This window comes from Scyliorhinus torazame, chromosome 14 (assembly GCF_047496885.1).
Source record: "Scyliorhinus torazame isolate Kashiwa2021f chromosome 14, sScyTor2.1, whole genome shotgun sequence".
Lineage (NCBI taxonomy): Eukaryota > Metazoa > Chordata > Chondrichthyes > Carcharhiniformes > Scyliorhinidae > Scyliorhinus > Scyliorhinus torazame.
In genome coordinates this window covers 105424370-105676526 of record NC_092720.1, presented here as the reverse complement: position 1 = coordinate 105676526, position 252157 = coordinate 105424370, and the positions used below count along the sequence as shown (strand labels likewise).

Below are 252157 nucleotides of genomic sequence, written 5' to 3'. Positions count from 1 at the left end.
GCCATCTATGCTGTTCAATGGCTGTATGCATCAAGGATCTGATATGGCAAATGACTGGCATGACTTAAATCCAGCTTTTACCGTTTAAAGGAGAGATTCATGTTGCTGTATGAAGTGGTGGGAGGATTTTCAAAATTCAATCTAGTCGATAATTCCTTGAACAATGGCTGAACATGTGAGAGAGAGTGCACCAAGGTCAAACAACATACTGCATCCTTAATGGAAGAGATGGAATGGAGAGATATCCTGGGCTGGATTCTCTGATCCCTGATGGCAAAATTGCGTTCGTCGACAGGGCGGAGAATCCCAGATGATGGCGAAATCGGGGGGCGGTGTCGTATGCGGTATCCACGGCCTCTGTATGTTGGCTGAGGCCGTCCCGCGATGCTCCGCCCCGACTGGCCGAGTTCCCGATGGCGTGGGGCACGTGTGCTATTTTGGGTCGGGAACTCGGCATGGTGGCTGCGGACCCAGTCCAGCATTGCCACAGTCGGGGAAAGGTTGGTCCGCGGGCAGGGGGGGACATGGGCACGGACTGGGGACATTAATGGGTCGTCCGGGGGCAGGCCGGGTCCGTGAGTGGCTGACGCCATGCTGCACGGCCACGGACCCAGCAATTCTTCAGCCACATCGGTAGCTAGAGCTGGGAGCTCTACGCTGCCTGGCTACTAGCCCCCTTCGGAACGGAGAATCGGCAGCTGTTTCACGACGATTATTCCGTCGTGAAACTACACCGTTTTCATGCCGGCATGGGGACGTAGTCTCCAGAACAGAGGTTCCAGCCCAGGCTGTGTCTGCAACTGGGCAGAAGGTCCTCCTCCATCCAATTGCTCAGGAGGCAGTGGGAACAAGTAGCGGTGGAGGTCCCTGCCAGGAGTGTTGCTCCAATAAAATCAAGATAGAGCAGGAAAGAGTTGTAACCATACGACATGTGCTGCCAAGATCAATTAATTCATGTTCAAATAATTTCTCCGAGGCTGAGAATTACATGGATAGCACATTTTTAAATGTGGTCACCCTGCAGCTTAAGGAAGTAGTCAGAGAGGGAATGGGTAACCAACAGTCAGAAAAGGGGGCAGGCAGGTAGGAAAGCCCTAGAGTGCATCTCGTTCAAGGACCACTTTTCTGTGTTGGAAAACGGTGAGAGCGGCCGTTCCTGGGTGGGGGGGGGGGGTTTGTGCAAAAGGCGAGGTGGAAGTTCAATATTAATCAAGCAAGTTACTGCAGTGAGGAGGAATGATATCTTAGAAGGCTCCTCAATTGAGGCTATATGGGTGGAACTTAAAACCAAAAAGGTGGCAATCACATTGTTGGGAGTGTACTATAGGCCCCCAAACAGGGAGAGATATGGAGGCAAGTTTCTGAAGTGTTGAAACAAAGTTTTGAAACAATAGGGTAAATAAGTCGGGGATTTCAATTTCCGCAATATTAATTGGGATAGGCAAAGTGTGAAAGGTTTAGAGGGGACAGAATTCTTCAAGTGCATCCAGGAGAGATTTTTGAGTCAGCCAGTCGAAAGTCATACAAGAGAGGGGGCAGTACCTGACCTAATTCTTAGAAATGAAGCCGAGTAGGCGGTAGAAATGTCGGTGGGGAGCTTTTTGGTGATAGCGACCATAACTTGGTAAGTTTTAAGGTAGTTATGGAAAAGGACAAAGCTTGACCAGAAATAAAGGTTCTGAATTGGGGAAGACCAATTAATGGGAAAAGAATCTGGCCAAAGTGGACAGGGAGCAGCTATTGCAGAAATATCCACAGAGCAGTGGAGTCATTCAAAAAGGAAAGCCAAGATGCTCCCATAAAGCTAAAAGGTGAGAACAAAAAGTCTAGAGAACCCTGGATGTCAAAGGAAATGCAAGATTGGATATGGAAAAAGAGAAGGCTTATGGCAGATACAGGGAGATGAAAACAGTGGATGCCCTTGAGGAGTATAGAAAGTGCGGGGGAGGGGGGGGTACTTAAAAAATAAATTAGAAGAGGGAGGGGGCATGGAAAAACCCTAGGGGATCAAAAGTGGCAGTCAGTGTGTGGAGTTGAAAGATGTAGGTGAGGTACTAAAAGAGTATTTTGTATCTGTGTTCATCATGGAGAAGGATGATGTAGATATAGAAAGCAGAGAGGGGGAACTATGATATAACTGAACAGTTTAGCATTGAGAGAGGTGTTCGTGGGTTTAAGAATGGATAGATCCACAGGAGCAGATGAGATGTATCCTAGGCTACTTTGTGAGGCAAGAAAGGGGATTGCAAGTGCTCTGGCAATAATTTTCAGATCCTCTCTGGCCACAGGAGAGGTGTCAGAAGCCTGGAGGATGGCTAATGTGGTACCATTATTCAAGAAGAGAAAAATCAAATAGTTACAGGCCAGTGAATCTAACGTCAATGGTAGGGAAATTATTGGAAAACATTCTGAGGGACAGAATTATTCTGGTGGGGAGAACCAGCTTCCCCAACCGACCGGAGATGGAGAAGTCCCACAGGTCGCTCCGGCGAAAACTCAAGGCGGGGGAACAGCCGAGAGTGATCATTGCCAAACTACACTGGTACCAGGTACGGGAAAAAATGCCACGCTGAGCCCGACAAACGAAGGCCTACAGCTGGGATCAGGGTATACTCGGACATTGGGGCAGACCTGGCAAAGCACCAGGCAGAATTTAAGAGGGCAAGGTTAGCCCTGTACAAGAACAGCAAGTTTGGGATGCTGTACCCAGCCAGACTCTGGGTAACATAGCAGAACAGGGAACATTATTTTGCTGCTCCTGCAGATATGAACGTGTTCATCCAAAAAATAGACTAGACAAGCAATAAAGGAGGCAGCGATGAGGCGGACACACAGGAGACAGAGAGAATTAAAGGACAATTTGCGTGGAACTGTACTGCATCGTTCTGAACCGGGGAACTAGTTTGCAGAAAGGAGGGGGCAGCAGAGCGCAGGAGAGGGTGAAGAGGAGACGGTAAAACGACATAGCAGGCATAGGAGGGGATCAGGCAAACCCCAGGTGGCGGGCCACTACACTAATGGGAAAACTAGCACCAGGAGGTATGAGTGAGGAGGGGGCGGGGGGGGGGGGGGGGGGGTTGGTTGCAGTGTCGCATTGCATCTCCCGCCGGGGAAAGAGCACCTGGCAAGGGGGTGGTACACCACGAAGGGTGGAAAACTAGGGGGCGAATGGGGGGGAAATAGAAGGCGGGGCAACAGTAGGGTAGGGGATAGCAGGAGGGGGCAGGAGCAAAACCACAGGGGGGGTGGGCTGACTTCAACAGGCAACAAGGAACAAGATGGCATCGCAAGCAGACACTTTGGAGGGTTCCTGAAACAAGGGAACCCGGGATGCAGGGGCTCACCCACATGGCGTACATACAATTGGTGGCCATATTGGGTGACCCCTGGACAAAGGGAGACCCCGGAGTGCAGGGGCGCATCCACAAGTTAAGAATGGTTGATCCTGCAAAGGCGGTGGAATAAAAAACCCCGATCAATTTAGTCACCTGGAACATCAGGCGACTTAATGGCCCAGTGAAAAGATACAGTCTTTGTCCACCTGAAAAGTAGTCTTCTTCCAAGAGACGCACCTGAGGGAGAAGGACCAACTGCAGGTAAGAAAGGGATGGATGGGACAGACAGGTTCGATTCCGGCTTGGTTCACTGTGCGGAGTCTGCACACCCTCCCCGTGTGTGCGTGGGTTTCCTCCGGGTGCTCCGGTTTCCTGCCACAGTCCAAACATGTGCAGGTTAGGTGGATTGGCCATGATAAATTGCCCTTAGTGTTGGGTTGGGTTACTGGGTTATGGGGATAGGGTGGAGGTGTGGACCTTGGGTAGGGTGCTCTTTCCAAGAGCCGGTGCAGACTCGATGGGCCGAATGGCCTCCTTCTGCACTGTAAATTCTATGAAATGTTACTGAACGAGAGCTAGGGGGAGTAGCCATACTGCTTTGCAAGATGATGACATTTACCACAACGAAGATGGTTACAGACCGACGGTCATGAGTCAGTGGTGTCCTAGACAGGGCACCATTGTAGTGGCCTCGCCAACACTAAGGGCATTCAACTGGTCATTGGATAGACATATGGACGATAAGGGAATAGTGTAGATGGGCTTTAGAGTGGTTTCACAGGTCGGCGCAACATCGAGGGCCGAAGGGCCTGTACTGCGCTGTAATGTTCTATGTTCTATTGGTCCTGGTGAACATGTATGCTTCCAACTGGGACGGCACGGAATTTGTAAAGAAGACCATGGCAGAAATCCCTGACATAGACAGCCACAGACTAATTAGGGGGGGGGCTGTAACTGTGTACAGGACCCGCTGATGGACAGGTCAAAACCCCAAATGGGAAAAAGACAAACATGGCTAGGGACATCTATGAAGCAGATGGGCTGGTGGACCATGGAGATTCATGCACCCGGATGAGAAGGAGTTTTCATTTTTTTCACATGTACACGGGGTCTATACTAATATCGACTTCTTTATAGTGGGGAAAATTGGTGCTTCCAGGCATAGTAAGAGTGGAACACTCCTTGATCGTCATCTCCGACCACGCTCCATACTACATGGATGTGAGAGTGGAGTTGGGCTGTGCCCAATGCCCCTCATGGAAGTTGGACACGGCCCTCCTTGTTGACAAAGCCTTCTGACAGAAAATATCACAGGCCTTAGATGAGTACATTTCTTTTTTTTCATATAAATTTAGAGTACGCAATTCATTTTTTCCAATTAAGGGGCAATTTAGCGTGGCCAATCCACCTAATCGGCATATCTTTGGTTGTGGGGGCGAGACCCACGCAAACACAGGGAGAATGTGCAAAGTCCACACGGACAGTGCCCCAGAGCTGGGATTGAACCTGGGACCGCGGCGCCGTGAGGCAGCAGGGCTAACCCACTGCGCCACCGTGCTGCCCTGACGGGTACATTTCCAACAAGCGGAATGGGGAGGTCTCGCCCTCCACATTCTGGGAGGCACTGAAGGCGTCAGAGGAGAAATTATCGTCTCGAAGGTATGTAAGGACAGCACGGTAGAGTAGTGGTTAGCACAATTGCTTCACAGCTCCAGGTTCGATTCCTGGCTTGGGTCACTGTCTGTGCGGAGTCTGCATGTTCTCCCCGTGTGTGCGTGGGTTTCCTCCGGGTGCTCCTGTTTCCTCCCACAGACCAAAGATGTGCAGGTTTTGGATTGGCCATGCTAAATTGCCCTTAATGTCCAAAATTGCCCTTAGTGTTGGGTAGGGTTACTGGGTTATGGGGATAGGGTGGAGGTGTGGGCTTGGGTTGGGAGCTCTTTCCAAGAGCTGGTGCAGACTCGATGGGCTGAATGGCCTCCTTCTGCACTGTAAATTCCAAGAAACAACTGATCGACCTCCATTCTGGAGGTAGACAGACGATACTCTGAGGCCCGAACCATAGAGCTTCTGGTGGAAAGGAAAAAGCTACAAATGGACTTTAACCTGCTATCCACCAGGAAAGCAGTGCACCAACTCCGCCAGAAATGGGGGACCTTCTACGAACACGGAGAAAAAACTAGCTGAGAAAGCAGGCAGCCACAAGGGAGATAGCACAGGTGAAGGAAAGCAAGGGCGAACTGGTAGCCGAACCAAAAAATGTCAATGAAGCATTTGAGGCCTTCTACCGAGGGCTGTACACCTCTGAACCACCCCGATGGAGACTCGGAGATTAAACGGTTCCTCGATGGACTGGACATGCCAGTCGTGGGGAGTGATGGGAGGAGTGGGCTGGAAGCACCACTAGAATTGGAAGAAGTCATTGAGAGCATTAACTCCATGGAGGCAGGGAAGGCGCTGGGACCAGATGGGTTCCCAGCGAGCTTCTATAAAAAATTCATGGCAGCAATTGCATTTTCATATAAACAAAAACAGAAGAACAATCAAACAACATTATAAAGGGGAAATAGAGAACCAAAATAAGAGAACATCATCAACCTCAGGCAGAGCAAAAAAGGTGTGATATTGAAAATATGGAAAGTTGTGTCATTAGAAACATGGAAGTCTGGCAATATCTGGTCTGAGAGAAACATGAGAGGATACAGGGAAAGATCCTACAAAGGGTTAACAGCAGCTGCCAGGGAAGGATTGTAAAATGCAGGTAGCCTTGGTCAAGCAGGCTTAGCAAACAAGACAAGCAGGATTTTGAATGAAGCCAAAAACAATGGCTCACACCTTCATTGAAAATAACTATCTTAGTAAGCATCTGGAAAAGAATGGATGAGGTTCAGTTGAATTTGGTGATAATTATAAGTGTGAAAATTTGCTAATACCAGGTAAATTAAAGAAAACTGGAGACTATCAGTCTACGAGAAACATAATTCAAAGCCAAAATCAAAGTCAAAATTGAGCTGAGGACATAATTGGAAAATAAAACTATAGAAATGACAGGAATTGAAAGTAACACTTCTTGAAGTCAAAGCATTTTGAATGTCACAAAGGAAACAATGTAATCAGATCTGAGATGAGGTCATGTCAAAATGAATACTTAGTTGGATTAGAAGGTTTAGATCAAAGATACTTTTTACAATCAAAGTGAAAAAAATGTTACTTTACAATAACGTCATAAAAACTTAACTGTTAGAAAGCGAATATAAACCTCGAGACCAGGGCAACGAGAACCAGAACTCAGAGAGAGAGAGAGAGAGAGAGGGGAGAAGCAGAGACGGATTACAGTCAGCTCGGTCATGGGAAAGAGACAAGGCAAAGCAGCCGAGCTAAAATAGCTAAGTACATCTAAGGAAGACAAGAATTTAAAAAGTAGGCAGAGTCAGCTCAGAGATAGCTCTCACAGCTCTGTACATGGGAAAGATAGGACACAGCAACTGAGCTAACCAGCGAATACATCTAAAGACCAGACTTTAAAGAAGGTTGATTGTCAAGTTGGGCCTGAAGGTCCCTTCAACCAACCAGAAGGATCCAGAAGAAAGATCTTTTTACTTTTCTGTAAAGACAGTGATTGCATCTTTTAAAAAGAGAAAAAATATACAATAATAAAATAACTTAAAAGTTTTAACCTGAAACAGTGGTTATTAGTCTACTTTACTTACTTAGCAATGCGGGACCCAGGATCGATGCTACTAAGTGGTAAGTAGATGAAATCTTCGGTGAAGGTATGGGTTATACCGGGGGATAACTTGAAAATATAGTTTGACCTGAATAGCACCCACTGAAGCTTGCATCGGAGTCGGGGAGTGAGAATCCCTGATCACCATTTAGAAAGTCGGCCCTTTTTGGTATGGGGGACTTCTAAGAATAGTGGTGAGTTTTCAAAAACAGGTGACAAGTGTGAGAAAGGAGGTGGTCAATGCAGGATTTAGGGTGTTGTACCTAAATGTGCGCAGTATACGGAACAAGGTAACTGAGCTTGTTGCGCACATTGAAATTGGCCGGTCTGATGAAAAAGAGATAGTTGAGGAGATTGTGGAGGCATTGGTGGTGATCTTTCAGGAATCACTGGATGCAGGAAGGGTCTCAGAGGACTGGAAAGTGGCTAATCTAACACCGCTGTTCAAGAAGGGAAGGAGGCAGAAGACGAGAAATTATAGGCCGGTTAGCCTGACTTCGGTCATTGGTAAGATTTTAGAGTCCATTATTAAAGGTGAAATCGTGGAGTACTTGGAAGTGCATGATAAAATAGGACTGAGTCATCCAGCTTCGTCAAGAGGAAGTCATGTCTGACAAATCTGTTAAGAGTTCTTTTGAGGAAGTAACAAGGAGGTTAGACAAAGGCGAATCAGTGGACGTGATTTATTTAGATTTCCAGAAGGCGTTTGACAAGGTGCCGCATAGGAGACTGTTAAATAAGTTAAGAACCCATGGTGTTAAGGGTAAGATCCTGACATGGATAGAGGTTTGGCTGACTGGCAGAAGGCAGATAAAGGGATCTTTTTCAGGATGGCAGCCGGTGACTAGTGGTGTGCCTCAGTGGTCGGTGCTGGGACCACAACTTTTCACAATATACATTAATGATCTGGAAGAAGGAACTGAAGACACTGTTGCTAGGTTTGCAGATGCTACAAAGATCTGTACAGGGACAGATAGTATTGAGGAAGCAGGGGGATGCAGAAGGACTTGGACAGGCAAGGAGAATGGGCAAAGAAGTGGCAGATGGAATACAATATGGAAAAGAATGAGGTTATGCACTTTGGAAGGAGAAATGGAGACATTTCTCCAGCCAGAGGGTGGTGAATCTGTGGAATGCTTTGCTGCAGAAGGCTGTGGAGGCCGAATCACTGAGTGACTTTAAGACAGAGATAGATAGGTTCTTGATTAATAAGGGGATCAGGGTTATGGGGAGAAAGCAGAAGAATGGAGATGAGAAAAATATCAGCCATGATTGAATGGCGGAGCAGACTTGATGGGCCGAGTGGCCTAATTGTGCTCCTATGTCTTATGGTCTTATGGACCTCTCAAATCTCCTTAAAGAAATCAATATATGGCTTCCACCTCCGCGTGAACCCATCCACTGACTCCCTCATGACGAACTTGACCTTCTCCAGCATCAGGAAATACGCCAGGAGGCTCACCTACAGCCCCGCATTCGGCGGCTCTGAGTCCCTCCACCCGAGCAAGATCCATCTCCGGGCTATCAGGCAGGCAAAGGCCAAAACATTGGTCTCTCTCACCCCCTGGACTCCCAGGTCTTCCGACATCCCGAATATCACCACCGCTAGACTCGGGGCCACCTAAATCCCCAGAACTTCGGACATCACCTCCAAGAACCACCGCCAGACCCCTTCGGCTTCGGACATGCCCACCACATGGGGACGTATTTCGTGGGCCGCCCTACGCACCGCCCACACCTGTTCTCTACCCCCTCAAAGAATCTACTCATCCTTTTTACCGTCAGATGCACCCTATGAACTACCTTAAACTGAATGAGGCCTAACTTCACATAAAATGAGGACACATTGACCCTCCGCAGAGCCTCTACCCACGTCTGGCCTCCACCTCCCCTCCCAGCTACTCCTCCACTTACGCTTCATGTCCCCCACCAGGGTCCCCTCCCAATCCATCAACTCCTTGTAGACCACGGACACCTTCCCCTCCCCTATCTGATCCCTCGACAGTACCTTATTCTGCAACCTCAGGGGCGGCAGCCCAGGGGAGGACGGCACCTCTCTTGCTACAAAATCCCGGACCTGCAGGTACCTAAAACCATTTCCCCTGGGCAACTCGTATTTTTCCTCCAGGTCCTCCAACCTCGCAAATTTGCCCCCCATAAACAGATAGGTAAATTGCTTGATCCCTGCTCGCCGCCATCCCCGAAACCTCACGTTCAACCTCACTGGCACAAACCTACATTGTCGCAGATCAGCTGGTTTAGCACAGTGGGCTAAACAGCTGGCTAGTAATGCAGAGCAAGGCCAGCAGCGCGGGTTCAATTCCTGTATCGGCCGCCCCGAACAGGTGCCGGAATATGGCGAATAGGGGCTTTTCACAGTAACTTTATTGAAGCCTGCTTGTGACAATAAGCGATTATTATTATTATTATTATTAGATCGGTGCCCACACCAAGGCACCCTCCAGACCCAAATGCTGCATCCACTGCCCCACGCCCTTCGGGCCGACACCACCACTGGGTTCACGGAGTATCTGACTAATGAGAACGGCAGAGGTGCTGTCAGCAAAGCCCTGAAACCCATTCCCCTACATGATGCCGTCTCCATCCGACCCCACGCCGACCTTCGCTCACAACCCATTTCCTAACCATGGCGTTGTTCACTGCCCAGCAGTAGGTCATCATGTTCGGCAGCGACAGCCCCCCTCCCCCTCCCCAGGAAAATCCTCCTAACCCGCGGGGTCTTCCCCGCTCACACAAATCCAGCGATCAGCACATTAACCTTCTTAAAAAACAACTTTGGGCGAAGATTAGGACGATCTGAAACCTTGGCAGCACCGTTGTTTTAACTGTCTGCACCCTCCCTGCCAGCGACAGCGACAGCACATCCCACCTCTGTCATGATATGCAGACATGCAGATAATGATATACAGACAGGCAGCTAATGAACACAGAGAACAGGACATGACTAATGAGCAGGCAGGACACTCAGGGGTGGTATCTCACTATAAAAGGCATGAGGTGCTCACACTCCGCCTCTTTCCACTGATGAACATCTACAGAGTGAGTCAGGGTGTATGTATAATATCACACCTCCAACACGTAGCTAAGAGCTAGTCTGATTCAGTCAGACAGAGTAACCACACTTAGGTTAGCAGAGAGTCAAACTCATAGAGAACTGTGCTAACTGTGCTACTGGTTCAATAAATCAGATTGAACTAACTTCAAGGTCTAGAGTATCTTTTGGTTAAAGCTGCATCCAGTTGCAGCCTGTGTTATCCCAGAGTACATAACACAACATGCCACCAGGAGACTGCTTAATCTAGGTGGTTTACCTCAGTCCATTCCGTGACGACCAGTGAATGTATCCCGGCACCATGGAGAAGATTCGGGCTCCTCACCAGCTCAGGACCTCTGGCAATCTCAGTGCCAACTGGCGGACATTCAAGTCAAAGTTTCTGTTGTACATTGAAGCTTCAGACCTCGTGGGTGTGTCTGATGCAAGGAAGATCGCACTTCTCCTCTCAACAGCGGGTGATCAAGCCATCGAACTCTCCAACTCTTTTCACTTCACCGAAGGCCAGGACAAGACAAAGTTTCAGACCATCCTGGACAAGTTTGACAGTCACTGTGAAGTGGACACCAATGAAATCTTCGAGCGCTACATATTCAAACAGCGTCTACAAGGTAAAGATGAATCTTTCAACTCCTTATTAACTAACCTCCGCCTGTCAGCGCTGTCCTGCAACTTTGGTGATATTGCTGACTCCATGATCAGAGACCAAATAGTTTTTGGAGTTCACTCTGATCTTCTGAGAGAGCAGCTACTGAAAATCAAGCATATGACCCTGCCAGTCACGATTGAAACATGCACAGTGCATGAGCACGGCAAAAATCGCTATGCCCAGTACAAATCGGCTGAAAATGAGAAACTTGCCTCCCACGAGCCACAGAGTGTGCAGGCCACCTCCCGGATGCAGCGCCTCAGCACTGAAAAAAGCGCCCACTTTGCACGCTTTTCCCGGGGCCCCTTGCATGCGCGATGTGAACGGGATAACGAAGCGGCCGACACCCACGCTGCGCAGGTGCAGACGTCTGCCGACCGCACTGCGCATGTGCGACGGCGCGCGGAGCGTCAGGACGCCGACGTCATGACATGCTCGAACTGCGGCAACGACCACTTAAAGAAATGCTGCCCTGCAAGAGGCAGGCGATGTTTAAACTGCGGGAAGCCTGGACACAATGCAGCCATGTGCAGGTCTGCACCACCAGTCAGACTTCCATCCCACCTGTCAAGGCGCCGTCGTCCCCGCCACCCCCTCTCCAGCTGTCGACAAGGATCAGGCGCAAGCCCCAGAGACTGGATTTATGAACATTTGTTTTGTTTGCTATGTTCTGTTTTCTCACATTAGACAACTGTCTTCACATGTAAATACGTTCACATATGCCACCACTTGTAAATATGTTAATACATGCCACCACATGCAAGTACATTCCCATACGCCAACAAAACATTTTTTAAAAAGGGGAGATGTCATGATATGCAGACACGCAGATAATGATATACAGACAGGCACAGACAGGCAGCTAATGAACACAGAGAACAGGACATGACCAATGAGCAGGCAGGACACTCAGGGGTGGTATCTCACTATAAAAGGCACGAGGTACTCACACTCCGCCTCTTTCCACTGATGAACATCTACAGAGTGAGTCAGGGTGTATTTACAGTATCACCAGCACGTGGCTAAGAGCTAGTCTGGTTCAGTCAGAGTAACGACACTTAGGTTAGCAGAGAGTCGAACTCATTGAGAACTGTGCTGTGCTACTGGTTCAATAAATCAGATTGAACTAACTTCAAGGTCTGGAGTATCGTTTGGTTAAAGCTGCATCCAGTTGCAGCCCATGTTATCCCAGAGTACATAACACAACAACCTCTTCAAATCCCCTTTCATCTGCTCCACCAGCCGAACCAGGTTCAGCTGTGCCCAATTCCGAGATCACCTGGATGCCCAACTACCTAAAACTCGCCCCCACTGCTTGAATGGCAGTTCCGCTAACCACCTCTCCTGCCCTCGAGTCTCAATCGAGAACACTCGCTCTTTCCCATGTTCAACTTGTACCCGGAGAACCGGCCAAATTCCTCCAAAGTCCCCATAATGTCCCCTCAACTGTCCAATGGGTCTGAGATATATAACAACAGGCCGTCCGCATACAGCGAGGCCCTGTGTTTAGCGGTCGTCTGCTCAATCCCTTTCCACTTCCTTGACTCTCTAAGCACCATTGCCAGTAGCTCTGTCGTCAAAGCAAAGAGCAACGGGGAGAGCAGAAACCCTTGCCGCATCTTGCAACCACCGCTTTGTACAGTAACTGGACCCAGTCCACAAACCCCTGCCCAAACCCGAACCGCCCCAACACCTCCCACAAATACTCCCACTCTGTCCGCTCAAACTCCTTCTCCGCATCCATCGCCACCACTACCTCCAACTCCTGCCCCTCCGAAGGCACCATGATTACATTCAGCAGCGTCCTCACATTCGCCGTCAACTGCCTCCCCTTCACAGAACCTCGCCTATCACTTCCGGAACGCAGTCCTCGATTCGCAAAGTCAACACCTTCGCCAACAGCTTGGCGTTTACATTCAGTAGTGATATCGGTACAGCCTGCACTGCTCCGGATCCCTGTCCTTTTTTAATATCAGGGAGATGGAAGCCTGCGACAGTGTAGGGGGGAGTTCCCCCCTCACCCGCGCTTCATTATCCACCATCTCCAGCAGTGCCCTCAAAGTTTTATAAAACTCCACTGGGAACCTGTCCGACCCAGGGCCTTCCCTACCTGCATCGCCCCCATACTGTCCATCGCCCCCCTCAACACAATTGGGGCCCCCAGTCCCTGAACCAGCTCCTCCTCTACCTTGGGAAACTCTAGCACGTACAAACACCGCCACATCCCCTCCCCCCGGCTGGGGCTACGACTCGTATTGCCTTCTATAAAACGCCTCAAACACGCCATTCACCCTCCTCCAGGTCCATCACCACCTTGCCCTTATCATCCTTTACTCTGCCAATCTCCCTCACCGCCTCCTGCTTCCTCAACTGGTGGGCCAGCTTCCTACTCGCCTCCTCCCCGTACTCGTACACTGCCCCTCTGGCCTTCCATTGCTGCCGCACCGCGTTCCCGTGGACACCAGCCCAAACTCCATTTGGAGCCTCTGCCTCGCCACACTATCAGAAGGATGTGGAGGTTTTAGTGAGGGTGCGGAAGAGATTTACCAGGATGTTGCCTGGTATGGAGGGCATTAGCTATGAGGAGAGGTTGAATAAACTCGGTTTGTTCTCACTGGAACGACGGAGGTTGAGGGGCGACCTGATAGAGGTCTACAAAATTATGAGGGGCATAGACAGAGTGGATAGTCAGAGGCTTTTCTCCAGGGTAGAGGGGTCAATTACTAGGCGGCATAGGTTTAAGGTGCGAGGGGCAAAGGTTAAAGCAGATGTACGAGGCAAGATTTTTACACAGAGGGTAGTGGGTGCCTGGAACTCGCTGCTGGAGGAGGTGGTGGAAGCAGGGACGATAGTGACATTTAAGGGGCATCTTGACAAATACATGAATAGGATGGGAATAGAGGGATACGGACCCAGGAAGTGTAGAAGATTGTAGTTTAGTCGGGCAGCATGGTCGGCACAGGCTTGGAGGGGCGAAGGGCCTGTTCCTGTGCTGTACATTTCTTTGTTCTTTGTTCAAAAGCCCTGTCTCCGGGGCCTCCGAATACCTCCTATTCCGCCTCACTATCTCATCTACCAGCCTTGTCATCTCCGCCCATTCCGCTTTCTCCCTATGCGTCCAAATTCAAATAAACTCCCCCCCGACCACCGCCTTGAGCGCCTCCCACAACGTGGTGACCGTGACCACCCCCTGTCGTTTAACTCCATGTAGCCCCGAATGGCAGCCTTCACCCGCTCACACATCTCTTCATCCGCCACCAACTGCACATCCAGCCTCCACTGCGGGCGCTGGACCCCCCCAGGTCCACTCGCAAATCTACCCAATGCGGCGCCTGTTCAGAGACCATGATCGCCAAATACTCCAAGTCAACCATGCCCGCCAACAACATCTTGCCTAACACGAACAAGTCAATCCGGGAGTACACCCGGTGCATGTGGGAGAAGTAGAAAATTCCTTCGCCCTCGGTCTCCTAAATCTCCACGGGTTCACCCCTCCCATGTACTCCATAAACCCCTTCAGCTCCTTCGCCACTGCCCACACCATCCCCGACCTCAGGCTCGACTGGTCCAAGCTCGGTTCTATAACCGTATTAAAATCCCCCCCCTCATAATCAACCGGTGCGAGTCCGAGTCTGGAATCTTCCCTAACACCCGCTTCATGAAATCTACATCATCCCAATTTGGCGCATAAATGTTCCAGAACCACTGGCAACCTCTCCAGCTTCCCACTTACCATCACGAACACCCCCACGAATCTGCTGCAATGCTCCCCATCTCGAACGCCACACGGTTATTCACCAACACCGCCATCCCCTTGTCTTCATGTCCAGTCCCGAATGGAACATCTGCCCCACCGTCCTTTCCTCAATCATGTCTGGTCCCCTATATAAGTGTGTCTCCTGCAAAGAGCCACGTCCACCTTCAGGCTCCTCAGGTGCACAAACACACGTAACCGTTTGACCGGCCCAATCAGCTCCCTCATGTTCCAAGTGACCAGCCTGGTCGAGGGGGCTCCCCAACCCCCTCCCCTGCCGATCACCCATACCCCTTTTTGGGCCAGCCCCCGGACCGTGTCGCACGACCCTCCTGGCCCACCCTTGGATTTCCAGCGACAGCAATCCTTTTCCAACTGTGTCACATCAACCACACCCTTGTTTCCCCCCCCACCCTTAAACAAAACATCAGCCCCAATCCCCCTTGTACCTACCTCCTGATCACCCCCACTTCACCCCTGTTAACTAGCCCATCCAGCTAGCATGGTGGCCCCACCCAAGGCCTTCAACTTCCCTGCCACCCCCAGCTCCCCTCCCTCCTCAAACCATACCCCCGAAAGAGTAACAAAAGGTGCACTCACCCTCGATGCTCCCCCAAGAAATGCCTCCCCTCCAGAAAATCTGCCATCAAAGACTTTTAAAAGAAAAAACTTTTTAAAAACAAACACATGCACAATCTCCTCCAAAGTTCAATGTCTTCACTCTCCTCCCAGTCCATTCTCCCTCATAAACTTCATTGCTTCATCTAGCATGCCAAAATAATACTCCCGCTTCTGGAAAGTCACCCAGAGCCGTTCGGGTGCAGTACTGTAGCCACGTAAAATGGCTGCGTTCCGATTAATCTGGCCAAAACCCAGTTTGAAATGGCTAACCCGAAAGACTGCTGGGAAAAGCAGCTAACAAGACACAAGCAGGCAGCTGCAGACAGTATTGCATATTCGGCTCTGGGGAAGTTAGCCCAGATCGATACTCAGGGCTATCAACAGCCCATCAACCCAGGTATCCGCAGTTTCATTCAGGACTGTTTACACCTAATCTACTCAGACATCCACAGTTAAATCGGCAATCCCCGGGAACAATTGCAACATATTAGCAATTGAATACCGGGCCAGACCTGTCGGCGCCTGCAGTGGCCGAAACAAAGACAGGTGAACGACCACCCCGCAAACGAGGAATCGCCTGACCATTGGACACATCGACCCCAGGGATTGGGGACAAATCCAATCACTTGGGACTCAGGGTCAAGGGCCGCCCCGGGAGGCGGGAAGCCCCTGGGCCCTATAAAAGTGAGGGGCCAAGTTCAGATCTCTCTCCCTCTCCTCTTCGCCTGCTCGAGACCTTTGCAAGAACAGCAACTGGCAACAGTAAGTTTGAATCCAGCGATCGCTATCCGGTAGAGACACCTAGCCACCGACCTGTAGCAGCCTTTTGAATCCCGCGGGCCAGATCTGATTGGACAAGCCATTCGTTTCCCTGACCTGGTGGGCTCTTCCTAAGTTAAGTATTGGCCAGTAGTGATAGGTTTATTATATAGATAGTAGTATTAGTGTATTAATATTGCTTGTTGTATATAATAAATGACCGTTGTTTTAATCCTTACTAAGCGGTGTGCTGTATTATTAATCATAACCTGAACTTGAACCACGTGGCGGTATCAGAAAGATACCTGGCGACTCGTGAGCAAAGGTGACGTAATCAGAGCCAATAGACTAAGGCTAAAAAGAGCAACATAATTGGCAACATCCTGACGGGACCCGACTTAGAAGTGGAAAACCACTCCGGGAGAACCCCAACATTTTGAATTAGAATCCAATCGGAAACAAATCAAAAAAAAAAAACCACAAGTGTTCAAGCTTTTCTGGTTAATAATTCACAATCCGGAAGTGTGTGTATGCATGCGTAACTAACAGGGTTATAAGGCAAAACTGATAGATTTTTTGTTGCGTCAAAACTATCGGCAGTTGGTATTTCGGAAATTAGCGCAAGCCGTACCCGCATCTACCACACCACCTTAGCCCTCTGTTCCAAATTCGAACGTAACGAGCAGATAAGAGAGAGCCATGCAGGCAATGCAAGCGATGCAGCACCTCATGAACCCCGAAGATTTTGCTGTTGCACCAGTCAGCAGCGTAGGAGCGGGACAGTGTCCCGTTTGGGAAGTGGAAATGCGCAAAATTCTGCAGGGCAAAGGATGGCCCATGTGGAAGGATTTCTGCAATAACGACGACTCAGGTCCTGGAAGTATAGGGCATACTTGGTGGGAGAACCTGAGTGAGATCCACAGAAAGAGTTTAGCAAAAGCGCGCAAGCCGATGGCAATTGTGTCCTGTCTGGCACAATTGCGAGGCACAGAGGAGGTAGTCAGGACGCTCCGCAAGGAAATAGAAGGCATACATCGGATGAGTAAAATCGATGTATGCAACATTGAGAAAGAGAACCTGGAGTTAAAAGGGAAATTAGCAGCAAAGGACAAAGAGGTGGCTGACGCCAAACGGGGTCACCAATCTTGTCTGGCGCACTTGAGTAGTTTCCAGTCACAATATGAAAAGGCTTATCAGGACCTGCAGCGTGCAGTCCTGGTAAAGGAAGAAACAGAAAACCAGTTAGAGACGCTCCAGAAACAACGCAGTGATGTCAAGGCAGCCTTGAGAGCGCTGCACGCCACAACCACGGAACAAAGGCAGAGTACTTTGGACCATGCAAAGTGCCGAAAGCAGATTACAGACTTGAAAGCACTGCTTTCTGTCCAAAAGGGATTTCAAGAAACCTTTGGGGAAAGTTTATACCAGGAAGACGGCCCTGGTTGGAAAGAATTGCAAGAGACAGCGCAGAGATATGTTCAGGGAGCATGTGCGCAGGGAAAACCCCAAAGGAGGAAAGCACCCCCACCCCCCACACAACAGATAATACAGGCTCCCATGAACCCTGTAACAACCCACCGCACCGCCACAGCAGACGAGGCCGAGGTCTTATATTCCACCCCCCTCACAGTGACCCAATTACGGGACGCGTGTGCCAAAATCACACCGTTCCTCCCCGCTTCAGACCCACACCATTTCTTTGCCACCGTCAAACACCAGGCGACCATGTACGGCCTGGATGGGAAAGAGCAGGTAAAGCTCACGGTTATCAGCTTAGACCTATCAGTCGCAGCAGCCCTTCCCGACCCACAGAATGTAGGAGGAGGCACCCTTGCAGAAATGCAGGCCGCCATCCTGGATGCGATCGGGTACAACCGGGGCGACCCCGTAGATGGTCTGAATAAATGCAGACAGAAAAAGTCTGAACACCCCACAGCGTTCGCAGGACGCTTGTGGATTCATTTTTAAGCCGTTTTCGGAAACGTAGATCGTGCCCATTTGTCCCCAGACAATATGGCCAAGTGGACCCGCACCCTTATCTCCCATGCCACGGAAGCAGGACAGAATGCCTGTAGCAATTATGACCCCTCGGAGGAGGCTCATAATGAGAAGTGGGTGGTCAAGAGATTGTCCCGCGTTTGGGAACAAGCGGCTCACGGTAAATCAGCAACTAGAACCCCCGAGGAAAACCAAGCCGCCGCAGACGTGCAGGCAGTAAGAACCACTCTCCACAACCCCGCCTGGGTAAACGAGGGAAAGAACAGCCCCCCAGCCAAACCGCAAGAGTGCTACAATTGCGGACAGTTGGGACATTTTCCTAAAGAATGCAATGGCCCTAAAAAACCACAGAGTGCCCAACCGACAGGCACTCTCAATAAGAAAAAGGCAGAGCCCATAGCGACCGAGAACTGAAGTGTCCACATGATCATTTAAAGGAGACACTTGGTGAAAAGTGTTGTCCTTTCTGATGGAACCTGCAGAATGTTTTATGTTGTCTGTCTGTTTGTTAAATGTTGTTCGTTCTACAGGAGAATGTTCTCACCGCCCCACACCCATTCACCTGAACTTTTTAGCTTTTTCCAATTGGACAAGCTAGACGCTTGTTCAGCGGTACAAACTTGTCCACAGATACCTGGTCACCAGACCAGACGCCCATTCAGAGGAACTAGCTTTTCAGCTGATACGTGGTCACCAGACCAGACGCCCGATCGTAGCTACTCTTCCGATTTGATGGTAGAATCAGAACAAGTAACCCCACCATGATAACTACATTTTTGTCCGTTCTTTGGTCGCTCAGGCAGTGGAGAAACGGCGTGAGACCCGCCCTGCCTGGGGACCCCCCCCCGTTGGTCAAAAACGCTCGGGTAGGGAAGATACGGTATTGGTAGCCGTCCTACCCGGGGAATCCACCCAAGTCTTACCCGTCGCGGCCCACAGGCACCTCATTCGAACTTTTCTTTCAAAAACAGTTTATTTTATCTAGGGAACCTTTGGGTTGCTGCCTCATGCTATTTACATCCTAGAACATTTGGATGATAAACCTAGCACTGGTCCACCATTGGGAAGTGTGCCGTGTCCAAACATTTGTTTTGAAAAAAATATGGGGGGAGAGTCACATATTGTGACCAATTATAAGGGTTTAATTGGCCCCCAAGAAGGACAGACACACTAACATACCAGATATTAAACCGAAGTATTTACACACACTACGCTTGTCTTACAGAATTCCAGAAGCCCCAAGTCTGGAGAAAACCAGCGAACACAGGAAAAGGAAAGAAAGAAGACAGCCATGAGGACTCCTTTCTTCGTGCTCAACATGTGTGTGCTGGACTTTTGGTTGCGCGGGAACGCGGACCCCATCACACCAAACCCCTTTACTGTTAACAATTCACGGCCCAATAGTACCGAGAGCCCAGTCACCAACCACGCTGCATTATCCTGGTGTGCCAAGTTCATAACTTGGTACTCCTTATCGTACATCATTGAGGCACTGTTGGCATTGGCTATACTCAGTTGTGCAGTACAGACCATGCGCCTCCGCAAGTGGAAAAGGAGAGCGTACCGCGCTCGAACCCCGGTCTATCGGATCTGATCCCCGATATTCGGCTATGACCAGACCCCAGACCCCCGCAACATATGAATAATAAAACATGCACTGGCGGTTTTTCCTGTAAGTAAAAAGAAAATGTATGGAAATGTAGGATCCTGAGCTTGACTGCCAAGCCAGGAAAGAGTATATTAAATGTTGTGATTGTTATTGTATGTTTAGAGAGATAAGATTGTATAATGCTTGAAGAATTGTTTAGGTAAAATTAGAGGTTCCCATTTATTTTTTTATAGATACATGCCCCTGCCTGACATAGCGCCCTCAAGAATTGTTTAGGTAAATTTTTGTGCATAGCTAGGGTCAGAGTAGTGGCCATGTAGGAGGTGCCCCCCCCCCCCCCCCCAGGTCAGGAAACGAAGAGGACAAAATTTATGCGATCCTTCACGCTTCGCGTTAGGATCACAAGGCGGGTATGTAACCACGTAAAATGGCTGCGTTCCGATTAATCTGGCCAAAACCCAGTTTGAAATGGCTAACCCGAAAGACTGCTGGGAAAAGCAGCTAACAAGACACAAGCAGGCAGCTGCAGACAGTATTGCATATTCGGCTCTGGGAAGTTAGCCCAGATCGATCCTCAGGGCTATCAACAGCCCATCAACCCAGGTATTTGCAGTTGCATTCAGGACTGTTTGCAGCCCATCTATTCAGACATCTGCAGTTAAATCGGCTATCCCCGGGAACAATTGCAACACATTAGCAATTGAATTCCGGGCCAGACCTGTTGGCGCCTGTAGTGGCCGAAACAAAGACAGGTGAACGACCACCCCCCGAACGAGGAATCGCCTGACCATTGGACACATCGACCCTAGGGATTGGGGACAAATCCAATCACTTGGGACTCAGGGACAAGGGCCGCCCTGGGAGGCAGGAAGCCCCTGGGCCCTATAAAAGTGAGGGGCCAAGTTCAGTTCTCTCTCTCTCTCCTCTTTGCCTGCTCGAGACCTTCGCAAGAACAGCAACCGGCAACAGTAAGTTTGAATCCAGCGATCGCTATCCGGTAGAGACACCTAGCCACCGACCTGTAGCAGCCTTTTGAATCCCGCGGGCTAGATCTGATTGGACAAGCCATTTGTTTCCCTGACCTGGTGGGCTCTTCCTAAGTTAAGTATTGGCCAGTAGTGATAGGTTTATTATATAGATAGTAGTATTTGTGTATTAATATTGCTTGTTGTATATAATAAATGACCGTTGTTTTAATCCTTACTAAGCGGTGTGCTGTATTATTAATCATAACCTGAACTTGAACCACGTGGCGGAATCATAAAGATACCTGGCTCTGCTCCCAGGTCCTGGTACACCCGCAGCTCGTTCCCTTCCCAGGTGCACTTTCTAGTCTGCTTCGCCCATCGGAGAATCTTCTCCTTGTCCAGCAAGCGGCGCAACTGCACCGCTATCGCCCTTGGCGGCTCTCCCACTTGCAGTCTCCTCAACAGCGCCCTGTGTCCTCGGTCAACCTCCAGTGGCCGGTCAAAGGCCAAATCCCTCATCAATTTTTTCAGCATCTTGGCCACGTACGTGCCGACCTCCGCACCTTCGATGCCTTTGGGTATGCCCACGATCTTCAGATTCTGTCTTCTGGAGCAATTCTCCAGATCCTCCACTTTCTCCTGCTTCTTTTGGGTCTCCCGCATCACCCCCACCTCAGCCATCAACGTAGCCAACTGCTCCTTGTGCTCCCCCACTGCCTCCTCCACCTTCTGGATCACCAGGCCCTGGAACTCCAGCTTCTGCTCCACTCTCTCGATCCCTCCACTCTCTCAATCCCTGACTTAATTGGCTCTACCACCTTGGCGAGGTCCTCCAGGGCCTCTTTCCTCTGCTGACAGAATGTTCCATTAAGGAACTCTATTAAATGCTCTGTTGTCCACTGGACAGGCAGAGCAGCTCTCTTGCCCTCCGCCATCCTATCCTTTGGCATATCATGAAGACTCTCCTACTCCAACAGCCCTTTTCTTCTTGCCCTATGCCTAGTCCGTGGATCCATCCACCAGCCACGCCAGAGGAGTAAAACCGAGGAGACCCTGGGGTCTTGAGCCTATCTGACACCCCCCCCCTTCTCCCTTTAAGTGACACACCTCCAGCCCCGTGCACAGAGGAGGGCAGCGCAGCAACAACCATGCAGCCCAAAAGTAGGCCCGAACGCTCAAGGTCCAGGCACCCTAGGATGCCAAGGTTATCTCGGGCAACAAGGTGTGAAGGACAATGGGCTGCCTCAACCTCACTTGTGGACCCTGGGGAAACACATAGACATTGTGGGAGGATAAGGAAGAGTAAGGAGATGTTGGCACGGGTGACAGTCGGCAGTAGTAGAGATGACTCACCATTGTAATATAGCACTTCAATTATACGTCACTTTGTTCACCCATACAGATCCTCCATGCTGTCATTTCATGGTGCCGCATTCTGTGAACCCCCATGCATCCTCGGCACTTCATCTCTGTGGAGTGAGGATGGCAGTGCTATATCTGCTCCCACTTCCCACACTGATGTCACAGTAAAGAAACACTGCTGCTGGCACGAACTCCCCCAGCCTGCGTCCCCACCCACAATCACGCCCCCCCCATCCGTGGACGATGACACCATCCAACCAATAATATCAAAGCTCCTGCCTCTCATGTCTGCCACTCAACTCTAGTGATGAGGATGCCAAGGGCTGACAAAGTGTTGAGAGCCTGCACACCTTGGACGTAAGGTGGAGAAAAACACCAGGACCTCTGACCTTGAAGGGGACAGTAGTAGCTGGAATGTTGTCATCCGTCTCTCAACCCGATGATAAGCCTGTTCATTGGTAGTTCGCCTTCAGCTCTCTGTCTTGCTGAGGATGAGAGGAGCTAGACTCTGTTCTCAATGCATCATCATCATTCTCCTGCAGCCTGCGGCCAATGACTTTAGCGCCCTGCCCATGAATGTAGGAACCATCACGATGATCTCCCCCAGGCACCGCTTTAGTGAGTTGATGTCAGACCCCATGATGGGGGAGCTCTTCACTCCCTAGTCTTAGCTGCCCCCAAACCGAGATGCTATGAGGATGTCCCTCGCCCTTCGCCCCATGTGGGCCCTGGCCATTGCCTGAGGTTTTTCTTGCCCCTCTTCCTCCATGTGTTGACCCTCATCGCCCTTCTCGAAATCCTCCTCACCTGAGATGTAGCAGTCCTCCATATCCTGCTGGTCCAGCTGCTCGCCCTGCTGCAGTGCCAGGTTGTGCAGAGCACAGTAGACCACTACGATGTGGGATACTGTCTGGGGGCTGTACTGGAGGGTTCTCCTGACCGTTCCAAGCACCGGAAACACATTGTGAGCAGTTCAATCACCTGCTTGACCAGCGTGCACATTGACACATGAGCCTCAGTGTAGCCAGTCTCAGCAGGTGCTTGTGGCCTCTGCACTGGTGTCATCTGCCACCTCCTGAGTGGGTACCCTTTGTCCCTGAGGAGCCATCCCTCCAGCCCTGCTTTCCCTCAAAAATGTCAGAGATCTGCGAGCTCCCCAAGATGTAACTATCACGGATGTTCCCTGGGAAACGGACTCACACCTGCATGATGCACATCCGTGGTCACATACGATCTGGACATTGAGGGAATGGTATCCCTTGCAGTTCATGAATGGTGCCCCTGCCACCATGAGACCTCAGAGCCATGTGGGTGCCGTCGATGCCACCCTGCTGCTGGGCATGCATGCTAAGCAGGTGAACCCCATGGTCTTGGCGTCCTTGCTTGCTAGGTCCCAGTCCAAGTTGATGTACATGTGGGCCCTCACAAATAGCGCATCTGTGACTGCCCTTATGTACTTGTGCGTGGCTGACTGGGAGATGCTGCACAGGTCACTTGTGCTGCACTGATCAAGCTACTGGCACAGAAGGTGAGAGCGGAAGTTACTTTAAAGGCCACAAACAATGGATGACCTCCCATTCCATGTGGCTCCAATACTTGCATAACCTCGCAAAGGTGGTCCACTGCCCCCCGGGAGAGGATGGTTGATGTTGGCTTTGCCGGTAGTGTCTCCTCAGAGGCTCCGCCATCTGACTTTCTGCTCCCAGGAGATCTATAGGCCCTGCCTCCCCCTCATCTGCAGAGCACTGACTGCATGCAGTGGCACATCGATGTTGGACTGCTGGGCAACCACAATCAATAGAATAGCAAACCTGACTGGCTCTATGTTTCTCCCAAATCATAAACTGGAAGGAAGAGAACATCAAAGTGAGCAATGAGGATGTCTTTTAAAAAAAAATGTTTTAATTGAAGTTTTTACGTTTTGTGCACTTTACATTTGGTAAGGATAAAAGCGTTGGTTACAATGTACACGTCAATTTCATCTGTGCCAATCCCCCCTCTCCTCCCCCACCTTTGTATCTCCCCACCCGCTTAATTCGCTGTGTCAGGGTCCTTACCTGGGTCCCTCACTGTACAATGGGCAGTTATTTGCTATTTACACGTGGGCGGTGCCCCCCTGTCCCTCCACCCACCCGTTGTCATTTGGCCTCCCCCTTTTTTCCTCCCCTCTCTCTATCCTGTTCTTGGCTTTCCTTGGGGGTTATTTTTCTGGTGGCCTTGTTTTAGGCTCCGTGGCCTCTGTATTGGCCATTTTTGGCTTCTCTCTCCTGTTTCCTCAGCCCCCCCTTTCCTTTCCTGTATTCTTGTTAGCTCCCGCGCATTGACCCCCACCCCCCATCCGCCACCCCCTCACTATATTGGTTGTTGGCTTTGAACAGGTTATGGAACAAGTTGGTGAATTGCCTCTACACTTTGTGGAAGTCATCCTCTGACCCTCTGATGGTGAACTTGATCTTCTCTAGATGGCGAAATTCCGATAGTCTGCCAGCCAGTCTGCAAGCTGTGGATGGTGCTGCTGATCGCCAACTGAGCAGGATTCTCCGGCGGGCGATTAGAGAAGCAAAGACAAGGGCGTTGCCCCATTTTCCCATGAATAGTTCCGGCTGGTCCAATACCCCGAAGACCGCCACTCTTGGGCACGGCTCCACCCTCACCCCCACAACATTGGACATTGCCTCTGTCCAGAACCGACAAGTCTGGGGCATGCCCAAAACATTTGGGCATGGTTGGCCGGGCCTCCCTCATACTGTTCACATTTGTCTTCCACCTCTAGGAAGAACCTGCTCTTTCAGGGCCTTGTCAGGTGCTCTGTTGTTATGGACCAGGGTTTAGAGAACTCCAAAGTGTATCATGGAGTTCACCTGACCCACAACTTTTAATAGATTGTGGCTATGAAAAGGAGGCGGATCAGGAGGTGCTGGAGGACGAGCCCGGGGAGGAGCCACAGGAGGAGCCAAAAGTGGAAGACAGGTGCCAGCAATGGTCTGACACGCCCGGAGAACCAGGGAGGCTCTCAGCCTCACCAGATTATCATAGGGCGAGGCTTTGTCCGTTAGTTCATCTCCCCCCCCCCCCAAATTCCCCCCATCCCTCCTTCCCCCTCCAAACCCCCCTCCTGCATTTCCTTCCTTTTCCCTTCTCACCACCTCCCCCATTTCCCTCATTCCCCCCCTCCCATAACACTGCCCCCTCCCCAACCACCCTGCTTTATGCTCCAAGGGTCTGTGTAGCATCACTCCAGAGTGATGGACCTGTGTTGGCATTGTCAGTGGGTCACCATACAAGGCAGGAGAGTGATGATAACTCACTGTGAGGAAAGTTCTTGTGCTCCTCAATTTCTGCAAGTCTGACTCCTATCTTTCTGTAGACAGCGCACTCACACCCATTCTCTGAACGGAGTCTGCATCGGGGGTTGGGGGAGGGGAGGGCAACGGGTGGAGGTGCACGCAGGTCTGTTGTGAAGGTTTACATGACACAGGCTGTATCATATGTAACATGCTTTAAGAGTGAACATTTGACATTTCCATTCCCCCTTGCTACAGATAGCACCTCCCCTACTCCAGCCCAGTGACCACTCAGTACTCCTCACTATTCTTCATCTTTCATGGTCCAGTGCTACGTCCATGTGTGTTACCAGGATGCACATCAGAGGTGGAGGCAGCACGCTGTTTTCCGCACCCTATGGCCTTTGATGCCTTTGGCGGCCGTCCTCTGGAGGGCCTGGAGCTGGAGGGCTCCGGCCAATTTACCGGTTCTCCAGGCATCGTCATGCCACCCTGTTCTACCCGCTGCTCTTGAGAAGTGTTGGTGTCAGGGAGGGGAGCGGGATTTGGATGTTTGTTAACTTAGACTTATTCATCCACAAAGAAGATGAATGGAGCAAGGCTCACTGCTGCTTTGTGGACGCTGTCAATCACAGCCCACTACCAGAAACAAATGAAGGACTTGCAGCTGATAGATCTGAGGGGTTTAAACACAGGTCACAGTTGTTCCCTTTCCAGGAATGGACACGTGGAGCTTCCAGGTGAGTGTTACAAGTGTAATTCTTTCCACTGCTTCTGCCTGGACTGCTCTTTAGCTTCCAGACAGGAGTTTTTTTCTGCAAGGGTCGGGGGAGGGTCCCTCTTTTTAGGTGGCCTTTGCTGGGCAGGATCCTTCAGTTAGGTGGTCTCTGGGGCGGGTTCCCTAATAAGGGAGTCTTTGGGTGGGTCTCCCTATTTAGGGCTTCCTAGGGAGGGGGTCTCCCTATTTATGTGGCCCCTGGTGGTTTCCCGATTTAGGGGGTCTCCCTATTTATGGGGTCCCTGGAAGGCTTTCCTGAATTTAGGGGGTCCCTGGAGGGCTTTTCATTTCAAGAGTGTCCCTGGAGGGTGTCTCCCTATTTGGGATACCCTGGGTGTTCTCCCTATTTCGGGGGTCCTTTGGGGTTTTCTCTATTAAGGGGGTCCCTGGGGGTCTCCCTATTTAGGGATACTCCCTATTTTGGGGATCCCCAGAGGTCTCGCTATTAAGGGGGTCCCAGGGGGCAGGGGGCTCCCTATTTAGGAGATCCCTGGGGGTGTTCCTATTTACATGGTCCCCAGAAGGGTCTCCTTATTTAGCGAGTAGAGGGTCCCTTGGCGTCTCCCTTTTTAGCGAGTCCCTGGGGACCGGTTCCTCTAATTAGGGGTCTCTGGGGGTTTTCCATATTAAGGGGGTCCTCCCTATTTAGAGAGTCCCTGGGGGGTTTCTCTATTAAGGGGATCTCTGGGGGTCTCCCTATTTAGTGGGTCGCTGGGGGGTTCTTCCTATTAAGGGGATCCTGGGGGAGTGTGTTGAGTTAAGGGGGTATCTGGGTGTTCTTCTAGTTAGGGGTTTCTGTGGGGAGGATCTCCCAATTTAGGGAGTTCTGGGGGTGGGGGGGGGGGTTTGGTCGGGTCACCTGTGCTTGGGGAAAGGCGGGATGCCCAGAAAATCCAGGGGTAGGGGCCTGTTTTGCGATTGAGGGGGGGCTGATTTGTGGTGTGGGGTAGGCCATGGGACTTCGCTATTGGGCCATCTGCTCAAAATGGCAGCCCGATAGTGGGATTCCCTGGAGAATCCCTCGTATTCCTCGCTTTTGAAAACTCTAGCATTGCAGCTTCATTGCGGTCCAACCAGAACACCTCATGCCAGGTAGCATGATCTAAGGCAAGTGCTGGCTGCTGACCCATGAGCTACAGGCGCTATACAACTTAGATATGGCTCCAGTATCTTGATCATTCAGGTACACCCTCCAGTACGTCTCTTTCAGTGTTTCCCACATTGTTGTGGCTTGCTATGCAGTATGCAACAACGTCATTCAGGAAGGAGGACCTTGAGATGGCCTATGGAGATTAGCATACCTCCTCACCAGAGAATCAGGAATTTCATGAGGACCAGTGCACATTGTGGCAAGATAACCCAGAGATCAGATTTATGCAGGACATACAAATCAGGATGCTGAAGGTTAGCACTGGATACATATATCTTCAGTGTTCGTGTACAATGGTTGTCGTGAAGTACTCCTGCTCAGAGGTGTCCCGTTCCTTTAGATCTTCGTGGCTGACAGCTTGGCTTTGTATCTTATTCAGCTTGCCAGACTGCAGAGGGTCATTGAAGTGCTTTCCGGACAGGGTCCACATCCTGCTTACTACGCTGAGGCATCTGACCTCTCTGGTGACCTCCAGTCGTACCTCCCCACACCCCAGTGCCCCCTCGACCACCACCACCCCCACCCCCACCACCCCAAACCACGGTCCAATCATGAGTCCCATCTTGCAGGATCAACTGGCGATGAGGCAGGCCCTTGTGGTGCCCCTGCCCCCACCCCAACAACAGCCACAGGAAGGGAGCAGAGAGGAGGAGGAGGAGGAAACAGACACCAATAGGAGCCCCCGACCTGCAGCCCAAGACACCCCAGAGCACCAGTCTCAGGACGACATTGACTTTCCGTCACAGCTGTCTCCAACACCCTCCACAATCTCAGAGATACACTCCTCATTTGGGCACTTTAGTGAAGAGGCTCCTGGAGCACAAACTGGTGCGCACCACATATGTGCAGCGATACATCAGGTGGAGATAGGAACCTCTGAGGGGGTGGACGGTTGGAGGGCCGTTCGACCCCAGGGACTAGCTGGAGTCCGGATGGGGTTCAGGCTTCTGAAAAGGGTGGTCGCATCTATAGTGGAGATGCAGTTGCAGAGTCAGGGACTGTATGAGGTGATGTCAGCAAACATCCAGCTCCTACAAGTGCAGTTGGAGGAGTGGAATTACCTGCAGGAGGTGGTGCCACCCAGGCCAGCATTGCATGGGTGGCGTCCGTGGTGGACACCTTGGGGCGAAGCTTTCGGCCATGGGTCAGGATGTCCACGGCCTGGGGCACTCTGAGTGGGTGCTGACCACCTGGACATTGCAGCAGCAATCCTGAGAATGGCCCGGTCACAGTAGGCCATGGCTGAGGGTGTCAGTGGCATTGCCTGGGCATTGATTGATGTGACACAGACCCAGAGGGAGGTGGTGCAGTCACTGGCTAATGTGGTATCGGCCCTGAATGTGGTGGCACAGTCACAGCGTAATGTGACGCAGTGCCAGGTGGCGATAGTCCATTCCATATGCTGCATGAGCATCCAGACCCTGGTCGGGGTGGGCGTGGGCCTCCAGGACTGGCAGCGCCTGGTGGCGAGGGAGCCTTAGTGGATAGCTCTGCTTGCACACCGTCCCATGGAGTAACCCGGGGGCCATCAGGCACCCTGAGTGAGAAGGCGATGGGACCCATGCCGGTGACTCTTGCAGGGGCGGTGCTGGAACACCTCAGCACCTCGGACTCTGCCCACCCCTCGCCCCATTCCTGTCTCTGGCGCATCAAATATGCAGCAGATAGAGCAGGGCGGCACAATGCCACCTGGGACACCCAAGCCGGGCCCATTCAGGCCCAGTTGCCCCAGAAGATGGCCACCAAAGGGGACCCAGTTCGTAGGGTGGGAATCACAGCAGGCCACTTCCACTCCTGATGTACTGTCTGGGGATCCGCCTCGGTGTAGTATTATGGCCCGTAAGGCCAGAAAGTGGGCACCAGTTAAGTTGGCACGGGTGCAGCACATAGGATAGCGATAGGGGCTAGGGCACAAAGCTGTATATATATGTTCACAATAAACACTTGTTCACAACGTTACAACCTGCCTCGATGCCCTTCTAGAAGGGTGTGAGGGGTGGGCTGGTCTGGGCTGGCGGCACTGAGGGCGGGAATGGGCAGACATTGGGGGGTCGGTGTTGCACCAGGGTCCCCAGTTCAGCAAGCACTCACGGCTCCAATGTCCCCCCCACATCCCCCCCCCCCCCAAACACCATTCCCACCTCAGCCACTCCAAGGGTTCGGAATGACCCAGTGATGGAATGGGCAGTTTGCATACAGGGATCGCCCAGTTAGATGGTGGAAAGTGCTACTGTGGACAGGAGTCAGACATTGTCGAATGGTGTGGTGCACCAGAACTCATCCCAGAGTGGGTTGTCATCATCCTCCATCCCATGGACCCAACCCACTGTTACTGCCAACACAGGGTCTGCACCCCATAGTGAGTGAGGTAGCATTCATAGAGTGGGTTGCAAGGTGGGGGGGGGGGGGGCAAGAAGGGTGTCCATGGGAGGAGGTGGCCTGTGGGGGGGAGAGGGGATTGGATGGGTGTGGCATGGGATGTCCATGCCAATGACCAGGCCCCCTAGTCGGTGAACCTGGAGGCGACTAGAGCGTCCGTGTGCTTCGGTCCTGGCACACAGGTTGTGCAGCCTCCCATGCCTGCCTGGGCCCAATGCCCTGCCATGCTCCCCTCCCCATATCCTCATCAGACGAGGTCTGGCTACACCCCCGCTCCCTCCCCACCCTCCCTTTTCGTGTGACACTCTGCACTTCGCACACCTGGCCCCGTCATTGCCCGGCATTGTGGGGGCCTTGGGCCCAGGCACCCATCCCTGCAGCCAGGGATACCGTGGCCATACCTATGCCAGCGGTACGCCCTGCCGGCGGGTAGCAGCCAGTTGGAGGGTGGGAGAATTTGTGGGGGGAGGGTGGGGAATGGGAGTGGGGGCACGCTGACGGCCAGTGCCACTCTGCACAATCACGGGCCACGGTGGGTGATCAGTGGGGTGAGCAAGATGGCCACGGCAATGGCGGTCCGTGCCTGGACGCTATGGTCCCGGGGGAGGGTGGGGGATCACCCCCATGGCCCATCCCCAGCTCTCCCCTCATTACCCTTCCCCAGGCCTGGTGGAGTCCCCCCCTCCCTCGCGCCCATTGCTACCCCCCCCCCCTCCGTGGCAGCCCTCAGTCTTGCCTCTCCATGTCCTACCTCCTCATTCCCTCATCAGCCATCAGCCACGATGGCTGTATCCCGATTTTTAAAACCATGGGCGAGATTCTCCGACCCCCCGCCTGGTCGGAGAATCGCCGGGGGCTGGCGTGAATCCCGCCCCCGCTGGTTGCCGAAGTCTCCGGCACCGGATATTCGGCGGGGGTGGGAATCGCGCCGCGCCGGTTGGCAGGCCCCCCCGCTCGATTCTCCGGCCCGGATGGGCCGAAGTCCCGCCGATAAATTGCCTGTCCCGCCGGCGTAAATTAAATCACCTACCTTACCGGTGGGACAAGGCGGCGTGGGCGGGCTCCGGGGTCGTGGGGGGGGGGGGGGCGCGGGGCGATCTGACCCCGGGGGTTGCCCCCACGGTGGCCTGGCCCGCGATCGGGGCCCACCGATCCGCGGGTGGGCCTGCGCCGTGGGGGCACTCTTTCCCTTCCGCCTCCGCCACGGTCTCCACCATGACGGAGGCGGAAGAGACTCCCTCCACTGTGCATGCGTGGGAAACTGTCAGCGGCCGCTGACGCTCCTGCACATGCGCCGCCCGGAGATGTCATTTCCGCACCAGCTGGCGGGGCAACAAACGCCATTTCCGCCAGCTGGCGGGGCGGAAATCCCTCCGGTGCCGGCCTAGCCCCTCAATGTTGGGGCTCGGCCCCCAAACATGCGGAGCATTCCGCACCTTTGGGGCGGCGCGATGCCCGTCTGATTGGCGCCGTTTTGGGCGCCAGTCGGCGGACATCGCGCCGTTTCCGGAGAATTCCGCCCCATAAGTGAACCTCTCTGCCGGTAATTCCCCCCGGTGGAGACAGGGCATCGCAGAGACCCCGGAGAATACCGGGTCTGGCCCACTAATGAAATCCAACCGGGTTTACTGTATGTCTGTCGTAGAACGTGTTGATGCTGCTGTCGAGCCACCACCTGGCATTCTGGCGTGTGCCTGTCGCCCACCACGATTTTGGTGTCACGACTGATTCTCTGCCCAATTGCGTTTCGCGATTGCGGCATCGACAGACGGTAGAATTCTGCCCATTGACACTATTCTCAACGTGGTTGTTAAAGTTGATTTAATGCTACTGGTTTCACGATAAATGGGAAAAGAGCACTTTGGCATTTGATGTCCTTCAAAGAAAATGATGTTCCCTCCCAATATAATCAAACCATGTATCCAGGCAGTTGCCTTCAAATGTTCACTTCCCTGCTTACATGCCAGGTTCTGCGTATGGTGATAAAGGTGTTGTTTAAATGCAAGTTGTCACTGGATTCTCCCCTTCGCGATGCCAGAAACGAGAATCGCGATCGGGTGGAGAACTGCGCAAAATTGAGGTTTACGCCTGCCGTCGATTCTGACCACATGGTCCCTCGCTGGCGGAGAAGTTGAAGTTCTTCCTGGCACCAAGCCACGAGGATGCACGGGCAGCTGGATTTGCCACCATCGCTGCCATACCCCAGGTCCAGGGGGTGAGAGAAGGGACACGTTCCCAATGAGCACTGGCTCATCAGGGGGTGCCCGTCATTAATAGGAAGAGCTTCCACTCCCTCACTGTGCAGTTGGTGCGTGACCACCAGCTGCACAACATGCATGGTCTGTGCCCAATATCGGATAGTGCTCACAACACACACATCGGATTAACTCATCAGTTCCCAGCACCTTCGAGGTGCTCCCTTGGGTGAGGAGTTGGCTCTTGCATGACAAGGGTTATCCGCTGAGGTCTTGCCTAATGACACCTGTCCGCAGGACCCAGACTGAGGCGGGGAGCCGCTAGAATGACACACAGCAACCGGGAGCATCATTGAGCAGTGCATCGGTGTCCTTAAATATACGCTTCCGATGCCTGGACCACTCTGATAGGGCTCTCCAATATATCCCCAGGAGGGTCTTGCACATCGTACTGGCTTGCTGCGTCCTGCACAACGTCACACAGCAGAAGGGGGACGTGCTGGAGGAGGAGGAAGAATGGCAGGTCTCATCTGACAAGGAGGATGGCCAGGAAGAACAGAGCATGGAGCCGATGCTGGCACAGCAGGCCGCACAACGTGTGCTCCAGGGCTGCCGCACACATGACAACCTCATCACCTTCAGATTTGTAAACTAAGAGGCCTGACCACCGGCACTTCCATCCCACCTCTCCATACTCTTCCCCACCCCACCCCCTTTCAACTGGTGCCCCTTTCCCCATAGCTGCTCATATCGTCCCCTGTCCCACCTCTCTTCACTCCATTCCACCCCCTCCCCCCTCCGACTATCCGACCAGTATCACCACAGGGTGTTGGCCCTGGTGTAGCAGTATCAGTTGGTCTTGTTCATGGGACGGAGGATGATGGTGACTCGCTGTGAGGTGAGCTCTGGTGCTCCTCATTGTTTGACAAAGTCTGATCCTGCCTTCAGTAGCACATTCCACTGTCTGCCCGGGTGATCCCTGCATGTCTGCCGGCCAATCCATCTCACGGCTCCATGTATTCTTTGGGGGGATGGGGGCAGTTATGGAGATGGTGAGTGGTGGTGCGTCACTCACTGGATAAGATTTCCTACAAGGCGGCCTCGCACTTCGAGTCCCGTTCCCTGCTGCCTCTGAGGGTGACACCAGGTGGAACTTCCAATTTAGGTTGCTATTTTGGTGTAAAGGTGTTTAATCGTAACTATTTACATTATTGTACCCTGACCCCTACCTCGAAACTATGTGCTTCACCCATGCCAACTTAACTGGTGTCTAACTTCCTTAGCTTACATGGCCTACTGCTCCTTCTAGGTGTGACTCCAGACAGCACATCAGACGTGGAGATGACCTGCTGCATTTCTCGCCCTCTGATCTGAGGTGTCTTTGTTGGGCATCTCTGGAGGGCCTGGACTTGGTGCCTAACCGATGTCAGGTGTCACAGATTATGAGGTGCTGTCCTGTTCTGCTCGTTGCCCATCAAGTGAGATAGTGTCAGGTGGGGGGAATTCAGAAGTGCTGAGGTGTTCCAGCACCTCCCCTGTGGGAGGTCCCGGCATGGGCCCCATCACTTCCTCCTCCCTCAGGGTGTTCAATAGTCCCCGGACTATAGGCTGGAGGTGAGGCCGGAGTGAGCTCCGGAGGCTTCACCATCACCTGGTTCTGCTAGTCCTGGAGGCCCGTTCTCCTCTCAGCCAGCGTCTCCATGCGCTGAACCATGGAGCACAAAGACAAAGGCCATGTCCCTCAATGAGTGAGATATGTCCCTTTGCACCTTTATCATGCCCCTCTGCACCGCGGGCGTGCCCCTCTATGATTGGGTCATGTCGCACTGTGCCTGGTGCAGGTCAGCCAGCACTCGTCCAATGCTCTCTACGTCCTCAGCCATAACCTTTTGTGACTGAGTCAAGTTCTGGAGCGCCGCACCAATGTCCATGGGTCTGGTACAGAGCTGCCTGTGACTGGGATCCCTTGTCCTGAGCCTCAGCCACCGATCGCACAATGTGCCCCAAACATTGGATGTTTTGACCCATGGCTGTGACTTTTTAACCCAGGGTTTCCACCGCCACGCATTCAGTGTTGACCCATGTACCATACATTGTCGACACTGTGTCCTGCGCCTGATGGCTTTGGGACTCTTCGAACTGCATCTGCAGATGCCAGAACGTTACTGACACCCCCTCCTGGCTCTGCGTCTACATTTCCACCAGTGGTGGGATTGTTCTTTCCAGAAGCATGATATCTATCTGGACTGCAGCTGATGGTGACCCAGGGGCCTCTTCATTAAAATGTCCCACCATGGTGATAGTCTCTGGGATGATGGAGGGTGCAGGTGCTTGCAGTGCCGAAAAGTCGGTGTCATCCCCGGACTGGTCCTCCGGGGTTGTGGCTGGGGGTAGGTACCCCAGATCAGCCGGCTTTGCCTGATGGTGATCCTGCAAGACAAAAGACACATGGTGAGATCTTGGGAAAGAGTGGTGTAGGGGAGAGGGGTGGCTGACTTGCTATAGGGGCATCATTTTGAATTAGGTGCTCACTTAGTTGTCCCAATTCACCTTCCACCTGGGAGATAGCCCTCTCTTCCACCTTCCCGGCTAGTTCCACCATCCTCTGAAAATGAAAATTGCTTATTGTCACAAGTAGGCTTCAAATGAAGATACCGTGAAAAACCCCGAGTCGCCACATTCCGGCGCCTGTTCGGGGAGGCTGCTCGATGGCAATGAGAAAAAATTAGGTCCGACAGTCCCGCTCCTGGCAATTATGGGCCTTCTTTTCCTAGTGGACAGATAAAGGACATGGTGAGACAGTTAGGTACGCGTTACAGGGAGGGTCTGTAGCTGGTGGCCTGTGTGTGCAAGGTACCTGGCCAAAGAGACAATACAGGTGTTGGGGATTGGTGCAGTGTTGGATGTAAGGGGAATGCTGGCAGATGGGTTTTGCTTGGCCTCTAGGGAAGTAGGGTGGGAGGAGGGGGTGTGAGGAGTGAGGGACAGGAGTGATGCCAGGGGATGAGTGGCCTTCTTAGGTCAGTTTCGGTGACTCACCGAAACTGACCTAAGAAGGCCACTCATCCTTTTTTGGAACCGTGTGCCAATCTGCCTGGTGAGACCCACGGCACTCTGCCTCTACTACCATGTGCACAGGTCCAGTTCACATCAACAGGCGGTAGCCTCCTGCCCACCCTGAGGAAGAGGGTGTCCTGTCTCTCCTCCACTGGATCTTGCATTCAACCGAGCATGGCATCCATGAACCGCGGGCCGCACGTCATGGGACTATTTTCTTGGTTGGGGTGAGAGTGTGTGGGGTGTGGAGTGCTTATCAGCAGCTTCAGCTTGTCAAGCTCTCCAGTGCCAACTCTGGCCCCAGTGAATCCACGTCGGCAGGAATTAGAATTGCTCTAGTTTTACATAGGTAGAGTGCTGTCCTATTAGCATGTCCATAGTTGCTCCAGAACTAGCAATTGGAACTCCAGTCCCACGTAAATTCAGTCCCAGCGTCCACACTTAATCTCTCAGACAGAGAATCTTGCCCATGATTTCCACTCCCTTTCAAAGTTGACAGTACTATTTGCTATTTAATTTGCACTCTCTTATGTAAAGATAGCTTGAATAAAAAGGTAATCATTACTCCTGAGACCATCTCATCTTGCCATGCATAAAAATTATAAGTTTCAGTTCAGCCAACTTCAGGCTGCTTAAAGAAGCTCTTCCAACTGCAAATACTAATAGTCTGGTCGTGCCAAGCTCCAAAGCTTTACAGATTTCTGGTCTACCATCGATCAGGAAAATAGTAAGAAAATAATAGCGACATGCAAATATCAGGGTAATCTAAGAAATTGGAATATTTTCTGTTGGTTATATATTTTAAAACTGTGGGGAAATGTAAGTTAATTAAGGCAGGGATGACGTGGCTATTTTAATAGAACTAGTGCCCTTGGGATGTTGATGAGTTTAACAACATTGCAACAGCTGCTAAAGCAGTTAACAACAATGGGAAAACAGAACATGAATGGATTTGAATATATTGTTAAAGGTTCAGTGTGACAGAGAGGTGCGAATAAAAGATCATAAAGTGAGTGTAATTTATACTCTAAAAGCTAAAATCAATAAATGAAGGTAATTAAACCTGACTTTTAAAGAAGTTAGGTCATATAGGGCAGATCAAAGGGGAAAACTGTATTTAAGGAGATGATTACAGCTAGGCAGGGAAGCTGTTTTAGACCTCAGCCAATAGCATGAATAGCTGTTTAACTCCCAGCAAGAAGTGTCTGTGAAGAAAGCCTATCTTGAAAAGCAAGCTGGTGATTTTACATCGGAATTCCTCTTAACAAAGAGAAATTACTCCTTGTGTGGTAATAGTTACTGGATGTGAAAATTTGAGGAAAGTTAGCTTGAAAGCTAGTTGAGTGAAGAGTGTTTGGAACGGTTTAAATGAGTGAAACTGTGTACAGCCATTGTCTGTGCACTTCTAATTTACTTTACAATTGTTTATTTTATTTTTTAATAAACATTTTTTAAAATTCAAAATCATCACAAAATATTTGGGAAATCATCCTCTAGTTTCAAACTTTTCCTCACATTATACAAACAGTTGATTTAAATTACACTTCTGGATTACGAATAGCTCGGTGTTCACAGTCAGTCATGTCCTTACCACACCCATGGCAAACAAATACAGAATAAAAACAAATGGGTACTAAAGAGATTTTAAAAATCACCGTGGCAATTCTCTGAGCAAATAATATATCCTGCCAAATGAACCGGAATTACTCAAGAGAATTATTGGTGCTGCCTCGTATGACTTAAACATGTAAAATAAAATCAATTAATTCAGATCAGTTGCAAATAATGTATTTCTGAATTCTTGTGTAAATCCAGATCAAATGCAGTTAACAGTGATTAAACAAATTCATTTTAAGTAGACCGAAAATACGGCTTTTGTACTTTAAAAACATTTTTTTCAGTCTGCATCTCCCTTTAATTTTAATCTTGCCCTTTTAAACAGGAACAGTGTAGTTGATTTGACTTTTTTTTCCAATCCTTGCTTTGTTTTAGACCCTCTTTTTTGGGTCCTGTCTTATTTCTTCTGAAAGCATTAAATAATCTAAAATTGCTTCTCTTCTTTCTCTTTTCTGGCTTTCTATTTGCTGACTCTGTTAGCTCTGATTCAACTTGCCTCTCTGATATACATTTCCCAGATGTTTGATCTTGACTTCCTTCTTCTTTATTTATCCCCTTTACCAAAGGTTGTACCTCTTCCTCTTGTCTTCCTCTATCACCTCTAATCTTTTCACCTTCATTGCTTTCTATAAACTCTTCATTTAATTGTTCATCCCCATTTTCCTTTTTCATATCTAATACTTTTTCGATAGTTTTCCTCTCACTGTCCTTTTGCTGTCCCACACGGTCCTCTCCCATAATATTTTCTTTCCTGTCTATCTGACTCTGCTCTCCTTGTGTTTTCGCAGCTGTAGCTATTTCAGTGCTATTTTCTGTTATAACCTGCCCATCTTCTTTCACATCAGTTTCTTCTGACTGAATTCCCTTTACCTCGGTTTCACACTTTCCTTTTTCTATGGTCCCTTTTATCTGTTTTGTTACTGTTGCATTCTTTTCTGGAAGATCTTTTATAATCGGAATGGGAGGCTGGTTGCTTTGTTCAAGATTGTGATTGCCCGCTCCATCTTCATCTGTATTCTCTTCACTTGCTGAAGGATATTTATTTTGTTCCATACCAACAGGCCCCTGATGTTTGATTTCTTCCACCATATTGGCACATTGCGATCCCGCATGTTGGTTGGATGGTACGATGGATTTCTGTTCCTTATGATATACTTCAGTTTTATTTTGACCTATTGTATCATTTCCTTCCTGTACAGTCCTGTCATCTTCCATTCTTTCAATGCATGGGTTTGTATTCTTGTCTGGAAGATCATTTATTGGAATGGGAGGTTGATTGTTTTGTTCAAGATTGTGATTGCCTGCTCCATCTTCATCTGTACTCTCTCCTTTGGAACATTTTGGAAAAATGATAAACAATATCAATAATCTACTCATAGCAGCTACAATTAGATTCAAAACCTCGTGTTATTTTATGGTGGTCATCAGATTAGAAAACATAGGGATGGATTCTCCAATTCTGAGACCAAATACCGACACCAGCATGGAAACAGTGGCATTTTACGACAGGAAAATGGCGCAATAGCTGCACCGATTCAGCTACTTTAAATGGGTTAGCACCATCGCCACGTGGAACACAATCAATTCCATGCAAAACGGCGGCGGATTCGTCGGGTCCGTGATTGGCGCACATGAAGCTCACACGCCGCAGCTGGACTTAAACGGTTCTTCTCCCCACACACACCGTCCCAGCCAACAAGATGGCTGGAAGGGGAGCAGCGCCTTGGTTCAGGGACACTGAGCTGGAGACGCTCATCCACGCCGTGGAGGAGAGGCGGATGACCCTGGATCCCGGCCTGGGAGGAAGGACGCCAGGTGGCGCTGTTTGTCGTACCTGGGCGCAGGTGGCAGAGGCGCTCAGCGCCATGGGCAACGTCGCCCAGACTGGCATGTAGTGCAGGAAGAAACTGCACGACCTCCGCAGGGTGGCCAGGGTTAGTTGGCTGCTCCGTGTCCCTGGCACTAACCCCGCTGCCCCACACGCACCCGCTGCATGGCCCCTGTCCCACAGGGACGTCCGAACCCCACCCTGCCGCACGTGCCAGCACCCATGACTGGGTGCCCTGGCCATTGAGGCCACCATCCACCCAATCCCTGGCTGCATGCGTTGGACTGTCTAATGGTTTTGCTGTCTGTGTTCCCCCCGCCCCCCCCAGAGAAGACACATGTGTGGACACCCCCCAACAACCTCACTCCACACCCCCCTCACTCCACACCCCCCTCACTCCACACTCCCCTCACTCCACCAACCCACCAAACCCCGCCGGCCCGCTGTCTAATCGTACATGTTGTCTTGTGTCTTACAGGACCAGCCAGAGATGGGGCCAGTCCATCCAGAGTCTCCCTCCCCCAGCCAGTGCCAGAGCCAGTGTCCCCCAGACAGCCGAGCACTGACGGCTGAGAGCAGCCCGAATACCAGCCCCGTGCCCGAGACTCAGGACACCCCAGAGCTCGGATCGGAGGAGGACACGGACTTTCCATCACAGCTGTCTCCTACACCGTCCACCATCCCAGAGACCATCACCTCGGTTGGGCACTTTAGTGAGGCTCATGAGAGACTATCTGGTGCACACCACACATCGCATCTGGTATAGCAGATGGAGGTAAGAGCAACCGTGGGGCCGGCCGGTCAGAGGGCAGGCCGGCCCCAGGAACCAGCTGCCATCCAGATGGGTCTCGGGCTTCTGGAACATCCAGTCCCAGCACAATGCAGATGCAGTCAGAGACCCAGGGACTACAAGAGGGAATGATGGCGATCATCCAGCACCTGCAGGCGCAGGTGGAGGAATCCATCCGCGTGCAGGAGCAAGGGGTGGTGCCGGGCATGCATGCCACCGAGGCCGACACCATATGCGTGGCGTCCACGGTGGAGGCATTGGAGGTAATGGTTCCAGCTGTGGATCAGCATGTCCAAGGCCTGGGGCATTCTGTGCAGGCGGTGGCCGCGGCCCAGTCACAGCAGGCCATGGCTGGGAACATCGGCGGCCTTGCCCAGGCGCTGGCCATCATTGCGCAGACACAGAGGGAGGTGGCCCAGTCCAAAAGGGAGGTGGCCCAGTCCCAGGAGGTGGCCCAGACCAGAGGGAGGTGGCCCAGTCACTGGCTGAAGTGGCACAGACCCACAGGGTGGTGGCACAGTCACAGCGTGATGTAGTGCAGACGGAGATGATCCACTCCCTGTGCTCCATGGCCGCAAATGTGTAGACTCTGGTCAAGACCAGAGCGGGTGTCCAGGACTGGCAGCGCCAGAAAGTGGGGGGGCCTCAGGGGATGGCTCCGCTCGCACCCCCACCTAATGGAGTGGCCCAGGGGCATCGGGCACCCCTAGGGAGGCGGAGGAGGTGATGGTGTCAGTGACCCCCACAGGGGAGGTGCCGGAACACCACAGCACTTCGGACTCCCTCCCTCCTGTCCCAAGTCCATCTGGTGTGCAGCAGGAAGAACAGGGTGGCACCACGCTGCCCGGGACCCCTGAGCAGCGGCCGGGCCCATCCAGGCCGGGACACCCCAGGTGACGAGCGCCAACGGGGACCCTTGTCTTAGGGCAAGAGTCACAGCAGGCTGCCTCCACTCCTGCTGTACCATCTGGGGAACCACCTAGGTGTAGTGTTCGGGCCCGTAAGGCCAGAAAGTTAGACACCACTTAGATTGGTACAGGTGCAGGGCACAGTTGAGTTATAGGGGCTAGGGCACTGACTGTATATATGTCCGCACAATAAACACCTGTTAACGTTGTTAAAACCTGCCTTGGTGCTCTGTCCGATGGGTGTGGGGGTGGGCTGGTCCGGGCTGGCTGGGGGAGGGGACCAGTGCAGACCCTGTGGGAGGACTGTGTCCCATCACCCCTGGTGCCCCGACCGTCCCCAACCACTCCACCCCAGGGATTCGAGAGGACCGTGTGATGGACCGGCCAGGGATCACCCAGGTGGGAGCTGCTACTATGGGCATGAGTCAGACGTTGTCATACGATGTGGAGCACCAGAGCTCATCGCACAGTGGGTTGTCATCATCCTTCAACCCATGGGCCAGACCTCACAGCATCATATCGGAGGACCCCTCCAGAGCGGTCCACGCACACCGTTGGGAAATCGGCCCATCAGAGGTGGTGAATCTCGGAGGCCACGGGGAATAGGGCGTCAGGCCCGCTAATGATATTCCTACTGTACTTTAGCCCTGCGTGGCGAGCGATGCATTTACGCCGTTTTCGGGGTGCTGGAGCATCACGATTTGGTGTCAAACTGGCGCCTACCGCAATTTTGGGGTCGGAAGTTATCCTCCTCCAATTGCGTTTCGCGATTCTGCCGTCGGCAAATGGAGAGTCCAGCCCATAGTTCATAATAAAACAATTTTAGCGAGCAAAATAAAGAACACCAATTTTGATACTTGGCAGAAACTGGGCAGGTGGGTAATTAAAACTGATCAGGTTAGTTACCCACTCAGAATTCGCTGCTTTCCCTCTGTAACCTTAACATAAAACATTCTGCAGCTCGGATGTGCCTGTGTAATTGGGCTCTCAAGGACGTCTGTTGATAGGGGTACCTTAATGGAATAACAATTGCATTTAATTCAACCAGGGAGCATTCTCCCATCAGATAGTTTGGTCGTTTTGGAAGGGTGAAGAGATCGTCCAAGATAATAAAATTACTCACTCTGTGGTGCTAAGAGGAGCAGCAAATTCTCCTCTGAGACCCCCTTAAATTCCCCTCCGTGTGATAGCTGCTTGCTAAAAGAAGGGTCCAGCCCAGAGGCCGGTTTGGAGGTTAGGTGTGGGTTTGCTGGCAGATTCAAATTGTTGCTTTAACATGGGGAAGGTGATTAAGGAGAATGTGGAGTTTAATAAAATGGTGGGGTGTCATTGTCGGTCATTTGGGAGGAGTTGAAGGTCTAGTGAGAGGTGAGGCCATTTCATTCAAGGCAAAGGTGGATAGGGAGGAGCAGGAGGAACTGCAGTGGTTGATAGAAGAGATTTTGGAAGTAGATGGAAGATATGCGGAGGACCCGGTGCCGGGACTGTTTGTGAGGAGGAAGAGGTTGCAGACCTAGTTTGATCTTCTATCCACGGGTTCGGCGATTTGTCAGTTGAGGTGGGTCATTTAGGAGTACGGTGAGGGATGTCCGCCGGCGGCGTGTTTGGTGGAAGTAGTACGTTGAGTAACTCCTGCTTGAGGCCCTGTTTTTTGGAGTTCAATGCCAAGTTTCAGGGGCAGTATTTGAATAAGCTGGTCCGGGAAAGCATAAGGAAGGTGGGCCCAATTCCAACGAAGGTGCAAAAAAAAGCCGCTGGGAAGAAGGGGGCGAGTGAAAGTTCGCCTTGAGTGAACAGGTCAATCTGGCAGCAGGAAAGATGGCGGAGGCTCCTGGGTGGGGCTGCTCCCCTCACAGTGGAGACTCTGACCGAGGTGATGGCCGGAGAATTCGAGAGGCAGTTTGCTAAACACATGGAGGTGCTGTGAAAGGAGATGATGGCTGCAATGAAGGAGTGGGTGGAGGAGGCGATTGCCCCATGAAGGCAGTAGTGATGAAGGTATTGGCCAAGGTACGTGAGCAAGGAGAGAATCTGAAGGAGGTGGAGGAAGCTCTGCCGCAGCACAGTGACAAGTTCACCTCGATGTATGAGGAGTTGCGGAGGGTGGTGAAGGCCAACAAAGGACTCAAAGCCAAGGTGGAGTACCTGGAAAACACGTCGAGGCGGCAGAATGTGCAAATTGCGGGCCTGCCTGAGCGGGTGGAGACCTGAGGCCAACTCAGTACTTCGGGAAGGTGCTGACAAGAGTTGCTGGGGGAGGGGGAAGAACCCTCCCGATATGATCTGGACAGGGCACATCAGTCGCTCGGGCCCCAGCCGAAAGCAATCAAGCCACCAAGGGCAGTGATAATTTGCCTTCATAAGTTTTCTGTCAAGGAGGATCTCCTGAGTTAGGCGAAGCAAAGACATGAGGTGAAGTGGAAAGGAGTTGGTATTCGAATATACCAGGACTTGACGGTGGAGCTGGCGAGGAGGAAGGCAGCCTTTGGAGGGGTGAAGGCGGCACTGTACAGTAATGGTGTGAGATTTGGCGTTGTCTACCCAGCAAAGCTGAGGGTGACCTAAAACTGGAGAGACTTTTACTTTGAGGCGGGGGAGGCGTCCGTGAAGGCCATAGGACTGGGGTTGAAATGGGGGATGGAATTGTGATTGGGACTTGAACTGAAGGGATGGGGGCTGTGCTTAGTCTTTATTTCTCGTTTTGGATTGTTGTTTGTTTTGTATTTGTGGGGGGGAACAGCTGTGTTTTTGGGTTGGCTGAATGGGAAACGATAGTTTATCTTTATTATAGCGACCAATTGGTTATAATTATATATTGGGCTTTGGAATAATGGCAGTTTTCTGGAGCACGGTTTTTGCACTGGCTTTGTTTGTTTGTCTTTATTCGTGGGGATTGGGTCATGGGAGAGGGGATTGGGAGGAGGGGGACCTGGGCAGTGGCCTCCACACTAGCCAGCAAAGGTTGGCTAGTGAATGGGAGTGTGGTGGGGCAGGGCCACAGTCGTTGGAACCTGGTCAAACAGATTTTGATGGGCCTGGGAAGTGTGAAAGGTGCGGGAATGGGTTCGATACTGGGAGAGCTGTTTTCAAGAGGAAATGGATGGGGGGATTCTGGGGAGGGGGGCTCGACGGTAACAAAGGGGCGGGGCGGGTCAGACCCGAAGGGCAAGGTCCGGGGCGATGATGATGGTGGATAGCAAGGGCCGGGTGTGGGGGATTGGGGGGTGGGGGAGTTGGTGGTGAGAGACCCCCCGGTCAGAATAGTGATGTGAACGTGAGGGGGTTAGGTGGGGCTGGTGAAGAGATTGAGGGTTTTTATGCATTTAAAGAGCTTGAAGGCTGAAGTGGTGATGGTTATGGTCGAGGGCCAGCTGGATAGTTGGGGGGAGGTTGGAATATGAGCTGATAGTCGGGCAGGAGGGGAGTGGAATATGGTGCAGGAAACGAGGGTGGACAGGTCTCAACCGCGCTCGCTGGCCCTGTCGGGGGTAGGCATAGGCGCTGGCTGGGCTCATGAGAGAGATGGGAGGGGTGGACCCAGGGAGGTTCTTGCACCCAAGAGAATGGGAGTATTCTTTTTTTCCCCGGTACACAAAGTGTACTCGAGGATAGATATTTTTATGGTGGAGAAGGCGCTATTGGCTGGGTATAGGAAGTCGGAGTATTCAGCAATAGTGATTTCGGACCATGCTCCGCATTGATTGGATGTGGTTTTGATGCGGTTGGATTTTGATTGATAAGGGGATCAGGAGTTATGGGGAGAAGGCAGGAGAATGGGGATGAGAAAAATATCAGCCATGATTGAATGGCGGAGCAGACTCGATGGGCCAAGTGGCGTAATTTTGCTCCTATGTCTTATGGTCTTATAGTTTTGGAGAAGGCAATGGCTCAGAGGCCGGGCTGGAAAATGGACATGGGGTTGCTAGCAGACCAGAGTTTTTGTCATGAGTAGAACGGTGATTGAGGAATATGTGGGGTTTCATTACACGGGGGACGTTTCACAATCGGTGGTTTGGGAGGTTCTGAAGGCAGTAATGAGGGGGGAGGTGGCCAAGGAGGACTTCCAGTGATGGCCATGGTGTGAGTGGTTACACACAGGGTAGCTCCTGCTTGAAGGCTCTTTTTACCCGATACTTGGTGGAGTTTTGATGAAAAGGCGGAGGTGATTGTTGGAGGAGTAGTTTCCCCTGGGAGTGGTATGTCAAGGGTGGATAGGTCGACCCCCAGGTCGATGGGTAGGGTATGAATGGCAAGGGAGCTAGGGGGGTGTTTATGGAGAGGATGGGTATGGTGGATCCATGGCGCTTTCAGAACCCAGGGGGCAGGAAGTATTTCTTCTTTTCACACGTCTATAAGGTGTATTCGAGGATTGATTACTTTGGGGTGAGTCGGGAGATTTTGGTTGGGGTGGAGGGGGCAGAGTATGTGGGGATAGTTATATCGGATCATGCACCCCACTGGCTGGAGATTTGGTTTAGATTGGGACAAAAGCAGAGGCAGGGGTGGAGGGTTGACTCGGGGTTGCTGGCGGATGGAGGTTTTGTGATAAGGTGCGGGTGGCGATTAAGGAGTATGCACAGTCGAATCAGAATGGGGAGGTGTCGTCTGTCATTTTCTGGGAAGTACTGAAGACAGGGGGTAGCAGATGAGTGTGAGAGATGTGGATGGGGCCAGCGAATTACGCACATGTTTTGGGGGTTGCGAAAAATTGGGAAGATTCTGGGCAGGAGTGTTCGCGGTCTTAACCAGGATAGTGGAGGAGGAGGTGGACCCAGACCCTTTGGTGGCGATATTTGGGGTTTTAGAGAAGCCGGAGCTCATGGAGTGGGAGCAAAGCCAATGTCGTGGCCTTCGCCTCTCTGATTGCACAGCGGTGAATTTTACTGGAGTGGCAGTCGACATCGCCACCAGGGGTGACGGCTTGGTTGGGTGACCTGTATGACTTCCTGCGTTTAGAGAAGATAAAGTATGAGTTAAGGGGCTCTGTAGAGGGATTTGAGAAAAGTTGGGGGATGTTATTACCATGTTTGAGGAGCTGTTCGTCGTGGGGGAGAGGGGGGTGAAAAAGGGAAAAAATCTGTACAGACTGTATGGTTCATTGCTGGGAAGTATGCTTCCCGGGGTGTTTATTTGTTGTAACCTGTTTTGATACATGTTTGTAATAAAATACATTTAAAAAAAGGTGGACAAGGAGGAGAGGGAGGAACGCCAAAAATTGATAGAGATTCTGGAGGTGATGGGAGGTACACGGGGAACCCAGACCTGGCCCTCTTGGCCAAAAGGAAGGAGATGCAGGCGAGGTTCGATCGGTTGTCCACAGGGAAAGCAGTGCGCCAGTTGAGAAGGGTGAGGGGGGGTGGGGGTGGGTTTGAGCACAGAGTGACGGCGTATGTTGGCCAGCCTGCTCCAGTGGGAGGCAGCGAAGGGGGATAGTTCAGGTGCGGGACAGGATGGGGAAGTTGGTGGTGGCCCTGAAGCAGATCAAAAAAGTATTCAAAGAGTTTTATAAGGAGCTATCTAGGCCGGGAGAGGCACAGGAGACGAGGGAGTTCCTGGAGAGGTTGGAGTATCCGAGGTTGGGTAACGAGGGCAGAGCAGGCTTGGAGGGGTCGGTAGGGGAGCAGGAGGTGAAGGAGGAGATTGGGGGGATGCAGGCAGCGAGGGCAGCAGAGCCTCACGGATTCCCAGTTGAATTCTATAAGAAACTTAAGGATGCGTTGGCGCCGTGGATGGCAGGAATGTTCCAGGATGTGATAAGTAGGGGTGTATTACCACAGACAATGGGGTAGGCTTCGATTTCGCTACTGCTAAAGAAGGATAAGGATCCAGTTGAGTGTGGATCGTATAGGCCCATTTCCCTACTGAATATAGATGCCAAGATATTGGCAAAGGTTCTGGCATCAAGGTTGGAGGGATGTCTACCGAAGGTGATTGGGGAGGACCAGACGGAATTTGTGAACGGAAGGCAGCTGTTCACAAACGTGAGGAGGTTGCTGAATGTGATCTTGGCTCAGGTGGAGGGAAAGGAGATGGAGATGGTGGTGGCACTGGACGCAGAGAAGGCGTTTGATCGGGTAGAGTGGGGTTACATGACGGCAGTATTGGAGAGACTTGGAATTGGGCCAAGGTTTCTGTGGCATGGGTGCGGCTGTTGTACAAGGAACCGATGGCGAGTGACTGCACTAATATTAGGGTACTTTGCACTGCTCCAGGGTTCGAGGCAGGGGTGCCCTATGTCCCCCCTGTTGTTTGCATTGTCTATAGAGCCCTTGGCCATTGCGCGAAGGAGCTCGGGGTTGCGGAAGGGGATAGTGAGAGATGGGGGATGGAGCAGAGGGTGCCCTTATACGTCGATGATCTACTGTATATCTCGGAACCAAGCGCGTCAGTAGGAAGTATAATGGGGCTGCTTCAAATATTCGGGACTTTCTTGGTTGTATAAATTAAATTGAGGAAAGAGCAAATATTTCATGGTCTCCCAGCCGGGCATAGGGGAGGGGTGGCTACCATTCCGTTTGGCGGCAACCCACTTTAGGTATTTGGGGGTGCGAGGGATTAGGGAGGGGTCTGAAGTGTAATTTTACTAGTCTGGTGGGGAAAGTGAAGGCCGACTTGGCAAGGTGGGACAACCTCTCTCTGTCATTGGCGGGCTGGGTGCAGGCTGTTAAAATGAATGTGTTGCTGCGATTTTTGTTTTCATTCCAATGCCTGCCTGTCTTTTTGTTGAAGTCCTTCTTCAAGGGTGTGGACAAATTGATCTCCTTGTTTTTCTGGGGAGGGAAGGTGGCCAGGATTAGGAGGGTGGTACTGCAGAGAGGGCGACAGGCAGGGGGGCTAGGCCTCCCAAACTTACTGTACTACTGGGCGGCGAATGCGGAGAAGGTACGGGGCTGGAGCAAGGCAGGGGAGGCCCAACGGGTTAAGGTGGAGGAGGGATCGTGGAGGGGGTCGGGTCTGCGAGCGCTGGCAAACGCACCGCTTCCATTGGCTCCAGGAAGGTACTCGGGGAGTCCGGTGGTGGTGGCCACATTGAAAATCTGGAGGCAGTTCAGGCAACACTTTCGCCTGGGGGTCAGGTCAGAGAGGATGTCGATTAGGGGAATCATGGGTTTGAGCCGGGCGAATGGATGTGAGGTTTTGGAGATGTGGCGAGAGGGGTATCAAGGGAATGAAGGATTTGTTCCGTGCGGGGTGGTTCGTGAGCCTGGAGGTGTTGGGAGAGAAGTACGGGTTGGCGCAGTGGAAGGGTTTAGGTACCTGCAGGTTCGAGATTTAGCAAGGAAGGTTTTCCCGACCTTCTCGATAGCGCCAACCTCTTCGTTGCTGGAGGCAGTGCTGTCAGCAGGGTGGTTAGAGAGGGGGGGATTGTTTCGGCGATCTACGCGAGGATCCTGGAGGAAGACAGGGTGTCTATGGAGGGGATTAAGATGAAGTGGGAGGAGGAGCTGCGGAGAGGGGGAAGGATTGAAGAGGGATTGTAGTGCGAGGTGCTGCGGAGGGTCAATGCCTCGATCTCGAGTGCGAGGCTGGAGCTGGTACAGTTGAAAGTCGAGCATGGGGCGCACCACACAAAATGGAGAATGAGCCGACTGTTCGAGAGGGTGGAGGACGATTGTGAGCAATGTGGGAGGGCCCCCGCAAACCAAGTTCATATGTTTTGGTCCTGCCTGAAGATGAAAAGTATTTAGCACAATCTTGGGGGGTCTTGCGCATGGATGTGGAGCCCGGTCCCCTGGAAGCCATTTTCGGGGTGTTGGACCAGCCCGAGTTGCAGGCGGGAACTGGTGCGGATGTTTCAGCCTTCACCTTGCTGATCGCTCGTAGGCGGGTCCTGTTGGAGTGGAGGTCAGTCTCTCCACCCCATGCCTCAGCATGGTGGGGGGACTTGCTGGAGTATTTGACCCTGGAGAAGATGAAGTTTGAGCTGAGAGGGGCGAAGGAGGGGTTCTACAATTGTTGGGGTTTGTTTATGATGCACTTTCGGGAGTTGGTTACCATTGACTGTTGAGTGGGTGACCATGGGGAGGGGGGGGGGGGGGGGGGGCGTGGTTTTGGGGGGGGTTTGTTTCTTTATTTTATATTGTTGGGATTGATTTTGTTTCTCTTTTGTATGGCGAAAATGATGAAAATATAATGAATAATAATATATTTGTAACATTTCTGAGTATGGTGAGAAGGCCGGTGGGCCAGCTCTGTCGGCGGGCAGCAGTGAGGGAGATTGTGCAGCTTCGAGATGGAACGGGTGGATTGGTGGTGGTGCCGGAGCAGGTGAATAAGGTGTTTGAAAACTTTTATAGGGGCTTGTATAAGTCGGAGACACCGGAGGATGAGTTGGCGATGAGGGAATTTCTGGAATGACTGGGATGACCGGTGGTGAAAGAGGATGATAGGGCTAGATTAGAGGAACCAATGGGGATGGAGGAATTGAAGGCAACGATAGGGAACATACATTCGGGCAAGGCACCGGGCTGGATGAGTTCCCGGTGGAATTTTATAAAAATGAATAAGTTGGCACCGCTGATGGTAGAAATGTTTGAGGATGCGATGGAAAGGGGAGTATTGCCGGAGATGATGAGGCAGGCATCCATCTCATTATTACCCAAAAAGAAGAAGGACCCAGTGGAATGTGAGTCGTACATGCCCATTTCTCTACTGAACGTGGGTGCTAAAATATTGGCGAAGGTGTTGGCGGTGAGGTTGGAGGAGTGTCTTCCGAAGGCGGTGGGGGAGGATCAGACGGGGTTCGTCAAGGGCAGGCAGCTGTTGTCGAATTTGCGGCAGCTGCTGAATGTGGTCCTTTCTAAGGCAGAGGGAAGGGAACTGGAGACGGTGGTGACACTAGATACGGTGAAAGCGCTTGACAGAGTGGAGTGGAGTTATTTGTTTGTGGTGCTGGAGAAGTTTGGGATTGTGCCTAAGATTGTGGCATGAGTGAAATTGGAATACAAGAATCCGACAGCATGTGTGCGGATGGACTATATAAATACGGGGTACTTTCCATTATTTCAGGGAACGTGGCAAGGATGTCCCATGGCCCCCCCCTTCTGTTCACGCTGGCGATTGAGCCCTTGGCTATTGCGCTGAGGGGCTCGGACCTATGGAAGGGGATAGTGAGGGGGGAGGGGGATTGGAGCATAGCGTGTCTCTGTATGCGGATGATTTGCTTCTGTACTTCTCGGAGTCAAGCTCGTCGGTGAGGGACATAATGGGGTTGCTAGGGAAATTTGGGGCGTTTTCAGGGTATATGATAAATTTAGGAAAGAGCAACTATTTTGTGGCATCTTTTTCAGGTTCAGGGGTGGGAATGGGAAGGTTGTCATTCCGGGTAAGGGCAACTCATTTTAGGTATTTGCAGGTGGCATGGGGCTGGGTGCAACTTCATAAGCTTAACTTCATGAGCCTGGTGGGGAGGGTCAATGGGATATTCTCCCCTTGTCGCTGGCTGGCCGGGTGCAGGGAGTGAAAATGAACATTCTGCCAGGGTTCTTGTCTCTGTTCCAGTGTCTGCTGATCTTTTTGCCGAAGTCATTCTTTCGAGGGGTGTACAGGCTAGTCTCGTCGGTTGTGTGGGCAGGGAAGTCTGCCAGGAGAAGAAAGGTGGTGCTTCAAAGTGGGCAGCAGTGGGGGGTTTGGCCTTTCTGAACTTGTTATACCATTACTGGGCAGTGAATGCAGAGAAGGTGTGGGGCAGGAGTAGAGACCCGGAGGCTTTGTGGGTTTGGATGGAGGTGGGTTCTTGCAAAGGGTTGGGGTTGCGGGCGCTGGAAATGACGGCGCTACCGTTCGCCCTATGGAAGTACTGTTCTGTGTTGGTAGTCACGCTGAAGATTTGGGGGCAATTCCGATTGCACTTCAAGATGAGGGCAGGTTCGAGTGTGATGCTGATAAGGGGGAATCATGGGTTTGAGCCAGCGAGGATGGATGCGAGGTTCCGGGGATGTGAGGAGAAAGGGGTAAAAGTTTGGGAGAAGCTGGGGGTGAAGTATGAGCTCCCATGGGAGGAGGGCGTCAGGTATGTGCAGGTGCGGAATTTCGTAAGAAAGGCTTTCCCGAACTTTCCGGTGGCACTGGCCTCCTCATTGTTGGTGGGGGTGCTGGAGAGTGGGGTTGATTTGGCGATCCACAGCAGGATTACGGAGGAGGACAAAGAGTTCATGGAAAGGATTAAGGCCAAGTGGGAGGAAGAGTTGGGGATGGGCGTTGGAGGAAACACCATAGTGCAAAGTGCTGCGAATGGTTAATGCCTCGACCTCGTGCACGAGGTGGGGTTGATTCAATTAAAAGTGGTGCACAGGGCACACCTCACGAAGATGAGTCGTCTCCTTGAGGGGGAGGAGGATAGCTGCGAGCAGTGTGGGAGGGGCCCAGCCAATCATGTCCATGGGCAGGATTCTCCCATCTGAAGGCAGAGTGTTGATGCCGTCGTAAAAACTGGAGAGTTTAACGACGGTGTCATCGGACCGCTATGTGTAGCGATCCACTGCCGACCCGGCATGGGCTGAGAGAATCCCGCCCCATATATTTAGGTCCTCCCTGAAGTTGGAGAAATTCTGGGGGTCATTTTTCAGCACCATATCTGAGATCCTGCAAGTGGATTTGGATCCTGATCCCCTAGAGGCCATATTCAGGGTGTCAGACCTGCAGGAGCTGCAGGCGGATGTGGGGGCAGATGTTATGGCCTTCGCTGATGGCCTTCGTTGATTGTTCACAGGCAGGCTCAATTGCGGTGAACGTCGGCTTCTCTCCCCCGTGTCTCGGCATGGCTGGGGGATCTAATGGAGTTCCTGTATTTGGAGAAGGTGAAATTTGCTCCGAGAGGGACAGATGAGGGGTTCCACAAGAGATAGAGTTTATTTATCTTACACTCTGGGGATCTGGTTGCCGTCAAGGGGTAGGGGGAGGGTCAGTTCGGGGGGTGGGGGGGGGGGGGGGAGGAGGGGGATGGATGGCATAGGGATTGGGTTTGCGCGTTGCAAAAAATATTTAAAAGTTGAAAATTTTAATTAAAATATTTTTCAAAAAATAATTAATGACAAGAGCTGTTCAGCTTTTTGAATTTCAATGAAATGCTTCCTTATAATTAAAAAGTCTTAGATGAGAATTTGATGCAGATATTAAAGTTGCTGAATACAACTTATGAATACCAGATCAGAATGGAAGTCTCTATTTACCTTGATCGATGTCCACTCCCTCCTTCCTGTACATTAGCATGTATGCTGTATTTGATCTACGGTAAAAATGCAAACATTGTTAAAAAACTAATCTTAAATTTATGGTCACAAATTCTGGGATTAATGTAGCAAGCAAACAAATGGATAATTAAGAAGATTTAATCAGAAACCCAGTAACACAACACAGCAGATACCTTATCGAAGACATGCTTGATGGGCTCCCTACATCATTACAGGACGCTTCGGAAATGAAATCAGTCTTCTGTAAAATAAATAATTCTATAAATTTCTGGTTGAAGGTAGAATAATGCAATATGTTTCAAATAATGTAAAACTCATGTTCATGAATAAAGGGAGAGGATGTGTACAGCAGTGCTTTCTCTAAGCAGCTATGCTTAGAGAACAAACAGGCTATGCACAAGCAAACAGAAGTTTGAGAGAATACCATTGGGAAAGAGAAATGGAAATTGGGACAGAATCTAGGGTATCAGAGCTTCTGGCTCTCTTCAATCCCATGACAAATTCTGATTCAGGGTCTTGGGCACATTTTTACCCACTCTTTCAGCATTAATTTCGGAATTCATCTACTCGGACATTCCTAGGAAACCTGCCAGATTTGCATCTGATTGGTCCAGCAGTATCTGCAGTTGACAAAAGCACAAACAGTTTCTCTGATTGGCTGAATATAGGCCACTATATCAGCCAATATAAGCCAATATGGCACGACTGTTTGAAAACCAGCTGTCCCTACCAGCAAAATAGCTTAATAGTAATAGCTTGACAGAGTTATACAGGCACTCAATGATTGATCCCAAAATAGTCCATGATTGACCCAACGTCACAGGGAGAACTTTTCAGGAAACTGTAATCCTTTTCATCTTGGGCCCAAATAGCTGTGACTCTCTCTTTTATGTTGGAAGGGTGCGATTCCAAAATGATGCTGCCTCTGCAGGGTGGGACTGTGTGCTGTGTGTTTAGAGAATTCTATTGCTCTGACATGGAACAGGCCTGTGCCGAGTGAAAGCAACTTTTATAAAATGATTTTATCCACAGCAAATCTTTTTAAGTAAAGTTCCAAAATATATTTGGATTATCTGAAGTGTATGAAAAATTACTCTAGAAAATGTAAGAATTATACTTTGCAAGTCAGAATATTTTTCTCAGTAAAGAAGATAAATTTACCTCTTCGACATTTGTATCATTAAAATTGTACCATTTACTGGAAGAACTTGATTTAATGTAAGCAAAATAATGACCACTGCCATATCCTCCCAAATGATTACAGATTGAAAACAGCTCGAAGGTTGTGTAATCCTAGAGTGATTGAAGCACAATATAATAAAGGGAATTAAATCACACTTTAAAAGTCATGAAAAAAATTATGCAAAAAATATTATAAAATGCTTACAAGGACTTTGAAATTTGATACTCATGTCAATATGTAATGCTCTGTTATTAAACCTGATTTTAATGTTGGAAGTGTTAAAAACTTTTTGAAATTAATAAAAATGTCATTGTGTCCCTATTGTAAACCAGTCTCCCAATTAGAAACAGCACCATATTCTGTGAAATCTTGAGAGTATAATGCAGGAAATTGGGAAAAAGAAACTCCATTTTCCCCAGTACAATTCACAGAGCAATTTCCTTATGGACCAACAGTTTGAGGAATCATTTACATCCACGTAATGGGTGAGCAAATTAATATTTTACTCAATTGGTATGGAGAAATTCTGCCTTTCCCTCAATACACATTGATGAGTTCAACAGCATTTTCTCACCTGTGGAAAGACACATACTCAGATTAAACCAAAAGAGCAGAGTTTTACAGGCACCCACTGGTTAGCTGGGCAGCACGGTGGCACAAGTGGATAGCACTGTGGCTTCACAGAGCCAGGGTCCCAGGTTCAATTCCCACTGGGTCACTGACTGGGCAGAGTCTGCACGTTCTCCCCGTGTCTGCGTGCGTTTCCTCCGGGTGCTCCGGTTTCCTCTCATCACAGTCCAAAGACGTGCAGGTTAGGTGGATTGGCCATGATAAATTGCCCTTACTGACCAAAAAAGGTTAGGAGGGGCTATTGGGTTACGGGGATAGGGTGGAAGTGAGGGCTTAAGTCCGTCGGTGCAGATTTGATGGGCAGAATGGCCTCCTTCTGCACTGTATGTTCTATGTTCTAGTTTGCAGGAGGTGGGGGCACTAGAGTTCTCTGAGTGAGCTTCCCAATGCTTACCCACTCACACCTGACCTGTCTGAAATTTTATATGGGGCAGTGTGCAGAAAAATGCTGATGAGAATTTGCGCAGAAATTGTATGGACAGGTCTGTCAGAAAGCCTTCTGTGACTATTAAGGAGCATGGCACAGGGCTTTGTGTGACTTCTGAAGCCTGCCTTTCCTGGCAAGGACGTGGTGGCCAACTTGATGAGAACAGTTGCAGACTCGCCCGTGATGCATTGTCTAATGGCTGATGTCTCAGCCTCCATTCCCATAGCTCTCCAATATCTGATTGGTGGAGTGGAAACTCACACTGAAGTGAAGTAAGCGAAAACTGCCTGCCTTGGAGGTTCAGACCACTCCTTACTGGTTGTTAATGCTAGTGCTCAACAAATTTGCAGCATCTCACAGCAGTCCAGCAATCTTTCCTTCAACATATCACTATGCTTGCTTAGACACTGCCCTGGAGACATGACTGTGATTCCATGAGCACAAATCTTCTGTCCTCTCTCAGGATCACACCATCTGTCCTCCCACCCCTGCCACCCCTTACTGCTGCCTGTAAATCAACCAACCAGATTGTTGCCACCCATAGCAAGATGCTGTAATCCAGTACCAGGCCTTCTAGTGCCTAAGCTGCTTAAAGTTGTTCTGTAAGGCATCTGCTGTCGCCCTCACTGAAAGTCAGCAGCCTTTCTACAGCCTATACTGCAATGCAGAGGAGCACCAGGACAACTGAAGGCACATACAAGACATACAGTAAAGGAATGCACAGGATGATTAGATGATCTTTATATGAAATATTGTTTGTTCTTATAATGTTGTTTGTTTTGTGGTGGATTTTATTTCAGTGCCATCCAGTGGCTAGTAATAGAGGAATTATAAAGTTTAGGACTATTGTTGAAAAATGCGCTATTACTTTTTTTTTCTCAAAAAATATACTTGATTCATAAAATCTATCATAAACATTACAGAACATTTTGAATTGTCTTGACTGTACATTTCCATCAGAGTTACACATTCCCTTGACTTTCTTCTATTCAATTTTGATAACCGTACACACATATCGCTCTTTACGTTACAATTCCTTCTTAAACATTTACATTGTCATGTTTCTTTTATACATTGGAGTGTTAATGACCCAGACCGAGGGGGGTTTACACTGTAACCCGCCCCTCGGAGTACATTTGCTGGTAAGACCTTACACAGTGGTCTTTCCCCATTGCGCCTTGGCGGCAGCTGCCCCAAGCTTGAGTGCGTCCCTCAGCACGTAGTCCTGGACCTTGGAATGTGCCAGTCTGCAACACTCGGGCGAGGGCAGCTCACACCGAGACAAACATCAACTGCTGCTGGAAGGTTATCAACTCGGTGAAAGACGCTCTTTGGTCTGCCCGAAACCTGCTGATCTTCCAGTGCAAAGAGCTGTCCTCGACCGAAAAATGCGCTATTACTGCTGACCTTGCTGGTAATCTGTGCATGTGTGAAGTTTGTGTTTGTGCAGATCAACACACGGCCTCTTCAAAGACACATCAACGTTCATCTTGCCGGTATATATTGTTCACATGAGTGAAGTTATATCATCACACAAGATTACGGGTCAAACTTTTCAATTTTTTTGCAGAGTGTGTCAGCGGGTGGGAATAGCGGTGTTGGAACCTCCAGCCCTAATGGGCGCTTTCTCCATGAGGAACATTGAAAAAAATCCAATGGCTGGGGCCAGCGGGGTGGGGGCGGGGTGAGATTTTTAAAAAGCTCAAGCTCACCGTGTCGATTTTAAAGGCAGTTCTAATACACAAAAGTATAAACAGAAACTCCCTCCATCCCAGCACTGACCCCTGCCCTCACGCTGATGTGAATGGATATTATAACATAAAGGATTATCAGGCGTAGAGGCCATATAATTAGATTTAAATTTATTTTAATGAGATTGCGATATTCAACTTGTAAAATGTGATTTGGGTTTCTCAAGGGATTTGGCGCTCTCGTCGCCATTCAGGCCCATTGGATTTCTTACGTAAATGCAAAATCCCAGCTATCTTGCCAGGATCAGAACTGCACAGTTTGAGCAGGCATAGACAATATTGCGAAGTCTAAAAATAGAAGACAATGGGCGGGATTCTCTGTTTAGCGGCAGAGTGTTGACGCCGCCGTGAACGCCGGAGCGTTTTACGATGGCGTCATCAGGCCGCTAGGAGCAGCGATCCTGCGGCACACAAGGGGCCAGCACAGGCGCCGCGAGAAGCGTGGGTGCTGCGACCCCAGACCGACGTCGGATACATGGGCCATGTCGCATACGTTGCGCGAGCGGCGCTCACTGCTGACGCTCGCAAGGTGGCCGCTGGCCGCCGTGCTGCCCCGAGGTTTAGGGACCACGACCTCGACACGCTCCCGGACGCGGTGGAGGAGAGGAGGGCGGTCCCGTACCCCGGATCGAGCCGCAACAACCCGTGCAGCACCATCCGGCGTATATGGAGGGAGGTGGGCCAGGCCGTCAGCGCCGTGGGGCACACCCCACGGGCCGGCGAACAGTGCCGCAAAAAGCTGCACGACCTAACGAGGGAGCCAGGGTGAGTAAACAGTAACGTGCTCCTGGCACCACCCCCCTACCCCCCACACATGTGAAATGCCCCCCGCCAGGACGGCGGCACAACCCCTTCCCTGACCCACATGGGCTGCATCCACCCATGCCAGCCGCATTGGTCGGGTGCCCCGTGCTCCTTTACCATCATATACCCAACAGCTGCGCTGCATGCGTCGGACTGCCTAACACTGATGTTTGTCTCCTCCCCACCCAGGATAAGAGAGCCCACAACCACAGGGAGCGGGAAAGAACCGGAGGAGGTCCACCTGTACTGCACCCCCTCACCATCCATGAGCAGAGGGCACTGAACCACGCAGGCGGACTCGAGGACTGGGAGATTGCCGGTTGCCAGGTCGGAGGCGCACCACCAAATGAATCTCCCGTGACTGACTCCACCCCCTCACCCCAGCCCCCATTCCACCCCCTCACCCCAGCCCCCCACTCCACACCCTCACCCCAGCCCCCCACTTCACCCCCTCACCCCAGCCCCCCACTCCACCCCCTCAGCCCATCTCCCCACTCCACACCCTCATCCCAGCCCCCACTCCACACCCTCATCCCAGCCCCCCACTCCACACCCTCATCCCAGCTCCCCACTCCACCCCCTCACCCCAGCCCCCCACTCCACCCCCCCACTCCACCCCCTCACCCCAGCCCCCCACTTCACCCCCTCACCCCAGCCCCCCACTCCACCCCCTCACCCCAGCTCCCCACTCCACCCCCTCAACCCAGCCCCCCACTCCACACCCTCATCCCAGCCCCCCACTCCACACCCTCATCCCAGCCCCCACTCCACACCCTCATCCCAGCCCCCCACTCCACACCCTCATCCCAGCTCCCCACTCCACCCCCTCAACCCAGCCCCCCACTCCACACCCTCATCCCAGCCCCCCACTCCACACCCTCATCCCAGCCCCCACTCCACACCCTCATCCCAGCTCCCCACTCCACCCCCTCACCTCAGCCCCCCACTCCACACCCTCATCCCAGCCCCCCACTCCACCCCCTCAACCCAGCCCCCCACTCCACACCCTCATCCCAGCCCCCCACTCCACACCCTCATCCCAGCCCCCACTCCACACCCTCATCCCAGCCCCCACTCCACACCCTCATCCCAGCTCCCCACTCCACCCCGTCACCTCAGCCCCCCACTCCACACCCTCATCCCAGCCCCCACTCCACCCCCTCACCTCAGCCGCCACTCCACACCCTCATCCCAGCCCCCCACTCCACCCCCTCACCCCAGCCCGCCACTCCACATCCTCACCTCAGCCCCCCACTCCACACCCTCATCCCAGCCCCCCACTCCACACCCTCATCCCAGCCCCCCACTCCACACCCTCATCCCAGCTCCCACTCCACCCCTCACCTCAGCCCCCCACTCCACACCCTCATCCCAGCCCCCCACTCCACACCCTCATCCCAGCCCCCCACTCCACACCCTCATCCCAGCCCCCCACTCCACCCTCTCACCCCAGCCCGCCACTCCACATCCTCACACCCATCCACCTGTCTAATGATACATGCTGTCTTGTGTCTTACAGGACCAGCCGCCGGTCATCCCACGGCCAGTGCCAGGTCCAGTGCCCCCAGGGACGCAGGCCAGGCCGGGGAGGGCAGCCATCACAGAAGCCCTGCCACCGACACAGAGACCCAGGACACGGACACCCAGGACACTGATACACAGAGGACGGACACACAGAGGATGGACAGACTAGACACTGACACGCAGAGGACGGACACGCAGAGGACGGACAGACCGGACACTGACACACAGACGGGGGCGACACAGGGACCATCGGGCCAAGGGTAAACGCATGAGAGCCCGGACTTTGGCTCCGATGACGACATGGACTTTTCGTCACAGCTGTCTTCCACATCCTCCACCATTGCAGAGACTCTCACCTCGGTTGGGCAATTTAGTGATGAGGCTTCTGGGACACTCACTGGTGGCGCACCACATAGCTGCTCCGGTAGAGCAGGTGGAGGTAGGATCAGTCCAGGGGCCGGACGGTCAGAGGGCAGACCAGCCCCAGCAACCAACTGCCGCCCAGACGGGTCCCGGGTTCCTGGAGTTACCAGACCCACCCAGAGACCAGATGCAGTCAGACACCCAGGGGCTAGACAACGGGATGACGGCCGGCTTCCAGGCGCTGCAGACGCAGGTGGAGGAGTCCGTCCGTGTCCAGGATCAGGGAGTGGTGCCGGTCATGGCTGCCACCCAGGCCGACACCGCACGGGTGGCCTCCGCATGGAGGCAATGGGGGCGACGGTCGGACATGGGGCTTCATGTGCATGCGTCATCCGTGGCCCAGGACAGGGCTGCCCTCTCATAGGCAGCCATATGCCAGCTGGAGATTTCAGCGGCGCATCGCAGTGTGGCCGGGTCTCGTCAGGCCATCGCTGAGAGCATCAGCGGCATTGCCCAGGTGATGGGCGAATCTCAGCAGGCCATCGCTGAGAGCAGCCCCAGACAGGGATGGCCTACTCCCTGAGCTCCATCGCTGCTAACGTTCAGACCCTGGTCGATACCATAGCGGGCTCCAGGACTGGCAGCACCAGGTGTTGGTGGTGCCTCGGGCTTGTCTCCGCTTGCACCCCCGTCCCATGGAGAGGCCCGGGAGCCATCGGGCACCCTGAGGGAGGGGAAGGTGCTGGGGCCCGTGCCGGTGACTCCTGCAGGGGAGGTCCCAGAACACCGCGGCACCTTTGACTCCCCCCATTCCGTTCCTGGTCCATCTGGTGGACAGCGAGCAGAACAGGGTGGCACCACGCCATCCAGGATGCCCAAGGAGCTGCCTGGTCCATCCAGGCCGGGCCGCCCCAGGAAACGAGCTCCAACTGGGACCCAAGTCGCAGGGCAGGAGTCTCAGCAGTCCACCTCCAATGTTGCTGTACCATCTAGGGAACCACATAAGGCCAGGAAGTTAGACACCTCGCATCCTCCATCTCGCCACCAAGCTCCTCCTCCCACTTACACTTCAGCTCCTCAGTCTGCGTCTCCTCCGCCCCCATAAGTTCTTTGTAGATGTCCGAGATGCTTCCCTCCCCACCCATCCTCTGGAAACTACCCTATCCTGAATCCCCCTTAGTGACAGGAGTGGGAAGGATGATACCTGCCTGCGCAGAAAGTCCCGCACCTGTAAATATCTGAATTTGTTCCCCCTCGCCAACCCATATTTCTCCTCCAACGCCCTCATACCCAGAAAGCTCCCTTCTAAGAACAGGTCCCCCATCCTCTCAATCCCCGCCCTCCGCCATATTCGGAACCCCCCCATCCATGCTCCCTGGGACAAACCGGTGATTGTCCCCAGGGCGAACCGGTGATTGTCCCCAGGGCGAACCGGTGATTGTGGGGCCACCGTCACCTTGATGGCCACAGGGAGAGGGTGTCCTCCCCCAGTCCCACACGGTGCCAAGTGTGCCATCAGGTGGCAGATATCGGCGACGGTTTCTCGGCTCATCCGGAGTCTCCTCCTGCATGCCCTGTCCGGAAGGTCATCGAGGGACATGCGGTGCCGGTACACATGAGGCCACATTGTGCGCCTCCGGCGCCGTGGCACCACCTCCTCCCCCCTCTCCCCCTCCTATTCCTCATCGGTATCCTCATCCTGTGTCTCACCCTCGTCGTGGTCCTCCTCCTCCCTCTCTTGTGCGTGTCGGGCAAGTGGCCCTCCAGCCTGCGCGGCGGCCCGCTCCAGCCCGTCACTCTGCTGCAGCGGCCCCCGCCACAGCGGCCAACATCGCTGGCTGGGGCCCAAACATTATGATCTGCAGGGGGTGGGGGGTAGACAACAAGTTTTACCATGGCGCATGACCCCCTCCACAACCAGGTGCCATGGGCTACATGGCCGCCCTGGTTAAAAGCAAATTACTGTGGATGCTGGAATCTGAAACGAAAGAGAAAATGCTGGAAAATCTCAGTAGGTCTGGCAGCATCTGTAGGGAGAGAAAAGAGCCAACGTTTCGAGTCCGATGACTCTGCCAAAGCTGCTTTGACAAAGAGTCATCGGACTCGAAACGTAACTCTTTTCTCTCCCTACAGATGCTGCCAGACCTACTGAGATTTTCCAGCATTTTCTCTTTCGTGGCCGCCCTCGTTGGTGGCATGGTCGTGGACTGCGCCGCGCAGCCCGGACAAAGACACGTATGCCCCTCACCCCCGCCCGCCCCCTCGGTGCCCCTGCTCCTGTTGCCCATCCTTCCTGCTAGCACCACCGTTGAATGGCACTGCCCTCACTGGGGGCTGCCCTGGGTGCGGCCCTGGACCTACACTGGCGGGGAGGACCCCACCCTAGGGGGTCCGGCACCCATCCGCACAGCCGTGTGGCTTGTACTCAGCCAGCACCTGGGGTCTGTGTCCATCAGGCTGGCTGCCATAATGCCGTCCGTGACTTTGGCACCGCCCTGCTATGGCAGGGCATTCCCAGCCGGCAGGGCTGTCCTCCGCCCGCCCCCACCTGAACTTGGAGGGCCACCCCCCCTCACCACACCTGTGCCCGTCCCGCCAGCCCTAGGTCCCCCCCCCCACGCGGACCCCTACCTCCTGCCAACCACATTAGAACCACGCCGGTGTGCCCACCCGGGCTGCAGTATCAATCGCTCATCGGACCACCTCAGGCGATTCTCCGGGCCGCGCAGCGCAGTCCACGACCGTGCCGCGTTTGCTCTTGCGGAGAATAGCGAAACGCCGTCGGACCGGCGTCACGCGACTTTCCGTCGTGAACGGTGATTCTCCAACCCGCCACGGGCTCAGAGAAACCCGCCCAATATCTGCGCATGCATAGGTGAACAATTACATCACCACACAGAATGATGTCATCACTGTCGATTTGCACAGGTATGTGAACAAAGAACAAAGAACAAAGAAAATTATAGCACAGCAACAGGCCCTTCGGTCCTCCCAGCCTGCGCGATCCAGATCCTTTATCTAAACCTGTCACCTATTTTCCAAGGATCTACTTCCCTCTGTTCCCCGCACATTCATATATCTGACTAGATGCATCTTAAACGATGCTATTGTGCCCGCCTCTGCCACCTCCGCTGGGAAAGCGTTCCAGGCACCCACCACCCTCTGCGTAAAAAACTTCCCACGCACATCTCCCTTAACTTTCCCCCTCTCACCTTGAAATTGTGACCCCTTGTAATTGACACCCCCACTCTTGGAAAACGTTTGTTGCTATCCACCCTGTCCATACCTCTCATAATTTTGTAGACCTCAATCAGATCCCCCCTCAACCTCTGTCTTACCAACAAAAACAATCCTAATCTACTCAACCTTTCTTCATAGCTAGCACCCTCCATACCAGGCAACATCCTGGTGAACCTCCTCTGCACCCTCACTAAAGCATCCACATCCTTCTGGTAATGTGGCGACCAGAACTGCACGCAGTATTCCAAATGTGGCCTAACCAAAGTCCTATACAACTGTGACATGACCTGCCGACTCTTGTACTCAATACCCCGTCCGATGAAGGCAAGCATGCTGTATGTCTTCTTGACCACTCTATCGACCTGCGTTGCCACCTTCAGGGTACAATGGACCTGAACTCCCAGATCTCTCTGTACATCAATTTTCCCCAGGACACTTCCATTGACCGTATAGTCCGCTCTTGAATTAGATCTTCCAAAATGCATCACCTCGCATTTTCCTGGATTGAACTCCATCTGCCATTTCTCTGCCCAACTCTCCAATCTATTTATATTTTGCTGGATTCTCTGACAGTCCTCCTCACTATCTGCAACTCCACCAATCTTAGTATCATCTGCAAACTTGCTAATCAAACCACCTATACCTTCGTCCAGATCATTTATGTATATCACAAACAACAGTGGTCTGAGCACGGATCCCTGTGGAACACCACTAGTCAACTTTCTCCATTTTGAGACACTCCCTTCCACCACTACTCTCTGTCTCCTGTTGCCTAGCCAGTTCTTTATCCATCTAGCTAGTACACCCTGAACCCCATACGACTTTACTTTTTCCATCAACCTGTCATGGGATACTTTATCAAACGCCTTACTGAAGTCCATGTATATGACATCTACAACCCTTCCCTCATCAATTAACGTTGTCACTTCCTCAAAGAATTCTATTAGTTTTGTAAGACATGACCTTCCCTGCACGAAACCATGCTGCCTATCACTGATTAGTCTATTTTCTTCCAAATGTGAATAGATCCTATCCCTCAGTATCTTCTCCAACAGTTTGCCTACCACTGATGTCAAGCTCACAGGTCTATAATTCCCTGGATTATTCCTGCTACCCTTATTAAACAAAGGGACAACATTAGCAATTCTCCAGTCTTCTGGGACATTACCTGTGCTCAAGGATGCTACAAAGATGTCTGTTAAGGCCCCAGCTATTTCTTCCTTTGCTTCCCTCAGTAACCTGGGATAGATCCCATCCGGACCTGGAGACTTGTCCACCTTAATGCCTTTTAGAATACCCAAAACGTCCCCCTTCCTTATGCCGACTTGACCTAGAGTATTTAAACATCCATCCTTAGCCTCAACATCCGCCATGTCCCTCTCCTTGGTGAATACCGATGCAAAGTACTCATTAAGAATCTCACCCATTTCCTCTGACTCCACGCATAAATTCCCTCTTTTGTCTTTGAGTGGGCCAATCCTTTCTCTAGTTACCCTCTTGCTCCTTATATACGAATAAAAGACATTGGGATTTTCCTGAACCCTGTTAGCCAAAGATATTTCATGACCCCTTTTAGCCCTCTTTATTGAGCGTTTGAGATTTGTCCTACTTTCCCGATATTCCTCCAAAGCTTCATCAGATTTAAGTCGCCTAGATCTTATGTATGCTTCCTTTTTCATCTTAGCTAGTCACACAATTCCAGCCGTCATCCATGGTTCCCTAATCTTGCCATTTCTAACCCTCATTTTCACAGGGACATGTCTGTCCTGCACTCTAATCAACCTTTCCTTAAAAGACTCCCACATTTCAAATGTGGATTTACCCTTAAAGAGCTGCTCCCAATCCACATTCCCTAGCTCCTGCCGAATTTTGTTATACTTTGCCTTTCCCCAATTTAGCACTCTTTCTTTAGGACCACTCTCGTCTTTGTCCGTGAGTATTCTAAAACTTACGGAATTGTGATCGCTATTCCCAAAGTAATCACCGACTGAAACTTCAACCACCTGGCCTGGATCATTCCCCAATACCAGGTCCAGTATGGCCCCTTCCCGAGTTGGACTATTTACATACTGCTCTAAAAAACTCTCCTGGATGCTCCTTACAAATTCTGCTCCATCTACGCCTCCAACACTACATGAGTCCCATTCAATGTTGGAGAAGTTAAAATCTCCCATCACGACCACCCTATTGCTCCTACATTTTTCCATAATCTGTCTACATATTTGTACCTCTACTTCACGCTCGCTTTTGGGAGGCCTGTAGTAAAGTCCCAACAATGTTAGTGCACCCTTCCTATTTCTTAGCTCCACCCATATTGCCTCAGTGCTCGAATCCTCCATCGTGCCCTCCTTAATCATAGCTGTGATATCATCTCTGACCAGTAATGCAACTCCTCCACCCCTTTTACCTCCCTCTCTATCCCTCCTGAAGCATCTATACCCTGGGATATTTAGTTACCAGTCTTGCCCTTCCCTCAACCAAGTCTCCGTAATACCAATAACAAGTTATTCCCAGGTATTAATCCGAGCCCTAGATTCATCTGCCTTACCTGCCACACTTCTTGCATTGAAACAAATGCACCTCAGACCACCTGTCCCTTTGCATTCATCATCTCTTCGCTGTCTACTCTTCCCCTTAGTCACATTGAGTTTATTATCTAGTACCTTACTGACTTCAGTTGTTGCCTCTTTACTGACCTCTAACTTCCTAATCTGGTTCTCACCCTCCTGCCACATTAGTTTAAAACCTCCCCAACAGTGTTAGCAAAAGGACATTGGTTCCAGTCCTGCCCAGGTGTAGACCATCCGATTTGTAATGGTCCGACCGCCCCCAGAACCGGTTCCAATGTCCCAAAAATCTGAACCCCCTCCCTCCTGCACCATCTCTCAAGCCACATATTCATTCTGACTATTCTTGAATTTCTACTCTGACTGTCTCGTAGCACTGGTAGCAATCCTGAGATTACTACCTTAGAGGTCCTACTTTTTAACTTATCTCCTAACTCCCTAAATTCTGATTGTAGGACCTCATCCCGTTTTTTACCTATATCGTTGGTGCCTATATGCACCACGACAACTGGCTGTTGTCGTGGGTACCATAATGGCGCGAATTTTGGAAGTACAGCCAGTACACTTTAAAAAAACAACAGAAGGTGTAACTGCAGAATTGTTACAGTCCAGTTTGAAAGAAAGTTTGATATAATGTGATAGGGTATTTTTATTTCACCTATGTGGAGTTTCTCCAAGGGGTCTTTGTGCTACTTGGTATGAATCCACTTGAGTACCACAATTGTTTATTGTGCCTTCCACATATGCCTCTGTGTCATTTCCTATGTTCATCTGCCTTCAGTGATGGGTATACAGTAGTTATATATTTAAGTGTTAATTTGTCTAGAGCAGGCTAACCGTTGCACATCCCCAGACTATGTGCTCCTGGATTATCAGCTTTCCTTGTCTTCCGGGATCTATTTTGCTCCGTTCCTGTTAGAATGAATAAGCTTTCATCCACTGCATTTGCTTTTAAATAGGGAATTAGGGTTCTGTACATTAGTAATGCAGTCAAATGAAAACACAATGGGGATTTGTTGTGTGAAGCTGCTTGCTGCGTACCCGCTAGCAGAGATTGTGCCTTCATGATGGAGATGCTGTATAGGTTATAACGGACCATGACAAGATGTGACACAGGCTCTGGAAAGTATCTCAGTCCAGGCAGTAGAAGCACTGTGTGAGGTATTACGGTACCTGGTAATGCTGGAACACCATTGGTAGATATTGTATGTTTCCTATTGGTCAAGCTGTATGGTAGCTCCGCCCTTCAAGGCGGGGTATAAGAGCCCGTGCCGCCCCAGCAGCCTTCTTTCTGTACCTGAGCTGCTGGGGGGAACATCTAGCTTATTCAAGCCTAAAGTTGGACTACAACCTCACTTTAGTGGTCATTGATCGTGCATCAATTTAATAAGCTAGATTTAAAAGGATGGAGCACCGAATCAAGCCGGAGTGTCTGCAACTCAGCCCCCACACGGCGAACTCAGCGGCAACCTTAAAGCACTGGCTTGCGTGTTTTAAAGGATATCTCGGAACGGCCGAAAACACACCCACGGGAGAACAGAAATTGCAAGTCCTGCACTCGAGGGTGAGCCCGGAAATTTACACCCTCATCGAGGACGCGGACGACTTTGATGCAGCAATGGAGCTGCTAAAAGGACATTATATTCGCCCGGTAAACCAGGTCTACGCCCGACATCTGTTCGCAACGAGGTGACAAATCCCTGGGGAATCACCGGAAGAATTCTACCGTGCGCTCCTGGTGTTGGGGAGAAACTGCAGCTGCCCGCAAGTTTCGGCGAGCGACCACACAGAACTCTTGATCCGGGACGCTTTCGTGGCAGGTATACTGTCCTCCCAAATCCACCAGCGATTGCTGGAAAAAGACACCCTAGGCCTCAAGGAGGCACGGGCCCTTGCAGGCTCCCTGGATGTGGCCTCCTGAAACGCCCACGCTTACGTTCCCGACCGCGCGGCAGCTCCCTGGGCAGCGTGGAACCCCTCCACAGCCGACCCCGAGACATCCCCCATCCTCCCACAAGCTTGTGCTGCAAGGTGGCCTGGCAACCCCGGAGGGCCCCGCTGCTACTTTTGCGAGCAGGCCAAGCACCCATGGCAGCGCTGCCCGGCCCGCGCATCCACCTGCAAGGGATGAGGTAAAAAGGGCCACTTTGTGGTGGTATGCCAGGCCCGTGTGGTTCCGCGGTCTCCGGTGGCGAATGCGGACCGCCACCACAAACCTCTCCACGGTCCCCGTGCGACCAGCGGGCGCCTCCACCTTCCTCCTCCAGGGCCACGTGCGCCCCCTGGGCGCCGCCAAATTGTCCCGCGGATGCCACGTTCGATGGATGGGCGCTGCCATTTTCTGCACCCCCAGCCATGTGCGACCAATGGGATGGACTCCCAGGACCCCAGCTCGGCTGACCGCACACCGCCCGAAGAGAACACTCAACTGCTCAGATTAGCCTCGGTGACCCTGGACCAGTCCTGGCCTCGAACTCTCTCAACTGCTACAACAACAGTACTAATCAACAGGCACGAGACATCCTGCTTAATCGACTCTGGGAGCATGGAGAGCTTCATACACCCCGACATGGTAAGGCGCTGTTCTCTCCTCATCCACCCCGTTAATAAAACAATCTCCCTGGCCTCCGGTTCCCACTCAGTAGAGATAAAGGGGTTTTGTGTAGCAAACCTCACAGTCCAGGGAAGGGAGTTTAAAAATTACCGGCTCTACATCTTTCCCCACCTCTGCGCAGCCACACTCCGAGGTTTAGACTTCCGGTGTAATCTCCAAAGTCTAACTTTCAAATTCGGCGGCCCTATACCCCCCTCACTGTCTACGGCCTCGCGACCCTCAAGGTCGATATGCCTTCCCTGTTAGCGAACCTCACCCCGGATTGCAAACCCGTCGCAACCAGGAGCAGACGGTACAGTGCCCAGGATCGGATCTTTATTAGGTCAGAGGTCCAAAGGCTACTGAGGGAAGGGGTCATTGAAGCCAGTAACAGCCCCTGGAGAGCTCAAGTAGTGGTGGTAAAGACCGGGGTGAAGCATAGGATGGTCATCGACTACAGTCAGACCATCAACAGGTTTACGCAGCTGGACGTGTACCCTCTCCCCCGCATATCCGACCTGGTAAACAGGATCGCGCATTACAAGGTCTTCTCCACAGTGGATCTTAAGTACGCCTACCACCAACTCCCCATCCGCACTAGTGACTGCAAATACACTGCCTTTGAGGCAGATGGGCGGCTCTACCACTTCTGAAGTGTTCCCTGCGGTGTCACTAATGGGGTCTCGGTCTTCCAGTGCGAGATGGACTGAATGGTTGACCGTTACGGTTTACGGGCAACATTCCCGTATCTCGATAATTTGTGGTTGCTCAACTGATCGACTTGCTGAAGAAACATCGAAAATTTCAGTGGACAGCGGAGTTTCAACAGGCATTTGACTGCCTGAAAGCTGTGATAACCAATGCTCCTGTGTTGGAGAATTACAAGGGAGTCTGTGATCAAATTGAACTAAAGTATCTGACTTTAAAGAGAAATGCCGAGGCGTAGAGAAATGGACGGATCATGCAGAGACCTTCTTGTCCAAAGAGACTGTCAATCGAGAAGGATTCCAGTTGGAGGAATAAGAATAAAAATATAAGAATAACTACAGAGTGTGTTTAGTTTTGTTTTAGATTTGGAGAAGCTGCAGACACAGCAAGATGTGTATGAATCTCTGCAAGCTAAAGAATGTTCATTTGGTGATTTCAAAGTGGTACTGTTTGTGGTGGTATGTATTAGGGGTAATACGGTACACCACGTGTCGACAGGCTATTGGTGGAGGGATGCCAGGTCCTGATAGGATCTGCCACCTACTGGACTCCACCCAGAAATGCCGGTATAAGAATCCAGTTTTTCCCTCCATTTCCCTCAGCAGCCGCATTCTGTAACCACGCTGCTGGGGATAAAGTTCTGCTTAATAAAGCCTTCAATTGACATTACCTCAACCTGCCTCGCGTCATATTGACGGTGCTACAATTTATTAAGCAGAATTTAAATTGAAGAAAACGACGTGGGAACATGGAGCTCCGAATCACCCCGGAGTGCCTGCGCATCGCACCCCAAGCAGCTAACTCGGCCTCTATCTTCAAGCACTGGATGGCATGCTTTGAGGGCTACCTCGGAACGGCCCCCGGCACACCGACAGATGAACAAAAGATGCAGGTCCTCTACTCCAGGGTGAGTCCTGACGTCTACTCCCTTATCGAGGACGAGGACGGTTTCACCGGTGCCATCACCGCGCTGAAGGATATCTACATCCGGCCCGCCAACCAAGTTTTTGCTCGCTACCAGCTCGCCACACGACGGCAATTTCCGGGGGAACCGCTGGACGAGTTTTATAACGCCCTGCAGATCCTGGGTCGAAACTGCAACTGCCCGGCGGTGACAGCGAATGAACACACAGAGCTCCTGGTCCGCGATGCGTATGTGGCAGGTTTGGCCTCTTCCCAGATCCGCCAGAGGTTTCTGGAGAAAGAATCTCTGGGACTTACAGAAGCTCGGGCCCTGGCGGCATCCCTCGATGCGGCCTCGCGTAACGCCCGCGCCTACGCCCCCGACCGCACTACAGCCTCCGTGGGGATCCGTGGACCCCCGCTGCGGTCGACTCTCCGACACCCCCCCCCCACCCCCGCAAACCTGCGCGGCCAAAACACCAGACCAACCGGGGGGCCCCGCTGCTATTTTTGCGGCCAGCCGAAACACCCTCGGCAGCGATGCCCGGCCCGCGTGGCTACCTGCAAAAGCTGCGGGAAGAAGGGCCACTACGCGACGGTGTGCAAGTCCCATGGGGTCGCCGCTATCTCCGGGGAAGAAACGGGACCACAGACCCAGCACCCCCAGCGATCCACGTGTGACCAACGGACGCCGCCATTTTGGACCCCGGACGCCACGAGGGAGAGATGGGCGCCGCCATTTTGTCCACCCCCGACCGAGCTCGATCCGTGGACGCCGCCATCTTGGCTGAAGGACCCCGACACAGACGGCCACATACTGCCTGATTACGATGCTCAACTTCAACAACCACGTCTGGCTTCGACGACCCTCGACCAGTCGCAACCCCGGACGCTCCAGACTGCAACCACTACAGTCCTAGTGAATGGCTACGAGACGCCGTGTCTTATCGACTCTGGGAGCACGGAGAGCTTCATTCATCCGGACACGGTAAGGCGCTGTTCCCTCGTAATTCGGCCAAGCACCCAGAAAATGTTCCTGGCGGTGGGATCCCACTCCGCTCAGATCACGGGGTTCTGCTTCGCTAACCTAACGGTGCAGGGGAGGGCGTTCCGAAATTACCGGCTGTATGTCCTCCCCCATCTATGTGCGCCCACACTCCTAGGGTTGGACTTCCAATGCAACCTCCAGAGTTTAACATTTAAATTTGGCGGCCCTATACCCCCACTGACTGTCTGCGGCCTCGCGACCCTCAAGGTTGAACCGCCTTCCTTGTTTGCGAACCTCACCCCGGATTGCAAACCCGTCGCCACAAGGAGCAGACGGTACAGCGCCCAGGACCGAGCATTTATCCGGTCCGAAGTCCAGAGGCTGCTGAAGGAAGGCATCATCCAGGCTAGCAACAGTCCCTGGAGAGCCCAGGTGGTAGTTGTTAAGACCGGGGAGAAACAGAGGATGGTCATCGACTATAGTCAGACCATCAACAGGTACACTCAGCTAGATGCGTACCCTCTCCCCCGCATATCCGACATCGTCAATCGGATTGCACAGTACAAGGTCTTTTCCACCGTGGACCTCAAGTCCGCCTACCACCAGCTCCCCATCAGTACCGGTGACCGCAACTATACTGCCTTCGAAGCAGACGGGCGGTTATACCACTTTTTAAGGGATCCATTCGGCGTCACGAACGGAGTCTCGGTCTTCCAACGAGAGATGGACCGAATGGTTGATCAACATGGGTTGCGGGCCACGTTCCCGTATCTCAACAACGTCACCATCTGCGGCCACGACCAGCAGGACCACGACGCCAATCTCCAAAAATTCCTCCAGACCGCTCACGCCCTGAACCTCACTTACAACAAAGAAAAATGCGTGTTCTGCACCGATCGTCTAGCCATCCTGGGCTACTTAGTGCGTAATGGAGTGATAGGCCCCGACCCTGAACGCATGCGCCCCCTCATGGAGTTTCCTCTCCCCCACTGTGCCAAAGCCCTGAAACGTTGCCTCGGCTTCTTTTCTTATTACGCCCAGTGGGTTCCCCAGTACGCAGACAAGGCCCGTGCACTAATCCAGTCCACTACTTTTCCCCTGACGACAGAGGCATGCCAGGCCTTTAGCCGCATCAAAGCGGATATTGCAAAGGCCACGATGCACGCCATCGACGAGTCCCTCCCCTTCCAGGTCGAGAGCGACGCATCGGATGTAGCTCTGGCGGCCACCCTCAACCAAGCAGGCAGACCCGTGGCCTTCTTCTCCTGAACCCTCCACGCTTCAGAAATCCGCCACTCCTCAGTGGAAAAGGAGGCACAAGCAATAGTGGAAGCTGTGCGACACTGGAGGCATTACCTGGCCGGTAGGAGATTCACTCTCCTCACTGACCAACGGTCGGTTGCCTTCATGTTCGATAATGCACAGCGGGGCAAGATCAAGAATGACAAGATCTTGCGGTGGAGGATCGAACTCTCCACCTTCACTTATGAGATCTTGTATCGTCCCGGAAAGCTGAACGAGCCATCCGATGCCCTATCTCGCGGCACATGTGCCAATGTACAAGTGGACCGTCTACAAGCCCTCCACGACGACCTCTGCCACCCGGGGGTCACTCGTTTCTACCACTTCCTTAAGGCCCGCAACCTCCCTTACTCCGTCGAGGACGTCCGAACAGTCACCGGAAACTGCCAGATCTGCGCTGAGTGAAAACCGCACTTTTTCAGGCCAGATAGAGCGCACCTGGTTAAGGCCTCTCGACCCTTTGAACGCCTCAGTTTGGATTTCAAAGGCCCCCTCCCCTCCACCGATCGCACCGCGTACTTCCTGAACGTCGTTGACGAATACTCCCGTTTCCCTTTCGCCATCCCCTGCCCCGACATGACAGCGTCCACGGTCATTAAAGCCCTCGGTATCATTTTTACACTGTTCGGTTTCCCCGACTATATCCATAGCGACAGGGGGTCCTCCTTTATGAGTGACGAACTGCGTCAATTCCTGCTCAGCAGGGACATAGCCTCGAGCAGGACGACCAGTTACAACCCCCGGGGGAACGGGCAGGTCGAAAGGGAGAATGGAACAGTCTGGAAGGCCGTCCTGCTGGCCCTCCAGTCGAGGAGCCTCCCAATTTCCCGCTGGCAGGAAGTCCTCCCGGATGCCCTTCACTCTATCCGGTCCCTGCTGTGCACCACCACGAATCAAACGCCTCACGAGTGCCTCCTCCTCCTTCCTAGGAAGTCCTCCTCTGGATCGCCACTTCCGACCTGGTTAGCAGCTCCGGGACCCATTCTGCTCCGGAAACATGTGTGGGCGCACAAGTCAGATCCGTTGGTGGAACGGGTGCATCTCCTTCACGCCAACCCGCAATACGCCTATGTGGAGTACCCCGATGGCCGACAGGACACGGTCTCCCTGCGAGATCTGGCGCCCGCCGGAGTACCCACACCCCCGCAACACCAATCACCACCTCCTCACTCCCGCCGGTTCATCCCGCAGCCACCCCCTTCCCGGGGGGTTCGGTTCTCCTCCCAGACCCGCCCAGGAGTAAGGACACAGGGGACAGCGCTACGCTCCCAGAGTCGACGGGACTCGAGCCAGCGCCATCACCACCACGCCCGAGACGATCGGAAAGGATGACCAGGGCGCCCATCCGGCTCATCGAATCACTTTAACTCTCAACGTTTTCAGTTATTGTGTCTTGTTATAGTTATGGCATCATGCCAACCCTGTTTGGCCCGTTGGCCCAGTTTTCAGTTATTGTGTCTTGTTATAGTTATGGCATCATGCCGACCCTGTTTGGCCCGTTGGCCCAGTTGAAGCGATAATTTTGTGTTTTGTTCAAAGTGACGGCACAGTACCGACTCTGTAAACCCCTACCACCATGCGAACCACCATCCCGCCGGGTTAGTTTTCAACAAGGGGTGAATGTGGTGGTATGTATTAGGGGTAATACGGTACACCACGTGTCGACAGGCTATTGGTGGACGGATGCCAGGTCCTGATAGGATCTGCCACCTACTGGACTCCACCCAGAAATGCCGGTATAAGAACCCAGTTTTTCCCTCCATTTCCCTCAGCAGCTGCATTCTGTAATCACGCTGCTGGGGATAAAGTTCTGCTTAATAAAGCCTTCAATTGACATTACCTCAACCTGCCTCGCGTCATATTGACGGTGCTGCACTGTTCTCAGTAGAGAAGTTAAGCCTGATGTCTTTCTTGAAAAGGGTTATTTTTGTCTTATGAATGTTGCAAGGAAAGATTAAGAGTTACTTATAGAGTACTGTATGATTTGGGGGATTTATTGGTGTTGATACTTGTTAAGATGTTTACTGTGGATTTATAAAGAGTTAACTGGTTTCATAAATAAACATTGTTTTAATTTAAAAGTACTTTAGATCTCTGTTGCATCACACCTGCAAAGTAGGCCCTTGTGCTCCCATAACCACAATCTATTAAAAGTTGTGGATCAGGTGAACTCCATGATATACTTTGGGGTTCTCTAAACCCTGGCCCATAATAGCAGGCATTCATTTGTATGTTGTACTGAGTGTAATTGTACAACAACTGCATATTGAATGAGCGTGTCACTTGGATTTGTATTCTCTGTATTTCTATATTTAGATGCAGCACACTAAGTAATATGCATGTAACGTGATGATACATGTCATAGAGTCATACAGTACAGAAGAAGCTCTTCAGTCCATCAAATCTGTACTGACAAAAATACAATAAGAGCACGATTCAGTGACCTTGTTGCGCGCGACACGGAGCCGGGCGCAATGGCTGAATCGTGCGAGAGCCCCAATCAGGCTGTGCACCGGTCGCCAGGCCATTAGCGAGTCACCCGACTTGCTCCACTCGGCAGAATCCCATGGGTGTGGAGAAACTTCCCTGGGGTCAAAAAAAATGGCAAGGTGCCGGTGAATAGCGAGGTATTCCTTGGCACTGTAGCCACCAAGAAACACCCCACGAAATGCACCTGACAGCGGACTTTGTTTTAAATCCGCTGAATTGTGCCCTAAATCTACACTAATCCACTTTCCAGCGCTTGGCCCATAGCCTTGAATATTAGGACATTTCAAGAGCTCATCCACCTGGTTTTTAAATGTTATGAGGTTCCCCTCCTCTACTGACTTCCCAGGCAGGGCATTTCAGACTCCGACCACCCTCTGGGTGAAAACATTTTTGTTCAAATACCCTCTAAACCTCCTGCCCCTTACCTTAAAATGATGCATCCTCGTTATTGACCCTTCAACTAAGGGGAACAGCTGCTTTCTATCAACCCTCTCCATACCCCTCCTAATCTTATACCCCTCAGTCATGTCCCCCGCCAGCTTTCTCTGCTCTAAAGAAAACAACCCGAGCCTATCCAGCCTCTCTTCATCTCATATGTTACATCTGAAGCAATATCTTGGTGATCTTCTCTGCACCCTTTCCAGTGCAATCACATCCTTCCTGTAGTGAGGAGACCAGAGTACTCTAGTTGTGGCCTAACCAAAGTTTTCTAAAGCTCCAACATAACCTCTCTGCTCTTCTAATCTATGCCACCACTGATAAAGGCAAGTGTCCCGTATGCCTTCTTAGCTATGCTATTAACCTATCCTGCTGCCTTCAGGGATCTGTGGACAAGCACCCCAAGGTCCCTCTATTCCAATGAGCTTACAAGTGTCCTGCCATTCACTCAGTACCCCCTTGTCGTGTTACTCCTTCCAAAGTGCATCACCTCACACTTTTCAGGGTAAAATTTCAATGTGTAACTTCTGAACTAATACTTTCACCAAACATCTGGCACAACTGTACCAGATGTGAGCATGAGGTGTAGATGCCATTTTTCATCGAAGATGTTGCTGAGATGCCACAAATTCAGATGTTATGGAGTCAAGTTTGGAGCCATAGTCTTCACTTTGGGGCACAAACAAACGCTGATCCCTAGATAACAACTCAATCCCTCTCTCTGTCAATCATTCAAGGCTGAATCAGACCTTTGCAATTGTAATTGATCCTAAAATGGACTTCAGGATGACTTCTCCTTCCATTCCCAAGAATGCCTATTGCACCTTCTCCAGTGTGCGATTAGAGAAGAGAAAGCTCAGGCGTCGGGCCTCTTCCCCATGTGTAGCTCTGGCTGCTCCGATACCCCGGATTGCCTCCAGGCCCGAGTCACGGCAGCACTTCCATCCCCCTTGACAAAATACTCATCGAGCCCAGTGGGAGCAGCCACACTGAAAACGTGGGGCCAACTAAGACAGCACTTCGGGCTGACCATAATGTCCCCCATGGCCCCTATCTGCGGGAACCACAGGTTCCCGTCAGCCATGCTAGACGCAACTTTGTAAAAATGGAGAGAAGATGGGGGAAACGCTGACAGTCAGGGATCTCTACATAGGACACAGACTAGCAATGCGAAACGAACTGACGGAGGAATGGGAACTACCGCCAGGACAGGAAATCAGACACTTGTAAATATAACATTTCCTCCACAAAGAGACAGTAGGATACCCCTGGGCCCTGGAGACCACACTATTAGTGGACCTGATGATCACGGACAATGAGGAAGGGGGGCTCTGTGGGAAAATATACGGACAGCTACTGGACAGAACCCGAACACCACTGGACGAGACCAGGCGGAGATGAGAGGATGAACTGGGGGCAGAAGTGGGGTGGGTACTCCGGGGCGAAGCACTGAGAAGGGCCAACTCCACCTCCTCCTGCAAAAGGCTCAGCCTCATACAGTTCAAAGTGGTGCACAGAGCGCACCTGACCAGAACCCGAATGAGCAGGTTCTTCCCGGAGGTGGAGGACAAATGTGAGCGGTGCCAGAGGGGCCCGGCCAACCACACCCACATGTTTTGGGCCTGCCCCAAACTTGCTGGGTTCTGGACAGCCTTCTCCGAGGCAATGTCCAAGGTTGTGGGGGTGAGGGTGAAGCCATGCCCAATAGTGGCAATCTTCAGGGTATCAGAGCAGCCAGAGCTACACATCGGGAAGGGGGCCAACGCCCTCGCTTTCGCTTCTCTAATCACACGCCAGAGAATTCTGTTCGGTGTGGTTGGTTAATCCTTAATTTGCTAGTCTTCTTCAACAGACACTTGGCTGCGTGGGCAGTGGCTAGGGTCACTTGTTCAGGTAGGTTAGGGCAGGAGTAACTGTGTTGACCTGGGTCAGGTGGAGGGTACGTTGGGTTGTGCAGTGGATTGCCCTTCCCTGAGTTGTCTACCTCTTGGCGACTGTTGGTCGGCTCTCCCTTTCAAGATAGGGTCCAACTGAGGAGGTCGTAACCTGTGGGTTGCAGGGTTTGAGTGAGAGTCTGAGTGCTGGGGATCAGTGTTGTTAGGTGTTCTTCAGTTTGAGGGTAGGCTGAAAAGGGGAGGTAGGTGCCCTCCTCCAAGTGGTCCTATATAGTGGCTTCTAAATTGCCCTCCTTTTTGAAACTGGGGCTCCCCTGGGCAGTAGTATTCTATCTCTGGTCAGGCTGCATTGTTCTGCCCATCATATTCTTTTTGCGGTGCTATATGATGCTGGACCTTGTCGAGCATTCTTTGGATAATCCTGATGTTCCTCTCTTTTTGTGGTTTCCTTTCCTTATTTGGGTAGGTAAGGTGCTGATGCAGGCACTGATTTGGCATATTGTGTCTTAGGGGGTTTTCTTATCATGTCGAGGGACAGAGGAGTGTTCTCCTGAGATGTCCAGTTGGTGGGTGTCTTGAAGATTATTCTTCTCCTTGATGGTGGAGGATTGTGTAAATCTTCCAGTGTCAACGGGGTCTGTGTGGTGCCTCCGTTGTGGGTAGAAGAGTAAGGTTGGCTGTGTCTTGGCATGCTGTGGGTATCCTTGGTTTACAGGCTCCCATATACAAGGATGTCAGGCCATGTCTTGTACTGTGGGCGGTATCCTGTTGCTCCCCTGAGCCTCGGTTGTTCCTTATTCACCGGGATGTCTGAGGAGGCTGAGTGAAGTTTGGAATGAGCAGCTTTTTCCTTTTTTGTCTTGTGGTGAGGGGCGTGAACCATGGGACCAGGTGCTCCTGGCTCTTAAGTGATTCCCTGTTATCCTGAGATCCTCTGCTCTTGGTAATAATTCTTATCATTGATAGTGTATTGGGAGACACTGACCACAATGTTATAATCTGAACCAATTTGCTGGTCGTCTCTGTGTAAATGAGTGGAATGATGATCGCTTTATACTGCACCGGGGTTCAGGGATTTGTTTTCATGGTCTCATCCTCTTCTCCCTCATTCCCCAGTACATTCTTTGGTACATATGGAGGCACCAACTTTAGTATTTACACTGAACCAACTGTATTGTTGTTCGCCTGTCCTTTTCTGTATTCATGTATGCTGAGATGCTGTGCTGTACAATCCTGGAGATTTGTTGCGTTATTTGGAAAAATGGAAAGATTCTAATAAAAATATATACAGTTTTAAAATTTGTTTGACTTCAAATCCCCCCATCCCTGTAAGCATATCCTCAATTGTTTGCAAACTTTTGAGATCTCTTCATTCCTTCAATTCTGGCCTTTTATTCATTCCTGATTTGAATGCTCCATCATTTATAATTGTGCCTTCAGCTCACTGGACCCCATCCTCTGGAATCACCTCCCTAAATCTCACCACCTCTTTCCCTTCTAAATATTTCTTAAAGACTGCCTCTTTGACCGATAACTTATTCTAGTATCTCCTTATATGACTTGGTGTCAAACTTTGTTGGAAAACACGTCAGTGAAGCAGAATAGGATATTATATTGTGTGAAAGGTGATACAGAAGTGCACATTGCTGTTGTTGATTCGAGACAATTTAGTTGTGAAGTACACACCCATTTAAGAAGAGCCTGGCTGGAATTCTGCCTATTTGATATATAGTTCATGTCAATGCCATGCAACCAATGATGCAATGACGAGACGCATGAAAATTTCTAAACGCCTCAGCAAGAACAGCCAAAAACGTGTATTTGTATATCTACAGTCTTTTTTAAGTGTTAAAACATTCCATAAAATTATCTCCCATAATGTATACTAATGAGCCTCAGACAGAGCTCTGTGCCTTGTTTGATGTGCGATGTTCAGCACGCTTTACCTCCTGTTTCTCATCTTCTAGTAGTTTCTGGCTTTCTTCATTTCTTGGTCTTTTCGATGTCTGTGGTCCCGGGTTTATTAAATGTGTTTTTGCTGCATTTTTGGATTCCTATGGAAAATTTCAATTGAAATCTGTTCAGTGGACAGTTAAAGCACTTTACATTGTAATCTTATTAGAAATATTTATGATTGCAGCGCAACATAAGTAAAATACTGTCTACTGAATGTTCTGGAAAATACAAAGGATTGTATATTTTTAAAGTACATTTTCTTTACTGCAATTATTTTGTTGTGTTGATATGAGCACATGAGCTGGATTTTATGCCCCCTCACCTGATTTCATAGCATAGCATGTAAAATGTAGTGTGTGCCCTGTCGGTTTCCTATCTTCCCAAACTCAAATGTCTCTAATTTCATGGGGGTGGTAGATGTGTCAGGTGGCAAAGAAATGGTCATTTAAGGGCCTCACCCGCCCCTCCACTGTTTTACCCACGACAAGGGGACCCATGCCAGTGGGGAACCCTGCCATCTTTAGTTGTGCCAGCTGATGTTGGACGAGGGAGGTGGAGAACCATCCTTTGGGGTTGCCTGTGCCAACCAAAGTCATACCCTACTGCCTTAACTATCCCCACCTGTCCTCTCAAACTTGACCCACTCGCCTCCTCACACTCCTTGCCGGGACCTTCCAGCCTGACTCCAGAGATATCTTGGAGTCACCTTCAAGTTCTTCCCCATTGCAGCACACAACTCTCTGGGACTGCCTGTACTCTTAGTGATGGCCACCGCTTGACGGCGTAGCGTACTGTTACTGGACTACCAATCTAAAGGCCAAGATGGTGAAATTTGAATTCAATAAATAAAACCCATCTGGTTCACTCATGTCCTTCAAGGATGAAAATCTGTCATGCTTACCTGATCAGGCCTTCATGTGACACGAGATCCACACCAATGTGGTTGGCTCTCAAAATGCATTCAGTTCAAGGGCAAATAGGGATGGACAATAAATGCTGGCAATACCCAGATCTCATGAATGAATAGGACAAATATCAGCCATCTGATTATCCAGCAGCTTTTTAAGATGGGCCTTCCTCCCTTGTTAGGATTAGATGTCTCTCTCACTTTAATCCAATTAACATTGCTCCCAGTGTTAAGAGGCTGAAGAACAGCTGGCAGTGTCATTCCCCCACCCACCCACCCAACCAATGTTTAGCCGGAGTCTGGAACCAGAGCAGTCTCTGTAAAATCCAGCCTAACATTAAAGGAATAATTTAAAATAATAATAATAATAATCGCTTATTGTCACAATTAGGCTTCAATGAAGTTACTGCGAAAAGCCCCAAAAATGTTCATCAAAAACACATTCTATTAAGAGGAAAAACTCGGTGACATAAATCTACCTGTGGCTTTTTAGGGAAGTTAGATAGTATTAGCTTAAAGGGAGAGGTTTATAATTTTGCAAAGTATAGCAAAGCTGAGGATTGAAAGAGTTTGAGAAACCAAAAAATTCCAGCCAAAAGGTTGAGATAAAGTGAAAGAATTGTACGTGAAAGTAACTAGCTATGAATATAAAAACAGATTGTGAGAGTTTTAACAAGTGTATAAAAAGAAGACAAGTGATTAAAATAAACGCTGATCCCTTAGAGAAAGAGACAGCAGAAATAATAGGAATTAAGAAATGGCAGACATTGAAACATTAATTTCTGTGTGTCTGTCTTCACAGAAGAAGACACAAGCTGCTCACAAGAAATAAAGTGTAACCAAAGAGTTAATAGGAGTGATGTATTTCAAGTAATTATTATCAGCAGAAAAATGTATTAGAGACACCTAAGGACTAAAATCTGACAAACCCCATGACCTAATGGGCTACACTCTAAGATTCTAACGAGGCAGCTGCAGAGATGGTGACGCACAGGTTCGATTCCCGGCTTGGGTCACTGTCTGTGCGGAGTCTGCACATCCTCCCCGTGTGTGCGTGGGTTTCCTCCGGGGTACTCCGGTTTCCTCCCACAGTCGAAAGATGTGCAGGTTAGGTAGATTGGCCATGATAGATTGCACTTAGTGTCCAAAAAAAGGTTAGATGGGATTACCGGGATAGGGTAGAGGTGTGGGCTTAAGTAGGGTGCTCTTTCCAAGGGCTGGTGCAGACTCGATGGGCCGAATAGCCTCCTTCTGCACTGTAAATTCTATGATTTGCCAAAACGCCTAGATTCTGCAAGAGTTCCAATGGACGAGACTTGTTCAATGTAACATCACTATACAGGAAAAATAAATCATGGAACAAAAAGAGGCCAGTTAGCCTGATATCAGTCATCAGAAAAATGCTGAAATATATTTTTACAGAAGTTTTAACAATACAATTTAAAAAACAATAGAACGCAGACTGATTCAGCCTCAACTGGAGTCCAATTCCGGGCACCACACTTTTGGAAAGGTGTTGATGGCTTTAGAAATGGTGCAGAAGAGATTGAGAATGGTTCTTGGGATGAGGGGCTTCAGTAATGTGGATAAACTGTAGGAACTGGGACTGTTAAACAATAGATGAAAGGAGAGCTAATAAAGATAGTCAAAATCATGATGGGTCTAGACTGAAGAAATAGATTGAAACTATTGCCATTGGTGGACAAGTTATGAACCAGAAGACACAAATATGTGGTCAATGGAAAAATAACCAATGGCAACAGCTTGAATAAGCACCCATATAATAATCTTTATTGTCACCAGTAGCTTTACATTAAGAGTGCAATGAAGTTACCGTGAAACGTCCCTCGTCGCCACGTTCCGGCGCCTGTTCGGGTATATGGCAGGAGAATTCAGAATGTCCAATTCACCTAACAGCACGTTTTTCGAGACTTGTGGGAGGAAACCGGAGCACCTGGATGAAACCTGCACAGACACAGGGAGAACATGCAGACTCTGCACAGACAGTGACTCAAGCCGTGAATCAAACCTGGAATCCTGCCGCTGTGAAACAACAGTGCTAACCACTGTGCTACCATACCTAAAGAGAGTTTCAAGGCCACAGGGAAAGAGCATGGGAATGGAACTACCCGAGTTAGTTTTGCAGAGGCCAGCATGGATGCAAAGGGCTAAATGGCCTCACTCTGTGCAGTAACGATTCTATGATCATACAGGCAATATGGTTTTACAGAAGAGAAATAATGTTGTAAAATTTGTTTGGGTTTTTGAGGATATAACCAGAAGGGTACATTAAACAAAATCAGTAAATGTAATATAACAGTAGATGTAATATTTCCATATGATGTTGGAAAGGTTTCTAGGGCAATGAAAACTCATGAGAGGGGACATAGAATTATAGGTCATTGAAAAAATTATTTTATGGAATGTGAACATCACTTGGCTAATATTTATTACCCAGCCCTAATTGTCCTAATGAAATAGGTGGTAAGCTGCCTTCTTGAACTGTTGCAGTCCATGTACATATGTGCACCACAGAGGGAGTTCCAGCTTTTAAATCCAGCAACAGTGAAGGAACAGTGATATATTTCCAAGTCAGGATGTTGTGTGACTTGGAGGGGGTGGTGTTCCCATGAATCTACTGCCCTGGTCTTTCTAGATGATTCTGGTCGTAGGTTTGGAAGGTTCTATCAAAGGTGCCTTGGTGAGTCGTAGCAGTGCATCATGTAGACGGCACACACTGCAACTTGCGACTGTGCATCAGTGGTGGAGGGAGTGGAGGTTGTTGGGGTGCCAACCAAATGGACTGCTTTGCCTTGGATGGTGTTGAGCTTATTGAGTGTTGTTGGAGCTGCACTCATCCAGGCAAGTGCAGAGCACCCAGAGGAAACCCATGCAGACGTGTGGATAAAGTGCAAAATCCACACAGACTGTCACCCGAGGCCGTAATTGAACTGTGAGGCAGCAGTGCGACGCATTGTGCCACCATGCTGCCCCTCCAGTGAATACAGGCCCAGTCAACCCAATCTCTCCTCATATGAAAGTACTGTTTATATTCAACTTATGACAATGCCGATAACTGACTACTGAGCCAACAGATTTTCAGTCTGGCTGTAACAAAGATAGAATCAAGTCAGCATTCCTCCACCGTGTAGCACCATATATTCATACTCTGAAAGGTAGTAACATCACAAAGCTGCCCTTAATATTGGTATAATCTACCTAGAATTGTGAGATTTCCCTGCAAATGCCAAACCAATCCCCAGATTGTCAAAGCAAGAGATAAATTGCAACACATATCATTTTTGAAAGTGAAGAATTCTTACCACAGGGATCAGACGCCACTCGGTTTTATTAGCGTTATTAATCTGTGAAAAAATACTAAGTTGAAACAGTTTTATAAATCTAGTTTGCCCTACCAATTTTTAATAGCACAGCTCTGATGAATGTAAGAAATTGTTATATTTCATATTTGTTGCAGTAATGTTGTTAAAAACCTGGGTTAAGATACACACAGAGAGTATATCTGCTAAAACTGTGATTAAGGAGTTGTGATTAAGGACTTGTTTACAGTTGGCTGACTAATGGTGTATTGTTTTGGGTTGTGAAGGATCCCTGGAGTGTCAATAACGTATAAATTATATTGGTTGGTATTCTCCATTTGGGGGACTATGGACTGGATTCTCTGTTTCAGCGGCTAAGTGCCGACGCCGGCTTGGGAACTGTGACGTTTTACGATGACAAAACCATCGCCGAACCCTTACCGATTCTTGGACCGGTGAGGGGACAGCAGCCTCGCCGGGTAAAACTCCCGGCAGCCCGTGCCCAAAGCGGCCGGAGAATGGCCGGGTCCGTGGCCGTACATGCACACGCGATGACCTGCAGCAGTTGCACCGTACAGCATGACGCTGGCCGCGCGCTGATCCGACCTGCCAGATAGTGTCCCCCTAGCCGTCGCCCCTGATTTGGGCGTCGCCCCTGATTTGAGCATCGGAAGATATTCTCCGCCCAATCACCAATTATGATATTGACGGCGGGCAACAGAGAATCCCGCCCAATGTTCCTCCTGCCGGAGGTGAATTGAACTGATTTAAGCTTCCACTGGGAGCGCAGATCAAGAAGCAATACACCATCCCTTGCCAAGCAAATTTATGCAAGATGAGGGATTCCCGAGGAATCCCACGATCGGGTTGCCATATTGAACGAGTGGCCTGATAGCGAGGTCCCGCAGCTGGTTAACCCCCCCCCCCCCCCACCAACACGCATTGCAAAGCAGCCCCTCACCATCCCTCGCATCGCAAAGCAGACCTATATCCTTGGAATCCTTTAAGTATGGGGATGACCCGACCCACCCTCTCCCAAACATCCCCGAAAAGGGGGGTCTCTGTGGGGGATCTCCCTATTTAAGGGGACTAATTAGGAGGTCTCTCTGCAGAGGGGGGGGGGGGAGGTTCTCTGTGGCGGTCCCCCTATTTAGGGGGTCTCTGTGGGGATCCTCCTATTTAGGTGTCTCTGTGGGGTGGGGTTCCCCTACTTAGGGAGTCTCTGTGCGGGGATCCCCTTACTTACGGAGTCTCGGGGTATACTCGTATTTAGGGGGTTTCGAAAGGGTGTCTCTGTGGGTTGTCTTTTTAGTTAGGGGGCCTTGGGGGCAGTCTGGCATTATCTCGGGTGGGCAGGTCTGGCATTGTGAAGGGGGGGGGGGGGAACGGGGAGGGTGGCCCTTGGATCGACTTCTTAGGACCCATTTGCAACTATTTGCATCCTTCCGCTGGCACACCGGCATGAACCTCCAGGTGTTCCCATGTATCTGTTGTCCTTGTCCTTCTAGATGGTAGTGATAGTGGGTTTGGAAGGTGCTGCCTAAAGAGCCTTGGTGAATTCCTGCATTGCATCTTGTAGAAGGTACACACTGCTGCTCCTGTGCGTCGGTGGTGGAGGGGGTGAATATTTGTGGAAGGGGTGCCAATCAAGTGGGCTGTGTTGTCCTGGATGGTGCTGAACCTCTTGAGTGTTGTTGGAGCTGCACTCATCCAGGCAACTGGGGCGTATTCCATTTCACTCCTGACTAATGCCTTGTTGATGGTGGACAGGCTTTGGGGAGTCAGGAGGTGAGTTATCCAACATATAATCCCTAGCCTCTGACGTGCTTTTGTAGCCACAGTATTTATATGGCTACTCCAGCTTAGTTTCTGGTCAATGGTAACCTCCAAGATGTTGTTAGTGTTAGCGAGAATGAATCTAGAAGAATCACTAGTCATTTGGGTACACTTCAACATCAAGCGGTTTATTATGTTGGCAGGGAGCAATCCACTGGGAATACCAAGCGCCTGTCCGCCGAGCATTGGAAATCATTAACGTTTATACAGTCATGGAAACATTTACACAGCCCATGTTGGCTGGATAAAATTTAATAACAATTATTGGTTGCCAGGCAGTGTGGAGCTGCGTGGTCTGCTCCACAACAGGTAGAGATCCCATTTATTGACTGTCCTTGGGTTTTGTGCTACAAGCAGCATTCCTCAGAGGCAGCTGTTGATAAGGGATATCTCGCTGCGTAAGCCATTCCCATGTATGTCTGTGGGAATTAACACATTTCACAAATGGTCAAGTCCATGAGCTTGGATTGTTAGTGTGTATTGTGGTATGTGTGTCAGTAAGTGTGTATACTTATAGTGTATTTGTGATTAGTGTGTGTCTATAGATTGTCCGTGGATATGCATTCAACACGCATACATATATTGCATATGCGTCTGCCCTGGGCCCCACACCTACAACAATGGGGACACAATGATTTAAATGCCATTGAATGTTAAGGGCCGATGGTTTGATTCTCTCTTATTGGAGATGGTCATTGCCTGGCACTTGTGTGACGCGAATGTCACTTGTCAGTCCAAACCTGAACATTGTCCAGGTCTTACTGCATTTGTACGTGGACTGCTTCATTATCTGAGGAGTCGCGAATTGTGCTGAACATTGTGCAATCATCAGGAACATTCCCACATCTGATCTTATGATGGAAGGGAGGTCATTGATGGAGCAGCTAAAGATGGTTGGGCCTAGGACACTACTCTGAGGATCTCCTGCAGTGATGTCCTGGGACTGAGATGACTGACCTCCAACAACCATAACCATCAATTTGTGCTAGGTATGACTCCAAACGGTGGAGAGTTCCCCCTGATTTCCATTGGCTCCAGTTTAGCTAGGGCTCTTTGATGCTATACTGAATCAAATGCTGCCTTGATGTCAAGTGCAATCTCACTCATTTTACCTCTGGAGTTCACCTCTTTTGTCCATGTTTGAACCAAGGCTGTAACAATTAAAGTTAATAGTACACTTACACGGCAAATTACCAGATAGAACTTTCTAGCAACTTTAATTCATTTGCAAATCCAATAATTTCTTAAAATAACAGGGAGGCACTAATTGTGCCTTAATTTTGACATTGGCACAGGCTTCATTCCATTTTCTCATTGTTCCTAATCCAAGATTCAAAAAAAAAGTGAAAATATTTTTTAAAAATAGAGAAGCAAAATAAATATGTACCTTCTGAAATTGTAACTTCAATGGAATCTCTACAAAGTCATGCAGCTTTGTGAAACACATCTTGTAATAGTCAAACTCAAATCTTTTCAGCTGCAGAGCCAGTATGTTTGGCAGACTTTCAAAGTAGTATCTCTGAAATTAAAAAGCAGGCAAACAGTTATGTCGATGCCAGTTTATTTGTCACATTATGTGTCACCCATGTCTCATGAACTGGTGCAGACTAAATGTTGCAGAGCAGGAATAGTCAAAAGATCTTACGCACTGATTCTCTTGTTGTCAATTGCACACATTACACACATTCACGGAGGGCAAAAAAGCATCCATTTGAGAAAGGGTTAGAGTTACTTCCTCAATATCGTTTAGAGTTATTTTGTAACTTCTTCAGATATTCATTTTGGATTCCCTCATCATTCATTTTTGCCTCCCAAATTTTATTCACATTTGCATCGGGAGATAATGGGCGAGATTTTCCGTTTGGGAGACTAGTTCTCCTGCCGGAGGTGAATTGCAACTGGTTTATGATCCCCCCGAGGTGAACCCAGGCCTCCATGGGCAGTGAGTAGGAGAGTGCCAACCCGGACCCATCCCATGGAGTGGGGATGGTGGCCATGAGCACCCCTGAGTTCCATTCCTCTGATGAGGCCGTGTCTCGAAGTCAGCACACAGGACAAGGTGGCACGGCTGTGTATATGCCATCAACATGTGTACCAGGGTCCTTCGGCCCCAGAGGATGCCTGTCAGGGGCATCGAAGACCACGGAACGTGGTAAGCAGCTGGCTGCCTCCACCTCAGATGTGCATCCTGGGGAAACACCTAGACATAGCAGGAGCGCAAGGAAGGTTAAACGCTTTGAGGATCACTGAGAGCACCGACGGAGGGGGGATGGGTCGAGGGGGGGCTAGGAAGGGGGTGGGTAGTGCGAGGAGATGTGGAGCGTGGAGTACCCCCATCAGGAGAGTGGGGCATTGATGGACACCTGCGACACATTTAAAAACCCTTGACCACAGCAGTATGACGCTTCTGTCATTTTCTTCTGCAATGTGGCTGGATCTCAAAATCGTTGGCCCATCTCTCCGAAAATCCTTCCCCTCCCCGTAGCATTCACCGACCCTCCGGCTGTGGACATGTCTCTGGAGCAAGCTCCATCCCCTGGATGTTCGAATTTCAGCTGCTGCTGTGTGGTGTTATCTCCCGCAGTGTTCAAGTACAGTGTCCATGCATCAAGGTGTGATTGGGATGTTAGGCAAGACTCCCGCATGCTACATGGCCCGCACACCCACGGGAATCCATGTGGGTTGTGTGAAGTGCTCACTTAATCACAATTGCCAATTCCGTATCAGCAATAGCCTTCAGCCGCATGACCAGAGAAGTCGGTGTGAGTTATGGGTGGTCGGCGGGGCAGACGGGCATGGGCTAGGGTTGCCCCCGGAACGGGTACACACGATCCAGGGGTTTGCAAGTGGGAGCCACCTGCGGTTGCGGCCCCACAGTACCTCCCTCCCTCCCCAATTGCATGGCGGCCCACCCCTGCAGAGGGTGCCCCCCCCCTCCAACCGACGGTCCAACCCCATCGCCAAGCACTGGGACGGCAAGCCCAGTGCCCCCGGGCTCTTTGCCTGTGAGCAAAGATGGCTACTCACCACCTCGGCTCCCGCAGAAGCCCTTCTGCCAGGTTCACATTTTTTAAAAGGAGTACTACTCGGCGCCAGCGTGATCACTTGCTGGGGAAGCCAATGAATCATGGGAGGCTGTTGGATATGGGATCTCTCCCATTAATTGTATGGAAATAAGGCTTAAGTGGTGACAATTTGTTTCTTGCCACGCTACGACAAGATGACATTTCACCTCTGGGAGCAGGCCAGTTGCATTGTAAACTGGCGTCTGGCGCGGTTCTCGCTTTCAACCTTTCCCGCTATTCACCAGCCTCGTTTCACTCGAGTGAGACTGCAACAACGCCTGAGAATCGTGCCCTAAGTGTTGACACCAGGACAGAATCGGTGAATTTCTACACAACAAAGTTGGCTCCCAGAGCAATTCAACAACTGTTAATGGGCTAGCACCGGCGCCACATAGAACACGACCAATTCCAATGAAGAACGGTGTCGGATTCGCCAGATTTGGGAGTGACATTCAAGAGGCTGACAAGCTGCAGTCGCATATTAGCGCCCAATCCCCACACACAGTCATCCCAGCTTAAAAGATGGCAGCACGGAGAGCGGCACCCCAGTTCATAGATGCAGAGCTGAAGACCCTACTGGGGTCGTGGAAGAGAGGCGCGCTACTCTGTACCCCAGGATGGGAAGGAGGTTGCCAAGCGCCGCCGTATACAGAGCCTGGGCAGATGGCGTGAGCGCCAAGGGCCCCACTTCCAGGACCGGACAGCAGTGCCGCACGACCGCCTCAGGGCGGCCAGGGTGAGTAGCAGCCCTGTGCCCCTCGCACGAACCCCGTCGCCACACCACCCCTCCCACCAGGAGGGCAAGCACTCCCCATCCTGTGCCACATTTGTTGTGCGACATTGGAGTTCAGGGACACATCCACCACTGTCCTTGGCTCCTTCACATGCAAAAAGTGTGTCCAGCTGCAGCTCCCGTTAGACCGCTTGATGGCTCTGAAGCTGCGGATGGACTCACTTTAGAGCATCCATGATGCTGAGTAAGTCGTGGATAGCACGTTTAGCAAGTTTGTCACACCGCCGATAAAGAGTACTGAGAGGGATAGGAAATGGGTGACCATCAGACAGAGGAAGAGTAGGAAGGCAGTGCAGCGGTCCCCTGTGGTCATCTCCCTCCAAAACAGGTATACTGTTTTGGATAGTGTTGAAGGAGATGGCTCACCGGGTAAGGCAGCAGTAGCCAAGTTAAAGGCACCGTGGCTGGCTCTGCTGTGCAGGAGGGCAGGAATAATGAGCGGTACAGCTATAGTGATAGGGGATTCGATTGTAAGGGGAGTAGAGAGGCGTTTCTGCGGACACAAACGAGACTCCAGGAAGGTATGTTGACTCCCGGGTGCAAGAGTCCTGGATGTGTCAGAGCGGCTGCAGGACATTTTAAAGAGGGAGGTTGAACAGCCAGCTGTCGTGGTGCATATAGCCACCAACGATATAGGTAAAAAAGAGGATGAGGTCCTATATGCTGAATTTAGGGAGTTAGGAGCTAAACTAAAAATAGGACCTCAAAGGTAGTAATCTCGGGATTGCTACCAGTGCCACGTGCTAGTCAGAGTAGGAATGACAGGAGAGGCAGGATGAATGAATGGCTTGAAAGATGGTGCAGGAGAGAGGGATTCAGATTTTTGGGACATTGGAACCGGTTCTGGGAGAGGTGGGACCATTACAAATTTAACGGTCTACACCTGATTTGATTAGGGACAGTATGACAGCAGTACAGAGAGTGGATAAATCCGAGGGTTCGCCCACTGAGTCCACATGGGTAGACCTGAAAAATAAGAAGGGCGAGATCACTTTGATAGGACTGTACTATAGTCAGCGGGATATTGAGGAGCAAATATGTAAAGAGATTACAGATAGCTGCCGGAAAAATAGGGTGGTAATAGTTGGGTACTTTAACTTTCCCAATATTAACTGGGACAGCCATAGCACTAGGGGTTTGGATGGAAAGAAATTTGTCAAGTGTATTCAGGAAGATTTCTTCATTCAATATGTGGATGGCCCGACCAGAGAGGGGGCAAAACCTGACCTCCTCTTGGAGAATAAGGAAGGGCAGGTGACGGAAGTGTTAGTGAGGGATCATTTTGGACCAGTGACCATAATTCCATTAGTTTTAAGATAGCTATGGAGAATGATAGCTCTGGCCCAAAAGTTAAAATTCTAAATTGGGGCAAGGCCAATTTCGAGGGTATTAGGCGGGAACTTTCAAAAGTTGATTGGGGGTGTCTATTTGCAGGCAAAGGGACAGACAGCTGATAAGTGGGAGTCTTTCAAAAAGGTGTTAACTAGGATTCAGGGTGAGCACATTCCTCTTAGAGTGAAGGGTAAGGCTGCGAGAAGGAGGGAACCCTGGATGACTCGGGATCCTGAGGCCATGGTCAAAAGGAAGAAGGAAGCATATGACATGCATAGGCAGTTGGGATCAAATGGATTCCTTTCAGAGTATAGGGCTTGTCGGAGTAGAGTTGAGAAAGAAATCAAGAGGGCAAAAAGTAGACATGAGATTGTCTTGGCAGATAAGGCAAAGGAAAATCCAAAGACTTTTTACAGATACACAAAAGGGTAAAAGGGTGACTAGGGAGACGGTCGGGCCTCTTAAGGATAAACAAGGTCATCTATGTGCAGATCCACAAGGGATGGGAGAGGTCCTAAATGAATATTTCTCATCAGTATTTACTGTTGAGAAAGGCACGGATGTTAGGGAAAGGGGGGAAATAAAAAGTGATGTCTTGAGCAGTGTACATATTACAGAGAAGGAGGTGCTGGAGGTATTAAAGCGCATCAAGATAGATACATTTTGTCTTTTAAAAAGCAGTTGGACAGTTACATGGGCAGCGTGGGCATAGAAGGCTATGGGCCAAATGCGGGCAAGTGGGACTAGCTTATTGATAGAAATTGGGCAGCATGGAGAAACTGGGCTGTAAACATCTATGACTCTATGACATGCCAGCATCCACTCCGTCTGCCATGGTAAGATGCCCTGACCACGAAGGCCACCAGCTACCGACTCTTGTGCTGCAAAAATCGTACACGCCTCTACCACTGCCTCTGGCAGCTCATTTCAGATGCTCACCATCCTCTGAGTGAAACAACTTCCCCTCTGCTCTGGTCTCTTTTGTATCTCTCCCCTCTCACCTTAAACCTATGCCCTCTAGTTCTAGATTTCTCTACCTTTGGGAAAAGATGTTGACTATCTACCTTATTTATGCTCCTCATTATTTTATAGACCTCTCTACGATCATCCCTAAGCCTCCTGTGCTTCAGGGAAGAAAGCCCCAGCCTATCCAGCCTCTCCTTATAACGCAGACCATCAAGTCCTGGCAGCATCCACATAAATCTCATCTGCACTCTTTCCAGTTTAACAATATTCTTCCTATAATACGGTGACCAGAACTGAACACAATATTCCATGTGTGGTCTTACCAATGTCTTGTACAACTTCAACAAGACGTCCCAACTCCTGTAATCAATATTCTGACCAATAAAACCTAGCATTTTCTGCCTCCCTCCCCCCACCAGGAGAGGCAAACCCTGGGCCTTGGCCACTGCCAGCACAGAGTGCCCCAGGCCTTGGGCATCCTGACGCATGGCCGATACCTTCGTCCTCAAGGCGAACTTCGCCCTCAAGGCGTCCACCGTCGACACCATCCGTGCGGTATTGGCTGGGCATCACGCATGATCGGCACCCCATCATACATTCCCTGGTTCTGTGACTGCAGCTCTACTATCGATGGGACCGCTATTTCCACAAGCCCGAAACCTCTCCGGATGGCAGCTAGTCCCTGGGGTCGGGCCACCCTCCCACCGTCCACCCGCTCAGGGGTTCCTGATGTACCACAGCACATGTGCGTAGCACATAGCATAGTGGTTAGCACAATTGCTTCACAGCTCCAGGGTCCCAGGTTCGATTCCCGGCTGGGTCGATGTCTGTGCGGAGTCTGCATGTTCTCCCTGTGTGTGCGTGGATTTCCTCCGGGTGCTCCGGTTTCTTCCCACAGTCCAAGGATGTGCGGGTTAGGTGGATTGGCCATGATAAATTGCCCTTAGTGTCCAAAAAGGTCAAGTGGGGGTTGCTGGGTTGCGGGGATAGGGTAGATACGTGGGCTTGAGTGGGTTGCACTTTGTAAAGTCTGGTGCAGACTCAATGGGCTGAATGGCCTCCTTCTGCACTGTAAATTCTATGATTCTATGATGTGCGTGGTGCGCTCCAGATATTGCCCCAGGAGCCTGTTCACTAACATGCCCAACCGAGGTGAGTGTCTCTGGGATGGTGGAGGGTGTTGGGAAGTCAGTGTCAACCCCGGACTGGTGCTCCAGGGTGCCTCGGGCTGGGGTTCGAGGGCTCACGTCGCTGTCCATGTCCTCTTCTTCGCTGCTATCCGCTTGCGATTGGGGTTTCGTTTGGAATAAGGGGTGGAGGACAGCAGAAGGGTCCGCCTCATTGCCGGGAGATCCTGCAAGATTCAAGACATGATACATGATTAGATCCCGGGTTAGGGGTGGATGTGCAGGTGGTGTGTGTGTGGGGGGGGCGGGGGGGAAGGGGGGCTGTGGCGACTCACGTGCCATGGGGAACCACAACTCAGCAGGGTCTCACTTGCTCACCCGATGCCCGATGCCATCCTCCGGGCCCATCAACCAGGTCCACTTCCCGCTGCGGTGCCGCAGGTCCGGTGGTTCCCCTGTTACAGGCAGCCATTTAACCAGGGCCACCTGGACATTGCAGCAGGGCTCCACAGTATGACCCAGTCACAGCAGGTCATGGCTGAGTGCGCCGGCAGCAATGCCCAGGTGCTGGCCTTAGCCAGGCACAGAGGAAGGTGGCACAGTCAGTAGCTGATGTGGCACAGACCGAGAGGGAGGTGGCACAGTCACTGCCTGATGGAGCACAGACCCAGAGGGTGGTGGCACAGTCGCTGGGTGATCTGGCACAGTCACAGGGGCAAGTGGTCCACTCCCTGTGCTCCATGGCCATGTGCACCGAGACCCTGGTTGAAACGGGAGCAGGCCTCCAGGGGTTAGCCCCGCACGCACCCCTGTCACAAGGAGTGGCCCAGGGGCCAGCGGGCCCACCGAGGGAGGAGGAGGTGATGGGTTCTGTGCCGGTGATTCCCGCAGGGGTGGGGCCAGAACACCACAGCGCCTCCTACTACCCACCCCCCCCTTCCTGTACCTGATGCATCTGATGGACAGCAGGCAGACGGGGCAGCACCACGCCATCTAGGATACCCAAGCAGCAGCCGGGCCCATTCAGGCCCGGTCGCCCAGAAGACAGCTGCCAACGCGGACCCAGGTCACAGGGTGGGAATCACAGCAGGCCGCCTCCTCTCCTGCTGTCCAGACTGGGGGTCCACCTATTCGCAGCATTAGGTCCTGTAAGGCCAGAAAAATAGACACAAGTTCAGTTGGCATGGTGCAGCACACGGTATTGCGTTAGGGGCTAGGGCACTAACCTGTACAAATATTGTAGCGCACAAAGACTCCGTGAGACGAATAGAGTGAAGTCGATGAGGCTTTATTAAGCGTGTCTGTTCCCCCGCAGCTCGATAGTAGAATGGCCTGCGGGGGAGGACTCCGGCTTCTTATACTCCGCCTTCAGGGCGGAGCTAGAGGTCAACGGCCAACCAGGACCCGGGATCTGTCAGCCAATTACATTAGGGCTTCCAGTCCCACATGACCCCCAATACATACTACCACATTCACCCCTTGTCAAAAATGAACCCGGCGGGGTGATGCTTCGTATGGTGGTAAGGGTTTACAGGGCTGGTCCTTGGAGGAAAAAAACGTTCATATGGCAATACAGTATTGTACAATTTTGTCCTGTTTCAACTATTTACAGAAGGTACAGGGAGAAAAGCAAAATGTTCTTGTGAAAAGTCCATATTTTGATTTAGATCGACGCCACGAGTCGGTCCTGCGGTCTGGTCGTCCGTGTCGATCGCCTCGGCCCCGGTGGTGGTGGTGGTGCTTGTACCGGTGTTGTCGTCTCCAGGAGCCTTACGGTTTCAGCTTGGGCTTTATTCTTGGTCGGGCCTGAGGGGAGGGGAACCGATCCTCCTGGGAAGGGGGCGGTCGCGGGGTGCGGCGGTGGCAGGAAGGGGGGGGGGTTGGGTGAATGGTGTCGGGGGGGTGTGTGTGTTGCCGGCGGGCGCCAGATCCCGTAGGGAGACCGTGTCCTGTCGGCCATCGGGGTACTCCACGTAAGCGTACTGCGGGTTCGCGTGTAGGAGGTGAACCCTTTCGACCAACGGGTCCGCCTTATGTGCCCGCACATGCTTTCGGAGCAAGATGGGTCCTGGGGCCGCCAGCCAGGTCGGCAACGACGTTCCAGAGGAGGACCTCCTAGGGAAGACAAGGAGACGCTCATGAGGCATTTGATTAGTGCTCGTACATAATAGCGACCGGATGGAGTGGAGAGCGTCCGGGAGGACCTCCTGCCACCGTGAAACTGGGAGGTCCCTGGACCGTAGGGCCAGTAGGACGGTCTTCCAGACCGTGCCGTTCTCCCTCTCTACTTGCCCGTTCCCCCGGGGGTTGTAGCTGGTCGTCCTGCTTGAGGCTATGCCCTTGCTGAGCAGGAACTGGCGCAGCTCGTCACTCATGAAAGAGGACCCCCTGTCGCTGTGGACATATGCGGGGCAACCGAACAGTGTGAAGATGGTGTTCAGGGCTTTAATGACTGTGGCCGCGGTCATGTCAGAGCAGGGAATAGCGAATGGGAAGCGGGAGTATTCGTCCACCACATTAAGAAAATATGTGTTGCGGTCGGTGGAGGGGAGGGGCCCTTTGAAATCCAGACTAAGGCGTTCAAAGAGGCGGGAAGCCTTAATCAGGTGCGCACCATCCGGCCTGAAAAAATGCGGTTTGCATTCCGCGCAGATGTGGCAGTCCCTTGTGACTGTACGGACCTCCTCTAAAGAGAATGGGAGATTGCGGGACTTGATGAAGTGGAAAAACCGAGTGACCCCCGGGTGGCAGAGGTCCTCGTGGAGGGTTTGGAGGCGGTTAATTTGTGCGTTGGCACATGTGCCGCGGGATAGGGCATCGAACGGCTCGTTCAGCTTTCCGGGACGATACAAGATCTCGTAGTTGAAGGTGGAGAGCTTGATCCTCCACCTTAAGATCTTGTCGTTTTTGATTTTGCCCCGCAGTGCATTATCGAACATGAAGGCTACCGACCGTTGGTCAGTGAGGAGAGTGAATCTCCTGCCGGCCAGGTAATGCCTCCAATGTCGCACAGCTTCCACTATGGCTTGGGCTTCCTTTTCCACTGAGGAGTGGCAGATTTCTGAGGCGTGGAGGGTCCGGGAGAAAAAGGCCACGGGTCTGCCCGCTTGGTTAAGGGTGGCCGCTAGAGCTACGTCGGAGGCGTCGCTCTCGACCTGGAAGGGGAGGGACTCGTCGATGGCGCGCATCGTGGCCTTTGCGATATCCGCTTTGATGCGGCTGAAGGCCTGGCAAGCCTCTGTCGACAGAGGGAAGGTCGTGGTCTGTATTAGGGGGCGGGCCTTGTCTGCATACTGGGGGACCTACTGGGCGTAGTATGAAAAGAACCCCAGGCAGCGTTTCAGGGCTTTTGGGCAGTGCGGGAGGGGGAATTCCATGAGGGTGCGCATACGTTCGGGGTCGGGGCCTATTATCCCATTGCGCACTACGTAGCCCAGAATGGCTAGCCGATTGGTGCTAAAAACGCACTTGTCCTCGTTGTACGTGAGGTTCAAGGCTTTGGCGGTCTGGAGGAATTTTTGGAGGTTGGCGTCGTGGTCCTGCTGGTCGTGGCCGCAGATGGTTACATTGTCGAGATACGGGAACGTGGCCCGCAACCCATGTTGATCAACCATTCGGTCCATCTCCCGTTGGAAGACCGAGACCCCGTTTGTGACGCCAAATGGGACCCTTAGGAAATGGTATAATCGCCCGTCTGCCTCGAAGGCTGTGTACTTGCGGTCACTTGGGCGGATGGGGAGCTGGTGGTAGGCGGACTTGAGGTCCACGGTGGAGAAGACTTTATATTGGGTAATCCGATTGACCATGTCGGATATGCGGGGGAGAGGGTACGCGTCTAGTTGTGTGTACCTATTGATGGTCTGGCTATAGTCTATGACCATCCTTTGTTTCTCCCCTGTCTTCACTACTACCACCTGCGCTCTCCAGGGACTATTGCTGGCCTGGATTATGCCCACCTTTAGTAGCCGCTGGACTTCGGACCGAATGAAGGTCTGGTCCTGGGCGCTGTACCGTCTGCTCCTAGTGGCGACGGGTTTGCAATCCGGGGTGAGGTTCGCAAACAAGGACGGGGGTTGCACCTTGAGGGTTGCGAGGCTGCAGATAGTGAGTGGGGGTACTGGGCCGCCGAATTTGAACGTAAGGCTCTGTAGATTGCATTGGAAATCTAATCCCAGTAAGGTGGGGGCGCAGAGTTGGGGAAGGACGTTTAGTTTGTAGTTTTTGAACTCCCTCCCCTGCACCGTTAGGGTAACTATGCAGAATCCTTGGATCTGTACGGAGTGGGATCCTGCAGCTAGGGAAATCTTTTGTGCGCTGGGATAGGTGGTCAAGGAACAGCGTCTTACCGTGTCGAGGTGGATAAAGCTCTCCGTGCTCCTGGAGTCGACTAGGCATGGTGTCTCGTGGCCGTTTATTAGCACCGTTGTCGTTGTCGTCTGGAGTGTCCGGGGCCGAGCTTGATCGAGCGTAATTGAAGCGAGACGTGGTTGTAGTAGTGGAGTGGGGTCCGTTGTTGCCGTCCAAGATGGCGTCGGGGATGAACAAAATGGCTGCCCCCATACATCGCACGTGGCTGGGGGGTCACATGATGGCGGCGGGGGTGGACAAAATGGCCACCCCCACGCGTCGTAGAGGTTTGGGGTGGTCCAAGATGGCAGCGCCCTTCCTCCCCTCGTGGTGGCCGGGACCCAAAATGGCGGCGTCTGCAGGTCGCACATGGGGCGCTGGGGGGGTTGGGGAGCGTTAGGACCGCGCGGGGCTCCCTCCTCTCCGGGGACAGCGGTGGTCGGGACCCAAGTTGGTAGCGCCGGCGGGTCAGACGTGGAGCGCGGGGGGGGGGGGGGGTTAGGGGTGCGTTAGAGACGGCCAGAACTCCCTCTTCTCCGTGGGGAGTGGTGGTCGGGACCCAAAGTGGTAGCGCCGGCGGGTCATATATGGGGTGCGGGGGGGGGGGGGGGTGTTGGGGAGCGTAAGCGGCGTGCAGGGCTTCCTGTTCTCCCGGGACCGCGGTGGTCGGGACCCAGAGCGGCTGCGCCAGCGGGTGGGGAGCGTAAACGGCTTGCAGGGCTCCCTGTTCTCCCGGGACAGCGGCGACCTCGCGGGACCGGCACACAACCGCGAAATGGCCCTTTTTTCCGCAGCTCTTGCAGATCGCTGCGCGGGCCGGGCAGCGCTGCCGGGGGTGTTTCGCCTGGCCGCAGAAATAGCAGCGGGCGCCCCCGGTGCGACTTGGCGTTTGGACCGCGCAAGCCTGTGGGGTGTCCGGGGGGGGGGGGGGGGGGTGGGTTTGTCGCGACGGGTACGTACGGAGCCCAATGGGCTGCCGCGCGGTCGGGGCCGTAGGCGCGGGTATTACGCGCGGCCACGTCTAGGGAGGCTGCTAGGGCCCGGGCCTCTGAGAGTCCTAGCGACTCTCTTTCTAGAAGTCTTTGGCGGATTTGGGAGGAATTCATACCTGCCAAAAAAGCATCGCGCATTAACATGTCCGTGTGTTCATTTGCGTTCACCGAAGGGCAGCAGCAGGCTCATCCCAAAATCAGCAGCGCGGCGTAGAATTCGTCCATCGATTCTCCGGGACCTTGTCGTCTCGTCGCGAGCTGGTAGCGAGCGTAGATTTGGTTAACTGGGCGGACATAGAGACTATTCAGTGCTGCGAACGCCGTCTGGAAATCCTCCGAGTCTTCGATGAGGGAGAAGATCTCCGTGCTCACCCTCGAGTGCAGGACCTGTAGTTTTTGGTCTTCTGTGACCCGGCCGGTGGCCGTTCTGAGGTAGGCCTCGAAACAAGTCTGCCAGTGCTTGAAGGCTGCTGCCGCGTTCACTGCGTGGGGGCTGATCCTCAGGCATTCCGGAATGATCCTGAGCTCCATAGTCCTTTTTTTTAGGCACGCTTAATAAATTGTAGCGCACAAAGACTCCGTGAGACGAATAGAGTGAAGTCGATGAGGCTTTATTAAGCGTGTCTGTACCCCCGCAGCTCGATAGTAGAATGGCCTGCGGGGGAGGACTCCAGCTTCTTATACTCCGCCTTCAGGGCGGAGTTAGAGGTCAACGGCCAACCAGGACCCGGGATCTGTCAGCCAATGACATTAGGGCTTCCAGTCCCACATGACCCCCAATACATACTACCACAAATATATGTTCACCATTTCACAATAAACACATGTTCACAATGTTTCAACTTGCCTCGGTGCTCTGTGAGGGATGGGCTGGGCTTGATGCAGAGGGGGTGCTGGGGATCGAGTGGGGTGGTAGGGATGGGCTTGGGCCAGGGACTCCAGTTCAGCTAGCGCTCACTGCTCCGGTGCCCCATCAACATGCCTCGCCCCCCCCCCCAACCCCCCCCCCCCCCCCCCCAACCCCCCCCCCCTCACCCCTCAAGCGTTCAGTGGGACCGTGTGATGGAATGGCCAGCTCGCATGCAGGGATCACCCAGATGGATGGTGGAAAATGCTACCGTGGACAGGAGTCAGACATTGTCAAACAATGCGGAGCACCAGAGCTTATCGCAGAGCAGGTCGTCATCATCCTCCATCCCATGGTCCACACCCGCTTTTACCGTCAACCCAGGGCCCACACCCTGCAATTATGCAGGTAGGATTCACGGAGAGGTTGCAAGTGGGGTGGAGTTGCGCAGAGAGGGTTGGTCGGGGGAGGGGTCGTGGGAAGGGGTGCCCATGCCAAGGCCAGGCCCCCTAGTCGGTGAACCCGAGGTGATTAGAGCAGCCTTCAGTGCCTGCCTGGGCCCCATGTACTGCCTATCCTCACCCTCCTCCGCATCCTCCTTGTCGGTTGAGACCTGGCTTTCATCCTCTTCCTCCAGCACGTCACCCCTCTCTGCGCGATATTGTGGGGCACTCTCCTAGCGCTATACTGGAAGACCCCTCCAGAGCATTGCAGGCACTTGAACCACATCTTCATGATGCCGAAGCACCGCTCCATCACGCCTCTGGTCGCGGCATGGGCGTTGCTGTAGCGGGTCTCCGCGTCAGTCTGTGGCCTCTGGATAGGCGTCATCAGCCACGACCGCAGTGGATAACCCCTGTCGCCCAAGAGCCAACCCCTCAACTGAAGTGTGCCTTGAAGTGGTCAGGAACCACCGGGTATGTCGAGATTTAGGCGTCATGCACACTGCCCGGGTATCGGGCGCAGATGTGCATGGTGTGCACCTGATGGTCACACACCATCTGCACGTTCATCGAGTGGAACCCCTTTCAGTTTGTGTACAGTGGCCCACCATGGGCTGGTGCCCAGCGGGACACATGCATCCCGTCGATCAGCCCCTGGACATAGGGCATCTCGCCGATGGCGGCAAACCCTGCTGCCCGGGCATCCTGGTGGGCTTGGTCCACATTGAAATGGATGTATTGTGCCGACAGGGCATATCGGGCTTCCGTGACAGCGCGGATGCACCTGTGCACTGAGCTCTGTGAGATCCCGGACAGGTCCCCACTCAGCGCCTGGAATGACCCCATGGTATAAAGGTTCAGGGCAACCATCAGCTTGACAATTGGGTGTCCTCCCCCATACCCCCACGGTGCCAGATGCGCCATGATCGGGCAGATATGTTGTACTGTTCCCCTGCTTAGTGGGAGTCTTCAACGGCATGCCCAGTACAGCAGGTCCTCAAATGACAGGTACACAAGGCAACCGATGGTTGTCACATATCGGTGCCCACACTGACGCCCCCTCCAACCCCATATACTGCCTCCACTGTCCCCACACCCTCAGGGCTGCCACTACTACTGGGCTTGTGGAGTACCTGGCCGACGAGAATAGCAGAGATACCAATAACAGTACCCCCAAATTTGTGTCTTTACATGAAGCTGCCTCCACCCGCCCCAAAACCGACCCCTCCCCCACTACCCACTTCCTGACCAAAACAATATTCGCTGCCCAAGAATAATTTATAAAATTCGGAAGGATCATAGAATTTACAGTGCAGAAGGAGGCCATTCGGCCCATCGGGTCTGCACCGGCCCTTGGAAAGAGCACCCTACCTAAGCCCACACCTCCATCCCATCCCCGTAACACAGTAGCCCCACCCAACCTTTTTGGACACTAAGGGCAATTTATCACGGCCAATTCACCGAACCTGCACATCTTTGGACTGTGGGAGGAAACCGGAGCACCCGGAGGAAACCCACGCACACACGGGGAGGACGTGCACAGCCAGTGACCCAAGCCAGGAATCGAACCTGGGGCATGGAGCTGTGAAGCAATTGTGCTAACCACTGTGCTAGCTTGCCCCCCCCCCCCCCCAAAGAGCCAGTCCCCACTCCCCTCCCATCCCCCAGCTCCAGCAGCACCCTCTTCGCCCACGGGCTTTTACCCGCCCAGACAAATATCGAGATCACCGCAGTCACTTTTTTAAAGAACACCTTGGGGACAAAAATTGGAAGGCTCTGAAAGACGAACAAAACCTCGGGAGGACAGTCAGTTTCACTGTCTGTACCCGCCCCTCCAATGATAACGGGAACGCTTCCCACCTCCGAACGTCCCGCCTCATCTGCTCCACCAACCGACCCAAATTCAACTTGTGCAGCTGGTCCCACTCCCGCGACACTTGGAGAGACAAATACCGAGAGCTCCCTCCCACAACCTTGAACGGCATCTCACCCAATCTCTTCTCCTGCCCCCTCGCCTGGATCGCAAAAACCTCACTCTTACCCCTATTCAATTTGTATCCCGAAAACCGGCCGAATTCCTCTATTATCCCCATAATCTCTCCAATCTCCCCCAGCGGGTCTGAAATGTATAAAAGTAAATCTGCCAGCCCAATTGGGACCCCCAGGCCCTCCACCAACTCCTCTTCCACCTTCGGGAACTCCAACCTTTCCAGAAACAGCCTCATCCCCTCCTCCCCGAATGGGGGTTCCGACTCGTACAATTTACTATAGAAGTCCTGAACACCCCTTCACTCCTGCCGGGTCCATGACTGTATTTCCACCTATGTTCTTCACTTTCCCAATCTCCCTCGCCGCCTCCTGCTTCCTCAACTGTGGCACTAGCATCCTGCTCGCCTTCTCCCCATACTCATATACCCCCTCTCACCCTTCTCAACTGCCCCACCGCTTTCCCGTAGATAATAGACCAAACTCCATCTGCAACCTCTGATGTTCCTTTAGCAGCCCCGTCTCCCTGCATATCTCCTTTCCACCTGCAGGATTTCCTCCACTCGCCTTTCTATCTCCACCCGGTCCGCCTTTTCCCTACGCGCCCGAATCAAAATGAATCAGCTACTGAGGATCTACCCACGGTATGTGAGACGCGTGACGATAGCATCCCACTTCCCATGCAAAAGGTGCAAAGTGACAGACCTCAGCTAGTGCGTACAGAGGCACTCGACGATCACGGTGAGACCACTGGTGACTACGGTGACACCACACTACTTCCACCCTCAATTGCTCGAACCTCTCCACTAGTCAATGCATTCCTGCATGTTCCGACTCCAGAAGTGCAGCTTCAAGAAATCTCAGCTGACTCCAGTGAACCTGCTAAGACTCCGGACGGGGAGCATCAACAAACGAACACTGACTCAGTTAAAAAAGACCAGACTCCAGATGGGGAGCAACCAAACACCGACTCTGATTCACGTAAGCCAGACTTTACTCCAGACAGGGGGTGCCGCAACCTCAGTGATGGCACGCTCAGGGTGACAGCAGATGCCACAACGACAGGAGATGGATCACTTAACAATTACACTGGGTCAGTAATAACAAGCAGCGGCTACAGTCCAAAAGGAATATGCCAATATTCACCACCGCTATATCCACACATTTTTTCCACACAAGCAGTGCAGCCAATGACAGCTCATGCTGGACAAACCCAGTATTCAAGCCTGCAGCAGCAAGCAGTCTATGCAGCATATTCTCAAACAAGGCAGCACTACGGATTGCCCACTAATGGAATCAAGACCGAAAGAGGACTACCGCAAACGCAATCTGCACTACAGACTGGATGCCTTAGTTACGGCCCAGGATTTGCTGCACCCCAGCCTGGCCAGAAGGCATATACCTATCAGATGCAAGGTTCTAGTTTCACACCATCACCAGGTATTTATGCGAGCAGCAATTCTGTTTCCAATTCAACAAGCTTCAACAGTTCTCAGCAGGATCACCCTTCCAGCACAGCACGTGGCCAGAACCAGTATGTACAGTCTTATCCAACTTCGACATACGGCACATCCATGACCTCGAATGATACAGTTGATGGTACCTCTTCAACGTCAACACCTTATCAGCTACAAGATGCCATCCGACAGCACCATCACAAACATCGAAAAAAAATGACTCCAGACAGCGAAGTATTTGACCACTTCTTGGTTCCTGTGGCACAGGGATGTTGATGCCGTTCATAACCAAGAGAGACATTTGACCATGATGATTGATGGTTTATGGACTCACACAAATGATTTGGACTTATTGTTTAATCACTGTTCCCATATATACCTTACCTTATCTACCTGTTCTTTGTTCAATTTTCTTAAAGTGTACAGAAAATGTGAACATATAAAAAAGGGGGGATGTGGTGATGTGCATCAATGTAAATGCATGGAGGCTAGCTAGACACTAGAGGGAGCACCAAAGACATCACACACACACACTCAACCAATAGATCAAGTAGATAGGATACGACCAATGGACATTCACGATACACAAGGAGGTGACACGACCACAGGGGGGCATTACACCAACCCATATATAAAGGACACCACACACATGATCTGCCTCTTTCCAGTGGAGACAGTCAGTGTGTACAGACACAGGGTTGATTCAATATTAGACCCACCACGTGGATTGCAGCAACTGGTTAGTCAGTCTGGGTAGCTATAGTAGGATTAGCAGTAGTGTCGAACCCGAGTAATAGAAGTGTAAATAGTTTAATAAACGTGTTGAAGTTATCTCCACGTCTGAACCTTCCTTTGTCAAGTGCACCACAAGGAAGCCGCTTTTGTTACATGTACAACATAACAAATCATTGAGCTGAGGATAGGAGCTCGCTGATGGTCAGACACCCCATGACCCAGGCCTTCATTATGAGCCAGGATACAGAAACTCCTGGTTTATCATTCTCTCCAAATGACCCAGCACTAGATGTATAATATGACCAGATCCCTGCATCAATAAAAACAGTTTGGCCACTAGCCCTAACTGTGCCACCTCAATCGGAGAGCCCAGAGCTGCTGCAATGGCAGGTAGACCAGATGCACCTTTGATGGGATGGGTATCTTATCATGTTGGTGATTCAGCTCTCTGGAGTTCAGTAGGTTATAGGTTAGAATCCTACCCCAGAGAGTTGAGCATGTGAGTTTAACAGTCTCAGCGCAGTCCTGAGAGATTGCAGCACTGTCTATGATGCCAGTGTTCAGGTGCGGCGTTAACCTGAGACCACATCTACCCTCTCAGATTGATGTAAAAATTCCAACATGAATGTCTATGGGAGCTTGCTTTGTACAAATTGGCTGGCTGCCACATTTTCCACATTATAGCCCCGAGCACACTTCAAAAAGTGACATCCTGAGGTCATGAAAGGAGCTGGAGAAATTCTTATTCATTATTTTTAATTTCTTCACTAATGTAAGTAGATGAAGTGAACCCGTCCCCAACTCTCTCACCCCTCCCTCCGACCACAGCTTCCTCACTGTTGTCACAAAGTTTAGTTGGATCACTGGCAGTTGCTGGGCAGGATGAAAGTGAATGGAGTTTTGGCTTTAATGCAAATTCTCCGTTCTCACTCGCAGCGGAGCAGCAATGGATGACATCGGAAAATCCTGCTCATAATGTCAGTGAAGGTTTGAGTCAGGATCAATTTATAGCCAAACAGCCGTAGTATTGACTCTGGAAGTTTAATTGACATTACCAAAGTCGTGTGGATACAATTGGAACCGGTGCCTGACTCATTCCCACCCTGCCTGCACTGTCAGGCCTTAATTGGTCACCCAGCGTGAAATCACATTGAGAATGCGATCTCACCTTGGACCGTATTTTACATATGCTCTCAGATCCACCAATGTTGTGCACATACCAGGCGTGAAATTCAGGCCCATACCTGGAGTACTGTGTACAATTTCGCTCTCCTTGTTTGAAAAAAGATATAAATGCATTAGAAGCAGTTCAGAGAAGATTCACACAACTCATATCTGGGATCAAGGGCTTAACTTATAAAGAAAGGTTGGACATTTTGGACCTATACCCATTTGGAGTTTAAAGAATAAGAGGTGGCCTATTATAAAGATCCTTAGGGGACATGACAGTGTGGATGCTGGGAGGATGTTTCATCTTCTTAGGGAGTCCAGAACTTCAGGACATGTGTTTAAAAATAAGGGGTCCCCTTTTTAAGATGGAGATGAAGATAATTTTTATCTCTCAGAGGGCCATCAGTCTGTGGAATTCTCTTCCCCAGGAAGCAGTGGATGCTGGGTCATTGAATTTATTCAAGGCTGGGTTGGTAGACAGGGAAGTTGTGGGTTATGGAGGCAGACAGGAAAGTGGAAAGTGGATCACAACTAGATCAGCCATGATCTTATTAAACAGCGGAGCTGCCCCAAAGGGCGAATAGTCTACCCCTGCTACTATGTATAATAGTTACACCTACCCCATTGCTTCCTGAACTGGGGAAAACAACCTTTCAAAGTGCTATTAGCACTTCATCATTCTATTACTCCTCCTTGATCATTTATAAGATATTAGCACTAGTTTAAAGAACTCAGCTACATATTCTACACAGTTCTGCACATCTAATATTTTATACCCCATCCATATATAATTTGACTCAGTTTTTAAATGTTCAAAGGCAAACATGAAATCTTTTGAAGCAAGTTGGAACATCTGATGGGTGTATTCCTGCTCCAGTCTAGGTCCATGATATACAGAATCTTACCACCTCCAATGGTTCACTCTCACCTCAATCTCTGATCTGTGTCTGAGTGACCACTTTGTGCTAATTTACTGTGCTTACTGCATCATTGATCATTGTTTTCTCATTTAACAGTTCCCAGAATTGGGTGAACAATACTTCAAAAAGTTACTTAAAAAGGAGAAAATCCTTAAAGCAATGAGTTGTAAGTTGTATCAGGTATGAACAATCACATTTTGAACAACCTTAAACTGGAACTTGCCTGAATATTTATTGTTGGTAAAATCTTGGTTATGCTTTTTACATTTGCCCAGTACCACTAATATCAAACCGATGGAACATTTTGCTTGTCTTAATTAATATATGCAACAAAGCTGCAGAGTAGCTGTTTGGTGTGAGGAATAGAAAATTAACTCACTGTCTCAGTCTCTGTTTTCTCATCACAGTTTTCACAGTAACATAAATTGTCTCCACACAAAGTTGTAATTTTCAAAAATTCTCTGAGCGATTCATTCTAAAAAAGACAATTAGAAAATATATTTTAAGTGATTTTTTTCATCAGATTTTTATGAAAAATAGATAATAATTGGAATATGGTTGACATTCTTTCTGTCACATTTTCACCAATTCAATCACTTTACAAATGGTGATCTGTGTTTATTTCAACAACCAACAAAACAACTTTTTCATTAAATGGAAATATCAGTGACAGAGATCAAATGTAAATTGATAGGAATGAATGATAAATCTCTAATTGAGGACTGCAGATAACAGGCTGGATTGGTGGGCACAGTAGCAGGGTGGGTGGCAAGGTAGCACAGTGCAGACTCTGCACAGTGGTTAACACTGTCGCGTCACAGCTCCATGGTCCAAGGTTCGATTACCGGCTTGGGTCACTGTCTGTGCGGAGTCTGCACGTTCTCCCCGTGTCTGCGTAGGTTTTCTCCGGGTACTCCGGTTTCCTCCCACAGTCCAAAGATGCGCAGGTTAGGTGGATTGGCCACGCTAAATTGCTCTCAGTGTTCAAGAAGGTTAGGTGGGAGCTACTGAGTGACGGGGATAGGGTGGAAGGGCCAGTGCAGACACGATGGGCCGAATGGCCTCCTTCTGCACTGTAAATTCTATAATGAGCGAAGTAGTGGGTGGCACATTAGCTCCCATCCATCTCTCTCTTTCTCGCCCCATTAAGTGTCACGGCCAATAAAAGCCCACCCTGCTGGCTTTTCAACCAATGTGGAGTCGCCTAACCCAGTGAGTTATGGGGCGTCATTCTCCGACCCCCCCGCCGGGTCGGAGAATGGCCGTTGGCCGCCGTGAATCCCGCCCCCGCCGAAGTCTCCGGTACCGGAGATTGGGCGGGGGCGGGAATCGGGCTGCGCCGGTTGGCGGGACCCCCCGCTCAATTCTCCGGCCCGCATGGGCCGAAGTCCTGCCCAGAAATTGCCTGTCCGCCAGCGTAAATCAAACCTGGTATTTACCGGCGGGACCAGGCGGCGTGGGCGGGCTCCGGGGTCCTGGGGGGGGCGCGGGGCGATCTGACCCCGGGGGGTGCCCCCACGGTGGCCTGGCCCGCGATTGGGGCCCACCGATCCGCGGGCGGGCCTGTGCCGTGGGGGCACTCTTTCCCTTCCGCCTCCGCCACGGCCTCCACCATGGCGGAAGACACTCTCCCCACTGCGCATGCGTGGGAAACTGTCGGCGGCCGCTGACGCTCCCGCGCATGCGCCGCATTTCCGCGCCAGCTGGCGGGGCAACAAACGCCATTTCCGCCAGCTGGCGGGGCAACAAACGCCATTTCCGCCAGCTGGCGGGGCGGAAATCCCTCCGGCGCCGGCTTAGCCCATCAATGTCGGGGCTCGGCCCCCAAAGATGCGGAGCATTCCGCACCTTTGGGCCGGCGCGATGCCCGCCTTTTTTGGCGCCAGTCGGCGGACATCGCGCTGTTGGGGGAGAATTTCGCCCATGATGTCCTGAAGGCAGGACATCCAGCAGCAGCAGGGTTGGACCATGACCAGATGGATTGGGCCTGCCATTTAAAGGACCAACAACATCATTCATGCAGCTCATGGGCACAGACTGCAGTTAAGATGACAACCATTTAAAAACTGTCGTCACACTGAGGTCACAATCTGAACAATTGACTGATCATTCCTCAGCAGCTGCTCTCCCATCGTATAAATGAAGGGTGAAAGGAGCAGATCCTCAATGGTACGCCTCCTTATCACCCCCTCCACTCTGTTGCCCTCCAGCCAGTCTCACACTAAAAGCATCCAGTCACTATGGAGAACTCCAGGGCCCGGATTACCCCATGGTTTGATGATGGTTCCCCATGTGCTTTCCTCCAAGCTCTCAATGAGTGGCGTAATGTGCCACAGGATGGGAAAAAGAGACCTCAAGGCTGACCAAGCAAGCCTGGGTTGACGTGGCAGAGGTCAGCAGCTGCAGCATCTTCTGCCACATGAGAAGAGGCTAAGTCACCTTCTCCACTCAGCCTGGAGCAGTTATAACCATTATCCAAATAGCAGAAACACACATTTGAGAGTTTATAAGGGCGATGAACATAGCAATTGGCAAAAGTGGCAATATATGTTCCTTCAACTCACAGCATTGTCCAGCCTGCGCACCGAGGATGAATGACACTTGCTACTGTACGCTAGCTGTATTGAATAAAGCAGATGAAGTAGGGTTCCATGTCATACTTCATTAGGTGGCGAATGATGTGACATCAATCATGAGGGCATGGCCCTGACTTCAGGTGGCGACATGCAGAAGGCAGTCACATGGAAGATAGTTCCCACCATGGTTGTTGGTTTTGGTTCTTTGTACCTGTTTTTTGGGAGTAATTGGTGGACAGATTCATTCCATTCAAGAGTCTACGGGGTAAAGATATCTACAGAATATAATTAAGAAAGGTGGAAGCAGTAGTCAGTCGGAGGAACCGAGCAAGATGCGGAGCCCAGGGGGACCATAGATGGCGGAGGCAAGTGCATCAGGTGGAACCACACTATAATGGTGGATAAGTTGGCAGAGGTGATGGCTGTCGAATTTGATAAGCACCTTGGCAAGCATTTCGAGAGGCATGGGAGGGAAATGATGGAGATCCTTGGGCAGTCAGTGGATGAGTCCCTGGCACCTGTAAAGGAGGCGGTGGAAAAGATGTCGGAGGCGGTGCGACAGCATGGCGAGGTGTTGAAGAAGGTGGAGGGGGCGCTGTCTCAGCACAGCAATCAGTTGGCCTTGTTAGATACTGAGCTGCGGAGGAATGAAATAAGGGCCTGAGAGCGAAGGTCGATGACCTGGCGACTAGGTCAAGGCAGCAGAAACCTAGGATCGTTTTGGCTGCCTGAGGGTCCGTGGCCAACTGAATGCTTTAAGTCGATGTTGAGAAAGTTGGTGGGGGAGGAGCAGGGTTCTGCAATCGTGCTGAATCAGGCCCACTGATCGTTTTGGGCGAAGCAACGGGGGAATGAGCTACCACGAGGGATGATTGCATGTTTTCATAGCTATTGGTCGAAGGAGCATGTCCTAAAGTGGGCAACATGAATCAGGAAGTGCGGTGGGAAGGTAGCAATATCCACAATATACCAAGATACTGTTGTGGAATTGGCAAGAAGGCAGCCGGCCTTCAATAAGGCGAAATCGGCACTCTACAAGAGTGGTATGCCGTTTGGCGTGGTGTACCTGGTGAGCTAAGCGTTACGCACAAGACTCAAGATCATTTCTTTGAGACGACTGAGGAAGCGGAAGCATTTATCAAGGCTGAAGGACTTAGAACTGACTGAAGGGGTTTGTATGGGACTTGGTTGGAGATTGGGTCTGTATGGGGACGTTATAGTAGCAAGGGTGTACGCAATTGTATTTTTGTTTCCCTTGTTTCCTTTCTCCTTTTTTAAATTTTGTATGTTCAGAGTTAGTGATAATAGAAACTGTTGCAGGTTTGTTTTGGGGGGGCTTCTTTCCCCCTTTGTTCTATTTATGCGCACTAAGGGGTGCTTCAGGCTTGGAGGGGGTGTTTGGTTGGGGGAGGGGGAGTGGTGTTGAGCTGGTTCTGTATGGTGGAAGGTGGGGGTGGAGGATTTTTGATTTGGGGCCTGGTTTTATTCTTTGATTGTTTATTTGGATAGGATGGGGGGAAGGGCTGCCTTGCTGGTTGAGTAAGATTGGCTAGTGAGCGGGAGAGGGGGAGGGGAATGGAAGAGAGATGCAGCAGTTCATGAGGAAGTGAATGGGGGATTTTTGGCATGGGGGGACAGAGTGCCCCAACTGAAATGATGTGGCGCTCCCGAAGAGGAGACTGGCTGCGATATCTGATATTGATATGCACCAGTTGATTTTGGGGGGAGATCTGAATTGCGTTTTGAGCCCCAAGGTGGATCAGTCCAAGCCGAAGTTACTGGCCCCCTCGGGGGCAGCAAAGATATTTGCAGCATTTATGAAGGAGATGGATCCATGGCGATTTTGCACTCTGATGACAGGGAATTCGCCTTTTTCTCTCCAATGCATAATGTGTATTTGCTGCCAGGGGTAACAAATGCTGAATGTTCCATGACAGTGATATCAAACCATGTCCGCATCTGGTGGATGTGGTATTGGAGATAGGGCCGTCACAGAGGCCAGCACAGAGTTTAGATGTGGGGTTGTTGGTGGATTTGGGATTTTGTGTGTAGGTGGCTAGGTTGATTGATGAATACGTGGGGTTCAACAAGATTGGGAAAGTGTCGCCCTCGGTACATGAGAGGCAGTGGTGCGAGGGGAAGTAATTTCGTACAAGGCACAGAAGGACAAGGGGATAGCGGAGCGTCAGCGTTTGATGGATGAGATTCTGTAGGTGGATGGCAGGTATTCAAGTGACCCGACACCAGAGCTTCTGGCTAGTAGAAAGACGTTACAGATGCAATTTGATTTGCTTTTCATTGATAGGTGGTGCGGCAGTTATGGCGCTTGAGGGGCGTAGCATAAGAATATGGTCAGTTGGCTTTTGGCTGGTCAATTGACGCAGCAGGTGGCCTTTTGGGAGATTGTATAGATTTGAGAATCGGGAAGCGGGTTAGTGTCAGCGGCAGATAAAGTCAATGGGGCGTTTGAAGCGTTGTATCAAAAACTTTATAGGTTGGAACCACCGGAGGAAGGGTTCACATTTCTGGAGGGGTTGGGAGTGTCTTAAGGTGGAGGAGGAGGATTGGGAAGGGATGGAGGAACAATTGGGGGTGGAGGCGGTCTGAACAGCAATTGGGCGAATGCAGATAGGTAAAGCGCTGGGATCAGATGTGATCCTGGTGGAATTATATTAAAAATTTGCTGATTGATTCGTGCTGGCAGAGATGTTTCAGGACTCGGTGGCTTGGGGGTCCCTTCGGGAGACAATGATGCAAGTGTCCAACTCGCTTCTGTTAAAGAAGGAGAAGAGTCCGGTGGAGTGCCGATTGATTGTATTGCCCAATTTCATTATTAAATGTAGATGTCAAGATTCTGGCTAAGGTGTTGGCACTGAGGTTAGAGGGGTGTCTCCCGCAAGCCATTGGTGAGGACCAGACAGGGTTTATGAAAGGTAGGTGCTTGTCATCTAATGTGAAATGACTTTCGAATATGCTATTGTCCCCAGCGGAAAGGAGGGAGCAGATCATTGTGGCATTGGATGCAGAGAAGGCCATTGACTGGGTAGAATGGGGATATTTGTTTGCAGTCTTGGAATGGTTTGGGAAAGGGCCTAAATTCATAGAGCGGGTTTGGTTACTATATAAGGTGCCTAAGGCTAGTGCGTGCACAAACAATGTGAGCTCAGGATATTTTCGGTTGCACAGGGGCATGAGACAGGGTTGCCCTATTTCCCCCCTCATGTTTGTGTTTGCAATTGAGCCATTGGCCATTGCTCGAAGGCCATCAGATAGGTAGAGAGGAATATTAAAGAGGGTGGCGGGGTTGAAGATATGGAGACAATTTCATAGCACTTTAAACTGGGGGCAATGTCGAAATTGGTGCCGTTTTGTGTGAACCAAGTGTTTGGCCAGCAAGGCTGGGCGGTAGATTTCGGGGATGGGAGGAGAAGGGGATTGCTGTGATGAAAGGTTTATTTCTGGAGGGTCGATTTGTGAGCTTTGAGGAGTTGGTGGTGAAATTTGGACTTTCAAGAGCAGACACATTTAGATATTTATACCTGCGTGACTTTGAGAAGAAGGTCTTCCCGAACTTTCCGGTGATGTCCCTTTCCTTGTTGTTGGAGAGGGTTTTGTCATTGGAAGGGGCAGAGGAGGGGGTTTGTGGGAGGCTCATAGCAGAGGAGGCGGTATCCCTGGATGGGTTTAAAGCCTATTGGGAAGAGGAGTTGGGGTCCGAGCTGGAGGAGGGGATGTGACGTGAGATTCTGTGGAGGGTGAACACAGTGTCATCATGTGCAAGGTTCAGGCTGATACAGTTGAAGGTGGTGCATAGGACCCATTTGACCGAATTTAAAGTAAGCAGGTTATTTGTGGGAGTGGGGGATGAGTGCAAACATTGTGGGTGGGGCTTAGCTTATCATGTACACATGTTCTGGGCATGTCCTAAACTTGTGGGGTTCTGGGTCTCCTTCTTCAGCACCATGTCTGCGATTCTACAAATTGATCTGAAGCTTTGTCCCCTCGTGGCCATATTTGACCTGCCGGAGTTGCCGTCTGGGGCGGGACCGATGTTCTGATCTTCGCCTCGCTAACTGCTCGCTTGAGTGTTGATGGGGTGGAGGTCAGCTTCTCCACCCAGTGCCCCTGTGTGGCTAAGGGATGTTATGGAATTTTTTTACCTTGAGAAAGTTAGGTGCACCATGAGGGGGGCAATTGAGGGGTTCTACCGAAGATGGCAGATGCTTATTTTACTTTAAAGAGCTGGTCACTATTATTAGTTGTTATGGGGAGGGGTTGCTCGGAGGATTTCTGTGTGGTTCTTGTTTTGAGGCGGAGGGGGTCAGGGGGGAGTTTTGTTGATATTTGTTATGTATAAAATTGAAACAGCTGAATAAAATAGATTTTTTTATAATGACGGCATATTCCCAAAGGATAATTATTATTTTCCATTTCTCTGTCGAGGAGAAGAGGGCCTACAATGCCATAGAGAGGTTGAGGATCGATGGGGACATGCCAGCTTGGCTTTTCATTCCCCTATGGTGGAGGAGGTTCAGCAGGATCATAGACCATGAAGAGGCTGGAAGTTGTGCTGATGATCGCGAGAGAAAGAATGACAGGTTAGGAATGAAGTAGTTGTGAGAGATCAGGGGTGAGGAGCTGAAAGGGTGTGAGGGCATCATTATGTGTCAGGTTTTTGGAAGGTGATGGGTAATTTTAAAAAATACTAAGGCCCTTAATAAAAATTTATGGTTGCAGCTTTCACAAATAGGCCCTCATGCACAATCAATTACACAAAGACGAGAGTTGGATGCAATCGAGACTTTATTACACTAAGATGTGTGGCCTCCTACAGCAGCTGGCAAAATGGCTGCTGTACGGGGAGCACACATATTTATACTCCGCCTACTGGGCGGAACCAGCAGGCAGGGAACTACCCCGTACCTGTAGTACAGGGCCTTACCATAAAGCACCTACATCGACATCCTCTATATACAATATATACATCAGTGGTGACTACCACAGGCCCTGAAAGATTTTTGTGTGTCTTCTGGTTACTACAGGGTAATTATCAAGATGCTGCAACCTCTGCTGATGGCAAAGGTGATTTCTGATTCAATTACATCTTTTTTGTTTACACCAGCAACCACCATCCCTGAAGGGCCTGCGCTGATCTCTGAGAAAGAGGAATACTCCTCAGGCAGTACAACATCCCATCCTCACTCTGCACCAGCTGCCAGGTCATAAGACTGCACATGTCTCGCTCGGGAACTTACCTTCACAAGAACTCCAGAAGCAGCCAGGAATCGCGGGAGCAGTGTCCGGAGGGAGGAGCCTAGCGACCGGTAAGAATTTAAACTGAGCGCGGGGCGGATTTCGGGCCTAGTCTCGCTTGGGAACTTACTTTCACAGGAACTCCAGGAGCAGCCGGGATTCACGGGAGCAGTGGCTAGTAAGTGTTTAAATTGAGCGCTGGGTGACGCACACTTGCAAAAGAGAAAGTAGCTCCTGATTGGTTCACAATAAATCAGGCGACTCGCATCCTTAACCCTTTCATTCCTAGGCTCACCGGAATAGATTCTCAGTTACATTTTCTAAGGTAAGAAGTTTTTTTTTCTTCTCACAGTTACTTGAGGGTAGCAAGCTAGATTTAATGTTGAATAACAACCTGTAGTAACCAGAAGACACACACAATTTTTTCGGGGCCTATTCGTGAAAGCTGCAGCTGTAAATTCTTATTAAGGGCTTTCGTATTTAGGTTTTGTTTTAAATCTAACAACCCAAAGAGGGAGAGATGCCAATTGGCAGGGCCATGTGCTACTTCTGCACGATGTGAGGCATCATGGACACTTCATGTGTCCCTGAGGACTACATCTGTGGAAAGTGTATTCAGTTGGAAAAGCTCACCGAACGCATGGATCGGTTAGAGCAGCAGCTGGAAACACTGAGGAGCACACAATTAGCTGAAATTGTGATAGATAATAGCTTCAGAGATGTGGTCACACCCAAGGTACAGTAAGGTAGATGGGTGACCACCAGGCGGGGTAGGCAGACAGTGCAGCGATCCCCTATGGCTGTCCCCCTATCTAGCAAGTATGCCGTTTTGGATACCGATGAGGGGGAAGGTCCATCAGGGGACTGCAGCAGCAGTGGCCAGAGCGAAGCCACCACGACTAGCCCTACAGCACAGATGGGGGGTGGGTACAAAGCATAGAACTGCAATAGTGGTAGGGGATTAAATAGTCCGAGGCACAGGTAGGCACTTCTGTGGCTGCAAAAAGGACTCCAGGTTTGCCTCCCTGGTGCCAGGGTCCTGGATGTCTCTGAGCGGGTACAAAGCATCCTAAAATGGGAGGGAAATCAGACAGAGGTCATAGTCCACATTGGCACACGAATGACATAGGTAGAAAGAGTGGAGAGGTCCTGCCACATCAATTGAGGGAGCTAGGTAGAAGATTAAAATGCAGGACCTTTAGGGTAGTAATCTCAGGATTATTCCCCATGCCACATGCTAGCCAGACTAGCATCAGGGATACAGTGCAGTTGAACACGTGGCTAAAGAACTGGTGCAGGAAGGAGGGCTTCAGTTTTTTGGATCACTGGGATGTCTTCCAGGGAAGGTCGGGCCTGTGCAAGAAGGACGGGTTACACCTGAACTGGAGGGGCACCAGTACCCTCGCTGGGAGGTTTGCTACTATGGTTCGGGTGGGTTTAAACTAATTTGGCAGGGAGGTGGGAATCAGGACAGTAAACCAGCGAGTGTACAGACTGGAAATGAGCATGGTACCAGGGTCAGGCTGGCTAAGAGGAAGGTTAGGTGGGGGAGGTCGAACACAGTCGGACTGGAGGTTTGGAGTGTATCTGCTTCAATGTACGGAGTATAACAGGGAAGACAGATGAACTTAAAGTCTTGATTCACGAGCAGAACTTGGATGTGGTTGCTGCAATGGAGACGTGGTTAAAAAAGGGACAGGACTGGCAGCTAAATATTGCAGTATGTGGGTGTTTTAGGCAAGACAGGGAAGAAGGTAAAAGAGGTGGGGGAGTTGCAATACTTTTTTTATTTTTAAAAATTAAAAAAAAATGTACAGTACCCAATTCATTTTTTCCAATTAAGGGGCAATTTAGCGTGGCCAATCCACCTAGCCTGCACATCTTTGGGTTGTGGGGGCGAAACCCACGCAAACACGGGGAGAATGTGCAAACTCCACACGGACAGTGACCCAGAGCCGGGATCGAACCTGGGACCTCGGCGCCATGAGGCAACAGGGCTAACCCATTGTGCCACCGTGCTGCCACAGGGAGTTGCAATTCTGGTTAGGGAATATATTACAGCTGTATAGTGAGAGGACACCTTGAAAAAAATCAAGTAACGAGGCAGTAGGTGGAACTCAGAAACAGGAAGGGGGCAGTCACTATGATGGGGGGGTGGTACTACAGGCTTCCCAACAGCCCACGGGAAGTTGAAGAATAGATAAGTAAGCAGATTCTGGATAGGTGTAGAAATAATAGGGTTGTTGTAGTGGGAGACTTTAATTTTCCTCATATTGACTGGAAATCCCTTAGGGCTAGGGGTCTGAATGGTGAGGAATTTGTTATGTGTGGCCAAGAAGGCTTTTTGGAACAATATGTGGATAGTCCGACTAGAGAGGGGGCTGTACTGGACCTAGTACGAGGGAACGAGCCCGGCCAGGTCATCAAAGTTGCAGTGGGAAAACATGTGGCGTAATGTGACCACAATTCTGTAAGCTTTCGGATACTCATGGAAAAGGATGAGTGTTAGCCTCGGGTTAAGGTGCTAAATTGGGGCAAGGCTAACTACAACCAGATGAGGCAGGATTTGGAGGCTGTTGTTTGGGAGAGGCTGTTTGAGGATAAATACACATTTGGCATGTGGGAGTCTAAGGAGCAGTTGATGGGAGTGCAGGACAGGCATGTGCCCATAAAAAGGAAGGACAGGAAAGGCAGGATTCGGGAACCATGGATGACCAGGGAAATTGAGAATATTGTCAAAAAGAAAAAAGATGCATATGTGAGGTACAGGCAACTAAAATCATATAAAGCACTTGAGGAATACAAGGAAAGTAGAAAAGAGCTCAAGCAGGGAGTTAGGAGGGCAAAAAGGGGTCACGGAATGTCCTTGGCAGGCAGGATTAAGGAGAATCCCAAGGCATTTTATTAGGAACAGGAGGGTAACTAGAGAAAGAGTAGGCCCACTCAAGGACAAAGGAGGTAATTTATGTGTAGAACCAGAGGAAATAGGTGAGGTCCTTAATGAGTATTTTGCATCGGTATTCACAAAGGAGATGGACATGTTGATTGGTGGTGTCTCAGAGGGATGTGCAAACACTTGAGAACAGGTCGTTATTACGAGGGAGGAAGCGTTAGGTGTGTTAAAAAGCATTAAGGTAGACAAATCCCCAGGGCCTTATGGCATCTACCCTAGATTACTGAAGGAGACAAGAGATGAAATCACTGGGCTTCTGACAGAAATCTTTGTGTCCTCATTGGCCACAGGTGACATCCCAGAGGATTGGATGATAGCCAATGTTGTACCGTTATTTAAGAAGGGTTGCAAGGATAATCCGGGTAATTATAGGCCAGTGAGCTTGACGTCAGTGATAGTGAAATTGTTGGAAAAGATTCTCAGAGATAGGGGGCGAGATTCTCCAACCCCCCGGCTGGGTCGGAGAATCGCCGGGGGCTCGCGTGAATCCTGCCCCCGCTGGTTGCCGAATTCTCCGGCACCGGATATTCGGTGGGGGTGGGAATCGCGCCACGCCGGTCGGCGGCCCCCCCCCGGCAATTCTCCGGCCCGCGATGGGCCGAAGTCCCGCTGCTGGAATGCCTGTCCTGCCGGCGAGAATCAAACCACCTCTCTTACCGGCGGGACCTGGCGGCGCGGGCGGGCTCCGGGGTCCTGGGGGGGGGGGGGGGGCGATCTGGCCCCGGGGGGTACCCCCACAGTGGCCTGGCTCGCGATTGGGGCCCACCGATCCGTGGGCGGGCCTGTGCCGTGGGGGCACTCTTTTCCCTCCGCCTCGCCAACATCCTCCGAGATGGCCTCCGCGTAAGAGACACCCACCCCTGCGCATGCGCAGGGATGACGTCAGCAGCCGCTGGCACTCCCGCGCATGCGCGGACTTCCGCCCCCCAGCGAAGTCCTTTCTGCCCCGGCTGCCGTGGCGCCAAAGGCCTTTCCCGCCGGCTGCCGGCGCGCCAACTACTCCGGCGCGGGCCTAGCCCCTCAAGGTGAGGGCTTGGCTCCTAAAGGTGCGGAGAAATCCGTGCCTTTGGGGCAGCCCGACGCCGGAGTGGTTCCCGCCACTACACCCCGCCGGGACCCCCCACCCCACCGGGTAGGGGAGAATCCTGCCCAGGATCTATGCACATTTGGAAGTGAATGTTCTTATTAGTGACAGACAGCATGGTTTTGTACGAGGGAGGTCATGTCTCACTAATTTGATTGAATTTTTTGAGAAGATGACAAAAATGACTGACGAGGGAAGGGTTGTGGATGTTGTCTAAATGGACTTCCGTAAAGCATTTGATAAAGTCCCTCATGGCAGTCTGGTGCAAAAGATTAGATCACATGGAGTCAGTGGTGAACTAGCTGGAGGGATCCAGAACTGGCTTGGCCAGAGAAGACAAAGGGTAGCAGTGGGAGGGTCTTTTTCCAAATGGAGGTCTGTAACTAGTGGTGTTCTGCAGGGATCAGTTCTGGGACCTCTGCTCTTTGTAATATATATAAATGACTTGGACGAAAACATAGTTGGTCTGATTAGCAAGTTTGCGGATGATACTAAATTGCAGGAGTTGCGGATAGTAATGAAGATTGTGAGAGAATACAACAGGATATAGATAGGCTGCAAAATTGGGCAGAGAAATGGCAGACGGAATTTAACCCGGACAAATGCGAGGTGATGCATTTTGGTCGATCCAATTCAGGTGACATCTATAAAATAAATAGCAGAACCATCAAGAGCATCGAGGCACAGAGAGATATGGGTGTGCAGGTCCACAGATCCTTAAAAGTGGCAGCACAGGTGGAAATGGTGGGAAAGAAACCATATGGCATGCTTGCCTTCATAGCACAGGGTATCGAGTATAAAAGCTCGAAAGTTATGTTACAATTATATAGAACGTTGGTTAGGCCACATTTGGAATACTGTGTCCAATTCTGGTCACCGCACTACCAGAAGGACATGGTGGCTTTGGAGAGAGTACAGAAAAGATTTACCAGCATATTGCCTGGTTTGGAGGGTATTAGCTGTGAGGAGAGATTGAATAAACTGGGATTGTTCTCCCTAGAGAGACAGAGGCTGAGGAACGACCTGATGGAAGTTCATAAAATTATTAGGAGTATAGATATGATGAACAGTTGGAGGCTTTTTCCCAGGGCGGAAATTACAATTACAAGGGGGCACAAGTTCAAAGTGAGGGGGGAAAGGTCCAGCGGAGATGTGCAGGAGAAGTTTTTTTACAGAGGGTGGTGGTGGCCTGGAATGAACTGCCAAGTGAGGTGGTTGAGGCAGATACGTTAGCGACCTTTAAGACTTATCTGGATAGGCACCTGAACCGACGGTGTATAGATGGAGACAGACGGTTGGTCTAGATAGGGCACGTGATTGGCGCAGGCTTGGAGGGCTGAAGGGCCTGTTCCTGTGCTATATTGTTCTTTGTTCTATGACTAAATAATGTGGATATTTAGACTGACCACCACACTGATGCCAGAGTGGACGCAGGAGGCTGTGACAGACCAGAACCCTGACACTTAGAGGAGTGGAGAAGCACTGGCTGATGTTGAGTCCAGGCTGACAGCAAGCTCGAGGATAAATCATTAAGGCAGGAAATGCATGAAGATATGGCAGAGATACCAAAGATGGGGCACTCTGGGAATGGAGGAGTCCATCCAGGTCATGAGTGCTGCAATCGGGGCGGCATGGTGCCGCAGTGGTTAGCACTGCTGCCTCACAGCGCCGAGGACCCAGGTTAGATCCCGGCTCCGTTTGGAGTTTGCACATTCTCTCCGTGTCTGCGTGGGTCTCACACCCACAACCCAAAGATGTGCAGGGTAGGTGGATTGGCCATGCTAAATTGCCCCTTAATTGCTCCCTCTTGTGTCTTCTTCCATCAAGAGACTGGCAACTCACCTTGAGAGCCATATACAGCAACCCCTCAGTAACTGCCAGAGATGAAGCTGAACTGCATACTATTGCCTTGTCACTCAGCTCAAGCAACTAGTGTCACAGCAAGAGAGGATAAGATACCTGGACTCTCTGCCAGAGAGCAGGGGGTACAAGTGAACCTCATGAAGGCAAATGGGCAGCAACTGTCAAGCTTCTGAGGTTTCCTCTCGGGCAAGCTGAAGCTGTCAGCCTGCCATCCATGCCCCTTCCAGTGACACCGGTGTCTCAGGGAGATGAAGTAGCAGAGGAGACACCTGTCACTGAGCATGGTTCTCTCGCTATGCAGAGACCCTGAAAGTCTCCAGTAACCAAAGGATGCCTGCCAAGATCATCACAGGCAAAAGAGAAAGTGGTTCAACAGGCTTGCCTCTGTTGCTAGCTATGTCGCAACATGTGGAAAAGATTGAAGATAACCTGGAACACACATTGATCAACATAGGGAGAAATTGCTATTAGATGTGATGTGTTCCAGACAATTTCCATTTTTTGAACAAAACTGCTTTGAGCCTGAGTGAAGTTTATGTGGCTGTGTTGGATTCATAATATGGCTTTCTCATTTATTGAAAGACAGTGGGCTGGATTCTCCGATTCTGGGGCTAAGCCCCCACGCCGGCGTTGGAACGTTGGCGTTTTACACCAGAAAAAATGGCGTAAAACGGTCACCGATTCCCCACTTTACTGGGGGCTAGCATGCCGGCTCTAGCTCCTGATATGACCCGGAGAATTGCTGGGTCCTTGGCCGTACATGCGCATGGCAGCAGCCTGTATTGGCCACGCCGTGCTACATGGCAGAAGCCGCTAGTGGACCAAGTCCGCGAAATAGTGCCCCCCCCTTTGGCCGGCTCACGCACCCAGGACCACCCCCCACAGTGACCCCAGCCCCTGCCAAAGACCGCCTGTCCGCGGATCGGCCCTCCCCCGACTGTGGTGCCGCTGGACTGAGTCCGCAGCCACCACCCCATTTTCCCGACAGATGAGACCACATACGACCGACACCGTCGGGAACTCGGCCAGTCGGAGGCGGAGCATCAGGGCGTGGGCCTCAGGCAATGTCCTGAGGCCGTCAATACATGGCGCAGCATACTCTGCGAGTACGTCGCTTTGGAGGGGCCGGATCATTGCGAAAGTGGCGCCGCCCCCGCTTTGGTCGGGAACTGTGATTCTCCGGCCAATCGCCGAACGTGACTTTGGTGTCGGCGACCGGAGAATCCAGCCCAATGTTATTCCAGCTGATTTGTCTTGAAAAGGTTGTAATGGAGCCATAGCACAAGGTTTGAGATAGAATTCCTGCAGTGCAGAAGGAGGCCCATCGAGCCTGCACCGCCCCTCTAAAAGAGCAACCTACGAAGGCCCACTGCCCTGCCATATCCCCATAATCCCATGACCCCACCTAACCTGCACATCTTTGGACACTAAGGGGAAATTTCAGCGTGGCCAATCCACCTAACCTGCACAGCTTTGGACTGTGGGACGAAGCCAGAGCAAACCCGGAGGAAACCCATACAGACACAGAGAGAACATGCAAACTCCACACCGTCAGTCAAGGCTGGAATTGAACCCTAATCGCTGGCACTGTGAGGCAGCAGTGCAAACCAATGTGCCACAGGCTACCCTATTGATGGTGAAATCAATCACAGTGAAATTGGTATTATTCAGGAATTGGTTTACAGAGACACAAGTGCCTTTAAAAAATGTTTTACATTTGCTGGTCTGGATCCAAATCTGCCGTCGTCCTCCCCGCCCCCCCCTCCCACCCCAACCACCCCTCGTATGCTTAGGCATGTGCCACGTAGGTGCTATACTGGCAAATGTGCCTGTACTACATGCTTAAATGCCAAGATATGGACTGGGTTCAGAAACAGGTGCATTGCAAAGGAAAAAGATGATTTTTCCTCAGATGAATACCACAAGGTCAGGACATGAATTTGTAGCCTAGATTTCCAGCTTGGTACAGCATTAACTATTTGCAGTTTGATGCTAACCCTCATGTGGGCCTATTATTAAACAGGATTTTCTGAAATTATAAGTAAGTACATTGATGTGCTACTTACCACACTTTTGAAATTAAACGAATGATCAAATGGGCGAATGGGCAAAGGGATATCCAAAAGAGGGCATTTCTCTGGGGTTTCAGTCTCGCATTGCAAACATGTCAGCGAATTAATCACGTTACTCTGGTAGATCTGGAAAAAAAGATTACATATGAATCTTGACCTTTTCCATGTTTTTTTCTCCCCTCTACACTCCATCCTTCACATTTCCTCAATGGCTAAAGAAACAAAGAAACATTTATTTTGTTATTTCCATTCTTCCTTTTCCTTTGTATCTTTTAGGTGATGATGCATATAGATTGGGGGACTCAAATTAGTCACTGTACAATAGAGGAGGAATTTCTGAGTGTACACCGCATAGTTTTCTGGACCAATACATTGAGGAACCAACAAGAGAACAGGCTATCTTGGCCTGGGTGTTGTGCAACGAGAAAGAATTAGTTGGCAATCTAGTTGTGAGAGAACCCTTGGAAATGAGTGACCATAATATGATAGTACTCTATCAAGATGGATAATGAGGTAGTTGACTCTGAGACCAGGGTCCTGGATCTCAATAAAGGCAATTATGATGGTACGAGGCATGAGTTGACTATGATGGACAGGGAAATATTACTGAAAGAAAGGACAATGGACACGCAATGGCAGGCATTCAAGGAACAAATAGGTGAACTCTAAAAGTTGTTTAATTCCTATTTGGTGCAAGAGTAGAAAGGGAACTGTGGCCAAACCATGACTTACAAGGGAAATTAGAGATAGTATTAGATTCAAAGATGCGCATCCAAATTAGCAAGGAAAATAAATAGATGAGAGGATTGGGAACAATTTAAAATCCAGCAAAGGATTGATTAAAAAGGGGAAAATGCAATGTGAAAGTAAGCTAGCGGGGAACATAAAAACTGACTGTAAAAGTTGCTATAGATATGTAAAGCGGAAAAGATTAATAAAAACTAATGTAGATCCCTTAAAGTCAGAAACAAGGGAATTCATAATGGGGAACAAAGAAGAAATGGCCGAGAAACTAAATTTGTACTTTGTTTCTGTCTTCAAAAGGAAGACATGAATAATATATCAGAGGTTCTGAGAAACACAATTTTTCGTGAGGAGCTGAAGGAAATTAGTATTAGTAGAGAAATGGTTTTGGGGAAATTAACTGGATTGAATGTGGATATGATTGGAGAGCAACTAATATAACCCCGCTATTCAAAAAGGGAGGTAAAGAAAAAACAGGGAGCTAAGTCCCGAATGACATGCTTGTTAGGTGAATTGGACACCGATCAGGTACCATAGTGAGGCGACTAGGGGATTTTCACAGTAATTTCATTGCAGTGTTAATCTAAGCCTACTTGTGACACTAATAAAGATTATTATTATTATTACCAGTGAGCCAGGTTGGCACATTAACGCAGTGGTTAGCACTGCTGTTTCATGGCACCGATGACCCGGGTTCGATCCCAGCCCCGGGTCACTGTCCATGTGGAGTTTACACATTCTCCTCATGTCTGCGTGGGTCTCGCCCTCACAACTCAAAGATGTGCAGGATAGGTGAATTGACCATGCTAAATAGCCCCTTAATTGGAAAAAAATAATTGGGTACTCTAAATTTAAAAAAAATAGCCCAGTGAGCCTAACATCGGTAGTAGGGATGTTGTTAAGAGTCCATGACCAAGGATTTCATAGCACAGCATTTGGAAAGCAGTGGTGTGATCAGACAAAGTCATCATGGATTTACGAAGGGAAATCATGCTTGACAAATCTGCTGGAATTCTTTGAAGATGTAACTGATAAAGTTGACCAGGGAGAACTGATGGCTGTGCTTTATTTAGAGATTCAGAAGGCTTTCGACAAGTTTTCCCATAACTATGTAAAGTTAATGCGCATGGGACTGACTGCAGGTAGTGTCTTGAGATGGTTAGCAGACAGGAAACAAAAAGTTGGAATAAATGTTTTTTTCCTGATTGGCAGGCAATGACTAGCGGGGTACCGCAGGGATCTGTTCGGACCCCAACTGTTCACATTATACATTAATGATTTGGACCAGGGAACTAAATGTATTACCGCCAAGGTTTCAGCTGATATAAAGTTGGGTGGGAGGATAAGCTGTGAGGAGGATGCAGAGACGCTTCAGTGGGATTTGGACAGGCCGAGTGGGTGGGCATATGCATGGCAGATGCAGTATAATGTGGATAAATGTGAGGATATCTGCTTTGGTAGCAAAAATAGGAAGGTGGATTATTATTTGAATAGGTGTAAACTGATTGGGATGGATTCTCAGGAGACCTTGGTGTCCTTGTGCATCAGTCGCTAAAAGAAGCGCGCAGGAACATGGTAAATAAGGCAAATGGTAGTTTGCCTTCAAAGTAAGAGGATTTGAGTATAGGAATAGAGATGTTTTCCTGCAATTGTACAGGGCATTGGTCAGGCCACACCTGAAGTACTATGTGCCATTTTGGCGTCTGTTATTACTGACACAAGACTCACGGGGGGGCTGATTAGGTTCGCCGTAAGTCTCGAGAAGTACGAAGTTCCCCTCTGAGAGGCGGAGCTCCCTCATCATAAGACCAGAAGACATAGGAGCAGAATTAGGCCACTAGGCTCATCGAGTCTGCTCCGCCATTCAATCATGGCTGATATTTTTCCCATCCCCATTCTCCTGCCTTCTCCCCATAACCCCTGATCCCCTTATTAATCATGACCCTATCTATCTCTGTCTTAAAGACACTCAGTGATTTGACCTCCATAGCCTTCTGTGGCAAAGTGTTCCACAGATTCACCACCCTCTGGCTGAAGAAATTCCTCTTCATCTCTGTTTTAAAGGATCGTCCCTTTAATCTGAGATTGTATCCTCTGGTTCTAGTTTTTCATACAAGCGGAAACATCCTCTCCACGTCCACTCTATCCAGGCCTCGCAGTATCTTGTACGTTTCAATAAGATCCCCTCTCATCCTTCTAAACACTAACGAGTACAGACCCAGAGTCCTCAACCATTCCTCATACGGCAAGTTCTTCATTCCAGAAATCATTCTTGTGAACATCCTCTGGACCATTTCCAAGGTCAGCACATCCTTCTTCAGATACAGGGCCGGAAACTGCTCACCATACTCCAAATGGGGTCTGACCAGAGCCTTATACAGCCTCAGAAGTACATCCCTGGTCTTGTATTCTAGCCTTCTTGACATGAATTCTAACATTGCATTTGCTTTCCTAACTGCCAACTGAACCTGCACGTTAACCTGAAGAGAACCGTGAACAAGTCTCTTTGTGCTTCTGATTTCCTAAGCATTTCCCCATTTAGAAACTAGTCTATGCCTCCATTCCTCCTTCCAAAGTGCATAACCTCACAATTTTCCACATTGTATTTCATCTGCCACTTCATTGCCCACTCTCCTAGCCTGTCCAAATCCTTCTGCAGCCCCCCCCCCCCCCCCCGCCCCCACTGCTTCCTCAATACTATCTGTCCCTCTACAGATCTTTGTATCATCTGCAAACTTAGCAACAGTGCCTTCAGTACCTTCTTCCAGATCATTAATGTATATTGTGAAAAATTGTGGTCCCAGCACAGACCCCTGAGGTACACCACTAGTCACCGGCTGCCAGCCTGAAAGAGATCCCTTTAACCCCACTCTCTCCTTCTGCCAATCCTTTATCCATGCAAGGTTCTTACCCTTAACACCATGGGCTCTTAACTTATTTAACAGCCTCCTATACGGCACCTTGTCAACGGCCTTCTGGAAATCTAAATAAATCACATCTACTGGTTCTCATTTGTCTAACTCCTTTTTACCTCCTCAAAGAACTCTAACAGATTTGTCAGACATGACCTCCCTTTGACAAAGTCTTGCTGACTCAGTCCTATTTTATCATGCACTTCCAAGTACTCCATAATCTCATCTTTAATAATGGATTCTAAAACCTTACCAATGGCCAAAGTCAGGCTAACCGGCCTATAATTTCCCGTCTTCTGTCTCCCTCCTTTCTTAAACAGTGGTGTTACATTAGCCACTTTCCAGTCCTCTGGTACCTTTCCTGCCTCCAGTGATTCCTGAAAGATCACAACCAATGCCTCCACAATCTCCTCAGCTATCTCTTTAAAACCCTGGGTGTAGTCCATCCGGTCCAGGTGTTTTATCCACCTTCAGACCTTTCAATTTTCCCAGAACCGTCTCCTTCGTGATGGCCACTGCACTCACCTCTGCCCCCTGATTCTCCTGGAGCTCTGGCATCCCACTGGTGTCTTCCACCATGATGACTGATGCAAAGTAACTATTCAGTTCCTCTGCCATTTCTTTGTTTCCTATTATTACTTCTCCAGTCACATTTTCCAGTGATCCAATGTCTATTTTTGCCTCTCTCTTACCTTTTATATATTGAAAAAAACTCTTCCTATCTCCTATAATATTACTAGCTGGCTTGCACTCATATTTAATCTTCTCTCCCCTTATTGTTTTTTTAGTTGTCCTCTGCTCGCTTTTAAACAATTCCCAATCGTCTGGCTTCCCACTAACCCTTGCCACTTTGTATGCTTTTTCTTTTGGTTTTATGCTGTCCTTGACTTCCCTCGTCAACCATGGGTGCCTTGTTCTCCCCTTAGCATGTTTCCTCCTCCTTGGGATGAATTTTTGTTGTGCCTCCTGAATAACCCCCCAAAACTCCTGCCATTACTGTTCCACTGTCTTCCCTGCTAGGCTCCCTTTCCAATCAACTGTGGCCAGCTCCTCCCTCATGCCTTTGTAGTTACCCTTATTTAATTGTAATACTGATACATCTGATTCCAGCTTCTCCTACTCAAACTGGAAGCTGAATTGTAACATATTGTGGTCACTGCTCACTTAGGGTTCCTTCACCTTACGTTCCCTAATCAAATCTGCCTCATTGCATATCACCAAATCCAGAATTACCTGTTCCCTAGTAGGCTCTGTCACAAGCTGCTCCAAAAAACCATCTCTTAGACATTCTACAAATTCCTTTTCAGGGATCCACTACCAACCTGATTTTCCCAGTCTACCTGCATATTGAAGTCCCCTATGATTATTGTGATATTGCCTTTTTTACATGCTTTCTCTATCTCCTGATTTATTTTCTGCCCCACATCCTGACTACTGCTCGTGGGCCTGTCCATAACTCCCATCAGGGTCTTTTTACATTTGCGATTCCTCAACTCTACCCACAGAGATTCTATGCCTTCTGATCCAATATCACTCCTTGCTATCGATTTAACTTCATTCCTTACCAACAATGCGACCCCGCCCCCTTTGCCCATCTGCCTGTCGTTTCGATAGGGCACAAATCCTTATATATTTAGATCCCAGCCCTGATCCCCTTGTAGCCATGTCTCTGTGATGCCCACATCGTCTCAGTCAATTTCATTTACCTTGTTCCGTATACTGCACACATTAAGGTACAACACCCTCAATCCTGCACTGACCACCTCCCTTCTTACACTTGTCACCTTTTTAGCTCTGCCTGAGGATGATGTTGTTCTCTTATTTTTGTTCTCTATTTCCCCTTCAGTTATGACATCTTCTAAGCTAATGCTCTGATTCCCACCCCCCTGCCATACTAGTTTAAATCCTCCCGAGTGACTCTAGCAAACCTCCCAGCTACGATATTGGTGGCCCTCGAGTTTAGATGCAACCTGCCCTTCTTATACAAGTCCCACCTGCCCCGCAAGAGATCCCAATGATCCAGAAATCTGAAACCTTCCCTCATACGCCACCAGTTTAGCCACGTGTTTAGCTGCACTCTCCTCCTATTTCGAGCCTCACTGGCAGGTGGCACAGAGAGTAATCCTGAGATTACAACTCTAGGGAGAGCAAACCAGGACATAAAAACCACAGCCCGAATGTGGGATGGGCCCTGGTAGTCCTTTCTGGGATCAGTTTTTGTTTTACTGTAAATAAATCTTTCATTCCTTACACTTCCTGTACGGCGCCTTCCATGAACTCAACAGTGTTTTTATCTGCGGAAGGATGTTCTTGCTATGGAGCCGGGCACTGGCCGGGAGCGGGTGGTAGTGGGGAACAGGCCATGTGGTCTGGGTGACCCTCCACAGGAATGGGCAGTGCCCAGGCACGGACCGTCATTGCCGTGGCATGCAAGGTGGCCAGCATGCTGCACAGCACACTGACCACCCATCTTGGTCCCTGATTCTACAGAGTGACACAGAGTGCTCTCATCCCTGCGCCCCCTTGCCCCAGACCTCCCCCACCCCTGCATCCCACCCCACCTCCACCCTCCACCCCCACATCCCAGTCTCCAACCTCCGCCATTATCCACCCCCCCCCCCCCACTCGGCCGCCACTCGGCGGTGGGGCACCAGGTGGCCCACCCAGGGCAACGCCCAAAATAGCCCCTATGGGATGCCGTATGGGTGCCATGGAGCTTACCCCTGGCAAGGGCACTGCCAGCCAATGGTACCCCTGGCAGCAGGGAAGTGCGCCAGGGCCAGAGGCCCCCATGGTTCTGGCCACCAACGGGACCCGGGATGTGCAGAGGAGGAAGGGGTGGGAACATGCGGGGGCAGAGCCCGCAGTGCCAACCGGAGGCACCATGTTGCCTGTTGGATCTGGTCGGGCACGGGGTACACACCATGCTAACATGTTGGCCTTTCATCACTTGCAGACAACAGCCTGTTGGACGGCTGGCTCTCCACCCTGGGCGGCTGCCTCCTATTCCTCTGCAGCACGCTCCGCTGCTGCAAACTCTGCTGCTGCAGCTTCCTCCTCCTCGAGTAGTTCCAACTCGCACAGACGCAGGTTATCCCCCAGGGCTGCTGCGACTAGCAGGAAGGCCACCATTGCTGGTTGTATTGCAATATCCATTGTCGGCAAGAGGTGAAAGGCTGACATGTTAGCATGGTGTGTACCCCCATGCACAACCAGGTCCAATAGGCTACATGGTGCCCCCGCTTGGCACTGCGGACCCTGCTCCTGCATGACCCCCCATCCCCCTTCTGGCCTCTGGTCCCTGCTGCTAGGGTTGGTGTTGGCTGGCGCTGTCCATGCCAACATTTCACTCTGCTGTCCCTGTCCGACACCCTCGTAGGGGCTACTGTGGGCATTGCCCTTGGGTGGGCTGCGTGATGCCATGCTGGCGGGTGTTAAAAGTACAAGTGGACCGTGCCGTCGGGAATTCAACCCATTGGAGGTGGAGAATACCGGTCGGGCCCGCTAATGATATGCCAACGGTGTTTATTGTAATTGTGTCCTAGAACGTATTGATGCCACTGTCGAGGCACCGGAGAATTGCGATTTGGCGTGAAAACGGCACCTGCCGCGACTTCGTGGTTGGAACCGATTCTACGCCCAATCGCGTTTTGCGATTCCGGCATCAGACGGCGGAGAATCCTACCAAAGATGTGGGGCAGAATTCTCCCCACCCGTGCCGGGTGGGAGAATCGCCCGGGCGCCACGCGAGTCCCGCCACGCCGTCCCGACGCCCGCACGCGATTCTACCACCCCCCCCAAAACCGGCGTGGCGCGCATCACGGCTGGCCGCTTGGAGAATCGTCGCTTGCCGTTGGTAATGGGCTAGCGGCGATTCTCCGACACGGATGGACCGAGCGGCCTGCCCAACACGACAGGTACCCGCCGGCGCCATCCACACCTGGTCACTGCCGGTGGGAACAGTGCGGGAACGCTGGGGCGACGGCCAGCGGGGGGACGAGGGGGGCTTCCTGCACTGGGGGGGGGGGCTCAAAAGGGGTCCGGCCCGCGATCAGTGCCCACCGATCGGCGGGCCGGCCTCTCTGAAGGAGGACCTCCTTTCCTCCGCTGCCTCGCAAGATCAATCCGCCAACTTCTTGCGGGGCGGCCGCAGGGAGGACGGCAACCGCGCATGCGTGGATGACGTCATTTACGCGGCGCCGGTCACGTCATTTATGCGGCCCCGCATTTACGTGGCTCCAAGGCCCGGTGCACGTAAATGACGCGGCGCTGCTCCTAGCCCCCCGGGGGCGGGAGAATAAGGGGCTAGGAACGGCCTCTGATGCCGGAGTGAAACACTCCAGTTTTCACTCTGGCGTCGGGACTTAGTCTCCCAATGGGAGAATTGCACCCGTGGCCATTTTCAATCAATCCAGATAACACTTGTAGATGAGATAAAGAACCTCGAGGACGGTCAGGATCAAATCCTGCTTAGATCAACTTTATTAACATGTAAGAATTGATTTTAAAATCTCTGCTTGGTTATAGGCTCACCTGCAATATATTGAAGGACCCATTACTTTCTTTGTCAACTTCATTCAGTATCCGTCTGAAATATTCTTCTATATCCTTTTGTTCGAATACTTTAAAATAATCCAGAAGTAATCTTTAGAGTTCTATTCAATTAGTTTAAACTTGGAATAAAAGCTATATTTATTGTTAAAAATTCAGGAAACAATCAGTGGTATTGCAAAACATAGTGGCTGCATAGAGAATGACATTTGGAGTATTAAAATATCAACACCGGATACATCTCAGAGATTAACAGTTGCATTAATTAATTAATTATAAGTGTGGAAATAAAAGAAATAATTAAAATCACTTTATAATTTAAAAAATCTATCACCCACTCTGAGGTGCGAAATAATACAATTTCTGACAAGCAGGTTCTCATTAATAAGAAAGCTAGGATACGACAAATTAGCGTGCATTGCCTCAGTCCTTAATTCGCCAATATATGATACAGGAAAATTTACTCTCCATTAAATGATGACATGTATCATTTTTTCAGTTATACAATGGGTGCGATTTAACTGTAAAAAAATCTACGTCCGGTTTTGAACGTGTTTAGCGGGGTGTTTCTTGGCAACTGCAGTGCCAAGTAATGCCCTGCTATTTAACGGGACTTTGACATTTTTTTGCCCTGGGGAGTTTCTCTCTGCCAAGGCCACACTTAAGAGTCATTTCCTGCTGGCGAGCAAAGAAGGAAAAGCTCCTCGCAGATCGAGGCACCATTTTGTCTGGCAGCCCCGATTTTTCCCCTCCCTTTTCAGCCACCCCTCCCGCCTAACCTCGAATGGCCCCTGGGAACACCCTCTCGCCCCATTCCACCTGGTAAGGCCCCTCAGACCTGATCCCTGGCAGTGACAAGCTGGTACCTGGGCACCCTGGCAGTGCCCAAGTCAGTCTGGCAGTGGCCAAGCTGGCAGTGCAGGAGTGCCACATTGTCCTGTCTCCAACCACCCTGGGGTCTCTAACGGCCTGGGAGACCACTCCCTAGGTGCCATCACGACTGGTCCACATTTGCGGAAACCAGGACTAAATGGCACCCTGGTGAGATCTCCCAGGTGCAGCCGTTAGGTCCCGGGCGTCGGGAGAATCCTGTAAATGAATATTTAAATGAGTATAACTGCTAGTTGGTAAAGTCATTTTATGGAAATAAAATTTACAGCATTACATCAAAAAACAAAGATTACTCAGAGACTAACAAAATTACCAGTTTCCAGCAACGAACATCAGACAGCAGCAAAATGTGCAAAACATTATGCTCTCCCTGAGGCGAGTTCTGAGGCAGCAGGGGGGCGAGGGGCTGGGAGGGAGTGGGGGGGGGGGGGGGGGGGGGGGGCGGTTGCGGGACTGTAGTGTATAAGTGAATGGACAGGATTCCGCCCAAACCAAGATGCAAATTCAAGTTTGGCAGGCAGGGCCTCAGGCAAGACCCCTACCGATTCACCTATTAAGGCACTTAAGTGGCTACTAAAGGGCTTTATCCAGCCCAGTCTCAATTTTTAGCCCCCCCCCCCCCGCACCCCCCGCCCCCCGCCCAGGACATACCTTGTACTTACCTTTTCAAAAGTCCCAGGATTTAATCTCAAACAGAGCGCTGCAGTACCGCTTCTGGTCACTGCAGTGCTCTGCCTGGCCGAGTTGAAGAGCTGTTCGCTGATCTCAAGTGAGCATTAAATGGCAGTGGCATTTAAAGAGATGGTGACTGCGCATTAAGCACTGACTCTCAGGATGGCGAGCTCCAATTGCTTGCCATCCTTAAAATTCTACCCATGAATACCATTATGTCACTTTGACAACATGGATGAATTATGATAAGCCTAACTGTCGAACTGTGGAGTGAGAAGGTTTCGACAAACGTTCGAGTGCAAACCAGAGGTCAGGAGAAGTGAAGATTTATGGTGCAACTAACCTATGTGACCAATGAAACAAAATTAAAATCTATGGTCATTTTCAAATGTGAAACCCAGCCGAAAATCAAGTTCCCCGTGGTTATTTTTTGCATTGCCGTGACTGTGGCTGGATGGATGAGAATGCAGTGAAGTTGTGGATCAATACTGCATAGAAGAGCCATCCCAGTGACTTATGCATAGGACACAGCTTATTAGTGTGGAAGATCACTGCGCGGAGTCTGCACGTATCCCCATGTTGGCGTGGATTTCCTCCAGGTGCTCCGGTTTCCTCCCATAGTCCAAAGAAATGCAGGTTATGTGGATTGGCCATAATAAATTGCCCTTAGTGTCCAAAAAGGTTAGGTGGGGTTATTGGGTTACGGGGATAGGATGGAGGTATGGGCTTAGGTAGGGTGCTCTTTCCAAAGGTCGGTGCAGGCTCTATGGGCCGAATGGCCTCCTTCTGCACTGTAAATTCTATGATTCTATGATCACAAATTACCTCCAAAGAAATAACAGCTAAATTGTTATTTTTTGCAGTTGTGTGGATGTGTGATGTGGATGTATATTAAATTACAGTTGTGTGGATGTGTGTCTCAACAAGGCATTCATGCTGAATGGACTAGGTAGATGGTTGATGGAGAAAATAATCTTTTTAAAAAGTGAAAATTGCCCCACTTGATGTTTTGTCTGGTTTGGTTATCAAATTATGGGATGCTATTAATGCACAAACTAATCATCAGAACATTCAAAAATGCAGAATATTCCAAAGAAATGCATGGACAGAAAGATGATTTGTAATAGAGGAATTATTCTGAAACTGAAAATGCCAAATCTGATCCAGAGTGGGATCCATAGCCAAAGTGATTCAGAATTAAATTGATGAACTATTTACATTGATGACAAAGACAATAAACATGCTTCATTGATGATTTTAAGAACATATTTGGGGCAGTTCTCTGCCCGCATTGTGCCTGGTGCACATCCCACTATTCCCAGGGAATAGCAGGAGAGCCCCCAAAAAGGGTTCACAAAGGGCCCCCAAGCAGAGCGCCTCTCACTTTGAGATCTGGGCACCTTTGATCTCCGAAGAGCCAGCCTAGCCAGCGGCTTTAGGTTCTGCGCATCTCTTTCCTGTGTTATTGAAAATATGGAAAGATGTGTCATTTGAAACATGGAAGTCTGGCAATATCTGGTCTGAGAGAAACATGAGAGGATACAGGGAAATATCCCACAAAGGGTTAACAGCAGCTGCCAGGGAAGGATTGTAAAATGCAGATATCCTTGGTCAAGCAGGCTTAGCAAACAAGACAAACAGGATTTTGAATGAAGCCAAAAACAATGGCTCACACCTTCATTGAAAGTAACTATCTTAGTAAGGATCTGGAAAAGAATGGATGAGGTTCAGTTGAATTTGGTGATAATTCTAAGTGTGAAATTTTGCTAATACCAGGTTTATCAGTCTGCGAGAAACATAATTCAAAGCCAAAATCAAAGTCTAAATTATGAGCTGAGGACACAATTGGAAAATAAAACTATAGAAATGACAGGAATTAAAAGTAACACCTCTTGAAGTCAAAGCATTTTGAACATCACAAAGGAAACAATGTAATCAGATCTATGAGGTGAAGTAATGTCAAAATCAATATTTAGTTGGATTAAAAGGTTTAGATCAAAGGTACTTTTTACAATCAAAGAAAATAAGAGTTACTTTACAATAACGTCATAAAAACTTAATTGTTATAAAGCGAATATAAACCGAGAGACCAGAGCAGGAACTACCAGAACGAGAACCAGAACTCAGAGAGAGAGAGAGAGAGAGGGGAGAAGCAGAGACGGATTACAGTCAGCTCGGTCATGGGGAAGAGACAGGGCAAAGCAGCCGAGCTAAAATAGCTAATACATCTAAGGAAGACTAGAATTTAAAAAGTAGGCAGAGTCAGCTCAGAGATAGCTCTCACAGCTCTGTACATGGGAAAGATAGGACGCAGCAACTGAGCTCATCAGCGAATACATCTAAAGAAGACCAGATTTTAAAAAGAAGATTTATTGTCAAGTTGGGCCTGAAAGTCCCTTCAACCATCCAGAAGGATCCAGAAGCAAGATCTTTTTACTTTTCTGTAAAGACAGTGATTGCATCTTTTAAAAAGAGAAAAAAATATATAATAATAAAATAACTTAGAGGTTTTAACCTGAAAGAGTGGTTATTAGTCTACTTTACTTACTTAGCAATGCGGGACCCAGGATCGATGCTACTAAGTGGTAAGTAGATGAAATCTTCGGTGAAGGTATGGGTTATACCAGGGGATAACTTGAAAACATAGCTTGACCTGAATAGCACCCACTGAAGCTTGCATCGGAGTCGGGGAGTGAGAATCCCTGATCACCATTTAGAATGTCGCCCTTTCTGGTACAGGGGGAATTCTAAGAATAGTGGTGAGTTTTCAAAAAACACCTGGCAGGAATCTCCCCAAGGTAAAAAATAATGGGTATGTGTGAGAGGATTGCGATCTGGATCTCACCGACCCACCCAGTGGGAATCTCACCACTTTTCTCACAAGGGTCAACACTTCGAATTGTTTTGGAACAATTGTGCCCATTGATTGTATTTAGAGGTAGGCTTGTAGAATTAGTTAATTTAATAAAATGTGTCACATTGATTTGATTTGAATTACCAATATTATGTATTTTTTGACATTTCAAAGTGGCAACCAAAACACCAAACCCAGCAGTTCATTTTATTTTTGGCGTATAATCAAATGCCATTTTGGGAAGTCATATTCGAGCCATGATCTAAGGTAAATCTTCTGATAAAATGTCAGAGAAAGGAACTTCAAATGAACATTTCACATGATTTCAAAGACAGTGGGCCAGATTCTCCATCCCTCCGCACCCGTTTTCTGGTGCAGCGGATCCTCCTTCCCGGCAGCCAGCCAATGGGGTTTCCCATTGTGAGAACTCGCATGCCGTCGGGAAATCCGTGTCCATGAGTACGCTGCCGGAGAAGTGGAGGATCCTGCCGACGGAGAATCCAGCTGAGTAACTGAACAGTAACATTGATGTAGAACATTTAGAATGCTTTTGATGAACTACTGGCAAATATGTGACATTTTAAAAGATATACTATTGTTCATGATATATAGCCTGATATATATAGGCTTTTGCTGCATGTTGTTACTTACCATCTTTCTCACTCATGCCCAGGTTCCTTGTAATCCCACATGTTTGTGCTGTCCTTTTTGCAGCTAACTCTGTAAACAGTGCATCAAGATGGTAGCAAATGCTGGTTTTCTTATCAAACGTTTCAGGTGGATTTTTCACAAATCTAATGGGAGGATTATTTGTTTAATAATGTTAAACATTTCCAGTAGAGTATGACTTTTACATAATGCATTACTTGCTTTTAGTATATATTAAAATCTAAAACATTTTACACTTCAAAGTCATTAGAATACATGTGACTGAGATATACTTGGAAGCTCATTATTATTATATTAACTGTACAGACCTGCTGATAGTTTCCTTCACTTCAGGAGTCATGTAGAGAGTTTGAAGCAATGTATTCAGGTAGCAAGTGGCTCCTTGGTTTTTTAATCCGGAAAAACCTAATTATAAATAAAAACTTCAATAACACTGATCACTAATGTAGAAAAAGTAGGGTTTCTTGACAGACAATGAACAAATGAATGCTTGTTTCCATGTATATGTGTATAACCCAGATTTCCTGGGCGGGATTCTCTGACCGCGGGCCGGATCGAAGAATCGCCGTTGCGGGGGGCGGGGGGGGGGGATTCACGCGTCGCCAATTCTCCAGTCACCGGAGAATCCGCGGTCGGCGCAGCGCCAGTCAGGTGCCACTTTACGCCCCCCCCCGTCCCCCCCCCCGGCGATTCTCCACGTGGGATGGGCTGAGTGGTCGCCGAGATAGGCCGAGTCCCGTCAGCGCCATTCACATGTGGTCCTACTCGGCGGGACCTCGGCGAACATCCTGCGGGGGTCGGCCAGGTAGGAAGGAGAGTGGGGGTCCGACCCCACGGGGCCTCCACTGTGGCCTGGCCCGTGATCGGGGCCGACCGATCAGCGGGACGGCTTCTCCTGACGGGGGCCTCTTTTACTCCACGTCGGGCCCCTGTAGCTTTCCACCATGTTGCATCGGGGCCAGCGCAGAGAAGGCAACTAGAGCGCATGCTGGCCAAAATGCGCATGCGCAAACCCGCGCCGCCCGTTTGACGCCGGTATCGGTAGCTGGAGCTGCGTGAGTCACTCCTGTGCTGTGCTGGCCCCCTGTAGGGCACAGGATCGCTGATCCTGGGGGCCTCTTGACGCCGTCATAAAATGCGACGGCGTTTACGACGGCGTCAACACTTAGCCTCAGGATCAGAGAATCCCGCCCTCTATCTCTGTGGAATTCTGTTGCATTTTTCACACTAATTTAGAAAAAGTTGAATACATGTTACACAGAACAAATGTTTTACTGTGGCAATTATAAATAAATATTAATGAGAAACTTATGTTTATAATAATAATCTTTATTGGTGTCACAAGTAGGCTTACATTGACACTGCAATGAAGTTACTGTGAAAAGCCCTAGTCGCCACACTATGGAGCCTGTTTGGGTACACAGAGGAGAATTCGGAATATCCAATTCACCTAACAAGCACGTCTATCGGGACTTGTGGGAGGAAACCAGAGCACCCGGAAGAAACACACACAGACACAGGGAGAACATGCAGACTCTACACAGACAGAGACTCAAGCCAGGACTCGAACCCGGTCCCTGGCACTGTGAAGCAACAGTGCTAACCACTGTGCTACCATGCCGCCCATGTCACAATGTTAGACATGTCACAAGGTTGGATACTGTGAAATCAAGCTGAAGAGTTCAAATATTTTCCTATCTTTTGTTGTCAATCCCAACACCAATGCTAATCGGGAATACCAATCAGGGATAGCATAAGTAAATAATTTTTATTTATTCATTTTCGGGATGTTGGCTTCGCTGCCTAGGCCAGTAGTTATTGCCCATCCCTAATTACCTGTGAGAAGGTGGTGGTGAACTGCCATCATGAACCGCTACAGTCCATGTGGTTTAGGTATGCCCAAAGGCAGTTCGGGAGGGAGTCCCAGAACAGTGACCCAGTCACAATGAAGGAATCAATATATTTCTAAGTCAGGATGGTGAATGGCTTGGAGGGGAACTGCCAGGTGGTGGTGTTCCCTTGTGTATGCTACCCTGATACATCTACATGGTAATGGTTGTCCATTTAGAAGGTACTATGTAAGGAGCCTTGGTGAGTTCCTGCAGTGCATCTTGTTGATGATACACACTGCTGCCACTGTTCATAGATGGTGAAGGGGTGCCAATCAAGTGGGCTTCTTTGAATGGTGTCAACAGTCTTGAGTGTTGTTGAGCTACACTCACCCAGGCAAGTGGGCACTATTCCATCACACTCCTGACCTATGCCTTTTAGATGGTGGATAGGCTTTAGGGAATCAGGAGGTGAGTTACTTGCCGCAGGATTCCTAACCTTTGACTTGCTCTTGTAATCACAGTATTTACATGGATAGTCCAGTTCAGTTTTTGGTCAATGGTAACCCCTGGCACTTGTGTGGTCCGAATGTTACTTGCCATTTGTCAGTCCAAGCCTGGATATTGTCCAAATCTTGCTGAAGTTGGACATGGACTATATCAATGTCTGACCAGTCGTGAATGGTGCTGAACACTGAGCAGTCATCAGTGAACTTCCCCACTCTCGACCTTACAATAGAAGGAATACCATTGATGAGCAGTTGCAGATGGCTGGGCCTATGACACTACCCTGAGGAATTCCTGCAGTGATATCCTGTGTCTGAGATGATTGACCTTCAACCATCACAACCATCTTCCTTCATGCGAGGTACGATTACAACCAGTACAGATTTTTCACCCTGATTCCCTTTGACTCCACATTTGCTAGGGCTCCTTGATCCCTTACTCAGTCAAATGCTGACATGAGCTGGGATTCTCCGATATCGCGGCCAAGTTCTGACGCTGGCGTCAAAAGCGGCGCGAGAGACTCCAGCGTCGAGCCGAGCAAAAGTGCGCATATTCTGTGCCATGGAAGGGGCTAGCACGGGTGTCACGGGAAGCGCGACGGCACAGCTCGGAATGGCGTCACAGATGCACACGGCGCAATTGATGCCACGTCGCTGTTAACGAGACGCCACCCGCACAAACACAGGCCAACGTGGGAAGATGGCCCCATCCCCGCGCAGTGCCAAGGTTCCAGGACCGTGACATGGAGATGCTCCTGGATGCCGTGGAGCAAAGGAGGGAGGCCCTGTACCCTGGACACAGCCGCAGGTCGCTGCCAACACCACCCGGCGCCAGTGGAGGTAGGTGGAAGAAGCTGTCAGCACCGTGGGCATAACACCCAGGACAGGCAGCCAGTGCCACAAGGTCAATGACCTAGTCAGGGCAGCCAGGGTGAGTCCCCCCACTGTGCCCATGGCACCAACCCCCAACCCCCGCCACACACGGCTACGGCACATGTATGAACAATCTGTCATTAAACTCACTTTTACACGTACGGAAGCTGCCTCTGTGCTCTGTCCGATGCGTGCGGGGGTGTGGTGGGAAGTGAGCGGCAGTATGTGTGAGGGGTGATACGAGGGTCGAGCTCAGGTGAGTGTGGCATGCGCCACCACCCCCCCCCCCCCCAGGTCGCCCTTGCCACCCCGCCCCCAGGTAGACGACGGGTCCATACACACCAGTGTCCAGGACGCATGCAGGGACCACCCAGGTGGAGGGTGTTACTGTGGCTAATGGTCAGACATTGTCGAACGATGTAGAGCCTGGAGCTCATCGCAGAGCAGGTTGTCATCATCCTCCATGCCATGCAATAGACCCGCTTCCACTGGCGACCGTGTGAGCCCTGCTCGTTGTGCCGCAGGTGGATGTGCAATGGAGGGGTGGTGTGCATGCGGGTGATTGGTGGCGGGCGGGGTGAGTGTGGTGGGCGGGGTGAGGGTGTTGGGTTGGTGCCGTACTGCGCCGTCCGTGCCCAACCTCAGCGAACCCCCCCCTACTCTGTGAACCGTGCGGCTATCAACTTGTCCCATGCCAGCTGACCCAGCTGGTACCGTTGGGCAGTCTCCCATCCCTGCCAGCCCGTATGTCTCGTACATTGCCCGCCCCCCTCCCTCTACATCCTCCTCATCTGGGGAGGCATGACCTTCGTCGTCATCCTCCCTTTCCTCCTCCCCCTCCTCTGCCTGCAGCACATCGCCCCTCTGCTGGATTATATTGTGCAGGACGCAGCAGACCACAACGATGCGGCCGACCCTCTCACACGGGTACTGGAGCGCCCCTCCACAGTGGTCCAGGCACCTGAAGCGCATCATCAGCAGCCCAAAGCACCTTTCGACCAGACCCCTGGTCGCTGCATGGGCATCATTGTAGCGGGTCTCCGCGTCAGTCTGTGGCCTCCTTATAGGCGTCATCAGCCACGACCGCAACGGGTAACCCCTGTCGCCCAGCAACCAGTCTCGCAGCCGTGGTGGGGGCGGGGGGGGGTGGCGTCCCTCGAACATGGCGGGGAGGGGATGAACTATTGTGCCAATAGGAACGTGTCATGTACAGTGCCCGGGTACCGGACGCAGATGTGCAGGATCTTCATCCGGCGGTCACAGACCACCTGCACATTCATGGAATAGGCCCCCTTCCTATTCATGAACACCGCCCTGTTATCCGATGATGGGCGCATGGCGACGTGCACCCCATCGATCGCCCCCTGGAGCATGGGTATCCTGGCGGCGGCAGCGATGCCTGTTGCCCGGACATCCTGGTCGGCGGTGGTCCACAGGCAACTGAATGTAGCACTCCGCGATGTCGAACAGGGCGTCGGTCACTGCACGGATGCACCTGTGCACCGATGCCTGGAAAATGCCGGAGAAGTCCCCACTCGGCGACTGGAACAATCACATGGCGTAGACGTTCAGGGCGACCATCACCTTGATGGCCACTGGGAGAGAATGTCCGCTCCCAGTCCCATGCGGTGCCAGGTGTGCCATCAGGTGGCAGATATGGGCGATGGTTTCCTGGCTCATCCGGAGTCTCCTCCTGCATGCCTTGTCCGAGAGGTCATGGAAGGTCATGCGGCGCAGGTACACACGAGGCCTCATCAGGGCCCTCCATTGCCGTGGCACCGCCTCCTCCTCCTCGTCCTGTCGGGCGGACAGCCTGGGTGGATGCAACCTGCCCCTCTGCGGCATGCTCCTCTGCGGCAGCCTCCCTGGTACATCCCTGCTCCAGCTCCTATAAGGCTACATGCTGGGCAGCGGCCCCCGCCATGGCGGCCAACATCGCTAGGTGATGGCCAAACATAACGGTCTGCAGGGGCGGGGGTAGACAACATATCATCATTACACATACCCCCCTCCGCAACCAGGTGCCATGGGCTACATGGTCGCCACTGTTGCCAGCTGGCACCTAGCCACGCAACCCCCCCACCCCCAACACTCCCCAGCGATTCTGCGACCCACGCAGCACAATCCCCATTGGCGAGGTTTTGGATTTGCGTGCACCGGCAATTCTCCGACCCGGTGCAGTATCGGAGAATCCCGGCCATAATGTCAAGGGCAGTCACTCTCAGCACACCTCTGGAGTTCAGCTCTTTTGTTCATGTTTGAACCAAAGCTGTAGTGAGATCAGAAGCTGAGTTCCGGACCGAACTGTAACTAAGCATCAGTGAGCAGGTTATAGCTAAGGACTGGGATGAATGTAGGAAATTGTTATATATTGTATTATATATGTTACAGTAATATTTTTTTTAAACCTGGTTTAACATAGAGGCAGGCGTGTGTTTGCAAAAGATGTAATTAAAGTGTCATGAAAGTAAAATAATCATTGATTCTAACCATTCACTTATTAATCTATATAGAGCTAATGGCATTTTGTTTAGATAAAGAAGGGGTGGATAATTAAATGGATTGTGTTTAGACGTTGGTAAGCATCGGATCTGAGTTGTATAGAGATGCTGTAATTAATGGAAGGAAACAGATCTGTGGCAGGTAGTTTAGCTTTTAGTATGTCAAAGACAGAAGGACTTGCAGGTTGTGCCTGGAGAATGTCTCTCATTTGCTGAAAGCCACTCAGAGGAAAGCAAGTGTTCATGTGTTTGCTAATGTTATTTATAAGTAGCTTTTGATATGTAATGGGTTTTGCTTAATTGGAGATAGAGAACATATAAGTTAGCAGTTAAAGTGTAAACATAACTGGGGTCTGGTCCGGTAACCAAACAATACATATCACTTGCTAAACTATTGAGGATCCTGGTATGTCCTCCTGCACTCTTTATTGAACCATGGTTGATCCCCTGGGTTGGTTATTGTGGTAGAATGGGGGATATGCCGGGCCACAAAGTTACAGGCTGTGGTTGAATACAATTCTGCTGCTGCTGATGGTACATAATGCCTCATGGGTGCCCATTTTTGAGCTGCTAGGTCCGTTCGAAATCTATCCCATTTAGCATGGTGGTAATACCACACAACACAATGGAGGATAACCTCAAAGTGAAGATGGGAATTGGTTTCCACAAGGACAGCGCGGTGGTTACTCTTATCAATACTGTCATGGACAGATGAGAATGCGGCCAAGTATGTTTTTCCTTCACGTTGGTTCCCTCACCACATTCCGCAGACTCAATCTAGCATCTTTGTTCTTTAGAACCCAGCCAGTGCTGTCTGTGGTAGTGTTACTGAGCCACTCTTGGTGATGGGCATTGAAATCCCTCACCCAGAGGACATTCTGTACCCTTGCCAACTTCAGTGTTTCCTCCAAGTGCTGTTCGATCAGGAGGAGTATTGATTCATCAGCTAACCTTGGCAATCAGCATGGCCATGTTTGACTTGATGCATGAAATCTCCACAGCCAGCAAGGCAGCCATGTACTGTGCCGACTGCTCACTGTCAACTTACTGCCACGGGTTGTATGGGTGTCCCCCAGGCCAAACCCTCTAGATGCCCTCTGGCCCCAGCTACCCATCAACAGGATGGATGCCGCTCTCCTCGCTGCTGTAGCCATCTCAGATGGCCACCTGCAAAGGACCATGGGAATTATGGCCAACCCAGGACCCAGACAGACTGAGAGCTTGTGTGTGTATTTGCAACCCAGATAGCTAGATGCGATCGAAACCCCTGCTCATTTGCATTCTAATGGCCCATTTCCTCAGAACAAAAGAACTGTACTTGGGTAACCGATACAGATACAGACTAATCGGCGCCAATCCCTTTACTCAGGGAGCCCAAACAGCCAAGGTCAATGATTGCTAAGGACACGCCCAGCCATCAAGGCACCCGCCCCTTTATTGGCCAAAATCGGAGGCAGTGATCGAAGCCTGTCGAATTATTGGGCCTCAAAGAGCGTGAAATCCCAGAGGGATAAGAAGAGACACAGCCATGTGCTCGGTCTCTCTTGCCCATCTGCATAGAGCCGGTTGCCCTGAAGTTAAGTATAGGTTATTGTAGTTGTTAGGTGTAGTTTAACCTGTCTCGTTTTGTGTTGCATGTCGAAGTAATCCTTGTGTAAATAAACCATCTTTGACTTGAACTGACTAACTGGTTGTGTGGTCCTTTGATCGATATCCGGTAAAGCCTTGTGGTGGTATCATTTGATACCCGGCGACTCTAAAGAGCATCATTATTAATTGGCGACATTACTCTGGTGCTGATTAGCACCATTATTGGCGACATCTGACGGGACTCGAATTAGAAGTGTATTTGTCACTCCGAGAGAACCCACAAACTTTGAAATCCAATTGCGTGAAAGAGAAAGAACCACAAATGCAAGCCCATCTCAACCAAATTACCGAATTTCGGAAGTGTGTACTAACCTGCATGCGTACTAACAGGAATATAAGGTAAACTCGTTAGATTGTGTCAAGGGCAGCACGGTAGCATTGTGGGATAGCACAACTGCTTCACAGCTCCAGGATCCCAGGTTCGATTCCAGCTTGGGTCACTGTCTGTGCGGAGTCTGCACATCCTCCCCGTGTGTGCGTGGGCTTCCTCCGGGTGCTCCGGTTTCCTCCCACAGTCCAAAGATGTGCAGGTTAGGTGGATTGGCCATGATAAATTGCCCTTAGTGTCCAAAATTGCCCTTAGTGTTGGGTCGGTTTACTGAGTTATGGGGATAGGGTGGAGGTGGTGACCTTGGGTCGGGTGCTCTTTCCAAGAGCTGGTGCAGACTCGATGGGCCGAATGGACTCCTTCTGTACTGTAAATTCTATGAAAACTATTGAGGGAATTGTGAACCGGAAAATAGCTTAGGCCATACCCGCAGTTCAAATCGCCGCTTTAACCCCTTGTCCCAAATTAAAGGTAGGGAAAGAGAAATCAAAGTAGTGCAACAGAAATTAACGGTAGGAAACAGATTAAAAGTACAGCAAGAGAGATTAGAGGCAATGGCCACAAAAGCGATGGAACGTTTAATGAACCCACAGGAACCCGAGGTCGCAGCGACCAACAGAGCAGAGCCCCATATGGGAATAAGTGTTGAGGAAGTATTTAAAGGGGAACGGATGGCCCCTTTGGTCCGAGTTTGTGTTCAAATGAAGAGTCGGGTCCAGGAAGTATAGGACAAACTTGGTGGGACAATCTAACCGAGGTGCATAACAAAAATGCAGCGAAAGTTCGAAAGCCGATGGCAATAGTGTCCTGTTTGGCACAGTTGCGAGGCACAGAGGAGGTCGTGAGGATGCTCTGCAGGCAGCTTGTTGAGAAAGAGAAGAAGAATGAGGGAAACAATAGTGAAAGTGAAAAGATTATTGAGCAACTCTGGGATCAGTTGGCAGCTAAAGATAAAGAACTGGCTGATGTCAAACGGGCACACCAATCTTGTTTCGTTCATCTTAGCAGCTTTCAGACCCAGTACGATAAAGCCTACCAAGATCCACAGCACGCAGTCTTGGTACGAGAAGAGACAGAACAGCAGGTAGCACAGTTAACAAGACAATGCGCGGATTTAAAGGCAGCTTTACGAGCGCTCCATAGCTCCACTACAGAACAAAGACAGAGCACAGTAGACCACGTGAAATGTAGGCAATAAATAGAAAAGTTGCAGTCACTGCTTTCAGTGCAAAACGGATTTAGAGATACCTTTGGACAAAATTTAGATGAGGAAGGTGCCCCCAATTGGCAAGAACTAAATGAAACCGCCCAGAGATATGTGTAGAACACAGAAAATCACAATAGAGCCCCCCATGCCCCGAAAAGGAAAGCACCTGTGCCACCGACTGCAGAGGCAGCACACACCCCCATGAATCCGGTCACCATACAGCGCAAGTCATCGGATCGGGAGGAGCCCGACTGTGTTTACACCAACCCATTATCCATCACCCAATTGAGAGACGCCTGCGCTAAAATTGATTCATTCGAACCCACCGCAGACCCGCACAATTTCTTTGAGAGAGTACGCCAGCACAAGGTTATGTACTGTCCAGACGAAAGGGGGAAAGTTAAACTTATAGTAATGAGCCTTGACCAGTCCGTCAGCTCAGCTTTACCAGAATCCCAGGATGTAGGAGGAGGAACCCTACAGGAGATGAAAACGGCCATTTTAGATGTGATTGGGTACAAGGGAGACCCCTTAGAAGGTTTGAACCGTTGTAGGCAAAAGAAGGGAGAGCATCCGACCGCATTTGCAGGTCGCCTTTAGATACATTTTAAAGCAGTATTTGGGGATTTGATCCGCGTACACTTAGATAATGACAACCCCACTAAATGGGCCGCACTTTAGTCTCCCACGCCACAGAAGCAGGTCAAAAGGCTTGAGTGAATTACGACCCCACAGACTCCACACACAATGAAGTTTGGGTTTTAAAGCAACTCTCCAGAGCTTGGGAACAATCCCTACACAGGGAGGCAGATCAGGAACAGGTAGAAGCAAATATGCACCCAGTCAGGACTAACCAGGACCCAGCATGGATAAATGAGAGTAGACATTAAGGACAGCACCCCAGAGCACAGGCACCACGATGTTGCTATAATTGTGGACACATGGGACATTACGCCCGCGAATGCTGACAAAACCCCCCAAACCAGCAATGCCACCAACAACCACGCTCCCCACCTAGGAACAATGTTAGGCCCATACATAGTGTTAGCACCCGTTCAGATAATTCAGCAATCAACACCACAGATTGACGGTGTTCGGACTCCCCAACTTGGGTCTGCGACACACTCTGGGACAAATCAGGCAGACCAGTAGTCACAGGCACAGTCCGGGGACATCCAGTAGAATTTCTTTGGGACACAGGAGGTACCCGCACCACTTTAAACTCCTCCACAATGTTCCAGCGTGACAACTGGCCCACCACAGACACCTTCACCCTTAGGGGATTTACCGGACACATACAGCAGGGATACATCACAGCCCCCGTAGATATTCAGACAGGAACCATAAGTACCAGACACCCCGTTGTTTTAGTCGACTTGCCCCAAACAGCCGAGCACATTCTAGGAATCGATTTTATGAGCTCCCATAATCTTTCCTTTGATCCCGTGAATAGATGTGTATGGAAAATGGCTAAAACAGCGAGAGCCCCCGCTACGCTCACAGTAGGGGACTATGAACATAGGATTTGCTCAGTAGGAGACTATTGGCTTGATCCGCAAACAATTAGTACAGACCAGACAATTAGAGAGGTCCTCAGAAAACATAAAGCTTCCTTCACCCAACACAAACACGATTGGTCACAATTTGAGGTCCCGATCCTAAGCCACAGAAGCAATACTGTTTCCCACAGCAAGCCGAGGGTGAGATTTCAAAAGTCATCAATAGCTTATTCAACCAAGGAGTAATTCGATTCGGCTGGTAGCCTCAACAAATAATGCCCCAGTTTGGCCTGTGAAAAAACCCGATGGTTCTTGGCAACTGACAATCGACTACCGAGAACTTAACAAGGTCACCCCTTTTGCAGCCCCCACCGTTGCCACGAGTCCTGAGACCATGCTCAAGCAGGGAGTACAGGCAAAGTACTTCACTGTGCTGGACATCAGCAATGGCTTTTGGTCCATCCCACTGGACAAGACCTGTCAATATAAGTTTGCGTTCACATTTCAAGGGCAGCAGTAAACATGGACATGCCTCCCACAAGGATTCGACAACTCCCCCTCCATTTTCCACCGATACTTTCCAAATTTTCCCGCCCCGAATGCCTTATTCAGTATGTGGACGACTTACTCCTACAGATGGACACAAAGGAAGAGCATGGAAAGCTTCTTTTGGAATTACTAGGTCTTTTGCAATCCATTGGATGCAAGGTCAACCCAAAAAAAGCCCAGATTGTAAAAGAAAAGGTCCTTTATTTAGGCACCATTATCACCACGGGAAGAGAGAGATCGAACAGAAGTGAATTGAGTCAATAGTTAAATTGCCCCTGCCCCACAATGTCACTGCACTCCGGTCATTCTTAGGATTAGTTGGATACTGTAGGAACCATATAGATGGTTTTGCCACAAAAGCAGCCCCACTCTCAGAGCACCTTAAAAAGAACACCCCATGGGAATGGCTTCCTTAGCACACAGACGCCATCAATGAATTAAAACGTGCCCTAGGCACAGCCCCCGCTTTGCAAGTTCCAGACGCACACTCTCCCTATGCCCTAGAAGTGGCAACCACCAACCGAACCCTATCAGCATTACTCCTACAGGAAAGACATGACCGCTTAGGACCCCGTAGCCTCTGCCTCACGAATTTTGGATCCCGTAGAGCAAGGATTTACAGCCTGCGAACGGCACTTGCTTGCAGTCTTTTGGGCAGTACAGTATTTTGCATACATCACAGGCCTCAACCCAGTAACGATGTTAACCGAGCACACCCCAACGCAGCTACTGTTAGATGGTAGGTTAAAGGACGGTTCAGTCAGCCAGATCAGAGCAGCTCGCTGGGCACTGTTGTTACAAGGAAGGGACATTACAGTCAAACGTACAAAGACCCACACATTTCTAGCAGATAACCTTCAGTATGCAGGGACCCCACATGAGTGCCATATCATAGCAGCCCAACACCGCACAGGATCCTTTATTCCAAAGTAACTGCACACATGAGCAGGCAGTGAAACGCAGAATCCACACACCATAGACAACGCTTTAAAGATTTATGTAGACGGTTCCACCACGATAGAAAATGGAAAGAGAATAACTGGTTGTGGAATTTATATAGAAGATGCAAAAGGACGCGCATTGGAAGAAATATCTTTAAAATTGCCCGGCCACCTAGGATCACAAGCAGCAGAACTAGCAGCCATAGCATATGTAGTGCAGCACCCCCGTCCCTTTCCAACCCCCGCAGACATACATTCAGACAGTTTATATGTGTGCAATAGCTTGACAGAATTCCTGCCCCTGTGGGAATCTCGAGGATTCGTATCAGCTGATGGTAAACCCCTACCCTCAGCCCCATTGTTGAAGCGTATTCTTAGGACAGCTGAAGACCACACGTACGGTATTATTAAAGTGAGAAGCCATCATCGTTCCTCCCGACCCGGTAATGTAAAGCCAGACGCCTTAGCTAAGTCAGGATCACACCACGGTCACTTTTGGTAACCCCCCGAAAGTGAACCGATACACGCAGTCCAGGTTTTTCAGACCAATATCGAGGATCTATCCGAGGCCCAAAAGGCAGACGACACTCTCAAACACATTTTAGACGGTAACGTACCAGCCCCCTACGACAAATGCAAGGACTCACTGACGGTACAGGACAATATCGTTTTGAAAAATGGAATTTATGTGGTCCCCACCCAGGACAAAAAAGATAATTTCCCAGTTTCGTGACGGACACGGACATCAGGGGATAGACAATACCATTGCCCATTTAAGGCCTTTGTGCTGGCAGCCCGATTGAAAATCCGATGTAACACATTATGTTGAGAATTGGTTAACCTGTGCACAGAACAATCCTGAAAGGTACTCCAAGAAGGGACAATTGAGACACACCCGACCTGTTAATGGCCCTTGGACAAATTTGCAACTCGACTACATTGGCCCCCTTCCCCTTGCAGAAATGGTTTCAAATACGTATTAGTGGGAATCGACACCTTTACAAAATGGGTAGAAGCATTTCCCTCACAAACACTGCAAAGGCCACAGCTAAGATTTTGACCCAACAGATATTCACGCGCTTGGGTCTCTCCCACAGCATTGAGTCAGACCAAGGTTCCCATTTCACCGGCAGAGTCATGCAAAATGTCCTAACAATTTTTGGAATCAAACAAAAATTTCACATTGTGTATCACCCCCAATCCAGTGGCATTGGTGAGAGAATGAATCACACTTGAAAATCCACCATTAGAAAGATGGTGCAACAGAATAATACCACATGGGACACAGTTCTCCCATTTGCCCTTATGTTTATTCGGAACATCGTTTCCAGTTCCACAGGTTTCACCCCCCACACTCTCATGACCGGACAGCCCATGAAGGGAATTGAATATTTATTAGGTCTCGATTTGGCAAGCCCCACAGTCACCGCCCACACCCATGAAAAAGTGGTCCAACAAGTCACAGACAATATTAAAGCAGCACAGCTCGCTGCAGCTGTCCGATTAGGCGCTAGAAGGAAGCAGAGTAAAGCCTGCTTTGACAAAACAGTCCACCTTGTGGAGTACACAGTTGGTCAGCAAGTAATGGTTTCCCTTTACAATCCCAGTTCTTTCCTCTCCCCCAAATTTGCAGGACCCTACTCCATTTCGGACAAAGTAAGCCCCCTGTGTACAAGATAATGTACCCCAGTGGTAAAACTGGTTGGTTCCACATCAACCAGCTCAATGTCTATGGAACCCAGTGTAGCCACTCCCACTACATCTCCCTAGCAATAGCAGACGATTCCGCCCCACCCATCGACAACCTAGTCCAACCCTCCCACAGCTCTGACAGCATGTCCACGCCCACAGACCCGACCTAGTCTCCGCCCACAGGTACGACCTTCCCACCTTGAGCTTGACTCCGACGACAGCGCCAGCCTCCCCGAATTGACCACGATCACTGACCACTGCTACAACCTCCCTGGCCCCAGTCACTCCAGCCTCCGGTACCACGACCAAGACATGTTTCGCCCCCTATGCCCCCTTCCACAGCCAGAGCCACTGCCACTGCCTGACAACAGTAACTTGCCCTTCACTGCCACCGCCCCTATGCCTCATGACAAACGATCCCCTTTTTGGCACCGCGACATTTCTTGTAGACTGGTTAGACATGACGATTCGGATTCAAAACAGTCCACGCGGCCAGGGCACAAAAACGGCAGACACGAGTCTGGCAACCGGGAGATGGTGATGATTCAGATTCTGACTCTGGTTATGGTGATCCTTTTACAATGCTTTTTGATACGGAACCCTGAGGTGTCCAGATGACGAGAAAAATACGCCGCATAAGAATCACGGTGTCCTACTTTCTGATGGAGCCTGCCTGCCTTTTTATTTTCCTTCTTTCTTTCTTCTTGTCACATGGTTTTAATTAATGTCGGCCTGACACCCAATTTCTTGATACAGTCATAGTTTCTCTTCCGACGCCATTTACTGACCAATGGCTGTTAAAGGAACAATTGTTGGATCTCACACGTGTTACAAATTCTTTCCGCTCGTTTAGGTTACCCAGGTAGGGAATGACGGCACTAATCCCCGCCCTACCTGAGGACCCCAAATGCATCCGGTCAGTTAAACTCATGTCGTGGAGTAACAGCACTGATCACCGCCCTACCCGGGGATTCCACCTATTCTTGCCCTGCCGCGGTCCACACGCACCTTATGTTCCCGTCACTTCGAGTACTCTGGAATGATTCTTTACACTTTTCAGTGTCTTTGGCAGGTCTTAGTTTTCCCTTCTCTGCTCTTTTATTGTGGTTTAAAGAATGCCCTTTGCTACAGTCTGTTCACTCATCCCTTTACCTTCCGCGACCGTCTGGTCGTTCCCCACCTGCTATTTACACATATGACATACTTGGTTGCAACATATGCTGCTACATGCAAACTACCTCTGGACCGTGGACGACGAAACTCTATAAAACTGGCCGCCCTAAAATTCGGCTGGTTAAGATGGGCTTCAGCCATCACTGGTTGCAGTAAAGGAAAGACTGGACGGAGAAATTGTCCGCCCACTCCCCACATCGACCACCAGCTGCGAGAATCTCTGCACTTACAAAGAAATTTTTTTTTTGGCAATGTCTTGTCTCTCAAAATGTTATTTCAAAAAAAGAAATGAGGGAGTCACACACTGTGACAATTCTAATTGGTAATTGAAGTTGAGAGAAAAACAAATAAACGAGATATTAACCGAAGATAATAACAGATATTATGCTTCCACCCCCAGGAATATATGGAAAACGGAAGACAAGATGAAGAGAGGACTAATGACCTACATTGTGATCATCGCTGGACTCCTACAACTGCGCGCGTTACAAGCCTCTGTACCACACACACCAGCCCCAAACACCACCACACAACATGACACCCCAAGCCCGGACACCACACCACACATGGAGATAGACACTGAAACCCCCACTTGGTGCGAAAACATTGCCAAATGGTACCCCCTTTCATACACAGTAGAGGCCCTTCTGGTAATTGCAATATTCTGCAGTGTCATCCAGACACTTAAGACTCCGCAAATGGCGAAAAAGCGCCTCCCGCTCCCCGATATACACACTCCGAGCCCCCTTCTTTGGAATTCACCCAACTCAACAAACACTGTAATCGCTGATAAAAATAAAGACCGGATACCTCTGTAACTTTGATAGATTAAGTAGAAATGTGATGCTGCTGTTTTGAAATCTTGTATTGTACATAAGTTCTTTTTGATATTTGCCAGCAGCATGAGAGTAGCTCAGATAGTGTTAGTTAGATATTCAATTGTGCAGAACAGTGAAATGTTTTATAGTGACCCGTTAGAAATTATGAATGTATGATGTGTTAATAAAAATGTTAGGTAAATGCTCCAAAAACATAGGACAGAGTAGTGTAGAGCCTGTCCTTGACCAAGGGTAACCGGCACACCAGGGATGGATAACGGATCAACAGTGTGATCCACCACGCTTCGCGTTCAGGATCAAGAGGATGGGATGTAGCCATCTCAGATGGCCACCTGCAAAGGACCAAGTGAATTATAGCCAACCCAGAACTCAGACAGACTCCGAGCTTGTGTGTGTGTTGCAACCCAGATAGCTGGACGCGATCGAAACCCCCGCTCGTTTGCATTCTAATGGCCCATTTCCCCAGAACAAAAGAACTGTACTCAGGTAACTGATACAGATACCGACTAAGCGGCGCCACTCCTCAGGGAGCCCAAACAGCCAAGGCCAATGACTGCTAAGGACACTCCCAGCCATCAAGGCACCCGCCCCTTTATCGAAGGCAGTGATTGAATTATTGGGTCCAAGTTAAGGACCGCCCCAAAGGGATAACCCAGAGGGATAAGAAGAGACACAGCCATGTGCTCGGTCTCTCTTGGATCCGGCCTGTGCCAACCCAAGTGCAGCATAACGACCAGACAGACAAGTTCAAGACCACCGATCGCTACCAGACGGATGAGCCCAGCAGAAACAGAGCCACTTCTTCCACCCAGCCACCCAAGATCTGGACAAAGGCCTTGTCCATCTGCATTGAGCTGGTTGGCCTGAAGTTAAGTATAGGTTATTGCAGTTGGTTTTTTTTTTACAGACAATTTTATTGAGGTATTTTAGGCAGATAGAAAAAGTGACATTGTACAGTGCAAAAAAAAAGTCAAGACACAAATTAAACATAGTGCAAACCACGGCTCTGTTCATGCACGGACCTGCCTCAATATCCCCCTACTCTACTCTACTCTCCTCTCCCCCCCGCTGACGCTTACTCCTCTGCGAAGAAGTCAATGAATGGCTGCCATCTTCGGACGAACCCTAGTAGCAAACTCTCAAGGCCAACTTGACTTTCTCTAGGCCAAGTAAGCTCGCCATATCCGATAGCCATACCTCAGCCCTCGGGGTTTTGAGTCCCTCCATGCTAACAGTATTCGTCGCCGGGCTACCAGGGAAGCAAAGGCCAGAACGTCGGCCTCTCTCTCTTCCTGGACTCCCGAATCCTCCGAAACCCACCTCAGGGCTCATTACCACCCCAGTTTTCAATGCCCGGCATCTGCGAATCCCTGCCAATACGCCCTGAGTTTAGAGCATGACCAGAACATGTGTACATGGTTAGCCGGCCCTCCGGCGCCTCTAGCACAATTGTCCTCCAGCCCGAAGAATTTGCTCATCTGGGCCACCGTCATGTGGGCCCGGTGCACGACCTTAAACTGGATCAGACTGAGCCTGGTGCATGTTGCGGTCGTGTTTACTCTGCTCAGGCTTCTGCCCAGACACCGTCCTCCAGCTCCCCCCGAGCTCCTCGTCCCACTTAAGCTTCAGATCCTCGATCTGCATATCCTCAGCTCCCATTAGCTCCCTGTCGACGTCTGAGACGCTACCCTCTCCCACAGAAACTACCCTGTCCTGCCTCCCCTTCGGCGGGAGACGTGGGAAGGACGGCACCAGTCTGCTTACAAAATCCCACACCTATAAGTATCTAAAGTCGTTCCCTCTCGCCAGCCCAAACATCTCCTCCAGCGCCCTCATGCTCAGAAAGCTCCCTTCCAGGAACAGACCCCCCATCCTCACAATCCCCGCCCTCCTCCACAGTCGATACCCCCCGTCCATGTTCCCCGGGGCAAATCGGTGGTTGGCGCAGATTGGGGTCCACACCGATGCTCTTACCTCCCCTACATGCCTCCTCCACTGGCCCCAGATCCGAAAAGCCGCCACCACTATCGGGCTGATGGAGTACCGTGCCGGCGGAAGCAGCAGAGGCACCGTGACCAGGGCTGCTAAGCTAGTGCCCCTGCACGAAGCAGCCTCCATCCGCTCCCAAACCGACCCCGCACCCACCATCCATTTCCTTATCATCGCTATGTTGGCCGCCCAGTAATAGTTGCTGAAGTTCGGCAACGCCAGCCCCCCTTCTCCTCTGTTCCTTTCAAGCATCACCCTCTTCACCCGCGGGGACTTTCCAGCCCATTCATGTCCCAGAATAATTTTATTCAGCCTCTTAAAGAAGGACCGCGGGATAAAGATGGGGAGACATGAAAAACAAACAAGAACCGCGGGAGAATCATCATCTTAACAGTCTGCACCCTCCCCGCCAATGACAGCGGGAGCGCATCCCACCCCCGGACCTCCTCCCTCACTCGTTCCACCAGTCGGGACAGGTTGTGCTTATGCAACCTGCCCCAGTCCCGTGCCACCTGAATCCCCAAATATCGGAAACTCTCCCCCACTAGCCTGAACGGCAACCTCTTCAGCCTACTCTCCTGCCCCCTCGCCTGAATTACAAACAACTCACTCCTAACTCTTAGCCATGTACAGTTTGTATCCGGAGAACTGGCCAAATTCCCTCAGGATTGCCATAATACAGTACATTCCCACCATTGGGTCCGATACATAAAACAGCAGATCATCTGCGTATAACGAGACTCTATGTTCCACTCCCCCCCCCGGACCAGCCGTTTCCAGTCCCTAGAAGCTCTCAGTGCAATTGCCAGCGGCTCTATGGCCAGGGCAAACAGCAGTGGGGAGAGAGGGCAGCCCTGTCTTGTCCCACGGTGCATTCTAAAGTAGTCCGATGCCGTCCTGTTCATCCTTACACTCGCCTCCGGGGCCTGATACAATAGCCTAACCCAGTCGATGAACCCCGCTCCGAACCCGAACCGTCCTAGTATCTCCCACAGATACTCCCACACGACCCGGTCAAAAGCTTTTTCAGCATCCATGGCTACCACTATCTCTACCTCCCTACTCTCCAGGGCATCATAATCACGTTGAGAAGCCTTCTTATGTTGGCCACCAGCTGCCTCCCCTTTACAAACCCGGTTTGGTCCTCCACAATTACATCCGGGACACAGTCCTCAATCCTGGTCGCCAAAATCTTGGCCAGTAACTTGCCGTCTACGTTGATCAAAGAGATCTCACTGTCTGACCCACAAGCCTCCAGGTCCTTATCCTGTTTCAGAATGAGCGAGATAGTGGCCTGCGACATCGTCAGGGGTAAACTCCCTCTGTCTCTTGCCTCCTTAAAGACCCTGACCATCACCGGCCCCACTATCCCGGCAAATGTTTTGTAAAACTCTACCGGATATCCGTCCGGCCCCGGGTCTTTACCCGACTGCATGACCTTCAGGCCCCCCATACCTCTTCAATCCTGACCAGGGCCCCCAGTCCGTCCACCAACCCCCTCCCCACTCTTGGGAAGGTTAGTCCATCCAGGAATCGCCTCATCCCCCTCCCCAGTCTCCCGGGTGGTTCCGAAGTGTACAGCTTCCTATAAAAGTCCCGAAAGGCCTTGTTCAACCCTGCCGGGTCACCCATGAGATTACCTTCCCCATCCACTACCCTCCCTATTTCCCTAGCCGCTTCCCTCTTCCTTAGTTGTTGCGCAAGCCTTCTCCTCAAACTCATAAACCGCGCCTTTTACCTTTCTAAGCTGCTCTACAGCCTTGCCTGTAGTCAGCACCCCAAATTCGGCCTGCAGTCTCTGTCGTTTCCTGAGTAACTCTGGCCTCGGGGATTCCACGTAACTCCTGTCCGTCCGTAGAATTTCCTTAATTAGTCGGTCCGTCTCTGCCCTATCTGTCCTGTCCCTGTACGCCCGGATTGAATTCAGCTCCCCTCTCACCACTGCCTTCAGTGCCCCCCAGAGCACCGCTGCCGAGACTTCTCCAGTATCGTTCTCCTGCAGGTAATTCTGCATGCATTTCCTCAGCCTCTCACACACCGCCTCGTCCACGAGTAATCCAACTTCCAGCCTCCATGGTGGGCGCTGAAAGCTGTCCTTACAAAACTGCAGGTCTACCCAGTGCGGAGCATGGTCCGATATGGCAATTGCCGAATATTCTGCCCCCACCATTCCGGCCAGTAGGTCCCTACTCACAACAAAGTAGTCAATTCGGGTATACACCTTGTGGACGTGGGAGTAGTACGAGAACTCCCTTGCCGTCGGCTGGCTAAAACTCTACGGATCCGCTCCCCCCATTTGCTCCATGAACCCTCTCAGTTCCTTTGCCATCGCTGGCAACCTGCCCGTTCTTGAGCATGCCCGGTCCAGGCTCGGGTCCAGGACTGGATTAAAGTCCCCGCCCATGATCAACTTACTCGAATCCAAGTCGGCGATCTTCCCTAGCATCCTCCTAATAAAATCCACATCGTCCCAATTAGGGGCATACACACTGACAAGGACTACTCGCACCCCTTCGAGCTTACCCCGCACCATAACGAACCTGCCACCCCCATCCATGACTGTGCCCTCCACCTCAAATTGTACCCTTTTATTAATCAGGATCGCAACCCCCGTCGTCTTAGAATCAAGCCCCGAATGAAAGACCTGACTGACCCAGCCCTTCCTTAACCTAACCTGGTCTGCCACGTTCAGGTGCGTCTCCTGCAGCAAGACTATGTCCCCCTTCAGAACCCTCAGATGCGCAAACACACGTGCCCTCTTCACTGGCCCGTTTAACCCTCTAACATTCCAGGTGATCAGCCTGATTGAGGGGCACTTCGCCCCCCCCCCCTTTGCCGATCAGCCATCCCCTTTCCTTGGCCAGTCCCCCAGCCATGTGTCGCGCTTCCTCTGGCCCGCCCCCTGACCGGCTCCACCCATGACCTCCTCACTGTTGCCATGCCCAGTTTTGATCCCCGTGAGCAGAATGACTCCCCCTCCCCTCCCCAGCAACACCATCCTATCACCTAACCCCTGGTCTAATCTAACTATATGCACACCACCCACCTCAGCTACCGTTGGCTAGCTGCACTCAGCTAGCCAGGGGCTCCCAGCCTCGGCGCCAGCACGTATCCCACCCATTGTTCCCAGTCACCCCTCCCCCGACTCATCCATACCACTTCCCCAGATCAGCCCTACTTAAGCAAACACTCTATACAAGTCATAAACAACCCCCACAACAGCACAATTCAAGTTAAACAAGAAAAAAAAGAGATAAGAAATAACAGGCCCTCTTCAGTCCTTCCCATACAGACACAGAAAAAGACTGCACAAAGTTCCCCTGAAGCATCCATTTTAACCCAACACTTTTAACTGTTTTCTTTAATATTTTCCCCCCAGCCAAACTCCAACTGATCAAAGAGCCCAAACAGGAAACATTCAGGTAAACCACGCACAAAGCACGCAAAAAAACCCCACATCCCTACCACCTTCCAACCCCCTAAAAAGGTCGAAAAAAGAAACGACAAAAACAGACCCAAACATGCAGGCACCTTTCAAAACGGGGGAGACACCACATAAACTTAAAAGTTCTGACATGAGTCCAAATGTCCTCAGCTCAGGGCCAACCCTTGCTTCTTAATGAAGTCCATCACCTCTTCGGGTTCCTCGAAATAGTGGTGCTGACCCTCATACTTAACCCTCAGTCGCGCTGGAAAAAGCAGCCTGAATTTCACCTTGTTTTTATACAGTATCTCCTTCACCTGCCTGTAGCCTCCCTCCTCCTGGCCACCTCAGCGCTCAAATCTTGGTAAACACGCAGGGTGGTATTGTCCCAAGTACAGCTTTGTGTGCTCTTTGCCCATTGCAGCACCCGTTCCTTGTCCAGCTACCTGTGAAAGTATACCACCATCGCTCGTGGGGGACCCCCTCGTCGCGGCTGCCTCACCTGCACTCTGTGTGCTCTGTCCACCACCGGTGGGCGCAGGAACACCTCATTCCCCAGCAACTTCTGAAACATACCCTCCACATACGCAGCAGCATCTAGCCCCTTTGCCCCCTCCGGGAGGCCCACGATTCTCACGTTCTGCCAGCGATATCTGTTGTCCAGGTCCTCCAGCCTTTCCAATAGCACTTTTTGCTGGTCCTTCAACCTCCGAATCTCCACATCCGCCACCGTTTGAAAGTCAGGTTATTGCAGTTGTTGGGTGTAGTTTAACTTGTCATGTTTTGTGTTGCATGTCGAAGTAATCCTTGTGTAAATAAACCATCTTTGACTTGAACTGACTAACTGGTTGTGAGGTCTTTTGATCGATATCCGGTAAAGCCTTGTGGTGGTATCAATTGATACTCGGCAACTCTAAAGAGCATCATTATTAATTGGCGATATTACTCCGGTGCCGATTGGCAACACTGCCATCTTGTTGGCTGGGATGAGTGTGTGTGGAGAGTGAAGTGTGTATATGTGGCTGCAGCTTGTCAGCCTCCTCAGTGTCAATCAAGGACCCTGCGAATCAGATACCTTTTCTCATTGGGATTGTGTGCCACATGACACCATTGCTAACTCATCAATGATCGCTGAATCGGGCCAGGTGCGGCACCAGTTATGCTGTCGCAGAAGTCCACGAATCCTGCCCCGGTATCAAAAGTTAGTCTCAGGAACGGAGAATGGTACTCCATGTTTTTCTCGAGTGGCTTCCATTTATTAAAGTTAAATACACAGAAGAATACAATTCTTATACTTTTCTAAAACTTTTCAATATCGCACAGCAGCTACGTGCTAATTTCTTAACCACAGATTGAACCATTTCCTATGGTTCATATGGCAAAAAAGCAATGCTCAGATATACTTAAGCATATGTTAACCTCAGGCTGGCTCATTCAATATTTAAAGAGTGAATCATGCCTTTCAGTATGCTGTTAAATAAATATTGGAACTTACATTAAATCCATAATGAGAATAATCAATCCATGGAGAAATAGTCTGAAAATCTTACAGGTCTGAAGGAGAGCAAAATAGGCAGAAATCCCAGAGTAACTGGAAAATGAACTCCGACAACCCCTAAACTTTTATAGATGAGAGGGAAGTGTGCTTGATTTTGTCAATTGGGATTTTGCGGCACATCTTCAATCGGGTAGAGACCTGGTTGATTTAGGTTCTGGAGCAATTTAGCTACCTGAACTTTGCTGTTCCCCAGTCTGGGAATTAAGGGCACGATCTATCGGCCACGTTGTGCCTGAATGGGGGCTTGACTTGACTGGTAAATGCCATGAGAGATCTCCCCCGGGCATCTTAACTGCCAGTACACCTCGTGAGATCCAACCCGATCTTGCACGGCATCGCGATCAGGATCCCGCCCACAATGAGCCTTGCATGCCAAAGTGGGTTTAAAATTCACTTAAAGGTGCTGACACCAGATCTAACCGGCTCCCAGCATCTAACAGCCTCCCCAGGGAGACCCCAGCCAGGCACCGTTTAGGACTGGTCCACACAAATGTGGACCAGGTTGATCGACACGCAGGGGTGTCTCTCAGTCCACCGGAGGCCCATGAGTGGTCAGGGACAGGGTAGGGTGGCACCATGGTTCTCCCACTGGCACTCTGACATTGCAAAAGTGTCTGGGTGGCACTGCCAAGTCAGCAGGAGCACACCCAAGGTGCCAGGGTGGCAGTGCCAGGGTGGCACTGCCAAACATTTGTGCCTGAGGGAGCCTTACCTATGAAGGGGAGGTGGAGGGAGGTATGAAAAGTAGGGGGGTTTAGGTCATGAATGAAGGGGCATCTGGTAGGTTGGGGGGCTGAAGGATGGGGGTCCTTGAAGGGGGCGTGGGAAGGCCTGAAAAGGGGGGCCTCAGTGACCCTATAGCGAGGTGTCCTCACATGGGGGGATGTGGGTTAATGCCCATGTGTGTGGGAGGTGACATTGCCCGTGGGTGGGTAGCGTGGGGGACCCTCAAGTCCACTTAGAGATTGGGGCACCCTTTCAAAATGGTGGCCTGTTCTCTGAGGTGCCGGTCTTGCCAGCAGGTTCAGCTCCCCAGTGATGAAAGTAATTCTAAGTGTGGTCTAGCCCGGAGAGAAACACCCCAGGGCCTAAAAAAGTGACTAAGAGTGCAACTTAATGGCCGCGGTCGTTTGAGCAAGAGGGTAAAACGGCCGTTAGATCGCGGGAGAAGCCAAAATCGAGAGCCGCGCCAGGCGGCGATCGGTTTACAATCTAACAGGCCTGGTCCCTTTGGCGAAATTAGGATCCCACTTAAAGCCAATCTCCATACAATTAACGGGAAAGACCCCCTATCTAATGGCCTCCCTTGATCTACCTGCCTCCCCAGCAAGCGGTCAACTGGGCACCAATTAGTACACCTTTTTAAAAATGTGAAGCTGGCTGCTGTGGGGATCTGAAGAGGTGAGTAACCATCTTCACTGCCAGGAAATCAGCCTGGGGCACTGAGGTTGCTGCCCCAGTGCTTGGTGGGGTGGGGGAGGGGGGAATCTCAGCTCCCACAGGGCCGCCATGGCAGTTGCTGGATCGTGTGTACCCATTACGGGGGCAATCCCAGCCCCTGACTGCCTGCCCCACCGACCACCCATAACTCCCACTGATCCTGGCCATGTGGCTGAAGGCTATAGCTAATTGGGAATTGGCAATCGAAGTTAAGTGAGCACTTCACAGCTCCCAAGTGGATTCCCATGGGTAGGGGTGCCATGAGGTGTGTGGGAATTATTGTTTAGCATTCCAATCAGACGGTGATGCCTGGACACTATGCCTGAACACTCAAGGACGCAACACCACAAATGCAGCAGCCAACATCTGAAAACCCAGGGCTGGGCCCTTGCACCGGGGACATTTGTGAGTGTGTGCACTGGTGAGCGGACCAATGCTAACGTTATGTGCAGGTGTCTGGGGTACAGGGTGTGGGATCCGGTTATCAGGGGCCCCTTCTGCGGCCGGAGGTGCATGGGCAGGAAGTTTCTGATGTTAGGGGGGAGGTGGGGGGGGGGGGGGGGGGTGATCTATGGGGGAATGGAGTGTCCCGGCATGGGAGGCAACACTGGTTGTCAGTCTCACTTCCTCTCTAATTCCTTCCAGATATTACACAAGATGAATGATATCTTGGACCCTGCAGAGGCTGCCCTCCCAGTGCTGGTGGCAGGCCAGGCGGCAAGACGTCGAAGAAAGCGGCGGCAGGAACATCGACAGAGACTTAAGACAGCCCATGTGCGGGCCCCGCCCCATATCCTGAGGACCCAGCCACCCATCGGGCAAGGAGGGACCCAGAGGGGGTGGTTGGCAATGGTGCAGCACCTACGCGATGTCCTCGTGAACCTGGCACCATGTGGAGGGGCAGGATACCCACTCCCGGTTGCCATGAAGGTCACCGCAGCTCTGAACCTCTACGGTCCAGGATCATTCCTGGTCCAGGAGAGGCTGGAGGACGATCCCAAGGAGGAGCCAGAGAACGGAGGACAGGCGACGGCAAAGGTCGGACATGCCTGGAGGACCAAGGAAGCCCTCATCATCTCCAGATTCTTCTAGAACAAAGAACAAAGAAAATTACAGAACAGCAACAGGCCCTTCGGCCCTCCCAGCCTGCGCCGATCCAGATCCTTTATCTAATCCTGTCACCTATTTTCCAAGGATCTACTTCCCTCTGTTCCCCGCCCATTCATATATCTGTCTAGATGCATCTTAAATGATGCTATTGTGCCCGCCTCTACCACCTCCGCTGGCAAAGCGTTCCAGGCACCCACCACCCTCTGTGTAAAAAACTTTCTACGTACATCTCCCTTAAACTTTCCCCCTCTCACCTTGAAATCGTGGCCCCTTGTAATTGACACCCCCACTCTTGGAAAAAGCTTGTTCATAGCTAGCACCCTCCAAACCAGGCAACATCCTGGTGAACCTCCTCTGCACCCTCTCTAAAGTATCCACATCCTTCTGGTAATGTGGCGACCAGAACTGCATGCAGTATTCCAAATGTGGCCTAACCAAAGTCCTATACAACTGTAACATGACCTGCCGACTCTTGTACTCAATATCCCGTCCGATGAAGGCAAGCATGCTGTATGCCTTCTTGACCACTCTATCGACCTGCGTTGCCACCTTCAGGGTACAACGGACCTAAACTCCCAGATCTCTCTGTACATCAATTTTCCCCAGGACCCTTCCATTGACCGTATAGTCCGCTCTTGAATTTGATCTTCCAAAATGCATCACCTCGCATTTTCCTGGATTGAACTCCATCTGCTATTTCTCTGCCCAACTCTCCACTCTATTTATATTTTGCTGTATTCTCTGACAGTCCTCCTCGCTAACTGCAACTCCACCAATCTTAGTATCATCTGCAAACTTGCTAATCAGACCACCTATACCTTCGTCCAGATCATTTATGTATATCACAAACAACAGTGGACCGAGCACGGATCCCTTTGGAACACCACTAGTCACCTTTCTCCATTTTGAGACACTCCCTTCCACCACTACTCTGTCTCCTGTTGCCAAGCCAGTTCTTTATCCATCTAGCTAGTACACCCTGAACCCCATACGACTTCACTTTTTCCATCAACCTGCCATGGGAAACTTTATCAAATGCCTTACTGAAGTCCATGTATATGACATCTACAGCCCTTCCCTCATCAATTAACATTGCCACTTCCTCAAAGAATTCTATTAGGTTTGTAAGACATGACCTTCCCTGCACAAAACCATGCTGCCTATCACTGATTAGTCTATTTTCTTCCAAATGTGAATAGATCCTATCCCTCAGAATCTTCTCCAACAGTTTGCCTACCACTGATGTCAAGCTCACAGGTCTATAATTCCTGTATTATCCCTGCTGCCCTTCTTAAACAAAGGGACAACATTAGCAATTCTTCAGTCCTCCAGGACCTCACCCATGCTCAAGGATGCTGCAAAGATATCTGTTAAGGCCCCAGCTATTTCTTCCCTCGCTTCCCTCAGTAACCTGGGATAGATCCCATCCGGACCTGGGGACTTGTCCACCTTAATGCATTTTAGAATACCCAAAACCTCCCCCTTCCTTATGCCGACTTGACCTAGAGTATTTAAACATCCATCCTTAGCCTCAACATCCGTCATGTCCCTCTCCTTGGTGCATACCGATGCAAAGTACTCATTAAGAATCTCACCCATTCCCTCTGACTCCATGCATAAATTCCCTCTTTTGACTTTGAGTGGGCCAATCCTTTCTCTAGTTACCCTCTTGCTCCTTATATATGAATAAAAAGCATTGGGATTTTCCTTAACCCTGTTAGCCAAAGATATTTCATGACGCCTTTTAGCCCTCTTTATTGCGCGTTTGAGATTTGTCCTACTTTCCCGATATTCCTCCAAAGCTTCATCAGATTTATGTATGCTTCCTTTTTCATCTTAGCGAGCCTCACAATTCCACCCGTCATCCACGGTTCCCTAATCTTGCCATTTCTATCCCTAATTTTCACAGGGACATGTCTGTCCTGCACTCTAATCAACCTTTCCTTAAAAGACTCCCACATTTCAAATGTGGATTTACCCTTAAAGAGCTGCTCCCAATCCACATTCCCTAGCTCCTGCCGAATTTTGTTATACTTGACCTTTCCCCAATTTAGCACTCTTTCTTTAGGACAACTCTCGTCTTTGTCCCAGAGTATTCTCGAGGACGAGGAACAAGCATGAAGATCAGATGTGAGGATGTTTCAAGGTGTCAGACAGTGAATTGGGAGGGCGGGGTTTGAGAATTTGAGGGGTGGCAGACAGAACTGATGCCAGGAGAGAGGCGGTACTTTACCTTTGCAGTTCGTTACAGGTTTGTCTTCTTCCTACATTGGACGGTCATGTTGCCCGCACTGACAGCTGATGCCACCGCCTCCTAGGTGGCATTGCTAACCCTGCTGCTGGCCCTCCGACCGACCCCCTCAGGGAACAGGGTGGTCCGCTTCTCATCCACAGTGTTGAGAAGCCCTGTGAGGTCACCATCCCCAAAGCGAGGAGCAAGTCTGTGCACGGCCATGCTTGTGTGTTGACTGGGAGTGTTTAAAAGCAGCTACCCCTTGTTAGTGGTGAGCAGCTGAGGCGAGGCAGCCAATATTGTTGAGAATCTTGTGGGAGTTCATTTTTGGCACTAAGTGCCGTTGAATACCGGCCGCGATCTTGCCAACACGGCCGCTCAAAACACCCCACCAATCATGCCAAAAATGTTCAGTTGAATCACGCCCCTGGTAGCTCTATGGATTTTTAAATATTGATTTGGGACATTTTGCTGTTTTTAAAGATGCTATATAAAAAAGGTTGTTGTTTGACCAAGTATTTTTTTAAATAACTTTACAGTACCCAATTATTTCCAATTAAGGGGCAATTTAATGAGAGCAATTCACCTGCCCTGCACATCTTTGGGTTGTGGGGGTGAGACCCACGGAAACACGGGGAGGATGTGCAAACTCCACACAGACATGACCCAGTGTCCTCTTGACCAAGACATTTTTTGACATTTCCTTTCGAAGATTTTCTTTGAATATATTCTGCGTTGGACCATTTTACTACGTGTTATATTTTGTTCTCCTGGTTTAAAGCTTCGCTTTCAGCAGTGGCTGCCGACTGAATCCTTTTAGCAGTTTTCTGACAAGTGTATGTGTGCAGTTGGAGATACAAAAAAAATAAAGGCTACCTTCGCCACGGATGTTTCGAAGCCAGAGCGGGTTAACGACATTAGTTAATTATTAATTCATTCGATAACAACTTTACAAACCCTTACTTTCAGGACTGTCTCCGCACCATGGCCTCGATTTCTTCCCCATTTCTTTCACTTTTGCTGTTGTTTTTTTTCTCGGCTCTTCCTCTCTTGTTAATCTGAAAGTTAATGAAAGGCGTCACTCAACAAACTTGTTTTAGTCATTTCCTTCCGCGTTTATAATGAAATTCACGTATTGCTTATTTCAATCAGTTATTACGGTGCGGTAAGTGTCTCCCTGATCAGGCCTTCTGACCCCCCTCTGGAGAAACTATAAACCGAGTGTTTCAGAGTCCAGAGTGGCGCCAGCTCTCTGCAGTAAGATTCAGGACACTCCTTATTTATCACTCACTCGGCACCTCCCACATTCATTCCGATTTAGAACAGAAACAAGTTTCAGTTTCATTGCTAAATGTGAATAATCAAACGTACGCAGCGATATTAAAACAGTACAGGATTCTTCGCAAATGGTGATGCCTCTACCTTTCCTGCAATTATAGGGAACATTTTTTACTTCAGTTTTTATTGAATTTGAATGCAAAACTTTTTCTTACTAGGTGCGTATGAATCTCGAAGGTTGAATCAATCGGCAAGGGTTTCGAACTTAGTGGTAAAGCTGGCACCCATTGTTCATGACACTTAAAATGTCCACAGACGTGTACAGGGCAATGTACTGTAATCAGAAATCCCTTTCTCTGAGTAATAATCTGTATTATTGTCACAAGTAGGCTTACATTAAGCCTGCAGTGAAGTTACTGTGTAAATCGCCTAGTTGCCATATTCCGGCTCTTGTTCGGGTACACTGAGGGAGAAATCAGAATGTCGAATTCACCGAACAAACACGTCTGTCGGGACTTGTGGGAGGAAACTGGAGCACCCGGAGGAAACCCACGCAGACATGGGGAGGACGTGCAGACTGCACAGACAGTCATCCAAGCAGGAATCGAACCTGGGACTCTGGTGCTGTGAAGCAACAGTATTAACCACTGTGTCACCCTCTGCAAGAAATCTGGGACCCATGTGCACAGGGCAAGCAACAAAAGGGGGATTTTACCTGGGGGCCAAGGTTCCCGTTTGCCTTAACTTGTCCTCGCAAGTTCAAACGCTTGCAAACATTGGTCCCTGGGACTCTCTGATCCTGCACTCCTTTTAAAATCGAATCATATCATCAATATTGCCTCCTTATTCTTCCAACCAGAATGAATTACTTCACAGTTCTCGGCATTAAATTTCATCTCCCATGTTTCTGCCCATTACACCCAGCTATCTATGCCCCCTGAATTTGGTTACTGTCTTTCTCACTGTTTACTGTATATCTAAGTTTTGTGCAACCTACGAACTTTAAAATCATTCGCTATATACCAGTTCATTAATATATATGTATCAAAATTAACAATTAGCTCAACCCTGACCCCTGGGGCATGCTACTGTACACTTCACTCCAATCTGAAAATCAACCATTGGCTGTTACTTTCTGTTGCTGTCCCTTAGCCAATTTGTATTCCTGCTGCCACTGTCTCTAGTCCCATGGGCTTTAATTTTGTTTTTCATGTTATACTTCCTCATCCGTGTTTTCGGATTCCTCTTTTATAACATCATGCACTGTCCTTACCAATAATCTCCATTTTTCAAGAATTCAGTCAAAGTAATCAAATCTTCAACAAATCTATGCGGGCTTTCATTTATTAAATCCATTATAAATTAATCATTTATTAATTTTTCCAAACGCCAATTAATTTAATCCTGGTTTATTCTTTACAAATGTTTCCTCGCTGGTAGTTAGGCTGCTTTGCCTGTAATTACTGAATGTATTGGTTAGCCTTTATTGATCAGGGATATCGATAGTGGCACAGTTGGTAACAGTCTTTCCTCAGTTGAAACATTGTAAGATCAAGTCTCACTCCAGGACTTGAGTGCGATAGTCTAGGTTGACATTCTAGTGCAGAACCGAGAGGGTAGTGGCTTTTGGATGAGATGTTAGACAAGGTCCCCCTGCTCTCTCAGAGATATAAAAGATCCCATGGTTCTGTTTCAAAAAAGAGCAAGGCAGATATCCCCAATGTTCTGCTCAATATTTATCCCTCAATCAATTTCACAAAAACAGACTATTTGGGCAGTATCACATTGCTGTGTGTGGGAGCTTGCTCTGCCCAAACTGGCTGTCGCATTTCCTATATTTCCAATGGTGACTGCCCTTCAAAACTACCTCATTGGTTGTAAAGAATTCTGAATTTTCAAACGCTGTGCAAGGCGCTACAGAAATGCAGGGTTTTCTTCCTCCTTTCCTCTGAAACCACTCTTCGCCGATGGAAAATTGGAAACACGTACTGGAAATCCTGTAATTTATAATCTTATTTCCCTCAGCAACTGAAAATTCATCTTATTCCGACTGGGTGACTTTTCTACTATGAACACTGACAAACCTTTAATGCCTCATCTTTATCTATTTTTATCCTATCCAATTTCTCTACTACCTTTACTTTAACATTGACAGCAGCAGTGTCTATGGTAAAGATAGATATAAAATACTGATTTAGTACCTCAGTCCTCTGTGATCATTGGATCAATTGAGGTTATGTACATACAGGTGGAGAGCATTGATTAGATGGTCACTTGAGGCCAGATAAAGAGACATCCCCACAGCCAGTGGGTGGAGCAGGGGATGGTGTGCATCATAGGCTTCAAGGGCATACAAGGCTATGAGCCAAGTGCTGGAAAATGGGATTAGAATGGTTAGTTGAGTTTGGCCAACCCAGACGCGATGTGCCAAAGGGCCTTTTCTGTGCTGTATAATTCTATGACTATGATTTATGGGTGGCATGGTAGCACTGTGGTTAGCACTGCTGCTTCGCAGCATTAGGGACTTGGGTAAAATTCCAGCCTCGGGTCACAGTCTGTGTGGAGTTTGTACGTTCTCCCCTTGTCTGCGTGGGTTTCCTCCCGGTGCTCCGGTTTCCTCCCACAGTCCAAAGATGTGCAGGTCAGGTGGATTGACCATGCTAAATTTCCTCTCTGTCCAAAGGGTTAAGTGGGGTTACTGGGTTATGGGATAGGATGGGGGCTCTTTCAGAGGGGAGGTGCAGACTCGATGGGCCTACTTCTGCACTGTCGTGATTCTATGACTCTATACTTTGGTTTAGTTAGTTAAGTTTCCTTTGATGTTTTGTGTTAGTTACAATGTCCGAGGAGGAGCTGTAATTTCTGCTCATTTTGTTTAATTTATTGATTTTTAGTTTATTAAAATAATATAAAGAGACATTTACTCACACATTGGTTGGGGGAGTCATGAGATGTATACCTGTAATATTTCACTCTGCAAATAAACAAATTCTAACTGTATACTGGTTCTGGTTTCTTTCTTCACCAACTGGCTATCAGGAGTGTACTTAACCTCCACAAAGAGATTTCCTACTTGAAACTTTGACTATCCTTATTTCCCTTTCATCACACTCTTAATTCCTGGGGCTATCTCACATGTTCAGCAGGCTAATATAATTAATCCCAGAAGCAGATGGTTACCTTTCTAGGAAGATTGATATTTCTGTTTGTTGCCAAAAAGTGGGGGAAAGACTTGTGATGATGTTCCTGGTCTGGAGCTGGAATGAATGGGGATTCTATTGAAAATGAAAATGGGCTGCTGAGAATGAGGACGACATACAGGGCCTGGTGGTGAAGACAGAGATGCACGAGGCACAACACAAAAGGTGTGTGGAAAGGCTGGAGGTGCTGGAGAATAATGCGAGGAGGAAGAATTTAAGGATTCTTGGTCTTCCCAAAGGTGCAGAAGGGGCGGACGTCGGGGCATATGTGAGCACGATGCTGCACTCGTTAATGGGATCGGAGGCCCCGACGGGCCCGTTGGAGGTGGAGGGAGCCTATCAAGTTATGGCGCGAAGACCGAGGGCTGGAGAAATTCCTCGAGCCATAGTGGTGAGATTTCTCCGATATAAGGACAGAGAGATGGTCCTCAGATGGGCAAAGAAAACTCGGAGCAGTAGGTGGGAGAACACGGTAATCCGCGTATATCAAGATTGGAGTGCGGAGGTGGCGGGAAGGAGGGCAAGCTTTAATCGGGCCAAGGCGGTGCTGCACAAAAGGAAGGTTAAATTTGGAAGCTGCAGCCGGCAAGACTGTGGGTCACACATCAAGGGAAACACCACTACTTTGAAACGGCAGAAGAGGCGTGGACATTTATTGTCGAGGAGAAACTGGAATAAGCGGGCTAGAAAAAGAACGTTTGGGACAAAGTGGTGGGGCGAATATGTGGGGTGAAGAGGGGGAAAAGGGGGAAGAGATGATTTCCCAAGTTGTTAATCCTGCGACCCTGTAACTTTTCTCTCTTCCCCATGTCGTGGGGGAGGGGGGGAGGGAGGATGAGGAGCTGGGGGTGCCGGCCATTGGGGGCGGGGCCAAATGGGAAGCGCGGGCTTTGTTCCCGCGCTTTGGTAATCATGGCGGGAACAGGGAAGCAAGAAGGAGGGGGCCTCGCACAGTGGGAGCCGAGGTCACGGGGGAAGCCGAGGTCGGCCAGAGTTTGCTGACTTCTGGGAGCAAAAGGGGGGGTGCAATTATGCTAGTGAGGGATCTGGTGGGGGGGGGGGGTTAACTGGGTTGCTGCTGCTGGGGAGAAGGGGGAGCTGGTATGGGGTGGGGTGGTCGGGGCGGGAGGGCGCCGTTGGGGGGAGATACGGCTACGTGGGAACCGGGTGAGGAGCTGGATTGAAAAAGGAGATGGCTAGTCGACAAAGGGGGGGGGGTAAAGAGCCCCCCAACCCGGCTGATCACATGGAATGTGAGAGGGCTGAACGGTCCGATAAAGAGGGCACGGGTACTCGCACACCTAAAGAAACTTAAGGCAGATGTGGTTATGCTGCAGGAGACGCATCTGAAACTGATAGACCAGGTCAGACTACGCAAAGGATGGGTGGGGCAGGTGTTTCATTCGGGGCTAGACGCAAAAAACAGGGGGGTGGCTATACTAGTGGGGAAGCGGGTAATGTTTGAGGCAAAGATCATAGTGGCGGATAGTGGGGGCAGATACATGATGGTGAGTGGCAAATTGCAAGGGGAGGCGGTGGTCTTAGTGAACGTATATGCCCCGAACTGGGATGATGCCAACTTTATGAGGCGTATGTTAGGACGTATCCCGGACCTAGAGGTGGGGAAGTTGGTAATGGGTGGAGATTTTAATACGGTGCTGGACCCAGGGCTGGACAGATCGAGGTCCAGGACCGGAAGGAGGCCGGCTGCAGCTAGGGTGCTTAAGGACTTTATGGAGCAGATGGGAGGAGTAGACCCCTGGAGATTTAGTAGACCTAGGAGTAAGGAGTTTTCGTTTTTCTCCTATGTCCACACAGTTTATTCACGGATAGACTTTTTTGTTTTGGGAAGGGCACTGATCCCGAAGGTGACGGGGACGGAGTACACGGCTATAGCTATTTCGGATCACGCTCCACATTGGTTGAACCTGGAGATAGGGGAGGAAAAAGAACAGCGTCCACTCTGGAGAATGGACATGGGATTATTGGCAGATGAGGGTGTGTGTTTAAGGGTGAGGGGGTGTATTGAAAGGTACTTGGAACTCAATGATAATGGAGAGGTCCAGGTGGGAGTGGTCTGGGAGGCGCTGAAGGCAGTGGTTAGAGGGGAGCTGATATCTATTAGGGCACAAAATGGAAATCAGGAGGGTAGGGAAAGGGAGCGGTTGTTGAAAGAACGTCTGCGGGTGGACAGACAATATGCGGAGGCACCGGAGGAGGGACTGTACAGGGAAAGGCAAAGGCTACATGTAGAATTTGACTTGTTGACTACGGGTAATGCAGAGGCACAATGGAGGAAGGCACAGGGTGTACAGTACGAATATGAGGAGAAGGCGAGCAGGTTGCTGGCCCACCAACTGAAGAAAAGGGGAGCAGCGAGGGAGATAGGGGGGGTGAGAGATGAGGAGGGAGAGATGGAGCGGGGAGCGGAGAGAGTGAATGGAGTGTTCAAGGCATTTTATGAAAGATTATATGAAGCTCAGCCCCCGGATGGGAAGGAGAGAATGATGTGCTTTCTGGATCAGCTGGAATTCCCTAAGGTGAAGGAGCAGGAGAGGGCGGGACTGGGAGCACAGATTGAGACGGAGGAAGTAATGAAAGGGATTGGGAGCATGCAGGCGGGGAAGGCCCCGGGACCAGACGGATTCCCAGTTGAATTCTATGGGAAATATATGGATTTGCTGGCCCCGCTACTGATGAGAACCTTTAATGAGGCGAGGGAAAGGGGGCAGCTGCCCCCCGACTATGTCAGAGGCAACGATATCGCTCCTCCTAAAGAAGGAAAAAGACCCGCTGCAATCCGGGTCCTATAGGCCTATTTCCCTCCTGAATGTGGGCGCCAAGATTCTGGCCAAGGTAATGGCAACGAGGATAGAGGATTGTGTCCCGGGGGTGGTTCATGAGGACCAAACTGGGTTTGTGAAGGGGAGACAGCTGAATACAAATATACGGAGGCTGCTAGGGGTAATGATGATGCCCCCACCAGAGGGGGAAGCGGAGATAGTGGTGGCGATGGATGCCGAGAAAGCATTTGATAGAGTGGAGTGGGATTATTTGTGGGAGGTGCTGAGGAGATTTGGTTTTGGGGATGGGTATATCAGATGGGTACAGTTGCTGTATAGGGCCCCGATGGCGAGCGTGGTCACGAATGGACAGGGGTCTGATTATTTTCAGCTCCATAGAGGGACGAGGCAGGGATGTCCTCTGTCTCCGTTATTGTTTGCACTGGCGATTGAGCCCCTGGCCATAGCATTGAGGGGTTCCAGGAAGTGGAGGGGAGTACTCAGGGGAGGAGAAGAACACCGGATATCTCTGTATGCGGATGATTTATTGCTTTATGTGGCGGACCCGGCGAAGGGGATGCCAGAGATAATGCGGATACTTGGGGAGTTTGGGGATTTTTCAGGGTATAAATTGAACATGGGGAAAAGTGAGTTGTTTGTGGTGCATCCAGGGGAGCAGAGCAGAGAAATAGAGGATTTACCGTTGAGGAAGGTAACAAGGGACTTTCGGTACTTGGGGATCCAGATAGCCAAGAATTGGGGTACATTACATCGGCTTAATTTAACGCGGTTGGTGGAACAGATGGAGGAGGACTTTAAGAGATGGGGCATGGTGTCCCTGTCACTGGCAGGTAGGGTGCAGGCGGTTAAAATGGTGGTCCTCCCGAGATTCCTTTTTGTGTTTCAGTGGATCCCGGTGGTGGTCACGAAGGCTTTTTTCAAAAGAATCGAGAAGAGTATTATGAGTTTTGTGTGGGCCGGGAAGACCCCGAGAGTGAGGAGGGGATTTTTGCAGCGTAGTAGGGACAGGGGGGGGCTGGCACTGCCGAGCCTAAGTGAGTACTACTGGGCCGCCAATGTTTCAATGGTGTGTAAGTGGATGGGAGAAGAGGAGGGAGCAGCGTGGAAGAGATTGGAGAGGGCGTCCTGCAGGGGGACTAGCCTACAAGCTATGGTGACGGCACCGTTGCCGTTCTCACCGAAGAAATACACCACAAGCCCGGTGGTGGTGGCTACATTGAAAATTTGGGGGCAGTGGAGACGGCATAGGGGAAAGACGGGAGCCTCGGTGCGGTCCCCGATAAGAAATAACCATAGGTTTGTTCCGGGGAGAATGGATGGGGGATTTGGAGCATGGCAAAGAGCAGGGGTAGCACAATTGAGAGATCTGTTCGTAGATGGGACGTTTGCGAGTCTGGGAGCGCTGACGGAAAAATATGGGTTGCCCCAAGGGAATGCATTTCGGTATATGCAACTGAGGGCTTTTGCGAGGCAACAGGTGAGGGAATTCCCGCAGCTCCCGACGCAGGAGGTGCAGGATAGAGTGATCTCAGAGACATGGGTGGGGTAAGGTGTCGGACATATATAGGGAAATGAGGGACGAGGGGGAGATCATGGTAGATGAGCTGAAAGGGAAATGGGAAGAAGAGCTGGGGGAGGAGATTGAGGAGGGGCTGTGGGCTGATGCCCTACGTAGGGTAAATTCATCGTCCTCGTGTGCCAGGCTAAGCCTGATACAATTTAAGGTGTTACACACGGCGCATATGACTGGAGCACGGCTCAGTAAATTTTTTGGGATAGAGGATAGGTGCGCGAGATGCTCGAGAAGCCCAGCGAATCACACCCACATGTTCTGGTCATGCCCGGCACTACAGGGGTTTTGGGTGGGGGTGGCAAAAGTGCTTTCGAAGGTGGTGGATAAACAACATGGCAGGGTTTATAAAGTTAGAACGGATTAAGTTCGTACTAAGGGGTTCGGCTCAAGGGCTCACCAGGCGGTGGCAACCGTTCATCGACTACCTCACAGAAAGATAGAGGGAATGGAAAAGAAGAAGACAACAGCAGCAACCCAGGGGGGGGGGGGAGGAATCGGACGGACTCTCAGGGATGTTATTGTATAGGTATAGGCACTTGTTTTAGGTAATGTATATTGGACTGTTGGATTGTATCTTTGGAGAGTATTTATTTTTGACAAGGCAGTTGCCATTTAGTTTGGTTTTTGTTTCTGTTCATATATTATTTATTTATTTGTTTAAAACTGACCACTGTTATTTATATTGCTTTATTGTTGTTTAAAAGGAACACTACGTACTGTTATGTTTGGCCAAAAAATCTTGAATAAAATATATTTTTTAAAAAAAGAAAATGGAAATGAAATGAAATGAAAATCGCTTATTGTCACAAGTAGGCTTCAAATGAAGTTACTGTGAAAAGCCCCTCGTCGCCACATTCCGGCGCCTGTTCGGGGAGGCTGTTACGGGAATTGAACCGTGCTGCTGGCCTGCCTTGGTCTGCTTTCAAAGCCAGCGATTTAGCCCTCTGCTAAAATATTCTGTCACACCGCAGAACAGCAGGTCCCCCAGGAATTTCCAGACAGAAATATCCAGCTGGATGTGATGCATTTTTCTGCACAATCTCAACTTTTAAAGAGTAATAAGGAATGAGAATAGGATAAATTTTAAATGTATGGAAAGGAATTAGATGTTTATATGAATTAAGGCCTCTCATGTACAATTTTCACAGAGCAGTGAGTAGAGCTGTAGATTCAATTCCCAAATAATGAATAAAAATTTGAAGGAAAGCACTTAATAAAAATAAAGTTTGATTATTCAGACACTGTAACACAGTTGCTCTGATGGTGTCCTTTATGCGGGAAACACAACCACATTGTTATAAATCAGTGAATCCTCTGACACATTTGAGCAATGCCACAGCAGATTGACTAAAATTTATATAAAACTAAAGGACTATGAAGATATGGGACAGAATGAAATGGTGTGAAGCAAACACTGGCAGCTGACATTAGTGCATGTCAATAAAAGCAGTTTAAATGAGGAATATGAAAATGGCTTATCATCACGAGTAGGCTTCAATGAAGTTACTGTGAAAAGCCCCTGGTCTCCACATTCCGTCACCTGTTCAAGGAATTGAACCGTGCTGCTGGCCTGCCTTGGTCTGCTTTAAAAGCCAGCGATTTAGCCCAGCGTGCTAAACCAGCCGCTAACAATGACAACTTTTATATCTAATATCACAATGCTGTTTTAATAGTGTGAAGAGGTTTGGTATTGTTTTATTGCACTGTAATGTTTATTTTCATTCTGATATATTTTGAGTTAGTGAGAAGAAAAACATGCATGAAGGACTTTCGGAAAAAGATGTACAGGAAAACTACTTTTATAATCAGAAAATCATATATAAAGCAATATATCTGTTTGGATGTTCATGTGCATTATACATTTTACTTTAGTTTAAATCTTAACTTGCTATTAGGAAAAAAAAGTGGTCTAATGCTGGGTTTTCCAAACTTTTCCAGCCGTGGAACCCTCTTCACCGCCCAAGAGAACTGAAGGGATCCCTGAGTAACATTCATAGAATTATAGAATTTACAGTGCAGAAAGAGGTCATTCGGCCCATCGAGTCTGCACCGGCCCTTGAAAAGAGCACCCTACTTAGGCCCATGCCTCTATCCTATCACTGTAACCCAGTAACCCCACATAGCCTTTTGGACACTAAGCAGCAATTTATCATGGCCAATCCACCTAACCTGCACATCTATGGACTGTGGGAGGAAACCGGAGCACCCGGAGGAAACCAACGCAGACACGGGGAGAACGTGCAGACTCCACAAAGACAGTCATCCGAGGCCGGATTTGAACCTGAGACCCTGAATCTGTGAGGAAGCAGTGCTAACAACTGTGCCATCGTGCCGCCCATCACATTCTCATTGTGATGAAGATTTCAACCACAGAAAATTATTATTTTTGCGTAATAAGTACAAATATAAAAAACCTAACTTGTAGAAGGCTTTTCAATTTCTTACATTTGTACATTTATAAGAATTTAAAAATTCCCTTCTAAAAAACTACTTAAGTGTTACCTTTGTAAATTTTAATGGGAGGAGCGATGCCCGAAGGTCATATCAGACCATTCTCACCTCAGAGCCATGTAGGAGCATTTTCAGAGGCTAGGTATTGAACTTTGTTTCACATGGGGGATTTCCCCTCTTAATTAAGGCTCAGCTAACTCAAAGACGGCTTCATTTTGCAAGCTCGGCCAACGTACGAGGGACAGTGATTTGGGTCAGTGTCAAAACCAACTCTGCTTTACACTGATTTTGGTTCAACAATTACACAATTTCTAAAAATCAGTAGCCCTGGCTCAGATGGACTCGGTCCAATCCTTGTAGCTATAGGTGAAATGAAATGAAATGAAAATCACTTATTGTCACAAGTAGGCTTCAAATGAAGTTACTGTGAAAAGCCCCTAGTTGCCACATTCCGGCACCTGTCCGGGGAGGCTTGTACGGGAATTGAACTGTGCCGCTGGCCTGCCTTGGTATGCTTTCAAAGCCAGCGATTTAGCCCTGTGCTAAATAGTTGACCAATGAATTTTACTTTAGTCAGCATGGCAACTGCGTGATCAGCTTATGGGGTAGCCATGTCCTGCCTCCTGGCCATCTGTTGTTTTTCAAGACCCCTCAGCTGCTGTCCTTCACTCTCCGCACTCCCATTTCCCCTTATCCTAGTTTGGTTCTTAACTGTACCATTGTCTGTCTGTGTATAGGATGTCGGGGGCTGCTGATAAGAGTTGCCTCCTCTGGATGTGTTTCTGCTGACCACATTATTTCTGTGTGATTCTGTCTTTCTCAGGAATGTGGTCAAGTTAGTTAGCTTAAATCCCACTGTACATTGTGGCCACTATCAGCAAGAGTTTAATGACTTGTTACTTTTATGTTTTAAGAGTACATGCTTAATGTTTAATAATGGTTACTGGATATATTTTCTAGGGTTAGTTTCCGTCCTCAGTAAACTAACTTTTTTTTTGTATAAATTTAGAATACCCAATTTTAGGAAGGCCCAATCAGACTCTTCTTCCATAATGAAGTTTGAGCACCTGTGGCTATTTTTTATTTCAAATATTTTAGAAGTGCTGAGACGGTGTCTAATGTCCCAATAGCTTAACCATTGTCCTTAATTGGATAGTAATCTCCGGACCACCAATTGACCTAATCAGCCAAATCAATTTCTGGTGACTGCTCCTGACACTCTGAATCTTGTACAATAAAACATACATTTCGCACCCCCTTGTGACCTCAACTAATCCAGCAGCAAACTGCTGAAAAGGCTGGATTCGGTGGTCCCCAGCTGTGTTTTTTTTTAGATGGCGCATCGCTCGCTGGTGGTGGGATTCTCTCTTCCCATCGCTTGTCAATGGGAATTCCCATTGAAGCCACCCTGCAGATGAGGGAGCGCTGCCGGCAAGAACAGAGCATCCCAAAGGCCGGAGAATTCCAGCCAATGTTGAATCTAAAGAAAATCGGCAAATAAAAAACTTATTAAAAATATTTTTTATTCTCCTCCTTTTCCACATTTTCCCCCCAAATTTACAACCCAACGAGGTGGAGGCATTCACCCTCCAGAGCACCTCACACCAGAACCCCTCCTCCATACCCTCACACCAGAACCCCTCCTCCATACCCTCACACCAGAACCTCTCCTCCATACCCTCTCCCAACTCTTCCTCCCACTTTGCTTTGATCCTTTCTAGCAGCGCCTTTTCCTCCTCCAAAATAGCCCCCTAAACCACCGACACTACCCACTTCTCCAGTCCCCCTGTCGTCAGCACCCCCTCCAGCAATGTGGAGGCCGGCTCTACTAGGAAGCTCTGCATCTCCTTTCTGGAAAAGTCTTGAACCTGCATGTATCTAAATATTTCCCCCTGCTCCAACCCGTACTTCGCTCCCAGCTCCTTCAATCCCGCAAAGCAACCCGCAAGAAACAAATCTTTTAGTGTCCAAATTCCTTTCTCCTCCCATCTCTGAAAGTTTCCATCCCACTTCCCTGGCTCAAATTTATGGTTCCCCCGAATCAACATTTCCCTTGACCCTGCCCCCAACCCGAAGTGCTGTCGAAACTGCCTCCAAATTCTCAACAAAGCTATTACTACCGGACTCCCTGAGTATCTCCCCGGGGCCGTCGGGAGCGGCCTTCCCCAATCACGAGCAACCTGCACCCCCAGGTATCTAAAGTGAGTCCCTGGCTTACAGAATGGCAGCTCCCGCACCCCTGCCCCCACCCCTGGCTGAGACCCACAAAATATTCACTCTTGTCTAGATCTAATTTGTACCTCGAGAAAGACCCAAACACCCAAAGTAGCTCCAGTATTCCCCCTATTAACACACTCGGTTCTTACATGTGTAATAACAAGTCATCGGTATACAAGGACACCCTATGCTCTATCCCCCCCCCCAACACTATCCCTTTCCATACCCCAAACTTCTTAATATGATGACCAATGGCTACAGCGCGAGTGCAAACAGCAGGGGGGACATAGGACATCCCTGCCTAGCCCCACGGTGGCGAGGAAAGTATTCTGAGCTGATAATAATAATAACTTATTGTCACAAGTAGGCTTCAATGAAGTTACTGTGAAAAGCCCCTAGCCGCCACATTCCGGCATCTGTTCGGGGAGGCCAGTATGGGAATTGAACCCGCGCTGCTGGTCTTGTTCTGCATTACAAGCCAGCTGTTTAGACCACTATGCATAACCAGCCCCATGTTATTTGTGTGGACACTGGCCCTCAGCTCCTTATGTAATAGCTTTACCCAGTCCACAAATCTGGGTCCAATTCCAAACTGCTCTAGAACTGCCATCAAGTACCCCCATTCTACCCAGTCAAATGCTTTCTCCGCGTCCAATGCCGCTACCACCTCTGTTTCCTTCCCCTCCGCCGGCACCATAACCACATTCAATACTCTCCTAATGGTCGAAAAAAGCTGCCTCCCTCTCACAAACCCCGTCTGACTTCACCTATCACCTTCGGGAGGCACTCCTCTAGCCTACCTGCCAGTACCTTCGCCAATATCTTTGCGTCCACGTTTAAAAGTGATATGGGCCTATACGACCCACACTTTGTAGGATTCTTATCTTTCTTAAGTAACAGGGAAATCGATGCCTGCCCCAAAGTTTGTGGTAACACCCCCTTCCCTATCGCCTCCTCAAACATCCCCAGCATCAGCAGCACCAGCTTATTTTTACATTTTTAATAATATTCCATCGGAAACCCATCCGGCCCTGCCACCTTCCCCGACTGCATCCTCCCAATCGCATCTTTTAGTTCCTGCTCCACTATCGCCCCATCTAATGTAGCCCTGTCCCCCTTCCCTAACCTTGGGTACTCCAGCCCATCTAGAAATTCCTGCATCTCCCAGCCTCCCCCAGGTGGCTCTGACCTGTACATCCTCTCCCAGAATTCCTCAAAGACCTTGTTAATCTTTTTTTTTAAATATAAATTTAGTGTACCCAATTCATTTTTTTCCAATTAAGGGGCAATTTAGCATGCCCAATCCACTTAACCTGCACATCTTTGGGTTCTGGGGGCGAAACTACACACGGACAGTGACCCAGAGCCGGGATCGAACCTGGGTCCTTGGCACCGTGAGGCAGCAGGGCTAACCCACTGTGCCACCATGCTGCTCAAGACCTTGTTAATCTGATCTGGAGCTGCCACCAAATTCCCTGCCCTGTCCCACACCTGGACAATTTCCCTTGCCGCAGCCTCCCTACGGAGCTGACCCGCCAACATTCCCCGCCAACAGCCTTCTCTCCATGCTCGTAAACTGCCCCCTTGCTCGCCTCAATTGGCGTACCGCCTTCCTGATAGATATTCGGTCGAAGCTCACCTGAAGGTCCTTCCTCTTTTCCAACTACGCTGGGTCCCTATCTTCTGCATACCTCCTGTCTATCTCCAGCATCTCATTCATTACCTTCTGATGTTCCAACCTCTCCTCTTTGTCTAGCCTAGCCTTGAACGAGATCATCTCACCCCTCACCTCCGCCTTTAAAGCCTCCCCGACAACCGCCTTTGACACCTCACCTATGCAGTTAAAACCTAAATATTCCTCGATTATTTTTTCAATTTTATCACAGAACCTTCGGTCCCCCAAGGCAAATAGAAAACTAAATCCCTACTTCTCAATTCAGTTCCACATCCCTAGAAATGTTTAAGGATTCTAAGTCTCCATGGATGATGCCGGGCACATTTGCTCAGGTGCGATTTCCTTGATCTTAAAGAAGGATCTGACAGAGTGTGGTATCCCCCTATTTCATTACTAAACGCAGATACAAAGTTGTTGGCGATCTCTTGGCTATATGCTTGGAGCCCTGCCTCCCAGGGATTATGTCAGAGGAGGAAACAGGGTTTGATAAGGGTAGGCAGTTGTCGGTCAATGCTCGGAGACTGATTAATATTGTCTTGTCTCCCTCTCCAGCCCCTGAACCGGAGATGATTATTTCATTAAATGCAGGAAAGGTGTTTGATAGGGTGGAGTGGGGTCATTTGTTTGAGATCCTTGGGAGGTTTGGCTTTAGGCCTAAATTTATAGCTTGGATCCAGCTGTTATTTGGGATCCCCACTGCGAGCGTTCATACGAATGCTCTGAGTTCGAAATATTTCCATGTGAAGAGAGGCATGAGATAGTGGTGTCCATTGTCCCTGCCATTGTTTGCCTTGGCAATTGAGCCTCTGGCCATAGCATTGAGGTCATCCATGAAATGGAGGGTAATAGAGAGGGAGGGGGAGGGAGCATAGAGTGTCATTGTATGCGGGCGGTTTGTTGTATGTGACGGACCCTCTCTCCTGTGCAGAGGAGATAATGAAGCTGCTTGGGAGGTTTGGCTCCTTCGTAGGGCAAAATTAAACTTCGGCAAAAGTGAATGCTTTCCGGTGAATCTCCCAGGGAGCAGAGCTGTTCCTTAGAGGTTGCCCTTTCGCCTGGCGAGGTCCAGGCGTTAGCTGGGAATCGCATGGCCCATGATTGGGCCTCGCTCCATAATCTAAATTTCGGGGATCAATGCAGTGAAGGCTGATCTGAAGAAGTGGGAAAACCTCCCGCTGACCTTGGTGGGTAGGGTTCAGTCAGTAAAAATGAACATCCGCCCAAGCTTTCTATTTTTAGTTCAGTGCCTTCCAATTTTCCTCGCTAAACCTTTCTTTGTGAAAGTCATGAAAATTCTATCTTCTCTTATTTGGGTGGGTAAGACCTCACGGATTCGCAGAATTTTTTTGCAAAAGGGTAGGTAGTCGGGAGGCCTGGCTTTGTTCAATCTGTTATTTTATTATAGAGTTCCGAATATTGAGAAGATGTGGGGGTGGTTCAGTGGGGGTGTGGGGGTGGATCGTGAGGTGTGCCTGTAGAGGTTCCAGTTTGAGAGCCTTGTTTACGGCTCCCCTTCCGGTCTCCCCAGCAAAATGGATTTCCAGCCCATTGGTGGTGGCCACCTTGAGATTATGGAGACAGTTTAGGCAGCATTTTAAGCTGGTTGTAGCACCATCGATAACACACGAGGGGAGACTTGGAGAACTTCAATCGAGGCTTTATTGAGCAGACTTGTTCAGACTTGTTCCCCAGCAGCTCAGTCACAGAATGCAGCTGCGGGGAGTAAACCAGGTTCTTATACCCCGCCTATCTGGGTGGAGCCCAGTAGGCGGCAGATCCAATCAGGACCCAGCAGCTGTCCTCCAATAGCTCCTCGGCATTCGTGGTGTACCGTATTACCCCTAATACATACCACCACATTCTTCCCTTGTTAAAAAGGAAGGGTGGGTGGTATCGTGGTAGGGGTTTACAGGGTCGGTGCCTTAACCATTGAACTATATACAACCATGCCCCTTTTACTGGGCCACTGAATTATTCACATTTTACCCAATTAGCAGCGTTAACTATTTACAACAGTGCCGCATTACTGGGCCACTGAATTATACACATCTTAAGTCGACTCAATGAGTCGAGATGGTGCTCTGGTTGCCCTCTCCGATCGTCGCAGCCCGGGTGGTGGTGGTGATGGTGGTGCTGGCTCGGGTCCGGTCGACTCTGGGAGCATCGCGCTGTCCCTCTCTGTTTCCTTACTCCTGGGCGGGCCTGGGAGGAGAACCGATCCCCCCGGGAAGGGGGTGGCTGTGGGGTGCACCGGCGGGAGTGAGGGGGTGGTGATTGGTGTTAGTGGGGGTGTGGGGAGCTCCGGCGGGCACCAAGTCCCGCAGAGAGACCGTGTCCTGTCAGCCGTCTGGGAACGCCACGTAGGCGTACTGCGGGTTGGCGTGGAGGAGATGTACCTTTTCCACCAGTGGGTCTGATTTGTGCGCCCGCACATGTTTCCGGAGCAGGATGGGTCCCGGGGCTTCCAGCCAGGTTGGAAGTGACGTTCCAGAAGCGGACTTCCTAGGGAAGACAAGGAGGCGCTTGTGCGGCGTTTGGCTCGTGGTGGTGCACAGCAGGGACCGGATAGAATAAAGGGCATCCGGGAGGACTTCCTGCCAGCGGGAAGTTGGGAGATTCCTAGGCCATAGGGCCAGTAGGATGGTCTTCCAGACCGTTCCGTTCTCCCTCTCTACCTGCCCGTTCCCCTAGGGGTTGTAGCTGGTCATCCTGCTCGAGGCTATGCCCTTGCTGAGCAGGAATTGACGCAGCTCGTCACTCATGAAGGAGGACCCCCTATCGCTATGGATGTAGGCGGGGAAACCGAACAGGGTAAAGATGGTGCAGAGGGCTTTAATGACCGTGGCAGCGGTCATGTCGGGGCAGGGGATGGCGAAGGAGAAACGGGAGTATTCATCAACGACGTTAAGAAAGTACGTGTTGCGATCGGTGGAGGGGAAGGGGCCTTTGAAATCCAGACTGAGGCGTTCAAAGGCACGGGTAGCCTTTATCAGGTGCGCTCTATCTGACCTGAAAAAATGCGGTTTGCATTCTGCGCAGATTTGGCAGTTCCTGGTGACTGTTCGGACCTCCTCGACGGAGTACGGGAGGTTGCGGGCCTTTATAAAGTGGTAGAAGAGAGTGACCCCCGGGTGGCAGAGGTCCTCGTGGAGGGCTTGGAGGCGGTCCACTTGTGCGTTGGCACATGTGCCGCGAGATAGGGCATCAGACGGCACGTTCAGCTTTCCGGGACGGAACAAGATCTCATAGTTGTAGGTGGAGAGTTCGAACCTCCACCGCAGGATCTTGTCATTCTTTATCTTGCCCCGTTGTGCATTATCGAACATGAAGGCGACCGACCGTTGGTCAGTGAGGAGAGTGAATCTCCTACCGGCCAGGTAATGCCTCCAATGTCGCACAGCTTCCACTATGGCTTGGGCCTCCTTTTCTACTGAGGAGTGGCGAATTTCTGAAACGTGGAGGGTCCGGGAGAAAAAGGCCACAGGTCTGCCCGCTTGGTTGAGAGTGGCCGCCAGAGCTACGTCGGATGCGTCGCTCTCGACTTGGAAGGGGATGGCGTGCATCGTGGCCTTTGCGATATCCGCTTTGATGCGGCTGAAGGCCTGGCGGGTCTCTGTCGACAGGGGAAAAGTAGTGGACTGGATTAGTGGGCGGGCCTTGTCTGCGTACTGGGGGTCCCACTGGGCGTAATAAGAAAAGAAGCCCAGGCAGCGTTTCAGGGCTTTGGCACAGTGGGGAAGAGGGAACTCCATGAGGGGGCGATTGCGTTCAGGGTCGGGGCCTATCACTCCATTACGCACTACGTAGCCCAAGATGGCGAGACGGTCGGTGCTAAACACGCATTTTTCCTCGTTGTAGGTGAGGTTGAGGGCGTTAGCGGTCTGGAGGAATTTGCAGAGGTTGGCGTCATGGTCCTGCTGGTCGTGGCCGCAGATGGTGACGTTGTCAAGGTACGGGAGCGTGGCCCGTAAACCGTGCTGGTCAACCATTCAGTCCATCTCCCGTTGGAAGACTGAGACTCCGTTCGTGACGCCGAATGGAATCCTTAAGAAGTGGTACAGCCACCCGGTTGCTTCGAAGGCAGTGAACTTGCGGTCACCGCGGCGAATGGGGAGCTGGTGGTAGGCGGACATAAGGTCCACGGTGGAGAAGACCTTGTACTGTGCAATCCGATTGACCATGTCGGATATGCGGGAGGAGGGTACGCATCTAGCTGCGTGTACCTGTTGATGGTCTGACTCTAGTCTACAACCATCCTCTGCTTCTCCCCTGTCTTCACTACTACCATCTGAGCTCTCCAGGGACTATTGCTGGCCTGGATTATGCCTTCCTACAGCAGCCGCTGGACTTCGGACCTGATAAACGTCCGGTCCTGGGTGCTGTACCGTCTGCTCCTAGTGGCGACGGGTTTGCAATCCGGGGTGAGGTTCGCAAACAAGGAGGGCGGTTCGACCTTGAGTGTTGCGAGGCCGCAGATAGTCAGTGGGGGTATAGGGCCGCCAAAATTTAAATGTTAAGCTCTGGAGGTTGCATTGGAAGTCCAACCACAGGAGAGTGGGAACGCAGAGATGAGGCAGGTAATTTTTGAACTTTCTCCCCTGCACCGTTAGGTTTGCGATGCAGAACCCTTTGATTTCAACGGAGTGGGACCCCGCCGCCAGGAAAAATGTTTGGGTGCTTAGCCGAATTACCAGGGAACAGGGTCTTACCGTGTCCGGATGAATAAAACTCTCCGTGCTCCCTGAGTCGATCAAACACGGCCTCTCGTGCCCGTTCATCAGCACCTTTGTCGTTGTCGTCTGGAGCGTCTGGGGCCGCGACTGGTCGAGGGTCACCGATGCCAAACGTGGTTGGTGCATCAGATCGTTGTCTTCATGCAGTGTGGAGCCGTCCACGCTGGGGTCCTTGCCTGTCAGCCAAGATGGCGGCGTCCATGGATCGCACGCTGCCGGGGGTGGACAAAATGGCCGCTCCCATGGGTCGCACGCGGCCGGGGGTGGACAAAATGGCCGCTCCCATGGATCGCACGCGGCCCGTGGGTAGGAAGATGGCGGCACCCGTCCCCCCTCATGGTGTCCGGGGTCCAAAATGGAGGCGCCCGTTGGCCGCCCGTGGGTCGCTGGGGGGGTTGAGCCCGTGGTCCCGTTTGTTCCCCGCAGATAGCGGCGACCACACGGGACTGGCACACCGCTGCGTAGTGCCCCTTTTTGCCGCAGCTTTTACAGGTGGCCGAGCGAGCCGGGCAGCGCTGACGGGGGTGTTTTGGCTGCCCGCAAAAGTAGCAGCGGGGCCCCCCCGGGTGGTCTGGGATTCTGGCCGCGCACACTTGCGGAGGGGTGGGGGGTGCCGGGAGGTCGGTCGCGGCGGGGGTCCACGGAGCCCAAGGGGCTGTAGTGCGGTCGGAAGCATAGGCGTGGGCGTTTTGGGAGGCCACGTCGAGGGAGGCTGCAAGGGCCCGTGCCTCTGTGAGTCCGAGAGAGTCTTTCTCTAAAAGTCTCTGGCGAATTTGCGACGATGCCAAACCTGCTACGTAAGCGTCTCTGATCAGGAGGTCCGTATGTTCATTCGCCGTTACCGCTGGGCAGTCGCAGTTTCTTCCCAGGATCGTCAGCGCATTGAAGAATTTGTCCAGCGATTCCCCGGGGATTTGTCGTCTCGTCGCGAGCTGGTAGCATGCTTAGACCTGGTTGACGGGCCTAATGTAGGTCTATTTCAGCAAGTTGATAGCCGCTTGGAATTCTTCTGCGTCCTCCATGAGTGCGTAGATTTTGGGACTCACTCTGGAATGCAGGACCTGCATCTTCCGGTCTTCCGTTGGTCTGCCGGGTGCCGTTCGGAGGTACCCCACAAATCACGCCAGCCAGTGTTTAAACGCCGATGTTGCGTTAGCTACTTGGGGGCCGATTCGCAGGCACTCCGGGGCGATCCGGAGCTCCATATTCCTTTTTAAGTCTGCTCAATAAATTGTAGCACCATCGATCACACACGAGGCGAGACGTAGAGAACTTCAATCGAGTCTTTATTGAGCAGACTTGTTCAGACTTGTTCCCCAGCAGCTCAGTCACAGAATGCAGCTGCGGGGAGTAAACCAGGTTCTTATACCCCGCCTATCTGGGTGGAGCCCAGTAGGCGGCAGATCCAATCGGGACCCAGCATCTGTCCTCCAATAGCTCCTCGGCATTCATGGTGTACCCTATTACCCCTAATACATACCACCACACTGGTCATTTGTCATTGTTGGCCCAATCTGTGAAAATCCTCGTTTTGGACCAGCGGCCTTGGATTCATCGTTTGGGACATGGAGGTAGGAGGGGCTGGAGCGGTTCTGGGATTTGGTTCTAGATGGGAAGTTTGCTGGTTTTGAAGAGTGGTTGGACAACCGGCTTACAAGAGCTAACCTGTTTCGATATTATCAGGTACACGACTTTGTACGCAGGGAGACTTGTTCCTTCTCCTTGGCACCCTCACTCTCATTGATAGATATAGTTATTTTGGTGGTTGATTTAGGGGAGGAAAGATGTTGGATATTTATAATTGGCTTGTGTCGATGGAATATGTTCCACTGGATGAGGTCAAGAGGGAGCTGGGTCAGGTATTTGAGAGGGGGAGGGTGAAGCGAGACACTACACACAGTGAACTCCACCTCCTCATGCACTAGACTCAGCCTGATTCAATTTAAGGTAGTTCATAGGGCATATCTAACCAGGTCATGGATTCTTGCCATCTGATGTTCCCCTTGTTTCTGTTTGCAGCTATTTAAACCATTCACCGGGTCGTCACTATTGTACCCTACAGCAGTCAGAACGGCTGCTTTCATCTCTGGTAGGGTGCCTCCTGTTATATTTTGGGGAGCGGGTAGGGCGAACAAATCGCGGGGCTTAAACATAATAAAATAAGTTTGACCTCCTTTGCCTCATCCAGGCCATTTAGATCCCGGTACTGTGAGATGCTGTCAAAAAGTGCATTAGGGTCCCCGAAGGGTTCAAATAACCTGATTGATTTTGCGATGACGGTGAGCTGGGTCATGGTGTAGTATGTTACGTAGGTTACATTGGGGTTCTGTCCGTCCTGTCTGTGGGTGGTTACCGGATTCATTGGGATGGGGGTTGGTTCGGGGAATAGTGCAGGGGGCATGGTGGGCTCCGACGCTTGGAACGAAGGTGGGGGATCCCCAGTCGGTGGTGGGGCTGGCGATCGCAAAGGTACAGGCAGCCTCTTCTAATTCCTCCCATTCTACCCCTGGGTCACTGTCTCCGGAATGTGTGGAGTAAGCACACATTACCCCTCTTTTAATTGGGACTGTAATCTTTCTATCCCGCGCAGGCATTTTGTATGGTCCGCTGCACGGGAACCATTCTCTTTCTCTGCTTGGTGTAAGACATTTACTGCAGCCTGCAGGTCGCTGCATTTTCATTTTACTTCTTTCAAGTTTGTTAGCACATTGCCTTTCTCTATGATGGCGTGTTTTACTTTTGATTATCCTTATCGAACTGTTGTGGGAAAAATCAACCACTTCAAGAGTCAGACTTGCTGTGTTCAAATAAGTACAGTTTTATTGTTACACGAAGCTGCGGGAGAAAGCGTACGTACCCCGCGGTACAGTAGCCAGCCTTTCTCCCGGTTTGAATGGCAGTCATTCATTTTATACTTTGGGTTCACAATGAGCCCAGATACAAAACAATTATCACCTTGTTATCTTTAAACAGCCACTTCGGGTTCACAATGAGTCCAGATACAAAACAATTATCACCTTGTTATCTTTAAACATTTTATAGATTGTACATCGCTATTTGTAAGCGTTTTGCCATTTACACATGGTTATAGTTAAAGAGGTTTTACAGGTTACAGGCAGCAGCAGGAAAGTCGTATCGATTGTCCCTTTGTTTTAGGAAATGGCCCAAGACATTCGTATTAGCATATCATTGTGCACACCTTGGCTGAAGTCAGCTTTATTCAAGTGGTGTCCCGCATTTATGTATTTCTTAATCTTCCTGTCTGGCTCCCTTTGTCCTGGATCTGTTCCTATCTGTCCTCCTGGCACCCCGCTGGACTCCAGGCATCAGTTATGTCTGCTTTATTCTCTGTGTCTCCATCTTGTGTGTCAGGCAGCCACCTTCTGTGCCAAGTGCCCTTCTGAACCATTTCCCACTTCAACCCCTCCTTTTGGTCCGGGCTGTTGTCGCCCCAACAGCCCCGTAGACCAACACCACGGTACCTCTCATAGGTATAAGCCCACAACTTCCCGTCTTTCTCCGCATCTCCTGGAGTCTTCGGGGAATATCGTGGTTTCATTAAGGGTGACACTGGCTCCTGACACAACCTTTGTTACGGTACTACAGCAGATTTTTAGATACCCAAAGCTAAGGCAGCACACCAGTGTGACCGATATGAACATGACCAGTCCGTATATTAAATAGGGTCCCCAGATATTTCCCACTAGCCACTCTAGCCAGCTACTTCCTTTTGTGGGTCCCTGTCTGAAGTTATCCTGATATCGTGAATGGCCTCTGTAATATTATAGGATTCATCTATGACATGGGTTCTACATTTATCTCCTATGATTGTACACACTCCCCCTTGTTGGGCTAACTGGTAGTCTACTGCATACCCTGTCTGTTGTGCATATAATCTGAGTTCAGCCATTTCTTGATTGACAGCCTCTAGCGCTTTTGAGGTACCGTTTCCCAAGATTGTTAATCCAGAAACAATGACATTTCTGTTCTTAGCACTAATCACTCCTGCTGCTCCCCCCAGAGATAGAGTCCCGAGGAACCCGTACCCCAGGGATGATCCTAATGTGCCCGGGGTTTCCCAATCAGTGCAGAATTCCTTGCCCGGGTCACTATTCTTCTCCGAGTGGTCCTATGGTTCCCACTGCAAAAAGACCTGGGAGATGTAGTATTTCTGTCGCGTACGTTCCATTGAAGAGGAAGACGTATCCCTCCTTTGCCCGGGAGCATGTAGTGTCCTGATTATGAGTCTGCCTGTATTCCCAATTTTTCTGTTCCCCTGGATCCCCGTTGGATTCCACCACCTGGTAAGTATCAAACGGGTATGTTCCTGTGGCTGAGCTTACGTGAGTCCCATTGCACTGCCCACACATGAGCTGTCTTCCTGCGGTTATGTTCAGGCATTTTAGTTCATTGCAGGTGCAAGTAAACTGTCCTTTATTAACCCGACAATGCTGGCGGATGCACTGCGTCTGTATGCAGGAATTATTTGTGGGGACCAGGGCATAGGCACATCCCCATCCCTGCCCTGTGAAACAAAGTGGATAGCTTGCTGTATCTTGACCAGCTTTCCCTCCCTCCTTTTGGAGCTCCCAGCCCCCAGAGTCGGTGGGATTTACAAGTTTCACACATCTCCCCTGTATCTCCTTTTTATACTTTCCGATTTCTCCCTTACAGGATGCACCTGATGTATCAACTATATATAAATTGCTCGGGATTGTAGCCATGTAAAATGGCTGACTCCCGATTAGAATGGCCAAACTCCAATTTAAAATGGCGAACGGAAGAGGCTGAAAGGAAAGTCAGCCAACAGGACTCAAACAGACAGCTGCAGGTAAAACAGTGTATTCGCCTCTGGAGAAGTCAGACCAAACCGATACCTGCAGCCATCAACATAACACCCCAGCAATCTGCATACTAAGCAGCAATCCCCGGGAACAATTGATACAAAATAGACACACAAAGTCGACCCAGACCTTTCGGCACCAGCAGGAGCTGACACAAAGAGAGGTAAACGACCACCCCTCGATCAAGGAATCGCTCCAGTATTGGAGAATATCGAACCAAGTGATTGGGACCAAGCCCAATCACTTGGAACCAGGTACAAGGTCCGCCCGAGAGGCGGGAAGCCCCTGGGGACTATAAGAATAGGGGCCAAGTTCAACTCGACCCTTCTTCTCCTCTCCGCACCCTTCGAGACCCTTCTGCAAGAGAACGTAAGTTTTACTCCAACGATCGCTACCAGATAGACACTCCTGTCTATCGACCTGTACCAGCTTTTGAATCCCGCAGGCTCAGAACCCATTCGAAAGGCTATTCTTTTCCCTGACCTGGTGGGCCATTTCCAAAGTTAAGTATTGGCCTGTTAGTAGTAGGAAGTAGCCTAGAAGTCGAATTAATGTATAAGTATTAATTGCTGTTTATAATAAATGAGTGTTGATTTAACGCTTATTAAGCGGTGTGTTGGATTATTAATCATTACGCGGACTTGAACCACGTGGCGGTATCAGAAAGATACCTGGCGACTCAAGAGCAAAGGTGACAGAATTAGAGCAAATAAACTAAGGCTAAAACGAGCAACAGGATCCACCCAGGGCTCGCTACAAATAGGGCTTCTACCGACTGGGCTAATGGGTAGCATACAGTTCAATTCCCGTGTAAGTTTATGTGGGCTTTGTAAATTAGATTATCCTCTAGCCCAGTCAAATTTACAGTCGCGACAAGGCAAAGTATCATAATCACACCCGTGGTTACACACATTTTTACAATGAGCAAGTATCAATTCTAGCACTATAGTTTATAATCTGTCTGTATGCTTGGTTGCAGAACTGTTCTACACTTTGAGTCCACTGGTCGTTCGCTCGCGGTCTCCTCCTGTGTTTGGGGGAAAGCAATCGGATTAGTTCATTCATGTTCAGGTTTATACAATTATAGCTGGGTCTAGTGTTTCCATGTTCCCTTCCCTCTTATGTCAATACAGGCACAGGTGTCTCCACTAATTATGAATTCATATGGCTCATTCCCATTTTGGGGCAAATCCTGGCTTAACAGGTAGTGTTTTTATTAGGACACAACTTCCCGCTGCTGGGACATCAGGGAATATTTCAAGCTCCCTTTGTGTGTCTTTTTGTTCCTAATTGTCTTTTACGAATTTGCGCATCCCTTTTAGCCGGGTGCTCAGTTCCGAAATATATCTCCTGATTCTATCTTTTAGCGGACCTACATCGGTCCCACCTGTTATGATGCTTTCTGGGAATTGTATCGCCCGTCCTGTCATTAGCTCATAAGGGGTTAATTCGGTTGTCCGGTTTGTGGTAGCTCTTAGCCTCATTAGTATAGTGGGCAACACCTCTGTCCACGTATTTCCCGATGTTTGCATGGCTTTAGCTAACGTATTCTTAAGTATTCTATTCATACGTTCCACCATCCCAGAACTCTGTGGATGATAGGGGATATGGAATTTTTGTTTTATCCCCATCAGCTTACATACTGTTTTCCTCACTTTCCCAGTGAAGTGTGTCCCTGGTCCGAATCAATTTATAGGGGCATTCCCCATCTAGGGATTACTTCCTCTGCCAATAGTCTGGCTACCGTGGAAGCAGTACAATTTCTGGTAGGGAATGCTTCTACCCACCGGGTGAATTGGTCTATGATGACCAGACAATACGTTTTCCCCCCTTTGACTAGTCCCTCTATTGGGTCGGCCAATTTTGCGAACCCCGGGATAAAACTTCGGCTATAGTTGAATAACCCTAACACCTTCCTGACCCCTCTTATGGTGACGGGTCATGGCATTTGTTGAACTGCCTGCTTCCGATCTGCTGGTATTTCTTTAAGTCCTTGGGATATAAGGTGTCCTAGATATAGGACCTGTGCCTTCCCGATTTGTGCCTTCTTGGGGCTTACCTTTAACCCTGTAGTTTCTAACTCGTGTAGGATTAGGTACAGTGCTTCCTGCTGTCCCGACTTGGACCCTGAAGCTATTAGGATATCGTCTACATATTGTAGGGCCGTGCTGCCCTCTGGTAGTTCTACCCTACTCAGGATGTCACTCATTACCCGATGGAAGATAGCGGGGCTGTTGTGGAATCCCTGTGGTAGGCGAGTCCATGTGTATTGTCTGTCCCCTACTGTAAAGGCGAGTTTTTCCGGGATTCTGGATCCAACGGTAGGGACCAGAATCCATTGGCTATGTCCAATACTGTGAATATTTTATGTTCCTGCGACAGTCCGTTCAGGATTGTCGAGGGGTTTGCTACAATGGGGTGCAATTAGGGCGTGACTTTATTAAGTCTGGTATAGCCTATCGTGAGCCTATAGTTCCCATCAGGCTTGATTACTGGCCAGGTTGGGGTGTTAGTGGTGCTTGTGGTCTCCCTTAGGATTCCGCTCTCCACTAACCCTTTGACTATTTCTACTACGGCCTTGAATGCCTCTGGCTTAATTGGATACTGTCGGTGGGGCTTATGCTCTGGTCCGGGTACCCTTATCGGGTCTGTTTTAGTCAGTCCAGTATCTAATTTTGTCTCTGCCCACACTCTGGGGATGGAAGCACAGATGGCTCCGAACCCCCCTGTCTCTAATTCCCAATTTCTGGCGGTGACTGTGGCCACCTTAATGGTTTCCAAGTGATTTGTAAGTTTCCCTATTTTAGTTTTCCGACCGTCCTGTCTTGGCCAAATCAATTCTCCCTTTTCACAATCTATTAAAACTTTATATTCCTTCATTAAATAATTTCCCATTATTGTATCCTCGTTATTTTGGCAAACATAGAATATCATGGGTATATACAAATTATTTATTTCTACTAACGTGGTTTCGCTCAGGCAGGCGGGTGTTTTGTTCCCTCCTATCCCGGTTAGGTGAATCATTTTGTTTGTATGGGGTAAGGGTAGGTTGGTAACAGATAGGGATGCTCCTGTGTCCACTAGCATCTCACATTGTCTGCCCCCTACTAGTGCAGACACATAAATTCTTCCCTCCTTTTTACCCTTGTGAGTGGGGGCTGCAGACAGTCAGCCCTGCTGACCTCGGAGGTTCTGTGATCCCTCCGGTTCTGTGGTGGTCCTGGATCGGGTCGGGGGTCTCCCATGCTTCTCCCAACACACTGCCTCTGAGTGTCCATACTTATTACAGTGGCTGCAATGCTTCCCACTGTCTCCTGGTCTGTCTCCTTTCTGTGGGGCCCCGCAATCCCTCGCATAGTGCCTTTGCCGGTCACAATTGTGGCAGGTCAGTTTCGGCTTGGCCCAGTTCATGTTACTGGGGGTTGCTACGCTTTCTGGTCTTGCTCTGACCTGGGATGTCTCCTCTACCTGTACACCGCTAGCTCACTCTACCAACTCGTCGTAATCCTGGGACATAATCACTCCCATTTTTAGGATAGCCTGGTGGGCACTAGAGAGTCCATCTTTAAAAGCTTGGATGAACGCCCGAACCCCATGGCATGGGTTCCCTTGCCCTGAGCACTCTTGGTACACGTGGAACAATCGTTCCCCGTATTCAGAAGCTCCTTCCCCTTTCTGCTGTCTTGTGGTAGTGATCTTGCTCCAGTTAGTGGGAGCGTTCCCTAACACTCTCTGGATTTCCGTTTTAAATTGGGCAAAGGGGTCCTGCTGTGCATCTATCTCTGCTGTTAAAGCGACGGCACGTGTCCACCGTCCCCCGTTATAATCCTGGGCTGCAGGAGTGGCGGGTCCGCCAGCGACCTGCCTCCACTTATCTGCTGGACAGGCTGCCCTGACCAGCTGGTGTACGTCTCTTAGGTGTAACTGGTGTCCTACCCAGATTGTGTCTAATTCTTCCCAGAATTTGGTGTTTGCGCTTCTAAGTTGTAATCTGCCCAGGGAAGCCATTATCTGCTGTCTCTCACCTGGGTAAAGGGTTTATAATTCGCTTTTGGCTGCGCATCTGTTCCCCCTCGGGTTACTGGCGCTAGATTGTATTTTAACGCACCCCACCCTGCCGGAGGGGCGGTTGGCCCCTGCTGTGTGGGCTCGTAAGGGGGTAGAGGATCAGTTACCCCCTCCCTTGTTGTTCTCTCAACACGTGGTTGTGTTTCTCCAGTTTCCTTACCCTAGATTCTAATTCCCTGATCTTCTCTTTGTCTTCCTTCCACTTTTCAGTAGAGGTGCCTACTTGTTCAATTAGTCCTGCTAACTGATGTACTAACATTATCCCTATCTTTTTAGTCTTGTTTCTCTTCTGTTTGTCCATCCAACCCCTCTGTTGTTCTAAGGACTGCGAAGTGTCCCAGCCGTCCTTCTTCATCTTTTTTATCAACACTTGTCTGTCTGTCATATATGTCTCGATAAGAGAACCTGCAGATCCCCTTTTTATATCATTGCCTGCCATCTCGCAGACTTCAATACCCCCGGTTACTATGAGTAAAGTGTGCTCTCTACTGGAGGGACTTCACTACCCCCCCCAGCCACTATTACTACCCTAGCACCGTCTGTACGGCCGCAGCTGCCTCCTAGCAAAGTGTGCTCTCTACTGAAGGGACTTCACTACCCCCCAGCCACTATTACTATTCCAGTGCCGCGCTGTCGCTACCGTCTCTCAGGGTTTGACTTATACTCTCAGTGTCCACTATTACCACCTCGGCAACATGCTTCTCCACCGGAGTTCGGCTCTAGGTCAGAGTTGATCAGCTCCTTTTCCGCACCGCTAATAAGACATTGGACAGCCCAGTACCCAACTTATGCTCTACTTTCATACAAGAACTCTGCGTTTGTTCGCCACTACAGAGTTCGGGGTTAGCCGATTTCTCCCACTTGTGCTTCACAATCCTGAGTGCCTTTGGTGCCTCAATACCCACTTCAAATCCTGACCTTCGCGTGGGAGATTCCTCCTCTTGACAGCCAGTCTAAGGCTGGGCATTTGGGGCAGCACTACCTTGTCCGTTTGTTGATCAGCACAAGCCACAAATCCTTAATACTATCAGCAGTTAGTACCAAACCTGATCTCTTATCATGTCACTATACAGTCAAGACTTATATCACTATGCTTATCACGATAGGTACCTTATTTTAAACTGCACCTTTTGACCTGTCTGACTCCTGCAGATTCGAAATGATCTTTATCCCGGCTTTTCGATCGAGGCCTTCGATCGGAACTCACCAGAAGTAAGACCCTGCCAGACTATGCCAATATGTTGTGGGAAAAATCAACCACTTCAGGAGTCAGACTTGCTGTGTTCAAATAAGTGCAGTTTTATTGTTACACGAAGCTGCGGGAGAAAGCGTACGTACCCCGCGGTACAGTAGCCAGCCTTTCTCCCGGTTTGAATGGCAGTCATTCATTTTATACTTTGGGTTCACAATGAGCCCAGATACAAAACAATTATCACCTTGTTATCTTTAAACATTTTATAGATTGTACATCGCTATTTGTAAGCGCATTGCCATTTACACATGGTTATAGTTAAAGAGGTTTTACAGGTTACAGGTAGAAGCAGGAAAGCAGTATCGATTGTCCCTTTGTTTTAGGAAATGGCTCAAGACATTCGTATTAGCATATCATTGTGCACACCTTGGCTGAAGTCAGCTTTATTCAAGTGGTGTCCCGCATTTATGTATTTCTTAATCTGCCTGTCTGGCTCCCTTTGTCCTGGATCTGTTCCTATCTGTCCTCCTGGCACCCCGCTGGACTCCAGGCATCAGTTATGTCTGCTTTATTCTCTGTGTCTCCATCTTGTGTGTCAGGCAGATATATTCTGTGCCATGTGCCCTTCTGCACCATTTCCCACTTCAGTACTGAGCCTGAAACTGGCTCGTATGTATGAAGTTAAGCCGATATCTCTCCTCGCTCTGTGCTACATCAGCTTCTAATCGGTGAATGCACACGGTGGCGCCCACCATATCTTGTTATAATTGTGCTAGCTGAGTATCTCTCCCTTGTTTCATCTGATTAACCTGTTCCTCTTTGTCTGCCCTCAATTTGGATGTCTGGGCTTCTCTGCCCTGTTTAATCCTGACTACTTCCCTCTCATTTTCATGGAATTGTTCTGGACAACTTGCGATCTCAATCGCCTCACTTAGTTTGGGGGTTCACTTACCCACCTCTGTGACAACAGCGATTTCTCCTTCGGATCCCTGATCCAATTTCGGGGTGACACCCAACTGCAGCCACTTGGGTCATTTACTGTTCAAATGTGTATGGAGGACTTCCTCCAACTCGCCACAACTGGCCATTACTACTTCTAAATTCAGGGTTCTCCTGATCGGGACCGTGTTCCGGTTTGCACTAAATTCCCTCCCACAGAGTATTCCCAATTCTCTTGGCATTCCTAATGCTAAATACAGTTTGTAAACCTTGCATTCCAGACACCTAGCTTATGACCCAATTTTACTGGTCGAAATCTCTATTATTCCTTCATTCACTTAACTCAGCCCTCTTAACTCAGGCTTCCTTCCTTCCTTCCTTCCTTTCTTCCTTCCTCCCTTCCACCCTCCCTCCCTTCTTTCCTTCCTTCCTCACCTCCCATGTCGAGTCTTTGATGCCGAGCGGTCTGGAGAGACTATTTTTACCCCCCCTTGGCTTCGCGCCCTTTTCCACTTCCTGTGACCTTTTGCCAATGGGGTATCGAGAGGGGTTATATACAGAAAGCATCCAATTGATGCTTTCTGTATATAACCCCAGCACATTCCTGTCACCAAAATACTCGGGTGCGTACTCCATTGCGGATAAAGTAAGCCCTTCCGTTTATAAAATAAAGTACCCCAATGGTAAGACTGCGTGGTTTCATATAAACCAGCTGAAGGCATATCGAACACAGTCAAACCACGCACACCACGTCATGCTCGACACAACACACCACACCCCGCCCACAGTCAACGTAACCCTACCAACCCCCGCCACGTCCAGCCCAGCCACGGACTCGACCTCGACTCCACCCCCGAAATATGCACTGCGCCCCGGAACGCCCACAGACTGCAGCAGCAGAGACAGCGACTGTGACTCGGACGATAGCCACAGCACGCCTCCCTACTATCCCCATGCAACCAGACCCACATCCAGCGACTCCGACTACGATCCAAGTGATCCCTTCCTGATCACTTTCCTGAACAAATCACACCACCGACCACCGAACCACACTGATGACCCCGATTTTGTCCCCACACAACTAGACACCAATTATTGGCATCGTGACAACTGATACAGACTCGTCCGCAACGACGAGAGCAACCCCAACTCACACCATGCAGCCCTTTCAGCCCTAATCCACTCCAGAGTTTTGCACTCGGGAGAAGAGGACGACCTTGGTCTGACTCCCAAACCGCCAACCCCTTTGCGACCCTGTTCGCAGCCGAGAACTGAGGTGTCCAGATGATGTTTTAAAGGAACAGCTTGGAAGAAGTGTTGTCCTTCCTGATGGAACCTGCAGAATGTTTTATGTTGTTTGTAAGTTTGTTAAATGTTGTATGTCCAGCAGGAGAATTTTTTTTCTCACTGCCACACGCCTATTCAGCAGAAACCTCTGAGGACTTACTTGCCTTCAGAGACTAACCATTGCCAGACGCCAATTCACCTGAAACCTCTGAGCACTTGCCCACAGAGACTCACCATTGCCAGACACTTGTTCAGAGGAACTAGCTTGTCGGCAGACACTTGTTCGGGTACCAGATGCCCGCTCGTAACTGCCCTTCTGGTTCGAAGGTAGAACCACTACGGCAGCCCCACCACGATAACTACATTTTTGTCCATTCTTGTCGGTTGCTCAGGCAGTGGAGAAACGGCTTGGGACCCGCCCTGCCTGGGAACCCCCTATAATAAAGCTGGTCAATTACACTCGGATAGGAAAGACACGGCATTGGTAGCCGTCCTACCCGGGGACTCCATCCAAATCGTACCCGTCGCAGCCGATATGCACCTCATTTGGCATTTTTCAGTTCAAAAAGTTTTGTTTGTTTAGGTAACCTTTAGGTTGCCGGCCATCTGCTATTTACATCCTGGAACATTTGGATGGTAAATCAGCACTGGTTCATCATTGGGAAGTGTGTCTTCTCCTACAATTAGTTTTTTGAAAAAAATGAGGGAGTCACACATAGTGACCAATTATAAAGGGAATAATTGGCACCAAAGGACAGACACACTAGCATACCAGATATTAAACAAAGATAGTTACAGACACTATGCTTGTTTCTACAGAACTCCAGACGCTCCAGGACCGGAGAAAACCAAGAAAGAAAAGGAAAGAGAACAGCCATGAGGACCTCCTTCAAGTGGATCGCCCTTATGTTATTGGACATTTGGTTGCGCGTGACCGCGAACCCCATGACTTCAAGACCCCCAGCCGTTAATGTTTCACTATCCAGCAGTACCCAGAGCCCAGTCACCAGTGACACTACATTTTCTTGGTGTGCCAGGTTCATAACCTGGTACTCCCTGTCCTATGTGATCGAAACACTACTAGCGTTGGCGATACTCTGCTGCATCGTGCAGACTATGCGTCTACGAAAATGAAGAAGGAGAGCCTACCACGCTCGAACCCCGGTATATAGGATCAGATCCCCTATGTTCGGTTATGACCAGACCCCCGACCCCCGCGATCTATAATAAAGTAATAAAGTGCATTCACTTGCGTTTATTGTTATTGTAAATAAAGAGATGTAAAGAACTTTTTCATGAGCAAAAATTGTATGATCCTGAGCTTGACTGCCAAGCCAGGGAAGACTGTATGGAATGCTATGATTTTGTTGTATGATTGAGGAAGGTAGGATAATAGAATGTTTAGGTGAGTGTAGTATATTAAGAATAAGTTAGAGGTTCCAAGTTTATTGTTTTGTAATGCATGTCCCTGTCTGACATAGCGCCCTTAGAATTGTTATTTAAAAATGTTTGTGCATAGCTATGATCAGTGCAGAGGCCATGAAGGAAGTGCCCCCACCCCCCAGGTCAGGGAATGGAAAGTAACATAATGATGTGATCCTTCACGCTTCGTGTTAGGATCACAAGGAGGGTATGTAGCCAGTTAAAATGGCTAACTCCCGATTTAGAATGGCCAACCCCGATTTAAAATGGTGAACGGAAAAGGCTGATGGGAAAATCAGCCAACAGGACTAAAACAAGCAGCTGCAGGTAAAACTGTGTATTCGCCTCTGGGGAGGCCAGACAGGATCGATACCTGCAGGTACCAGCACAACAAAACACTAGCCACCTGAATATTAATTAGCAATCCCCAGGAACCATGTGCAACAAATTAGACACACAAAGCCAACACTGACTTTCTGGCGCCAACAGGAACCTACACAAAGAGAGGTGAACGACCACCCCAAAACCGCCCATCGATCAAGGAATTGCTCCAGCATTGGAGAATATCGAACCACGTGATTCCAATCACTTGGAACCAGGTACAGGGTCCGCCCCGAAAGGCGGGAAGCCCCTGGGGACTATGAGTATAGAGTCCAAGTTCAAATCGACCCTTCTTCACCCTGCTGCAACCCCTGCTGCCTTCTGTTGACCTTCTGCAACAACCGCTCAAATCGTAAGTCTTACTTCAACGCTCGCTACGTGACAGGCGCTCCTAGCTATCGAACTGTACCAGCTTCGAATCCCGCAGGCACAGAACCCAAACAAAAGGCCATTTGTTTCCCTGACCTGGTGGGCCATTTCCAAGTTAAGTATTGGCCTGTTAGTTGTAGGAAGTAGCTTAGACGTAGAATTTATGCATGAGTATTGATTACTGTATATAATACATGTGCATTGATTTAACTCTTACTAAGCGGTGTGTTGGATTATTGATCATTACTCGGACTTGAACCACATGGCGGTATCAGAAAGATACCTGGCGACTCAAGAGCAAAGGTGATAGAACAGAGCAATTAAACTAAGGCTAAAGTTAGCAGCAACAGAATATGCTGCAGAGGTTTTTGTTTATCTTTCAAGCTCTCCCAATCTTTATACCAAAGGCTTTTTTTTTCAGAAAGTGGACACGTTCATTTCGAACTTTGTATGGGCAGGGAAGGTACCGAGGGTGGGGAGGACTCTGTTACAAAGGCAGCAGGGTATTTGGCGTTGCCGAACTTGGTTCATTATTATTGGGTAGCGAATGTGGACAAGATGCGGTGGTGGTGGGAAGGAGAAGGGGTAGAGTAGGTTAGGATGGAGGAGGAATCGATCTAGTGGTAAGTGGTCTAGTTTGAGGGCTATGGTGATGGCAGTGTGGCCAATGGCTCGAGTAGGTATTCAAGGAGCCCGGTGGTGCAGTCCACGGTGAAGATATAGAATCTGTTGAGGAGGCATTTTAGGATGGAAGGGATGTCGGTGCTAACGCCGCTGTGCGAGAATCATGGGTTTGAGCCGAGAGGGATGGATAGTGTACACAGGAGGTGGAGGGAAGTGGGGCTGGTCAAGGTGAGGGATCTGCATTTGGGGGAATGATTCGCCAGTATGGAGGAGCTAAAGGAGAGGGTAGAGCTGCCGAGGGGAGTGAGTTGAGGTATTGCAAGTTAGGGTCTTTACGCGAAAGGTCTGGAGGGAGTTTCCTAGATTGCTGGGATACACCCTGCGGGAGCAACTGCTGCTTCCAGATGTGGAAGGAGAGGGAAGAATTCGGGATATATACACAAGTGGCTGAGGGATCAAGGAGGCGAGCGGGTGATGAAGATCAAGGTGAAATGAGAAGCGAAATTGGGAAGGGAGATCTATTGGGGAGTATGCGCCTCTTGTGCAAGGATGAGCCTGATACAGGGTGCATATGACTCAGATGAGAATGAGTGGGTTCTTTCAGGGGGTAGCAGATGAGTCTGAGAGGTGTGGGCGGGGGCCAGCGAATCACGCACACATGTTTTGGAGTTGCAAAAAATTGGGAAGTTCTGGGCGAGAGTGTTCGCAGTCTTAGCCAGGATAGTGGAGGAGGGAGTGGACCCGGACCCTCTGGGGGTGATATTTGGGCTTTCAGAGAAGCCGGAGCTCATGGAGAGGCGGAAGGCCGATGTCATGGCCTTCGCTTCTCTGATTGAATAGCGGCAAATTTTACTGGAGTGGTGGTCGGCTTGGTTGGGTGACCTGTACGACTTCCTGCGGTTGGAGAAGATAACATATGAGTTAAGGGGCTCTGCAGGGGTTTGAGAAAAGTTGGGGGATGTTTGTGACCATGTTTGAGGAGCTGTTCGTCACGGGAGGATGTGCTGGTGGGGTGAAAAGGGGAACAAATCTGTACAGACTGTGTAGATGATTGTTGGGAAGTATGTTTCCCAGGTTGTCTATTTGCTGTAACCTGTTTTGATGCATGTTTGTAATAAAATACATTTTTAAAAAAGTGACAGTGGCTCTCACTGGCAGTCTCTTCCTTCATTCCTTCTTTGGTCTGGTCTGGTTGGTCAAGGTCACCTCCCACCCGAGTCTTTGTTCCTGAGGTGTCCGGAGTGCCTATTTTTATCCATAGGCCTTCGCGCCCTTTTGCTTCTTCCCTTGGCTCTCTGCCAATGGGGTATTTAGGGGGGGGGGGGGGGGGGGGGGAGGGTCTCAGTGTCCAATGATCCAATTGATGCCCGATTTGACAGGGCCTCTGGGCCTGCCCCAGGTGTCCATCTTTGGTGGCGTGGTTCGCACGTACCCCCTTACAAAATGATGTGACGGTGGGAATTCTAGCCATCCGAGAGTCTTGCTTGCTCTGGGCTTTTAACAATAGATCGGTGCATATCAATCGGATCGATTATCTCTTGATAGCCGATTGACAGGGCAGGTCCAGACATGTCTTGCAGCCTGTCTGGTGTAGTGTATTCAAACGTGGCCAATTCGAATTCCCATGATGCTGTGTGCTGGATTGTCTGTGGTTTGATTTAAGGGTGCCCAATTCTTGTATTTAAAATACCCAATTTTAATCTGGCCTAAAACTAAGCCTTGCTAGGTTACCACAGCATTGTACCTACCATTCCCGCAATTAAATTTGTCCGTTGGAGAGTTCCGGGTGCGGCGATGACCAGCTGAGTCGCAAGTTTCGGCAGCTCCCTGTGAAACGGACTTTTGGGCTCTTGATAGGAGCCCCAACGGCAATTTTGACGGCTAAAAACACTGTGCGGTAAACCAGAAGGGAATCCCCCCTGGATACGGATGGAAAAAGGAGGAGAGAGTGGCCAGATTGCAGTGGATCCTTTAGAACAGCGGCAAGGAAGGCAAGCAAAAACCAAGATGGCGTCGGAAGGTGGCAGTTTAACATGGGGCCCTGAACAACAAGAGTTCTTGAAATGCTGTGTGGAAGAGATCAAAAAGGAAATGAAGAAAGAGCTGTTGGCCCCGATACTACAGGCGATCGAAGGGCTAAAGGAGGAACAAAAGACCCAGGAGCGGGAGCTTCGGGTCGTGAAGGCAAAGGCAGCCGAGAATGAGGACGATATACAGGGCCTGGTGGTGAAGACGGAGACGCAGGAGGCACATCAGAAACGATGTGTGGAAAGGTTGGAGGCACTGGAAAACAACGCAAGGAGGAACAACCTGAGGATTCTTGGTCTTCCTGAAGGTGTGGAGGGAGCGGACGTCGGGGCATATGTGAGCACGATGCTGCACTCGTTAATGGGAGCGGAGGCCCCGGCGGGTCCGTTGGAGGTGGAGGGAGCATACCGAGTGATGGCGCGAGGACCGAGAGCAGGAGAAATTCCCAGAGCCATAGTGGTGAGATTCCTCCGTTTTAAGGATAGAGAAATGGTCCTTAGATGGGCAAAGAAAACTCGGAGCAGTAAATGGGAGAACGCGGTGATCCGCGTTTATCAAGACTGGAGTGCGGAGGTGGCGAGAAGGAGGGCGAGCTTTAATCGGGCCAAGGCGGTGCTTCATAAAAAGAAGATAAAATTTGGAATGCTGCAACCGGCAAGACTGTGGGTCACATATCGAGGGAGGCACCACTACTTTGAGACGGCGGATGAAGCGTGGACTTTTATTGTGGAAGAAAAACTGGAATGAGCGGGTTATTAAAAAGAACGTTCGAACAAAGTGGTGGGGCGAATGTGGGGGGCAAAGAGGGGTTTTATGTACTAATCCTGCGATGTGGTAACTTTTCTCTCTCCCACAGGTGGTGATGGGGGGAGGAGGGGAGGTGGAGGAGATGGGGCGTTGGCCATTGGGGGCGGGGCCAAGGGAGAAGCGCGGGCTTGGTTCCCGCGCTATGATAATCATGGCGGGAATAGAGAAGCAGGAAGGAGGGGGCGTCGCACGGTGCAAGCCGAGGTCACGGGGGGAAGCCGAGGTCAGCCAGAGTTTGCTGACTTCTGGGAGCAACATGGGGGGAGTAATTACGCTAGCGGGGGATCTAGCGGGGGGGGGGAGGGTGGGAGGGGGGAATTACTGGGTTGCTGCTGCTGGGGAGAGGGGGGAGCTGGTATGGGAGAGGATGGGCGGGGGGGCACCGCCTGGGGGAGATACAGCTGCGTGGGAACCGGGTGAGGAGCTGGAAAAAGGTGATGGCTAATCGACAAGGGGGGGGGGTAGGAAGCCCCCCAACTCGGCTGATCACGTGGAACGTGAGAGGGCTGAACGGGCCGATAAAGAGGGCACGGGTACTCGCACACCTTAAGAAACTTAAGGCAGATGTGGTTATGTTACAGGAAACGCACCTGAAACTGATAGACCAGGTTAGGCTACGCAAAGGATGGGTGGGGCAGGTATTCCATTCGGGGCTAGATGCGAAAAACAGGGGGGTGGCTATATTAGTGGGGAAGCGGGTAATGTTCGAGGCAAAGACTATAGTGGCGGATAACGGGGGCAGATACGTGATGGTGAGTGGCAAACTACAGGGGGATACGGTGGTTTTGGTAAATGTATATGCCCCGAACTGGGATGATGCCAATTTTATGAGGCGGATGCTAGGACGCATTCCGGACCTAGAGATGGGAAAGCTGATAATGGGGGGAGATTTTAATACGGTGTTGGAACCAGGGCTGGATCGGTCGAAGTCCAGGACTGGAAGGAGGCCGGCAGCAGCCAAGGTACTTAAAGATTTAGCAGACCTAGGAGTAAGGAGTTCTCGTTTTTCTCCTATGTCCATAAAGTCTACTCGCGAATAGACTTTTTTGTGCTGGGTAGGGCATTGATCCCGAAGGTGAGGGGAACGGAGTATACGGCTATAGCCATTTCGGATCACGCTCCACACTGGGTGGACTTGGAGATAGGGGAGGAAACAGGAGGGCGCCCACCCTGGAGAATGGACATGGGACTAATGGCAGATGAGGGGGTGTGTCTAAGGGTGAGGGGGTGCATTGAAAAGTACTTGGAACTCAATGATAATGGGGAGGTCCAGGTGGGAGTGGTCTGGGAGGCGTTGAAGGCGGTGGTTAGAGGGGAGCTGATATCAATAAGGGCACATAAAGGGAAGCAGGAGAGTAAGGAACGGGAGCGGTTGCTGCAAGAACTTTTGAGGGTGGACAGACAATATGCGGAAGCACCGGAGGAGGGACTGTACAGGGAAAGGCAAAGGCTACATGTAGAATTTGACTTGCTGACTACAGGCACTGCAGAGGCACAATGGAGGAAGGCACAGGGTGTACAGTACGAATATGGGGAGAAGGCGAGCAGGTTGCTGGCACACCAATTGAGGAAAAGGGGAGCAGCGAGGGAAATAGGGGGAGTGAGGGATGAGGAAGGAGAGATGGAGCGGGGAGCGGAGAGAGTGAATGGAGTGTTCAAGACATTTTATAAAAAATTATATGAAGCTCAACCCCCGGATGGGAGGGAGAGAATGATGGGCTTCTTGGATCGGCTGGAATTTCCCAAGGTGGAAGAGCAGGAAAGGGTGGGACTGGGAGCACAGATCGAGGTAGAAGAAGTGGTGAAAGGAATTAGGAGCATGCAGGCGGGAAAGGCCCCGGGACCGGATGGATTCCCAGTCGAATTCTATAGAAAATATGTGGACTTGCTCGCCCCGGTACTGACGAGGACCTTTAATGAGGCAAAGGAAAGGGGACAACTGCCCCCGACTATGTCTGAAGCAACGATATCGCTTCTCTTAAAGAAGGAAAAGGACCCGCTACAATGCGGGTCCTATAGACCTATTTCCCTCCTAAATGTAGATGCCAAGGTCCTGGCCAAGGTAATGGCAATGAGAATAGAGGAATGTGTCCCGGGGGTGGTCCACGAGGACCAAACTGGGTTTGTGAAGGGGAGACAGCTGAACACGAATATACGGAGGTTGTTAGGGGTAATGATGATGGCCCCACCAGAGGGAGAAACGGAGATAGTAGTGGCGATGGATGCCGAGAAAGCATTTGATAGAGTGGAGTGGGATTATTTGTGGGACGTGTTGAGGAGATTTGGTTTTGGAGAGGGGTATGTTAGATGGGTGCAGCTGTTGTATAGGGCCCCAGTGGCGAGCGTGGTCACGAATGGATGGGGATCTGCATATTTTCGGCTCCATAGAGGGACAAGGCAGGGATGCCCTCCGTCCCCATTATTGTTTGCACTGGCGATTGAGCCCCTGGCGATAGCGTTGAGGGGTTCCAAGAAGTGGAGGGGAGTACTTAGGGGAGGAGAAGAGCACCGGGTATCTTTGTATGCGGACGATTTGCTACTATACGTGGCGGACCCGGCGGAGGGGATGCCAGAAATAATGCGGATACTTGGGGAGTTTGGGGATTTTTCAGGGTATAAATTGAACATGGGGAAAAGTGAGTTGTTTGTGGTGCATCCAGGGGAGCAGAGTAGAGAAATAGAGGACCTACCGTTGAGGAAGGTAACAAGGGACTTTCGTTACCTGGGGATCCAGATAGCTAAGAACTGGGGCACATTGCATAGGTTAAATTTAACGCGGTTGGTGGAACAGATGGAGGAGGATTTCAAGAGATGGGATATGGTATCCCTGTCACTGGCAGGGAGGGTGCAGGCGGTTAAGATGGTGGTCCTCCCGAGATTCCTCTTTGTGTTTCAGTGCCTCCCGGTGGTGATCACGAAGGCTTTTTTTAAAAGGATTGAAAAGAGCATCATGGGTTTTGTGTGGGCCGGGAAGACCCCGAGAGTGAGGAAGGGATTCTTACAGCGTAGCAGGGATAGGGGGGGGCTGGCACTACTGAGCCTAAGTGAGTATTATTGGGCCGCTAATATTTCAATGGTGAGTAAGTGGATGGGAGAGGAGGAGGGAGCGGCGTGGAAGAGATTAGAGGGGGCGTCCTGTAGGGGGACTAGCCTACAGGCTATGGTGACAGCCCCATTGCCGTTCTCACCGAGGAACTACACCACAAGCCCGGTGGTGGTGGCTACACTGAAGATTTGGGGACAGTGGAGACGGCATAGGGGAAAGACTGGAGCCTTGGGGGGGGTCCCCGATAAGAAACAACCATAGGTTTGCCCCGGGGGGAATGGATGGGGGATATGGAATGTGGCAAAGAGCAGGAATAACGCAACTGAAAGATCTGTTTGTGGATGGGAAGTTCGCGAGTCTGGGAGCGCTGACCGAGAAATATGGGTTGCCCCAAGGGAATGCATTCAGGTATATGCAACTGAGGGCTTTTGCGAGGCAACAGGTGAGGGAATTCCCGCAGCTCCCGACACAAGAGGTGCAGGACAGAGTGATCTCAAAGACATGGATGGGGGATGGTAAGGTGTCAGATATATATAGGGAAATGAGGGACGAAGGGGAGACTATGGTAGATGAACTAAAAGGGAAATGGGAAGAAGAGCTGGGGGAGGAGATCAAGGAGGGGCTGTGGGCAGATGCCCTAAGCAGGGTAAACTCGTCGTCCTCGTGTGCCAGGCTAAGCCTGATTCAGTTTAAGGTATTACACAGGGCACATATGACTGGAGCACGGCTCAGTAAATTTTTGGGGGTGGAGGATAGGTGTGCGAGGTGCTCGAGAAGCCCAGCGAATCATACCCATATGTTTTGGTCATGCCCGGCACTACAGGGGTTTTGGATGGGGGTGACAAAGGTGCTTTCAAAAGTAGTAGGAGTCCGGGTCGAACCAAGCTGGGGGTTGGCTATATTTGGGGTTGCACAAGAGCCGGGAGTGCAGGAGGCGAGAGAGGCCGATGTTTTGGCCTTTGCGTCCCTAGTAGCCCGGCGCAGGATATTGCTAATGTGGAAAGAAGCCAAGCCCCCGGGGGTGGAGACCTGGATAAATGACATGGCGGGGTTTATAAAGCTAGAGCGGATTAAGTTCGTCCTAAGGGGGTCGGCTCAAGGGTTCACCAGGCGGTGGCAACTGTTCATCGAATACCTCGCAGAAAGATAGACGGAATGGGAAAAAGAAGGCAGCAGCAGCAGCCCAGGATCGGGGGGGGGGGGGGGGGGGGGGGGAGAGGGGGGTGGGGGGGGGGGGGCGGGGAGGAGGAACCAGAAGGACTCTCAGGGTTGTTAATATATACTGTATAGTATGTATAGGTCGTTGCTACAGATAATTATATATTGGACTGTTAAATTATATTTTTGGAGAGTGTTACTTGTGACAAGGCAGTTGCCAATTAGGGCTAGTTTTCATTTTTGTTATTTATTATTTATTCATTTTTTGTTTATAAAATAGGTCATTGTTATTTGTGTTGTTATAATATTGTGTAAAGGATGCACAATGTACTGTGTTGGTTGACCAAAAATTTTCAATAAAATATTTAATTAAAAAAAAAAAAATTTGTCCGTTGGAAGAAGGAATTTATATGGACTCGGAAACGGCCCTCCGACTTTGTGAAAGAATGTACAAAGAAAACCTTTGATTTCCGCTCTGCAGTACAATGTATTTAGTTCCTCACTTTTTGTGTTCACTACTATGTTGTTGTATATATGGTAATAGTTCAGTGCCCTGTTTATTATTATTGATGTTATTGTATTGCCTCTTTATTTATCACTGCTCATGTAGCATTTGAATGTACTATTTATACAGTTTTTTGATGCAATGGTGGGTTAGGGATAGGATTGTAATCCCAAGATCGGGATACTTGCTTGTTTAGATGGTTTGGTCAGGATTGTATGATCCGGTTCACTGACGATCACGGGATCAAGAGGAGGGACTGTGGTGGCCTACCAGGGCCTAGTTTTTAGGTCTGATAAAAGTGGGTATTTTAAATTAAAGAATTGGGCCCTTTAAAACAAGACACAGTCATTCCAGCACACAACCCCATGGGTACTCAAACTGACCATGTTCGAATACGCTAAAGGTCAGACAGGCTGCCAAGACATATCCAGACTTGCCCAGTCAATTGACCATCAAGAGATAATCGACCCGATTGATATGCACCGATCTATTGTTGCAAGTATAGTCAGGGCCAGACTCTCGGGAGCCTAGAGTTCCGCCGTCACCTTATTTGGGAAAGGAGTACGTGCGAATAATGCCACTGGAGATAGACACCAGGCGGGTCCAGGTGACCTGTATATCGGGCATCAATCAGATCATTGGACACTGAAACACCCTCTCATTAGCAAAAGGTCGCAGGAAGTGGAAATAGGGCGCAAAACCAAGGTGGGATATAAATAGATACTCCGGACCCCTCGGCACTGAAGACTCAACGGGGAAAGGGGGGAAGGAAAGGAAAGGAAAGAAAGAAAGAAAGAAAGAAGGAAGAAACTGCCAGCAAGAACCATCTTCATGAAGACGGACCAGAGGAACACAGTGATCGAATCCACAGCCCGACCAATCCATCTTTGTGGGTAGTATAAGCTGATCTTGGGTAACTCTGGAAATATTTGAGGGTAATTTATGGGTTAATTGTATGTTAAATAAAGATTATTGAATATGTATTTGTTTTTGTGGTTTGTTCTCTTCGCTATTGAAAGACAGCTAGGTAAAACCTTTGAGTATGTGAACGGGTCGAAAGTATCTGAATTGGACCGATACAACAGATGCTATCATCTGTTCCACTGTCTTCATAGAGTGATGGGGTCTGAGCAGTGCCTTGTTCAAGTGCACTGGGTCAATACATATCCTGACCATGCCATCTTTCTTTACTGCAGCCACCATTGCTGAAAACCACTTGGTGGCCTTGTTTCTAGGATTTATGACACCCAGTGTCATCATCCAATGCAGCTCATTGACTGCTTTCTGCTTCATGGACATTGGTACTCTTCTCGAAGCACATACATGGTACAAAGTCATCTTGTCTCATGTGATATACCACTGGTAGCTTACCAATGGTGGGGCGGCATGATGGTGCAGTGGTTAGCACTGCTGCCTCACGGCACCAAGGACCTGGGTTCAATCCCGGCCCCGAGTCACTGTCCGTGTGGAGTTTGCATATTTTCCCTGTGTCTGCATGGGTCTCAATTCCACAACCCAAAGATGTGCAGAGTAGGTGAATTGGTCATGCTAAATTGGCCCTTAATTGGAAAAAACAATTGGGTACTCTAAATTTAAAAAAAACTTACCAACACTGTCACAGTTGAAGAGGTCTTTGTATGCTGACATCTCTGGGGCCTGCTGTTGTAAAACATGCACTTCAGGACCAGGTTGAATGAACTCCAGTGTAATGCTGTCCCGAAGACGTAATTGTGGTCTTACATCCTGGTCAACTATGTGAAACTTGAAACTGCCCTGTGTGCAGTGAAGAGTAGATACACCTTTAGTGCGGATGGTTTGTCTGCCATAAGTCATAATGTCCAACTTGATGTTGGAGTCCGGTGCTGCATATGGACCCAATTCCTGTAACATTCGGCTGGATAATACATTACACTTCGCTCCAGTGTCAATCTTTATCTTCATTCTTGCGTTGCTGAAAATTACATTGATAGTGGTGAAGATTGCACCTTTTTCTGTGACAGGGTCAACACCCTTGGAGCAGAGTATTGTTAAAGGCTCTGTAGCTTTGCTGCTTTGCTGAACTCCAAATCATTTATCTTATTGATGCTCTTACCCCTGGAGGACTGACCAGCTGCCATGTTGCTGATCATAAGCAAAACAAACGATTCTGTTCTAAGGCTGCTGGCCACTGCAGTTGGAGCAAGGTCTGATACTTTGATGAGGAGAAGGGCTGCAAAGTGGGTGAGTGGCCTTGTCATGGCACAATGGTGAAGGACACCATTGAATTGAGGGGAGCAAAGAGAAATGTGGAAGTAATTGGAGAGTCAGGTGGCCAGACACTGTTCTCTACAGCTGAGAGAATGAGTTCAGATGGCTGTTTTGCCTGCCGATGCCAGGGTTCAGGTTATCTGCTCAGGGTTGGAGAGGGACATACAGCTGGAGGGGGAGGACCCAGTCATCGTGGTCCACGTAGGTACCAGCAACATAGATAAGACTAGGAAAGAGATTCTGCATAGATAGAATGAGGAGCTAAGCACTAAATTAAAAGGCAGAATCTCAAAGGTAATAGTCTGTGGATTATTACTTGACCCACATTCAAATTGATGCAGGGTAAATACGATTCGGGAGATGATGAATGTGTGGGTCAAATATTGGTGCAGGAGAAATGGGTTCTGATTCATGGGGCTCTGGGACCTGTCCTGGGGAAGGTGGGAGCTGTTGGGATGTCCTTCACTTGGAACCACGCTGCGACCAGTAGAACCGTTCCGGGGTCAGTGTTCTAGCAAGTTGTATAACCAGGGAAGTAGAGAGAGCTTTCAACTAACTAGAAGGGGAAAGCAATGGTGTAGGGGAAGATTGAATAAATTAAAGTTAAATGACGAGGCAATACATCAAGGTAGCAATAAAGGTAGTGATAATCAAAATGTGTCAGGAAAGGACAGTAATTGCAAACTTAGATCTGTGCCAATAAATAGGGCCAGAGTTTATGAAACAGAGTTTATGGGTGGCACGGTAGTTAGCATTGCTGCCTCACATTGCCAGAGACCCGGGTTCAATTCCGACCTCGAGTGACTGCGTGGTGTTTGCATTCATCCCATATCTGTGTGGGTTTCCTCTGGGTTCTCTGATTTTCTCCCACAGTCCAAAGATGTACAGGTTAGGTGGACTGGCTGTGGTAAATTGCTCCTAGATGTGGTTATGGGGATAGGGTGAGGTATTGGGCTGAGGTAGGGTGCTCTTTCAGAGGGTCAGTGTACACCCGATGGACAGAATGACAACCTTCTGCACTGTAGGGATTTGATGATTCTAAGACAGTAACAAACTGAATTAAAAGCTCTGTATCTGAAAGTCTGATGCATTGGCAATAAAACAGATGAATTGTCAGCTTGTATAGAAATTCATGCGGATGACCTGATTGCCATTACAGAGGCATGGCTACAACTAGAAACCAAAGCTGGGACCTGAATATGTAAGGGTATGTGACATTCAGAAAGGACAGGGAGCTGGGAAAATATGTTTGGGTAGCTCTGTTAATTAGATGTATGCAATATGGTTTTCTACAGCAGTACATTAAGAATTTATAATAGGGAATAAGGAAATGGCAGAAAAACTAAACAAATACTTCATGTCTGTCTTCATGGATGAAAATACCAAAGACTCCCCAGAAATAATGGTGAATCAAGGAACCAGTATAAATGAAAGAATGCAAGAAATTAATATGAGTAAAATAATAGTACTAGAGAGATTAATGGGACTTAATGGGACTCATTCAGCTTTCAGTTTCTGTTTCTCTGACTGCTCCATATTGTTCTTTGATCTCCTAAATAGTCTCTACTTCCTCTAGCTCCTCTGGTCCCCTCCCTTTTTCCTCTCTTTCTCTCTCTCTCTTCCTCCCATCCACCCCCACTCCCTCCCTCCCTCTCCACTGTTTTTCGCCCCATTGTATTTCTTTACCTCGCTCCCCTCTTGTCTCCCTCTTGCCCCCATTGTCTGCTGACACCTTTTCTGTCTCTCCCACTCCTTTCCTCCTTCTCCCTCTCTCTTCCTCCAATTTCCCCCTTTCCTCTTCCTCCGACCACCCCCCCCCCCCCCACACGTCACTGATGATGATTGTTATGCATCCACCTTCAGGCTCCTTCCCATCATTTGCGTTCTCGTGCTGAGTGTTTGATTCCTCCCGGCCCCTCATCGGGTGCATCAGTTGTTGAGAACCAACCCATCCGATTCACTGTCCTTTAGGGAAGGAATTCTGCTGTCTTTACCTGGTTCTGGCGCACATGTGACACCAGACCCATAACAATAGGGCGGCACGATGGCACAGTGGTTAGCACTGCTGCCTCACAGTGCCAGGGAGCTGGGTTGAATTCCCGGCTTGGGTCACTGTCTGTGTGGCGTCTGCACATTCTCCCTGTGTCTGCGTGGGTTTTCTCCGGGTGCTCCGGTTTCCTCCCACAGTCCAAAGATGTGCAGGTTAGGTGGATTGGCCATGCTAAATTGCATCTTTGTGTCCAAAGATGTGCAGGCTAGGTTAAGGGGTTATTGGGATAGGGCGCGGTAAAGGGCTTGGGTGGAGTTCTTTTTCAAAGGGTCGCTGCAGACTTGATGGTCCAAATGGCCTCCTTCTGCACTGTAAGAATGCTATAACTCAAGGGCAGCACAGTGGCACAGTGATTAGCACAGCTGCCTCAAGGCGCCGAGGTCCCAGGTTCGATCCCGGCTCTGGATCACAGTCCGTGTGGGAGTTTGCAAATTCTCCCCATGTTTGCGTGGGTCTCACCCCCACAACCCAAAGATGTGCAGGCTAGATGGATATGACCATGCTAAATTGCCCCTTAATTGGGAAAAATTAATTGGGTACTCAAATTACAAAAAAAGAGAAAGCTATGATTCTGAGAACAATGACCCATTCATCTATTTGGAAAAACGCCGCTAACGTAACCTGTTGAATCTTCCTGTGAACTACACAACACTTAATGTAAATTGTATATTTGAGAAGAAAGTCCTTTCATTTACATAGCGCCTTGCACACTTCAATGTTCCAAAGTACGTTCCAGCCAATGAACGTACATGTTCAGTGGGGTCACTGTTGTAATGTAGGAAATGCAGCAGCTAATTAGTCAGGCATCTGTCCACCTCGGGATTTGGTGGACTGAGGTGTGTCACTTCTGAGTTGAACATTGTCTGTTGTAGCGGCAGAGGCTGATTCATGAGTTCCAGTCCCTTCCGCAGATGGCACAGATGAATGGCATTGACCTGAGGTTGACTGATGATTCTTCCTTACGGCGAGCTGGAGGTGATCAAGCGCATCGAGGAAGATGCAGGGGAGGGCGAAGATGGGCAGTGTCGTGTTGGGTGTTCCGATACACAAATGAACCAACACGGCTGTAGATGGTACAACTTTGTTTTATTGTCTTGTACAATAATAACCAAGAACTGCTGGCTGAGGTTCGTGCTTCACCAGCTAACCTGTGGACCCAGCCCTTTCTCTACCTTGGTGAGGCACTCAGCACATGGTCTATGTCTGAGTGGCACGCTGTGAGCTCTGTGCTCTGAGCTGTCTCCTGGTAGAATGAGCGGGAACTGTGGTGTTCCCTGTTTTATAGTGCGTGTGCTCTCACTGGTGATTGGCTGCGATGTTGTGTGTGTGTTGGTTGGTCCAACTGCCTGTCCATCAGTGTGTGTGTGATTGCACCATGATATGCTGATGTGGATATCATGACAGGCAGGACATGGGGCCCAGGCAGGCAAGGGAGGCCGCACGATGTGTGTGTCAGGGACAACGTGCACGGGATGTGTTGATCACCTCCAGATTCACCAACTGGGTATGGGGGGTAGGGAATTGGCCAGGGGCATGGACTCCAAATCACACCCCTGCACCCCTTCATTCCGCCCCCCCCCACCCCGGCCACCCCCCCATCTACAATTCCCTTTGTGATACATACCTGCCGCACAATGGTGCGTGGGCCCTGGGTTGGCAATATCAGCAGGTATGGTCCATGGGATGGAGGATGATGACAACCTGCTCTGCGATAAGCTTTGGTGTTCCGCATCATATGCCAAGGTCTGACTCCTGCCCACGGTAGCACCGTCCACCTGGGTGATCCCTGCCTGCGAGCTGCCCATCCCATCACACGGTGCATTCGAATCCCTGGGTTGACGGTGGTGGGGACGGAGGGGGGGGGGCCCAGACCACCCACAACGTCCTCCCATTCCCCCCCCCCCCCCACCCCCACCCCTCTCTGGCCAGTCCTCACACCCATCTGACAGAGCACCAGGACAGGTTATAACAGTGGTAACAGGTGTTTAACGTGACAAATATTTACAGGTTTGTACCCTTTCCCCATATAACTAAACTGTGCCCTGCACCCATGCCAACTTAACTGGTGTCTAACTTCTACCCTTCCGGGCCCTGACGCTACGTCTGGGATTCCTCAGACAGTACAGCAGGAGTGGAGGCGGCCTACTGTGATTCCCGCCCTGAGACCTGGGGAATCCTGGTTGGCGGCCGTCTTCTGGGGCGACTGGGTCTGGATGGGCCCGGCTGCTGCTTGGATGTCCCAGGTGACGTGGTGCTGCCCTGTTCCGCTCGCTGCTCACCAGATGTGCGAGGGACAGGAAGGGGAGACTCCAAGGTGCCACAGTGTTCCGGCACCTGCCCTGGAGAATCAACAGCACGGGTCCCATCACCTCCTCCCACTCGGGATGCCTGATGCCACCCAGGCTACTCCATGGGACTAGGGTGCAAACAAAGCCGTCTGCTGAGGCTCGTCTGCCACCTGGCACTGCCAGCCTGGAGGTCCACTCTGGTCTCGCCCAGGGTCATCATACACGCAGCCATTTGGCATAGGGAGTGGACCATCTCCATCTGGGACTGCACCACATCATGCTGCAACTGTGCCACCATCTTCTGGGTTTGTGTCACATCAGCCAGTGACAGGGCCATCTCCCTCTGGGACAGGGCACCTCCCTCTGTGTCTGCCCCATGGCGGCCAGCACCTGGGCAATGCCATCAACGTTCCCAGCCAGTGCCTGCGCAGAAGGCCCCAGGCCTTGGACATGCTGATTTTGCCAAAATCATCATTTCCAATGCCTCCACTGCAGAGGCCACCAGTGTAGTGTTGGCCTGGGTGGCACGCATGGCTGGCACCACCTCCTGCTGTTGCATGGGGTTGGACTCCTCCAGCTGCATCTGCAGGTGCTGGATGCTCCCAAACAATCCCTCATGTTGTCCCTGACTCTGTGACTGCATCTTCACAATCGATGGGACTTTCCGTTCCAGAAGTCCGAAACCCGTCTGGACGGCAGCTAGTCCCAGGCATCGGCCTGCGTAGCGACCGTCTACCCCCTCGGGTGTTCCTACCTCCACCTGCTGTACCGGATCAGCTGTGCAATGCACACCAGATAGTGTCCCAGGAGCCTCTTCACTAAAGTGCCCAACCGAGGTGAATGTCTGTGGGATGGTGGAGGATGTTGGTGGCAGCTGTGACGGGAAATCCGTGTCATCCTTTGACTCGAGCTCTGGGGTCTCATGTGTCTCAGGCAGAGGGCTGCCATCCTAGCTGCTCGGCTCACGGGGGGCTCTGGCTGTGGCAGTGACAGGGGGCGGGGGATACCAGATGGACCAGCCCCATCTCCAGCTGCTCCTGTAAGACACAAAACAAGATACATGATTAGACTATGGGCTGGAGGGTGGCGGAGGTGGTGGGGGTGTGCTTGTGGGTGGGGTGTGGTGAGGGTGGAGGTGGTGTAGTGTGAGTAGGTGGGGTTGGTGTAGGATGAGGGTTGTGAGGGTGGTGTGGGGGTGAGGATGGTGTGGGAGTGATGTTGCGGGGAAGGGGGTTGACACACGTGTCATGGGGAACCGCAACTAAGCGAGGTCTCACTTCCACAGAGGGCAGGGAAACAGAAAAGAACAGCGTTAGACAGTCCAATGCATGCAGCCCGAGGTATGGGTAGCTGGTGGCCACAGTGGCCAGCGCAACCGGCCATGGCGGCCATTTTGGGTGCCGCCATGTGGTGCAGGGTGGGGGTTCGCCCATCCTCCAGATGGGGGGGGGGGGGGCGGTAGGGTTACAGGTGTGTGGAAGTGGGTTTGGTGCCAGTGGCACAGTGTTGCCTACTCTCCCTGGCTGCCCTAAGGAGGTTGTGCATTTTTTTTCGGTACTGCTGGCTGGTCCGGACGATATTGCCCATGGTGCTGTTTGCCTCTGCCACCTGTGCCCAGGTACGGTGAACGGCGGCAGCTGGCAGCCTCCGCCCTGCACCGGTGTACAGGTGTGGTATTATAGGTATTATGGTACCTGATAGGCTAAAGCACCATTGGTGGAAACTGTATGCTTTCTATTGGCTAGAGTATATAATAGCTCTGCCCTGATAGGCGGAGTATAAGAACCCGTGCCGCCCCAGCAACCCTCATTCTGTACCTGAGCTGCTGGGGGAAACATCTAGCTTATTAAAGCCTTCAGTTGGACTACAATCTCGCTTTAGTGGTCATTGATCATGCATCAATTTAATAAGCTAGAATTTTAAGAAGAAAGGATGGAGTTCCGAATCAAGCCGGTGTGTCTGCAACTTAGCCCCCACACGGCAACCTCAGCGGCAATCTTTAAGCACTGGCTGGAATGCTTTAAAGGGTATCTCGAGACGGCCAAAAACGCACCCACGGGAGAGCAGAAACTGCACGTCCTGCACTCAAGGGTGAGCTCGGAGATTTACACCCTCATCGAGGAAGCGGAAGACTTCGATGCAGCAATCGAGCTGCTAAAAGAACATTATATTCGCCCGGTAAACCAGGTCTACGCCCGGCACCTGCTTGCAACAAGGCGACAAACCCCTGGGGAATGGCTGGAGGAATTCGACCACACACTCCTGGTGCTGGGAAGAAGCTGCGGCTGCCCGCAAGTTTCGGCGGGCGAACACACAGAACTCTTAGTCCGGGGCGCTTTCATGGCAGGTACGCTTTTGTCATAAATCCGCCAGCGCCTGTTAGAGAAGGACACCCTGGGTCTCAGGGAGGCACGGGCCCTTGCAGGCTCCCTGGATGTGGCCTCCAGGAATGCCCGCTCCTACGTTCCCGACTGTGCGGTAGCCCCCTGAGCAGCGTGGAACCCCGCCGCGGCCGACCCCGAGACTTCCCCCGTTCCCCCACAGGCCTGCTCTTCAAGGCGGCCTGGCAACCCCGAGGGGCCCCGCTGCGACTTTTGCGGGTGGGTCTAGCACCCGCGCCAGCGCTGCCCGGCCCGCGCATCCACCTGCAAGGGATGCGGCAAAAAGGGCCATTTCGTGGGGGTATGTCAGGCCCGAGCGGTGGTCTCCAGCAGCGAATGCGGACCACAACCACAAACTTCTCCATGGGCCCCGTGTGGCCAGCGGTCGCCGCCACCTCCATATCCCAGGGCCACGTGCGGACCCCCGGCGCCGCCATCTTATCTCGCGGACGCCACCTTGGATGGATGGGCGCCGCCATTTTGCGCACCCCTGGCCATGTGCGACCAATGGGAGATGCCATCTTGGATGAACCCTCAAGACCCCAGCTCGGCCGACCACACACTGCCCGAACAGAACTCTCAACTACTGCGATTGGCCTCGGTGACCCTGGATCAGTCTCGACCTCGAACACTCTCAACCGCTATGCGGCCGTTTTCATCAACGGGCACGAGATGTCCTGCCTAATCGACTCTGGGAGCACGGAAAGTTTCATACATCCCGACATGGTAAGGCGCTGTTCCCTCCTCATCCACCCTGTTAATCAAAAAATCTCACTGGCCTCCGGTTCCCACTCAGTGGAGATAAAGGGGTTTTGTGTAGCAAACCTCACAGTCCAGGGAAGGGAGTTCAAAAATTTCCATCTCTACGTCCTTCCCCACCTCTGCGTGGCTACACTCCTGGGTTTAGACTTCCAGTGTAACCTTCAAAGTCTGACCTTCCAATTCGGCGGCCCTATACCCCCCTTACTGTCTGCGGCCTCGCGACCCTTAAGGTCGACCCGCCTTCCCTGTTTGCGAACCTCACCCGTCGCCACCAGGACCAGACGCTACAGTGCCCAGGACCGGATCTTTATTAGGTCAGAGGTCCAAAGGCTACTGAGGGAAGAGGTCATTGAAGTCAGTAACAGCCCCTGGAGAGCTCAAGTAGTGGCGGTAAAGACCAGGGAGAAGCATCGGATGGTCATCGACTACAGTCAGACCATCAACAGGTTTACGCAGCTGGACGTGTACCCTCTCCCCCGCATATCCGACCTGGTAAACAGGATCGCGCATTATAAGGTCTTCTCCATGGTGGATCTCAAGTCTGCCTACCACCAGCTCCCCATCCGCACTAGTGACCGCAAATACACTGCCTTCGAGGCAGACGGGCGGCTCTATCACTTCTTAAGGGTTCCCTTTTGTGTCACTAACGGGGTCTCGGTCTTCCAGCGCGAGATGGACCGAATGGTTGACCAGTACGGTTTACAGGCAACATTCCCGTATCTCGATAATGTCACCATCTGCGGCCACGACCAGCAGGACCACGACACCGACCTCCGAAAATTTCTCCAGACCGCTAAAATCCTTAACCTAGCATACAATAAGGATAAATGCGTGTTTAGCACCGACCGTCTAGCCATTCTCAGCTACGTAGTGCGAAATGCAGTTATATGCCCCGACCCTGAATGCATGTGCCCCCTTATGGAGTTCACCCTCCCTCACTGCCCCAAGGCCCTGAAGCGCTGCCTAGGGTTTTTTAACTACTACGCCCAGTGGGTCCCCAACAATGCGGACAAGGCCCGTCTCCTGATCCAATCCACAGCTTTTCCCCTGTCGATAGAGGCCCGCCAGGCCTTCAGCCGCATCAAAGCAGACATTGCAAAGGCCATGATGCATGCCATCGACGAGTCCCTCCCCTTCCAGGTCGAGAGCGATGCGTCTGACGTAGCTCTGGCGGCCACCCTCAACCAAGCGGGCAGACCCGTGGCCTTCTTCTCCCATACCCTCCATGCTTCCGAAATCCGCCACTCCTCAGTCGAAAAGGAGGCCCAGGCCATAGTAGAAGCTGTGCGACATTGGAGGCATTACCTGGCTGGCAGGAGATTCACTCTCCTCACTGACCAACGGTCGGTTGCTTTCATGTTCGATAATGCACAGTGGGGCAAGATAAAAAATGACAAGATCCTGCGGTTAAGGATCGAACTCTCCACCTACAACTACGAGATCTTGTATCGTCCCAGGAAGCTAAATGAGCCTCCTGATGCCCTGTCCCGTGGCACATGTGCCACCGCACAAGTGGACCGCCTCCGAGCCCTCCACGAGGACCTCTGCCACCCGTGGGTCACTCGCTTTTCCATTTCGTCAAGACCCGCAACCTGCCCTACTCCATTGAGTCGGTCAGGACTGCCACCAGGGACTGCCAAATTTGCGCGGAGTGCAAACCGCACTTCCACCGGCCAGAGAGAGCGCATCTGATAAAGGCTTCCCATCCCTTTGAACGCCTCAGCATGGACTTCAAAGGCCCCCTCCCCTCCACTGACCGCAACACGTACTTCCTGAATGTGATTGACAAGTACTCCCGGTTCCCATTCGCCATCCCCTGCCCCGACATGACCGCCACCACCGTCATCAAGGCCCTCCATAGCATCTTTGCACTGTTCGGGTTCCCCGCTTACATACATAGGGGGTCCTCCTTTATGAGCGACGAACTGCGTCAATTCCTGCTCAGCAAGGGCATCGCCTCGAGCAGGACGACCAGTAACAACCCCCGGGGTAACGGACAGGTAGAGAGGGAGAACGGAACGGTCTGGAAGACCGTCCTTCTGGCCCTACGGTCCAGGAACTTCCCAGTCTCCCGCTGACAAGAAGTCCTCCCGGATGCCCTCCACTCCATCCGGTCACTACTCTGTACGACCACCAATCAGACACCACACGAACGTCTCCGTATCTTCCCTCGGAAGTCCTCCTCTGGGAATTCGCTCCCAACCTGGCTGGCAGCACCCGGACCCATCCTGCTCTGAAAACACGTGCGGGTGCACAAATCGGACCCGTTGGTCGAGGGGGTCCATCTGCTCCATGCTAACCCCCAGTACGCCTACGTGGCGTACCCCAACGACTGACAAGATACAGTCTCCCTACGGGACCTGGCACCCGCCGGAACCCCACGCACACCCAGCCACCAGTCCCACCCTCCCCTCCACCGCAGCACCTTACAGGAGGATCGGTCCTTCCGCCGCCCCCCGTCTAGGCCCCCCCACCCACCGACGCCCCCCACAGGCGCTCCCTTTCCAGGTCAGCCGTTTTCCCCACCAGCGCCGTCTAGGGGTGACGAAGCTGCCATGGAGATCGAAGCCACGCTCCCGGAGTCACAGATGCCCGAGCCTCCACCGGAGTCACCACCGAGGCTCCGACGATCACAGAGGACGACCAGGGCCCCCGATTGACTGATTGCCTCATTTTAACTGTAATCTGTAAATATAAACCATCAAATGTACATAGCTACCAGACTTGTAAATAGTTACTAAACACTATACGGAAGTATTACGGTACCTCCATTACTAATTATACCATGTTGTTATGTTTTGTAGTTTCTGGCCACCACCCCCGCCGGACTCTTTTTTTAACAGGGGGTGAATGTGGTATTATAGGTATTACGGTACCTGATAGGCTAAAGCACCATTGGTAGAAACTGTATGCTTTCTATTGGCTAGAGTGTATAATAGCTCCGCCCTGATAGGCGGAGTATAAGAACCTGTGCCGCCCCAGCAGCCCTCATTCTGTACCTGAACTGCTGGGGAAACATCTAGCTTATTAAAGCCTTCAGTTGGACGATAACCTCACTTTAGTGGTCATTGATCATGCATCAACAGGGTCACCCTCCTCTGCTCCATCGCATCCAGGAGTGTCTCCAGCTCAGCATTCGTGAAACTTGGGTCTGCTCTCCTCGCTGCCATCTTGTTGGCTGGGATGATGTGTGTGGGGAGTGAAGTGTGTATATGCTGTTTGAGATAGTCAACCTCCTGAGTGTCAATTGCAAAACCAACGAATCCGGCACCGCTTCTCATTAGAATCAACTGTGTTCCACGTGGTGCCGGTGCTAGCCCCTCAACAGTAGCTGAATCGGTCTGGGTGCGGCACCAGTTTTGCTCTCGTGGAACTCCACGAATTCTGCATCAACATCAACACTTAGTCTCAGAAACGGAGAATCCCACCCATAGAATTTGGAACAGTTCCTCCAGATTAGAAGGTGGGAAATGTAACCCCAATATTTAAGAGAGAGAAAAAGATAAAACAGGGAACTACAGACCTGTTAGTCTGACAGCAATGGCAGGGAAAATGCTAGAATCCATGTGGTAAACCACTGTTGCACCTGTATTAGGTAATGTACGGTAGGACCTGTACTACAGGTTCGCCGGTAGACCCTGCCTGCTGGCTCTGCCCAGGAGGCAGGGTATAAATATGCATGCCCTCCAGCCAGCAGCCATTTCGCCAGCTGCTGTGGGAGGCCACGCATCTGATAGCAATAAAGCCTCAGTTGGATTCAACTATCGTCTTTTGTCCAATTGATCGTGCTTCAATCCATAATATAGAATATGATAGCAGGACACTGAGAAAACAATGGTAGAATTAGGCAGAGTAAACATGGATTTATAAAAGGGAAGTCATGGCCAGGAGTTTACAACTCCTCTCATTCGGCAGGATGTTACAGTTCTTTTCAAACGGTGTCGCGGTTACCCTGAAAGGGTAAAACACTTCACCATTTAGTCAGTAAAATTGGGGTGGAGCATTTTCAGGAAGCTCTTTTGTCATCTGACAAAGAAAGTGCTCAGTTCCAAACTGAAACTAAAAGTGAAACACAAACTTTTTTGAACGTGGAGAACCAAGGAGGGGACGGTGAAACTTGTACAGTCCTTGAGTGAGCACAATGGAGAAAATCTACCGGGTATTTGAGGTAGGATTAAAAGGGGAGAGGATTCCTGTTGATATTTCCCATTCTGAGACAGAATTTAACGAGTTGAAGATCACCAAGTTCAAGGAGAAACTACTGCAGAAATTGCTGGGCCAAGCAGCAGGTACATGTGTAATGAGAGCAAGGAATGATCTTTTGACTTGAATGCGATAACAATTGGGTGGGGAAACCATTTTGCCAATTTCACCCCTCCTTCCACCACAATGTTGTCTCCACCTAATGGGAAAGCGGCTGAATGTCTAACAACAGAACTGCAAAAAGTTTATACACTGTAACCTCGCCAGTCCGGAATACTGGGGGCCAAGGCAATTCTGGATTTCTGAACTTCCGACATTATACACTGACATTGGAATATCTAATCACAAGCTTGTGAACCAGGATAAATATGTAACGTGAAACAAACCAGTGACAAAACATTATAAAGTATTGATTTAAAAATACTTATTATGACTTGTAAAGACTTCATGTTTCCAACTATGCTAAAATGACCCAACTACTTTATACCCTGGGTCTAGTAAAGACTGTGGGTCCTGAATTAGAACTACCGTGAGGGGACCAGGCTGGAAAAGAGGTATAATGTTAAACACTCAATATAAATAACTCAGACATTTCTTTTCTCCGGATTGCACTAACAATGTGAAAGGCTTTCATTTTTAAATGTAATTTCTACCTAATTTCCAACTTTTTGTTTCTTTTTTAAATCCCCAATTCGTGATTAGTTGCAGCGCTGCGGATGGCGAGTCTGATCTTTGAGTTCTACACTTGGCTTAGAAGCTGCTGTTTTGAAAGTGATCTTAAAATTAGAAAAAATACTGACTAGGATGTGCTTGCTGTTTTGATTTTTTTGCTCAGTTTTTTTCTCTGGTTTAGCCGCAGATGATCTGCGCATTCTTTTTGCCAGCGTACAAGTGGAGGATGGAAAGACATTCTTGGATTACAACATCAAGGATCAATCCACACTCTTGATGGTGCTACCCTTGCCAGGAGGAGGACCAATGCCTGCACGTAAATGTGATTATTTGAACTTTCACTGATAAAAACGTTTATTTTGTTCCTGCACAATAAACTTGCCTTTATATATCATTGCTCATAATTACTACAATTAAAATATTATACAATATTATACCATTTACAGGCCCAAGACCAGCTTCACAACTGGGCCATGAGGAATGATTTTTCAAAATATTTTTATTAAAGGCATTTTACATATATACATGAAAATAGCAGAAGACCAAACATCAACATGAACAGAAACCACAAGCCCCCAACCTCCCCTGATACCAACACACCCCACCTTCCTGATTTTCCCCCCTTATCCCCACCCCGCTGACCCGTCAATCCATTTTGAAGAAATCACTTTTCCACCTCCGGGTGAACCCCTCCACCAACCCCCGCAAGGCTAACGTGACCAGCTCCAAACACAGGAATTCTGCCAGGATCCGATCACTGCTATGAACTGGATGAGGTTTAACCTGGCACACGGCGAGGACCCGTTCACCCTTCACAGGGCCTCTTTCCATCTCCCGGGCCGCACCTTCCCACCCAACTCCTCCTTCCATTTACGCTTAATCTCCTCCACTGGAGTGCCCTCCCTCTCCATTAACTCACAGTAGATATCCGACACCACCCCCTCCCCTATATCATCCTCTGACAACAGCTTGCCCTGCAACACTGGAGGCAGCAGCCCTGGGAAGTACAGCATCTCTCTCCTCACAAAATCCCTCACCTGCAGGTACCTGAAACCATTCCCTTTGGGCAGCTCATACGTCTCCTCCAACTCCACCAGATCTGCAAACTTGCCCCGTATAAGCAAGTACCTAATATACTCTATCCCCACCCGGACTCTCACATCCAGCCCCGCCGGCACAAACCTGTGATTGTCACATATCGGCGCTCACAACAACATACCCTCTAACCCAAAATGCTGCCTGCACTGACTCCACACACGCAATGCCAAAACAACCATGGGTTCACAGAGTATCAGACCAGCAAGAACGGAAGGGACACCAACAACAGTGCCCTCAGACACGTCCCCCTACATGACGCTGCCTCAATCTGCCCTCACACCGACCCCTCCTACACAGCCCCTTTTCTCACCATTACAATGTTCGCTGCCCAATAATAATTCATCAAACTTGGCAACACCAGCACCCCTCCATCTTGCTCCTCTCCAGCAACATCCTCCTCACCCGCGGGGCCTTCCCCACCACACTAACCCCCAAATTATCCTCTTCACCGTTCTAAAAAAGGACTTTGGAATAAAGATGGGAGGTTTTGGAACAAGAGCCTTGTTGTGCAGTGGGCAGCACCATCACTTTAACCGCCTGCACACACCCAGTCAGTGACAGCAGCAACACATATGCCGCCTCTTGAAATCCACCTTCATCCCCTCCAAGAGTGGCGCCAAGTACAATTTACGTAACTGCGCCCAACTTCGCGGTACGTGGAAAACTCGCTCCCCTAACCTCACCTCCTGAGCTTTAGCATTAATTGGGAACACCTCGCTCTTCCCCAAATTCAATTTATACCCTGTAAACCGGCCAAATGTGACATGTGACAGTCGGGGGGGGGGGGTTGGGGAGGGGGGGGGGGGTGGGGGGGGGGTGGGGGGGGGGGGCTGGCATTGCCAAGTTTGATGAACACCTGTGCCCCCCCTCGCCTCATTGTACATCCTCACTAGCAGAGGCCCCAACTCCATACCGAATGTCTTGTAAAACTCCACTGGGAACCCATCTGGCCCCGCCCTGCCTGCACCGTACCAACGCCGTCCATCACCTCCCTCAGCCCATCGGGGCCCCCAATCCCTACACCCTCTCCTCCTCCACCCGAGGGAACTCCCACCCATCCAGGAACCACCTTATCCCCTCCTCTGCGGGCGGAAGCTCCAACTCGTACAGCCTTCTGTAGAAGGCCGCAAATACCCCATTCACCCCCTCCGAGTCCGACACCACCTTTCCCTATTCATCCTTCACCCTACCAATCTCCGTCGCCGCTGCCTCCTTCCTCAGCCGGTGGGCCAGCTTCCTACTGCCTTTTCCTCATATTCATCCACTGCCCCTCTGGCCCTCCGCAATTGCCCTACCACCTTCCCGTGGAAACTAACCTGAACTCCACCTGGAGCCTCTGTCTCTCCTTTAACAACCCCTCCTCTGGTGTCACTGAGTACTCCCGATCCACGCTCAGAATCTCATCGACCAGCCTTGCTCTGTCCTCTCGTTCCACCCTCTCCCTAAGCGCCCGGATCAAAATACATTTGCCCCTAACTACCACCTTAAGAGCATCCCACTGTGTGGAGGCTGTGACTTTGCCCATGTCATTCAGCTCCATATAAACCTGGATGGCGGCCCTCAACCTCCCGCACACCCCCTCATCTGTCAACAACCCCATATCCAACCTCCACTGCGAACGTCGGGCCTCCCCCTGTGCCACCGGCAAATCCACCCAAGGCTGCGTGTGGCCGGAAACCACAATCGCCGAATACTCCAAGACGGCCACCCCACCCCCGTCAGCAGTGCCGTATCCATCACAAAGTAATCGATCCGGAAGTACATGTGAGAATTACGAAAACTCCTTTGCCCTCGGTCTCTCAAACCTCCACGTGTCCGCCCCCCCATACGATCCATGAACTCCCTTGATCCCACCAACACCCTCAACGACTTAAGACTTGACCGGTCCATCCTCGGATCCAGAACCGTGTTAAAATCTCTTCCCATTATCAGACGATATCCAGGTCTGGGATATTCCCTAACAGCCACCTCCTAAAGTCCACATCGTCCCAGTTTGGGGCACAAATATTCACCGGGACTGCCGGCATCCCCTCCAGCTTCCCACTAACCATCACATACCTATGGATCGGCCACAATGCTCTCACTCAAACGCCATTTTCTTATTAACCAGCACCGCCACCATCCTCGTCTTCATGTCCAACCCCGAGTGGGACATCTGTCCCACTCTTCCATTCCTCAGCCTTGTCTGATCTCCCAACCTCAGGTGCGTCTCCTGCAAAAACACAACATCCGCCTTCATACACCTCAAGTTCGTGAAAACACACGACTGCTTAACCGGCCCATTCAACCCTCGCACATTCCAAGTAACCAGCCTGGTTGGGGGCTCCCCGCCCCCCTCTCCTGTCAATCAGCCATACCCTTTTTCAAGCCAGCCCCTTGGACTCTTCCAGGCCCATCCCCACATATCCGCTGCCATCTCTCCATTCCCAACTGCGCCACGCCAAGCACGCCCACTTCAGCAACCCCACCCTTCCTCCACACCCAAACAAAGAACCAACCCATTCCCCCTCCCACTCATTCCTCCTAGCCACCCCCTACTCCACTCCCATTAACTAGCCCACCCAGCTAGCATGGTGGCCCCCCACTCGAGGTCTCTGATGTCCCCTCACACTCCAAATCCACCCCTCCCCCAGCCCACACAACAACCAACAAACAAAGAGAAACAAAAGGCACACTCTCACCATCACTGCTCCCCTGCCGTACCCTGCCCCACTCCACCCACCCAATGTGCCCCACAACATCCACAGAACTCCTCCCCAAAGTTCAATGTCCTCACACTCCTCCCAGTCCATGATCTCTCAGAAAGTCCATCGCCTCCTCCGGTGAGTCCACATAAAACTCTTGCTTTTGGTGTGTCACCCACAAGTGGGCAAGGTACAAAAGTCCGAACATCACCACCTTTTTGTAGAGGGTGGCATTTATCCGATTATACCCGGCTCTCTGCTTGATCAGCTCTGCATCCAGCTCCTGGTAAATCCACAGATCACTCCCTCCCAGGTATACTTCTTAGTCTGCCTTGTCCACCTCAGGATCTTCTCCTTGTCCAAGAACTGATGCAGCTTCACCACCATCGCCCTCAGTGGCTTCCCCACGTGCAGTCTCCTCCTCAGCACCCTGTGCGCTTGATCCAAATCGAGGGACTGGTCAAAGACCCCCTCCCCCCATCAGCTTCTCCAACTTGCTCGTCACATACTTGGCAGCCTCAGCACCTTCAATGCCTTTGGGCAACCCCACAATCCGCAGTTTCTGCCTCCTGGAGCGGTTCTCAAGGTCCACCAGCTTCTCCCTCAGCCTTTTCTGGCTGCTCAACACCATCACCACCCCTGCTTCCAGTGAGGGCAACCAGTCCTCCCCCTTTTGGATCGCTAGGCCCTGAGCTTCCTGCTCCACCTCTTGATCGCCGCCGAAGCGGTTCCACCACCATGGCCAAATCCTCTGAGGCCTCTTTCCCCTGCAACTGAAATTTATCACTGAGGAATTCCACCAGCTGCTCTGTAGATGACTGGACGGGCAGCGCTGTCCCTTTGCTCTCCGCCATTCTCTCCTGCAACGCACCACAAAAACATTCTTGCTCCAGTTGCTCATCCGATGAGCCACAAACCAGTCCCACCAGAGGAGTATTACAATCCCTGGGCACTTTTGCCTTCAAACACCACACAATTCGGGTGGGGAAGGACCAAAAAAATTCATTTCAAACAGGAGCCACCAAATGTGCGACCACTCATTCCATGACGAGCGTAAAGTCCATGTTGATCTGTTTGCCCTGAGGCAGCCAGCCTCACCATAAGTAGTATTACTGAGCAACTGTAACCGAGAAGTTAAAAAACTTTTCTGAATTTGAAAGAAGAATGTTCCTCCTGATCCCACTTGAAAGAACTTTTTCCAATTGCTGCTGCCTTCTGTTCAGTGCTTTGGCCCCATAGTGATCAACTTCCAACCGTCACACTCTGATCTCCCACAGCAAACTACATCTACATTTTTGCAACTCCTGATAGTTTGGACTTCCCATTTTCCTGTTTTCTCATTCCATCCCTTGTTGGGCTCATTAATGTGTTGACTACATTATCTAGCCACTGTCTAATTTCTTCACGACTTCCCCCACTCTTTGGCACACTGGAGTGCCATACAGGCTCTATGGCAATGGGCACCAAAGCCTAGTATCAGAGCTGGTTTGGTGAAACTTCACCATGAACCCAAAAGTGTAGTTTCCGAGATTCCCAATCCCTGCCTTTAACGCAGGAAGGAAAAGTGAGGAAAATGAAATGTCATTAATTTGTTGTCTCGAATGATGGGACGGTCTTAATCAAATAGGAATAATGTAATTTTGAAATTAGATTCTAAGGAAAAGCAAAAACTGAACACACAACTTCTCCAAATGTCATTTATATTTACCTTATAAAATGTTGGATCTCCTGTTCTACAGTATTTCTGCACATAGTTTTGCTCCAGAATCTGTTGTGTGTCAAAGCCCCAAAACCCACAAAGAAATAGAAATAGAGGAAACCGAGATCTGGGAAGAAGGGAAATTGAAAAAAATCCTCCATTTCCGACTCCTACATCTAAGAATGCAGATATTTGGTGTAACTTGGCTAAGAGCTTAAAGTGACTAAATTCTATGTGCCAGTCTAAATAACTTGAAACTGCTGAAAATTTATTTTTTTACAGCTGGGGAAGACCTTGAGCGGGAAGAACCATTGGACGGTTGTGGAAACACACTCCAGACGGTGATATGCACGGCTGCAAAGCCAATGTTGCATCAGGAGTTTGGAAAGAACTAAAACAACCCATATTCCAAATCCGTGTCATGTCTTTCACTAATTTTAAAAGCACGAGTCAATTAGTATTGTTTCAATGTAACGTCCAGGGTCACCCATGAAAACAAGTATAATAATATTTTAAAAGGACAATATCAATCACTGCTGAATTATCCATTCAGTGGTGTGCAAGAGTTTTTGCTAAGGGTGACTGTTGGTGCTTAATATTTTTGATTTTTCAAGTGTCAACATTTTAAAAAAATGTTTTAAACATTTTATACAAAATTACCAAACACACCAAACAAAAACCTTTTTCAAAAAGAAAAACAAGGATAACAAAACAAGAAGAAGGCCAGAAACCAACCCCCCCCCACAACAACTAACAGTGACCAACTCTCTGAAATACAATACAGGGGCAGCACGGTAGCACAGTGGTTAGCACTGTTGCTTCACAGCTCCAAGATCCTAGATTCGATTTCCAGCTTGGGTCACTGTCAGTGCGGAGTCTGCATGTTCTTCCCCTGTCTGCGTAGGTTTCCTCCAGCTGCTCTGGTTTCCTCCCACAAGTCCCGAAAGACATGCGGTTCGGTGAATTGGATATTCTGAATTCTCCCTCAGTGTACCCGAACAGGTGCTGGGATGAGGGGCTTTTCACAGTAACTTCATTGCAATGTTAATGTAAGCCTACTTGTGACAATAAAGATTATTATTATTAAACAGCTGCCATTTCCAATAGAACCCCTCAATCAACCCTTCACGGTGTACTTTACCTTCTCGAGGTGCAACACGGCAGTTCCCTCACCAGACTGAGGCACTTGGACCGACCTACAACCCAACAGGTGCGCCTCCGAGGCAAAGGCCAAGACGTCTGCCCCCGCAGCCATCCTCAGCTCCAGCATGTCTGAATCTCCAAAAATAGCCACCAACGAGCAGGGTTATAGAATATTATAGAATTTACAGTGCAGAAGGAGGCTCATAGAGTCTTCACCAGCCCTTGGAAAGAGCGACCTACCTAAGCCCACGCCTCCACCTTATCCTCGTAACCCAGTAACCCCACCTAACCTGTTGGACACTTAAGGGGCAATTTTAGCATGGCCAATCCACCTAACCTGCACGTCTTTGGATTGTGGGAGGAAATCGGAGCACCCGGAGGAAACCCACGCAGACACAGGGAGAAAGTGCAAACTCCACACACAGTCACCCAAGGCTGGCTCCCTGGAGTTGTGAGGCAGCAGTGCTAACCACGGTGTTGACATGGGATCAAAAGAAATACATCCAGAAACCCATCCTGGACCAGAACATATGTGTATGGTTTGCGAGCGCCCCTGAACAACGCTCGCACATATCCTCCAACCCCTAAACAAAAGGCTCATCCTCACCTTCGTCAGGTCCGCCCAAAACCGAATAATGCTCAGTTCTCACGCACAAAGACGTAGCATTAACCTGTAATGTTCTTTGATTGGGATGATGTGGAATCTTGATATTGCCATGTGAACAAAGTTATTATTACTAACACTACAGTTACGAATAACTAAAATGTCTAAGATGAATACAGTTGGAAATAAATGTCTAACACTAACTTACACCAAGATACTACAGAGCTGCTCTCATATGTGACTGCTATCAATTCCTTACAAACACTTTCTGCAGGAACACATGGTGCATCCGGGTCCCGGGACTCCATACTCACCCCACCTGCTGGTTGGATGCTACAACAGTAAAATATATAACTTATAATACACATGCAGATCATAGATCATAGAATTTACAGGGACGATGAATTTCTCATATTATATACAGATGATAGTCTGCCTATCATCACATAATCCTCGAAGCGCCTCACTTCACACCCCTCCTCCAGTAGTGGGCCCAGTTCCTCCAACCATTTTGACTTCGCCCTTTCCACCTAACTCAACTCTTTCCCCCGCTATCCACGTGTACATACCAGACGTACTGCCCTCCTCCGGGCCCGCACAGGAGAGAATACACTCCAATAAGGAAGATGGCTACACCATCAGAGAAGCCGAAAAAAAACTTTTACCAGAACTCCGCACCTGGAGTTACCGAAACATGTCTGAGTCCACCAGCCCCAACTTCTCCTTCAGCTCCTCCACGGTGGCAAATGGCCCCTCCAAAAATAAATCCCCCTTTCTTCCTCCACTCACAAAATGAGGCATTCAGCCTTGCTGGCTCAAATAGGTGGTTAGGACAAATGGCAGTGCAGTCAGCCTTGAAGCTGCCCCCAATTTAAAATGCTGGTGGAATTAAAATGCTGGCGGAATTCAGGCAGAAACACTGGGAGACACTGAAATAAAAATAGAGATCTCAGCAAGATGTTCACCTTAAACGATTGGAACCACCCTGCCAACGAAAGCAGGAGACGATCTCTCCTCTGCAAGTCCACCTCAACTCTGCCCACTGGCTAGTGTAGTTCTACCTCTGATGCTGCCCCCAATTCCCATGCCACCTAAACCTCTAGGTATCAAAAACTAGTACCCGCCAACAGAAATGGCAACCCCCCCAATCCAGCTCCCTGCCCTGATGCACCCACCACAAAATATTTACTCTTCCCAATGTTCAACGTACAACTGGAGAAACACACTTAGAAACATACAGAGAAAATACAAGCAGGAGGAGGCGATTCGAGCCTGCTCCGCCATTCATTATGCTCATGGCTGATCATCAAGTTCAATACCCTGAACCCGCCTTCCCCCATGTCCCTTTATTCCTTTAACCCCAACAGCTCTATCTAATTACTTCTTGAAATTGTACAATGTTTAGTGAATTCCACAGATTCACCACTCTCTGGGTGAAGAAATTTCTCCTCACCTCAGTCCCAAAAGGATTACCCCTTATCCTCAAAATATGACCCCTAGTTCTGGACCCCCTCACCATCAAAACATTCTTTCTGAATCTACCCTGTCTAATCCTGTTAGAATTTTTAAAGATCCTATGAGATCCCCTCTCACTCTTCCAAACTCCAATGTATATAATCCTAACCGACTTCATCTCTCCTCATATGACAGTCCTGCCATCCCAGGAATCAGCGGAGGCCTGGTAAACCTTCGCTGTACTCCCTCCATAGCAAGAATATCCTTCCTCAGATAAGGACACCAATACTGCACACGCTACTCTAGGTGTGGCCTCACCAGTGCCATATACAATTGAAGTAGAACATCTCTATTCCTATACTCAAATCCTCTTGCACTGAAGGCCAACATACCATTTGCCGTCTTTACTGCCTGCTGTAGCTACACAAGCGACTGATGCACGAGGACACCAGGGTCTCGCTGAGTATCCATCTCTAACAATTTACACCTATTCAAATAATAATCCGCCTTCCTATTTTTGCAACCAAAGCAGATAACCTCACATTTATCCACATTATACTGCATCTTCCATGCATATGCCCACTCATTCAGCATGTACAAATCCCGCTGAAACATCTCTTCACCCTTCTCACAGCTCATCCTCCCATCCAACTTTATATCATCTGCAAATTTGGAGATAGTCCGTCGTCCAAACCATTAATATATAATGTGAACAGTTGGGGTCCTAGTACAGATCCCTGTGGTACCCTATTAGTCACTGCCTGCCAATCACAAAAAGATCCATTTATTCCAACTTTTTGTTTACTGTTTGCGAACCAGCTTTCTATCCAAAGGCCCCCAAGCGATGCAAAATACCCATAATGTTCCCCGTGGACAACCCCAGGTCCCTAACGCACAACAGCAAATCGTCAGTTTATAATGATACCCGGTATTTATTCTTCACACCATAACCCTCCCTGAGCACAATAGAATCACAGTTGGAACTTAACCAACGGCCACATATACAAAACACCTTTATCAAGTATGAATCTAACTATAGGTTTTATCGTTCCAGACGCAGAAACATTAACTTAAACACACTTAAAACAATACAATAATTTCTAATGTTAACAAATATAAACCGACTTCCGGGTGCGGCGATGACCAGCTAAGTTTCGGCAGCTCCCGATGGAAAGGACTTTTGGGCTCTTAATAGGAGCCCCAACGGCAATTTTAATGGCTAAAAACACTGTGCGGTAAACCAGAAGGGAATCCCCCCTGGACACGGATGGAAAAAGGAGAGGAAAGTGGCCGGATTGCGGTGGATCCTCTAGAGCAGCGGCCAGGAAGGCAGGCACAAAGCAAGATGGCGTCGGAAGGAGGCAGTTTAATATGGGGCCCTGACCAACAAGAGTTCCTGCGGCGTTGCGTGGAAGAACTTAAAAAGGAGATGAAGAAGGAGCTGTTGGCCCCGATATTACAGGCGATTGAAGGGCTAAAGGAGGAGCAACAGACCCAGGAGCAGGAGCTTCGGGTCGTGAAGGCAAAGGCTGCTGAAAATGAGGACGACATACAGGGCCTGGTGGTGAAGACAGAGATGCACGAGGCACAACACAAAAGGTGTGTGGAAAGGCTGGAGGTGCTGGAGAATAATGCGAGGAGGAAGAATTTAAGGATTCTTGGTCTTCCCGAAGGTGCAGAAGGGGCGGACGTCGGGGCATATGTGAGCACGATGCTGCACTCGTTAATGGGATCGGAGGCCCCGACGGGCCCGTTGGAGGTGGAGGGAGCCTATTGAGTTATGGCGCGAAGACCGAGGGCTGGAGAAATTCCTCGAGCCATAGTGGTGAGATTTCTCCGATATAAGGACAGAGAGATGGTCCTCAGATGGGCAAAGAAAACTCGGAGCATTAGGTGGGAGAACGCGGTGATCCGCGTATATCAAGATTGGAGTGCGGAGGTGGTGAGAAGGAGGGCAAGCTTTAATCGGGCCAAGGCGGTGCTGCACAAAAGGAAGGTTAAATTTGGAATGCTGCAGCCGGCAAGACTGTGGGTCACACATCAAGGGAAACACCACTACTTTGAAACGACAGAAGAGGCGTGGACATTTATTGTCGAGGAGAAACTGGAATAAGCGGGCTAGAAAAAGAACGTTTGGGACAGAGTGGTGGGGCGAATATGTGGGGTGAAGAGGGGGAAAAGGGGGAAGAGATGATTTCCCAAGTTGTTAATCCTGCGACCCTGTAACTTTTCTCTCTTCCCCATGTCGTGGGGGAGGGGAGAAGGGAGGATGAGGAGCTGGGGGTGCCGGCCATTGGGGGCGGGGCCAAATGGGAAGCGCGGGCTTTGTTCCCGCGCTATGGTAATCATGGCGGGAACAGGGAAGCAGGAAGGAGGGGGCCTTGCACAGTGGGAGCCGAGGTCACGGGGGGAAGCCGAGGTCGGCCAGAGTTTGCTGACTGCTGGGAGCAACATGGGGGGTGCAATTACGCTAGTGGGGGATCTAGCGGGGGGGGGGGGGGGAGGTTAACTGGGTTGCTGCTGCTGGGGAGAAGGGGGAGCTGGTTTGGGGTGGGGTGGTTAGGGCGGGAGGGCGCCGTTGGGGGGAGATACGGCTACGTGGGAACCGGGTGAGGAGCTGGATTGAAAAAGGAGATGGCTAGTCGACAAGGGGGGGGTGGGGTAAAGAGCCCCCCAACCCGGCTGATCACGTGGAATGTGAGAGGGCTGAACGGGCCGATAAAGAGGGCACGGGTACTCGCACACCTAAAGAAACTTAAGGCAGATGTGGTTATGCTGCAGGAGACGCATCTGAAACTGATAGACCAGGTCAGACTACGCAAAGGATGGGTGGGGCAGGTGTTTCATTCGGGACTAGACGCAAAAAAAGGGGGGTGGCTATACTAGTGGGGAAGCGGGCACTACCGAGCCTAAGTGAGTACTATTGGGCCGCCGATATTTCAATGGTGTGTAAGTGGATGGGAGAAGAGGAGGGAGCGGCGTGGAAGAGATTGGAGAGGGCGTCCTGCAGGGGGATTAGCCTACAAGCTATGGTGAAGGCACCGTTGCCGTTCTCACCGAAGAAATACACCACAAGCCCGGTGGTGGTGGCTACATTGAAAATTTGGGGGCAGTGGAGACGGCATAGGGGAAAGACGGGAGCCTCAGTGCGGTCCCCGATAAGAAATAACCATAGGTTTGTTCCGGGGAGAATGGAAGGGGGATTTGGAGCATGGCAAAGAGCAGGGGTAGCACAATTGAGAGATCCGTTCGTAGATGGGACGTTTGCGAGTCTGGGAGCGCTGACGGAAAAATATGGGTTGCCCCAAGGGAATGCATTTCGGTATATGCAACTGAGGGCTTTTGCGAGGCAACAGGTGAGGGAATTCCCGCAGCTCCCGACGCAGGAGGTGCAAGATAGAGTGATCTCAGAGACATGGGTGGGGGATGGTAGGGTGTCGGATATATATAGGGAAATGAGGGACGAGGGGGAGATCATGGTAGATGAGCTGAAAGGGAAATGGGAAGAAGAGCTGGGGGAGGAGATTGAGGAGGGGCTGTGGGCTGATGCCCTACGTAGGGTAAACTCATCGTCCTCGTGTGCCAGGCTAAGCCTGATACAATTTAAGGTGTTACACAGGGCGCATATGACTGGAGCACGGCTCAGTAAATTTTTTGGGGTAGAGGATAGGTGTGCGAGATGCTCGAGAAGCCCAGCGAATCACACCTACATGTTCTGGTCATGCCCAGCACTACAGGGGTTTTGGGTGGGGGTGGCAAAGGTGCTTTCGAAGGTGGTGGGGGTCCACGTCGAACCAATATATTTGGCTATATTTGGGGTTGCAGAAGAGCCGGGAGTGCAGGAGGCGAGAGAGGCTGATGTTTTGGCCTTTGCGTCCCTAGTAGCCCGGCGCAGGATATTGTTAATGTGGAAGGAAGCCAAACCCCCAGGTGTGGAGACCTGGATAAACGACATGGCAGGGTTTATCAAGTTAGAACGGATTAAGTTCGTACTAAGGGGTTCGGCTCAAGGGTTCACCAGGCGGTGGCAACCGTTCGTCGACTACCTCACAGAAAGATAGAGGGAATGGAAAAGAAGAAGACAACAGCAGCAACCCAGGGGGGAGGGGGGAGGGGGGGGAGGGGGGGGGGAGGAATCGGACGGACTCTCAGGGATGTTATTGTATAGGTATAGGCACTTGTTTTACGTAATGTATATTGGACTGTTGGATTGTATCTTTGGAGAGTATTTATTTTTGACAAGGCAGTTGCCATTTAGTTTGGTTTTTGTTTCTGTTCATATATTATTTATTTATTTGTTTAAAACTGGCCTCTGTTATTTATATTGCTTTATTGTTGTTTAAAAGAAACACTACGTACTGTTATGTTTGGCCAAAAAATCTTGAATAAAATATTTTTTAAAAAAAGAATATATATATAAATCCCTTAAAACTACCCAAGTTTGATTATTCAATCACTGTAAAGCAGTGACCCTGATGCTGTCCTTTATGTGGGAAACACATCATATTGTAAATCAGTGAATTATCTGGCTCATCTGAGCAGCACCACAGGAAAATTTGTATCAAACTAAAGGAATCTGGAGGGATGGATTGCAATTTGTGGTGTGGTTTGCATGCAGGCAGCTGAGCATTTATGAATGGCAAATAATCAATAAAAGCAGTTCAGATGGGTGATTGGTTCAACTTTTATTTAATATCATAAAACTGTTTTTAATAGCACAAAGATGTTTGATATTTTATTGCATTGTAAAGTTTATTTGCATTCTTGTGTATTTTGAGTTAAGTGTGTAAGAAAATCATGCATGAAGGGCTTTCGGAAAAAGATGGACAGGAAAACTTGCAATAATACCACTTTTATAATCAAAATATCATGTGTAAAGTAATATATCTGCAATGTTCTTGTCAGATGGCCTGATTTATACTACAAGAACACTTGTAGCTGAAGCTATAAATGATTTATTAACATTAACTCTGGGTGAACTGTATACAAAACAACAGATGAATAAAAGTATGATCATGCACAAGCAACTTCTCCTCTGCTCTCCAGTCAGTCTGAGTTCATCTGACTCTAACATTCACTTATATTCACTGGTGAGACTTCTAGTGGTCAGTTGGTGAATTACAACACAACCATGATATCACTATAATTTCTGTTTGAATGTTGAAATGAAAAAAATGAAAAAAATGAAAACCGCTTATTGTCACAAGTAGGCTTCAAATGAAGTTACTGTGAAAAGCCCCTCGTCGCATTCCGGCACCTGTTCGGGGAGGCTGGTACGGGAATTGAACCGTGCTGCTGGCCTGCCTTGGTCTGCTTTAAAAGCCAGCTATTTAGCCCACTGTGCTAAACCAGCCCCAATCAGCAGTAGTAATGCAAACTTTACTTAAGTTTAACAATATTTGTAGGCTTATTAGCAAAGTAAGAATAAGTAGTCTAATGCAAAAATTGTATATGTTGAAAATGGAGAAGATATTAGACACTAATTTCCAAACATTGTGACATAGAGGACAGGATTTTTGGAGGTGATGGTGGCAAGATCTGAGGTGGGTAGACAGTCTGTCCATATAATTTCATGCCATGGGCTGGTGTGACGGTTTCCTGGCATCACCTTCATCTTCTGTTTCGGAAAGGGCTGCTCAGATTCCTCTGCCATAATGGTGTACCCATGGCCATGTTATATTTCAAATATTTTTGAAGTCCGAAGAGGGTGTCTGTTGGCTTTGGGAACCTGCCCTCCCCCCTTGATTGGACAGTAATGCCCCCAGCCACTACTTGGCCAAACCAACCAAAATCAATGCCTGATGGGTGCTCCTGACACTGTGGGGTCAGGTCCTGCAATTGATGCAAACGACTCAGCAACAACCCAAATCGGAAAACCCTGTGCAGGAACTTTATATTAACAAGTTCCTGAATCTCGTGCAGTAGAACATGCATTTGGTGCCCCCTTGTGACCTCACTTCATCTAGCAGCAAGCTAAGAAATATCTCATGCTTACACATAATGTTCAACAATAAAAAAATTAATCAACTTGAAAACCAAGTCTTAATTCTTCACTTCGTTTTCAAATAACATAAGAATGATGGTATGAAATCTGTGATAATAATTGGTGATTTTAGATAAAAGTAGGGGAAACCCTTCCACATATCAGAAAATGGGAAAAAGCTGTGAGTCAACCTTCTAAGAGGTAAAGCCAAAGTTAATTAAAAAAAAGTATATTCATTGAAATTTTACATTTTAACAAATAGCGCTAAGAAATGTGGAGCATACATGAATACAGAGGGGTGGGGGGGGGGGGGTGGCAGGAAAATAGCAGTATAATGAGCTCGATACAATCATTGGATACAACAAGAGAACAAGGGAGAAACATGATAAGACCTTTAACAAAAATAGCAAAATGGTGCGCACCTTTCCAGGCAGCGATTGCTCTCAACAACCACAAGAGTTCAGGATAGGTTTTCTGCTCCATGTTCGGTGCGACCCATTGCGCATCTCCCTCAACTCCAGCAGCACCCATTCTGACTCTCTCTTCCCCCACTAGCATCTCATTAAGGGAGGCGGTGGTATTGTTGCTGGATGAGTAATCTGGAGACCCAGGATAATGATCTGGGTTCAAATCCCACCTCGCAGGTGATGGAATTTCAACTCAATAAAATATCTGGATTTAAAAGTCTACTAATGACCATGAAACCATTGCCGATTGTTGTAAAAACCCATCTGGTTCACTAATGTCCTTTAGAGAAGGAAATCTGCCATCCTTACCTGGACTGGTCTGCAGCACATGTATCTGCAAACACACATCAATGTGGTTGACTCTTAAATGCCCTCTGAAATGGCCCAGCAAGCCATTCAGTTGTATTCAACTGCTACAAAAACACAAAAAAAGGAATGAAACTGGACGGACCACCCGGCATCGAAGCAGGTACTGGAAACAACAACGGCAAATCCAGCAATGTCGACCCTGCAAAGTCCCCCTTACTAACATCTGGGGGCTTGTGCCAAAGTTGGGAGAGTTGTCTCACAGACTAGTTAAGCAACCGCTTGACACAGTCATACTTACAGAATCATACCTTACAGATAATGTCCCAGACCCACAATTACCATTCCTGGGTATGTCCTGTCTCACTAGCAGGACAGACTCAGCAGAGGTGGCGGCACAGTGGTATACAGTCAGGAGGGTGTTGCCCTGGGAGTCCTGAACATTGACTCTGGACCTCATGAAGTCTGAAGGCTTCAGGTTAAACATGGGCAAAGAAACCTCCTTCTGATTACCACGTACTGGCCACCATCAGCTGATGAATCAGTGTTCCTCCATGTTGAACATGACTTGGAGGAAGCACTGAGGGTGTCAAGAGTGCAGAATATGCTTTGGGTGGAGCACTTCAATGTCCATCACTAAGAGTGTCTTGGTAGTATCAACACAGACCGAGCTGGCCGGGTCCTAAAGGACATAGCTGCTAGACTGGGACTGCAGTAGGTGGCGATGGAAAAAACAAGAGGGAAAAGCATACTTGACCTCATCCTCATCAATCTGTCTGCTGCAAATGCATCTGTCCATGACAGTATCAGTAGAAGTGACCACCGGACAGTCCTTGTGGAGACAAAGTTCCATCTTCACATTGAAGATACCCTCCATCGTGTTGTGTGGCACTACCACAGTGCTAAATGGGATAGACTTCGAACAGATCTAGCAACTCAAGACTGGACATCCGTGAGGTGCTGTGGGCCATCAACAGCAGCAGAATTGTATTCAACCACAATCTGCAACCTCATGGTCCGGTATATCCCCCACTGAACCATTACCACCAAACCAGGGGATCAACCCTGGTTCAAGGAAGAGTGCAAGAGAGCAGGCCAGGAGCAACATCAGGCATACCGAAGAATGAGGTGTCGACCTGGTGAAGCTACAATACAGAACTACTGATGTGCCAAACAGCATAAACAGCAAGTAATAGACAGAGCTAAGCAATTCCACAACCAAAGCATCAGATCTAAGCTCTGCAGTCCTGCTACATCCAGCCGTGAATGGTGGTGGACAATTAAGCAACTCGCTGGTGGAGGAGGCTCCATAAATATCCCTATCCTCTATGATGGAGGAGCCCAGCACATATGTGCAAAAGACGAGGCTGAAGCATTCACAACAATCTTCAGCCAGAAGTGCTGAGTGGATAATACATCTCGGTCACCTCCGGAGGTCCCCAGCATCAGGGATGTCAGTCTTCAGCCAATATGATTCACGCCACATGATATCAAGAAACGGCTGAAGGCACTGGATACTGCAAAGGCTATGGGCCCTGACAATATTCCGGCAATCGTACTGAAGAATGGTGCTCCAGAACTTGCTGCACCCCTAGCCAAGCTGTTCCAGTACAGCTACAACACTGGCATCTATCCGGTAATGTGGAAAGTTGCCCAGGTGTGTCCTGTGCACAAGAACAGGACAAATCCAACCCAGCCAATTACCACCCTCTCAGTCTACTCTCCATCATCAGCAAAGTGATGGAAGGAATCATCAACAGGGCTATCAAGCGGCACTTACTCAGCAATAACCTGCTCACGGACGCTCAGTTTGGGTTCCACCAGGGTCACTCCTGACCTCATTACAGCCTTGCTTCAAGCATGGACAAAAGAGCTGAATGCCAGAGGTGAAATGAGAGTGACTTCCCTTGGCATCAAGGCAGCATTTGACCGAGTATGGCATCAAGGAGCCCTGGCTAAACTGGAGTCAATGGGAATCAGGGGGAAAACTCTCTGCTGGTTGGAGTCATACCTGGCACAAAGGAAGATGGTTGTGGTAGTTGGATATCAATCATCTCAACTCCAGGACATCACTGCACGAGTTCCTCAGGGTAGTGTCCTGGGCCCAACCATCATCAGCTGCTTCATCAATGACCTCCCTTCCACCATAAGGTCAGAAGTGGGGATGTTGCAGATGGCTGCACAATGTTCAGCACCATTCGCTACTCCTCAGATAATGAAGCAGTCCATGTCTAAATGCAGCAAGACCTGGACAGTATCCAGGCTTGGGCTGAAAAGTGGCAAGTTACATTCACACCACACAAGGGTCAGGTAATGACCATCTCCTACAAGAGAGGATCTAACAACCATCTCTTTACATTCAATGGCATTACCATCGCTGAATCCTCCACAATCAACATCCTGGGGGTTACTATTGATCAGAACCAGAACTGGACTAGCCACATTAATACTGTAGCTACCAGGGCAGGTCAAAGGCTCGGAATCCTACGGCAAGTAACTCACCACCTGACCCCCCCCAAAGCCTTTCCACCATCTAAAATGCACAAGTCAAGAGTGTAATGGAATGCTCTCCACTTACCTGGATAAGTGCAGCTCCAACAACACTCAAGAAGCTCAACACCATCCAGGACAAAACAGCCCGCTTGATTTCTTCCCCTGCCATAAACATTCAAACCCTCCACCATCGATGAACAGTGGCAGCTGTGAGCACCAGCTACAAGATGCCCTGCAGGAACTCACCAAGAATCCTTAGACAACATTGACCAAACCCATGACGACTACCATCTAGAAGGACAAGAGCAGCAAGAGGGGCTGGTTTAGCACACTGTGCTAAATAGCTGGCTTGAAAGCAGACCAAGGCAGGCCAGTAGCGTGGGTTCAATTCCCGTACCAGCCTCCCTGAACAGGTGCCGGAATGTGGTGACTAGGGGCTTTTCACAGTAACTTCATTTGAAGCCTACTTGTGACAATAAGCAATTTTCATTTTTCATTTTCAGCAGATACCTGGAAACCCCAAAACCTGGAGGTTCCCCTCCAAGTCACACACCACCCTGACTTGGAAATATATCGCTCCTCCTTCACTGTCACTGGGTCAAAATCCTGGAACTTCCTCCCTAACTGCACAGTGGGTGTACCTACACCTCAAGGACTGCAGCGGTTCAAGAAGGCAACTCACCATCATCTTCAAAGGGCAACTCAGGATGGGCAATAAATGCTGCCTAACCAGCGACGCCACATCCCGTAAATGAATTTTTAAAATGTTCTCAACGTTTGCTGCCCAATAGTAATACAGCAGTTTTGGGAGCGCCAACCACCCCCCACCCCACTCCTACCCACCACCCACCGACCTCTCTGCTAAAAAGCCCTCCAGATCCTGGGCGTCATACCTGCCCATACAGATTCCAAAATTAATTTCTCAACCCCCTGGAAAAATGCCTCAGGAAGGAATATTGGAAGGGACTGAAAAATAAATAAAAACCTTGGTAAAATGTTCATTTCTTATGGTCTGTACCCTCCATGCCAGGGACAGCAGCAGGGCACCACTTCTTCAAATCCCCTTTAACCCCCTCTGCCAAACTGGCCAAGTTCCACTTGTGCATTGTGGCCCAGTCGTGGGCCACCTGAATACCAAGATACCAAAATCTTATCTTGGCCAGCTTAAATGACATGGCCCCCAAATTCGCAAGCCTCACCTGGGCATTCACTGGGAATACCTCACTTTTGTCACATCCAGTTTGTACCCAGAAAAGGAACCAAACTTCCAAATAGATCCATTATTTTCCCCATACACACCAGAGGGTACAACACCTATAACAACACATCATCAGTGTACAGTGACACCCTGTGCTCCCTACCTCCCCTTACAATGCCCCTCCACTCTCGTGATGCCCTAAGCGCAATAGCCAACACAAACAACAGCGGGGACAATGAGCATCCATGTCTTGCAGCCTATAATAGCCCAAATTCATCCTATTCGTCCTCACACTCGCCGTGGGGCGGCATACTGCAACCCATGAAATGAACGTCGGCCCAAACCTAAATCACCCCAGGATCTCAAGCAGGTATCTCCATTCTACCCGGTCAAAGGCCTTTTCCATGTTCATTGATAGAATAACCTCCGGCGCTTCCATTCAGCAGCCTCCTGATATTGCTTGACAACTGCCGTACCTTAACAAACCATGTCTAATCCTCCGAGACCACCTCCGGCACACACCCCTCCAACCCTCATGCCTCCCAAAATGCCGTCCTTTATCACCGAAGCCACCTTCTCGTAGAACGTTTTATCTGCCAGGAGAGCCGAATCGAAACTCCATTCAGATCCCCTTGCCAGCAACTTCACATCAGTATTTAGCAGGGAGGTGGGCCTGCAAGACCCACACTGTCAGGTCCTTATCCTTCTTTGGGATCAAAGAAATCGATGCCTGCTCAAGCATGGCTGGCAACTCCGCCCATGCCAATGAATCATTATACATCCCCAGGAGATGGGCCACCAACCTTACAGGAGAAGCAGCCTTCAGATTTTCGGCGGGAGCAGTGTCCAGGGGCCTGTCGGGAAGGTAAGTGTAACTTTAAAAACTTATCTTTACAGCTGCAGGAAGTCGGCCGTGGGGATTTCTGGGAAGATTTGTTAGTACCTGTATATAAGTTGGGCGGTTGCTAAACCCGAGACACTACACTTGTAGTGTCCCCCACCCTTCCACCTCCTCTAACCTAAGGGGTTGAGTGAATATCAGGTAAGCTCTTCCTTTCTATTTCTTGTTTTATCTAGAGGGGATGGCAGGGAAGGCAGTACAATGTTCCTCCTGCAGAATGTTTGAGGTGAGGGACGCCTCCTGTGTCCCTACTGATTTCATCTGTGGGAAGTGCACCCACCTCCAGCTCCTCAGAAACCATGTTAGGAAACTGCAGCTGGAGCTGGATGAACTTCGGATCATTCGGGAGGTAGAGGTGGTTATAGATAGAAGCTTCAGGGATGTAGTACCTCCGAAGAATAAAGATAGATGGGTGACGGTGAGAGGGGCTGAGAGGAAGCAGTCAGTACAGGGATCCCCTGTGGTCGTTCCCCTTAGTAACAAGTATACCGCTTTGGATACTGTTGGGCGGGGGGGGGACTTACCAGAGGTAAGCCATGGGGTACAGGTCTCTGATACAGAGTCTGTCCCTGTTGCTCAGAAGGGAAGGGGGGAGAGGAGTAGAGCATTAGTCATTGGAGACACCTTAGTTAGGGGGATAGATAGGAGATTCTGTGGGAAAGAGAGAGACTCGCGGTTGGTGTGTTGCCTCCCAGGTGCCAGGGTCTGCGATGTCTCGGATCGTGTTTTCGGGATCCTTCAGGGGGAGGGGGAGTAGCCCCAAGTCATGGTCCACATCGGTACCAACGACATAGGTAGGAAAGGGGATAGGGATGTAAGGCAGGAATTCAGTGAGCTAGGGTGGAAACTTAGATCGAGGACAAACAGCGTTATTATTTCTGGGTTGTTACCCGTGCCACGTGCTAGCGAGACGAGGAATATGGAGAGCGAGCAGTTGAACACGTGGCTACAGGGATGGTGCAGGAGGGAGGGTTTCAGATTCCTGGATAATTGGGGCTCATTCTGGGGTCGGTGGGATCTCTACAAACGGGGTGGTCTGCACCTGGACCAGAGGGGTACCAATATCCTGGGGGGGAAATTTGCTAATGCTCTTCGGGAGGGTTTAAACTAGTTCAGAAGGGGATTGGGATTCTGAATTGTAGCTCCAGTATACAGGAGGCTGAGAGTAGTGAGGTCATGAGTAAGGTTTCAAAGTTGCAGGAGTGTACCGGCAGTCAGGAAGGTGGTTTAAAGTGTGTCTACTTCAATGCCAGGAGCATCCGGAATAAGGTGGGTGAACTTGCGGCATGGGTTAGTACCTGGGACTTCGATGTTGTGGCCATTTCGGAGACATGGATAGAGCAGGGACAGGAATGGTTGTTGCAGGTGCCGGGGTTTAGGTATTTCAGTAAGCTCAGGGAAGGTGATAAAAGAGGGGGAGGGGTGGCATTGTTAGTCAAGGACAGTATTACAGTGGTAGAAAGGACGTTTGATGAGGACTCATCGACTGAGGTAGTATGGGCTGAGGTTAGAAACAGGAATGGAGAGGTCACCCTGTTAGGGGTGTTCTATAGGCCTCCGAAAAGTTCCAGAGATGTAGAGGAAAGGATTGCAAAGATGATTCTGGATAGGAGCGAAAGTAATAGGGTAGTTGTTATGGGGGACTTTAACTTTCCAAATATTGACTGGAAACGCTATAGTTCGAGTAATTTAGATGGGTCTTTTTTTGTCCAATGTGTTCAGGAGGGTTTCCTGACACAGTATGTAGATAGGCCAACGAGAGGCGAAGCCATATTGGATTTGGGACTGGGTAATGAACCAGGACAGGTGTTAGATTTGGAGGTAAGTGAGCATTTTGGTGATAGTGACCACAGGGACTGTTTAGCACAGGGCTAAATTGCTAGCTTTGAAAGCAGACCAAGGCAGGCCAGCAGCACGGTTCAATTCCCGTAACAGCCTCCCCGAACAGGCGCCGGAATGTGGCGACTAGGGGCTTTTCACAGTAACTTCATTTGAAGCCTACTTGTGACAATAAGCGATTTTCATTTCATTTCAATTCGATTACGTTTACTTTAGTGATGGAAAGGGATAGGTATATACCGCAGGGCAAGAGTTACATCTGGGGGAAAGGCAATTATGATGCGATGAGGCAAGACTTAGGATGCATCGGATGGAGAGGAAAACTGCAGGGGATGGGCACAATGGAAATGTGGAGCTTGTTCAAGGAACAGCAACTGCGTGTCCTTGATAAGTATGTACCTGTCAGGCAGGGAGGAAGTGATCGAGCGAGGGAACCGTGGTTTACTAAAGCAGTCAAAACACTTGTCAAGAGGAAGAAGGAGACTTGTGTAAAGATGAGACATGAAGGTTCAGTTAGGGTGCTTGAGAGTTACAAGTTAGCTAGGAGGACCTAAAAAGAGAGCTAAGAAGAGCCAGGAGGGGACATGAGAAGTCTTTGGCAGGTAGGATCAAGTATAACCCTGAAGCTTTCTATAGATATGCCAGGAATAAAAGAATGACTCGGGTAAGAGTAGGGCCAGTCAAGGACAGTCGTGGGAAGTTGTGCGTGGAGTCCGAGGAGATAAGAGAGGTGCTAAAATGAATATTTTTTGTCAGTATTCACACAGGAAAAACACAACATTGTCGAGGAGAATACTGAGATGCAGGCTACTAGACTAGAAGGGCTTGAGGTTCATAAGGAGGAGGTGTGAACAATTCTGGAAAGTGTGAAAATAAATAAGTCCCCTGGGCCGTATGGGATTTATCCTAGGATTCTCTGGGAAGCTAGGGAGGAGATTGCTGAGCCTTTGGCTTTGATCTTTAAGTCATGTTTTTCTGCAGGAATAGTGCCAGAAGACTGGAGGATAGCAAATGTTGTCCCCTTGTTCAAGAAGGGGAGTAGAGACAACCCAGGTAACTATAGATCAGTGAGCCTTACTTCTGTTGTGGGCAAAGTCTTGGAAAGGTTTATGAGAGATAGGATGTATAATCATCTGGAAAGGAATAATTTGATTAGAGATAGTCAACACGGTTTTGTGAAGGGTAGGTCGTGCCTCACAAACCTTATAGAGTTCTTTGAGAAGGTGACCAAACAGGTGGATGAGGGTAAAGCAGTTGATGTGGTGTATATGGATTTCAGTAAAGCGTTTGATAAGGTTCCCCACGGTAGGCTACTGCAGAAAATACGGAAGCATGGGATTCAGGGTGATTTAGCAGTTTGGATCAGAAATTGGCTAGCTGGAAGAAGACAAAGGGTGGTGGTTGATGGGAAATGTTCAGACTGGAGTCCAATTACTGATGGTGTACCACAAGGATCTGTTTTGGGGCCACTGCTGTTTGTCATTTTTATAAATGACCTGGAGGAGGGCGTAGAAGGATGGGTGAGTAAATTTGCAGATGACACTAAAGTCGGTGGAGTTGTGGACAGTGCGGAAGGATGTTACAAGTTACAGAGGGACATAGATAAGCTGCAGAGCTGGGCTGAGAGGTGGCAAATGGAGTTTAATGCAGAAAAGTGTGAGGTGATTCATTTTGGAAGGAATAACAGGAAGACAGAGTACTGGGCTAATAGTAAGATTCTTGGCAGTGTGGATGAGCAGAGAGATCTCGGTGTCCATGTACATAGATCCCTGAAAGTTGCCACCCAGGTTGAAAGGGTTGTTAAGAAGGCATACGGTGTGTTAGCTTTTATTGGTAGAGGGATTGAGTTTCGGAGCCATGAGGTCATGTTGCAGCTGTACAAAACTCTGATGCGGCCGCATTTTTTGCGTGCAATTCTGGTCGCCACATGATAGGAAGGATGTGGAAGCATTGGAAAGGGTGCAGAGGAGATTTACCAGAATGTTGCCTGGTATGGAGGGAAGATCTGATAAGGAAAGGCTGAGGGATTTGAGACTGTTTTCGTTAGAGAGCAGAAGGTTAAGAGGTGACTTAATTGAGGCATACAAGATGATCAGAGGATTGGATAGGGTGGACAGTGAGAGCCTTTATCCTTGGATGGTGATGTCTAGCACGAGGGGACATAGCTTTAAATTGAGGGGAGATAGATATAAGACAGATGTCAGAGGTAGGTTCTTTACTCAGAGAGTAGTAAGGGTGTGGAATGCCCTGCCTGCAACAGTAATGGACTCGCCAACACTAAGGGCATTCAAATGGTCATTGGATAGACATATGGACGATAAGGGAATAGTGTAGATGGGCTTTAGAGTGGTTTCACAGGTCGGCGCAACACAGAACCAAGAACAAAGAACAAAGAAATGTACAGCACAGGAACAGGCCCTTCGGCCCTCCAAGCCCGTGCCGACCATGCTGCCCGACTAAACTACAATCTTCTACACTTCCTGGGTCCGTATCCCTCTATTCCCATCCTTTTCATGTATTTGTCAAGATGCCCCTTAAATCGTGGGCCGAAGGGCCTGTACTGCGCTGTAATGTTCTATGTTCTATGTTCTACCTTTGCCAAAAACAGTTTATAAAATTCTGTGGGAAAGCCTCCGCCGTGGTGCCTTCCCCAACTGCATCAACCCAACTCCTGCAACCCCAATGGCGCCTCCGATCCCTGTCTCTTCCCTGTTTCCACCTGCGCATACACCAACCCCTCCAAAATAGGCCCCATTTCCGCGTCCTCCCCGCTGGGCTCAGATTTACGCAGCCCCCGATAGAAGGCCTCAAATGCTTCATCATTTTTTTCTGGTTTCGTCAACAACCCTCCTCATTCCTCCCTCATCTTGCAATCTCCCGTGTAGCCACCTGCCGCCTTTACTGAAGGGCTAGCAGCCGACTAGCCTTCTCCCCATACTCATAAAACACTCCGCTTGAGCGGCGAAGCTGACCCATCGCCTTCCCTGTGGTCACTAGGTCAAACTCCCCCTGCAGTTTCTTCTATTCTGCCAACAGCTCCCTAGTCGGGGCCACCGAATACTATCAATCCATGTCTACAATGGCATCCACCAAGCTCTCTCTCTCCCCCCATGTGGTGATATGCATCACTGTAAATACACAAGGGGTTAATGTAAATACACTACAACTAAGTAAACACTAGAGGGAGCACCAGAGATGTCACGACACGCAGACATACAGCTAATGAACACATAGAATAGGACACGACCAATGGGCAGTCAAGACACCCAGAGGTGACACTACCACAAGGGGGCATTACAAAACCCATATATAAAAGAACAGGGCACACATGCTCTTTCTCTTTCCACATGCGACACTTAGAGAGAAGGACAGGGGCAGATCAGAAGCATCAAACCCACCACGTGGCTTAGAGCTGACTGGTTAGTTAGACTGAGTTACTATAGCAAGATTAGCAGGAGAGTCAAACTCATAGAGAACTGTGCTAATGGTTCAATAAATCACATTGAACTTCCTTCAAAGTCTGGAGTATCTTTTGGTCAAAGCATGCATCGGGTTGCAGCCTGTTATCCCAGAGTACATAACACATCACCCTGGAAAATCGCCGTCATGCCTCCCAAAATGTCATCCTTTATCATCGAGGCCACCTCCTTGTAGAACTTTTTATCTGCCAGGAGAGCCGAATCGAAACTCCATCCAGGTCTCTGAGCCCTGCCCGTTTCGAACCTCATGTCCACGTAATGTGGTGCATGGTCCGAAATCACTATCACAGTATATTCCACCGCCACGATCCATGAGTGTACCGACCTCTCCACCACAAAGAAAATCAATATCGAGTATACCCGATGTATATGGGAGAAGAAGAAAAACTCCCTCCCTTCTAGATGCCTAAACCTCCACGGGTCCACCCTACCCCCCCACCCCCCCACCTCCACCCACAATCTGGACCATAAATACCCCCAGCTCCTTCGCCATACCCGACCTGGCCATTGACTTGGCTCCTGGGCAGAGAACATTATTTCACGGAGGAGGGGTACAACACGCATTTGAACTCGCCCCCTGTTATCAGCTTATGTGAAATCAATCCGGGATGGACGCTAACAGATTCTTGACAAAGTTGCGCTATCCCTGTTGGGTGCATAAAACAACCAGTGACCCACTCACCATCACAAAACTCCCTCCTGGGTCCTGCACCTCCTTGGCCACCACAATTACCACTTTTTTACTCAACAGAATCGCAAACCCCCTCGACTTAGAGTCAGACCCCTTTCTTAGCTGCGTCTAGTCCTTCGGCCGCAGGGATGTCTCCTGAAGGAAGACCACATCTGCTCTCAAAAGTTTGAATGCGTGAACAACCGGGACTGTTTAACCGGACAGTTCACCTCCTGCAAGTTCCATGTCACTATCCTCACCAGGGATTTCTGACCACCCCCCCTCTATTAAGGTCTGCCATCCCCGCCTAATGCAGATCCCACCCAACCACCTGGCTCTCTTCTAATGGCCACCCCCTCCATCCTCTTCTATTCCCAACCAAAATGTCACCTCCATCACCAGCACCTTTTGCTCTCCTACCTCAAACCCCTCCCCCTTTCCCCCTGACCTCTCCTTCCCCCCTCCCCACCTCCTTGCTACCTAACCACTCCCCCCTCTCACAGGCTACCTGCTGCAGTCCCCACCCCCATTGCTTCCGTTTACTGGCATCTATTGCTAGCATGGCAACTCCCACCTGGCCACAAAGAGCCCTGTGTTGTTCTCTGCCTTGCTCGATCCGGATGGCTTCGATGTGTAGTGTTGATCAGTGAACAACGAGTCTTGTAAACCAACAAAACTATTTTATTAAACACTTCTAACTGGATTCGACACTTATTCCTAATAAACAATCAGTTGATTGATCATACACAAACTATGCTCACTATACTCCTCTACATCTTACTCACTAACTTAATAAACTATTCTCTTGCTCTCTCACTATCTTCAGTTCTTCTTGCCAGCACTTGCTCCTACCGCCTACTCCAATCTTCTGTCCCATAAGGCTCTACATCATCTCTTATGCTGAGAATAACTCCCTCTAGTGGCTCTCTGTGTACATTTTATTAACCCTTACTCTACTGGCATGTGTAACAATACCAAAATCCCCACACAAACTACCCAAGCCACCCCACACCCTACTCTGCTTCTGCCACCTTCACCATTCGAAAAGCACTTACCCAGGCCCCCCTGCCAGAATCCCCTCCTCCCTCACTCCAGCAGGAGAGAGAAACCCAAAACTTGTTTGACCTCATTGACCCAAATCTAAGCAAGACCAAGACATGCAAAAAACACATAACACTTACAAAACTTGTATTTACATATCAAGCCAAAAATGGAAAGTTTCCTACCATAAGCTCTCCCCAACCTATGTTGCTTGACAAAGTTGTTCGCCTCCTCCGTAAAATAATGTCTCTGCCCATGACAGTTACCCAAAGTTTGGGCGGGTACAACACCCCAAACTGGACCTTGCTCCGAAAGAGCGCTGCCTTGGTCTTGTTAAAACCCGCCCGCCGCATGGCCATGTTGGACCCAATGTCCTGGTAAATCCAGATCTAGTTTCCCTCCCAGCTGTAGTCTCATGTCGACTTCGCCACCTCAGAATCCTTTCAATCTCCTGGAACTTGTGCATCCGAACGATCACTGCCAATGGTGGCTCCCCAGCTCTCAGCCTCTGTCGTAATTACCTGCGGGCATGACCTTTTCGAAGACCCCCTCCTCAACCAGCTTCGCAAACATTCTCGATGCATAGTCCGTGGCACTCGTTCCCTCCACTCCCTCGGTCAGCCCTACAATTCGCAGATTCTGCCACTTGGACTGATCGTTCTGGTTGCCCACCTTCACCCTCAGTACCTTGCAGGCATCTCCCAGCGCCACCATCTCTACCTCCAACGACCCGATCCACCTCTTGGATCGTCGCACCTTGCGACTCCAGGCACTTCTCCACCTGCTCCAGGGTCCCACGAAGAGGGGCTACTGCTCCCTCAATTACCCTGGACCAGTCCTGATGCATCTCTTTCCACTGCTGCCACTCCCCTTGATGAACTCCACAGGCAGTGTGGCAGGAGATGACGATGCCTCCCACTCCGCCATTTTCTCAGTTGATGCACAGGCGGATCCGCCTGCTCTTGAGCCAAGACTTTAACTGACTGTTTCTGGGTGTAGTAGCCTACTGACATTACACTTTAGAGGAAAAACTGACTCCCTCCACTTATTCTGCACTTTTTGCAAGCAAATTGCCCACTAATTGGGCAGAAAGGGCCAAAACCAAACACTCCAAGCAAGAGCCACCTTGTGTGCAACTGTTCAGCTCATGGCCACCATTAGATGTCATCATGTTTCCGCGAATCCTGCCCTCTAAACAAGATGATAAATAATAATAAGGGGAGCACGGTGGCGCAGTGGGTTAACATTGCTGCCTCACAGCTCCAAGGTCCCAGGTTCAATCCAGGCTCTGGGTCACTGTCCGTGTGGAGCTTGGACATTCTCCCATGCTTGCGTTGGTTTCGCCCCCACAACCCAAAGATGTGCAGGGTAAGTGGTTTGACCGCACTAAATTGCCCCGTAATTAGAAAAAATGAATTGGGTAGTCTAAATTGAAGAAAATAACCTGTTATTACCAGTAATTTTAATTTCCTTATATTGCCATATTTACCAATTCTTTTGGATTAAGTGCATTTTCCTCTTCTCATATTCTTTCTTTCTTGGTATGTAATGTGGCGATGGCCCCGAGAAGGGCCATATTTTCTGATAATACAGCATGAAGAAGGAAGAGCAGATATACTAGACCAGTTCAAACCTAAAGTTGTTGAGATTGTAGAGCAGACAAAATTGTGCAGCAGCTAGAGAATTAAAGGTATGAGCAAAGAATGTTGCAGATTGGAGGAAGCTCTCTAGCCAGCTTAGGTAAGTGCTTCGGAATAAATATGTAGACAGAGGAAATCCCAGCAAGTGGCTGCAAGTGAAAAATGAAGTTGGAAAGTACATCAATCAAAATTGCCAGATTGGACTTTGGCACTCTCCAAATCTTTGTCCTGAAATGAGCAAAGGCATGAGGACATGCAGATTTCAAACCAGTCCTGGATGGTGCACCAGGTTGATGAGTAGAAACAATGTTGTACTGCGACAGGAGATCAAAACTTCACATCATCTCCCAACAAAACCCGATGACTTGTCGAATTTCAGAGGTTTACAAATGAAACATCGACAGAAGAATGCATACAAAACCGACTGTATTGGGAACATGGATGAAACACCCATGAATGTTACTATGTCAGCCAGTCAAATGGTGAGCACAGTTGGAGAAAAACAATGCCAATGAAGGCAACTGGCCACAAAAAGAGTAGATTCACCATTGTGCTTATCTGACGGAACAAAGCCTTAATCAAGACAAAAACCATCCCAAAACAGCAATTCCAAAAAGAAATAGTCAGCCACATTCACTATAAATGATGATGGATAAAGGTGGTGTGGTGAGTAGAGCCCGGGAGACTTCCAGTATAATGAACAAGGGGGTTTATTAATAACAGGTAAAGGCAACTATGTACACAACAGAGCAACACAACACTACTCCCAGGGTCCCGTGCTTTTTCCCATTGATCAGTGTTTGGGCATTCCCGCATGATAAGCCCCAAGCTGGGCACATAGACCATGAGGGCTCACCTTTTAAAGGGGTCGGGCTACCACAGGTGGCTTGAAAATATGACTGAGGATAGGTGGCGTTTCCGACCAGGATGAGTATGTAAAGAAACAAAATCTTCTCATTAGAGGCATGTTCGGATCACAGCATGCTGATGATGTTGCTGCTGAGGATAATTCGCAGACAGAGGTATTGTCGTGATTCCCAGTGTTCTTGCCGGCCTCGTTCAACCACTGGATATCTCTCTAATCAAGCCCTCCAAAGACAGCATGAGAGAAAAAAAGAGGAATGACTGGATGATTGATGACGAGAAGCCATTCATCGAGGGAGACTGCTTGTCGTGGAAATCATAATAAAGACAAATTCTTCGAGGTTCGATTTAAGGAAATTTATTTACACAAATATATTTGCGGAGAGGGAGTGTTCTAGCTGCAAAGCCAGTGCACTGCCCTCTGAGATTCGATTGAAGAATGCATATCTTTATAGCCTAAAATAACAGCTTGAAGTAAACAGGCATGTTTATATTAAATAGACCTTGGAAAGTACGCAAGGTGAAATACGTAGTACGTATGTTCTTGCCCTTGGCTAAAAACAACTCGAGTACATATTTGTTATCTTTCGGAGGACAATGTGTTATCATAATAAGGCCGAGACCAGAATATTAAACAGTATTTTGTTTATGTTACCTGACCTACTTATTTCCGCTAAAAAGCAGCGTTGAACTATAGTCAAGCATTTCCCAGCATGCCTTTCATGTTGGCAACTCATTAATTTCCCTTCCACACTGCTTATAGGTTCCAACATTAACAGACCTGTGTGAATATGTTGTAGAGACCTGGGATGAAATTGGAATGGAGATTGTTGTAAAATCAATCAAGAAATGTGGAATATTCAATGCAATTGATGGGACGGAAGATGATTATTTGGGGAATGACCCATATGATGATGTAATTCAAAAAGCAGATTGAGATGAGGTACGTGATGCTGAAGACAAGAAGGGGAGTGATTTTTATGGATTTTAAAGAATTCAATCTAAGTAGTAGTATTGTGTCTGTCTCCATGGAAGTTATTATTTTTATAAACAAAAATCAATGATAAAAGTACTAGTTTCACATCATCATCTGTGACTACACTTCACACTACATCAGATCAGAAATGGAGAAATAAGATTTTGCCTTGGGAATTTTTTGGCTAGTTTTGGGAGTGGGGTTCGTAAGAATAGTGTCCGGACTGACAACTCTAGTGCCAGCTGATGCAGCACCCTTAAACAGTAAGTAGTGGGACGCAGGGGAGGGTGGCATTAATTAACATAAACTATGAGGTAAATCTTTACTTGTAGTTTTAAAGTTGAATATGGCGACTATCTGTGGAGTTGTTCTCATTGTTCCTCAGAACAAATCCATGCCATGGCTCCCACTGCACAGCTGACTGAAAGCACGGTGTAGCTTACTGGCAATTGGTAAATATTTTTAATGTGTTAAGATAACAGTTGTCCCTCCAACATGGATTTCAACCCATGTAAATATTACTCATGGATTAGCCAACCCTCTTCAATTTGCCTATCATTGGTCTCAATACTCGATTTTTCCACAAGTATACATGATAATTCAGCTGCATTTTTGAGCAAATTAACAAAGTGGTATTCCCCCTGTCCACAAAGCCCACACAAGCCTACCAACCCGGAAGCCAGTTGTTCTGCTTTTTATCAGGAAAAGGCACCTTTGTGATTAACTGGGGGAAGTTAACAGGAAACCATTGAATTGACAACATGAGTTTCAATGCGAATGACCAGCAGTGCGGTAAAATCTTTTTCCCACAGCAGCTAATGCCAAGTACTCAACTCAAACCATTTGTTGTATTAATCAGTGGTCTGGCCGTTCAGTCTAGATGGTGTTGGAAATCTTTACTATGTTAACTGCATCAAAGTGCTCTTCTCTCAGGAAAATGGCAAATATGCTTGTGTGCAGCTCACCACCACCTCCTCAAGGGCAATTAGGGATGGGCAATAAATGCTAGCCAAGCCACTGACACCCACATCCCGTGAAGAAAAATACATACTGATGCAGTATTGACAGAAAGGATGTTCAACTTGTATAATGTACTAGCTCGGTCTCATCTGGGATACTGCATCCAGTTCTGGGTGCTGTACTTGAGGAAGGATGTGAAGACACTGGAGAGAATACAGAGGAGATTCATAAGAATGATTTCAGGGATAGACAACTGTAGCTATGCATATAGATTGGAGAGGTTAAGGTGCTTTTCCTTGAAGAAGGCTGAAATGAGCATCATGGCATAATGTCATTCCCCTGAATTTTCTCCGTACCCCTGCACATTGTTTCTATTTAAGTAATCATCTAATGCCCTCTTGAATGCCGAGATTGAACCTACCTCTACCTCACTTCCAGGCAATGCATTCCAGGTGTGAACCTTTCGCTGTGAAAAAGCACATCTAATTTGTTACTTTTGCAAATCAGTGCCCTCTCATTCTGGATTCTTTTACGAGAGGGAAAAATTTCTCCCTATCTACCCTGTCCAGCCCAACCATGATTTTGAACATCTCGATTAAATTTGTTCTTAGCCTTCTCCTCTCCAAGGAGAACAGTCCCAATCTCACCAATCTATCCTCATTACTGTATTTTCTCATCCCTAGAACCATTCTTGTGAACCCTTTCTGCAATCTCCCCATATGTTCACATCCTTCCTATAGTGTGGTGCCCAGAACTGTGTACAATACTCCAGCTGAGGTCTAACTAGTGTCTTGTATAAATTCAGCTTGATCTCCTTGCTCTTGTACTCTGTGCCCCTATTAATAAAGGCCGGAATACTATGATTTATTAACTGCTCTCTCCACCTGTCCTGCCATCTACAATGACCTATGCACATATACACCCAGGTCCCTTTTCTCCTACACACCCTTAAGAGTTCTACGCCTTATTTTATATTGGCCTAGATTTTGCATTCCCATTCACAACAGGCGTGAATGGCAACAGGAGCGCAAAATATCGTGAGAGGTCCAAATTGTGATTTACATCGGCAGGATTTCTCATTGTGATCACCCCCGCTCCTCATCAATGACATAATAGGGCTCACGACATTCAACAACTGGAACCCAGTTATGGTACATCTGTATCTCATTATTGGTTCTCCCTGCACCAAACATCTCCCCATGTTCAAAGGTCCACCCATGGCAGTATGAACCATCAAAGGACTTCAGATTGCAGTTTGGGAGAACTGGCAAAGTCTTTGGGTGCAAGGGAGTGTGTGACAGGGCGAGGGATGAGGGGAGGGCTTGTACCAGTGACTGGGCGAAGGTTTGGGGGAGGGCTTGTACCAGTGACTGGGTGAGAGGTGAGGGGGCTTGTACCAGTGACTGGGCGAAGGTTGGGGGGGGGGGGGTGTACTGGTGAGTGGGTGAGAGGTGAGTGGGAGGATGTACCAGTGACTGGGTGAGAGGTGGGGGGGGAGGGGGATGTACCAGTGACTGGGTGAGAGGTGAGGGGGGGGGTCTACCAGTGACTGGGTGAGAGGTGAGGGGGGGATGTACCAGTGACTGGGTGAGAGGTGAGGGGGGATGTAACAGTGACTGGGTGAGAGGTGAGGGGGGGGGGGGTCTACCAGTGACTGGGTGAGAGGTGAGGGGGGGGGGGGATCTACCGGTGACTGGGTGAGAGGTGAGGGGGGGATCTACCAGTGACTGGGCGAGAAATGAGGGGGGATGTACCAGTGACTGGGTGAGAGGTGAGGGGGGATGTAACAGTGACTGGGTGAGAGGTGAGGGGGGGGGATCTACCAGTGACTGGGTGAGAGGTGAGAGGGGGGGGGATCTATCAGTGACTGGGCGAGAAGTGAGGGGGGGATGCACCAGTGACTGGGTGGGAGGTGAGGGTGAGTGTACCGGTGACTGGGTGAGAGGTGAGGGGGGGGGGGGGTGTACTGGCGACTGGGTGAGAGGTGAGGGGGGTTGTACCGGTGACTGGGTGAGAGGTGAGGGGGGTTGTACCGGTGACTGGGTGAGAGGTGAGGGGGTTGTACTGGTGACTGGGTGAGGGGGGGGGTGGTGGTGTACTGGTGACTGGGTGAGAGGCGAGGGGGGGGTGTACTGGTGACTGGGTGAGAGGTGAGGGTGGGGGTGTACTGGCGACTGGGTGAGAGGTGAGGGGGTTGTACCGGTGACTGGGTGAGAGGTGAGGGGGGGATGTACCAGTAACTGGGCAAGAGGTGAGGGGGGTGTACGGGTGACTGGGCAAGATGTGAGGGGGGGATGAACCAGTGACTGGGCAACAGGTGATGGGGGTGTACCGGTGACTGGGCGAGATGTGAGGGGGATGTACCAGCGACTACACTAGAGGTATGGGGGGTGTACCAGCAACCAGGTGAGAGGTGAGGGGGGCTGTACCAGCGACTACACGAAAGGTATGGGGGGTGTACCAGCGACCAGGTGAGAGATGAGGGGGGGGGGGGGTTGTACCAGCGACTATACGAAAGGTATGGGGGGTGTACCAGCAACCAGGTGAGATGTGACGGGGGGTGTACCAGCGACTACGCGGAAGGTATGGGGGGGGGGTGTATCGGCGACTGGGCAAGTGGTGAGAGGGGGGGAGTGTGCACCGGCGATAGGGCTAGATGTGAGGGGGGGGGTGTATCATTGACTGGGTGAGAGGTGAGGAAGGTGTACCGGTGACTGGGTGAGAGGTGAGGGGGGTGTACCGGTGACTGGGTGAGAGGTGAGTGGGGGCTGTACCAGTGGCTGGGTGAGAGGTGAGGGGGGTGTACCGGTGACTGGGTGAGAGGTGAGGGGGCTGTACCGGTGACTTGGTGAGAGGTGAGGGGGGGGTGTACCGGTGACTGGGTGAGAGGTGAGGGGGCTGTACCGGTGACTTGGTGAGAGGTGAGGGGGGTGTACCGATGACTGGGTGAGAGGTGAGGGGGAGGGTGTTCCGGCGTCTGGGCGAGACGTCAGGCAGAGACAAGCGGCAGAGGAGAATTAGGCTGCTTGGATGCTGAGGCAGAGAGGCAGGGGGTTGAGCAGACAAGGAACTTAGATGGAGGGGGTGAACTGGCAGAGGGGATTAACCATCAGAGGGGGTGGATTGACAGAGGGGATGAACCATTCAAGGGGGTGGGTTGACAGAGGGGATGAACCATTCAAGGGGGTGGATTGACAGAGGGGATGAACCATCAGAGGAGGCGGATTGACCGAGGGGATGAACCATCAGAGGGGGTGGACTGGCAGAGGGGATGAACCATCAGAGGGGGTGGACTGGCAGTGGCGATGAACCATCAGAGGAGGTGGATTGACAGAGGGGATGATCCATCAGAGGGAGTGGACTGGCAGAAAGGGGCAACAGGCAGAGAGGAGTAGCAGATGGAAGTTGGCAATAGGCAAGTGGGAGGGCACAGGGGGGCAATAGTAGATGGGGCCAATAGGTGGCGGGAGGCCACAGGTGGAGGGGAGCAACAGACAGAAGATTCTGACAGGCATAGGCACTGGCATTAGAAGGGGCCTACGCCCCACGCCTCAATGCTGAAGGCTCGGGTTGAAGGCACAGGAGCTGTTGGGACAACGGAGCTGGGGCAAAGGGCCAATGACCTCGGTGCCAGAAGGTCGAAAGAGTTGGGCCTGGAAGGGGGCGAAGACTCTTCTTTAGTGTTACCTGAATCGCTGATGGCCAGTTGTTTTTTTACCTCAACATTTTGGGGATTTCCTGATAGTTGGAAATAAAAAAGAAATGTCACCAAATGGCTGTGGAGGAAGAAACAAGGCTCCCTGTTTAAACAGCGGTGTTGTTGAGCTGTTGCTTCAGGAAGTGCAGCAAGGAGAAATTCTCTTCCTGTCATGGCTTTAAGACCACGCAAACAGTGGTATGAGAAGCTTGGGCAGGCAGTGACGGAAAAAGTAAATACATCAAGCACACTGAAAGGTACATGGTTCCAGAACAAAAACATT

General features: G+C 50.0%; 2 protein-coding genes across 4 annotated transcripts; one reads left to right on the top strand and one right to left on the bottom strand.

Annotated features, from left to right (window-relative positions):
* Positions 1–36107: 36107 nt before the first annotated feature.
* Positions 36108–160709, bottom strand: LOC140389933 (ubiquitin carboxyl-terminal hydrolase 7-like). The gene is made up of 14 exons (XM_072474590.1): positions 160633–160709; positions 160437–160531; positions 132441–132537; positions 132115–132257; positions 127029–127117; positions 118834–118965; positions 103418–103513; positions 84246–84377; positions 81026–81067; positions 76786–76893; positions 52195–52326; positions 51207–51274; positions 51013–51068; positions 36108–37643 (listed from the first exon to the last, which is right to left on the bottom strand). Exons 2-14 carry the CDS (start codon positions 160477–160479, stop codon positions 36619–36621), a joined length of 2163 nt encoding a protein of 720 aa, XP_072330691.1. The 5' UTR covers positions 160480–160531; positions 160633–160709; the 3' UTR covers positions 36108–36618.
* A 55193-nt stretch (positions 160710–215902) lies between these two features.
* Positions 215903–224097, top strand: LOC140389332 (uncharacterized). 3 transcript variants are annotated; one of them, XR_011934351.1, is made up of 3 exons: positions 215903–215970; positions 216859–216999; positions 222441–224097. XR_011934351.1 is itself a non-coding variant. In XM_072473496.1 (3 exons), exons 1-3 carry the CDS (start codon positions 215944–215946, stop codon positions 222551–222553), a joined length of 396 nt encoding a protein of 131 aa, XP_072329597.1. In that variant the 5' UTR covers positions 215909–215943; the 3' UTR covers positions 222554–224097. The 3 variants fall into 3 exon arrangements, 2 of the variants coding, with proteins under 2 accessions (XP_072329597.1, XP_072329596.1); XM_072473496.1 differs by having other exon boundaries at positions 215909–216091; positions 216859–216993; XM_072473495.1 differs by having other exon boundaries at positions 215909–216091.
* Positions 224098–252157: the final 28060 nt, after the last annotated feature.

Coding starts and splice junctions, on each gene's coding strand:
- LOC140389933 (XM_072474590.1), bottom strand. CDS start 160,479: ATGGGGAAGAAATCGAGGCCATGGTGCGGAGACAGTCCTGAAA. Junction 132,538..160,436: donor GTGCGGAGACAGTCCTGAAA/GTAAGGGTTTGT, acceptor ATTTATAATTAG/GTTTTTCCGGATTAAAAAAC. Junction 84,378..103,417: donor AGAAAACAGAGACTGAGACA/GTGAGTTAATTT, acceptor TTTTAATTTCAG/AGATACTACTTTGAAAGTCT.
- LOC140389332 (XM_072473495.1), top strand. CDS start 215,944: ATGGAGAAAATCTACCGGGTATTTGAGGTAGGATTAAAAGGGGAGAGG. Junction 216,092..216,858: donor ATTGCTGGGCCAAGCAGCAG/GTACATGTGTAA, acceptor TCTCTGGTTTAG/CCGCAGATGATCTGCGCATT. Junction 217,000..222,440: donor ACCAATGCCTGCACGTAAAT/GTGATTATTTGA, acceptor ATTTTTTTACAG/CTGGGGAAGACCTTGAGCGG.